Raw genomic sequence first — 288,358 nt, forward strand, 5'->3', positions numbered from 1 at the left:
ATATTATGCAATTTTGGCCCATGAACACATCAGATTCCTCCGCCTCAATTGGTTAAAACAGACACTACAGCAAATGGCCCAATCATCACATATACAGTTACGCCAAGAGAGCTGTGCAATCATAGAACGTGAAGAGGAGTACAAGAAAAAAGAGGCTACCTCAGCCAAAAAGCATACCGAATGTTCACAAATTAGTCATAATTCCAGCTTAATGGTTGTGTGTGTGTGTGCTCAGGCTTCAGTCTGCCTCTGAATCCAAATAAACCTGTGCTTTATTATGTCTTTTATTGGAATAAAGACTTTGACTTTTCACGAAGTTCGAATATTTGTTCACTTTACAGCCTTTATCAGAAATAAAGAACCTTTTAGTGTTTCTTCAAGGGTTTTTGGATAACTAATGGTGCATAAAAGGGTGCTCCTTCGATACCTTTCAGGTAGGGAAATATTTCTAAGCATTTGCTTAGAAAGAAACAACTAAAGAACACTTTATAGGTGTATATTAACTAAGGAACTTATTTGCATAAATCTAATACACTCGAAACAAAGCAGAGTTACAGTTGCCACTCCAAAGCTGTTTATTTTCAGTATGTCCTGAAGTGTATTCCTCTTATATCACAGCGATTTTCATCAGCGAGATTCATTAAAATGGTGGCAGTGGTGGCTTGGTAGTTAAGGATCTGGGTTTCTGATCGGAAGGTTGGGGGTTCAAGCCCCAGCACTGCCAAGCTGCCACTGTTGGGCCCTTGAGCAAGGCCCTTAATCCTCTCTGGTCCAGGGGTGCTGTATCATTCTTGACCATGCTGTCAGCTTCCTGACATGCTGGGGTATGCAAAGAAAAGAATTTCACTGTGCATGTATATGTGATCAATAAAGATATATATTGTTGTTGGATGTCTGCAAAAGAATAATTCTATCACAAAGTGCTAGAAAATGAAAAAAAAGTTACAAAACAGACACTAATTAATTGACACTGGAAACTCCATTAAAAATAAAATAAAAAGTTAAATAAGCAGCTCCAAGAAAGCTTCTATTAATTTACTGTATCTGCAATGATTTAGAAGCAATCTGTAATTAGAAAATGATATTATTATAGTATTATTTGCTTAGAAACAGTTAATTATCTAACTTGAAATTCAAACCCTACAGAAATTACGATGCTGGCAAATGTTTTCAAAGGCACATAAGAGGGAATAGGGGTAAACGTTTATTTCTAAATAACAGCAGAAGCTGGCGGGAGCAACCATGTCGAATTCTACATTTTCCCAGCGATCCTTCTGGACAAATGAAGCTCCTCGCTATAAATAGTCAGTCTCCCCAACTCCAAATCTCGCCGCTGCCCTTGAGGATTTGGGCAAGTAGGGCAGACTGCAGAAAAATGGGACGTGCAGCACATTTGAGGTATCAATAATAAATGCCAGCCACAGTCACAGGGTGCAACCCCAGTCTAAAAATAATTTTTCAACCACAGCACAAGACAGGGAGGAATCAAAGCAATAAATAAATAAATAAATAAATAAATAAATAAATAAATAAATCGCCCATTCCCTTGGGAAAAAAAAAAAAAAAAGATGTAGAAGGTACTTTGGCAATGCCCCAACCGCCCCAAGGCCATGGTAAATGCAGAGGATGTAGAGTATTTCCAAGAAATAGGTGACAGTTTGAAAAATTCAAAGAAGAGATTCTTGGCACACTTGCATTTGCTTTACACAGAGACAATACAGGGAGGCAAGTGCAAATATTGAGTGAAAATGGTTTGTACTGGCTGTAAAATGTGTGTTTTTTCGGGGCTAAGTCTGGAACATCTCAAGCTGAATTGAAGTCTTCTGAAGCTCTTCAGATGTAGACTAGCAGATGAGGCTCCACTCATGCTTACGTCCCAAAGCCTAAAGATCCTCAGAGTGTTTCAGGTGGCAGTAATTCATCTGCATCTTTTTCTTGGGCTGCATTTGCCCCAGGCTGACTTGGAGCAATCCAAACTACTGTTGTTTGGTTCACAAAAATCGTTAAAGCAGAAAAATGTACTCTTGCCTTTCTGTGCAGAAGTGTATGAGCTTGTATTGTATTGTACTGCTAATTAGTGCATTTGTGTTAATTAATTTGCACAGTGATCGAGAGCAGCAGCATGCGTCATATCCCTTGGGTCATTTGGGTGTTAATTGAGTGCTAGATTCTAATTGTCCATGAAAGCAGCACAATATAAAGGTGTAAAAATGGGAATCTGGGCTAACAAACTTTCTCTGACTTTCTAATTGTGGATAATAAACCAGTGCTTACACGAGGTCAAGAGAAAAGAGCAAATATTAAAACGTCTCGCCAACCATACCAATGAGAAGATCTTGGGCCATTTGGCTCTGTTTACTCTCCTTTAATCACCACCAAGATGATTAATTAATGTTTTGCTATTGAAAATCCATTCATGCAATAAGGCATACCCTGATGTGCCATGATGAAGAAATTACACCTACATTCATGCAGGTTTGGAGCTGTTGTAATTTAGATCTGCCAAGCAACAAAAAATAATAAAGGTTTTGGCAAGAACTTGAAAAGCAGAATGTCTCTCACCTAAAACAAGTTAACGGATAGGAATTCTGACATTCTGTCAGCAAGATGCATTTTGTGTGCAGGTGTACAGAGGTATTAGAACACATTCAAATGCATATGTTTTAACACACACACACACACACACACACACACACACACACACACACACACTCAGACACACACTAGAGACTTAAATATATTTAAAAAGTGTAGGGGGTAAACATGTCCTAGTAATACTAAAACCAATCTTGGTAATAACAATGTAATTAAATTCATAAATTCATAAATTAAAGAGTATCCATCCATCCATCCATCCATCCATCCATTTTCTATACCACTAATCCTAAAGGGTCGTGGGGAACCTGACAGTGTGAACTATTTGATTTTAATAATACACTGTCAGGATAAAAACAACCTAGAAATCAGAAACTGGACCATAGACAATTGTTAAAAATAATAATAATAATTGGATTATATTCACCCACCCTTAAATTTGCTCTGCATTCTGGCTCTGCTGAGGATATCAATCCACCCCCTAGGTTCTCGGAGGACAACACTCTGGCCCCAGGCTCTACCATGAAATGGTGCTCCCAATTCTGGTTCCACAAGTTGTCAATTCACTGACAGGTTCTACTGAAGTCATCGCTTCACATGCTGGCTTCTCTGAGGGCATTGCGTTGTCACCTGGCTCTGCCAAGGTCGGTACTCTGTATCCGAGCTCAGTCGAGGATTTTGCTTCACCTCCTGTCTCTGCTAATGTTGACTGTCTGCTCCCAGTCTCCACCGAGGATGTCGCTCCGTATCTTGGGTCCGCTGAAGATGTTGCTCCACATCCTGGTTCTGCTGAGGACATTGCTCCACCACATGGCTCCGCTGAGGATATTGCTTCACACCCTGTCTCCTTTAAAGTCATTCTCCACTGCCTGGTTCTGCCAAAGTCATCACTCTGCCCCCAGGCTCTGCTAAGGATGTTGCTCCACCATCTGGCTCCACCGAGGTCATTAGTCCACTCCTAGGCTCTGCTGAGGACGTTGCTCCAACATTAGGCATCGCGAAGGATGTTGCTCTGAGGATGCCACTTCAATGATGTCATGGTGTCCCTTTCTCCTGGCTTCACTGACATTGTCTTCACTCTGCCTCCTGGCTTTGTTGACATTGGTTCCTCTCTGCTTCCATGCTCCACTGAGCAACTTCTGGCCAACTTCCTGTAGTCCTTATCAAACAAGAAAACCACAAAAAAGCATTTTCTATTCATATTAATTTAGCATATACTGCATAGTGCTGATAAGTGTTGGGTATGATTTGAAAATTTTTAATACCGATCCGAATCTTGAATTCAATACTGATACAAAACGGTACTTTTTTTTTGGACACCTTTGTTCTAATTATGAAAATAAACAAAGCACACATTGTTGTAACCACTGCTGGTCATACAGATTATACTGCTGAAATATCATATACAGTGGCAAGAAAAAGTATGTGAACCTTTTGGAATTTCATGGTTTTCTGCATAAATTTGTCATAAAATGTGATCTGATCTTCATCTAAGTCAAGGGTATTGACAAATATAATGTGCCTAAAATAATAAAACAAAAAAAAATTCTGATCTTTCATGTCTTTATTGAGAACAACCAAAAAAAAAACCTCATAGTGCTTGTGGAAAAAGTATGTGAACCCTTGAGTTAATGACCTCAAAAAAGCTAATTGGAGTCAGGTTTTAGCACACCTGGAGTCTCGTTAAGAAAATGAGTTTGGAGGTGTGGACTACAGCTACTTTGACTAATAAAAACCCCCCAAACTTTTGGAGTTTGCTCTGCACAAGAAGTACACGCTTTTGTGAGCCATGCCTCGCCAAAAAGAGCTTTCAGGGGATCTACGATCAACAATTGTTGATTTACATAAAGCTGGCAAGGGTTACTAAGTGATTTCAAAGACTTTAGAAATTCACCAGTCTACAGTTAGGCAAACAATCAACAAATGGAGACACTTTGGGACTGTTGCTACTCTACCAAGAAGTGGGCGCCCAGTCAAAATTACACCAAGAGCACAACGAAGACTCATCAATGAGGTAAAGAAACAACCCCGAATGGCAGCCAAAGATTTGAAGGCATCATTGGAACTGGCTAACATCTCTGGTCATGAGTCTACAATACGTAAAACATTGCACAAGCAGGGTATCTACGGCAGGACACCACGAAGGAAGCCAGTGCTTACTAAAACGAACATTGCTGCAGACCTGAAGTTTGCAAAAGAGCACATTGACACTCCACAGCGGCATTGGCAAAATGTTTTGTGGACTGATGAAACTAAGATTGAACTATTTGGAAAAACCACACAGCACTACATCTGGCGTAGAAAGGGCATGGCATATTATCATGAAAACATCATCCCAACCGTAAAGTATGGTGGAGGAAACATCATGATTTGGACCTGCTTTGCTGCATCAGGGCCTGGCCAGCTTGCAATCATTGATGGGAAGATGAAATCCCAAGTATATCAGACAATTCTTCAGGATAATGTAATGTCTGTACATCAGCTGAAACTGTGTAGAAGTTGGGTGATGCAACAGGACAACGACCCAAAACACCGGAGCAAGTCCACAACAGGATGGCTTCAGAAAAACAAAATCCGCCTTTTGGAGTGGGCAAGTCAGAGCCCAGACCTCATCCCAATAGAGCTGCTATGGAATGACTTGAAGAAAGCCATACACATGAGACGTCCGAAGAATATGACCGAGCTAAAGCAGTTCTGCCAGGAAGAATGGGCTAAAATTCCTCCTGAACGATGTGCAGGTCTGATCCACAGCTACAGGAAGCGCCTGGTTGAGGTTATTGCTGCCAAGGGGGGGGTCAACCAATTATTAATTCTAAGGGTTCACTTACTTTTTCCACTGCCATTTTGAATGTTGAATGAGTGTGTTCAATAAAGACGTGAATATTTCACATTTTATGACAAATTTATGCAGAAAATCATGAAATTCCAAAAGGTTCACATACTTTTTCTTGCCACTGTAGGTATCCACACTGCTAGTTAGCTGAAAGTTTCAACTGTTGTAGAGGGCTGTCTGGTCATTGCACTGTAATATCCTTGCTTTTTCTGCTATGTTGAAAGGTATGGTTTCACCATGGACCACCATATTTGCTTGAGAAGAGTTAGCTCTAGCACTGTCAGAACTCCAACATGAAAACAAAATATCATAGTTAATAGGCCTTTTTATATGAAATCCACAGAGAAAAAGCATATGGTTCAATATGCTAACCAACTAGATAGCTAATAAATACTAGTTTAGCTGCTAGCTGTTGAAACTGAACATGTTTGAACACGTTTGAACATGTTGAAACTGAACATGTTTGAACACGTTTGAACACGTTGAAACTGAACATGTTTGAACACGTAATAAGTTTCATTAGGTTTGATGTATTGTCTGATTTCGCAACTAATAGGGTAAGGCTTTCATAGTGACGGTGACTGTTATTTTTATCTCTTTGTGCATACCCAGTATAAGCTGTTTAGTTGGTTGATGAGTAGCATGGATTTAGTAAGACAAACTCTTTACATAAAACAAAACTTAAGGGTAAAAAAAAAAAAACCATCAACGATGATATAACTTGGTATGATAAGCTGTCAGTGGGATTAATGAAGTTCATTATTAAGATTTATGAAGGCTGCCAAACACAATGCAGCTGATAAACAGGTTTCATTTGGTGGATGTGAGATTCGAAATGAATTAGCAGAATTATAATAAATAATGCAGTGTTGCTGCATTTGATATGAATAAAGTAATCACTCTGGAACTGTTCAAGTTTTATTATCAGGCATATTAAATGTATCATACATTTACAAGTTTTCATATGCAGAATTTACTCACTACACAACTTCTGTTCAAATACAGTATACTATATGATAGAGGAACTATAAAACATTATCTTGTTGGTACCTCATTTCTAAACTATGGAATATTAATCAGTTTGTATCTTTCTGAAGCCAGCAGCTTGGAGGAGTGTTGTGGCAGAGAAGTGAACTGAACTACCGCCATCATGCTTCTATTTGCAATCCTATCCATCAACTGCATGCATTATTCATGGATTTTTTTTATTGCATCTTGAAGAAAGATTGCTTCTGTTTCTTTTGTTTTTTTGTCTTTTGTTCCCATTTCCCTTCTCTGTTTTCCAATTAAATTAAAGGCAGTGCTGCACTAAATTTGGAGTGCTAGTGCATGTACATGACAATTAGAGCCAGCCAGGCAGGCCAACACTCAGGCGAATAGAGAACGACACCAGGGGGAATACAGAACCATTATACAACCACAAAAAACTAAAGATACGGTTGTAATTATATTCAGCAGCCTGGATGACCACAGGAACTAAATTAGGTTGGCATACAGAAAGAGAGGCTCTGATGAGTGAAAGTAATTTTGTTAGATTCCATGAAATTCAGTTATAAGAAAAGCTGATTGATCATTTATATCATTTAACACCTTTAATGTCAACTAATCAATATTCACAATTGATCCAACGATCAAAAGGTGTCAGAACACACAGTGCATCACAGCTTGTGGCGTATGGGGCTGCACAGGTGCAGACTGGTCAGAGTGCCCATGCTGACCCCTGTCCACCGCCGAAAGCACCTACAGTTGGTGTCAGAACTAGACCATGGAGCAATGGAAGAAGGTGGCCTGGTCTGATGAATCACGTTTTCTTTTACATCATGTGAACAGCTGGGTGCGTGGGCATCGCATACCTGGGGAAGAGATGCACTATGGGAAGAAGGCAAGCCGGCAGAGGTAATGTGATGCTCTGGGCAATGTTCTGCCAGGAAACCATGTACCATCTACCTAAACATTGTTTAGAGGCAGTGGCCTCTTTCAGCAGGATAATGCACCCTGCCACACAACAAAAATTGTTCAGGAATGGTTTGAAAATCATGACAAAGTGTTCAAGGTGTTGACTTGGCCTCCAAATCCTGCAGATATAAATCTGATCAAGCATCTGTGAAATGTGCTGGACAAATAAGTCCGATCCATGGAGGCCCCACCTCACAACATACAGGACTTGAAGGATCTGCTACTAACGTCTTTTTTGCCGATACCACAGCACACCTTCAGAGGTTCTTGTGGAGCCTTGACAGATCAGAACTATTTTGATGGCACAAGGGGGACCTACACAATATTAAGCAGGTGGTTTTAATGTTATATTCTATATAACATTATATATATTTAGTCATTAAGCAACCTCTCTTATCAAGTGCAACATACAAATCCTTCAAACAGTTGAACATTGTACTGAAGCAGTACAACGTACCTACCGTTGCAAAGATTGAAACATCAACATGACTCTTGTCATGTTGCCTACAGTAGGTGGTAACAATTTTTTTTCCCCCTGATATTCTCATGGTCAATTCCCATTCATCACCCATCTCTCCCCTATCACATAATAGCTACCAACCATCCTGTTCATGCAATGTTAGGGGGGCTGCGTAACACACATGGAGGAAAGCGCTATCCAACCCTCGTCTGCATGCAAGGGCTCATAGACAACCATGATTGGCTAGCATCGCTGTGATTGATAGGGGAGAGATAGTATCCCACCCTCCCTTACCTGAGAGTATGGCCAATTTTGCTCTGGCCATGGATGGCTGCAGCATCATTGGGATATAAAATTGTGATCTCCGGAAGATAGACCAAACACTTTTCTGTTGCACCACCCGGGAGCCTGGTAATTTATGGATGATTGGCATTTATTAACATATGTACATGAGTAGAAAGAACATCAACATTACTGAGGGTGATTTGGTTTCATTTTTGATAAATGTTGTAAGTTTTCAGAAAAGTTGCAGTCCCTAAACATACCTTTTCCTTAGTATTAACCATTCGCAGTGATAATGTTGAGGAAACATGGGAACAAGGAAACTGGCAACACTAGAAGCATGGCAGAGATTTGCAAGAAAAACAACCATGAATTATAAATGCATATGCAGGGATGAAATTCAAAACAAGAAACAGGCAAAACTAATGATCACAGGATGGAGGCTGGGAAGAACCAAAGAAGATATGTTCAAAACAGTGCAACCAAGGAACTTGAAGGTCTCATGAGAGTAGATAAGTAATCATGAGGTATATAGTTGTGGACGCAATAGACTACTTTATAGCATCTGTTGATTAATTCACTATGTCATATGACATGTCACTATGACATACTAATATAACAATTTATGTTTAGAAAGTTTATAACAGATTAGCATAAGCCTCATTAATGCAACACCATGGACGGTTTACAGTAAATACCAAGATACAGTGTACTGTAAAAACCATGCACAGTTTTCATAAATTATGCAAGGGGTAGGTGTGTGGGTGGAACTAGAGCAAAAGCCTTGTGATCATTCACAGCTCATGACGTTTTAGAGAATAAAATGTTCAAACTCTTATTTATTTGCATTTTCATTCCTCCCAGGGTGTCTCCCCCCCCCTAAATGTGTAATATGCTATGAATCATAATCATGAGGCAAATTTCATGCCACCAATCCACTTGTTACAAGGAGTATGAACATCTGCAGTCTCTCAGTGAATTGAACAGGACCGTTAGGGACCATGAATCCAAATGAAGAAATTTAGTAAAAGGTCAGCATGTGTATATTTTTAACATTTTAGACTTCGCATTAGAGATCCTAGCATTCAGTGCTTGGCTCTGGGAGGAAATGCAGACACACATAACAGTTAAGTCCCCAAAGTTTTAAGAAGCAGGGACATTTTTGACATTTGGAAAAGCAGGGTCATAATGAAGTGTGGCATTTTGCATTTATGTCACCTGTCATTTCAAAACCTAAGCTCTGAGATCAGGCTCTTTCTCAGTCTAAATGACAGGAGTAGCTACTAAAAGAGTCAAGTCAAGTGGTTTTTATTGCAAGATTTGCAAGTAAAAGGAAACCGAGGAAGAACATGTTGTTTCAGTGTCAGCAGAACGTATTTTCACCCTCATTTAAAAAAAAAAAATATATATATATATATATATATATATATACGGTGCCCTCCAGTAATATTGGCATCCTTGGTAAATATGAGCAAAGAAGGCTGTGAAAAATTGTATTTTTTGTTTAAACGTTTGATCTCATGGATATCAAACAACTGCAAACACAACAAAGGTTTATCAAAAAAAAAAATTATATAAAAATTATATATATATATATATATATATATATATATATATATATATATATATATATATATATAGCTTTGTTAATTATAGGTGTACACCCCTATGAATTCATATGAGGAGTATATTCCCCTTGATATTTTACATTTTTTTAGTACACCTGGGTGAATAGGAACAGGAAGTTGTTCAACCATGACTTCCTATTTCACAGGGGTATAAATATGAGGTAACAAGTAGGCCAAATTCCCTTAGTCATTCATAACAATGGGTAAGACCAAGGGATATAGCTGTGATGTGTGGCAAAAAGTTGTTGAGCTTCACAAAATGGGAAGTGGCTATAAAAAAATAGCAGAAGCATGTAAAATGCCCATTTCCACCATCAGGGGAATAATTAAGACGCTCCAGTTAATTGGAAATGATATAAATCAACCTGGAATTGGACATGTGTATTGTGAGGGATTAGCCCGGGGAAGGGCGGCGTACAGACCCACAGGAGGCAGAAGAACGTTCACAAACGGTGGTTTATTGGTGCAAGGGTGAAGTGAGTGGGTTGTGAGGGGATGAGTGCGGGGCTTGTGGAGGCGTGACTGCCGGTGTAGCCTACTCGTGGCGGAGGCGGGATTCCCGAGACGGGGGCGAGGGTTTTCCCGGGCCGGCGTCCTCCGTAGGTGGGACTCTCACCACCCGGCGATCTCGTCCGCGTTTGCACCTTTTGAGGGGAGAGAGAGAGAGAGAGAGAGAGAGATTAGCGTGGGGTGTGAGGTTACCGTCGTGCTCGGTGATTGCGAGTCGCTATGTCGCTGGAAAATACGCACGGAGTCCGTCTTGTCGCTACGGTATTCTCTTCTCCCGTACGGCCGGAAGCGCGCCCTTTTATCCTCCTCCGCCGTCGCCTGAGTGGTGGAGTTTCTCCGTTGGGTCCGCCAATCGCTGGCCGGTGTCGCGTCAGTCCCGCCCCGCCGCGGCGGTCCTTTCGGCTGGCGGAAGGTTCGGCACGAAGCTGCCCACGTCGTGCCGGTGCGGCAGTTGGAGAAGGAGCGATTTCCTTCTTGTGTGCGCCGGCTCTCTGCCCGTCGCGACAGTACCCCCCCCCCTCAGCTCCGAGCCTACTGCCGCTTGGTGGTGGGCCCAGAGGGTGTCTCGTCGTGAGAGCCCATCCGCATTACCATGCTGGGCCCCTGCCCGGTGCTTAACCTGAAAGGAGAAGTCTTGTAAGGCGAGGAACCAGCGGGTTACCCGGGCGTTGGTGTCCTTCGCCTTGGCCATCCACTGCAGGGGGGCATGGTCCGTTATGAGGACGAAGTGCCTGCCTGCCAGGTAGTATCTCAGCTCCTCGATGGCCCATTTTATCGCCAGTGCCTCCCGCTCGACCGCCGCATACTTCCTCTCGGCCAGGGACAGCTTCCGGCTGATGAAGAGGACTGGGTGTTCTTCCCCGTCGAAGGTCTGGGAGAGGACGGCGCCCAGCCCGGTCTCGGATGCATCAGTATGCACGGTGAACGGGAGGTCAAAGTCCGGGTTGCGGAGCACCGGCGCGCTGGTGAGGGCCCCTTTTAGGGCCTGGAAGGCCCTTTCTGCGTCGGCTGTCCACCTGACCTGGTCTGGCTGGCCCTTCTTTGTAAGGTCTGAGAGGGGAGAGGCTACAGCAGAAAAATTAGGCACGAACCTGCGGTAGTAGCCCGCCAATCCCAAGAAGGCACGTACCTGCTTTTTCGATGTCGGACGCGGGTAGCCCTTCACCGCCTCGATCTTCTTTAGTTGGGGCTTCCGTCAGCCCTAGATGGCACTTCTTTGGGTTGGCAGTCAGGCCGGCCCCCCGGAGTGCTTTCAGGACCTCCCTGAGGTGGAACAGGTGGTCGGCCCAGATGGAGGAGTGGATGACCACGTCGTCCAGGTAGGCCGCTGCAAACTGCCGGTGGGGCCGCAGGAGGATGTCCATTAGCCGCTGGAACGTGGCAGGCGCCCCGTGCAGCCCAAAGGGGAGAACCCGATACTGCCAGTGGCCGGTGGCCGTGCTAAAGGCCGTCTTGGGCCTTGCCTCCGGTGCGAGCGCCACTTGCCAGTAGCCTTTGGTGAGGTCCAGGGTCGATATGAATCGGGCGCTCCCCAGCCTCTCGACCAGGTCGTCCACTCTGGGGAGGGGGTAGCTGTCGAACTCTGACACCTGGTTCAGCCTCCGGAAGTCATTGCATAGCCTCATGCTCCCATCCGGCTTTGGCACGACGACGATGGGGCTGGACCAGGGGCTGCTGGACTCCTCGATGACGTGGTCCCGCAGCATGCGACTGACTTCCTCCTCGATGGCCTGGTGCCGAGCCTCGGGGACACGGTAGGGCCTTTGTCTCACCACTACACCGGGAGGAGTCTTGATTTCATGCTGGACCAGCTGGGTCATCCCCGGGGTAGCCGAAAACACATCCGCGAACTGGTCGATCAGCTCGGTAAGCTACTGTCTTTGGGCGGGGGTGAGGTCCTCCCCTAAGCCGACCAAGGTACCCTTGCCCCGGTCCAAGTCCTGAGCTGCGAACGCCGACACCACCGGGGCTGGTTCCACCCACTTTTTCAGCAGGTTTACATGGTATAGCTTCTCGTCCGCCCGCTTACCGGGCTGCTGCAGGCGGTAGTTGACCGGGCCCCGGCGCTCGAGGACGGTATATGGACCTTGCCACCGGGCGAGGAACTTGCAGGCGCTGCTGGGCACTAACAGGAGGACCCGGTCCCCCGGCTGGAATTCCCGGGGCTGTGCGGGGCGGTTGTATACCTTCTTCTGCTCCTCCTGCGCCGCGTGCATGTGCTCCCGGACGATGGGGCCCACCCTGTCAATCCTTGCTTGTATGTCCTGCACGTACTCAACGACGGAGCGGAAGGGGGATGGTTGCTCCTCCCAGGCTTCGCGAGCCACGTCCAACAATCCCCGCGGGCGCCGCCCGAACAGGAGCTCGAAGGGCGTGAAGCCCGTGGACGCCTGGGGGCACTCCCAAACGGCAAAAAGTACGTAGGGGAGGAGGAGGTCCCAGTTCCTCCCCTCCTCGTCCACCACCCGGCGCAGCATCCGCTTGAGGGTCTGATTGAACCTCTCGACCAGCCCGTCGGTTTGGGGGTGGTAGACCGACGTCCGGAGGTGCTTCACCTGCAACAGACGACACAAATCCGCCATTAGCTTCGAGACAAAAGGCGTACCTTGGTCGGTCAGAACGTCCTTGGGGATCCCCACTCGACTGAAGAGGAGTACCAGCTCCCTGGCGATGTTTTGCGAGGTGGCCTTGCGGAGCGGCACCGCCTCGGGGTACCGCGTGGCGTAGTCGACGAGGACCAGGATGTATTCATGGCCCCGGGCAGACTTGGGTAGGGGCCCCACGAGATCCATGCCCACTCGCTCAAACGGGACGCCGATAATGGGCAGGGGGATCAGGGGCGCCGGCGGGGGCCTCCGCGGGGCCGTGCACTGGCACTGCGGGCACTGTTGGCAAAAGGCCCGGACCTCCGCGTCCATCCCGGGCCACGCGAAGCGGTCCCGCAGCTTCTCCAGGGTATTTCGGGCCCCCAGGTGGCCGCCGAGTGGATGGGTGTGGGCAAGGTGTAATAAGACGGCCGTCTTGGGTCGGGGCACCACCAGTAGGTCCACCTGCTCCCCGCGGCAGCAGGCCCGTTGGTAGAGGAGCCCCCCTCAGACGAGGAAGTACGATGTGGGGAGCCTCAGGTCTGGACTCTGGTCGACCCCCTCTATCACCCACACCTGAGCCCAGCAGTGCTTCAGCCGGTCGTCCTCCTTCTGCTCCCGGCCGAACTTCCCCTCTCGGTTCACCTGGGGAAGGACAGACGACAGAGGGTTAGTAGCTTGGGGGGTCTTACCTTCTGTGGTGGCCTCTCCGTCGTCCTGGGCCAGGTAGGCCGGCCGGGCCGGGGTCCCCTTCGTACGTCGCCGCAATCTCCGGGGCTCGGCTCTCGGTACCACCAGGAATCCTGGCCAGTCTCGTCCCAGGAGGAGGGGCACGGGGAGTTCGGGGATGATTCCGACCTGGAGGGGCCAGGTGCCGGCTTCGCCCCGGATCTGGACCTCGGCTGAGGGGACTTCCCGGGTGTCCCCATGGACGCAGGTCACGGTGAACGTCCCCCTTGGGCGGCGCTCCTCAGGCAGGATGGAGGGCCGGGCGAGGGTCACCGTGCTCCCGGTGTCCAGCAGGGCGGTTACCGGTCTCCCTTCGACCCACACTGTCAAGGAGGGCGCCTCCGGCAGTTGCTGCTGATGGAGGGCGCAGCCATGGTTTTGTAAGCAGCCGGGCGGCTTCCCTCTCCAGCTCTGTAGGCATGGGCTCGTCTCAGGGGTGTTCACAAGTGGGCGCCCTCTGGGGGTTCCTCCAGGTGCGGGGCCGGGTCTGGCGGTCGGACCGGGGGCCCAGGGCACCGGGGGGCCGATCGAGGTGCTGCTGCTCCCCGGGGTCGAGCTCCAGGGTGGCCAAGGTTCGCTCCAGGACAGTTAGGAGTTCCTGGGGCGTAGTTGGGGCGTGTGCCCCCACGGCCTGTCTCTCTGCCCGGGGTAGCGCCCTCAGGAAACGGTCGACCGCCACCTTCTCCGCCACCTCCGAGGCGGTATGCCGATCCGGCCGGAGCCATCGTTTGGTGGTCCGGATGAGGGCGTTCATCTGGCAACGTGGTCGGGCCCGACTTTTATAAGGAGAAGAAGTTGTTATCTTGACAAACGGAGGTATTGTCTAAAAGAGTGCCAATAATTGTTACACAACTATATTTAACAAAGATATTTTTTATAAACCTGTGTTTTGTTTGCAATTGTTTGATATCCATGAGAGCAGTGTATTTTTGTGAATTTTTTTTTCAACAAGAGATCAAAAGCTTAAAAAAGACAATAAAGACAATTTTTCATAGCATTCTTTGCTCATATTTCCAAGGGTGCCAATATTAGTGGAGGGCACTGTATATACGTGTTTCCTGGTCACCATACAAATTCACAGATTTTCAATTGTAATTGAAAGAGTGGTGCACACAATGATTAAACAATTTTTTCAAATATTTTGTTTATCATCAAGAGCACCTTTTCCTCTTCAGATAGGCATCTGTTTGGTTTTTGCACTTGTCTGCCAGTAACTGATAGACATGACAATCCCTTACAGTCTGGGGAAGTTTTTTACCTCATGAGTTGGTGTGAGCAGGCATGGTGGATTAGTGGTAGCACATTTGACTCGCACCTCCAGGGCTGGGGGTGTGCACAGAGTTTGCATTTTCTACCCATGCTTTGGGGGTTTATTCTGGGTTCTCCGGTTTCCTCCCCAGTCGAAAGGCATGCATTGTAGGCTGATTGGCTTTTCCAAATGTGTGAATGTGTGTGTGATTGTGCCCAACAATGGGTTGGCACCCCGTCCAGGGTGTCCACCGCCTTGTTCCACAAGTTCTCTGGGATAGGCCCCAGGATCCTCTGTTACCCTGTGTAAGATAAGTGGTATGGAAAAATGGATGTCTGGATAACAGCTATTTCCTGCATAATAATGCAACATTTTCCATAAATATGACAATGTTCTTGCCTATCCAGGCACCAGACCTTGTCAGCATGAAGCGGACAAATCTGCAACAATTATGTGATGCAATCAAGTTGCATGAACCAGAATCTCAAAGGAATGTTTCCAGCATCCATGACACAAATAATTGAGACTGTTTTGAGAGGGTGGAGAGTCCTACCTATTATTAGTATGATGTTCCTATGTAAGCGGTCAGTGAGTCTATTTGAAGTCATATGAGAATACAGCAAACTCAAATTGGTGTTGTCACCTGATATCAGAAGAATATGTCCAAAAATATGTTTTTGGAAAATACATACTGTATACATGCTATGTGCGCTTAGATGGCTTGCCACAATTAAAGCTTGCTCTTAGGTTTATTGTTTTGGGTTTGTTTGTTTTTTCACCTGAGAATGCTGTCATCATCACCAACAGTAAGGGGAAATGTGCTTGCAAACTATTCCATTGCAAAACTGATGGAAGGACAGACTTCAAAACAAAACAAAACTGATCACCATATATAAACTATGGATCGATATGCAACAGGATCTTATGACACAGCTAGCATTCAAAATTACAGATAGTTATTTGAAAAAATAGTGGTCATAGCATTTCTTACGCGTTCAAAATAAAATAACATCACTTGGAGGAAATCACAGGTTTGCTTTCTGACACAGAACAATTGGATCGATTGCGCAGTTCCATATGTCACTTTTGGCCATGCAGAGCAGCACTTTTTGAATGTGTGGCATCTCATCATGCAGGAATACTACAAACCAGGTACTGTATTTATGTATATAAGAAGATTTTTAGCCATGCAGGCCAGCAGGTTCTAGAGTGCGTTTTTCATGATGCTCTTGATGCAAGCACGCACACCACATAGTTGAGCTAATTACAGTGCTCCAGTCCTATGACAGTCTGGTTCCAACTCTTTCACTGACCACTATAACCCTTTCTCTGCCATCGTGAAAATTGAAACAGGGAGACATGAAGTAACTTGACAAGTTCACCCAATCACATTACTCGGCTTACAGTGCTGCAAGCGGCTACTTTCACACCTGATGCTGACTGCACCGTGGTTCACTGGAAGCAAGCCCCAGACCACCATTATCAAGAGGACCAGTGGTCAGTTCTCAGGGCAGCTCCCTGGCTCAAAAACTGTTTTCACACTCCACCAAACGGACCAAACCCTCACGGTAAATGGCCCTAAGTCCAAAAAAACAATGCACGTCTGAAAACAAAAACCTTTTCAGAAGACATGCCGCAACAACATCACAAGCTGAGCCATGCTATAAAGGTAGCCACAGTGGAAATTAAAATGGCATCCCGGTTTTTCCTTAAATGGCTTGTCACGGTGAAAGATTGCTCTTAAGTAGAACAATTTCACACGCGTACAAAGCTTATGCATGCTAATGTGTGCTTGCGTGCACTCATGGGCCAATGGCAGTGATCTATAGTCGGGATTATCTTTCTCACTTTTTCACTTTCTCGCTCTTTCTTACCCACACACAAACACACACACACACACACACACACCTCGATCTGACCGCTGCTGTGACACACAAGGACAAATCGCTGTCTTGCTCCCCTTTATTTTTCCCTGTTTCCTGTTTCGGAGGAAGATGGATAGCTTGAGTTGTACCTGTGCAGACCTGCCGCAGTGGTGTGAACCCGCTGCTGCTTTGTCACTGTCACTCATCAACAGACATTCACACCAGGAGTTCCACCTAGGTATGTAATGGGACCTTTAAACTCATGTCAGAGCTGAATCTCCCAAATTGTAATTAATTTAACCCCTTAAACCCCTACTTTTAGTGGGATTCAGACTCCTGTAATGACATACCATACATAACCGACTAATATGATGTAACCTGAATAACTAAATAAGCAAAATAACACGTCTTATAGAGTGTAGTCTGCCAGTTGAGGCATTTTAATAGATTCATTTAGCACCTGAAATATCATTAGCACTTGATAATAGGCTTGAAATAGGTTTTTTTGGAGGTTTTTTTCTTGACATTAACATAACGCATAATTATGTCTACACGCTATAATTTTACGTTTAACTTTTATCAACGTTCATTTGGGATTATACTTGATGATTAATTATGCGTGTCAGTTATGCAAAGGTTAGATGTACTCCAAAAAGGAGATCTCTCAGAGGTCAGAAGCTCATTGAAGCATCTTTTCCTCGCTCTAATTTACATGCGACACAAGTGTTTTTGTAAATCAGCTGCAACATACTCACTAACTGTGCACGCTATTTGTAATACTTCACACACAAATTAGCAATATTAACGTCAAGGCCTGTGGCTGTCTGGTGAAATAGAGCAACAAGAAAATTCAGTACCAGAAACAAGAAAATTTCAGATTGTGATGCTGGATTAAGCCAGCATCTAGGTCAGGGACGACCGTCCAGATACGACCCACCAATTTAAGTACTTTTAAAAAAAAAAAAAAAGAAAGAAATGCTGTAGAAGAGCTGCTACATGTATTAAATAATTTAGCTGTAGTTCAGTGACTCTAGTTTTTTAAACATGAACCAGAAAACATGTAGCAGATCCTCTGTTGAGGTTTATCCATTCACATGCATTTACCATACATAGTATGTACAGTATATATTCAGCTGAAGAAAGCTTATCAGAACAGTGATCAGACCAGCTACAGGGTTAGAGACACTAGGTCAGAAATGGGAGAGGACATCCATACATCCATACATTTTCTGTACTGCTTATACTACACAGGGTCGCGGGGAGCCTGGAGCCTATCCCAGGAAACTCGGGACACAAGGAGGGGGACACCCTGGACTGGCCAACCCATTGCAGGGCACAATCATGCACACATTCACACACTACCAACAATTTGGGAATGCCAATCAGCGTACAACACACGTCTTTGGACTGGGAGAGGAGACCGGAGTACCCGAATGAAACCCCCAAAGCAAGCTCAGCATAAAGGGGGCAGAGATGTGATTCAAACCCCAAACACCGGAGGTGCGAAGCAACAGTGCTAACCACTAACCACCATGTCCCCTAATGAGTCAAAACGTTAATGGAAAGAGACACTATTTATAGCCATATCATTAATAGTCACCATTCAGCTATGTTAGTTGTTTAGCCGGACCTTTGTAAGCAAGAAATTTTTCATACCTTTAAAATGGCAGCACAGGAAACAACAGGTAGCTCCAGGGTCTTGGGTTCAATCCTGAGCTTAGGTTTAGCGTGTGATTGACTGGTGTTCCATCCGGGGTAAATTCTCTCGACTTGCACCCAGTGTTACCTAGATTGGCTCTGGATCCACCATTACCAGGATAAAGAGGTTAGTGAAGACAAGTAGTACCACATTTCCCAGTTGGTCTCCTCTTAAGGTGTAACATCTCAGGTTTTCAGGAGTAGTTGTGCAACTGGTAAAGATTATTACAAGTCCTGTACCTGCTGTTGCACAACCAGGCAAGGGACCACTGGCACTCCCTGCCAAGGACTCTCTGGACTATGGAGTCCAGAGAGTCTCTGGGTAAATATAATGAATATATGCAAGATGGTGTATGATGGTGTATCGCCAGCTGACCGGAGTGCTGTTTCCACTGGAAATTACACTGAAAGCCCAGCACTGAACACTTCTTTCACCCTCCATCTGCTTGCTCCTAAATATATCACCCTTCTGCAGGTCAACCAGCCATCTGTGTTCACACTATGGTTGGGTACAAGGTTCATACAGTATATGGGGAAAAGTATCTACAATGAGATCCATGATTCATCTGAGATTATAATTAGGTCTTCCCTGGTAGGCGGAGGACTGAATGTTGTACAAAACAATATGACCAATGAACAGATATCAATTATTTTTTAAGTCAACAACAAAGGAATTATGGTAACAAAAAAAGTGTTTTTTAAAAAAGTTTTTTTTTGATGTCAGATTCACATAACACTAGAGTCTGGATGACATAGATTATTGTTGATATAAAGTTTCTGGACTAATTTACATTAGAACATCATGACAACTGACTTCATAAATTATTCGTTATTAATAAATTATTAATAAAAACATAATTCAACTATTTAAGCTAATTCATTTAAAATCTAATAACTTAAATGTAATCAAATGTAATTGAAAACTATTTAATTTTTTTTTTTGTATTTGATGCTAGTTGGAGAGAGAGAACAAGTGCTAAGCCATGGAAGGGGGGTGGGGTGGGGTGATTACATCTAACTTTGGAACGAGAAAAATTGCTCATGATGTATTTTAATCTTAATGGGTTCAGAAAAAAATTATGAGATACTTACATTGAGAAAATAACATACTGTACAAGCCTGTAAATAACAAATGTGTACATTGAATAACTGTCTATCGATTGATGGCGGTTGCTGATTTGTGTGTGTGTGTGTGTTGGGGGGTGGGGGTCTTGGGGGTGTATGTCAAATGAGTCAACATTTCATTACAGTAATGTATTTTCTTTAAAATGATAAATAAGTATGTTTTATTTATATTACCTGTTGACATCACATGATTACATGAAATTTAAAAAAAAAAAAATGTATAGTTTGCTTTAGGGTTGTCTATAGAAGCCCTGAACAACAATACCAAAATAGGTATTGTTCCTATTCAATGTTTCTCTCTCTCTCTCTCTCTCTCTCTCTCTCTCTCTCTCTCCCTCTCTCTCTCTCTCTCGCTTGTGTAACATAATGTGTGCGTAAAAAAAAAATTCACAAATTATTTTTTTCAGTGTTCAGTGTGTTATATTTGATGACAAGCAATGTACTGCAACCTTGACCAGGATAAAGTGGTTCTTCTTCGGCATCAAGTTTTATCCTCCACCTAATACATCAGATCGAATGCCTGGCCCATTTTGTGGTGTATCAGCCCAAATGAGTTGCTGGGCTATTTCACAGTGTACTAGATTCATAAAGGAGCTGTGTTCAAGAGTGCAGGGAAATTGGGACCTGGTATAAGAGCATGCATAATGGCCGCAATGGCAGATGCGAAAACCATAGGGCTGAAATCAATGGTCTTGCTAGTGGTACAAGCAGAAGATGCATTGCAGGCAAATGTGAATATAATATATAAAACCCACAACCTGAATATAAAAGAGCTGACACACTGGTTTGCAAAGGGTTTCTGTAGCATAATGGTGCATTTGCTCTTGGCCCTCAAAGAGATAATGCCCACGATGGGGGATTTAATGGGCACAGAGATCTTACAGGCAGCACTCCAGTGGGGCTCCAAAGGGAAACCATTGCATCTGTTGATACAAATGAGAATGCAAGTTTGGCTTGCTCAAATGTCATTGTCAGAAACACTTTGTGCCACCTCTTGCTTGGGTAGGTGTTTCGGGTGCAGGTTCAGGAGGCACTGGTTGATGGTCTCTCTTTGATGGAAAAATGACCTAAGCATATAGGACAGGGGGCTACCAATGGGAGTCCTTACCCATGGTCACACTATTTCCCAAAGAAGTGAGTTTCAAAGACCACAAGGAAAGACATAAGGAGTTATGCAGGATAAACTGCTACCACAGCAGCTGACTAGAAAGCAAAGACGGGGTCAAGTCAAGACTGACCAAAGCATGATTCACCAGAAGAGCTGGAGAATCAAGAACAAGACATTTAGTATGTTGGATTTCACAGATACCCCCTTATGTCAATACCACAAAAATGGACAAATGTAAATTTTTATCTCTTCCAATTTGGTCTTGCTACTTCCTACGCACTAGATAACTCTCCCCTATCGTATGACAACTATCAACTAGGGTGGGTGGGGTGAAAATATGCTTCCTCTAAGAGCCTTTTAAAACCAACCTCACAACATTCAACGTTCCATTACATCCCAAAAGTGTTCAGTGGGGGTTGGGTCAGGGCTCTGTGCAGGCCACTCAAGTTCTTCCACATGAACCTTGGCAAACCTTGTCTTTATAAACCTCACTTTGTGCACCAGGACATTGTCATGCTGGAACAGGTTTGGGCCCCTTAGTTCCAGTGAAGGGAAATCTTCATGCTACAGCATACAAAGACATTCTGCACAATTCTGTGCATCCAACTTCATGGCAAAAGTTTCAGGAAGGCCCACATATGTGTGACCATGTGTACACATTTAACCCTATACACATATACAGTGGTGTATATGACAGAGACAATTACAAGCATCAAAAAAGCATCTAATAGGAGTCTAGTATATTGACAATATATTTCTGCAATTATAACATTACACAATGCAAATTTGGCTTAATTTTACACCCTCATTGCTCATAGCTTATAAAATAGCACTTGATCCATCATCCTTTATAAAATTGCACTGGATCCTTTCAATTCACTATTTTGTTTTTGATGAATTAATAAAACAATGCCAATGTTTTCATTCATTCTTTGCAATCGCCTGTAAAGAAAACATGATGACAGTTTGAAGGATAAGCTGACCACGCAATCACCTGGTATGCTTAGGGCTCACTTTATTTCACAATCCATCAAAATTTTGGTCCTTCAGGTCAACAGTGTCTCTGATAAAGATATTGTCTCCTATGATGTCTTCCATGGACTTTGAAAGAATGTTGTTTCATTCTGCAGTTTGGAGCACTGCATCTTTATAATTAGGTATTGTGCTCGTGAAAGTGTCCCATTATGGCGGGAAAAAGTGTTTCGATTAAAACCTAGAAAATAGCATGCCATCATAAAGGCACTGCAATCAAAATACTTACTGGACTAGTATAATATTGCAGGTTGTGTACAGGATTGTACATGATCGATGCTTAGAGCTGATCTCATCTGCCTTTATGGGTCTAAACAATCTTCTGGTGTAAGTGATATTCATAAATACGCTGCCATGTGATTCATGTAATAAGTTTGCACAGCACGCATGCTAGTAGTTAATTAAAGCAGATGCTGTAATGCCAGACGGGCTGAGGTAATGTTATGTAATATTGTGAAGACTTGCCGTAGGGTGGTGTTATATCCCTAAGGGCATAACTAAACACGATGGCAATGAAAAGCATTGAACTCGGGTTGAACCCGGGGTGAACGTTAGGTCAAAGCCAGAGCTATTTTACCCATTTACCACAGCATACACACACTCACACTCTCTCACGCACACATACACTCCATGTAGATTTAGAGTTATTGACTTGGTCGCCAAAAAGCCTGTGAATTATTTAACGCTGATAGAAAAGTAATGCAGTCTGTTGAGTAGCGCAATTTGCAGCTGATTTGTTTTTAGCGAGCCTGGTAAAATGCTAATTCTTTAGTAGGCCGAAATGAAACGCTCTATGAATTATAACTGAGTTTAACATACTCTGACATGTTTATTGCACTTGCGCACTCACACCGCTTTCTGCATACCAATGTTGACTTTGAGTGCGCTGTATCAATTATGCATTCCAAGAGTGTGATATAGCTGAAAGGTAGAACGCGCTTATGACACTTTTCAGATCTGAACATCAGGAATAAGTGCAAGGAGCACAGTCTACAAGATGTATTATTAATCTGCCCTTACTGAAATTCCAACAAAAGCGGCCTGATAGTAGATTGCGCTAACCTGTCTTTTTTTCTTCTAAACGAATAGACCCTTTGCATAAAATAGTTCAAACCTCTGTTTGACTTTCAGTTGAGGTATTTGCTCAGTTCAAATTACACATCTTCATATATTATTCACGTGCTAATAATTTCACTTTTTATTATCAATTCAACAGCGTTCGATTTTTGTGGACAAAAGCCATTGCAATGAGAGGAAGGGGGAAAGGGAGAAGGAAAGGAAAGAAAGATAAAGAAAAAAAGAAAAGAAAAAGGATATTTTCAAATAAAAAAAGGGAAAAAAAGAGAAAAATTGTTATGTACGTGTGTATGGTTATGTGCTCATCAACGCGCATAAAATGAAATAAAAAAAATGTTCTCAGCAAAGCAGCAACAAATACTTCAGAGACAAAAAAATACAAAGAAGACCAATGTTACTGTTTAAAATGTGTTAAAATATGCAATAATAATATATTTGTTCTTTTTTTGAGACACTTTCACAACGGTTGATCAAAGTATTCCTATACAACAGAATTATATATATATATATATATATATATATATATATATATATATATATATATATATATACACACACACACACACACAATTTATTTTATATTTTTTTTTACTTTTTACATAAATGAGAAGCACATATATTGCATTAATAAAATTTTTTGCTGAAAGACAAAAACTACTACAGATATTTTCTTATTTTCAGATATTTGGGTCTTAAAGCAGATATTTTCATATCTGGCTTTAAGACCCATTACCAGTATAGACATACCTCCTGAAGGCTCAGCAAAATGACTTGGCTCATGAAAAACAAGTCATTTCTAGAACATAAACATAGCACCATTAACCAGCATAACCCCAGGAAACAGTTCATCTTTATATATATATATATACACATACACACACTGTACATTGACTACTTAATAATATGTTTTAGGAAATAACCTTTCCAACAATATTTAAAATATAAATCAATATTTTTCCATGTAGCGACAGGACAACTGTGTGCAAGTTGTATTTACTAAACCAGTTTGAGAAAGTTCCAAAATGAACGCCTCATGGAAATATTAGGAAAAATGCACCGTGACCGCAACTAAACCAGAACACCCAGATGTTGGTACCAGATGTGAAGTATGCCTCAATGCCATCATGTGTATCAAATCAAAGTATTGGTCTAAGTTGGCTCTAACAGCAGAGGGTAAATGCAGGCTTTAAAACTGCTGCAGTGTGCCGCACAAGCCCAGTCCTCTGGTAGACACATTGATTGTGTACAGTTGTATGTAAACAATACAACAGAAAGTGATTTTCCAATTAAATTTCAATTTACAACGTGTTGCAAGATATCATGTTGTCTTCTTGAGCATCAGTGAATGTTTGCACCTTATGTAATAGCCATGTACAAGTCCCTCAGTTGTCCTCAGTGTGAAAAGATGGAAAGTTGGAAAGGAGTCAAAGATGCTGTAAAAGCAACGAATGTGCAGGACCTGGAAGATTTTTCTGAAGAACAGTGGGCAGTTTAACTGCTCAGGACAAACAAGGGACTCATGAACAACTATCACAAAACATAAACATAGTCATGGAACATCCAGACAACGACACACAGTATGTAGGTATGTAGGTATGTAAATTTATGAGCACAACTGTACATCCGGATATAGATTTATATTTAGATCCCTACTGAGAAAGCCAGAGGTGACAGTGGCAAAGAAAAAAACAACCCTCCCTGGCACTACGTAAGGAAGAATAGAACCAAATATCAAGTCAGTAAGATGTGGGGTGGGGTTATGCGAATTAAAAGGAGGTCAGAAAAAAGTTGAGGAAGTCAAAGATATAACGATTTATTGGATCAAATTGTACATTAGCTCAGTCAAGGTGATACTTCTGCCTAGAGTATGATCTGAAGAAAAAAAAAAGAAGATGTTTGCTGAAAACCTGTAACACTTAATTGTGTGCCAAATAAATCTAACTTGAGAATGGATATCTGATGTTCTGCTTCGAATCTGTAGCTTGGAGGACATATTGATTTAGATGTGTGTGTTCGTGTGTGTGTGTGTGTGTGTGTGTGTGTGTGTGTGTGTGTGTGTATATATATATATATATATATATATATATATATATATATATATAGCTGACGCTGTGTCAACTTTTTCAAAATTCAACTCTCTTGAATTTTATTATCTAGGGCTCTCAAAATCTCTGTAAATTCAATTGTAAGATTTTTCAAAAATTAAATTACACAAATAACCCTTGTATAATCTACATCTTAAAAACTGCCAATGTCATATGATAAAAGTTACCACAAAATGAATTATCTTCCTCTCTTACTCTTAAACTGTTACATTTCTTTCAAAATGCTGTCTTATGAGTTTGAATTGGCAAATGGGGGGAAATTGTGTACAAAAAAATGAACAAACTTTATTAACCACGGGGATCTCTCTAAGATTTATCATACCAGCATCTTCAGCCAAGACAGCGTTTTAGAGTGCAGAGGTATAAAACCAAAGCCCTAGTTAAGTTACGGGAAATAATCGTTCCCCTTTCCACATTCACAAGGCAGACGAGCCATCATACTGTAGATACGCTTCGATATTTTCCTCGAGGTATGAGAATGAGAAGCTCCATGTCAGACTATTTCATCAGTTTTTCACACACGGCGAGACCATTATGAGTCCAGGAATACTCTACTGTATACCCATCATGTGCATAGAAACGGTTGAGAAAAGGAGCCAAGGACAATACACGAGTGATTACAAACTAATGGAATTGCTCCAGCTGAGTTTTCTCAGGCTGTGATACAATTTGCTCATTCAAGACAATCAATAAGAAATGACCCACTGATTCCAATTGGAAGCTACAGTCTACATAATTATTATTATTTTATTTTTTTTAAACGCTGGCTTATTTTTACAACTCAGTTGCTGGGATGAGCTTGGCCAGTCAGGTATTTGAGTTGATGTAAGCCAAATTGGGTTGGGGATGTGGACCTGAAAGAGAACAGGCACATTGCTTTGAGATTTATTTTCTGGAATTTTCCATTTCGCTTATTGCGACCAGAAAAAGTAAAAGAAATCAGCTGCAGCTGCAAGATATTGTTCACACTGTTAATTTAGTTGACTTATGTATTTAAAAGATCTTACACTGGCAATACATTTTTCTTATGTGTAGTTTGGCTAGATAGCTGATGTAAATAAAGCTTCCTGGAATAAAAAATATATATATATATATATATTTTAAAGAAAATGTTAAAGATTAGAATAAATTCTTATAATAAATAATTATATTTACAGTTAACATTAAGTTGCCTAATTTTTACTGTTACAGTTCCTTAAAGTTTTACTTTTTGCTTGTTATTTCTACTTCTGGTTATTTCTAGCTATTTATATATTACATTCACATTTTTTCTGTAACGTAATCTCAGATTGTCAGCTAACGTTGGCGTCAAGTTAATTCATCACTCATGATTATGATTTCAAAATGTACATGGGTGTGATATTGAGTTTTCATGTTTTAGAAAGAGTAAGACTGTATTTTTTTACACTACAAGTGTTTTTTGTTTGTTTGTTTGTTTGTTTGTTTTTTGTAGAGGAAAAGCATAGCCTGAAGCTCCTTTTCATTGACTTGAAAAAGAAATCCTGCTCATTGTAAGCAACATTTTACCACAGCAAATTTTACTCAGCTCATTTCAAGTTAAAACAACCAAAAGAACATAGCATGTTGAGGCAACATCCTAATCCAACCTCAACCTTGCTAAGTTAAAATAAATAAATAAATAAATAAATAAATTATGCCAGGGTTTTGACCTAAATTACGTTTATTTTTAGAGTGTAATTAACATGAAGATGAGAAAAGACACTAAAGTATAAGTGCATTTGTTCTACTGGGCTAGTCTGGTTTTGTAGGTAAACTGTGTCATCCTGCATTTCCTAAAGGTGTAATGGCATTTTCAGGCATCTGAAATGAGCCATGCTTTTACGTGTCTTTTATTAGGACAAACTGGATTGATCAAAGAAAAAAAAAAAAAACAATCCATGCCCCAGATTTGTTCCTAAATAGCAGAAAATTGACTGTCCCTCTTTAAACCATTATAGATTTTACATGGCAAACAGGGGAAAATCAATACCAGAATCTCAGATGTAATGTATTTCTTCTCCAGCTCTGCATTTACACATTTTGCTCATCTTGTGTAGAAATAAAAATCTACTTAAGTATGGATATGGGTATTTATCATGTCAAAATCATACTTCGTTAAAAGTTAATAAAAGTGAAGTAGCTAATGAATATATATATATATATATATATATATATATATATATATATATATATATATATCCATCCATCTTCAACCGCTTACTCCTTTTCAGGGTCACAGGGAACCTGGAGCCTATCCCAGGGAGCATGGGGCACAAGGCAGGGTACACCCTGGACAGGGTGCCAGTCCATCACAGGGCAATCACACACACATCACAAGACACTTTAGATACACCAATCAGCCTACCATACATGTCTTTGGACTGGGGGAGGAAACCGGAGGAAACCCCTGCAGCACAGGGAGAACATGCAAACTCCGCACACACAGACCCGCGGGAATCGAACCCCGACCCTGGAGGTGTGAGGCGAACATGCTAACCACTAAGCCACGTATGTAAGTATGTAACTTAAACTTCTGGTGAATACAAGCCAATCTTTTTTTAATCTCAATATCACAATCTATACTATATGCTTTGAGTTTTCATCTAAAACCAGTTGTCGCTGACAGACAAAAAGGTCACCCAAAGTCTCCACCCAGAAGACAAGTTCACCACTGGGTTGTTTCCCCATTCTTTAAATATTATGCCCATGCTTTTGTAGCGTACTGGAGAAGTTGGCTTAACAACCCCTCCACAGTTCCACATACAACCTTTATGTAGCCTGCAGCCTCTTCTCAGGTACAGCACAAAAGCAAGCAGTTGAGGAAGTGTGGTCCAGAATTTCAATCGCCACTGCAGTAGATCCATTAGGATGCAGAAGGAGACTCAGCTGCCAAGCCTGGATAGGGAAGAAGGTTTTCTGCTTGGTATTCAGACACCTGATGAGCTATCAATTCAGCCCTTTCAGCAAAGACGTGTCAACTGGGGAGGATGTAGTTCTTACCTATCTGCAGTGAGGCCTCTGGTTAACGCTGCTAGAAGCATTAGCTTTAATAGATTCAGACGATAAAGGATACAGGGATGGTGCCGAATTGCTTCTTTAATGGAAATCTGGAGAGCTGGGGGTGATGGAAGAGAAGAAGATTTACCAGGCAAGAAACTCATGCGATGTGTCCTTGCCATATGTTAAAGTTGTAAATGTTGTCATGAACCATTGGAACAAAACCATGGATGTGTGACTGCAAACACAAACACTGTGTTCGAAATATTCCACTTCATTCTTCTCAGAATGTAAGATGAGATTGCAGCTGCATGAGTAAACAACATGGAGGAATGTCTAATAAGTGCTAAGCTGTGTAAACAGCGGATCGTGCACTCAACATGGAGAGGATTCCAATCTTCTGGATTGATGTTGATGGAATACTTTAAGTCCGTGAGGGCAAGCCAGCATGGTGCATTTGCAGAACACTAATAATCCTGTCTTAGCTTTTGTTCATTATCAGCTGGTTGAAGTAAACTAGTCCTGTAATATATTTCAGGCTCAACAGACATGAAATGTCTAGGGACTTGCTTAAAGCCTCCAAAAAGGTCAAATCTGTTTCAGCTATTTTTTAATTTCTTGATTAGAAACTCAGAGTGCCACAGAGCCTGCGCAAGCCAAGACAAGTGTCAGCCACAAATGCTTGCTCTGTGATTTAGAGGAAATATGCTCATACACTGGCATGCATCGCAAGCTTTTTCATCGCAATGATTGCAACAATCAAAACACATAAAACTCTGGAGACGACCGAAAGTGAGCACTTGAAATAAAACCAATTAAATTGAAACTAGAGGCCGGACAGCAGTGTATAGTTTTAGAGGCCATACATCAACCTAAACGCATTAACAGAAGCGCTTGCCCTTGTGCACTGTTTGGCCATTAGTCTTGGACACATATTACATCCCGCTCTCTGCCTGAGCGCAGCCACTCGGAGTAATGTATAGCCAAATGGAGGATGATTTAAACGTGCCTGTTGCCTTTGATGGCCCGACGGCATGCCACCAATCATCTCAGATTTCACAGGCCAGAGCTCTCCCATTGGGTATATGCCAAAGTCCTGCATCATACCCAGTTCACGTTGAGCTTTATCAACAGAGCGAATATGTCTGGCCAATTTCAAAAGGGACTGAGAGTAGAATGTAAAGCTTTTAATGGCAGAAGAGGGAACTATTTATTGGCAAAATAACATTTAAAAAATAAATAAATAACAGTCAACGCCAGTCATAAAGAGTTGTGTCCAAATTGGCCACAATTGAAATGTAAATAACCTGCAGTTATATTGTGGTCAAGGCACAGGCAAATAACATCAATCTCAGAATTAAAGGTACAAAAGCAACAAACGTTGACACAGTGGGGTGTACATAGACAAACTAACCAATGACTAACCAACACAAAACAGGTGAACACGATAGGGCAACAAAAGAAAGACACGTTTGTTTGAACAAAAACTACACTGTATAAAGAGTTGTATGTATGTATGGTACATAGACATGAATAAGTTTTCTGCTGCTAATTGATTCTACATGTAGCTGAAAGTTTAAATATTTGCTAAAACATTTCCTTCACAAAATATGCATTAAAGTTGATTCCAAAACCAAACTTTATTTTAAATCATTTTAATCAATCATGTAATCAACCATAAAATGGCTGATAGCAATATTATGACGTGACATATTGTTAACTTATTTACAATTCCCAAATGTAAAACAAACAAACAAAAAAAAAAAAACAGAGGAACATTTACATACATTATTTCTAAACCCATATGTCCTCGTTCCTTTCTCTCCTGCTATCACAGAAAAGCATTCAAGTCTCAGATGTACAGCAAGCTGACTTTGTAAGAGCTTTTAGTAATAGGCGGATTTTTTCAAAGAGGAATGACTGACACCATGAGCTCTGAAGCCTCATGCATGCCAAAAGTATTTTCTATTACGATCCAGATTTTCCCATCCATGTCAGGGTGATAGGATCTTTGCCACCCGTGCAAAATGGAGCTTATCATGGAGATCTGGATTGCACCAGCATTAGCAATACCTGCCGTTAGTCTCAGCACGCGCTCCGTATTCCACCCCTCATTGTTTATTCAATTCGCCCCTCTAAACCGAACACAGAGTAGGAACGAAAAGGTGGGAAAATATAATTGATCTCTTATGCAATGTGATAAATCTTCACTGGGTCAGTAAACTATTTATGAGTTTCACAGCTAAATTCTTTCATACTTAGCAACCGATCCTTTTTTTTTCCCTTCCGAATTTAACTCCAAAAAGTTATTAGCATTTTTTTCCCTTCTTCCCTGTTTGAGCCATGCATATTTTATGAATTGAGCAAAGTCATTTAGCAGGCCAGACTTGCTACTAGGGAAAACGAGCTTTCTAAAAATGAAGGATCGAGGCCAGGTGATTGACCAGACAAGTTAGCCACAGGTGGGAATTGTTATTTTGTTTATTCTTATTTATTTTGTCTCGATTTTTAAAGCCACCATAACACAGACAGCAGATGTCACATTCAGGAATCTGGATGAAAGTAAACATAAGCTCACAATCATCAGAACTTTTCAAATTTGGATATTTCCGTGGGAGCCAAGCTGTCTAGCATTGATTTGTTTTTGTTTTTTGGTGGGTTTTTTGGAGACTATATGTCTTACAAGAATGTCATCTCGCACTGTCTATCTAGCTCAGTTATCATTCCATTTTCCTACAGCCTTGTCAGGATAAGATAGTGCAAAGACAATATCCTTTAGAAAACTCTGATAACAGAATAAAAAGCTGAAGCGATAAGCCAAAAGACAGTGTGTCACTTCCTGGGTCGGTCATTTCGGTATGTTGTCCTCCCCTCCATCACAGATAGAGATTGCGCCCCTTTAATGATGTTTCGGTAATCAGCAGGATGAATCAGCCATCGATCACTCAATGTCATGCCAGTCAAGATGCTAAAGATGTGTCATGTTAACATCACTTCATTAGCTTTGCTAATTTACAGATGCTTGTCAACAGGGGATTACTTTTTTCCCCCTCATCTGTTTTTCTTTTTTTTTCTTTCTGTTCTATGTTAATTCTTTTAAACCATTAATTCCTTCCATGGTCCCTGTCTTTTATCCTCTGTCCTCCATCCTCAACCGCTTATCCGTTATCGGGTCACGGGGGCAGCAGCTCCAGCAGGGGACCCCAAACTTCCCTTTCCCGAGCCACATTAACCAGCTCTGACTGGGGGATCCCGAGGCGTTCCCAGGCCAGTGTGGAGATATAATCTCTCCACCTGGTCCTGTGTCTTCCCCGAGGTGCCCCTGTCTTTTATGTCAAGAGAAAAACATGACAGGGAAATAATCAACAAATGGGTGGTGTGGTGCTCGGTGTCTGGCCATTACACCCTGAAGTTTTTAATTTCCCAATAATCGCACATCCTGCAATTTTCTACCACAGAACGAATAAAAGAATGAATTAAAGAATTGAATGAATGCCTAACATTCCGTTTTGGACCTAAAGTTATGAAGCTCTCTCATGTGAGCTCCAGGAATATATGTTCTAAACTGCGTATATGGCTGGATACTTTCCTTTACCAAGCTAATGGACAATTTAATCCATTGTATCAGCATTCAATGAAGAGTCATGTCAGTAGTTAGTGCGTATTCATCCATCATTCATGCACAGATGGTCAAGGAACTGGCACATCAAAACAAATCTAATCTTACTCAAGTACTCGAGTATACATTGCCTTCCACTAATACTGGCACCCTTGGTAAATATGAGCAAAGAAGGCTGTGACTTCCTGTTACACAAGGGTACAAATATGAGGTAACACACAGGACAAATTCCCTTAGTCATTCATAACAATGGGTAAGACTGAGGAATATAGATGTGATGTGCAACAAAAGGTTGTTGAGCTTCACAAAATGGGAAGTGGCTATAAGAAAATAGCACAAGCCTTGAAAATGCCCATTTCCACCATCAGGGCAATAATGAAGAAGTTCCAGTCAACTGGAAATATTATGACTCAACCTGGAATTGGACGCATGTCTATATTGTCTCAACGCACTGTGAAGAGGGTGGTTCGAGTGGCCAAAAAATCTCCAAGGATCACAGCTGGAGAATTGCAGAAGTTAGTTGTGTCTTAGTTGTGGTCAGAAAGTCTCCAAAACTACAATCCGAAGTCACCTACATCATCACAAGTGGTTTGGAAGGGTTTCAAGAAAAAAAGCCTCTACTCTCATCCAAAAACAAACTCAAACATCTTCAGTTTGCCAGACACTACTGAATCTTCAAATGGGATCGGGTTCTATGGTCAGATAAAACCAAAATAGAGCTTTTTGGCAATAAACACCAGAGGTGGTTTTGGCGCACACAGAGAGGTAGCCATATGGAAAAGTACCTCATGCCCACGGTTAAATATGGTGCTGGCTCTTTAATGTTTTGGGGCTGTTTTTCTGCCAGAGGACTTGGACATTTTGTTAGGATACATGGCATCATGGACTGCATCAAATATCAATAGACATTAAATGAAATCCTGACTGCCTCTGCCAGAAAGCTCCGTGGTTGGATCTTCCAGCAGGACAATGACATACATCAAAATCCCAGTTCCCTGACTTGAAACCCATAGAAAATCTGTGGGATGAACTGAAGAGGAGAGGCCACCAGCATGGACCTCAAAATGTGAAGAATGTGGAGAGATTCTGTATGGAGGAATATTCTCAGATCCCTTGCCATGTATTCTCCAACCTCATCAGGCATTATAGGAGAAGACTCAGAACTGTTATCTTGGCAAAGGGAGGCAGCACAAAGTTTGATAAAAAGGGTGCCAACAATTGTTCCACACCTATATTTAACAAAGATTTTTTTTGATAAACCTGTGTTTTGTTTGCAATTGTTTGATATCCACAGTAGCAGAGTATTTTTGTGAATTTTTTAAATAAAAGATCAAACAGTTAAACAATAAAGACAATTTTCCACAGCCTTCATCCACACACACACACACACACACACACACACACACACACATATATATATATATATATATATATATATATATATATATATATATATATATATATATATATATATATATATATATATATATATATATTTCACATCATACAAAGTGTGAAATAAGGTTTGAAAGAAAGTTATCTGTTCAAGAAACTCTTACATTACTGCTATCATCCTTCTTTAACATGATTCACAATGGACAGAGTCAGAGACAGGGGACAAGAGAAAGGAAGTTGGACTTTGGGAATGTGAACCCCATCTTCTCTTGGAGAAATTCACCTGAAAAGACTTTGCACTTTTAACGGCTATATTTTCGCACCATGATTCACAATAGCCATCTAATCTCAGGACTCTATAGAACACTATAGAGACTCCGGCAAAAAATGAGATAAACCTCAAGAAAGGACACGTACTGTAAAGTAAAATAGCTACAAGATCTTCAGAGAGCTTACGTTAACCTGAACTTTCCAGAATGTTGTCAATCGGCAGCACTGAACAAATCTGTGACATAACTCAAGAATGGAAATGGTGGAAGGAAACTTGGACCAGATATATCAAACACCACTGGATAGAGTTTGGTTCGATTATTCTATACTATGTATAATATCTAGTTAAATCAAAGGATCTATCCTTACATACCATTTTTTTTTTTCAAACATTTGAAAACACTGCTTTGGAACATCCATCTACAGTCCATACAGGATTTTTTTGTGATTTTTGCTGCAGCTTTTTTCAAAATGTTTGAAGTTTTTTTTTTTTTTTAGGTTTATTTGTGGAAAACTACTTGAATTGGCAAAATCACAGTTTCCCAAATTATTTTTTGTTTTGTACGTTCTTTCACAGTGATGTTTTTTGGTAAATAGGGGGCTTTGGCTGAATGCGTGTTGTGATGATATCACATCATGCGTCTTGGCCCAAATCTGTGCAAAATCTGCTGTAATTTAGAAAAATTGAAATCTACTCCGAATATTGCAGAGTTTGCTTTATTTTGCATTTCATTTTGTGATCGCAAAATAGCAAAATCCTGAACAGACTGCATCTAGCTACCAAAAAAACTCCAGCTTGGTTAAATTCTGTGGCAGACTGTTCTCACATGTGGGTCTCCCAAAAATTCCCAGTATCAAGGGCATTAGTTAGAGAGGAAACGAAGAGGCTAAGGGTAAAACTTAACATGATGCCACCACCATCATGCTTCACAATTTAGTCCATTTTGGTTCCATGTAACACTAAAAATGTGGAAATATCTGAATGGGGTGAACACTTATGCAAGCCACTGTATTATAATAGCACAACTGTGGAGAAAAAATTAGGTGCAATAGTATGAGTATGAATTCCCACAAGTTCAAAATTTGTGAATGATTATGTTTAGGTTGGGTGCGGGGATAAGTCTTGTGAATTTTTCAAGGAATTTGCATGGGATTGGTTTGTACTGGTCACCAGACATGCTACGGGTATCAAAAAAGGAAGGAGTCTTGAAAAATGTCCAGTTATATCAATTTCCCTTTTCATGGCAGTCTGGATGGAAAATTTAATTTTTGTACCACTTAAATACAATGACTTCTCTAATTAAGAGCTCTTGTTCCGACGGTTTTTCTAAGGATGGGTGGTTCTCCAAATTGTCTCTGCTGTTACGTCGTGGCCAAATCAATGGAGGCCAAGCGTAATGTACATAGAAATAAAATCCATGCTAGAACCCCACCTGATTCATTACAAACAACCAGACATGGCCACACATCTGCAATGTTTTTAAAGAGGGCCAATAATACTGAAAAGCCAAATTAATACAAAGGCAGAGACGCAGAACACTCGATATCAGTGCAAAAATGGGCTTTCATGTTCACTGGTGTGGGTAATGAGCTTAAGGCGTAACCTTTAATTGTTTTGTTGGAGTTTGGGGTGGTGGAGGTGTGGGAGTAGGGCAGGGAATCGTGATATATTGATTCCCCGAAGCCGCTGATGCCGAAGCTCTTCTATATGCGTTGCTAGTTAATCAACTCTCGCCAGTCACATATGGTGATAAAAAGAGAAAGATGTGAAGAGAAGGAGAGGAAAGGGAGAACAGGACCTGCTCAGCAAGTAAGTGATCAAACCTGACGTTAAGCAAGGAGGCCTTGGAGCAGTACATGCCTGTATTCTGACTTACTCCTCATCCTTTGCTTCCTCTCTATTCTCTCTGGATTTGTTTGTTTGCCTCTCAGAACCAATAAATAGATGCAGCCATGTGCACTGCAGAGGTAATAAATTCTTCACCGAGCCAGTGACGCAACATGTGCCATCTTGTGGATCAATTTTTAATGAGGAGCCTTGCTCCTGCAGACAGCGCTGAAAAAAATATCTTCATATATTTCAATATTCTAATCCCTTTACCTGACTAATGCTCCTGTAATCGATGTCTGTGATCTCGCTAACTCCTAATGTCTAAACGAGTTGCCACCCTCCTCCCCTCAGCTCCATGTCCTCCAACTAAAGCTCTCACCAAAGCTTTCCAAAGACAAATGGGCACAGTATCATGATCTGAGATGTAGGTGTAGGTTTAGGCTTTTGTTTTTTTAATCATAGCTATAAGGATATAAATAGTTCAGCCAAAGGCTTCAAAATCAACTACAGCAGCTTTCCTCAAGAATCCAGGGTTCCTTGAGAGTTCTTCAGGTAGTTAGTGAATAGTAGCTTCCTACAAAGCTTCTACTTAGAAAGAAAACACTCTTTAAAAGTCAAAACATACAGCTTTTAAGGCTCCCACAGAGGGGCAAACTGAAGAACCTTTTTTTGGAGGAATATAACTGGTCTTGTTGTTCCATCAGTGAAGCTGTGACTGACCTTGTGACTGATTAAATTTCGGGAGCACTGAGGCTTAGTGGTTAGCATGTTTGCCAGGTGGTTCGATTCCTGCCTCCGCCCTGTGTGCACAGACTTTGCATGTTCTCCCCGTGCTTTGGGGGTTTTCTCCGGGTACACCGGTTTCCTCCTACAGTCCAAAGACATGCATTGTAGGCTGATTGGCATTTCCAAATTGTCTGTAGTGTGTGTGATTGTGCCATGTGATGGATTGGCACCCTGTCCAGGCTATCCCCTGCCTTGTGCCCCATGTCTCTTGGGATAGGATTCAGGCTCCCCGCAACCCTGTGTAGGATAAGCGTTACAGAAAATGGATGGATGAATGGAAGCTGAAATGTCTGTAGGACATTTTTTTAATAGGGCTGCCTGAAGTGTTCTGACTGGTTGATATTTATTTTAACGAATAATAATAATATTTTACCCTATTAATCATTTGCAGATTAATAACACATCCCATAATATATATATATATATATATATATATATATATATATATATATATATATATATATATATATATAGTCTTATTTGAAGAGTGCACAGTCATAAACTAAACTAAACTAAACTAATGGCCAAATAATAAAATATGGTCCAAAAGGTCCAAACTTCTTCAACATTCATTACTAAGGTAGGCCAAAAATTTTTATTTTTTCTTATATACAAACAGTTACTGAAGATGAATTAATGAAATGAATGAGTAAAATTGTAATCGGTGTTGGATGGAATAGAGACCAGGTAGTGGATTCCCAGCTAAGAAGTTAAAGTTAGCAGAACTTTCTTATGATTCTGAAAACTTTGAGGTCTACTGTAGTAATGGAAGGCATAGCTACAGCAGTGCGTGTTGTGTGTTTTACTTTGCTCTGTTTCTCCATTGCAACTGGGTTAGGACAGATTAATGCAAATATTCTGCGTGAATATTCTGAAAAGGGCATGAGATGACGTTTTGAGTTCGTGTTCCATTGATAGTAATAACATTTGCTGGATGATGGATAGAAATTCCCAGCACATAATGATCAGTGAACGGCCTCACCGCTTCAGGATTATGAGAAAAGATGACAGTAGTTTGTCCAATGCGGTGTACTCGATGGCTAAACATAAACATATCGAGCAAAGGCTAGGATTCGTTTTAGGATGCAGTCCAGCCGTAATCATCTGTCTTGTTAATTTATGTAAATCAATTTACTGCAGTTGAGTCTCTCAGGAAATGCTTAAGGATGCATAAAGTGTGTGTTGATACATATGCAACCAGAATAATTATCTTCGAAACACATTATGATGGCTGCTCACATAGCACTTACTATGCAGTGCCATTTGTTATTTTGCATATCATCCTCTAGCATTGAATGTATTTTGACTGAATGACTGTTTGGAGAACAAAACAGAAAAAAAAAAAAAAAAAGTCATGATGTCTCCAATCAATCCTGTTACTTTCAACCCTTTAAATTATTTGAAAAAGGAAGATAGTCATTGTAAGGATACAGAGTCAGTGGTGCCAACATTTATGGTTTGCACGATGGCATTTTACGATTTTAGACCCCTTGCTTATGTGAGGCACACAAAAACTACACTTTTCTGACCAAACACGAATATAAAATTGCCAGAAAAGTCAATTCACCGAAGGGGAAAGATGGAGAAGATGGGAGACATTTTCTTCAGGTAGAAGTTACTTTTGTTTTGCTCAGAATTAAAAAAAACAAAAAAACAAAACTGTGATAACAAGTAGGTGGGACATTGGTCTATTTGTTTGTTAATCCTTTCATTCATAATTTGGAACAAGGTTGTGGTTGTGGGTGAAGAAAAAAAAAAACACAGATTGTGATTGCCTTTTTTTTTTTTTTTTTTTTTGGCTACTTATTAAAAAATTGTCTAAGGCTGCCAAGATCTTGTTTTAAGCAAATAATCAGAATAAATCATCTAATCAATTTCAGCAAACATACAGTATGTAATAGCAAGCAAAGGGAAAGCGTAAGTGAAATTTAAAAAATGCATATTGCAGATACTGCAAATCAGAAAAGCGTGACCATGGTGAACTTGTTTTTTTTAAGCAAGGACTGAGAAAATTGATCAAAACATGTCTCTTTTTTCCAATGCACAACTGCATGGGGCTAGTTTCAGGTATTTATATGTGTTTATGTGATATTTTTGTGGTGGATATGTAGCTGAAACCTGGCAACCCTGACAGGCGCCAAACACGGCACAAACGTTGTTAGTTTTACGGATTACTCATGCCGTCTGTTTATTCTCGTGTTCATTTGCTCACCATTTTACTAGGTTTAATACCCTTTGGAAGGTGGCAAACACCAGTAATGAGATAAAGACAGGGCTGTGCAGAGAAATGCATCACTTTTTATGAATCGATTCATATTGATGCTTGATTTTCAAGCTCAATTTTATCAATAAAATTCTATTTCCAACAATGAATCATACATCCTAAAGCATTTTAGCATATTCAAGGCCATCGGTCAGAGTACTTGTATTAAACAAATTATAAGCACTTTACGAACTCAGAAACAGAGAGAACGAAGGAGCAAAAGTGATGTATCGTCCTAGACCCTTTCATATTTAGCTCAGGCAAAGCAAACAATAGGACCAAATTGATCATTTAATGGAGCGTGGCAGCAAAATCCAAAGCAACTCAAAGCAACAAAGCACTTTCGGGTATTGTTCACAGTCAAACAGATAAGTAAAATCAATATCGTGCAATTATCTCACAAGCCAAACTAATCTGTTTGCTTCTTTCTTCTTCCCTTGTGTCGCGTATTTGATCTGACGCCAGATATCTGAAAGAGAACGCCCCTTCCTTTTCTCAAGGAGAGCCGTAAAAAAGTCTTTATGCCGTATCTCCACTTAATTAAAACCGGGGCTTTTATTGATGGCACGTTCTCCGAGCTAACTGATGTCTCATTAATTCATTGCAATGGACTCTACAGGGCAAGAGTATATAGAAGAGGCATACGCAGGCACTGGGATTTCAGAACGTGCTTTTTTAAATTTATTTTGAAATGTTGCAATTACAAACAATAAATATTCCTGAATATTCCAAACAAATCTACAAGATTTGCTTGATTACCACAAACAGTAGTTTCTACCTGAGAAAAATGCAAAAAGCCCTTTTTTGGTTCTCCGAGCTAACTGATGTCTCATTAATTCATTGCAATGGACTCTACAGGGCAAGAGTATATAGAAGAGGCATACGCAGGCACTGGGATTTCAGAACGTGCTTTTTTAAATTTATTTTGAAATGTTGCAATTACAAACTTAATAAATATTCCTGAATATTCCAAACAAATCTACAAGATTTGCTTGATTACCACAAACAGTAGTTTCTACCTGAGAAAAATGCAAAAAGCCCTTTTTTGGGGTTATAACTTACTTATAAAGGAAGTCCAAAAGGCCACAGTCGAAGCAAACAATAAACATGTATGCAAAAATAAAAGAGCTATATAAAATGTTCCATGTGTACTTAATACTAAGAAGGTTACTCATTTTTAGTATTGGTATCGACTGATGAGTAAGAAAAACATGCGTATTATACTCAGCATGAAAATGAATGTAAGTGATCAAGCATTTTTAGGCAAAGTACAAAAGCAGTATGGGTACAAAGCAATCAATTAAAGAATTATTGCACGATTATAACACGAAATGACATTTGTGCTGGCTGGATTTGGGCACAATGGGTTTCGTTTACAGCTTTGAAAACACATTTCATATTGCTGGTAAATCTAATCTGCTACAACATTAGCCATGAATGGAAGATCGATCGACTTCTACTTTATATGGAAGTGTAAGGTACAGCTAAAGCACTAGGTTGTGGAAGCAAGCTAGCATTTGGTAAAACTAGCTCTATGAAAACACTAGCTAACTTATTTATGCAAGTTAGTCAACAAAGATTAAAGTTGGGGTAGGTACAGTAAGCTAGCAATGCAAGGTGAATAAGTAAATGAAAATAAATTTAAAACAAGCTTTTATCATAAAAGATTAAAAGAATTCACATAGAGGCTTGGTTATCTATAGTGGTTAGGTGACTAGCTGGACACTAGATACTGCTATAACTTACTAGCAATTGCTCAGCTCACATTACTGTATTTAGCATTTGCTCAAATTAACTTTATGAACACATTCGCTGGATTAATCAGCTAAGTTAGTTAACAGAAATGATAGCTAAGTAAATTAAACATAAACATGCTAAAAAATAACATAACAAAGCTCAGTTATCTGTAGCTATTTAGCTAGTGGGTGGATAACTAGCTAGACTTCAGCTACCGCTAATCCTATAACTTAATAGCAATAATTCCTGCTTTTCTGGTTGTAGCTAGGATTAGCTATTAATTTAAAACCCTACAGGAAAATGGCTTTGTTTACACAGCATTATGAAAAAATATGCAATAAATTTATGCTTACAAATACAGTATTCTAGCATATTCAAATAATACAAATAGTAGTATTCTAGCATATTCTTTTAAATGCAGGGTCTGTTTGCGGTGTCATTTAGCCATTGTAACTCTTTCAAAATAAAACTTTTAGCAATTTTATTGTGTAGTAACCAGTGTCAGGCAACAATATACGCTATCTGAAGGATTTGTCACTAACAATACTAAGGAATTAAGTCTGACACTTTGATTTGGCTTCCAGTTATGGATAAATGAAGCTTCAAAAGAACATTTTCCATTTTCAGGCATCTACAACTTTCCTTTTTGTCTTTAAAGCAAGTCACATGACTAGATTAATCTGTTCTAAAAAATCAGTACGAATGCTTTACTGATTGCTGTAATCAGGTAGTCAGATCCCGAGTATTCAGTCTGAAGCTTCGTGGCAATTATGGACCCACCTATGGAGGTCACCTATCGGCCATAGGTTCCTGAGGAGACTAAGGGTTGCTGACACTCTTTATGGTCTTCACCAAACCAGATCAATGGGATTTCTGTTTGCTCTACATGCAGGAGCAGGAGCATCTACAGATATGACATGCCTTGCAATTCTCCAAGTGTCAGATTCATCACGGCTTGTCAAAAGAATTACCTTCAAGCTGACAAAACGGAGAAATGAATTTAAGCGGACGTCCATTTACGCAGGCATGCAGTCATTATGCAAATCCTTTCATTTGGAAGTGAACTGCGCGTGAACCTGTTCCATGGATTTTACAGCCCAAGTTCAGAGAAGCTTATATATTAGTGATTATTCAACAGCAGTGTTCCCATTACAGCGGATGAAATATTTGCAGTGGTATGCGACCTTAAGTTCTCCTTCGCTGCTTGCACATTAAATGCCGTGGTTAATAAAAAGTACCTTCCCACCTATTGCTGTATTTTAAATTCCATGACACTTGTTTTGTTTTATATATGGAATATGATAGAATAAACGATGAAAGAATAGTTCAATTAAATTAATGCAAATATGACTAAAGCTCTCTGGTAGAATGATCAATAAGCTATACATGACCATAAGTGCATTTATTCTTGAAAAACTCTACTAGATATCAGCGAACAGTATCCTAGAGACAACAGCCATAAACCACATTTGTGCTGTAGCCTTTTTTCCCCAATAGGCTACGAAATGCAGTTGTAGTTTGACATGTTATGGATGTAGAAAGCCTTAACAAAGTGCAGCACAATGAAATTGGCCTGAATTTAACAGAAGAACTGGTGCTTCTGTTGGTTCTGTCATTTCCCACCAAGGAAAAGTTCACCTGATGCTTCTAAAGTAACAAGATGTGAGTGAAATGTTGCACACTCATCATGTACAGCAAGGGTAATATAAGTCAAGAAAGAAATACCATGTATAAAATGTCATAATCCTGGCTAATTTAGACTTTCTCATGCTACATCTCTTACCTGGACAATATCCAAAAACGTGCTCGTCCAATAACTTTAATTACTATCAGATGGGTTCGGATTTCCGAAAGACACGCTCCAGAGCCTGCGAAAAGCTTTTTCTGTTCCCCATTCGGCATGTTCACCAGCATTCCACATTTACCTATCTGACCTCTACAGCATACAATTAAAGGTAATTACTACCTTTTAAAGCTTTAGCTCGACACCTTCCATTACAGGCCAGAGAGCATGTGTAAACACAGTCTGAGTGTAGGTCCACGGCGTGGGAAGGTCAAAAGATCCAATTTGCATTGACACGAGGACATGGCAACAATAATTAGCCTCTTGGTGAATAGCAGAGGTGAGGGCAACTGGTCAGGACAGGGTGATGCTGACAGAAAACTGGGCTACACCAGCCTCAGACATTAGTGCTGGTGTTAGCACTGTCTAATTAATATGGTCATGATACTCTCAATCACTACAGTGTGCTTCTAAAGTCGTTAGCTGGCTCATTAGTTAATGGAACATCCTACATGATAGTTTATTAGCCCACAGGCATGTATAGATAATTTAAAAGTCTTTGTGCTCAGAGGTTTTCTCAGCTCGGTTAACTTAACGCAGCGCTACATCCAGAAAAACTATCCATGCGGGCTACATTGTGATCTGTGAATACTGTATGTTCGTCATCATTTTTATTTCTGATGACACATGTTGTAGGAGTGATATGTTTTAAGTCTTAACTGACATATTATCCTTAACTGTGGAGGTTTTTTTCTCTGTAATACATATCTTGCCTCTCATTCAATCTCCTGTTCATCCCTTCTTTGAGATGCCTTTGAGATCTCAGTAGCCTGAGTGTCCCCTGGTGACCAGTGGGCAGCATTACAGTACAATTTCGCTTCAAAAAAGACAACTTATGCTGCTTAATACATAATTATTCAATAGTGTTGCCTCAAAATAAACAGAAGATCATTTGATGCTTTAATATATGAGGGAGAAAACGCATACCTTAGTGTCAAAATGGCTCTTTAAATAAAAAAGAACCACCTCTAAAAATGAGAAAATGTTAATTAGGAATGAATGTTAGAGCCATGCTAATGGAAAATCTTAGTGGAGAGATGAGAGATTTGTAATCCAGAAGCTCTATCCAGTGTTGCCAAATGTTTTCAGGGGAAAGTAGCTAATGTGTGCTCAAAATGTGGCTAGAAGTCACCGGACTAATTTGCATTTACATTGAAGTGCTCTGGTCATTTGCATATGAAAATGTTTTAGATGAAGTAGGAAGATTTTCTGAAGACACTTTTAAGAGACTAGTAAATAATAGATTATATATATATATATATATATATATATATATATATATATATATATATATATATATATATATATATATAGAAAGACAACTATACCTATTTATGGATTTACAAAATTCATGTCTATCAAGAATGCAGACAAAATGAAGCAATTGTACAGTGAAAGTCAGGAAACTGACATGAAGGAAATGGTTACAGATGGAATAACTTTGCTTGTATTACTTGGAAATATTTGCGAATGGAGAGTTTAAAATAAAGAACAAAGAATTGTGCACATTATTAAAAAAAAAAACAAAAAAAAAAAACAATGGTGATCAATAATTGGTCATTGGGAATAATGGTGAGCAGTGATTAACTGTTGGGAACAATGGTGATCAATGATCAAAAATCAATGGGAAAAATAGTGATTGGCTTTTGGGAAAAATGGTGAGCAATGATTGATCATTAGACACAACGGTGATCAGTGATTAGTAGTTGGGAACAATGGTTATCAGTGATTGTTGAGAACAATGGTTATCAATGATTGATTGTTGGGAACAATGGTGATCAGTGATTGTTGGGAACAATGGTGATCAGTTATTGGTAATTGGGAACAATGGTGATCAGTTATTGGTAATTGGGAACAATGGTGATCAGTGATTGGTAGTTGGGAACAATGGTGATCAGTTATTGGTAACTGGAAACATAGTCTCATGCAAGTGTAACTCAGCCAGGTCTTACACACTCTCTACTTATATAACCCCCAGCTGTGATGTGAGTTACAGAACAATATCAAGTGCAGGACAATCACTAATGTCTGCTCAAAAAGTCACCAGATTTCTTGCTTGAATTAAAGTATCTAAAGGGGTATAAAAAGTTGCCACATCTAGTGACAAAGTTGTTCAATTGCCAACACTGTTTTTACTTCCACGCTGGCTCCTTACCCAACATCATCTTTGCAAATATTCTAATCAAGAACAAAAAGTAAATAAAACATTCCCACATCGTTTTGCTGAAATATATTTGTGCCGTTCTAAACTTGAGATGTCACACAATTGTCAAAAGCAACCTTCTGCAAATTGCAGCATAATTGGCCCGAATACCGGGACTGATGGATTGAGCAATCATGGACACATTTTTTTTTATCCACCTTACTTCACCACCAGCCAAATTATTTCAGAGCTCTCGTATGCATCCCACATTATTTGTATGGCACACAAGCGACATTAGATTTAGCAGCCTAATAGAGAATGCAATTCTATTTCTGCATTCTCCTATGCTGTTTATTTTTTTTTTCTGATATATGAGCTTGTCTTGAGCTACCCAGCAGGTTCAAAATATAATTACATGGTGTATGACCTTGCACACAATGCATAAAGCCCATATTCCTGTCTCAGCAGATTACTGCGTTAATGCAGAGGAAGAAGGAAGCAGGTTTAATACGTAAGTTTTGTGATGCAAATATTATTACACAGCTTACACTGTGTTACTCAACTTTCATTTACTACAACTGCAAATACATTCTGCAAAGATCGAAACAAGTGAGTGGATTTAAGAAGCAATAAAAGTAAGCAGTATGTCTTTACTGATATAGATTTTAACAATGTAATATCAGTCACAGTATGCTGATGCCTCGATTGATAGGTTTCCAATTTGCGTAAATCATGCTCCTAAATATGTGTCGCATTCCCCAAATGAAATCTTTTCACTGCAAACAAACCAAACCAAGTGTAACGTCTCCGAAGCGAGCCATTGATTTCCCTCTAATGAAACATACAATTAGCTTTTCTTGATCAAAATTCACCCTCATGGTTCTTGCCTGTTTCCATCATACTGCTGTGAAAGCAACATGTGGAGCTGTTTAATCGAACAAATGGTCTAATTCAGTGGCTTGATTGGTTCCCGTAATTGTTCGTTTTCATTTGCAGTCAGAAAGTGTGGCAAAAAATTTGATCAATAATCATCCATCCGGCACAGAAGCAGAGAAAAACACAATGCTAGGCCATTTAGTTTTGGGATGAAGCTCAAATCCTTATGGGGAAATCACATACATTTCACATGCGGTTGCATAAGTAATATGGGATTGTATGTGAAAAAAAATACGTGAGAGGATGCATTTCAACCCGTCATGCCCTGAAATTACCACGTGAATTCATGTGAGCATGCGACACCAGGTGAAATATGGGACCATGTGAATATACAGTAAATGAGTATAAATCACGTGAGAAAATGTCAGAAAAATTCAACCGTGTGCTCTACACGAACACAAGGAAAAGAAATGTGTAAAATGAATATAAAATCATGGGAAAAAGGAACATGAATCATATGACAAATGAACCTGTGAAAGTTGACATATGGAAATAAATTAATTGTGAAAAACGAACCTGTGAAAGTAAAGGAATCATGTGAGATGTCAACGTGAAAATAAACAAATTGTGTGAAAAATTAACAAATCATGTAAAAATCAGATGTCATATGTAAAAAAAAAAAAAACGAATCGTGAAAAAAATGAATTGTGTTACAAATTATCACATTAAAGTAAAATGAATGATGTAAAAATAAATGAAGGCACATATGAAAATAAACTAATCTTTTGTTCAAAATTCAATGGAAAATAAGTAAATGGTGAAAACAGCATAAAATTCTTAGGCTGAAAGCATGTTTTTTAAACTGGCTCCTTACCGAACATGATCTCTACAGGAAGACAGCCAAGACCAGAGTAAAAAATAATGTTAATTAAAAGTCTTCCATGACATTTTGCTGAAATACCTGTGTATTTCACTATTTCTTACAGTAGAGATGTCAGAAAAGGGCAGGGGAAAAAAAAAACAGATTGTTCATATTTTTTTGGGCGGTTTGCCAGAATTCAGCCACAGCGACACAGCGGCATGTTTTTCCTCGATTGGAGCAAAGCCAAATTTGATTATGGACTTGCTGTCAATGGGTGAAAAACACATCATTATAGTAGGAACGGTTTATAAGTACCACTGGTAGCGTTAAAAGCATTTAATACGCTTGATTATTACTAGAAATGAACGATTATAGTTTATAAAGCACCTTCGAGTCTTGCTGATTTTTCACCAGCACCTGAAGAGGACCGAGGGCTGGTGGATGAAAAAGGAGATATCATGGAAGTTGAAAGCAAGCATGCACATAAAGAAGGTTAAATTAATTTAGCGAAAAGTGGCTTCTCAGATGGGGCATTATTCAAGGTTGGGCAAATGATTCTCTTCATGTCCGACATCCTAGAGCGTGGCTAAGAAATGAGCTTTTCCACTTTGTGCATGCAGCAACACTGTGAGATAAATAAAAATACTCCCAAATCTCTCTTAAAACAGAGGACCCTTTCTCAGTTTCTGTAGTGAACTTTCTAACTGCCTGTTTTGTTTTTGTTTAATGCTTATACATTAATTGAACATGAAACCCAAAAGAAAAGTTTATGTTGTTTACTTTCAAAATCCTCTGCTGTTGTAATTGGTTATTTTCCTATAACAGGAAGTGTTTCTTTCCTCATTTAACGAATAATAAACCAATTAAACCAAAAGATACGATACATGGTGAAGGAATCGTACATTTACAGCCACTTTAATAGAAGCACCTGGATAGTTCACAAGCGGAAAAATGACCAGGGGACCTTTTTTTCCTAATTTTCAACTGTCCAGTTTTGGTGAACCTGTTGCTCGCTGTAGCTTTAGATTCCTGTTCTTGGCTGACAGAAGTGGAACCCGACGTGGTCTTTTGCTGTTTTAACACGTTTGTGCATTCTGAGATGCTTTTCTGATCACCATGGTTGTAAAGAATGCTTATTTTAGTTATCGTAGCTTTCTTGTCGACTTGAACCAGTCTGGCCATTCTGATCTGATCTATCTCAACCACAAGGTAGACCTGCCGCTCACTGGATGCTTTTATTATTATATGAGAGCAATGAACAATTTTTTCAGCAAATATATTTCCAATAAGGTTATTCACATAAAATTTTCACCAGACATCAGTATTAACTCAAGAAATCTGGAAATTCACAACATTATTCACAACATTAAAGTCCATAAATAAAGTTATGTGTAATAAAGTGGAATGACACGGGGAAAAATTATTGAATACGCTAAGAAAGAACAGTTCTCCAAGGCAAGGTAAGGCAAGGAACCAGCTGAAATCCGTAAGTATTTATACCCCCTATCTGTGCATATTAATATCAGCTGGGTTAGTAAATTGATGGTCTATAAAAAGGCTTTTCATTACCAAGGTAACACACAAGAAACATCTCATGATGGGTAAAACCAAAGAGCTCTCCCAAGACCTTGGGAACATTATTGTTGCTGACATATTGATGGAATCGGATACAGACGTATTTCAAAACTTCTGAATCTTCCAGTAAGCACCATTGGGGCCGTTATGCGCAAGTGGAAGCAACATTACTCCGTAATCAACCGGCCACGCACTGACTGTCATACTACACACCATGTTTGTAGAAGAAATGGCACTGCACATCACCTTAAAAACACTGTACCAACAGTGACGTTTGGAGGTGGAAGCATCATGGTATGGGGCTGTTTTTCATCACATGGTACTGACAGACTTCATCTAATTGAAGGAATGATGAATGGAGCCCTTTACCAGGAGATTCTTGAGAAGAATCTGCTGCCATCCACCAGAATGATGAAGATGAGACATGGGTGGACCTTCTAGCAGGACAACGATCCAAAGCACACAGCAAAGGAAACTCTCAATTGGTTTCAGAGAAATTTTTTTTTAAAAAAAGTATCTAAGATTACCAGCAAAAAATACGACATATTGTGCAGGAGCTATATATATTATATATATATATATATATATATATATATATATATATATATATATATATATATATATATATATATAATTTTATCTATTTATTTATTTATTTTACCAGGTTTTTATTTGCTTCCCCTGCCGCATCATCAAAGCTAGTGCCACATTCACTTCTGTGTCTATCTGTGATAAAAGTCATGAAATGAGACTTGTGACTTGTTTTACAAACCCTTTGTGAGCAGCATGAGGCAGTTTAATGTCCCATCACTAATGTCTATACCCAGTCACACAACAATGCCAAGTTACCACCTCAAGCCTGGCAATAGTGATGTTTGCTTTGGGCACACTGAGGGAGAGTTTTAAATTTTATGAGCATTCATGTAATTCTGGAAACAATTTTTGATACATCTCCACTCAACTGACCAAACTGCTGAGCATCTCCTCTTCCTTTTCATCATTTCTGTGATGAGGGGGAAAAAACAGCTTTTCAGTAATGAACACAAAGTATAAACCAAAAGAAAATATATTGCACAATTATGTCACAAGCACTGCTCTGCCTGGAGGAAGTGGTAACCAGGTAAAAAAATAAATTAGTCAGAGGAGCAATCAAGAGGCCATGGGTAATGCACATCACCATGGTTCACTGAGAGAATAGTGTTCTTGTGGGAGATGAGCACTGTTGGGTTTCTACCAAATGTAGTGCTTTGTGCCAATGCCGAAATGTTTAATTCTGGTCTCATCTGACCAGAGAACATTTACCCACAAATCTCCAGCAGGCCTTTTGGCAAACTCCAAATGGGATTTCATATGGTTCACCACTCTACCACAAATCTCAGCTTTGTGTATCTGGTTTATGGTTGAGTTGACCAGCTTCTCCCACCTAGATCTCTCCAGCTATGTCAGAGTTAACCTTAGTTGCTTTTCTGACTCATGTCCTCTTTACCCAGTTGCTGACTTTTGGTGAATGGCCTCCTCTATTAGTTGCAATTGTGCCATATTCTTTTTCATTTTTTAATAATGGATTTAAAGATGCACAGTGGGATGTTCAAAGGTTCTGCAATGGTTTGAATATGATCTACTCTGTGAGGCAAAAAAGTATGCAGACACCTGGCCATCACGCCCATATGTGCTTATTGAACATCCCAATCCAAACCCATGGGCATTAATATGGAGCCTCCACGCTTCTGGGAAGGATTTCCACTAGATTTTGGAGCATGGCTGTGGGGGTTTGCCAATTCAGCCACAAGATCATTAGTGAGGTCTGACACTATTGTTCGGCAAGAAGGTATTCAAAGGGCTTGAGGTCAGGGCTCTGTGCAGGCCAAGTTCTTCCACACCAATCTTGGCAAACCATGTCTTCATGGACCTCATTTTATGCACAGGGACATTGTCATGCTGGAACAGTTTTGGGTCTCTTAGTTCTACTAAAGGGAAATCTTAATGCTACATCATTCAAAGACACTCTATACAACTCTGTGGCACCTGTTTGGGGAAGAACCATATATGGGTGTGATGGTCAGCTGTCCATGTACATTTTGCCATATAGTGTATCTAACACCACTGCTTAGAGTTTGTCCATATGTATAAACCCTGTGTTTTCTCTCTGTCTTCAAGTGTCATCGTCATGTTTGTCATTTAATTCCAAGCCTTAGTTCCAAGTTTGCTATGTGCGCCCTCCCTCATCCCAGAAACGTTTTGCTGGACAACAGATTCCTCTTCTCAGATTTGACTTTGTTCACCTATTTGGCTTGTCTGTTTAAAGGATTTGACATTTACCCACAACAATGTCGTCACTTTCTCAGGTGTTTCATCTTTGAACTGGTTTTTGAGGACTTGTAGAATTGTTTGGTTTAACCTCTATAAATATGCTTCACTCTCCACCAGGAGCCATGACAGAAAGGGAAACTCCGCAGAGAGAAACGATTCTTTGAAGTGACAATCGTCTGAAAAAGCCTCCTCTACAGTCGTGCTTTCATGCTAGCTGCAGAGAAACTCTTTCATGGTCTCACCAGAAATTCCTTATAAATCTTTGAGTAAAACTGAGAGTCACTTTGCAAAAGCGTCAGAGAGCATTTTATTCAGAGGGAATTTCTTAAAATGTTCTTACAACTCAGAAATGTTAAGCAACCACCTCTTGTAAAATCCTCTCTTCACAGATGTAAAAAATCTTATTTGGATTTTTTTTTAATGAAATACATGAACCGCACATTTTAGTCTAGACTATAGACTTAATATCTCATTATTTTGACTTAATAACTCCTTATTTCATGATATTATGTTGTTATTTTAAATTATGTTTCATTATATTTGACTAATATATAATTAGTCTTACTGATCAACAATTTAAAAATTTAACAATTTAAATTGCAGTAGCAAGCCGCCCCCCCCCCCCAAAAAAAGTAATGAGTTACTAATTACAAAATAACGAGTTACTGTGTCCGAATAATGAGATCTTGAAATAAGTTATTCAGTTAGAATAACAAGATATTTAACCAAAATAATGAGATAGCATCTTGAAAAAAACAGGTTATTAAGTCAAAGTAACATGATAATAAGTCAAATGAGCAAGTTACTATGTTGAAATAATGAGATAGTATCTTGAAATGACAAGTTATTCAGTCAAAATAACAAGATAGTAAATAAAAGTAATGAGATAACATCTTGAAGTAAGTTATATGAAATAATATGGTAATTAAGTCAAAATAACAATAAAATAAGTCAAAATAATGAGATGTGTTGAAATAACAAGATATTACATTGAATAACAACATAGTATTTTGAAATAGCAAGGTATTTAATTGAAGTATTGAGTTATTAATTTGCCATACCTATTTACTAAGTCAAAAATAATAAGATAACTTGGAATAAAAAGTTGAGTCAAAATACATTAAAACAGGATATTAAGTAAAAATAATGAATTATTAAGTCAAAATAACAAGATATTAAGTCAAAACAATGAGACAATATCTTAAAATAAACAAATTAAGTCAAGATCATCCAAAACTAATCAAAATGAGGCAATATTTTTGAAATATCAAGTTATTAAGTCAAAATAGCAGGAAGCAAAGCAAAGTAATGAGATGATATTTTGAAATAAGTTATTAGGTCAAAATAATGACATATTAAATAAAAACAATGAGACAATATCTTGAAATGACAAGTTAAGTCTATATAATGAGCTAATATTTTAAGATACTAACAAGATACTATCTCAAAAAATGAGACAGTATCTTGAAATAAGTTATTAAGTTGAGATAATAATAACAACAACACCACACAGAAACATAGAAAGCGTTTCCAAATTTGAGGTTCAGGGGTTCAGTATCTTATAAGATACTTATCTTATTAAGCAGTTCAGTGAAAGTTTGCAAGTCATAAAAATCTATTTTATTCTTAAGGCAATTTTTGCTGTTTCTTTGTTTATTGGATTTTGTGAAGTGAAGCTTATTTTAAATTCTTAGGGGATTTTTTATTTTTTTTTCTCCCACCGAAAAGCTTTTAACTCTGCAAGAAAAAGGCAATTACACTTTAAAGGTCAAGCGGCCAATATGGAACTTCCTTTGCACTGACTTCCTAAATTTACCAGTTTCCATCCTGAAACTGGTTTCATGCATGACCTGTCTAATTTAATATTGGAGTGTTGGCTCTTTTATATGACACTGTTTATAATATCGCGAATGGCGTGGACTGTAGACTTCAAGCCACTAGTAGATGCAAACAATGTTTAAACTTTAAAAGGTCACCCTGCAGTTACAACATAAAAATGTTCAACAGACAAAAACAAATACAGCCTTCTAGAACCGAGGAACGTGTGGCCTCAGGGATTTGGAGGCACAGTAATGTTGCCATTGACTAAAAAAACATAAGGGTTATTGAGGAGAATTACTTTTTTAAAGGGTCAAATCTGTACTATCATTTTTACCCTTTGTACTCAAGGATACAGGCTGCATTTAGCAGTTTTGTTTCTAAATAAGTTTGTTCTTATGTACTAAGTGTTATGTGATCTGTTGAGTTTGTAATAAGTGTTTAGTTACATGAGGTCAGTGTTTATGCCAATAATATAAAGATAGGACAGCTGCAGTTATTGAGCAATGTGCACTAACTTTGTCTAAGTTGTTGTTCTTTCAGCTGCTCCCATTTGGGGTCGCCACAGCGGATCATATCAGTGGTCCGCATATTTGACTTTGCACAGGTTTTACGCCGGATGCCCTTCCTAGCGCAAACCTCCAATTTTATCTGGATTTGAATGGTACTAAGTGCAACCCCCAGTGGCTGGGGTTTTCCTGGTAAATTTATATATTCAATACTACGATAATAAATAATTCTTTTTCATGCTCATTTATTAGTACCATTACATAAGGTATTCGTGCATAAGGTATTCAAGTATTACATTTACATTTATTCACTTAGCAGACACTTTTATCCAAAGCGACTTACAAATGAGAAAGATACAAGCAAAAGTAAAAATGTAGGATTCTTGTTACAGCTGAAGATATCACCCAAAATGCAGGAAAAATCCAATTTTCTGAATATAGCCCCCATTTAATAGACTGAAATGGATAAAGCAAACAAAGAGAGGAACCGAGAGAGGCCATCAATACTAAGTAGAATCCTCAACCCGTCTGTTTCGGCTTGAGAAGCAATGATCACCACGGTACTTTACCACACAATTAGAGGTAATTAGCGGGGCATGAAAGGCCTATAGCACAATTTCAGAGCCTGGCTCGAAAGTTAATGACTCTTGGCATGGTCTGTGAGTGTGTATGCAGCATGAATCTCTATGTGGCTGGAGGTGTGCCGCTAATTTCAGGCCTTTGTGATCCTGAGTGGTGACGCCATGAGATTAGTGCCATGTTCACACAGAGGGAGGGGAAGAAAAAAAAAAGATCCGTGACTGCAGATTTGGAGCTACATAAAAAGCAGCCATTTAAAGACCTTCATGTTGGCAGATTAGTTATTCTGGAAGACTTAATTGCATTTGACTACAATATTAACATTTTACATACACACTCACACATAGAATGGCATACAGTACAACCTTTCTCTAATTGTCCTATTATGTAATACAGATTACACCGTAGTACATTATACTGGCTGATGATTGTGCCTGAAATAATGGAATAAACGTCACAGATTAATACAAATTATCTCCAAGAATATCCTCGCTGAGCTTTAATGGAAGCTGTATCAATGGGATGCCTCATTAAGACTGCGTGTGTGCATTTATCAGCACGGAACTGACTTACGGCAGTCTGAATTGGCAAAAATTAGACAAATGCATGGACTTTATGTGTGTGTGTGTGTATATGTGTGTGTGTCTGCACATAAACCCCAGTTGCTCCCGGACCACAACAACATCCAGAAACTCCTGAAAGCAGCTTGTTTAATAAACTCCAGAATGAATGTAAAACCAATAACTTCCTAATGGCCTCTGTAATTTTTTTTCTCCTCCTTTCTCTCTTCCCCCGCACACATTGAAATTGCATCTGCAGCTGCCTGTATACGCCACATTCCCAATCAGAGAATGTCTGCCAAGCTGGCTCTCTTCAATCACTTGTAGGGCACAGTGGCAGAGGAGTTGCGCTCTGATTGAAGTGCACTAGCAATCAGAACACGGCCGTTCGGGACTGCCCTGCAGAGTTAGACTCTCTCATAACTACAACACCCATACAAATATGTGAGACAGAGATGTAAATCCTGGAGAGAGTGGTATTTTAAGAGGGGTTATCACCTTTTTTTTTCTTTTTCTTTTTTTTTTGTATATCTGATATAAATGCCCCCTGGTTTAAATCTGTAATTTCATCAAACATTTACGTGGGTCCAAAAGAAACGGGCTTTTTTTTTCTGTAACTTTCCTTCACTGAAAAAGTCAACTTATATGTCAAGATTCAGCCACTTAATTCAAATTCAAGTATTTACACTGGAAAAGTTACGTGTATTCAGTGTCGGGTTATGCATCTGCTTAAATAGATTTTTGGGTGCGCCATTCAGATTACCTGTATGTAGAAGATTTTTCTTGAGCAGAACAATCCAAGACATTTATATACAAACATTTACCTCGCAGCTGTGGCTCAGGTGGTAGAGCGGGTTGTCCACTAATCGTAGGGTTGGCGCTTCGATTCCCGGCCCACATGACTCCACATGCTGAAGTGTCCTTGGGCAAGACACTGAACCCCAAGTTGATCCTGATGGCAAGTTAGCACCTTGCATGGCAGCTCTGCTACCATTGGTGTGTGTGTGTGAATGGGTGAATGAGACACAGTGTAAAGCGCTTTAGATAAAAGTGCTATATAAGTGCAGACCAACTAACCTTCACGCCAAAAAAAAAAAGACAATTTAAGAAGCCAATAAAACATAGTCATGAATGAAATTGTAAGGTATCGAAGTCTGAATGACAGTGTGCACAATTTTAGTATTAAATCACTTGATTACCTCAACTCTTAATACAGTCCAATGTGTTTTTTAATTCTTATCTAACTACATGGATTTTAGTGAACTACACATTTTAAAGCAACCAAGTTACTTATTAAAACAAGTCAAATCCACACATTAAACTGAACTGCATGAATTGTATCGAGCACAGCAGCGGACATGAGAAGGAATTATGGCCTTCATTTGAGTTCATAGTATTCGAATAAAGTCTGGGACATTTTCCATATTTTTCACTTTATGAGTATGAAGACAGGGTTCGTGATAGAAATGAATGCAGTATATTTCTGTATGCAGTGATGCTTTTGGGAAAAATCACCTCAGTTATTTGTGAAGTAAATCTGACTAATGTAACAGTGGAAGCAGAAGTATCAAGTGGATACAGACGTAAGCGTCGGTTAAACTAATCCAGTTTGTCAGAGAGATTTTTCATAAATAGGCACGGGCCAAACACACTGGCAATCAAGCTTATGCCGGACAGACAAATAAGTTAATAAACATGAAACAAAGGAAGATAATGAAAGGCAGCCAGAATACAAGGCTTGGTAATGTATTATGTTAAACAATGACAAGACTTCGAGAAGAGTCTTACTGTAATTGTTTATATTTGTTTACTCAAGCTTACCATGAATAGACATTCTTTTATGCAAAGTACACAATCTTATTCATTACGGGATAGTAAGCATACCTAACAATCTCTCCCTCTCTATACCTCCCTCTCTCCTTCTGTCGAGCCACACATGATATTATGGAGATGCCAGTGATCCTGACCCTTTCTGCTCTCCAGACCTGCCTGATCCATCCTGATGCCCTACTTCTGGATGGAGCGCTCATCAACTGGAGGCTACATTCTGCCACTGAGGACGACCCCAAGCAGTGCAGCCTGGAGAATGCTGAGGATGGTACCGCTTGAAGTACCAGGGAAATGGTTTTGGACCTCAATTCCACATGGACATTCTCACTGTGGTTGCTGGGACTACGGTTGCTACCATGACCTTAGGACTGCAATTACCACATACAATTTTGCACTCAAGTCTCCTTTAGTGAACAGTTGAATAGTTCAACAAACAGACTTCATGTTAAAACCATAATGAGCTTCCCTTTACTTTCACACTATCCATTGTTACCCAGATGAGGATGGATTCCCTTGTGAGTCTGGTTCCTCTCAAGGTTTCTTCCTCATTTCATCTTAGGGAGTTTTTCCTCACTACCGTCGCCATTGGCTTGCTCAAAATTAGGGATAAATTCACACACTTATGTTTCTGTAAAGCTGCTTTGAGCACTATACAAATAAAACTGTATTGAATTCAATTGAGCGTATGTGTTTGTGGCTTATTAAATAGTCTTCTAACAAGAATCTTCGATGAGCCAGAGCTGATTCAAATCATGGCAATTGAGAGAGAGGGAATGCCTGGATCAGCGTGGACGTCTGAACTCCGACAGGGTTTGATGAAGCGCTGGATGTGACGACTTTAAAGATTATAAACCGAATTCTCCATCCATCCATCTTCAATACCGCTTATCCTTCAGGGTCATGGGGAGCCTGGAGCCTATCCTAGGGCGCATCGGGCACAAGGTGGGGTACACACTGGCCAGGGTGCCAATCTATCGTAGGGCACAAACAGAATTCTCACTAATGTCGAATATGCTTTATTTTGCACGAGATCATTTGTTTTGATGATCAGCTTTAATCACTATTATACTTCAAACAGGTAGTTTACACATGCTCCTCTCAGTATGACCTTCGCAGTTTGTTTTTTGTTTGTTTGTTTGTTTCAGTATTTAAGCCAATTCGTCAAGCCCAGCTGAAACTCTTCATTAGTTCGTGAGGGGGAAAATTGCCAAGTTAAGCCATCTGCTTAAGAGTTCTGGAAAGAAAATGTGCGATTTTGCTCATCAGTCATTTCCCCCTACTCTGGATTTGGCAGTTAACTCTGTCTGCTTCCCTCTCTTCACAAAAACATGGGTGTAATACTGTTGAGATCTGTGAGGACTTGCCATGAGTAACTATATCCCATTCGTATTTGCAAACGTTAGCTATAATCATTAGGCTCTCTTTGTGGTTAGATTTTAGAAGCTACAAACGCTGAATGAACAAATTAAGACATAATAGCAAAAAAAAAGAACATTTTTTTAAATTACATAGTGTAAATAAATTCATTTGGCCAGTTGACTGAAAGAGAAGAGTGGAAACACACTCCGAAATCTTGATACAATCATATCCATGCCTGATGTCATACGCCGTAACAGTTGATGTCCAGTAATCCAATCTAAAATAGATTACTTTAGAACAGAAGCATGCATAGCAGGTGAATAACAATGACGAAAAGATTCAAACGCCCCAAAGTTCAAACGAGTGAGAAAATTCCAAATGTCCAGTCACTTTGACTTACTACTACTAAACATTTCACATGGTGGTTGTTTTTGCTGACACAGAACTCAGGAGTGCAGGGTTGTTGTTTTTTTTTCTCCCAAGCTCGATAATTGATGATGACTGCACAGGGACTGATGCAGAAAGCAAGAGAGAGTGCGCTGTCAAATCAGGTGCATGGATAAAAGCGAACTTCTGCTGAGGAAAGCAATAGCCCTCTCACCCTGCTCATTAGCAACAGGAACTCTCTTGAATCACAACAGTAGCGTGCTCCACACAAATCAAAGTGGCTACAAGGTGAACCAAATGACCATGGCTCACAGGGGAAATGTGCCGCGCGTGTTTAGCAACGCTCGAAGAGACATATCTATATTGTATTTTCCGTATGTCAGCAGTGAATTATTGCGGACCACAGGAACGCACAGTGGTCTATTGTTAAAGCTGAAAATATGCCGAAAGCGTATAAGTGTGTTCGGCTCAGAAGTGGACGCTAAGCGTGGATGCTAATGATGTTCTTTTTTTTGGTTTCTTTTTGGGTATTTTTTTTTGTGTCCATGTCAGGGGAATTACCTGATCGAACACGAAATGCTGTTACGGCCTCCAGATGATGAAAAATATTGTAAAGTAATGGGGAACAAAATGGGCAAGGAGAAACATTAGCAATACCAGAGTTAATGTTCTGAAAAAATGCTATTTAGTCTTCTGCAGGGTAATGGTATACAGAAATGAGAGAGCTTGTGATGTCCTTTAGCATTCTAAAGTTCAAACTGGCCACTGTAATATGAACACCTGCTCTCATTCACGCAATTATCCAATTAGACAATCATGTGTTAGCAGTGCAGCGCATACAATCTTGGAGATACAGGTCAAAAGGTTCAGTTAATGTTCAAAATTCCAAATGGGGAAAAAAAATTGTTGGTGGCATGGCTTCTGGTCTGAATAGTTGGGAAACTGCTCATCTCCTCGGATCTTCACACACAACTCTAGAGTTTACACCAAATGGTGTGAAAACCAAAAAACATCCAGTAAGTGGTGGTTCTGCAGGCCAGGAACACCTTGTTGATGAGAGAGGTTAGAGGAGAATGGCCAGACTGGTTTGAGCTGGCAGGAAGGCTACAGTAACTCAAATAACCGCTCTTCGCAACCCCGATGAGCAGAAAATCATCTCAAAACCAAAGGCCACCCCCTAGCTTTGGATCTGCTTCAAAAAACATCTACTTTAGTGGAATATTTTTTCTCCTGAAACATAGTTTCAGAAGTACTGATTTTTTCAAAAAGTCACAAAAAGAATTCACATAAGTTAAGTCATATAATAATTGTTCAAACTTTCCCAGCTTTCAAAGGCAGGATGGCGAGCTGCAATTCCATGTTGAACCAATAATTAATTCATAGAGATTTCAAATGGGTCACTTTGACCAGAACAGAACATAAGGGCTAAGCAGTCAGAGTCTACTGGAACATGCTGGGGGCGTAAGTGCTTAGTTAAAGGACAGCAGTGGCCCATTTGTTCCACCTGGTTGGGTCTCATTCTGCGGTCTCAGGGAGAAGATGGAGGATTGTGCTAGGGGCAACGTGGCACCATCATGGGCAATGATGGATGATCCTACATCTCCGACCATCACGGCAGCATATGGAGCCGTCACGCTGATGTATGTGGCGCGCCAGGCCTGGTCAAGCAGCCATTTGGCGTGCACGGCCAAGCATTTCATCAAAGCGACCCAAATGCGTTGTGATCATGCACGGCATGTTTAATCTGCTCTATCAGTAGGGGTAGGGATCGCAAATGCAGTGCACAGGTGTTAAAGGAGGGTCAAATTTAAAATGAAATCATTTGATCAATCCTAGCATTTCAGTCACACGATTCTTCCGCAAGCGAATTTTTGGTTTCGCTGCACAGCATGAACGTGACTATTGTTGAAAAATTACTAAAATTACTCACCTTACATATTTCAGATGAGAATAAATAGTAATTCGACAAAGCAAATATAATCATGAACTGACATGTTTGGCTTATTTGTTTTACTTTTATGTTCTTTCTAGTGACCACCCTGATTTTGGGATCCTACTGGATATGACCTACAGCAATTTCATAGCAAATGAATTCACAAGAGGATGCATAAGAAACAGGACTGCAGCGAAAGTGAGACGCAATTACCATACACAGTTGCTTTCTGTTTTCAGAGGCAAAATGTTTCAACATGGATTGACTCTTATGTGTGGGGTTTTTTTTTTGTCTCTGCTGGCCCTTTTGTCAGTCTCTTTCTCTGTTTGCTCGGTGAATGACCTGTCCACTGGATCCCACATTCAATCACACTAAGCCCACACAACAATAAGCGCAATATTGGATTTTTCAGAGGTATTTCCCCCAGGAGAGAAAACTCTGTTTGAGCATTGCAAAAGTCAAAAGCAGGTAGGAGGATGAGCGGAAACACGCCGGAAGAAGTTATTGACCCAAAAAGGGGACCGTACTCCAAGGTGCACTGGGATCATTGGGAAATTTATAGTATGTCCAACAGACATGAGTGGAAAGAAATAGGAGAAGGGGGTATTACCTGAGAAAGAACGGGGAATGCACCACTTTATTGGAAGTAAAAATAGAACCCTTTAAAAAAAAACAGACTTGTATGGGCAACTTGCACAAACACTTCTGCTTCCATGATAATGGCAATGGCGTTATTTTACATTCATTGTCTGCAAGAGCTCCCAAAAAAGAACGTAAAGGGTGTTGATCATATATGCAACACTTGCAAAGCTCCATTTTAGTAAGCTGGAGATGGAGAAAGGCATCAGACTATATGCTTCTTCATACTGTATGTAAACAACTATGGTAAGGTAAGAAAATACCTATTAATAGAAACAAACACCCAAGTTAATGGTAGCCCAACACTATGACTGAAAAAAGGTTGTCTAGCTATACTACCAAATGTAAACCTTGGAACCAAAGACGTGAGGAAAAATAAAAAATGGAAATATGTCACAGCCCTGAGTGCAAGTAGCCCATTGCGGACACACCACGTCATTTAAAAATAACAATAAACATATAATTGTTGACGTGCCCTGCGATCGATTGGCACCTCATCCAGGGTGTACCCGCCTTGTGCCCCATGCCCCCTGGGATAGCCTCCAGGTTCCCCGTGATCCTGAAGGATGAGCTATATAAGGTATAGAAGATGAATGGATATAATTGTTGGCATGGCAAAGCTTGGAGACATTTATTTAAGATTTATGGAAGGAGTCTCGAATGTCAGTGCTTCATAATAGAAGTAAAGCCGTTCTGTATGAAAGAGCTTTGCAGTTTCATGCTAAAAACATGCATCATTTTGTATTATTATCTTATTTAAAGAGAAAATATAATATGATAGATTGATAACAGGAACTGACTTGACCTAAGACTGCCTTTAACATACAGTGCATCCGCTTCACTTTTTCTACATTTTGTTATGTTACATCCTTATTCCAAAATGAATTAAATTCATTATTTTCCTCAAAATTCTACAAACAATACCCCATAATGACAATGTGAAAGAAGTTTGTTTGAAATCTTTGCAAATTTATTAAAAATAAAAAAACAAAAAAAGCACATGTACATAAGTATTCACCGCCTTTGCCATGACACTCAAAATTGAGCTCAGGTGCATCCTGTTTCCACTGATCATCCTTGAGATGTTTCTACAACTTGATTGGAGTCCACCTGTGGTAAATTCAGTTGATTGGACATGATTTGGAAAAGCACACACCTGTCTATATAAGGTCCCACAGTTAACAATGCATGTCAGAGCACAAACCAAGCCATGAAGTCCAAGGAATTGTCTGGAGACCTCCGAGACAGGATTGTATCGAGGCACACATCTGGGGAAGGGTACAGAAACATTTCTGCAGCATTGAAGGTCCCAATGAGCACAGTGGCCTCCATCATCCGTAAACGGAAGAAGTTTGGAACCACCAGGACTCTTCCTAGAGCTGGCCGCCTGGCCAAACTGAGCGATCATGGTAGAACGGCCTTAGTCAGGGAGGTGACCAAAAACCCGATGGTCACTCTGACAGAGCTCCAGCGTGTCTCTGTGGAGAGAGGAGAACCTTCCAGAAGAACAACCATTTCTGCAGCACTCCACCAATCAGGCCTGTATGGTAGAGTGGCCAGACGGAAGCCACTCCTCAGTAAAAGGCACATGACAGCCTGTCTGGAGTTTGCCAAAAGGCACCTGAAGGACTCTCAGACCAAGACCAAGACAAAGATTGAACTCTTTGGTCTGAATGGCAAGCATCATGTATGGAGGAAACCAGGCACCAGTCATCACCTGGCCAATACCATGCCTACAGTGAAGCATGGTGATGGCAGCATCATGCTGTGGGGATGTTTTTCAGTGGCAGGAACTGGGAGACTAGTCAGGATCGAGGGAAAGATGAATGCAGCAATGTACAGAGACATCCTTGATGAAAACCTGCTCCAGAGCGTTCTGGACCTCAGACTGGGGTGAAGGTTCATCTTCCAACAGGACAACAACCCTAAGCACACAGCCAAGATAAAGGTGTGGCTACAGTACAACTCTGTGCAAGTCCTTGAGTGGCCCAGTCAGAGCCCAGACTTGAACCCGATTGAACATCTCTGGAGAGATCTGAAAATGGCTGTGCACCGACGCTCCCCATCCAAAGCTTGAGAGGTCCTGCAAAGAAGAATGGGAGAAACTGCCCAAAAATGGGTGTGCCAAGCTTGTAGCATCATACTCAAAAAGACTTGAGGCTGTAATTGGTGCCAAAGGTGCTTCAACAAAGTATTGAGCAAAGGCTCTGAATACTTATATACATGTGCTTTTTTGTTTTTTATTTTTAATACATTTGCAAAGATTTCAAACAAACTTCTTCCACATTGTCATTATGGGGTATTGTTTGTAGAATTTTGAGGAAAATAGGCTGTAACATAACAAAATGTGGAAAAAGTAAAGCGCTGTGAATATTTTCCGGATGCACTGTAAATGATCATGATGCAAACATCTGAATTTCTTCTAAAGTTCTTCACAACTTCAAGGTATTTTTCACAGAGCATACTTCATCCATAACTACACATTATGAATCAGTCTATATGAATGAAATATTGAACAGCCTGCAAAACAAAGACAACTCGTGTGAATTTTTTTTCTTTTTCTGGAAGGACTGCAACAAAATCATCTCGACCCCCGACCCCGCACGCTCTGCTGTATGATCCAGAATAGTGTGTCTAGTGTCAGAAATAAGTTATCACTAAGCTCTGGTCTGAGATCATGCAGCACAGCTGGACTGAACCATATCTGTGGGCCTTTAAAGGTCAAAACGCCCTGCCTTTAAAGCAGCCCGTCCACCCTTACATCTGCCATCAAAGCCGAGCACACTGTGCCTTTTAAAGCACAGCATAGAGACCTAGACGATACAGAATAAAAACATTTTTTTTTTAAACAACACCAGGGACTTCACCTCATGCACACAAGTCCAAAGTGTTCTGAAACATAGACATAGGCACAGCATAAAACACGACTCGATGCTCTTCTGGCGTGTTGCCGCTCATCCTCCTACCTGCTTTTGACTTTTGCAATACTATGTAAATTCGCAACTCTGGTTGACTTTGTAAGTCTCCTTGGCTGAGGAACGGTTATCCAATCGTCTTACACGAAGCGACCCAAGTGTGTTTTAAAGAATGAGTATGGAACGCTGCCAGGGAAGAGTGGTTTAATTCAAAGTTGACCACCGCATTGGTGCACTGCACTTTCCCTGAGCATGCGGAATGATATCAGCCCTGACTCGGCTTTACTTATCATTCAGAAGATGCGTAAACCAAAAAGGAAACATTACATGCAAACACGATCAATAACGCGGGCTTTAAAGTTTTGATAGATCAATATACCAAAAGGCTATTACATTTTATATCAGAGGACAGAGGAAGGCTTTTAATATAACATACCCTGGATGTGAGGAGAATGTCAGTTCACGTGGCTAATCAAGTATCTTTCTGATGCAGAGGAGGTGTGGCGAAGGGCTGGATGTAAATGGAGTAAATAAATGGAGAATGAGCGGGTAACGAATGAGTGTCTACACCTTTTAATGGGAGCCTCTGAGGTGATATGTCTTTTTTTTTTTTAATAAGGCATGAGCACAAATTAATATATTGAAGGCACAAGTTAATATTAAAAGTATTTCTTAGCCACAAATTATTATGCTGCTGCAATCAATTGTGTAAATTCACTTAAGGTGATCCGAGCTAATGGTATTGGTATTGGTATGTTGCAACATCATTGACTCCAGTATGTATTTACGCATCATTCCAAGTAAAGTAAAATGTAGTAAAATCATGTAAAATGTAATTTTTAAAAAAAAAAAATCTCCATACTTATGTTCCTGTGGTCTCAATGGTCTAATTCATTTGATTGCTACAGAGCCACTGAGGTGACATGGTGATTATTTTTTTAATATGGTGTGGCCACGAATTAATATATTGAGGCCATAAGATAATATTTTGATGCCACAAACCAAGTTCAATCTTGGACAAAGGAGTCAGTGGCATTGCAAGATAGATATGCCATTATCCATTTCAAAGTATAGCCAAAAATGTACAAAAATGAAAGTAAAGAAGTTGCTACTTTTAAATGTATTCAAGTATTAGGGAAAATAAAAAAAGGAGGCTAAACGTTTTTAACTTATTAAATTAATTTGAAAATTTACTTACCTACTTGTTTTTTGTTCTATAGCAGCTACATCATTTTGTCTGAAAACATCATTCGATCTCTGTAACTTTGCAATATTTACCATTAACTACAACTCACATGCTGCCTAGCCAATTTATGAAAGCTTCTGGAACTGATGTTAGTCTAACCTGGCATTACCAAAGAAAACAGGTTAGTATAGGCTAAACTAGCCATTTAATGTTAGCGAATTAGCGAAACCTACTGCAACGTGCTTTTTCCAGCATATTGAAACATTTTATGCAGTAGGGCCAGGGGGACTCATCAACAAGGTTCACTTATCCATATTCAGGATATACATGGATAGCTATAGCGCTAAGTACATTGTGTAACATGAGATGGTCATCGCCGATGATAAATTGGCAAAATTCACTGATGAACTTTTTTGGTTTGGTGGCTAACCTGAAATTATTGGATGCCGAACTAACCTGAGTAACTATCAGTAATCAGTGCTGGCAATCGTAACTATGATTGGAGCCGTGACTATTGATTTATGTAAGCTGGAAACGTTAATTACCTTTTTAAGCACTTCATTTAAAATCAAAATTTTTTTAAATCTATTTCGTCTCCTGTTTCCTTACCTAAAAGGTGTGTTAGACTTTCTTAATCATGCTAATCAAGTCTGTAAAGGGTGGTGGTGAGGGAAAAGTGGTGAGCGTTGGAACAAAAACACAGGGCTTGATTTATTCCTGCTGACTGGGGAGGAGTTGCTGTCATTTAGGTAGCTTAACTTTGATCCATCTCAGCCAGTAGATGCTTTCCTTGAGGAATCTTCTCTCTGTCTTCTTTTACCCACATGAGGCCACCAATATACAGATCAATTGTTGCGTTTCTCTCTCCCACCCCCGCCCTTCAAAGTCAGAAGGACTTATTGCTAATTCAATAGTGGGAGAGACAGACAGGTTCTCACGTTCCTCTGGGGATTCTCTCTTCATCTTGCTGCATGCTGCAATCACGGCTGAGGAATAGCAATAATTACGCTGCATAGAAAACAGCCACATTTCAGAACAATGAATAACTTTTTATTTTTGCCTGTCCTAGTACACTGTAACTACACTTTACCTTAATGAATGTAATGAATCCCTTTAGCATCTCAAGGCTGAACTGATAAAATGAGCAAACTGGGAGAAAACTCAATTGAATTAAAACAAAAAAATTAAGTAAAATTAACACTAAGCATGAAATTCACACTGACAATCACGTCGTTGCCATGGGACAATGCGAGCAACAATGTCAGTTCTAGCGCATGGACCAGCCCTTAAACAAACAAACAAACAAACAAACAAACAAACAAATAAAATTTAACAAAAGTGAAAATCATTTTCTTGGAAGATGTCAATTTATAATGAAATATATACAATTCTAAAATCTAAAATGCATTATGATAAAACTTACTGGTATTTTACAATAATATTATTTATTTATTTCTGTATTTATTTATTTGATTGTTTATCTAACTAGCTATAATTTAATTTTGAGCACATTCATCCTTGATATGAAATTACCATACTGGGAGAAAATGGAGTGAAAATTGTAAATCATCAACAACAACAACAGCCTCACTTTTTCAGTGCGAGGACAGGAAAATGCGGCAGCGATATATAGGTTACGTTTTTGCTTTTTTCTTATACTCTTTCGCTTGACAAACGGAAAAAAGCGGTAAATAAACGGTGTCTTGTCTTTTGGCAGCAAAATGAAGATTATTAGTGTCTTGCTGGCGGACATTTAAGCACTCGTTAACATTTAATAGACATGGCGGTGTTGCTAACTCTTTTTGGGGGGGAAATTATCCCTGAAGCTTATGCATGCTAGAAGCTGATAGGTGACGTAATTGACTCATTTGCATATTCATGAAATCAGCAAGAAGATTTGCATATAAACCGTGTTTCATGAAAAAGGAGGGTTTTCTGAAGATAGAATAGAAATGAATAGAGTTTTATCTGAATAGACAATAATGAATTATCATTGTGGATTAGTTTCCTATAACAGCATGCCCAAAGTGTTTTGTTTGGTTTTAACACATAACATATAATAATTGTGTTCATATAGTAACTGCTGGTTCTTATGTAAACCCAGAATGCAGATGGACCCTTATATGGCAGAAGGAGCAGGAGCAGGTATATAATATAAGTAAGTACAAACATTTTTATTAGTAATTACTTAAGTTAATAATTAATTACTCTTCCTACAGTTTCCTTCAATGGAATAGACATTTTCTGGTTACAATTCTAGTAAAAAGACCTCAGCTACCCCAACTTTACTCCTCTATTTTCACAAAAAATTATTTTTAAGATGAGACGCCTGTTTAAAATGGACTCCGTGATACTTCACCACACTGTAATATCATTATAATAGGTTCTTGGCTAATATTGAGACATTAGCCATTCAGAATCTCAATTAGTTCTTGAGGAAATCAGCTGTGAATGAATCCAGTGTACTCACCAGACACATCTTCAAAAAGCTATAAAGCAACACCACAACTAATAAAATGAAACTTTTCAACTTGCTTTGCTGGGAGAAATTCATGAATCAAGCCTGTTATTACATCAGAAATCTGTACTGAAGTTTGACCAGAAGCCATTGTCCTACATGGTTCAAGTCACATGTAGTGTATAAAGAAGTATTTCAGAGCGTTTTCCTAAAGTTTATTTCCCTGTCTGGCCTCCTGGCTTATGGGAAACAAATGCCTATAATACACCTATTTGAAATGTTCCTGGTGGCTCGATCGATATTGAAGATGAAATCGTTCCCCCTTAAATCTGGCCTTGGAGATATGTACGCAATACAAATGGCCCACTGATAGCAGCTTATTACATACCAGCTGAGCACATTCTCAATATGTATTCCTCATTCTTAACATTGTTCTGACAAGCTCATTTTGAGAAGAGGGCAAGGGTTTAAAATGGGAGATTCTTCCAGCAATAATATTATGTTATTAGTTATGTAATGTTGCTTGACTGCTTTCAAAAACTTTTATCTGTAGTCAAATCATTCAGTTATGCTCAGTAATTGTTCTGTTCTTTCTGAGAAACAGGTTTATGTGGAGGAATATTAGTTATGGAATTAGTTACTGGAATAGTTCTTCCACAAACGGTTGCCCTAAAGTTGGAAGCGCACAGTTTTCTAGGATGTCTTTGTATGCTGTATGTATTATGTATGTTTGTAGTGTATGCTCCGGGGTTGGGGGTTCGAATCCTGCCACCGCCCTGCACGCACAGAACTTGCATGCGCTCCCTATGCTTCGTGGAACTCCCGTTACCTCCCTTGGTCCAAAGACATGCATTGTAGGCTGATTGACATTTTTAAAATGTCCGTAGTGTGTGAATGTGTGTATGGTGCTATGGGTTGGCCAACCTGTTCCAGCATGACAATGCCTCTGTGTACAAAGCTGGAGTGGAAGAACTCTTCCCGATATCAGTGCTTGACCTCACTAATGCTCTTGTGGCTGAATGAGCATGCTCCAAAATCTAATGGAAAGCCTTCCCAGAAGAATGGAGGCTATTATAGGTTATTATACAGCAAAACAGGGGACTAAATCTGGAATGGAATATTCTGATATGTCCACAAAGATCTCACCACATAGTATACTTCTTACCAATGAGATGAGATACATAGTGGGCCCTCATTATTGCCCTTGGCCCCTTATTAGTCAGACATGTTTTGTGGCATCCTGGGAAAACCCTTCACATGGTACAATTTTGATATGGTATATCTAAAACAGCAGGTTTTCCTGAACCAAACTACGTTTCTCTTTTGCACAAGTAAACTTAATATACAAGCAAAAGGTATGTAAGGAATAAAACACATCGGGACGTGCTGTTATAGGAAAATAATCAATGACAGGATTACCATAGATAGTTTTTAAGGTTCTGTGTTACCAAACAGAAAAGTGAATTTATGTTCTCAGAGTAAAAACACTTAAACTTTTAAATCTTCTCATCACTATGCATGGATTAATTCTTTCAGTCAATTTCAATTCAATTTTATTTGTATAAAACAACTTTAACAATAGACAAAGCAGCTTTGCAGAAATCCGAATGCAGATCTGAATCCCTAATCAGCAATCCAGAGGGAATAACCTCGAGAGGCTTATTGGACAAGCAGAAGTAATCAGGCCAGACCGTAAACCAACGATAGTCGAATAGTATTTCCCATAATGAAGTGGTGAGTTGAGTCAAAGCAACAACAACAACAACAACAAAACCCCATTAAAACATGCAGTACCAGGAATGGTCCAGAATGTTCCAGAAATGCAATCTTACATCCTGAGCTCATTCAGGCAAATCATAAATATCTAAATAAGTAGGTACAAAATAAGCAATCAATTCGATCACTGTGAGCTCCCTGTGGCGGGCACATACCGAGCAAATGACAAAAACCTTCACAAGATGTGCTCCCCATCACTTTCTGGAGCTTTCAAAAAGCTATTATAGGGAATATATAATGGACTTTGAGTAGATGAAGTGAGACGAACAGAACAAGTGTTTATGGCTGGAACTTGTAAGAAAGAGAGAGAGAGAGAGAGAGAGAGATAGAGAGAGAGAGTCTCAGTTATGCACGATTCTTATCTTGAACCTTAACACTCTTCTTGGTCACTACATAATTCCATAAGTGTACTGTAGATGTCTTCATTATTCTTCTAAAACTGTAAGAGTAAAGAAAGGCCTTCTAGCACCAGGGTTTTACTATTTCACTCATAATGTGTGTCGAAACCAACTGACCGCCTGTTTTAAAATTCCAGAAGCTATTTGGGAATTCTTTGTTTACGCCAGTCAGGTGAATTCGGCTAAACAAGCCATGGTGGAGGCATGGGGGAATTCTCAGAGCAGAAGTAAAGTATATTTGACTTGGTAAACACTCACTTGTGAGTCAGTGTTATGCATATGGTCCTGGATGGGTTGCGGATGATGAGCTGCAGTCAAAACTGGCACAGTTTGTTTGGAACCAGGTGTGGAGCGAATGCAAACAGAAGGGCGGCACTGATTAAACAGTTCTGCAGAAATTTGGATAACAGCTTGTTGAATTCCCCAGCAACCGTTGTGGGGCCTGAGGTAGATGAGGAAATCAAAAGGAGAAAATGCACTTCAAATGTAGTACTGGATGTTGCGCCATCTGACACTCGCTTTTCACACCAAAGCATGCATATGTAAGAAATAAAACCCAATGGAATGTGCTGTTGTAGGGACATATTCAATGACTGCTGAGTGCTGAGTGGTGAGCGTGTATTGTCTTGCTCTTATTCCACAGCAAATTGTCAATGATTACAATTTTTATTCATTTTTTAAAAAAAGAAAAAGCACATAAACAAGAACACATTTGCTTCTAATATTTCTTTTTAAATACTAGTAGAAAATTGAACAAAAAGTATATAAGGTTAAAATGTGCCAAAAAAAAAAAAGTACAACAGTAAAATAAAAAATGCAAAAATTATAAAACAAGAACTCCTGTCTAAACAAATAACTCGAGATCTCACCATGTCCCAAACGGCATGTACTTATTAAACATTCATTTGCGGGATTCTCACTAATGAATCCGTGTCAACAATGAATAATGGATTGTATTCTGTTTACAGAGGTCTCCCACTTTCATAATCACCAAATCGTGCCTCAAAACTAATTAAATTTCCATTGTGGCTCCGTCTGAGATATATTAGCGGGTGGTTTTTGGCTGCTGGTTTTCGAGTCTTCAGTTTGTTGGATAAATTCCAGTACTTTCGTATGCCACATATTCGAATTTGCATTTATGCAATAAAGTGTGCAACACAGCTGAAGTATGATGAACGCCCAGACCCGATTTTACCCAAATATACATATTGATTGATTGATTTAACTTTATTGTCCACCAATGTGGAAATTCTTCTTTGGCTTCTCATAAAATAAATAAATAAATAAATAAATAAATAACACAATTATACACATACACAATAAATCAATATAAAAATTATTCTCAGAAGGAGTTGCTTACCCTTCACTTAATATTCTAATTGCCACTGGTATAAAGGAATGTTTTTGCACATTTCGAATATATTTTGAGACCTTATACATTCTTCCAGATGGAAGCATTACAAATTCTGAGTAAAGTGTGTGGAGTCAAATACAACCCGTGTTGCTCTTCTGTGTATTGCCAGCAAATACAGTTTCTCAAGCCGAGTTTGCTGGCGTCCTATTATTTTTCCTGCTGTTCTCACTCTCCTCTGCAGCTTATTTTTAGTCCTCGCTTCTAAGTTACCATACCAAGCTGTAATATTAAACATTAAAATACTCTCAACATGACTTTCGTATACCATTTTTCCAAACCGGATTGACTAACATCAAAACTCTTACGTTTTATGCGTACGAAATAACCTTTGGACTTAAAATTTTGTTTACGTTCTCACAAAAACTAAACCTTGTATCCAAATAAGTTCCCAAATATTTCAAACTTTCCACAATCTCAACAACCTGAGCATTTAACTTTAGTTTCCCGAGCACACGTTGTTCGGCAGAATTAACATTGAAAATCATCTCTTGCATATTCCTTACATTTCTGTGCAAGGCACTTCAAGAACAATTACATTTTTAAGATGTGTTTGCTCACTCATTACTTGAGTTTTAGAACAAAGTTGCAACAGAACTATATCATCGGCATACTTAAACAGACCAGCTGTATTACTCTTCATTTGTAGCTCAATGGTATGGAGAATAAGCGTGGTGACAACACACAACCCTGTGGTGCCCCTGTATTTAAAACCAAATCATTTGAAAATATGCCATTCATAAAAACTCTCTGTGAGGAAATATTTGATCCGATATACCAAAGCAGAATTTATATTCACATTACACATTATACATACAATCTATGAATATAATTAATTTATTGAATATTAGCTTAGAATTCATATTCCGTATGCTGTGTTCCAGATAGTAAGACGTCGATTTAGAAGATCGTTTATTTATTTATTTTTTACTACTGCATTATTGGGTCCGTATAAAAACATTTATTTCCAAACATTGCGTTTCCAACAAAAGTTTTGCATAGTACTGTATGGTATATATGTACATCTGAAAATTGGCAATTCACTGTTTTACAGCTTAAATAGTCTGAATTGGAGTGCAAGATAGCGTGTGTTTTGAATAACATGGGGTACTTTAAGGTTAGTAGAAGTACTTCTGTGTACGTTAAATCACATTTTAATATAGCTTTTCTTTCCAGACTGATCTGTTGCCAAATTTCTCACTATATATATATATATATATATATATATATATATATATATATATATATATATATATATATATATTGTAAGCACAGTTTTACCAGGGTCATGGGCTGTCTTAATGGAGCTTAATATAGAACAAGTTGGAACATAAGGGCAATTTAAGGGTACTCATTTATTAGCCAGTTTTCTGATGAAGTGCACTTAATGAGCAATGAACAATGAGGGACTGCACGTTTCCACTAATGGCCTCAAGAATGTAATGGGCCCTCAGCCACTTTCCACACCTTCTTCATTTAAAAAGAAATAATACCATTCTGTGAAATATTTCTCGAACCATAAATTATATACCGAACGCAGCTGTGATAACATTCAGTATAATTCATAGAAGAGTATAACAATTCTGACGATATCTAAGATACTAATTATGGCAAGATTCCCAACACTGATATAGCGGCACGTCTGTGTGTTCTTCTTAATGCAGATTTCTGGTTCTTTCACTACGCTCACAATGGCAGTATTTTACAGTCAGTGTCTGCGAGAGCTCCCATGTTGGTGATGTTCATCAAATATGTAAGAATGCTTGCAAACCGTCTTCTGGCAAGCTGGAGAAAGGCTTCAAACAATATGCTTCATCAAGGTTGGGGGTTGAATAATGACTGAAATTAGAACTTTCCTAGTGCATTTTTATCAAACTTTCTATATCCACATCATTTGAACATTACAGCAACTGAGATGGATATGCCAACTGCAATATATGCTTTTATTGTAGTTGGGTGACGGAACCAAGGACGAGATGGCGCTGAAATCTATGGAGGGCTGCATGTGTTGGGGAAACAACCATATGTTCTGTGAAGATAAAACTCCTTATAGAACATAAAATATACTTGCCTAGAAATATAATTATAAATAGACTTCTCCAATGGACTGTGTCCCATCCGATGGTCTTCTTTATTCATTCATTATCCTTCCATGTTGTCTGCTAAGGTCAGCCCAGCCACAGTTTCCAGCTCCTCCTGAGGGATCCCCAGATCTTCCCAAGCCATCTGTGAGATACACTACATAGCTAAAAAGTTTGAGGACACATGACCATCACACCCCAATCTGTCCTTGAACATCCCATTCCAAAACCTCGAGCATTAATATTGCCTTTGCCCCCTCCCCTGCCCAAATACATTCTAGACAATTGTGTGTGGCAACAGTTTGGGGACGAATAACATATGGGTATGATGGTCACATACTTTTCATATAAATGGTCTGCACACATATAGCACTTTTTTAACCTTAGCGGTTCTACAAAGCGCTTTACACTGGTTCTCACACAAAAATGGTAGCAGAGCTGCCATGCAAGGCGCTAACTTGCCATCGGGAGCAACTTGGGGTTCAGTGTCTTGCCCAAGGACACTTTGGCATGTGGAGTCATCGAACTGATAAGCCTACGATTAGTGGACAACCTGCTCTACCACCTGAGCCACAGTCGCCCATATAGCATATAATCTATCAGAAGGTCCTGGGACTCCACTGGGGTCTGCGTTCAGGTAGCATGTCTGATACAGCTCTGGCCGTGAAAGGTACCAGGATCCAACCCTGGAGCCAGGCCTGGGGGTGGTGTCTGCAGGCGAGCATCTGGTGTCCAGACCACCTACTGTATACAACTAAGTCAGGGTCGGCCCAAAATGGTGCACTTGAGCCATATTTAGGATGATGGATGTCAATCAGACGTAGATTCTAACTGCAAACAATCATGCCTTTTTTTTTTTTTTTTTAAAGTTATATGAGTTGGCTTGTGCAGGTTCTAACACTTTTGCAATAACGTCCGTCTGTCTATCTATTTTACTATCTATCCAACTGACTCACTCCCAAACCAAAGCACTGATTTATAGCATATCTTCTGCCACGCTGCAGCTTTTCCCAGCAGACATCTTTTAAATCATCATAACGTCTGTCTCAGAGGAGCCAAAAAAGCAAATGTAATGTCCATTAGGGAAATCAAGAATGAAAGCATCATTAGTGAAATGTTCCTAGCCTGGTAAGAGATGTCCATGAGCGGCATCTAATCAACACCGCAACGTTCACAATGAGCATGACGTCTGAACCACACGTCGAAATATGAAGCATGGTGTGTGTGTATATATAGTGAAGTAAATGAAATCAGAAAGCATGTTCGAACATTATTCTGGTTAACTCTCTGAAGCAAGCCATAGATCTGCTAAAGACTAAGATTGATCCCCTTATCGAGTGCACTAAAACACTAAATAATTTAATCTCTGCACAAATGCCATGCAGATGCTAGAACATTTCCCATCATCCTGTTTAAAATTGTGCAGATGTTGTAATATTTCGAAAACCAAATAATACTGGGTTTTTCACACCGACCAATGAATAATAGGACATATGATTTATGTGACTTGCTTTTTTGCTTATACTTTGAATATTTTTGATTTAAAAAAATAAAAAAATAAATAATGTAAAGCATATATATATAGAGAGCATAAGCCATTCGTTTGGTATTAGAAACCATGTAATGCTGAGTTGCACCATACTCTGCTGGGGGGAAAGAAAAAAAACAAACAAAAAAAAGCCTTCTGTGCTGTAACACCATCCATTAAAACCTCATTTTGCTTGTTTTCTATCACCGTCGTTGTTCTGCCGAGTAAACTTAAACGTCAGCTACCCAGAAAATGCTACACGCCCTCACCTGGGAGCCGAGATGAGCGGCTGGAAAGAAAATCCATATTTCATTTGAGTGCCTTAAACGTTTGTGTGGCCAGCAAGCTGGGGGGAGTCATTATGCTGAACCTCTACGGAGAAAAAGATGGCAAGAATGAAGGGAAAAGGGAGCGAAAGAAGCGTGCGAACACACGCCGAGGGCCGAGTTAGGAATATCGATCCGCATTCAGGGAAGCACTGTGCTGGGAGCCAGCGTGGCAGTGATTTGTTGAGTGTGTGTATGTGTATGTGTGTGTGAGTGTGAGTGTGGGAAGGGATGGTGGTGATTTCTAATTCAGATTAAACCTCTTCAGTCATTAAACCCAAGCTGAAGGGTGACGATCACCTGCAGAGGCTGTTTACGATGTCACCTCAAGCATCCTCATTTGGTGGTAATCGATGAAGGCGGCTTTTTAGAAAAGTGTCAGTCAATGGTAATCTGATTTTTTTTTTTTTTTTTTTAGGCAGATTTGCAAAGCCGATGCATTACCGCCATGCTGTGCTGGACTGTAATTAGAAAATGACACCAAATTTGCAGAGATGCATTCAATACGGCTTTACGGTTAGCGCATTACTGTAAACACCTTAAAATCCAATAAATGATGAGTGTCCTTCAGTGCGAATGTAAAGTCACATCAAGGTGTTTGCTTTTTTTATTTTTTTTTAGAGGTATGGTTTTGTGCACTCGTTTCATGGGGTTTTATCATTTCTGGATGACTTCCCATGTTTCCTACTGTATACAGTCTTGACTTTGAGCAAAATCATGACGACTACAGCTTGATCAAAATGTGACATTCCCTGTGTGAGGAAATCACATGTAGGTCGTCGTAACATTTGCAGTCCCCCCCTCCAAGACATTGGGATATTCGAGGCCAAAGTTTGGCACGGTTGATGAAATATAAAAGCCTAGGATTCATCCATAGAACTGATCCCTGGTACTGATGGTTCACTTTAACGGAACCCACATCAGGACTGCATGCCAAGTAACGTAAATGATTGTTTCTACTTCTGTGATTCCATGCATATACGATAAGACAGATGTATTTGGATAGCAGCACTATGAAAATGCCAAACAAAACAATGCACTGGGTGTGCACTATTAAGGCATAAGCACCATCGCAAGCTTACAATTTCGCATACACTCACACTTAATACAGATTTCTGTGGTAGCCATAGGATTGGAACTCAATCTACAGATTATAGAGTGAAGAATCAGCTGTGAGCGTGGTACTTAGCCAAACTATTTACAGCATAACTAGCCATTTAATACTGTGCAAGATACAGTTACACTTGTGGTGGCTTGACGGTTAAGGCTCTGGGTTACTGATCGGAAGGTCGGGGGTTCAAGCTGCCACTGTTGGGCCCTTGAACAAGGCCTTTAACCCTTTCTGCTCCAGGGGCGCTGTATCATGGCTGACCCTGCGCTCTGACCCCAACTTCTTGACTTCCTGAAAAGACTTCCAAGTACTGTAGTGTATATGTGATTAATAAAAATTCATTATGGACAAAATTCTGTGGACACCTGACAATCGCACCCATATTGTATGTGGATCCTCCTCAAACTGTTGCCACAAAGTTGTAAGCACACAATTTTATAGAATGTTTCTGTATGCTGTAGCGTTACAATTTCACTTTCAATTTCATCACAACTCTCCTGTGCACAAAGAATGGTCCATAAAGACATGGTTTTCCAAGGCTGGAGTGGAAATATCTGAGTGGCCCCCACAGAACACCACTGGGATGATGACACGCCAGGCCTGAATGGGCAAATCACTACAGCCTCATTCCAAAATCTAGTGGAAAGCTTTCCCAGAAGAGTGGAGGCTCTTATAACAGCAAAAAGAGGACTAAATCCTCCTAAGTTAGCACCTTGCATGGCAGCTCTGCTACCATTGGTGTGTGAGTGTGAGTGTGAATGGGTGAATGAGACACAACGTAAAGTGCTATATAAGTGCGCCATTTACCATTTTAAATCCACATTAAAGGCCATATAGTGTATGATGAAATTGCACTAAAAGTTGACAAAAAGTCGCTGATTCGTGATCGCTAATGTTAGCTTGCACACTAATTCTGCTTAATTAAAAACACACATGGTGGATCCTTCTGCTGACCTGCCATGAGTTCCAAACATCTGATCCTTCCGATCCTGACTTTACCGACCTTCACTTTGTTCCAAATAACTTCTTATACACTGCAGAATCAGAAGCCCTGTGTTACTACCTGTTACTAAAGAACAGACGACTTCATGACAGAAGGAAATGATTTAATTTGCTATACAGACCGTATGAAGTCATACGTCTCATTCAGATCCTACATCATCATTTTGGCTACGGAATGTAAAAACGGATTACGTGTTCGAGAAACGACTCCAAAAACTGTGGCCTGTTATAATATGATGATCACGCAGGTATGCACAGACCTGGCTAAGTGAGCATAAATACTGATTTTTCACCGGCGACAGTTAAGCCTGGTTAATCAGCTGAAAACCAATTTATTACTCGCTAGACAGACCACTTTATTTGAGAAGCGCACACACACACCGTTTCATATATCATATGTTGGACTGGCTAATTAAGTGTGAGGGATATTTGGCTCAAAGATCTGGCGAGCCCCAGAGAGATCACGCTACACGACACTGCACAAGGCAACAGCCGGAGAGTCTGCGAAAACGCAACGAGGTGTTACGATACAGAGAGGCGGACCCTGCTACGAATACGCACGTTTACACGAATACATAAGACTCCATTATTTATAAAAAACTAACGCAACAGTCGAATGATTTAGATAATTACTCAGAAGATATGCCATTTAAAACAAAGACAAATCATCATCTAGCTATTTAACAGAAACGGAAATATCCGACGATTCCATTTCGCATTGACTATAAAGACGAATCAGCACATTTGATATTAAGGCAGAATTAATATATAAGTAATATATGTACTTTTTACATTTTTACCTTATAACGTTATAATGTCCGTGTTACAGCAATAACAAGTAAGTTCTATGTAAATCTATGTATTTCTATTTAATGACTAACATAAACCTGCCACTATTTACTTTTTGTTGAACGTACATATTTTATTTAGATCGAGATTCTGCTCTTAATTTAAATACTTTGACCCATGATGAACTATTTCAGTATTTGTATTTTGAACTGTTTATAGCTACATTTAACGTCCGCAAAATTATAACGGTCATTCGAGCGAATCGGCCTCGTTCAAACAGTGAGGTTTTCTGTGCGTTTATTAAACGTTTATGGAAGGAGTCTCCAGTGCCAGAAATAAACGTGTTTTGTTAAGTTTTCCACCTTGGGGAAGTCTTCAGGATGGCAGAACTTGATGGTTTTCAGTTTCTCTGTAACACGCCGTATTTTGTTCGAATGAAAAATGTCAAGAAAGTGAGGGGAGGACGTTTATATATGACGGCTATATTGTATATATAAACGTGAAGCATTACAAACGTATGCTGAATACTTATTATTGTCTGGAAAGCATTCAGTCAAGAAGGACAAACTTTTCTTTTTTTTTTGTAACATGCTACGTCAGACTGGTGTAGCCTTACTTATTAAGGAGAATGACTCGGGCGGTTCCGCGATTGGGGTTCCAAGATTACGGGTTCCATGGCAGGCTGCATTTCGCTGTTAAATAAGTAACAGGGTTGAGCTTCTTTTTTTTTTAGCCCAGAATTAATACTTTACAAGTTGTGGTCGAACCCTTGCTCGAGGAAGCCACCCGAAATATCACAATTAAAAAAAACAAACAAAAAAAAACATGTATAATCTAGATACGCAATGCCACCTGGTGTTTAAAAATGGTTCTCATGCTGAACATCAGAGAACATATACATAACCAAATATGCCGGTATGCACAAAATAATCAAAGATGAACTGGAAATATGAAGTACGAAAATAAGCAGAAACTCACAAATATTTAATAAAATGAAATCTGTCGAAAACTAGGACAAAATAAAGTACATTTTAAAAAGAAGCATATAAATAATAATAATGCAGAGAATTTTAAACCGATTCAATTTAAAATATATATATATATATATACACACACACACACACACACACACACAAACTGCATGAAATATATAAATAACTGTAAGAATTTTCAAACGGTTACATTAAAATAAATCGACACTAGAAGTACTTTCAGTTCAATTCCAAACGAACTGAAACGTTTCCAAGTTTGTACTACGATAACTAGTTATTAGCATTCTGCTAGCATGAAATCATCCAAACGATCATGCTAGTGAACTTCTAAATGTGTCAGCAGTTTGGCCTTTGAAATTGAGCCAGACCTCTTTTTCTTCTGGGGAATCTTTCTTGTATCTATACTTCCGTATTTTTAAGTCCGTTTGGGAATTAAGCATTTGAAGCTGTACTTCTGCTTTTACCAGAGGATTCATGTTGAAGAATTTGGGTACTTTTAGCAGCTCTGACACAGAGCTAACGATGGAAGGAAGCTGTATACAGTCTCTTACTAGAACGCTCATGTTACCGAGAAACCACGAATTCCAGAATTCTTTCCCATGTCGGAAAACGTAACGTAAGTTCATGTTACTATTAAGGTGTAGTATTAGTAAAGTTTAAACATACAAAATTTTGTAATTTATGACCTTTTTCCACCTTATCTCTGACCCTCTTTGACCTTTAGTGTATGTTTACCTTTAATGTGATGTAACCATGCACTGCTACGATTGGCTAATATCTTTGCCTATTAATTAATTCAATCAAATCAACGCCCCCTGCCATAACATGTGTGGGACTGTTTTCAGCCACTGTGTTGCTCCAGTGGGCGGGGCGAACAGTGCGGATATAAAAGTAGGTGTCGAGATCTTGCTGTAGGAGCAGTCATACACAAATACGCCCGCGTGACGTTACACAATCCTGCCACATCCGAACGAGCCATTTTTGGAGCTGGGTTAAATAAACGCTCTTTTTGTACCGAGGACGTATTAAACGATAACAACGACCTCTTGTATGTCCTCCAGTACTCCAGTATTCAAATAGTGGCAGAATTGAGAATAAATTGAGGCAGAAGATCAGATAATCAGCAGCAGTTCAGCTGGCAACTGAACAAGCCACACTCCATAGATTTCATTTGCTTGCCCTGCCCCTTTCCTTCCCACTGAGGTGCCAGGCGTTGGGCACAGGTGGCACCGGTGGCTTCTCGGTCCAGTTAGACAGATCAAAGCCACGCCAAGGCACCGAGGGAGATGGCCAGAGCGCGAGAGAGATGGCAGATGTGCCCATTGGTCATTATTATTGGTGCTCCGTTTAATCTGTCTGCGGCGTGAGCGATGGCTGACCGCTGCCATCTGGACAGAGAAAGACAGACGGCCCCACACACACACACAGCGCTGACACCCGAGAGATAGCATCTTCCCCAGCAACAAGAGGGATGCCCACTTCCTCTCCAACAAACTGCTTTGTTTTGTCTGCAGTGTACGCTTCCCTTGGGCCGACAGATCTCTTTCCAGAGTCCAAAGAAAGAAAGGCGGAGAAGTTTAAAAAAAAAAAAGAAAAAAAAAAGAAAAAAAGAGAGATTTGTAAAAACCCCGTGTCCATGAGTGTACCTTTGTGTACACATCAGTTCTTGTCAAAGGATCAACAGATTCTTACCAGATTAAATAATTCTTCATTCGTGGCAAAAGTTCGGTGGAGGAACCACATTTCAGCGTGACGGTCAACCGTCCACATATTTTCGTTTAAATTCGTCACCGTTTCTATAGTAACGACTCATTTGTAGGACTCCGTACAGTGGACGTTCCACACAAAGACGTTAAAAACAAGAACAAGAGTCTCCAGTGTCGGCACTTTGTAACAGCCAGGGTTAAAGCAGTATCGTATTCAGGACACAGGTTCTGGTGTGGTTTTTGCGGCAACATGACTAGCTTTCGATAAACAGGAATGAGGTTGTTTCACGGATGTTTCGCAACGTTAAAACGAACTATAAACAGATATGATGTTCTTTAATAACATAAAAAAATAATACAAAATTGTTAGTCTTTTTGCTGTGGTAGAAGAGGAATCAAATGCTTCGCCACATACTGCTATTGGGAAATCATCAACTTTGATACGGTAATAGTAATTCCGCTTCACCGCACCACCCTGTCATTGATTGTTTTTCTATAACAGCAACCCCTCCCCTCCCCTCAGCCTTGTATTTACAGAGCAAAACCCAAGATGCATCTCTTCAACTGCTGACCTGTGGTGTGAAAGAAAAAAAAAAAAAAAGCACTGCATAATATTCAGCCCGAGAACAGGCTGCATTCATAAACAGGAAGCCCAAAATATATGATGGTTTTCGCTCGTAAATCTAGACAGAATGTGCTACAGTGTTTTGGAGAGAAAGATTGAGAGAGAGAGAGAGTGAGTGAGAGCGAGCGAGAGAGAGAGGAAACAAAAACAAAATGGGGTGAATCGAGAGAGAGACAGGATAAAGACAGACAGGAGCAAGTCATTTACATGCAAATTCATCCAAAACATGAGGTTTTAAAAAAAAACCAAAGAAACGGCCAATAACGAGCAGGCTTGGCTGTAACCTACAGAAATAAATGGTAGGTGTGTTGTCATGGTAACTATATGTAGAGAGAGAGAGAGAGAGAGAGAGAGACAGAGAGAGACAGAGAGAGACAGGATTCAGGGTACAACTATCATCTACATGCAAATGACTGTCTTTCTGGCTTTGCAACTGATACTAAAACTTCTCACCTCCACCACTTTCTATGAGGGAAGCAAACAAACAAACAAAAAAAAATACAACACAACGTGGTTAACTTTTTTGTTAACTCCGAATCCAAGCGGAATTTCACGTGCTCGTCTGCGAGACCACGTGCCCCGAGATTTACCATGATTACTGTGAAGATTGTGCCATGATAACGGTTTGTTCTCGCAGGAGCGGGCAGCCGTGATCAGACTCAGATTGGACACTGACAGGCAGGAGAGATGTGTAACAGCAGCAAACACTCGGACCTAAAGCACAGTGAGGTGCGCAGGTATTAAAAAGTTTACATCCCCTTAGGGAAATCACAGGATTTTGTGATGATTTCGTGACCTTGTAATCAAACAAAAGAGATACTCATCAGGAAAGAAGTGAGGAAGGAAGGAAGGAATAAAAGGCTTTGGGGCGTGCTGGTATGGGAAATTTTGATCGGAGTTACTGTTACCATCTCGAAAATTTATTGTTTTGTCGCTTTTTATTGCATGTGTGAGGGACTTTGAATTGAAAATAGCCTTGGTCTGGCTAATCTAATTGTGGCTGAGCTTGTACCTTTTAAAATCACCTGAAAATGTGAGGGAAACACAACAAAAGGTACAAAATTGGACCGTGATTACAGTGTAAAGCTTGAAAGGAACACCATATGCACCGTTCCAGGTTAAAGGTGACTAGAAAAGGTTCAGTTAGTACCCTTTTTAAAACAAACAAAAACAAATAAATAAATAATTATCTGATTAGGTAGTTACATTTCTGTTTATAGATGTGTGTGGTTTTGAAAAGGAAGTCTTTCGGTAACAGTACAGAGTCGGGTTCCTTCATATAGTGTGTTACTGACAAAAAGTCAGACGTGTGAACGTTTGTTGATACATGGCGCCCCCGTGTGGCACCCACATGTCTTACAATTTGGAGGGGGAAAAAAAACCAACACGAATTTATTACATCTCTTTTATTAAAAAATAACCGATATTCCACAATTTAATCCTAAATTATCCCAACAACAAATCAAACTGAACGTCCTTTGTGTTCTCGGATTGCTTAAAAACAATACAGTAGATGCGGAGGAGGGAAAAATAAAATAAACCTCGGGTGCACGTCAGACAACGACGGCAGAGAAAAAGGAAGAGACCAAATAAAAAAGTTCTGCTCATCTTGTGGGGGAATTTCTTAAATCAAAATCAGATTTGAGACGAAACTGCTTTTCTGGTATGAACCCTTATTATTATTATTATTATACTTTAAAAGGGCTGTTTAGAGCGCACGCTCGACGTCGACCGGAGAGTATTTCTGTCAGCATGACAGTTGAATAAATTAGCGTTTCCTATTGAACGCACGTTACCGTTCTTTCACGTCAGCACATAGTTGTAAGAAAGAAAAGTGATAACGTCGTGATTTTCTCTCACACACCGGATGGACGGATGAATCACCTTTACAGCATCGACTTCGCAGGTACTGCAGTCAGAATGCACACACGCACGCACACACGCACGCACACACGCACGCACACACGCACGCACACACGCACGCACACACGCACGCACACACGCACGCACGCACACACGCACACACACACGCACACACGCACACACGCACACACACACACACGGGCAGGTTCTGGTCGGACTCACAGGAAAGGCAATGATATTTGTTATAGCACTTCTGATACAGCCATGTCTACACCTCATATACATATATATACATATATATGATTCCCCACAATTACACAGCAGACCTACGTGATTTGCCCTAAGCCTTGTTTCCTCCCAAATACTGCCGCATGCCCCACGCGTACACAAATGAGAGAGGGTTGAATCGTTTTCATTCAAGTTTTCACAGCGCCAACGTGGACCCCGCTCCAGGAGAATAGGCTTTCTTTTTTTTTGTTTAAAAGGAACATTGAGAAGAAAAAAAAAAAAGAAAAAAAAGGGAAAAAAAGACAACTCTTTAAACAGAGTCAGTCGTCCCTGTGCGGAAAGCAGTCCTTCTACAGCTCTGTATGCTTCTTTCCGTCTGAAAAAGAGAGAGAGAGAGAGAGAGAGATGAGTTGGCAGGTAAGTATTACAATGTTTAAGCCAAAGAGTCAAAGTGAGTCAGAGGGAGAGAGAGAGAGAGAGAGAGAGAGAGAGAGAAAGAGAGAGAGAAAGAGGGGCGAGTTGGCAGGTAAGCATTACAATGTTTATGCCAAAGTGTTAAAATGAGTCAGAGAGACAGAGAGAGAGAGAGAGAGAGAGAGAGAGAGAGAGAGAGAGAGAGAGAAAGAGGGGCGAGTTGGCAGGTAAGTATTACAATGTTTAAGCCAAAATGTTAAAGTGAGTCAGAGAGAGAGAGGGGGGGGGGGGATTAAGAGGCAGAGAGTGAGGGTGGAAACAGAGCAGGGGGAAACTGGAGAGCAAGAAATGGAGAAAAACACGGAGAGAAAGAGAAATTTAAATTAAAAGTAAGAGGGAGGTAGGGAGAAAAAGGGAAGATAAAGATAAGGGGAAATTTAGAGAAACGACAGAAAGAAAGTTAAATTAAGGGGGTTTGGGGGGAAGCAAAACCAAGAAAGAAAGACGTGAAATTGAAAAATTGAAAGGGGGGGGGGTCACAATTAAGAGAAAGAAAGGAAAAAGAGAGAGAGAAAAATGGAGAATGAAAGAAACAGCAAGGGAAAGAGAACTTGAGAGTCAGTGAGACGGTGAGAGTCGATGAGAAAACCAAGAGTGACGCAAACAAGTGGGGGATAGCGAGAGCTCACCTGTCTTTCCCTCAGAAAGCGTGTGCTTCTCCCCTGAGTGAGCTCCTCTCTCTCGTCCTTCTAGGAACTTGTTGTAAATCCTCTTGATCTCCTGGTCGTAATCGGTCCATTCAGCCACGATCCGGACCGCCGCCTGGAGTTTCGGCTCTTTGGTCTGTGGGTTGTTGCACTGTAACACGGACATTACCCTCATTAATATGGCACAAAAAGAGCAGTCTATACACACCCACAGATACATTTTTCAGAAAAAGAATGGTAATTGCTTTTAAAGTGCACCCATCATGCTTTTTTAAATATTACCTTTTATGTAGTGTGTTATAGAGCTGTTTGCGAATGTAAAAAGTCTGCAAACTTAAAAAAAAATAAAAATAAAAAAAAACCAGAAAGCACGACAAACGGGGTTGCTGACTCCCAAAAGAAGGAACTGATTCTGAACAGCTCGTTAATGATTCCAGAGTTTACTTCCTGTACAATATAAATTCTTAATCAGCTCGATCAAAAATCTATCTTGAATAATCTTGAGTTTTCATTGCTTGTAATAAGCATAACTCGCTTAAACTTTGCCATTTTTTGTCTAGTTTTAAGATCCAATAGCATTGTTTAGTGACTAGAGGTTTCTGCGATTTTCACGACTTCTTTACCAAGTCAGTTTTGCTAACCATTGGCTTAATTTTTTTGCTTGATTTTAGTGCACTTTAGCTAGATTTAAGTGTGTCTTGCTTGTTTCCGAAAAGGCAGTGCAGGAGGTCCGAGACACATTTTAGCAGAACACAAAAACGAAACCTCCCGAGGCATCAGAACTCGCGTTAAATTGGGGCTTTTAATGAAATTAAAATGGATTTTTGATGCAACAAGAGTCTTGTGCAAAAATAATAATAATAAATTCATTGCTAAGAAAAGTGTTCAATAAAGTATGACACTCCATGGGAAGAATGGCTAGAATTATATAACTGATAAACTGGCCAATGAGTGTGGGTACGAGGTCGTACCAAACACCTAATACACTCACCGAGCACTTGCTTAGGAACTCTGTACTAACACTGGGGCTCTCGATTCTTCGTCATGGATTCCACAAGATGTTGGAAACATAACTTTGAGATTGTGGTCCATGTTGACGTGATTGCATCATGCTGCGAATTTCCCGTTCTATAGTACCCCATCCCAGGAGGTGTTCTATTGGATTGGGATCCGGTGACTGGGAAGGCGGCGGAAGAACAGTGAACCCCTCGTCATGTTCACAAAACCAGTTTGATTTTTTGCTTTGCGACATGGTAGCCGTTGGACGATGGGTAAATTGTGGCCATGCAGGGACGCACATGATCAGAAACAATACTCAAATATTCTGAGGTGTTCAGGTGATAATTGATTGGTATTAATTGGCCCAAAGTGTGCCAAGAAAACATTCCACCAACTCCACCAGCCTGGACTGTTGACACAAGGCAGGTTGGGTTCATGGATTCATGCTGTTGGTGCCAAATTCTGACCCTACCATCTGTATGCCTCAGAAGAAATCAAGGTTGATCAGACCAGACTACATTTTTCCAGTCTTCAACTGGATGAGAGTATGGAGGTCTTAGCAAATTGGATTTGGACTTATCCTTGAGAGTAAGAGTATGGAGGTTTTGAAAAATCTGATTAAATATGTAGTCAGTACCAGGTCAATAGTCTTGGCCTTGGCTTTGGAGGCGTCGTCGCACCATGTCTCACACCACAGCCACTCCTGCGGCAGAGACTTGATGGGCACTTGATGGATCATGTTGTTCGGCAGATCCTGTGGTGGAAGAAAAAAAAAAACTCAGAAAACTTAGAGGATTAACTGATACGTGACACAACTAAATAAAGTTGTGCAAATTTCAAAGTTTACTTCAGCAAGGAAATACTTCATGCAAAATTGCCAACAAGTCTAACAATACATGATGGAGGAACGAGGAATCTTTCCCTCTAAAAAACATGTTAACATGCTGAGTGACAATTGCAAATGTTTGAATCTGTTATGCGTGACCCCATTTTAACGAAACAAACCCTGGTTAGAGATTCTGTGACAACACAATCCTGATGTGAGCTCTAACGCAAACAATGGTACTGCACTAACTAACTGGTCCAACCTGGATAAGTTTGTGAGCTAGTATAAACTGTGCTCTGGCCAATGTATGATATCCATGCCCACACACCTGATCAAGGTTGGACAGACTGTTAGGATCCTGGCTCAGTCCTTGGTACTGTCCTCGCAGTCGGTCTCCTGCAGCGATCTTCCTGAACTTCTTCAGATCCACCACGTACAGTGCACTGGAGGGAGAGATGGAGACAAGACAAGCTCATTTCCATCAATTCTGTCCAGTTCCTATCAAATATCCAATATTATTATATCATTCATTGCTGACAGAGGACCAGACCAGACCTGCAACTAACTTATAAGTGGAATAACTATTGCTATGCTATACATAATATAACACGTCTACACTGCAACATGCTACTAGATCAGCGTAGAATCATCTGTGCCTCCATGAAGCCCCGCCTTCTAACCTGATGTGGTACTTGCGGGGTCCCAGGTGGCTGGCCCAGTAGCCGGACTTCCAGAAGCGGTATCCGTCCATCTCTGTGCGGCTTTCACAGAACGGCGTGTAACCATACGGCGCCCCCTCCAGGTCCAAGTCGCGCAGCTCCTTTAGATCCGTGCGTACAATCTGCAGGTTGGGGGGAAAGAAAATACGGAGCTGAACAAGGCTCGGCGTTAACGAGACCAAAACATTCACCGAGCGTGAATGACCTGTATGGCAGACGCTACAATGACTCCACTTCATGTTGACACGTGAAAGCATGTGTTGTTGATTATTTTCCCTATATGTCAGCATGCCAAGTCATCTTTTTTTTCCTTACTTCTTATTAAAAACACCACAGCCACAGTGCTGCAATGCTTGTAGTACATCCTAAACACTACAATAGACTTTATTTAGTGTTGGATGTAGCCACAGTTTCCATCACCACATTACTGCTTATTTTCATACTAACTCAGTTGGAAAATTAAACATTTCACAATATTTAGGCAACGTGTGAACGTCTGCGAGTTCCATTTGAGGATTTCTATGCACAAGTGGGCCAAAAAAACACAACTGATTTTAGGCTAAACTAAAACAGTAGTACCTTTCAGTTCAAGTTACAGAGCTTTGCCTGAAGGGGGCAGAAGAGTCCAAGTAATGCAAGTGAACGTTTTTTTTTTCCTTTTTTCAAACAAACCTCTAAAACAGACCCGAGACATGTACAGAATGTCTACGCATACCTGCTTGTCCTGAGCATTTCTGAGCTGGATAAAAACACAAATACTTCCTGCAATCAACTGGAATCCAGATATGCTTTCTTCATCTATTATCCATCACTCGTTTTAATACTTACGGGAAAACAAGGCGGTTAATTAATGGGTACCTGGTCAGCATCGACGAAGAGGATTTTGTCCACGGCGAGCGGGAAGAGGACGTCCAGGAAGAGGATCTTGTAGCCCCAGATGATTCGCTGTTTCTCGGTTTGCTGATGGAGCCAGCGAGGCCACTTATACTGCACCAACTCATACTGAAACCCATATTCCTGCGCCATGAAGGGGATAAATTCCTGCCATGCAAAGAAAGCGAGATCGAGCGAGACGTTAAAATGGAGATTAAAATGTATTTCGAACACACAAAGTGTCCAGTGAATGTGCGAATGTGTCAGATGTATGTTATGAGTCCTGGTGCTGTGTATCTCAAGTGCATAAATAGACAGTACCCATTATTTCCACTTAAAGTGATCGTCTTTTCCCCCAGAACTAACTTTTACACAATGTGGTTTAGCATCTGGGGCTCTTCAGCATTCCTATTGGAAAATTACACCTATTAAAAGGGTTTTTACATTGTTAAATCTGTGTGTTTCCTTTGCAGGATTCAGATAATGGCCTTGAAACAGCAAGGAAACTCAAAACAGCTGAAATGTGATACACATTAGAGAGGCTATGAAGAATCTCCGTTGTCTTTTCTGAATTGCCACTCTCATATGCAGTGCCCTCTACTAATATTGGCACCCTTGGTAAATATGAGCAAAGGAGGCTGCGAAAAAGTACACCTGGGAGACTACGAACAGGAAACCGTTCAACCATGACTTCCTGTTTCACAGTGGTATAAAATATGAGTTAACACAAAGGCCAAATTCCCTTAGTCTTTCATAACAATGGGTAAGACCCATAATATAGATGTGATGTGCGCTAAAAGGATGTTGAGCTTCGCAAAATGGGAAGTGGCTATAAGAGAATAGCAAAAGCATTGAAAAATTGCCCGTTTTCACCATCAGGGCGATAATTAAGAACAAAAAGGATGTCACCTAGCTGAAAAAAGGGCTAAGACTACGCTCTGGTGCTGGTTTAGACGTTGTACTTTTCATCAAGCTGGTAGTTATAAGCTTCTCTGTTGCCATGCGCACCTTAAAGGTTGGAGACAGATAGTTCTTCAGAAACCAGAACTTCACCGGCGTCTTGGTGTGTTTCAGCACAGACATCATCATGATTCTGAAGAAGAAAAAAAAAAATCGAATAAAAGATCAATATTGTTTTAAACACTGATTCAGGGGTCCGCTCATTTCCCAGAGGCAGATCAAGCATAATATTTGAAACTGACCCTAGACCAGGACATTTATCAGGTCAGCCTGGATCATTTAGACTGAGAAAGAAATCCATGAAAATGACCTTAAAAAGTGAATTCTGCTGGAAAAAAAAAAGGAATAATGTCGGCACTAATCGGACTTGACGGGTGTAAAAGATCGCTGATGGAAAAACGGGAAGAAAAACATTTCTGTAAAAAGATGTAATACAGGCCGAAGCAAAATGTCACCCACTGACTCAATTGTCTTTTTTAATATAAAAATTCTAAGATGGTGCCATTTTCAAATATCACACAATACCATCCTCAGCATGAGCCTTTAGCTTTTTAAATGTAAAATCCATTCCAGATGGACGAGTAGTGAAAAAAAAAAATATATGTATATATATTGACGTGACGTCATTAGCTGTGATCTTTTACCTCAGGAACCTCTCGTACAAGTGTCCCGAGGCCACAGAGAAAATATTGATGACGTCGTCTTTCTCCTGCTTGGTTTCCTCCACTTTCTGGGTACCGGTGAATCCTCTGGAAGAGAGAATTTCGAAATGTGAAAAAAAAAGTATTCGAGAGCGCAGGCAATAATAATAAAAAAAAAAATAATAAAAAAAAAAAAATATGTTAAAACCAGAGCTCAGGGGAGTCTCTACCTGGTTAGGGACTGCCAGAATCCGGAGTCGTTCTCACTGCTGCCGTCGCTGAGGAGCTCCTCGTTCATCATGTCGGGCTTTTTCTGCACCTGTACCGACACGATGAGGGTTAGAAAGGAGATTTAACACACGGTACAACAGAGCGAGTCAAAAAAATCGCATTTTGGAGCAGAACTCTGGGGGGAAGGGGGGGGGGGCTTGCGGGGGACTACTGGGAAATCATTTGGGCAACTATGCAAAGCTTGAAAAGAGGCTGGAGGATGGAAAATTCTATCAGTATGTTACCGAGCCGTACCTCAGAATCAGACACCAACACCCTTCACACTCACCTTCACTTTAATGATCTTGCTCTTGAAGTTGTTCAGCACGACTATTAAATCCTCGGCGTCGGCCGGAGAGTCCGTACCGTCATGACTGTGGGAGAATGAAACGTGTGAGATTCACACACAACTATACACACACACGGTCAAAAGTTTGGAGACACTCAACTGAAATGCTTCTCAAGATCTTAAAAACCTTTTGATCTGAAGGTGTATGATTAAATGTGTGAAATCGGTGTTGTAGACAAAAATATAAATCGTGTCAACATATTCGTTTCTTTCATTAGAAAACTAACATTTTATTTACAAAAAAAATATTTCTGTAAACGGACGACTTGGAGCGAAATATTCCGAAAAGCAGCTGATTAGAGTCCAGCATAGGTGGGAACTCCTTTAATACTGTTTAAAATGCATCTCAGAGCAAATTCCTCAAGAATTCAGTTGAGAAAATGCCAAGAATACATTTCTGGAAATTCTCGGCAAAAGGGCTGCCTACTCTGAAGATACTAATATTATACTACTTTGGATTTTTTTTTTTTAAATCACAAAATAATTCCTATAGTTCCATTTGTGTTACACCAGAGTTTTGATGACTGTTATTATTCTAAAATGTGGGGGAGAAAAAAAATTAAAATAAAGAATGAATGTGTCTAAACTTCTATAGTGTTTACTTACACACACCTACACCTACCTGTAGATCTTGTAGATATCGTCTGATCTTCCTTTTCTCAGCCTCAGGATCCAGGCTCCTGGGTTGGCTTTGAGCTGGAAGTAGCCCTGAAGGAGAAATGAAGCAGTCATACTGACTGTACAGCACAACACACACACAAACACACCACAGATGAACCAAGAAGTCCCTTACCAGGTTGGCCATGACGATGGTGTCGACTATCACGGGGTCTGAAGCCGTGCCTAGGGTGAACTGCAGCCCACGAGGGGGCTGTCCAGTGCTCACGTCGAAACAGTGCCCTTCGAGCAGAAGATGCTCCAGCTCGTACTCTGCAGCTACAACGCTGTCCACCTGAAACGTGACGAGAGCGCTGAAAACGTCCACGCTCCTAGTCATGTGTCGAGAACGACAACATAACCACGATTCTATATTAAAACGCTTACTTTTGTTTACTCTACTTTCAGATTGACATACCTCCTGTAGGTAGATGTTGTCCAGGTCGTGACGTGTTCGCACAGACTCTACCATCCAGCTCTCGGGCGTGTTCAGGTTCAGAGTGAACAGTGGAGACTGGGGCATGTCCAGGAACTTAGCCATCGGGCCCAGAGCCAAGCGGTTATCGGCCATGAAGGTCACCTCGGGCTCCAACACGTATCGGTAGAAACTACAGAGCAAAAGAAAAAAAGACGTACAAGATGTATGGATGGACCAATCTAAACCCAAGCGGCATGCGAGTCATGGAACGACGGGTTGCCAGACGCTCACCTTTTAAGTGGCATGTCTGAGAGCTTGGACTGGCAGTTCATGAAGACTCGCAGGTTAACGTTGACCAGCTGTTTCAGGACCTAGAAGGAACGCGGGGAACCCAAAAGTGATGTCATAAAGGTGTAGAAGGATAACTGAAATATATATATATATTTTTTTTTAAAAAGTGATATAACGCCATGGTAAGTGCTGAGGATGTTACCAAAAGAAGAGGAGCCAGTTTCTGAGCATCCCTGGTGACGGGATCCACCACGGCCACGATGTCGAAGTACACTTCCTCCTCCTTGGGGCGGATTTTTACAGCACTGTAAAAAGCAGCAAAGAAAAGATGATATAAATATGATCTTTTTTTTTTTTTTTTTTTAATATGCCACTTTTCAGAGACGGAATTAAGTTCAAATCACTTCATAAAAGGACATCTAGTCTGATCATTAAAAAACACAAAAACAAAAGGCACATATAAAATGTATATACACAGCACAATCATTAGATTATTGCGATGAATACCATTTTCCCAAAAAATAACTAGAACCAAAACCCGAAATTGTCCCGATGAAGCACTAAAGGAGTCAGGACTCATTCACCTGTGTCTGTCGTTTGTGAAGCCGTGCTCAACCCGAGCCTCGCCTTTGGGCTGCGATGACAGCAGTGCATCCACCTTCATGACCAAATCACTCGCTCTGGACCAAAAACAAATAAATATTTTTGAAAAATATCATCATGGTGTACTCTTTTAACCATTACACCCAGGTACATGAGCTGCCGTACCGGTCTTCCTCGACGGCCATCTGCTGGATTTTGTTCTTGATTCGCTCTCCGGATGTTTTCATTATGATGCTCTCCAGAAGCAGGAAGTCGTCCTGGTTAAAGACCTCGCCCTCCTCGAGCGGCCCGATAACCTGCGAGGAAAAGTCAAAGAAATGCGAAAAGGAATTCGGAGGAGATTCCAGTCTGCGACGATCCCCTCGTTCCGGGCGGTTAAACTCACCCGTCCATTACTGATGACGGCCCTCTGGCCTTTACGCAGCTTCAGGGCATCGCGGCAGTAAGCGGCCTGGGCCAAGAGGACGTCCGCTTTAGGAGACTCATACGCCTCCTTGAAAAGAGGTATGTCCATGCCCTGGAGAAGAAAGCGATAGAGAACTGTACAGAAAAGTCGATTTTAGATTCGATTAAACCACGAGGATAGAATCTCAGAGGGGTTTAATACAGAAATATACAGGGCAGGGTTGAAAAGTCGGACTAGCCAAAACTAGCGAAAACTCCAAGTTTAATCATTTTATAAAACTCAAACCTGACTTCACCTTTTTTGGATGGGGATAATTTTAAATAATTGTCAAGTAAAACATTGTAACGATTGAATTAAAAAAAAAAACAACAACAACAAAAGAAAACAGCTCTATTAATTTACCCCGACTGCAAAGTCAGCGATGTTAGCCCCGGAATACAGTGCATCCGCCGTCTCCTCTTTGACCATTTTGGTAATGAAGTTCTTGGCGTTGTTGGCCGTTTGAGTCTGCATGGCCGCCCAGATGGCCCGGGCAATCAGCGTGGTTGCGTTCGTGGGACTGTCCGTTGGGTTATCGATCATGCCCAAGCGCACGTTATTACTGGTTTTCTGAAAAGAAGATGGCTACTTCTTAACATGTGCACAGGATACATTTGGTGATGAACTTGCAGCCCACACACTGATCCTACTGTGCACTTTAAACAGGACAGATGAATAAAGAATAAAAGCTAACTCAATCAATCAAATCAATCATCTAACTGGTCTTTTTTCACTTCGGTACAGTCTGATTTTACCGTGTGTCTGATGGCGTCGTACAGCAGCTGTCTGCCTGCCGGCTGGTCGAAATCTCCGACCACCCAAAACGTCACAGGACGGATCACGCCATCGTCTGTAAATCAGGCAATATTAGTATATATACATATATATGTGTGTAGGATTTCAGAGTCAGGATCTCATTTTAGTTGTGCTACAGTAAGCAAGTTCTGTAGCTAAAACTATGCAAGTCCCACATCATTCTGTTTTATACAACCACAACCTGACCTTATGTACAGTACAACGTTCACTCAAAGTGTAAATATGAAATCTGAAAATATAGAACTGGTGCCATTTGAACTGATTTGGTCCACCAATCAAATAAAAGGCAAATCCAAGAAGACTCCAAGTGATTTTTAAAGGTGCACTGCATATGTGAAGGCATATTACTTCTATAGACAGGCTTATTATCCAGGTCCTATCCTCTCATTTCCTTCTATACAACCGGATAAGTAGAGTATTGATCAGTGGCTTTCGACTGCTTAGTATGCAACTTCTCCCCTTGTTTTCGCTCGAACGAGAAAAGGATCATCGTGGCCTAATACTTCAACTAACACGCTTTAGGTTGGGGTTCTGCTTTAATTCGTCACCTGTCATAATCGAGGGGTTAGAAAAAAAAAGCATAAGCAAACACATGCTGTTTAATGAAAAAATTAGCGTTAAAACAAATCTCAACCCAGTCAAAACGGATGACTATGTTTAAGGAAAAGGAATTACCAGAGGTAACAGTGGACTACATTACTTTATTAAAAAAAACAAAACAAAACCCACAACATAAAAACCCACCACCATTAAGACGAAACAGAGAAACAAGATGGAAAGGGAGATATACCAACACACTCAGCGGAATGGGCTCCTTATCTTAAGCCATCGTACATAATAAATAAATAAATTTGGACTGACCTTTCTTCGTCATGTAGTTCATGCTGTTAGCCATGGCCGTGTTCTTCTCTTTCATGTCCAGGAAGAGGAATCGGGCATAATCGTCGATAAAATGGTTATCTGAAGGAGACATATCATACTTAGTAGTGAAATACGCAAACAATATGGGCTTACAGAAAGACCAAAAGATCCAGTTGTGAGTTCGAGTGGTGTTATTTTAACGAGACAGGATTAAAACTTGCATTCTCTGGGGAATTATTTCATCATTCGTATAAACAATAAACCAGAAAGCGGTTGTCAGGGAGGCAGCCTTTGGTGGCTAGAGCCTTCCTGACGAGCGAGCCGTTATGATTTTAACGTCTTGGAGTACACAAAAGGTCGATTTCCTATTCACAAATTGCATTTCATACATAAAAGTAGTAAAGTGTCGATCGTTTATTACGTGGCCGATGCTAGAAAATGACAGGGAAAGTTAGCAGTAGAGTCAAATCCTGATATAATACTCGAACCTACTGTAAAATCTAGATTATAATTTATACGGCAAACGATAACGTGAACGCGTTTTGAAGCTCGTAATAACGGTATTTAATCAATATCACTTTTTAAGCATCTCCCTACAAAGAGAGCCGTGTTTTTTTTTATTCCTGTAATTAAATACAAAAAGCTCAACTGAAGTACTCCAAGCACTGTATTGTATATTGAAGGTTTAAAGCTAAAGTTTTTATGAGATGTTGTGAGAAGTAAAAATAATTACTGTGTGTGTGTGAATTCTCTTATTTTCATATTACCCAAGTGAACAGAAACCATGTGTTTGTTTTTTTCTTGTTGTTGTTTTTTTAATCCAGCTAGCTGTTCAATTTTGTATTTAACCCTATTGCAGCCTGCAGGCGAGCGTATACGCGCTCCTCCGACTCGAGCAAACTTAATTTCCTCGAGGAATAAAGCGCTTTATGAATATCCTCACGAGCTTGCGCCTCGCGTACGTAAACAGATTTTCGAGAACAAGCCGAACGTTTAGTGACGAACTGGAAATGAGGCTGTGTTCCCTGGAGCTGCGAATCTAGATCGCAAATTAGTTTTCGGGATGCAAATGCAAGTGAACTGACTGGTGCTGGAGAGATCCAGGTAGCTCCTGGTGGTGGACAGGATGCGAGAGTTGATGCGTGGCACCACGTTCGGCTGGTTCATGATGTATTCTACTACGTCGTGGTCGCTTGAAAGCTCACCCTGAGGAAAAAAAAAAAAAACACAAAAAACAAAGAAATAGAAAATCATTGCTATATACTACAGCAATACGCAAACAATGTTGTCGAGGTAATGGTGGACAATGTCTTTCTCACCAAATAGACGGCGCGCTGGAAAAAACTGGTGGTGTCCAGGATCTTGTGCATGACGGTGGTCTCGAGCTCGTCGGGGTCGAGCTGCTCGCGCTGCAGAGGCATGCCGTTATACAGAACCACGGGTAGAGGACCCACTCCCGTCTGCTCATGATACGCCTTCCCTTCCTGCACCGACATGCGCGAGAGATCAGAGATTGATTGATGTTTAGTGTTTACACTACATTGCAAATCTGATGCAAAAATTTATATCTTCGTGCCAACCGATACACACCATTCCGCAGAGAGTGTTTTTGTACCTTGCGATTGTTATCGTAGACCGAATCTGCACCGAGAATGCTGCTTATTTCCACATAGGGATAACGTTTCTTCAGAACAGCCACCACATCCTCCACCTTCAGCTTCCCTCCACTGGGCACACGGTTCAGCATCTGATTAAAACACAAGCAAATCCAGTTCGAACCATTTACCCAATGTTAACGTCTTCATTTCTACTTGGATAAAATCACTGTAGTCGAGTTTATAAACCGCTGAATGAAATTGGTGCTGATGGACCTATTAGGACTGGGGTTGTTTGTTTGTTTTTAGCACACCTATTAATAACAATGAGCCTGATGTGCTTGAAGCATTCGACTTACTGACACGATGGCGTCAAAGGCCATCTGATTGTCCACTTCTTCTGCGACATAGTTGAAAGCTCGTAGCATTGCGACTCCGGCGTCCTGCATGCCGTCGACGTCGTCCTCAACGTTCACCACAAACACCAGTCCTATCCTGAAGAGTCCGTGCAAAAGAACAAGACAGTTCAAGAGACTGAATCTACTATCAAAAACAGTTTCATTTAAATCACAGTTGTCGCCTAGTCAAAGAGTTTGAACACTACAAATTGTACAGAAGTGCACGTTGTAACTTGAAGACAATATATATTTTTTATTTATTTTTATATTTTGGATGAACTACCTTCTGTTCACCTGAACTACATACCTGAGGGGGATGTTGTTGGCATAGAACATCTCTGCGACACTCAATAGTTCTGCTGTGCTCTCATGAGTGGGGTCCAAGATCATTACCTACAAGCAGAAATCAGAAAAGTACTCTTATTTGGGAGCCTTCAATTGGAGATACTGTACATTCTGTTAAATAGGTCAGTACACACAACTGGTGCATACTTTCAGAACCATATACTGCAAAGCACTGAACAATTTACCACTACGATTTATTTGCTCAATATTTTAAAGTACAAAAAGTGAACAGTGACGCAGACTCAAACTGGAATTAGCGGTGTTGCTCTGTTTAATGACCAATTCTTGATTAAATAAATAAATATATTATATTATATTATATTATATTATATATAATTATATAATATATATAAATATACACGCACAGACACGTATATACATCTTAATCAGGCCTGAATTATACTGTAACGTCTGACTTCTTTGATTTCCAATTGTACAATCACAAGTCTAAAGTGATATCTTGAATAAGACATCCCAATTTTTAACTGAATGAAAAGCACAAATTAAACTACTGAAACTAGACTATAGCAGGCTATAGAAATAAGATGTGGGCCTCATTTACCAAGCTGGATATGAATGAATTAACTAAGTTTGTCTTAGAACTTCTAGTTCTTTAGCTAGAATTTCTAGGTGCTAGGACTACAGTTTGAATTTTTTATTTTATAGCTAGAACACTGTACAAGAAAGAGACGCAGTGCACACCAGGTTGTGGAAATTCTTGCGAATCTGTCTGATGACTCCTGGGAAAGTGGGACGCAGAAGCTCCTGCACAGTTGAGGGCCACGAGGAGTACCTGCCATCCGTCTCCAGATTATTGATCCACTATAAAGAAAACAAACATATTGTTTACTGCTGTTAACTGCTGTGTGTAGAGAAGAATAAGACAAGAACTGTTGTTGCTAGGATGAAATGTCACGGTATAAAAGCTGTACATACACAGTACATCACGGTATGTTTGTAAGCTTACATAGACAGCAGGACTGCGGATGTCCACGGCGTAATCGGAGTCGGATGGCTGAACGTTGAGTTTGAGGATGTCGTGAATGAAGGACGAGTCGATGAGGAGGCTACGGAGGCCCTCCATGACACGAGCTTCACTCCTCAGCACATCAAACACACTGCACAGAATGATATACCATCACTTGAATGAGCTAATTTTTTCCTCTAGTTAGACTTCTCGTTATTTAGACTGAAAATTAAACATACTGTCAGTATAAACTGTTTGATTTCAACTCCGAGAATGTATCGATTTCAAATGAAATTAATTGATCACTAACCCTTTACTGAATGGTGTTGCCATATGGCAACAATTATCACCAATTTTTTTGATAGGCAATAATACAAAACTACTATTTTTCTATGTAACTGAACAAAAGAGGGCTGTAACTTTGACATAACAAAAATGATGCCGTTTGCACTTCTTTTTCTGCAATCACATGACATGGTCAAGGTCATCCTCAGAGGACTCTCGAAAAAGTTATTAATTTTTCAATATTAAGTAAAAACCTAAGGGAAAAAAATAACACTATCTGAGAAGTTGACATTTATTTTTTGTCATTTATATATATGAGTATTTTATTAAATGGTAAAATGTCATTGTTGCCATATGGCAACAACATGTGATAATGGAACAATGGTATGTGCATTCATGAATTTAAACAGGTCTACATAGTTAAAAAAACAAAAAACACTATGCGTTCTAACATTATTTTTTTATTTTTTCACATTCAAAGTAAGAAAAACCGTTGTCATTTCAGACGTTTTGCAAATGCACCTTATTTTCTAAATTTAGATTTCTTTCAAGAGACAGAGTTAAAAAGATACATGTTTGGATTACATTTCTGTATGTATTTTGAGTGAGTAAATCCAGCCAGATATTTTTACAACTGTAATTTCTTTCAAGAACTTTTACATGCTTACTAGGTGGCAAAATAATAATAATAAACACTTTTTTTTTGACTACATGATACTTTCCACAGTCACACACTGTTGCCATATGGCAACAATTTACCAACCCCCACCCCCTTTCCTAAAAAAGTGTTTGTTTTTTTTTTAACTTAGTATAAATGTATGAATTTAATAAAATTCAATAATTATATTATGAATTATAATTTAGTAAAAAACGGGTGTAGTATAGTTTCATATTACCTTTTAAGAAATGATGCATAAAATACTCGGTAGTGAACGCTCACCTGAAGATGTCCTGCACATCCAGGTCAATGTGGAGTCCGTTAATGAAGAGAGCTGAATCTCCTGGCTGCAGTCCCAATGAGCCCTTAAAGTACTACAGAGAACCACTAGGACATTAAGCATCTTTTTAAAAACTGACAGCAAAACACCACTACTGGTAGATCTGGCTACGGGGCAAGTCACAGGCATATATAACATGTTATCGTTTCTATAGTAAATGTTGATGTGATATTTCACATTTTTTTTAGATAGAAAGATACATGCACAGGAATTTGGAAAAGCTGAAAGGTGTCTCCAGTTCCAGCGGTTTGGAAAGCTGTAACTTTCAGGACAGGGTTCAGAACAGAGGGCTTTGTGGTTTCAAAGACGTTCATTAAATGTAACTAAATGAATCATAACAGTCGGCAAACGGCTGTATTATAAGAGAAATAAAAACACTTCAGGACATGCGGTTGTTTGAAAATAAGCAACCACCGGTTGATAACAGTTATTCTACTTCGTGCTGGGTAAAAATGGAAAATTAATAAACAGGAATGTGGAGCAAAATGTTACAAGAAACGACTCAATAAGACATAAGAAGTGCAACGACTGCGACCTTAAGGGTACCGTACGCAGCGTGAATATTTGGGGAAACAAAAACCCTCGGATATTTCACGTAAAAGTGCGAGCGTTTCTCGAACCGGAAGACGAGTGTCGAGCCAGAGGAAGTACCTCTTTTCACATTTTACAGGGTGAACAAGTGAATGAAAAAAAAAAAGCTACCTTCTGATTCTCTTCAATCTCCTTACGAATCGCCGAGCTTACCGCCGTTTTGGTTAAGGACCTGAGAACAAATGTGATAAAGACATGAATTTTAAAGCAAACAAAAAAAAAATATCAATCAATAAAGTCGATATGCAAATAAACTCGATATAGTACATCACGTGCGAAACAGGCTTGATTTCAACGAACCGATTCTGGCTAGCCAGTTAAAGTGTAAAGATGGAAGAAATGCTGAAAAGTTCTAATACTGAAACTTCAGAGTATTTTAGGACATTATTAATTATAATTCTTAAAGAACAGTCATCAAACCTTTTTATTTATTTTTTTATAATTGCTGACAGGTCATTTTCCTGTGTTAATTAAACCAGCTAAAAAGATCATTTTTTACAATTAGTCTTACTTTAATAACCTCTAGCCTCAGGCATGAATCAAGATTAGTTTTCTCTATGAAAAGCCGTTCGCCTTAGTGTACAGAAAAATGCAGCACATGTCCTGAATTAAAGCTGCAGCGTGAACGTTTTTTTTTTTTGTGTTTTGTTTTTTAAATACAGACATCAGCCAATTTATCCTCGTTGTGGAATCTGTATTGCTGCCCGGTCATTTCGCTGGAGAGTTCACTAGTGATCGCCGGCTAGTCTGTTTGATCAAGTATGCGCATTTTTCAGTTAAATCAGGAGACACCGGTGCTTCTGTTCGCTCTTGGTGTATGTCATTTTGACGAATCAGCGCCTATTACTCTTGCTCCGCTTTCGTTAGCCGATTACACCCGCTAACGAACGTCTGTTTAAAGGCATGCTTTTCGATAAGGGCGAGGTTCGCGTACAGTACCTCGCTTTCGTAGGAAAATTCTGGCTCAGGTCTTTCATTACATTAAGAGCATCTACAGGAGGGGCTGCCAGGATACGCGCTGCCGTCTGGAAGCTGAGATCTGCGGCGCAAGAGAGAGAAAGAGAAACAGAGAGAACATGTTAGTAAATTAAGTCTTGCGTGTAACATCTCAAAGAGAACTGAATGGGGATTCGCCGAGCATTAACATTTAAAACGCTAAGTAAATAATTAGTCAAAAAAAACAGGAATCCCATTTTCTCATTTTCAACAGATTCGGCTCAAATAGAAATACGCTCGCATGTTTCAAGGAGCACGTTTATCCCTGAAGTAATCCTTTAAAAGGGAATCCTCACTAATGGCTTAATTTCATTCATGGCAAAGCTTCATCGAGTCCTCCAGGTGTCATGGATTTAAGTGGCTGGGCTTTATCAGGGAGAGTATGTGCGTAATGGATTATTATGCCTGTGTCTTGAGCAGTCTTTTATGCGTGGGTGGCTTTAGTCTCCTGACAGTTCGTCTTAACAGAGCGCTAATGAGCTTCAGGCGCTGTGCTGTGCACGGTACGCTTCGGTGGGCCGGCAAAGTGACAAAGCCATAGCTGGTCAGGGAGTGCATGGGGGGAAAAAAAGACGTTGTTTTTGGATACGCAAATGTCGTTTTTGTTTCCATAAAAAGATTCGTAAAAACAGCTTGACGCCAAACTCCGGCTGAAATGCATCACCTTGTATGCTCAAACGTTTGATATACTCGCCTTGCATCTGCCAGACTTTGAGCGGTGCCATCTCGTTCGTACTCTCGACCAGGTGTTTACGAAGTTCCTTCAGCTGTTCCTTCAACTCTGGGTGGATTGTTCTGTATTTAAAAAAAAAACAAACAGGATGAGCTGATCTGGTTTCAGACTTCCCTCGAACCATGCTGTGAGTTTTACTGCATGGTGTCGCCGTACAGCAACGACGAATTAATCTCCAAGTTTTTGATAGGCAATAATACAAAGCTACTGCTCTTTCTATGTAACTGGACAAAAGACAGCTTTTGCTCTGACAGAACAGCCAAACGTATATAGAAAACACATCATATTTGTTAAGAAAAAATATAGCACTTGCTTGAGTTTGCCAAACAGGAAGCCCTGCACTTCGTCCACGGGGTCGTTTTGGCCGATCATTGTGGCGTTCGCATCATCACCTGTGGAATAAAACAGGAAGCGTTTTGACTTGATGCCTTGTTGGGATATTTCCACCAATCATCACACGTCTATGCTGATCTAGTATTTTCTTTCAAAAATAAATAAATAAATAAATAAAAAGAGCGAACAGTATCAAACCTTGAACTTGTGTGTCGTCTTTGGCTTTGTACTCCTGGTTTTTGATGGCCAACTCGACGCCGTATCCGGACAGGAAAACTTTATTATCGCTGGGTTTCTGCGATGCAAACAGTGCACGTTTGTTCTTAATGTCTTTGAAATCTGACTTGGTTTGGGGCAAGTGAGTGTGTGTTTAGTCTCAGCTGAATTCATTTAAATGAAATAAAAGCAAAAAGAGAACGGCATGTGCATGTGGCAGAGAGGGAGAGAGTGTGAATGGGAACAGGAGGAGGCATAGAGAACGAGAGGGTAACGTCTGAGTGTTCACACCTTTGAGTGTAGTGTAATTTAGTTTGCTAAACAACAGGCTAAAAAGTGCTCAGGTAATATATATCTATATCTCTATATATCTATCTCTCTCATATATATATATATATATATATATATATATATATATATATATATATATATATATACACACACACACACACACACACACACATGCAATGGGATATATGGGGAAAAATCAAGTATACTCACTGAGAGATAATGGCGCAGGATGTAGTTAATCAGGCCCTTGTTGGCTTTGGCCAGCATGTGCTGGTGGAACCTAGCAAACTCTTTGGTTCCCACCTCGGCATAGAGGATGACAACAGGAGCGTCCGGGTCAGCCGAGGAAAACCTGTGATCACCTTTGAACAGGAAAGGCTTTGTCCTGCAGGGAAACGTGGAAACAGAACAGGAAATGAATCGCAAGTGTGTCGTAAAGTGCTGAAACTGGAAACACCTTCCACGAATGTCAAATCTAATGTAAGATCTCCTCAGAGAAAACGTCAGTACATTAATGAATATATTGCTTTCTTTGCTAAATAGCCGCACATTTGAAATGAAATTTTTTTTTTATATAAAAATCCGTTCATTACTAGCTTTCAGTAACGTTGGAAAGCCCGTCCTGCGAACTAGTCTTCACTTCAGAATTGATAGCGTGTTCGAACGAGCGTGTTCGAATCAACTCACTTCTCCGAAGCAACGTCGATCAGGTTCTTCAGGCGGTCTAGATCGCATGATTTCTCTCCATGGACGTTGAAAAACGCCTTGCAGCCTGGTGGAGGAGGTTCGTTCGACGCTATCTGTGCAACGTTAACGGAAACACAGACGAAATATAAGCGTTTCCATCAACTGGTAGAGCAAACGACGATTTTTTATTTATTTTTTTTTATTTCTACTAACAGTATGTCTTAATTGTTCTCTGACCTGCTGGAAGGAAAAAACAGTGGACGAGTAGGAACGTAGCGAGAGCGCAAACTTCAGCAGCTTCAACTGCACTGGACTCAAGAGTTGCCCGGCTCGCTTCAAGATCAGCTCGTAATAGGACAGATCTGTGCCTGTGAAAGGAAAAACACCAAAAACACGATTGAACGAACAGGTACAGATGTTACCAGCATACGCATATGAATGGAATCAAATGCAGGGAAGTTACCGTCATGGTCATTTTCGATATCTTGGTTAGCCTCCACGAAGTCCCAGAACTTATCCTGGCTTTCCTCGGCAAGAAACTCACTGGCGATGAATAATGCATTTATCGTCAGTATTTGTTCAGCTAAAATAATCAGCATTATAGTGTCTAGATGCTAGATACACATTTCATTGTAGTCTAATTGTAACACGGCCATTAATTAGCATGTCGCTCTGAACAGACCCTACCTGGCCTCCAGGAGCAATGGTGTAGAGGACCATTTGGTGGTAAGCGTCGTGGTCACAGCCTTCGAGTCGCCGTCTACGCATGACACAAAGTGCAGAGCCACCAGAAATGGCCAAAGCATCCACATCTTATAGCCTAGAACGCAAAAAATAAAATAAGAACGCATGCATACGTGTTGAACAAACCTAATTAGCCTACCAAAAACAATTTAATACAGCATTAACACATATAAGCATAGTGTTATATATATAATTTTTATGACTAAGCAAGGACTTTACGGACTTGTTGTCCGGCACGTCCCACAGACGCTCGATCAAATTGAGATCTGGGGAATTTGAAGGCCATGTCATGTTCCTCAAACCATTCCTGAACAACTTTTCCAGTGTCTCAGAGCGCATTATCCTGGTGAAAGAGGCCACTGCTATTAGGGAATACCGTTGCCATGAAGGCATGTACTTAATCTGCAGCAGTGTTTACGTAGGGTGTACGTGTCCAAGTAACATCCACATGAATGCCAGGGCCCGAGGTTTCCCAGCAGAACATTGCCCAGAGTATCACTCTCCGCCTCCGCCGGCTCACCTTCTTCCCATAGTGCATACCGGTGTCATCTCTTCCCCAGGTAAGCGATGCACACGGACACGCACCCGGCCGTCCATATGATGTAAAAGAAAGCGCAATTCATCAGAGCAGGCCTTCTTTCATTTCAACATGGTCCAGTTCTGATGTTCACGTGCCCATTGTAGGTGGTGGTGGATCAGGGTCAGCATGTGCACTCGGACCGACCGTCCTGTGGCTACGCAGCCTCATACGGAGCAAGCTGGTATGCACGGTGCATTCTGACACGTTTCTCTCACAGCCAGCATGAACTTCTTCAGCAATTTGTGCTACAGTAGCTCTTCTGTGAGATCGGACTAGACAGGATTCGCTCCCCACGTGCATCAATGAGTCTTGGGCGCCCATGACGCGGTCGCAGGTTCACCGGTTGTCCTATTTTAGTCGACTTTTTGTATGTACTAACCACTGGGTACCAGGAACACCCTACAAGACCTGCCGTTTGGCTGACGCTCCGACCCAGTTGTCTAGCCATCACAATTTGGCCCTTGTAAAAGATCCTTATGCTTATTCTTATGCTTATGCTTATCCTTATGCTTATCCTTATGCTATGCCCTCCCTTTGACAGGTGCCATTGTAATGAGGTAATCAATGTTACTGACGTCTCGGTGGTTTTAATGTTATGGTTGAATGATGTACATGCTTGGAAAGTTCAGCCAAACAACTTCAATTTAAAACTGAACTGAGTAACGTTATATAGAAATGACGCCTAGCTGGAATTGCTTATTATAAATGGACGACACAAAACAGAAAACAAGGATTATTTCCAACTCTAGCTGTCATACATTGATATTTTCGCTTTCACGGAAGAACAGGCGTCTCGAGCTTAAGCCAATCCCGAGCCTCAGCGTGGCCGCCCTGACAGCCAATCAGCATCAAGAATTCCCACACTTCCGGGGTTTTTTTAACCAATCGCCCCGGATTCGACCAGGATGTTAGCCTAGCCGCTGCAATTCAACCGAAATCTATCAAATCACGTTGGAAGAAAATAACGACCTAATGTTGAGCAAAGCAATAAAAAAAAGCAGGAGACATGATTACTCAAGCTAACATTAATTGCGCAGAGACTGCGCTTTATTCTGTAGCTAGCTAGATACTCTTATTAGCTGGCAACGGCTAATTATTATAAATAAAAAAGGAAAGCTAGGACAAACGTAGGCATTAATTAATGTGAAGTGTAAGCATTTCGCATTTACTATATCATTTTAATAAATATTTTAAGAAAACAATCGTGTGTTTGATAACAGCAGTGCAAAATAACAACTCATACCTCCACCGGCTTCTGAACTTCCTGCTCGAGTAGCCATGGTCCAATCCCAAATGACGCCTCACTTCCTCAACGAGTCCTCTACACAGGGTGTGAAAAGGCACCTTCAACACCCTATCTAGTGCACTAGGATAGCCTTTTGGGACTCCGCCCTTGTTTGGTCGGGTCCTTCATTCACAGAGAGAGACATTTGTTTTGCCTCTTCAAAAATACAACGTTAGCTGTCAAACACGACAAATGGCTGTGATATCAAAGCTTTGTTTTGTGGAAGAAATTATTATTAAAAAAAAAAAAAATCCTTAATTTTTTTTTTTTAAAAAAAAGGTCCTGAAAAAAATTGTATTTTTTAGTATTATTACTTATTTAATTTATTTTGTGTTTTTTTGTTGTTGTTGTTGTTGGTTTTTTTCGGGGGGGGTTAGATTAAAAATGAGCATTTTAATGAGAGCATTGGGTATTGACCTTGTTTTGAAAGTTTTGCGGAAATATATATATTAAAAAAATCAGTTGATATGGTTACAAAGTGACGTATGACACAGCATTTGCTATAAATACCACCGTCATACTGTACATCAATCATTCCCTTTTTCCTTCTGCTCTGTGCTCATGAAAGTGGAATGGAGCTATCCGCTTAGCAGAACGTGTTTACATTGGTGTTTCGTCCTCCAAAGTTGGGGACAGACCACCTCCATTCTTTATACTCTCATTCATTTCTTCCTTGGAAACTGCATTATTCAAAGAATGCTACTGGCTCCATGGCCCTCTGTAGCTTCAAGCTGGTTTAGATACTTATTTGTTAGCATTCCTACTGTAGCCATGCATTTTTCTTTTTCTTTTTCTTTTTTTTTTTGTCACTCACTGCTTCCTGTACATGTTCCTGTCTACAGGCTCCAGGGAGTTGAACTTTCTTTTTTCCTCAGCAATGTTGGTGACTTTAATGTTGGCACAAAGTAAGTTTCTAGTCAGCGACATATGCCACAGTTCCGGCCTCTGAGTTTTCTTCTTTGAATATTTAACATCTATGCCAACTAGCGAATTTAGTGGCTATCGCATTGCTAGTGTCATAGAGTGATACTTGCTCGACATTCCACGCACTCTATTGCTAAACCTGCTAATTTACCTGGATTCCTGCAAAGTGGGAATATTGGGAATATGATGCATCGTGGATTAGTGGTTAGCACGTTTGCTTCACACCTCCAGGGTTGGGGGTTCAATTCCTGCCATGGCATGTTCTCCCTGTGCTGCGGGGGTTTCCTCTGGGTACTCCGGTTTCCTGCACCAGTCCAAGACATGCATGTATGAATGAGTGTGTGGGTATGTGATTGTGCCGTGTGATGGATTGGCACCCCGTCCAGGGTGTACCCCACCTTGTGCCCTGTGCTCCCTGGGATAGACTCCAGGTTCCCCACGATCTTGAAGGATAAGTGGTATAGAAAATGGATGGATGGATGATGCAGCACTCCTGAAGAAGATAGGGTTAAGGGCCTTGCTCAAAGGCCCATCAGTGGCAGCTTGGACGTTCTGGGACTTGAACCTTGGACTGACCTTCTGATCAGTAACCCAGAGCCTTAACTGTTGAGCCCCAAAGTAATTGATGAGGATGGGATTTGAACCCATGGATTAGAAGTCTATCGCTTTAACCAATCGGCCACCTCGTTTTTATACATTTGGGTTGGATTGCCAATATTATTCACATTATACCAAGTAGGTAGTCATGAATAACCAGACTATAGGACCTTGCAGTCATGCACTCAAGTGTCTGGGTCTCTTCAAAGGTGAAATTTGCTCACAGCCTTGACATTGACATTGACAATCTCAAAGTAGTCAACTGTGCAGCGATGCCAGTGGCGACATGGTACACTTGGCTGGCAGATTAAAATTTTGGCTCATGGTCGAATCTGGCCCAAGGCCCTCAGTCTAAGCAGCTTGCTGGTCATAAATGCCCAGACCTGATGATGGCCAACAAGCACAGCCAAATACCCAGAAAACAATTTGAGTCTCAAGACAAATCAATGACTTGGCAGCACACACCCTCAGAACGCTGGTAAGCATTTGAATGCCCCTCCTCTACCCCAAGGGGAGGGCCCTTAACAATGCCAAGCACCACTACAGATCTTGCAGAGAATACCTCTGAAGGACAGGGTCTGATGATTTTATCTTATCGCTTATTATCGGATGATGAGTACTTTAGATTAGTTGGCGCTGATGAGAAGGTCACTCTGTCCCAAGAATTTTCTTGATCAAAAAAAAGGACACCAATTTCCTCCCAATTTTAGATACGAGAGACTTCCTGAAGAAGCTCATTTTTTGTACACAACCGTTGTAGTCCAAGCCATGCAGCTTCAGGACTGGTTTATGTCAGTGGACTGTTGAAGCACTCGTATTCATGTTCCCATTACCTGGGAATACACATGCTTCTTAAAGGATCAGAGGTGTACCACTCCAGGAAGTACGTGCTGCTGCTGCTACCTGATCATCCCTCACAGTGGTGACAGCATGAACGTAATCTCTGAGCACCTTTCAGGGCAGTAGTCCCCAGAGGCATGAAATACAATGGTAGTTGCATATGTAACTGTGGTGTACTAAACTCAGCATACTCTAAGTGCCAGGATTCCTTGTCATTCAGAACCAGTGTTTGCTTGGCAAGAAGGTTCACGGAAATAATTTCCACAACAACTAGCCAACGCAGGAAATTGTCAGAATTCCACAAGAATGGTTCTATTTCAGAGGGGTGCAGTGCAGTTGCAATAAAGAAAGTAGCTGAGTCTGTTGATTGTACTTTATAGGTGCTGGGGCTTGCAATGTCTTATGATTTCCCAAAGGTCCTGTAATGCCATAATGCAGCTGAACTTGCAAGAAGACAGAAAGCAGCACATGCAGCCCAAACCAGACATTTTAGAATGAGTTTAAGGGTTCAACAAGTGGAAATGGAGAATATTGTTTGCTTGTTTATTTTGTTTGTCCATCTGTCTGTCAATCTATCTAATTTATAATCTGCACATCATTTATAATGATGCCCCAGTTGAGAATTAACGAGACCATGGGTCATGTGGTCCATATAAGAATCACAGTACGTTTCTTTTTCTCATTATAGTTCCGTAGGTAACAATCAGTAAACAACCTGTCATTTTTAGTACTTGGGTGTAAAACATTTGCAGTTGATTACGTTTTATAGTCATCCTTATATACCAGAGTGAGTTCAGAAGCAAAAGGGAGCAGCACATGAAGTGTGACATAAAAAGCACTTTTATGACTAGCTTCAAAATTTATTCTTTTTTTAATGGAAAGAAACAATGCATTCATGGAGGGAGATTTTAAAAAATGAGAACGTGGACAACAATGCAAGACAAGTTTTTTTTTTGTTTTGTTTCTTTTTCATATTTTGAATAGATAGATAGATAGATAGATAGATAGATAGAGATACTAGGCTGAATAAAATAAAATCTAAAATATGTTAACTTTTTTGGGGGGAAACTTCACTGTTACTGTTTCCCATTTCTTGTTGCTTTTTCTCAAAGCACAAATAAAAAAAGTATGTGCGGCTCTTTCTTTTATTCTCAAGGCTGTAAAAAATATATCATTTTTAATGTTTCATCGTTGTTTGTAATCAATGTCCATGCACCGTTGATGATATGAAGCATAACAAGGCACCAAGGTTCTATCCCGGTTCTTACGACCCCCAACTCGAACCTAAAATAGCAAGTTACATGTTTATACTTACCTGTGCAGGGCAGCTAGCATGGCTAGGACAAAATTTGTGTGCTTAAGGATTGAATTAAAATGGTATACAGTGCCTGCCACTAATATTGGCACCCTTAGTAAATATGAGCAAAGAAGGCTGTGAAAAATTGTCTTTATTGTTTAACCTTTTGATCTTTTGTTATCAAAAGATAAAATATAAATATAAAATATCTGTTGATATTTTATAGAGTCCATGATGCCATGTATCCTAAAAAATGTCCAGGTCCTCTGGCAGAAAAACAGCCCCAAAACAAAGAGCCACCACCATATTTAACTGTGGGCATGACATTAACCGTTGAGACAATATAGACATGCGTCCAATTCCAGGTTGATTCATGACATTTCCAGTTGACTGGAACTTCTTAATTATTGCCCTGATGGTGGAAATGGGCATTTTCAATGCTTAAGCTATTTTCTTATAGCCACTTCCCATTTTGTGAAGCTCAACAACCTTTTGTCACACATCACAGCTATATTCCTTGGTCTTACACACTGTTATGAATGACTACGGGAATTTGTCCTATGTTTTACCTCATATTTATACCCCTGTGCAACAGGAAGTCATTCATGGTTGAACAATTTCCTGTTCCTAGTCACCCAGGTGTACTAAAAAAATGTAAAATATCAATGGGAATATACTTCAAATCCATTTTTAGTGGTGCCAATAATTGTTGCACACCTATATTTAACAAAGTTTTTTTTATTATTATTATTTTTATAAACCTGTGTTGTGTTTGTAATTGTTTGATATCCATGAGAGCGGAGTATTTTTGTGAATTTTTTGAACAAAAGAGCAAAAAGTTAAAAAATAAAGACAATCTTCCACAGCCTTCTTTGCTCATATATAACAAGGGTGCCAATATTAGTGGAGGGCACTGTATCAAGCATGACAGCACAGTGTGTGATGCTTCATGGTGTCATGGTTCCATTTTTGTAGATATAACCTCTGGCACATGGATGATATAACCTCTGGGAGTATGGAAAGGTGAAGGCCGAGTAACTAAATAATACGGGACAGCAATGCTGGAACACTAAGCTGTCTCTGAGCAAAGTAGCTCTTTTGGATTTATCTTCTAAAAGTGACTATAGAATCCAGACATTAGACACGTCCGAGCATAAGAATCAATGTCTGTCATTAGGGGTTAATCCTGAAGCCCACGACATGGGAGAGAAAAGGATGGCGCTCACAAAGCTTAGCTTAAAATAGCTTCATTTAATCATGTTGTCTAAAACATCATCAAATATAGTTTCCGTAAGTCCATTGTGTAACTTAATACTTCAAAACGGTCTTCAGATTGATTTCGCTGTTACGGTTTATTTGGTTTTATTCAATAGCAGACAGTTCTGGGCCAATTCCGGCTCTCATCCTGTAGTCTTGGTTAATTACTGCGTGAGTTTTAAGCACACAGTCTAGAATAGGGCCAAATTCTCAGGAGTTGTTTCATGTCTATATTTGTGTGCCAATTCTCTCATAAGTGAAAATGCTTAAAGGAAGAGGGCCCAAGCACAATTAATATTGGATATCAGCGCTAGGCGTACTTTTTGGTCGATAGAATCAAAGACACACCTCACTGTATAGTGTCATTACATTCGGGTTTTCTTTGTCTTGTACGCACACACTGTAATTTCAGAATTATTAGTGCATTAATCTCAGGTATTATTTATTTACACACTTCAGGATTATAGAAAAATAATCCACTTCAAGGTGGTAACAGTAACTCTGTTACCACCCTGTCGTTGATGATTTTCCTATACCAGTACGTCCCAAGTGTTTTATTTCTAGCAATAAGCCTGCGTTATGCAAACTGATTAGGCTTGATTGTGATGAGTATTGTTTTATGTTCTGGTATGAGTAGCTTTTAATTGAAGGCAAAAAAACCCCCAATTAATTAAAAGAAATGACACTGATTAACATCCATCCTAATTACCCATCATGCATTTTATTCGACACCCATAAACGTAAATTACTTTGTGAAATAATTCCCAGTGACAGCTGTATGCATGTGATTTGCCGTGATACTGTACTGTCTAAAAAAAAAAATAGTCAGCTTCTGAAAGATACAATTTTGCAATTTCATTGTCTTGATAAGATTTTTCTTCCTTCTTCTTCTAGTTATATTGCACAGTCAGCCACGTCAGATGATAAGCTCATTGTACTGCGCCGTCTGTAGTTCAATACAACACTCGGTTGATGTATAGCGATGCTCATTCTCTCACAAGCTGCTTTATCTTCTCTGCTCTGTGGTATTTGGCATTTGGGAAATCAAATTATATCTACATGGGACAAAAGTTATAAGCCAGAGTCTGGCTTGTGGCTGTTGTCCAGGGAGAAATGAGAACGACGGCCCTCCTTCGCTTCAGACAACAACGGCTGCTGATGCTGGACTTTTCGGCCTTCCATTTCAACACGATAAAAAAAAAAGAGTAAGGATCCATTTTGTAATTACCGAGAAGAGCGCACTTGTCTGAGTCAGCCGCTTTTTGTGGCTTTGGGCTTGGTTCCAGATTCTGCTGGTAGGAGATATGTGTGTGTGTTTGCGAAGATCTCTGGTAATGTGACTGAACTGCCCCACTGCACTTCCTGGTTACTCTAAACGGGACAAATGAGCTTGCTTGTTCTGTGTAGGTGTTCCAGGAGATGGAAATCCTAATGAGTACAAATCAACATGACAGGTATGTGTGTTTGTATGAAAACTTGGAAATCTCAAATAATGGTCATATTTCACTCTAAAAAACAAAAGCACATTTTCCTGCACTCTTGTTTGAATAATTATTATTGACACAAGCGTATATATTTTCTCCGTTTGTCTTCAATTTTTGGCGTCCTAGGCTTCCAAGTGGTGCGAAAGTGGTACAACATTCTGCCATCCAGAGACCACAAGTTTGAATTCCTATGTTGCAACAGCCGTCCATGGCAGGGAGACAAAAGGGCTTTTGGCCACGTTCTTTGAGTACTAGGGATGGCATACTCTCCCTCCCCTATCAATTACATCAAGACTAACCAATCACAGGTGTCTGTGAGCTCATGTATGAGGAAGAGGGCAGATAGTGAATTCCTCTGAGAAAGCTGCCACCACCCTGTGACACTGGAGTGGCAGAATGGCATGGAAAAGATGCTGTTAAGTGGCTTTACATGTCTTGGAGATGGCCTCTGTTAGCCTTCACCCTGACTGGTTGCTAGCTCTTGTATCTTGTTAAAAAAAAAAAAAACAAGAGGAACATTCCAGAACCACAAATAGATTTTATTGCTCATTATGGAGTCCCATCTAAAGTGTATTCCCACCTTTCATCCAGAGGTCCTGGGATAGGCTCTGAATCCACCGTAACCCTGACCAGGATAAAGCGCTTACCAGTCCATTAGTATTTCGTGTTTCGAGTTTTTTTTTTAAATAATAAGTAATAAGTGGGGGTAATCAGTATAGTTGATACAAGTACAATTAAAGTGTCATGTGCTCTCAGTATAAATACACCTGTTCGCAAGAGTTATCTCCTCTTCCAAGGACCTTGACCATATGTGTGTACTGTGAATTTTGTATGATTTGTATGGTACTTTTGTAGGAAACACACAACAACCAACTAATTCATATATAAAAATGAAATTTCTTTTATTTGTGGCTTTCAGTGATACATTTGTGCAATGCTAAGAACCAAAAATTGGAGCAACTGGAATGTGATGGACAAACAAACTGGAGACGACGTTCACCGCCATCGTCGGGGGACAGTGTAGCTTTTTAAGAAGGTTTGTAATTAGTCTGCATGTTGGACATTAATATATGTTCCGTGAACACCGGATTGCCCACTATAGGTTGCCAATCAACAGAATGACTTTAGAGAAAAGGCAACCTTGAAAACACTTCACGCCAAGCTTCTTTTGTAGTATAAAGTATTTCACATTTGGTTAAATATGCATTTGCGCTCACCAAAAACAGTAGTTTCTTGCTTTTCATAGTCCGACGCAATGAACAGACATACAATTGTTTGTTCTGCTAGCTTGAAGACAGCTAGATTTCCAGTGGTGCCAACTCACATTTCCAAATGTCACCGTTTCGTTCCTCAGGCTTGGTCGGGTTTATTTGTCAAGTGCAGTTGTTGACAGTATGAGAGCAGTTAGCGGAGGCCTGTGATAACTCACTTTAGCTTCAGTCCCTGCAGACCATGGCAAGACATCATCATCATCATCATCACACACACACACACACACACACACACACAAAAGAAAATCCATGGTGTTCACATTCAGACTATATAGAATGTATAAATAATGGACACATCCATCCTCATCCATACAAAAATGGGTAGTCAAGGGGAACTGAGAGCATTGATGACATTTAAAAAGGCTGTCTGTTTTTCACTATGATCTGAAACTTTTTTGTTTCCTGACTCAGTCTGTTGACATTCTGTTCCATTTCCGTCATGACATGTAGATCCTATCACAGGTTAAAAATCAAATAAAGCATAGATTCCCTTTTAAATCAAGATGTCTTCCATGTAGGTATTAAGCCTAGGGTTAGGGTTAACCCTAACCCTAACCCTAACCCATACTAACCCTAACCCTAGGTATTAAGCAGTATGCTTTAACCCTGCGTTCACACTGCCCGTGTATGTTGGTTGCTAGTAGGCGTTCACATCCTGAGTTACTGACATTTGCTATGGTTTCCCTGCTATTTCTTGGCTAGTGTGTGCTATAACTGTACAAACTACATATGTACTGTAGCTACAGAACGTACGCAAAACCACCCGTTTAAAGACAAATCATCAAAGACTACTGCTGGAGTAGTAAAGCCTGTCCTGTGCTCATCCCAGGACTCTCAACATCCTTTTGAATCACTTTGTACCGTTTGGCTTAACTTTTCTGTACCTATACGGTGTAATCATTTACAATCACACTATTAAGTGTCACCCAGAAGAGGATGGCTTCCCTTTTAAGTTCCTCTACAAGTCTCTTACTCATGACGTCTCGGGGAGTTTTTCCTTGCCACTGCCACCTCTGGCTTGCTCTGTCTAGAGGGATCTATAGCTGCATCTGGATTTATGTAAAGCTGCTTTGTGAAAATGTCTATTGTTAAAAGCGCTATACAAATGAAACTGAATCGAAAATGATCGTGTATTAATGGCATTTGTTTTTGAACATGTCGACTAATCCCCACGAAAACATCGACAACCATTTGCAGCATGAACACTGACAGAATTCTGTTTAGACACGTCATACACTTCAAGCTTAGCAAAGTGAATGTCACTAGCTGGTTCGGGAGCTGTGACTGGGAACCAGTATCTGGAATCAAAAAAACACGGATAACTGTGGGGCAAATATACCCCAATCTCTCGCTCCCTTTGGTAGTCGCCAAATTTTTTCACTTCCTACTTGCATAACGCCACTCAAGAGTTTTGCATTGCTTGCTCTGCCCCTCCCACTCCGAATCGCAAATGGTTGCTTCGCCTCTTGCCACTCTAATTGCTATCTGTCGTTGAAAATGCATGACTTCCGGCTGCTTTGTCATGGCATGTTGTGGCCAGTGTGAACACAGAGTAACATTTGGGACTGTGCTGGTTAAATCCACTTTTTCCTGGTTGATATTAGATGATATAAGATATTTGACAACCTCGGTGTTCAGATTTAGCTCTCACCTTTAGCTAACTTAACGCCGTACAGTATGCTGTAGGTTTAAATAATGGCTATGGTCCACACATATCTGGTCATAAAAACGAACATAACAAAATATGTTATGACAAAATAAAATTAAACAATTCTTCTCAAGTTTTCTTCTTCTTCTTCTTCTTCTTCTTTAAACAATGACTAAACAAAGCTGAAAAATTGCATACAATAGACTTTAGGCAGCATAGTTGGTCTCAGTACTTTAAAAAAACCTCTTGTAGGAGGTGGGAACAAAATCATTTGAAAGAACCCTGAAAAGAAAACAAAACATCCAAACTATGATATGGAACATCATTGTTTCAAAACCATGGCTGAAATGGCAGCAGACATTTAGGCAAATAACTATACAATGTTCCCTTGATCATTCTCTTAAGGTATTCCTTGCACAGAATTCCTATAGTCTTTAGCATTTATGAGTTATTCAACCCATAGAACTCAACTCTTTTTAAGCTGAAGGCTGGGCTTAGTGCCTTGAGTCATTAAGGTCTTCAGCCTCACATCATTCTAGGCATGATCCAGGCAGAAAGAGCTCACTGGATGTCAAGATTTCCTGGTAAGGGTCAGCAGCGCACAATCTAGGGGGCTGAGAATACCGGTCACCGACACAGAGGTCGGCAGCACCTTCCTCATTTCCCCAAGCTTCCGCACCTCTTTTTCCTTCAATCCTACTACCAGCGATTAATAATATGGTTCATGTAGTCTTCTGTGGACAACCGCGAGGCTTCCGAGTCACCCACCTCATCCCGGGACATGGGAGAAACTATAGAGCCAGACGAGCGTCGAAGGTTCTTCAGCCTCTGCTCACGCCTTTCCAATTGCCTCTTATACATATAACGCTGCTGGAAAAGGTCGCGCGCATAGTCGTAGAGCTGCACGTCCAGCTCATTAAGCTCCTCTATGCGCTGGATGGTGTCGTTGTCCAGGTCAACGCCGGCTGCACGTGTGCTGTTGTATTGCACAAATGGTCGGATGAATTTGAGGTGGAAGGTGCGCTCAAATAGGTACTGTGTTTTGCGTTGAAACTCCGTCAAACCAAAGAAGGCCATGTCACGCAGGTTTTTCTTGGCTGACTCCAGCAGGATCTGAGCACGTTTCTTCTCGGGGATGAAAGACATGTTGTAGCAGCCCACTAGGCTGAGGTCGGCCAACATGCGCACTTGCCGGTTGTTGGCCAGGTTGTAGGGGCACTCCATAAACTGCTGCAAGGTACAGCCCGACCAGTCTGTGCCTTCGTAGCAGGGTGGAAGCTCTTCTGGGGTCGGTGTGCGTCCGTCACACATGTGCAGTGACGTCTTCCAGGTGGCGCCTCGCTGGACATGTCGCCATTCGCTGAGGTAGCGTGAAACCGGGTCTCTCAGTAGGGTGATGTAGTAGAACTTCCTGCAGGAGGAAAGAAAGAGCAATAGCAAAGTCATTCATTACCATACTCACAATTAAATTGATAGCTACTAGCTTCTTCTTTGTTGCTAACAACATTAGTACTTAAGTTGAAGCATTTCCTTTAAGGCTCGAGTGTTGCAGCGGTAAAGAATTTGCCTGAGTATCGTGATATAGCAAGCTCAAATCCTGACAATATCACAGCTTTCTATTGCCAGAAGTCTGAGTGAGCAGGACTCTACGTGCTCTCAGGGTGGAAGTGATCGCGCCCCTCTCTTCCCTGCCAACCACTAGCCAGTTAAGCAAATATATAACAATTTCACTACGTATATATATGCGCACATAGCTGCAACATGAGAGGCACTGTTAATAGTCATCTGCATACTTTATGTGTAATCTAGAAGATTAAAAGCTATATCCACTAGGGGGCAGGGTAGGGGCGAAACACTCGAATATCTTCCTTGACAACCTCTACCGATTTTGTATGTCAACAATGAACCTGATCACGATCCAGGAAGACTATTTTGTTGTTTATCTTGCGAAGACGGTGGACACAGTAGTAGCTGTCGTGAGTATGCTCCTCTTATTCTTCCACATTATATCAACTGATGGCAGGATTTGTTGTTTGATGACTCATTGGATTCATCCGACTCATTTCACATTTGTTTAGAGCACCCTCGCCGTTTAACCTGGTACTGCACCAGCGGATGCAACTTCTGGGTAACTGGACAATACATGCTATCATCATTTTGCGAACGTGTACGTGTATTTAAAAGCAAGTATATTCCAGACCTCAGTTAATAGTCCAATAGTCAAAGATTGGTATCTGTTGTGTAATGAGGAAGAATTTGCAACTAAATTCAGCGATAAATAGTGGGAAACCAAACCAAAGGATTCCCTGCATCCATCGCCGTTTGAATGACTACTAGCAAAAACTAAATTAGCAATTTTCGTAGTTTGTATTTCCCTTATTTTTTCCCCTCTAACAAAAGGTCAGTAGCAAACAGTATCTTACACAGCATTCTTCATCACTCACCAAAAAAACTCTGTGTGCATAAGAGCGCTAGAGAGATAAAGCCAGCGAGAAGTGAGTATAAAGTGGTTGTGATTCTAAGTTCCTTCCTCATGCCATTTTCAGTCTATTATTTACCACGAGTGAAATAAACACACTAACGAGTGCCACATGCTCTTTTGCAATCTCACATTATTAAATTAACCACAGAAACAGCTCCATCTGCCAATGTGGTGCATAAGAAAGCCAGAACAGTGCTGAAAGGATACTCTCCACTCCCCGCCCCCCACTATCCCAACCCCCCAAATTGTCTCAGACGTAATTATATCGCCGACAATGTAATGCTAGCAATGCTATACTGTTGATTCTCAAATTGAATCAAAATTGGTCAGAAGGCTCTGACAGGAGTTCGGTAGTTCATGAAGAAAGTCATCCTCTCTTGAGAAATAAGGAATCGGAAATAGCTACAGTTTGTTCCTTTCAGTTAGCGCAACATACGGCTTCCGACTCCTTTCAGAAACGGACAACAGTCTTGAGAATTGCGATTTTTCTGCTTCTCATGTCGTGAGCGATGGAATGCAACGTTGCGACGTCCCTGGCCGTGTCATCCTGCGGCAATAATCGCAATAACACAGAGCCTCGGGTGTGCTAGAGCTTTATTAGAGGTGGGCTTCAGGGCGAACGAGATGAACTGACAAACTGACATCAGCCAGCCTACCTCCAGCTCCCTGGACACAAACACACACATACACACAGGCAAACTGCAAAGATCCAAAGATAGACACACTTGTCCACAGAGGGAAATAAAGGCAACACGGACACCTTGCGCAGTAATCTCTTTCTCTGTCTTACACATGCCCTCGCTGCTCTGTTCCTCTACGTTCCCGTATTCTTGGCTTCTGGTGTGTTAATGTAATCAGAGCTGTGACAGGGGTCTGTGTACGTTGCAGTGATTTTTCATTTCGAGGCTTGCGCAAACAGATTTTGGCTTTAAAACAACAAATATTACAAAAAGTTAGCATCTCTCATTATTTCAGATTTATTTTGGGGCTACAATTCGTGAATGATCTTGAATGACCTAGTTGCAAGAAGGGTAGATGAAAGAAATTTTGGTTTAATTGTTAAGTGTTTAACATACGCTCTCTGACTCTCTCTCTCTCTCACACACACACACACACACACACACACACAATGCTGTGATCAAAGATTTGCAGAACATGATAGATGTACGCAGATAACGTGTGCTGCAGTTAATGTTCTCTGAGCCTGACCCAACGGCGACAAGGAGAGGCTGGTTAATGTCTCACACACACACACACACACACACATACACACACACACATACAGAACTTTGACTGATGACTCTTATCAAAACCCATATGATGAGAGCAGCTCTGATATACACCAGCACCCCGAGCACAGACAGCCTGCTGATCGTTAATCTGCTAATGACAGTACAGATGATTGAGGATGTTCTCTCAGTCACTACGCCCGTTCTCTCGCTCAAATTTTTTTTTTTTTTGTGGTGAATTTTCATCCCACGTTATTAGACACACGATGACATTTGACTAAACGTACTCCCTGTATTGACCACGTGGTGGCACTACATACTTACAGAATCGATATGACACGTCCCTGAGCATGCGCCTAGGCACTACAGTAACACGCTGTGACGAGAAGTACACGCGGCCTATAAAGTGTGGTTAAGTGAGGGAAGAAAGGATGGAGGTGGGAAGAAGAAATGGAGGAAGGAATGAGGTGTAAAAAATTTTGGCGCAGGCATGTCTCGTCTGTACCCCTAACCCCCCCCCCCCCAAAAAAAAAAACACACACACACACTCCTAAGCTATTTATATGAGCAAACACACTGGGTCGTGGTCATACACGCGTTCCTTTGCAACTAATAAAGCATATTTAGGTACTCAGGAATGGCTTGTTATGCATGCGTACGAGAGGATTGTTGTTAATTAAAAAATAATAATAAAAATGCGACCCAGCAGTTTTCAGCACCAGTTAAAAACTATTTGAGCTTCATATATACTTTACTAACTCCTACTGTTTGGCTCTTGGCCTAAAGATGATTCTGCAGGTCTAAACAGATGTACCATACCTTCGGAGGCTCTTATTGGGATAAACAGCCTGAGCGCACAGGAACGTCTGTAATTACATTAAGCAAGAGACAGTCTGAAGAAGTGCATGGCTTGCACTGCATTAGGAAATGGAGGGGCACATTACGTAGCATTAGCTCGGGGATGAATGCGTCCTGCTCCGGTTAATGGTCGGCGTCAGTCATACGGAAAAATCCTGCAGGGGCGAACAGGGTAGCGGTCCCCCCCCCCCTTCGCCGCTTTGGTCTGCTTTTTATTCCACTCGGACACATATAAACCTTCTCGCAGCCAGGCTAGGGGGCATCCTTCCTTAAGAGGGTTGAAACAAAAAGCAAGAAAAAGAAAGAAAGAAATAAAACCCACCTTTCCTTCAACAGGAAAACTCTCTGATTTCATTAGCTGGGAACCGATGTGTCAAAAGATGAAGAAGTATGTGAACAGAATTACAGCTTGGAATCCTCTTGCATCCAAAATATATGTATTTCCTTTCTTTGGACCTAGTAAAATTCACGTAGGAAACATCATTATGCTGGTCCCAGCCCACTAGAACTTGAACTATAACAACTAAAAAATGTTTTATTTTGAATCCGTTTAACATCTCGTGCTCGAAAAAAAAAGCACGCTAATGAAAAACGTACATTTTAGTGTCCCGCGTTATTCACTCAACCCTGTTACTTGAACACTATGAAATATTTCATGTATATTCCATAAGTCAACAAGTTCAACAAGAAGTTGCTTCATCCCAATCTCCTGAAGGTCGTGGGAAGAAGAAAAATAAGCTCTCTCATTCTTTTCGTTGCATGTTGACAGACAATGTGACTTTGACCCGAATGTTTCCCAAATTGCAGATTGAAAGTTAATTATTAACAACAACAACAAAAAAAAAGCAAATCATTAGAATGTCCTTAATGTCCTCATACCATTAGCATGAATGCTAGATAGCTACACTTTGTGTATTTGCGAATTCTTTGCTAAAACTTCAAACCTGTTTAAGAGCAAAATGCAGCCATTATCGGCAAAGAAACCTTATAATAAAATAAAAATTATATTGTATAGGTTAAAAAATTCTTTGAGTTGGTAAATGAATGTTGAGCAACAATGGCTAAGTGACACTACAATCGTGGAATATTAAAACAAAACAAAACAAAACAAAAAAAAACGAAGAAGAACAAGAAAATCAATAATACATTTTGGAAGAGATTTTCCCCTCAGAGAGAACAATAAAAAGTAAACAAATAGCATTAGCACATGTCTAGCAGAACTAGCTATGTACAATACTGCAATATACTGTACACCAGCCCATCTACTGCATGTAATCATGATTTACATAGCGAAGGTCTCCATATTTATATATGTATATATATATAAGACATTTCTGTCAGTCTTTAATGAAATTAAAACCATTCCGAGGAGCAGTTTCCATCAAATTTGGTAAAGTCATTCATTATGACGCTTCTAAAACAATACTGAGTAATTATACAGTTAAAAACAGTCTTAAAAAAATGCGAACATACTGTAACATCTCTAATAACAAGAAATGATAAACTAGTACACATGCTAATGAGGCTCCTAGCATGGATTGAGCCAAGTTAACATTTCTGAGGTGAAGTATCGAGTACTTACATTGTAACATGTAACATTTTAAACTAAAAGGAACATTCAGTACATTTACATGGACAACAATAATCCGATATTAACCCGATTAAGACGATACTCTGATTAAGAAACTAGCATGTAAACAGCAATTATTGATGACCTTAATCCGGCTAAAGTCATACTCGACGTAAGCACAAATGGAATTAAGACGTGTGGAGTAATTCCTGTTTTAGTCGCATTATTGACGTGTATTACAGACATGTACACACCATAATCACACTATTAACATCGTGTGGGAGTTTTCACTGCATTTTGTGACAGGCCACATACACACACGGTAGTGCTCAACCATTTGACCGGCAAACAAGAGAGCACGGATGCGTCCGAAACCGTGTACTTACCTACTACATTGTAGGCGAGATAAATGTATTTCAGCTACTATATACTAGGTAAGTGCATGGTTTCGGATGCAGCCCACGGCTTCAAGCAGTCATCTATTTGCACGTACAGCATGACAAATAATTAACCGCGCTTGAAGCTTTCATAAAATTTTTAATAAAAACAGCCAAAACTGTACACGGTACCATAACGAAGACAAACTCTATGTTGACACGTGAAATTCTGGAGGGAACGTCGGACGGCGTGGCGTGGGGACGTAATGACGTGTGCTGTTAATCAATCTATGTTCTATATTACGTAAAACAGGAACATGAAAATAATATTCTAAAAGCAATTCATGTAAACACCTTAATCACAATATTGTCTTATTCAGAATAAGGTCAGTAATTAGATCACTGCTGTCCATGTAAACGTCGTCATTGTTGGGTGTGTTAAAGTCTGTCCAAGCTAAGCTGAGCTGAGTCGCTTGCTAAAGAAAACTCCTGTTAGCGTTGCTGTCAGTGTCTTAAGCTAGCTCGCCATGCCGCTGTGGTTTAAATTCAGCATTTGATGAAGAACTCTGAGGTAAAGTAGGCTTTAAAACAGTGAATGAAACCTGTGGCACTCGATTTGTGAACGTTGTCTCCAGAGACGAGCGTCGGCTAATCAATTTCAGTCCGATGGGAGTTTCATCTACATAACAAAAGCTAATTACTGCAGCCTAATCAATCACCACATCCTAATTAGCTCCGGGCTCTGAGCTGCGATGGAGCGCCTGGGAGAGATGCAACGTGAACACAACCACACACACACACACTTTTACATCCAACCTACAGCATACGCCCACACACACACACACAGACACACATGCACACACACACATTCACACCTGGTATTGTTTACACATCCAAACATACAGGTTATACACAGAGAGATGTGTTCAAAATATTATTATGATTACTCGTACCCAGCACTCCTGTCAGTGCTAAGACTTCCCAGATGTAAAGTACGCTTTACCTTGAAATATAATCATTATAATACTTCAAGAATCTTACTTATTGAATCCTTTTCCATGAGCCAGCCATTATATTTATGAACAAATGAACATTTCTCTCAACAACAGGATGTTTACTCAACTGTCCTCCTGTGATTAATCGATATACAGTAACCTACTTTTCAGTGTTGTTTAGCAGCGTAATACATGACCGACTATAATCGGCAACTATTCCAACTCTTCTACAGTTACAAAATCTGTATTTGGTTGACTGACACGAATCTGCCTTGTATAGATATAGACGTCTTGTTTGCGGAGGGTAGAACTATTGATTATTTGCTCTTGCTAGTTTGCGTTCTACTTTCAAGGATATCGTTCACGTGCTCGAAGTCTGCACCGAAAATGGTTTCATTTGCTCGGACTAGAAAACTAAACACCGGCGCATCCAGAGACCCTATTAAGAACAGTGTAATAAACACAAACAGCTATTACACATATGACAACAACATCTCCAAGAAAAAGCATGTCTTTTTTTCCCCCCTCCCCATTCTTGCAGTGACACGATGTCTAACTATAGTATCATCATTACCCACGCAAATTATTGATAGCGCAATGACGGCAGCGTTTCACCAATCCTCCGTTCCAGTGCACAATAACAAGCTCCATCCAGTTCATAAATAACTTTAACGATGGAATTCGGTAAGTCGAGTTTTGACAGCTAGTGGATAAGGACTGTGGGAGGATGACGGAACCTGCAGGTCTTTTGGCCCCTCCAGCAGGTGTCTTATTAAAGCGAAAGCTGAAATGCCTGCTGCTAAGATGCCCGCTGCTGCCTCTTTAGAGTAATTGGTTGGGCCAGCACAGGGCATGCTAGCGTCTCATCGGAGCAGGTAAATATCCCGCTTCACTTTTTTCCACGCACCACACACATGCCCGCAGCCCGCCAGACGGAACTGAAGCACATAATGAGAGGAGATAATGAACCAAGGAGAAGGAACATGTTATGTAAGCGTGAAGGTACACACACACACACACACACCACATAAACACACCACATAAACACACAGATCTTGAGAGCCAAATACAGATGCAATCAAAATGATTCAATCCCCATTGCAAATCAGGTTTATTGTCAAAATGTACATTCAGCTGTTTGCAATGAACAAATCAAACAAAAGCCATTGGAAAAGTTCAACACAACAAAATTATATAAATAAGTCAGAGGTTTTGGGATTCTGTTCTGTGGAGCGATGAAATAAAACTGGAACTTTTCAGCACGACGGATCAGCGGTATGTCTGGAGAAAGAAGAATGAAGAAAGAACACTCTGTCCACAGTCAAGCATGGTGGTGGCTCGGTGATGCTCTGGGGCTGCTTTGCATCCTCTGGCACTGGAAACCTGCAGCGTGTGGAAGGCAAGATGGATTCATTGAAGTATCAGGAAATCCTAGGAGAAAACTTCATGCCGTCTGTGAGAAAGCTGAAGCTTGGGCATCATTGGACCTTCCAACAGGACAATGATCCCAAGCATACCTCAAATTCCTCCAAGACTTGGTTTCAGAAGTAGTCCTGGAAGATTCTACAGGGTCATTACAGTCACCTGACTTGAACCCCATAGGAAATCTCTGGTGGGATTTGAAGAAGGTGGTTGCAGCACGCAAACCCAAGAATACTACTGAACTGGAGGCCGTTGCTCATGAGGACTGGTCTAAGATTTCTCAGGAACGCCGCCAGAAGCTGGTGTATGGCTTTGCATCTTGTAACAGTAAAAGGGTGCTTTTACTAAGTACTAAAGATGCTTGTCATGAAGCAATTGAATAATTTTGAGACTGGAGAAGTCATTATAAGTTGCATTTTCAGTTGAATTTGGGGAAACCACTTGAAGTATTCGTTGTGTTGAACTATTTCAATTGCTTTTGTTTGATTTGTTCATTGCAAACAACTAAAATTCTGTAAATTTTGAGAATAAACCCGATTTGCAATGGGGGTTGAATATTTTTGATTGCAACTGTAAGTTCAGCAGATAGTGACCAGGCAATGCTGATCTTTCTAAGCAAAGTGAAAGGCACACACACCCACACAAACACACATTTTTCTGAGCCAAGAAGGGTCAAGTAGGTTCCGATGAACGCCTTCAGAATGGTAGTATTTTACAACAGAGATGCTTTTGTTTGAAAAGTGTGTCCCCATCTTCAATTTAAAGCCATACCCTCTGATTTGTGCACTCTCATTTTCAGCAAAATGTCATCAAGCCATTAAAGTAGTACTCCAAAAGCATCGCGACTCTATGAAGAGTCTCTCTATCAGATGACCTTGGGTGGATTTAACTCTTTCACAGCACACTGGCGTTCCATTCCACCGGCTAAATGGAAATCGACTTACAATTTCAATCAGTAAAAACAAATGCATTATTTTTTCGCCGCAAGATTAGTCCGGACACTGTTGGGTTTCTGTAGAGTATCGTGACTGTGTTAAGTTTAGGGCTGCAACCACTAATCGATAAAATCGATAACTTGTAAGTGTATTAACGTGGCTCGTCGTGTGAGATGCTGCGACAGATGCGTGTGCTGTTTAATGTGTTCCAGACATGTTTTCTTCAGCGCAGAAATGACATTTTTACATTTATATCCTTATCTGTAAATGTTAGAAATTCATGCCAGTATTTCCATTTTATATAAAGCTTCGTGCTGACAGCGAGTGAGTCTCCGTTAAACTTCACTGAATGAGCGCGAGTCCACGCATGCATGTCAAACAGCGCGCAATAGAAAGGAAGCGCAATAACTCTGACTAAAATATTCATTTTGATCAGATATGTTGTTTAATGCTATATTTAGCGATATTTATAAACAAAAGAAATTGTGTTTTTATGAGAGCAGTAACTGTAATGGGGTTATAACATGTAATTGTATATAAATGTAAGAAGTGTCATACATTTACAGAATAAAGGAACATGTTACTGTGTTCAAATGAGTGATTGTGTGTTACTGCAGAACATTCAACCTCTTACCAGTTAACACTAAGTTTGTGCTTTTGTTTTTCTTTTTTTAGTGTTTTTAATATAGTGATTTAACTTCTGCTTTAAAGCTTGTGGACAATCAGTGTTTTTTTTTTTCTTTTTTCGTTTTCTAAATATAATGATAATATTTTATTAAATCCTTTGCGTAATGTGTAGCATAGCCCACACAGATACATTTAATACCTTTTTCATAGCCTTCAATTTGCACAATGTTTGAAGGACAACGTGTGGGGCAGAATGTGAAATAACATGTTTTTTGTTTTTGTTTTTTTTTAGAAGAAATACAGAAAATAAAAATTGGCCTTTACCTCCAACTAACTGATTGATCGAAGAAATAATTGACAGATTAATCGATTATCAAAATAATCATTAGTTGTAGCCCTAGTTTAGTTGCTGGTGGTCAGGGGGATGGGAAGTGAGAGGGGTGTGAGCCCCCTACTGGTCAAACTTTTCACACCCCTCCACAATAACAGTGGTACAGAGATAAAATAGACGGCACAGCTAAAGCTTTTTTGATAGTAATACACTGTATACAACTGGCACAATGAAATGAAAACATTTATACCTAGTAGACTACTTAGGAAAAACTGCAAATTCTTAAAGCGCTGAGTGTCTACTTGACTTTATGAGCCTTTAACCACTACGGGTGGTGGACTAAAAAATGGGAAAATTTTTCCTTGGAAAAATCACATGGATCCATAAAAACGACTAAAAACGCTGTATTGTGCATGCCAGGCCAGTAGCTGGTGATGTCACTTTGTAAAGAAACACTATGTGCCTGCGCACATAAGTGTTCACGTCAACATATTGCGTCCGCCATATTGATCCGGGCAAGACCGCCCTATAAACAAATACAACTAAACGTGGGAGCTGTTGATTTTTCTGGATAAAAAGCACAATATCCTTAAATTTATCAATCAATTTCAATGGTTTCTGATCTAGGTGGAGTACTAAAAAGTTTTGTCTCCAGTTACTTAACTATCTCGATAGTTAGATAAGGAAAATTCCTCATTGTCATAAGGAACTGTGAAAACTCATGCTTGTCAAGCATAGATTCGGCTTATGCTGAGACGTCCCTAATGTAATATACTTTAATGTACATGAAATGTGTATAAAGGTTTTTTTCACTATGGAAATGTATTTTTATGTATTCAACCCCATCTTTTAGCTTTTCTTGTGCTCCAGGTCAGAATTCTGTCAACAAAGCTCGTTCATTTTTAAATACTGAAAAAAAAATCGAAAATAGTGAGACACTAACAGTCAGTCTGCTTTCTATATTTTTATTAGCAATAAAAGGATACAGATTTACTCCAAAAACAGACCATTACAAAGATAATTATAAGGTTTTCAATACCCCTCGTCAGCGTAGATGTGCGTTAATAATGTGGCGTGTGTAACAAACGAGTCTCCGCTGGTCGTTGTAGCGATGCGGTAAATCTACACTTTGCTGGAGAAGTGTCAATAAACTCAAAATTTTAGAGCAGCACAAACACAGTGCCGTAGCTTTGAACGTCGTTGTTTTCACAGATTTTTTCACTTGTTTTTGTACGTTTACACGGAGGCATCGTTTTCAAAAACTTGCACTTTGAAACCGGTTTTCAAAAGTTTGCGTTTTTCAGGCCCCAAAACCCCGTCGTCGTGTAAATGAACCGCCAAACCTCATTAAAAATTGGGGCAGCGGCTAAGACGCTGGGCTACTGGTTGTAAGGTCGTGAGCACTGCCAAGCTGCCACTGTTGGGCCCTTGAACAAGGCCCTTAACCTTCAACTGCTCAGATATATAAATGTAGTCACTCTGGATAAGGCCAAATGCTGTAAAAGTAAATGTAAAAAGCTTTCCATTTTTAGTTGAAAACGTTGTCGTGTAAATGGCCCCTACTAGCGATGTGTGACATCACAAATAAATTCAATGCTGAGCATGGGCACTCCCAAAACAGGCAGAAAGTTCTTTTTTTTGCCTCTGGTAAAAAGAGTTTTAATACCAAAATTGTGCATACTGGTATTTAGACTGTTATGAATGCTTTTTCCATTTTATCATTGATATATGATTTAAAATTTTTTTTTAAATTGTTTCTTGCTTTTATGTTACACCGTATTACATTTGACAGCAAAGGTAATACGGTAAAGGTAAAAAATTACCTTCTTTAGCCCGCAGTTTTCTACCCCTGTTTAAAGGCATGTGGTTGTGCTTAAAAGCGGTGGTCTAAGCGCTACTGACAAACGCTTCTACTAAAAAAAAAAAAAAAATTCTGCCAACCACATGCAGGTGATTTCCATACTCTGAATGGAGTGCTCAGAAATTCGACTCAAACAGGTGCGCAACCTGACTCTGCATACACACAAATTTCCCTCGAGTAAATATTGACGTAACTTATTTTGACTAGCGAAACTGTTTATTGGTTTCTGTACTCTCAAACTTTGGCAGGAAAATTTCATCATACAAAGCAAATCACACTCCTGCTCAGAGCTTTCTGCACATGCGACTCACCCTCCGCTGCTGTAGATGGTCCCGCATGAGTTTGCAGTTCCTAAAAAATAAAAAATCCAAAATCTCACCGTTCCTCTTGAGGTTCCTCCCTCATGTCATCTCAGGGAGTTTTCCTTGCCACTGTTGCCTCTGGCTTGCTCATTAGAAATCCAGGTCTACCGCTGGTTTTCTCTGAAGCTACTTTGTAACAATGTTTGTTGCTGAAAGTACTATACAAATAAATAAAACTGAAATATAGAAACAGAACGTCAAAGTTGAAAGCAAAAAATGTGGTCTTCCTCTCCTCTCTTGCAGTTCCATCTTACTTTCCACTCAGCGGATCTCCAACTTTTACCCCCAAGCTACTATTTTCTCCACGTGCCACAAGCACTTGCCGAACAGACTGAACCCCTGGCTGTGTATTAGTCACCTTTAATCGCTAACAAGGTCTCTAAAAGCCTCTTTTAGCTGCTAAAAGAGCCTAATGGCTGTCCTTTGTGGCCGCTAAAAAGAGATGGGGACCATTTGCTCAGTCTGCCTGTTTTGATGTAGAAAAGAATGCTCAAAGTGCTGCCCCAATCCAATTGGAAATGAGCCTGGAGTCAATAGCCCCTTTTCCTCTGTGGGCCAAACCTGGTGCTTGAACTCAGTTCCAGGATTGCCAGTCCCTTCAATTTGGCTTGGATAAAGGTTTGATATATTTTTTTTTTACCAGGATTGAGCCTCAAACAGAACAAGCCTTCTGCAACAGTCGAGACCAAATCTCTAATTCTTTATACTTACAGGTCATGGGATTTTAGCAGTATCTTCAACCAGACTTTGCATTTTCCTGATTTTCCTGCAGGCAAATGCAATATTTAACTAGCGAGCTGTCATCCAACAAGGTTCCCCCTAAGCTGTCATCCAACAAGGTTCCTTTGAGTTTAGTATAGTTCCACCAAACTATACTAAACTCTGAGCCTCCAGGACAGGACTGGGGGATCCTTGCATTCAACCTTTTCCCTATGTGCCATTAGAAACTGAAAGCCATGCCAAAATTGTGGAATTTGAGCATGACAGATATAAAAAAAATTTTTTGCTAGATTTATAGGCAGATCCAAGAGAAAACTTGAATGTATTTGAAAGGAAGCTTATAAAATTTTTACTAAACGACCTACAAACACAGGTAAAAGGAAGAACATGAAATAGGTTCTGAAAAACAGGCAAACCCACTATCTAGCTTTCAGAATGGACGCCAAAATGGCACATAACCTTTCTATAGCTGCATGGCATAATCAACAAGAGAAATTTTGGAACATTTTGCTTTAATTTAACACAAAAACAAATTGAGATTTCTTAAACTTAAGTGTTTAAGAAAGTTTCCAGATTTCTTAAGTGTTTGCAAGCTCACCGTCTCCATTCAGAGATTTGGAGACGTTCTGGAATATACAAATGACCTGTTTCACCTTCTTGTAAGATGATTTTCAGTCACTTCTCATGTAGCATCTGACATGTTTGTGCACGTTAGAGGTGTGCTGGGATCCTGTGGGACCCATCAAAATATTTGACAAATAGAACCAATGAGGTTTGTCAGAAACTATCGGAGGTGCAAACAATAATAACTGCAAAGAGTACACATGATTGGTTGTCATGAATATCTGCAGGAGTGTGTCAGAATTCCTGTGAGAGGGGGCGGGATTGAAATGGGATTTCTTTTTTCTTTTTTTTTAAACATACACCTCTAGTGCTAATTATTTGTCCACCCCTGTAAAAGACTACAATGTTGATTAATTCATTTGTAATTAGTACACGATTATCCATGCTGCGTGACATGAGATTTCGTCAAACGTTGTTTGGAATGGTTAATTGTTGTAGCTTTCTAAAGTGGTTCTTCTTGCATATAACTTTTAGGAATTTCCCCTGAATGTACTGGTACACTGGTACAATCCCTTATTGTCTTAGAAATTGGCATCTTTATAAGAAGAGGAATTAAGCAACGCCTTTCTGATGGCTATATAGAGAGTAGTTGCCTGCATAGAACCGGATTTATTGTTCTCTTGTATACTTTATCCATCTTATTTCCACTGTCGAAGAGAAAATTGCATCGGATTGTAAACACCTTCTAGGCGTTTGGCACTAAAGAACCAGCGCTGCGGTACTGATGTTACAAACTTCACTCGTATGTTCTCAGTAACTGCTTTATCCTGGTCAGGGTGGAATCTGGAGACTATCCTGGGAATTCTGCGCTACCGCAAATATAACTAGTGTGTTTACGTTCTTTGTGTTATACAACATAATCTACATTATTATTATAGGCTGACATTTCTTACAATTTATGGTAAGTAAATCGGACGTTGTGAATTCCTTATGATGGACTGCTCTGTTGTTCAGGCTGTCTATTGATTTTCTCCCTAATCGAATTGATCTAACGGGGTAAATATATCAGAATGTTTGCTGAAGCAATATAGTACAAGCCCATGAGAGAATGTTGAGAGGAGAGTGAGTCTGTGATTCAAACAGATGCCAGAATGGCGAGACCGGTTCAATTTCAAAATAGGACAGGGTACGGGACCTCAAACGACCAGTCTTTATAACTGTGGTGCATAGAAAAGCATCTCAGATTTCCCAACCTCCATGTTAGTTACTACTGTAGATCAGTAGGCATAATAAAAATGGCAGCTCAGAGCATATACGTGGACCGGCAGCCGGTTTCTGCTTCTGCTTGCAGTTATGAATTTGTTTTGCCTCCAAAAGGCAGCACGCTCTTTATGAAGCACTGAACCTTTCCGACATCACATCAGAGATCTGATCTATCGGTCAAAATATGTCTGCTTCCCGTCTCGCTGACAGTAGAGCAGAGCGCATCCCACAAACGCATGTGAACAAGCACAAACACACACACCGGTGTGCCAGGAAATCAATTCCAGGTGTGAAAATGCTGTATCGTCAACCTTCAACACAAGGACAGACATCTCTCTCTGTCTCACCCATGCATACACGTACGGCTGGGGTTGCACGGCTATTCTTTCTTTTCTTTCTTTCAATTTTATTTGTTTTAACAATGGACATTGTCCCATTGTCTCTTTACAGAAACATATAAACACAGGATATAGATTTTAAGTGTGTGAATTTGAGCGAGCCGGTGGCGAGGGTGGTGAGGAAAAACTCCATAAGATGATATGAGGAAGAAACCTTGGGAGGAACCAGACTCAGAAGGGAACCTGTCCTCATCTGGGTGACAACGGATAGTGTGAAAGTTTCATAAATTTTTTTACCAGTTGACCAGTAATGCAAAAAAAAAAAAAACATCTTTTCTGTCTTTTCCATAGTGATTCCATTCGACTGATTCAATAGATTTACACGACATCCATACACAGGCCTCAACCCCCCACCCCCCGTTACACTGTTAACAATGAAGATGGATAAAATAGTCCGGTAAATAGTGCGATACAATCTGCGCATCATATTGCACTATTATGGAATTGAGTCTGCGCAGCGTGGAAGCTCATGCCCATCAGCAGAGCCCTAAATATACCCCAATGACCGTCTTTCCTTGAACAGACGAGCCGATGTACAGTATACAGCAGTGTCTGGGAGGCGTTTGTGGGCTGATAATGACTTATAAGGGCTTAGGAGCATCTGAAAACAAGTGCGCCATTGACGGGCTCGAAGCTACGAGTGCTATTGTGTCGTGATGTGCAACCCCATGGCACATTCGTACGGCACCGGAAATGATTACACTTTTTTTTTTTTTTAGCTTTGAAGGACAGCAAATGAACCTCGTTACGGAAATCCAGATGTAGATTTAGAACCCTAATGAAGAAGACAGAGACAGCAGTGACACAGAACAAAAAAAACTCCCTGTGACCACATCCGGAAGAAACGCAATCAATCCTCCTTTTCAGACAAACAAAATACGTTTAGCCTGTTTTCTTTACCATCTGCCTCACCACTCTACCCTATAGTGAATGTATCCGTCCACTAGTCTGCAGTACGTAAGCCCTAATACATGGTATACATGACAGCCTAAACTACAATGATGGGATTTTGCGCAATACAAAACACTTGAGCTGGCAGACTAATAGGGACCCACTAAACCGTTCTCTTTTCCGTCTCTCTTGCGCACTCTCACATGTACAAAATGCACGAATACACGCAGGATTTCCATGGTTAGATCACTTAACTCTGAAGTGCCAGCAGGAATAGCAAACAGCGCAGCAGTAGGCAGCAAATTCATAGAGAGAGGGAATCGAGCGGGCGAGAGAAAGAGAGAGAGAATGAAAGAGAGAAAGAGATTTCAATGAGCTTTTTTTTTTTATAATAACAGAAAGGGCGGGCTGGCAGCTGGAATGATTTATCAAAAGTTATTGCTTCTCCTAATGAGAAAACATGTCACACTCCCGGCTTTATAGAAATGACAAGTAAAAACAAAACCGAGTGTGTGTAGAAAAAAAAATAGAAAATGAGCCTTTGTCTCATGGGATAAAAGAAAACAAGCTGCCGGCTGAAACTTTATTGTAATAAAATGCCTTCGAGGCAAAACTAAACATCAGCCCGGTTCACTCAATCTTCACTCGAGTACACATTTTCATAATTCACCTGACACTTCATATAGGGATATTAAAAGTACTGTAAATGTATTCAGCTCATGTTTGTATATTATTCAGCTCAAGCTGAGATGATGTCTACAACATCCCCGTGCACGAGTACTTGTCTGGAATAACTTTTTAGGAATAAAATAAATAAAATGAAAATGGCAAGGGTTTAAATCCTTCTGCATTGCACCAGGGAGGTCTTGTGATCGATCATGGAGCGGAATAAGTTCATGGCGTTATACGGCAACTTTGATATATTTGTGAGGGTATTTTTGAACAGATACGTTCATCAAGAGGTGCGAGTAGGAGTGTCGCTGCAATATCCATAATACCCCGTTCTAGCAGTGCACTGAAATCATTTTCTGATCAGTATAATCGAATGAATTATTTTATTGCCACAAGACCGTTATAAGATAGTCAGGACACTGTTGGGTTTCTGTGTGGAGAGTATCTTGACTCTGTGTTTAGCTGCTGGTGAACAGGGCAATGGGGAAGGGGAGGGGTGTGAGCCCCCTCATGGGCAAACAATGGACAGCTCTCTACAATGAGGCCCTGTTTACACTAGTGTGTTTTCGTTTTAAAACGCCGACGATCCTCGTCCACACTGGCGTTTCCGCTGTGTTTCAGAAACGATCTCCATCCACACTACACGACCGAATACGCATGTCACATGCCCATTCATGCACACTGGGTATGCACATACAAGTGTAAACAGGAAGGTGGTTGCTAGTCACTGGCAGGCACAACAAACCGGCGGTCCATGTAGGGCTTATGCCGCTTGAAATGAGATTTGTTGCTGATTGCTCTAATCAGAACTTGGCTCTTGTGCATGTAGGCAGCTGCAGTATTATAAAATGCAGAATTGAACAATGGCTGCTAACAATGGCTGCTAAAACCGACAATTCCACTCTTAAAATGATTCTACAAGTTTGACTAAGCTTAATTCGTTCTATGTGCTGTTGAATTCTCGATTACGATTGGACAGAAGGTTGACTTCTTTCCTGTACCAGCAGCTCTCCCAGTAGTTCCAGCTGTAATTCATGTAATACGCTCGTTCTAATACATTATTGTTTCTATAGTAACAGTATAATCGTTGACATGATGAAGTCGTCTCCGGTGTCAGTGCCTTGGAACAGTCAGTAAGGTTTCCACCATGGGGAAAGTCTTCAAAATAAATGAATGCATCTTTTTCTGGGAGAAAAAAAAAAAAGAAAGGCTGGTAAGGGAAAGACTGTTACTGTAGGTACGGAGTAATAAAAAGGAATGAACTCGTTTCACGGATGTTCCAGAACGATGAAGACAACTCTACATGGATAAAAAGTATGACAAGCTGTAATAAATAAAAAATTGTAAAAATCAGTAATTGTTGGAGAATTGCTGTGGATGAAGACTAATATACGAGACCGAACATACAATGCTTCCTCTTTTAGGCACACTCTTTTAGATAAATAAGAAAAGTCAGTAATCTTTTGGCTTGCTAATTGCAAACCACTTGCTCGGCATGAACAATACAATGAAGTAACAGGTGCAATTATTGCTCCTGTCAATAATTGCACTCATGAAAGGACGGACAAGCCAAAACTAATCTACCCAAACCCTGTGTGAATATGAATTAGGAAACACGTTTGCTCTCGCGAAGATGTGCACCATTCTGAAACGGTTTCATCCTACTAGTTTGTTTGCGTTGCACCTGACATTGTGAGCTTTCTCGTCCTTATGTCGTTATACGATGGGAAATTGTCACTCGGAAGTGGCATTTTTCTTCCCTTTTTATTATATTTCATGTGCATATTCACATTCATGTGCATATTCACAAACATCCTCTCTGCACCGCCAGCCGTCTGATGAGCATGCTACTGAGAGATGAAGTCTGGATGAAGCATTAAAGTGCCATGCAAAATAACATCTTTATGCTTCATCACATCACATCACATACGTACACATACTGAGAACAAAAGCTGGCAAAACACAAACCAAGTGTCTCTGCTCGTTCAATTTCTTTCCTCTTCACTCGCTTAACCTCTCGTCTTTTGTTCACGTGCGCAATACGCTAGAGCGGACAGAGGCCTTGCCTTGGCTGGGGTATTGATTTCCACACAGGCTGAGGCTTGCCTGCCCCGTTACCCTGAGGCTTTCAACATGCCTGTCTGGCCCCCCTGTTATCTGTTATCATCCTGAAGAACAATGGCGCTAACAAAATTTTTTTTTTTAATTTTTAAAGATTACTGCAGTACCTGGTATTCCTGGTCACTGTGAGGTATGACTGCGAAAAAGGCGGGGTGCTGCTGGGAAACAGAAGTTTTCTGATGGTTTTGACGTGCAACATGTCCAATTTATGTCAACTCGTGTGCTCTTGTGTCTTCACAATCTATTTTTAATACAATCTGATGCACAATGGATACATGGTGTTGAAAAAAATTGCCTTACACATGTAGTAAATAGCAATTAAAACCATTCTGAGGCAGCAAATGAAATAAAATAATAGATAGACTATAATACCAGTTTAAATTCTATTCAAATTCTATTTATTTGACTCCATATTTTACTTCTTTTACTCACCTAACAAAAGTCTGTTGTAAATGTGTGTTGTCTACACGCTAAAAAGTGACTAAATGAATGGAATTTGTGGAATTCAATCTAAAACAACAACAAATGTTCTAAATACTTTTTATTTTTCTGTGGCTGAATCTAAAATGGTGTTGTACTGAGGACATTTAGGTCAATATGTAGACTTCACCATGTAGTGAATAATATATAGTGAATAAGAAGCCATTTGAGACTTAAAAAAGTGCGTTAGAGAGGGCAATTTAAAGATTTTTAGTTTACCCTAAGAATGTAAAATCTAACTGGATACAAAACTAGCACTTTGGATAAATAAACAGAAATTAATCTGTATGAATGAATCTGAAAAAAAAAAAAGTTTATGATAAAATTATTTTCAAGAAAAAAAACCCTCTTTACTTAAGAAATGACATTTACAGTACGTCCTTCTCTATAGCACTGCTGCTGTAGAAATATAACATTACAAGGTAATTAAAACTGAATTAATGAATTCTGTTGGGTTTTTTAAGAAAACTGACAGTCCTAATTAGTACCATTGTTGCAATACACCTCATGTGATAATGGTAATGATAATGATAACGTTAAATCAACATCAATCAGGTTCTATTGAAAAATGGACAAGTATTTTACCACCAGTGAATAATGAATAAATGTGTTTACAATTTCCATGTGCTTTTACTGGATGTCTAAAACCTAAGTATCTTAAAACCACCCTGAACCTTTCATTAAGCCTACTGCCCTTCCGGTCGACCGGACGAAAATCCTCGTGTCCCTTCCTGGCCTCTGCCTCTGGGTTTATTGATGGATCTGTCAGACTCTGCTTAATCAAGCGTTGAAACGCAACAGAGCCCTGAACACAGCGTTCAACTGTGTGAAGCAGAAAGAAATATCCTGGACCACTCTGTACCAGAGTACTTTTTCTCTGGTTCTAAGATTTGCTTCACAGGCTTTTGCATCGTTCTAGAACTAGTCTGGCTTGAGCAATGCCATTCAAGCCTTTGACCTTAAAAGGTCTGTAAGCCATGGTGTCTTTACCACCAGATCTTTCACAGATGGCATTATGTAGATGCCTCAAGGCCTTGAGTCATTGCCTGAATATGATATTTTCACGCTGCATATTACACATACCTGTGAGCACCTGGCTATGGGGACAGCGGGAGGCCAGAGCAATTTTAACAGAGACCTCAATGACAGATTGTGTGTGTGTGCGCGCGCGCTTTAATAAGAAAGCAGCTTATTGCTGCATGACTCATGCTAGGCAGCATGTCCGACTGATGAAGGAACAAAATGAAAATGGCTCTGAAATCCCATTGGAGAATCATGTCATTCCTAGTCAAGTAAGTAAGTAAGTAAGTAAGTAAGTAAGTAAATAAATAAATAAATAAACATGCTGTCGTTCTTGAAATTAAATAGAAAACTTTGTATAAAGGAAGACTTGTGGGAAGGGAACAACAAGTTTGAGAGTATTCGAATGAAATCATAAGACAATACTTCGATGTGTGTGTGGTACTGGGGCAGCATGATAAGAAGCGACATTGCAGTGCAAGGAGCTGGCCGCAGCAACCCGTGGCTGGCAAAGCAATCAGAGCAAGAGCAAGAGGAACTGAGGCAAAGGAAATCTGGCTTTCAATTCTGTTTCTCTTCTCTGTCTAAATAACTCCAACACTATAGCTGCTGGATAGAAGTCATAGCAAAAAAATCCATCATGTATTTTATAGGTGAAACTTGAGTAAACAAAAGCAAGGCTGTACAAACCTTTTTAGGTCATTGCTAATAAAGCAATCTGGGGCTGGTACTCTCACAGAGTGATCACATAACCTTGAGCTAGTAAGATAATCTGACTCAGGTCAGGGTCACTCAAGAGCTCGGGACAGACTGTAATGAACACCAAATCAAATACATTAAGAGAACATGATGACGAGGAGACATGCTTAGATATAGTGTAAAAAAAATAAATAAATAAATAAAAAAAAGGAAGAACGACAAGCAGCAGACAGAACCCTCAAATGGAAAAATGCATTTCCCCATGGTAAGATAACTGATAACAAAAGGGAGCAGATCCACTGGGGTTGAACAGGGGGAGGATTTTTTGCTGCTGACAGATACATCACCTTCTGGTGCTGGAGGAGGACAGCTGTGACCTACATTCTGTGTTTAATCCTGGCAGAACAATGCAAGCCTACTTTACTAAAAGATCTCCTTTCACAATGAGAAAAGAGAAAAAGCAAAGAATGCGCCTTCTCTAGGTACACTTACCCAAGGTTAAAAGGTACTATAATTTGGCTACCTGGAGGAATGCGCCCCAAAGGTTCCACGACTTGAAAGCCTACAAGAGTCCTCAAAAACCCCACCCCAATGGCACCCTTACTCTGTGGATTGAATGACACTGCCCTTAAGGGTCCATGACTCAATGATCTGCAAGGCTCCTCCAAAAAAGCCATTCCCTAAATGGATGCATGACTTTGTGATCTGAGAGATGCTGCCCCCAAAAAAGCAAGAACTCGGAGATCTACAAAGCTCCCCTCAAAAAAAGACATGCCCCAATGGAACCATGACTTGGTAGCCTCAAAGATGAGGCCCCAAAGGGCTCACGGCTTGACAGCCTGCAAGGCTTCCCAAAAAACTATGGCCCAATGGAACCATGAGTTGATGGCCTGAAAGACAGTAACCCAAAGGGTCCAAGGCTTAACAGCCTGCATAATTTCACACACAAAAAAAAGCTTCACGCCAATGGAACCATGACTCAGTGGCCTGCAAATCCTTGCCCCAAAGAAACCATAATACGACAGGCTGTGGAACTTTTACACTAAGAGAGTTTGGTTCAATGTCCAAGGGGAGTTTGCTGTAAAGGAACCATGACTTGGCAACTTGTAGCACTGTTCTGTAAAAGAGATCAGGACTCAACAATCTCCAAAATTGTACACCATTACTCTGCAACCTGGTGAAAAATGCTTCAAAGAAACGCTATAGGATATTTCCATGACGCTACAAGGAAATAGTCAAATGGTAAGGAAAAGCTATATACACCATTTGTATAAAGTTTTGTGACCTTTTTATTTTGCAGATAAGCGTCTTCTATGACGTCCAAGATGCTAATTTTAGAAAGGGCCCTCCTAATGTCCTCTCCTACATACAAGTGAGTGAGCGAAATAGCGAGCAAGAGCAGAAAGTTTATTTTTGTGGATGGACAACTCCATCAAAAGGTCAAAGGCTCATTTTTTACCCTGTACCCTTGACTGCTGTCAGTTTCCACGCCAATAGCTGACCTCCATCCACCCCACACACATATAGAAATCCACACAACTGGGATGTTAACAGTTTGTCTGTCAAAGGATTGCCCAGACCTGTAAGATGAAAAACCCAGATCTTGAAACCTCTAGGGGCGGACTAATTTTCCAAGAGATTCACTGGGTCATTTCCCTGTCCTTCGATTTCTGTGAATCTTCTTTGTTCCTACTGCTTGCTATCAAATATAGGTTGAGGCTTTGAAGAAGAGCCTATGTCTACCTGCTCAATAAGCTGTCCTAATATACACAGTGTCAAGACACTCCAATAGTGTAGACAACCTTTTAGATTTCAACTTCACTTGACCCATTTCCTTCTCCTTGCTCTCTCTACGTAGTTTCCCCTTTCTCTCATTCTGGGTTAAAGCTGCTCTTCTCATGTACAACAGACAGTGACCCTCTTAAAGCCCACATTCCTGCAATTTTCCAACTGTAAGCGTGTTGTGGGTAGCACTTTTCTTTAATGTTTTATCACTTGCTTGTCACAAAAAATAGACACGTCTCTCTGATGGATTTTTTTATTTTTTATTTCTCCTTTACAGGATGAGAACTGCTTTTGGCTGCAAGGTCCCCATTTCCTCTTTTAATCCCTTCATTTGTCATTGGCTTATCTTTTAAACGTTTCTCAAGATACTTTCATATGGGACGGTGTGTCATGTTCACAAATTCCACAGAGAAGTATGAACACACACACACACACACACACACACACACACATACGAACATGCTGTTGAGTAAGTGATATAATTAGCAAAGGTCCCCCTGAGTGGCAGGTGGCTTGCGTTCCTCCTGCCGAGCGATTAGATAATTGGTCTCCAGAAACTCGTTACTGGAGCGTCCGGCCATAGGCTTAATAACTGAATCTCGGCTCTTTGTGCCAACATCCCCAGGCTTTAGCACTCCAAAATCAAAGAAAACAAACAAACAAACAAACAAACAAAAGGGAATCGGCTTTGGCTATGCTGGAGCAGAAATGTCATTTAAAGGCTCTGAGTATGCTAAGATTGAAAAGAGAGTAAGACGTGTGTGTGCGCATGTGCGCGTCTTCTGAACCATTTCTGGTTTGTGGATGGATTTCAGAGCTAGAGGGGTGACTGGGACAAATTTACGGTCTTTCCATGATATGTAACAAGACCACTACCAGGGGAAAGAGAGGCAAACTAAAAAAAAAAAAGCAAAAAGAAACATCCGTTTTCCACAATGTGGGGTCTGAGGATGGAGTTACTTCAAAATCTCATTGGCTAAGGGGCATTAAGGAAGAACACACACACACACACCTATAAATACAAAAGGGAATGAGTTGTATTTTCATGATGTTTTAATGTTTGTAAGTAAAATGACATCAACGGAAAAGTAGACACAGTCACATGCTGTTTTTTCAGAGACCGTCAATCTCTGTATGCAGCTCGTGTGTGACAGACCGTGAGATGATTAATCTGCTACAGACCTGTCCTGATTATGGATGTGCAAAAGCACATATTTTCAAAATCAGCTAGTCAGTGGGTTGTCCGAACGGCTACTCGACTAATCAGTCTTCACGAAGCTCTGCATCATAATGCAGAATGTATGATTAGGCTGGCAGAGACGAGGTTTTTTTCCCCCCAGAGATATGTGGACGCAGCACGTTAATACTGTGTACTGTGCTGTATTTATTGTCTCATTGTAGTCCTTGTATGTAGTCCATGCTGCTGTATTGTTTTGTGTTGCAGTATGGTCCTAGAGATACATTTTAATGGCGGTATATTCGGATTATGTAGAGTAATGGTAAATGGTAAGCACTTATATAGCGGTTCTACAAATTAACCTTAGCGGTTCTACAAAGTGCCATTCACACACACACACACTCACACACCAGTGGTAGCAGAGCTGCCATGCAAGGCGCTAGCTTGCCATTGGGAGCAACTTGGGGTTGTCGAAATGTCTTGCCCAAGGACACTTTGCCATGTGGGCCGGGAATCGACCCGCCAACCCTACAATTAGTGGACAACCTGTTCTACCACCTGAGCCTGAGCAATGATGATAAAATCCACGTGACTAGCAAACAATTTGATTCCAAGCAGCTTTACAGAACTCCGGGTGTAGATTTAGATCTGTAACGAGCACTGCAGACGTGGGGGGGGGGGGGGGGGGTGGGGGGGGTGGGGGTGGGAGGGAGGAGAGAATCGTTGAGAAGAACCAGACTCAAAAAGAAACCCATACTCTTCAGGAAAACACAGGATAGTGGACACGTAAATAAATGAATGTAACCTTTCTATTATATTTACATTATATTACATTCCTTGCATTCTGATCATAATAAAAGTGTGTCAGGGTGTCAGGTCTTCTTAAATTAGCTATTTAAACAGCAACGGGAGGCTTTAATCTTTAGTAATTGCATGTGGTATGAATTGAAAGATCCTAGAGGTGCCAACATTACTAACAGGAACCTTCTTGCAACATAGTTTAACCACGTAATGTATGTTGGCGGATGGGTGAGATGGCTATTTTTTTTTAGCTTTCCGCGTTGACGTCGTGTCGTTTGTATACGGTTGATTTGAAGTTGATTCAATTCAGTTTGCTAAACCTCAAGCTCCAGGACGTCCTCATAAATATCAGTGCTTGTCTCGGCACTGAAAAAAATTACCATTTATATTCATTATGAGAAATTATATCCGTTTCTCATAGATGAAACGAAGAAGAGAGAGAATTTTTTTTTTTTTACCCAAATATCAAAATTAAGCACCACCATTAGAGGAAACTGGAAGTAACTGAGAATGTGGCTAGAAAAACGGCAATTTCTAAGCAGAAACTTCATCAAATTCAGACACAACACAAAGTGGCACACACCGATTTATCAACAAGGGCAGAACGACTGACTATTTGTCTTCCTTAGCGTCTGTGCTCTAATATTATGTTGTCATCGTTCATACTGAAAGTCAAGCTGGGTGGTGTGAAAGTGCTAATCTGTCTTACATGAAGGAGGTGGATGGAGTGGCGCAAGGAAACAATGGGTGGAATGTGTATCAAGATGCAACTTGTATGGGATGAAGCATGACTTCCATAGGGAGATAATCAACGAGGGCATGGTGTGATGCCATTACCACTCTGAAATTGATTATTGTCCAACAACAGCACGTCCTGAAACGTTTTACTTCTTTCATAACACAGCAACAATGCCAAGATTTACATTTAAAAAAAAACTTTTTATTAATGAACGACACATTGCACTTTTTATCCATTTGCAGTTACATTCAGTGTTGTGGAACGTCCACAAAGTAAAGTAGCTTGTGTTACCTTTTACGTTATGACAGATATATACTACAATGTTTCCCCTCACTTACTCTTAACCAGTATGTTCCTTCAATTACTCTGTTCTGAAGACTTTACCATGGTGGAAAAATGCTGCCTCTGACTCACATTAGAGGCTTCTGCCAAAAATGTCAAATTAATTAACATCTCCTTAAACCGTATCAATGATTAAGTCCTCAGATGTAACATGTATGTATATATATATATATATATATATATATAAATATATATATATATATATATATATATATATATATATATATATATATATATATATATATATACATATAATGTATATAGCTGATGTTATAGAAAATTAAGCATTATTTTTACCATCCAACATCAAAATCTTCAGGGTATATATGTTCATTGACATGATGTAATATAGACTTTATATTATTGTATTTAGTTCATAAAATAGTCGCGGTTTTAACACCAATCAATGGCTCGAGTAGTTACCATAGCAAAGAAATGATTCCACCCCCAAACCTCTGACATCACCGATCCGTGTTTCTGAGTGGCGACTCTTTGTTCCAGATAGACCTTGTCTGTAGAGAAGGACGACGATGTAGTCTGAATAAAAGGCTCGATTTCTTATTTTTTATCTACTCGATACAGGACGAAAATGTCACCAATCTCTGTCTCGTTCACACTCTTAAAGCTATCTCCAGACACAGCCAGACGGAGGTACTCGCTCTGCCCACGCCCTGGTGTCAAGCGCCCTTCAGGGAACCCGTCTGGCGTCCACCAACGTGCCCGATTCAAACTAATTAATCGCAAATTATTTCCCCCTAAGACTGGTGTGCCAAAGCCGTGCCTCACTCACTCTGATGTGCGACAGCTCCGATATCAACATTTATGCAGACAGGCAACAAATGTCACCTTTGTCACCTTCCTGCACGGAGCAGCAGTAACTCTCCGCGTGTTTCTCTTTCTCTGTCACGCGCGCACACACACACACACACACACACACACACACACACACACACATACACATACACATGCTTGCATTAGTTCTGTTAAGCCGCTTATTCATTTGGCAGAAGAGATAAGCTAATCCGAAAACCATATTTGCACATGTGGGAGAGAGAAAGTAAAGTTAAACACACACACATATAGACTTCTTCTAAAAACTCTCAGAATATCGCCGATCTGCACTAGCTGTCATATTATCTTTACATCAAAAACTAAAAACTTGCCCGACTGCCAATCTTGTGAATGCCCTGAAAACCTAAATCATTTTCCATCTCTGCCTCCATGTCTCACCGACTCTGTCAGGAGGAAGGAGGATGGAGCACTCACTGATGTCAATGTACAGTGCTGACAGGATCAGAATCGCATCTCCTATTTCGGGAGGTTGTGAACAGGTGCACTGTGGGAAGGTGAGTTCATCATTCCAAGGGCAAGCATTAGGCTGCTTTCATGCTCTTTATATATATATATATATATATATATATATATATATATATAGATACAGATATATATATATATACATATATATATATATATATATATAGATAGATATATAGATATATATATAGATATATATCACACCTCCAGTAGACATTTTACATTTAATCCTTCTGGAAGCATCCATTTTTTAAAAGCGCTGCTCCTGATCTTTTTGTGGTCACAGTGGAGCTTGCAAAAGTTGAAAAAAAGTTAAACTTTTCAGAGTGCTGAATGATGAGAAGCTCGTTTTTATCATCTGACCCTTCGGGTTGCAACTTAGGGGGCTGAGCAAGAAAAAACAAACGTGCTGGTGAAAAAAATGAGCCATGTTATTGAGTGAAATTGTTCCCTCACCAGCCTCTTTTTACGCAAAAAAAACAACAATGTGCTAACACTGGAGACTCCTTCCAAAAACTTTACAAGGACCCTGTGTAAGTTATTACTACAGAAATAATAATGTATTAGAACCAGCGCATTAATATAAAACCATACAGCAATTAATCAACCAACACCTTGTGACCAATCAGATCCAAACATCTGGTATAGTACCTCCCAAATGATTAGAATAGTAGACTCCAAAGACCAAGACTTTTGGACATAGGCCTACAGTGCATCATTCTTACAAACTAAGAATATACACCACTTAGTTGTATAAACTTTACATAGTCTGTTAAATTGCCTGTAAATGGTCTTAATGTCCTACGCAAAGGAAACCAAGTGCCTTAGCAAAGGAAGTGTTCCCTCCCTCTTTCGTGCCGTATTCTCGTCCCTATATCATGTACTTATCAGTTATCCTGTTCATTGCTAACTAAAACCAAATGTTACACAAATACTGTTCCCAATGATCGTTTCACTACTGCCCCTGCTCAATGTGGTCAGCCAATGTCATCTAAAGGCTTTGAGTTAAGTCTGCATGAAACGGAGATGGGTTTGTGCCTGTGTTCCAAACCGCACTAAGAGGAGATGTTCTGCCATAAAGCAGGTCTCCATGCTCCAGTAACTCAAATATGAGAGATAAAGCACTGTGATTACTGCAGTTATCAGAACACCGATGCCTGACCACAGGATGTCAACAGGGGCCCGAGTTCCATTACCGAGAGGAGCACAAAACTGCTGAGATCAGCACTAGCTGGTGTTATTGGGAGATTGGTATGTAATCCCATGTCCTGCCTGTTTTTTTTTGTTGTTGTTTTTTGTTTTTGTATTTTAAGCATTTGACAATGATTTATTTGGATAGTCCACTTTACACCCTCTGTAAACAGAACTAACCATCTGTAGTGTGTCAACAACCTGGCAAAATCTCAACATTGTGAACATCGGACAGATTTTGATGTTTAGTAGATGATCTAGAAACAGGCCAGGGGTCAACAGTTGGTGGTCACGATGTGGATCCAGCAAAGTAAAGCGGCTCGTTGCAACCAATCGTGTGAACTTATGTAGATTAAGTCTGAAGACAGTTCATCAAGATAGGGAAGAGCCATCACAGACTTTTTCATTTCATTCACCCTCTCTGGCCTGATTAGGGAAGTAACGACACGGCTTGAAAAATCAACAGCAAAAACAGAATTTACACTATCAGCTGAATTTAGTCTGGTTTATGGTTGTTGATATTTAGTAGATAATCACTTGATAGAAAGGGCTCATGACCATCTACAGCAGTGGTCACCAACCCTGTTCCTGGAGATCTCCCTTACTGAAGACTTTAGCTACAACCTGACCATCTAATCATTGCCTTAAGAAGTTCTTGATCAACTAAAACAGGTGTGTTAGATTTTGGTTGGAGATGAAACCTGCAGGAAGGTAGATCTCAAGGATGAGGGTTGGTGACCACTGGTTTACAGTCTAGGCACTATCCAATTAAAGCATCACTAATATTTTTTATTCTATAACTGGCCAATTTTGCTCATCATTGGACTGACCAGCAATAGGTGGCGCAAAAGAGAAGGAAAAAGTTTAGGCTTGGAAATGGGAGCGGTTTAGTTGTTTGTTGAATAATTTCCTGTGGATGTAGTACTTTTACTTGTATTCTCCTTTAAGCACACTCAGACTGAGCCCACAGTTTACTGCTGATCTTGCGTCGTGTCTTCAGATACAAGCCGCAGGGAAACACCTCTACAATATACCGTACTGAAAGTCCTGAAAGTTCTCAGTGTACTGTAAACACACTTATCAAAAGAGATGTGATCAGAGAACCAAACGCATTCCACTCCCCTGATGTCGTCCTGTCTGACCTCTCTCTCATGCTCTCTTGGAGTACGGTGCACAAAGCAAAGAAAAACCCGACTCTAAGCTGTTTCACGCTGTCAGATATTTTTGAGCTCTATCGTTCAGGGAGCATCACAGACAGACTGTTTTTAGAAACTCTGGAGCATCTCCTTTTTCGCCAACTTCCTATGCCCATTAAATCAATTTGGGGAGGCCAGGCTGGAATTTCTGAAATGCTGAAGTTGGGCTAGAGTTGAATAAGGCTCAAGAAGTTCTTTCAAGTTGAAAGGTCGGAGAAGGAACAGGGACAACATTATTACTTATGGTTTCTAACCTGTGAGCCAATGGACAAGGGAAACAAAAAAAAAATTCTGTCACAAAGCAGCATTACAGAAATGCAGAAATAGATTTAGATCCCTAATGAGCCAGCCAACGGCAACAGTGGAAAGGAAAAACTCAGACAAGAAGAATAAACTGTAAAGGAACCAGACTCAAAAAGGAACTCATCCTCTTCTGAGGGACACCAGATAGTTAAATTATAAATCATTACAGTTCTACAAACAGTACCAAGTGTGATTATGGGATGTTCAGTATAAGCAAATTGTGAATGAGTCCTTGGATGAGCACAGGACAGTCTTTATGGCTCAACACTGGGAATCCCCAGGCTTCACTTCTGTTTCCTTCCTCACCACTGTGGGCCTAGGAAATCTGACACAGCAAGCTGCAGTTAACCATATCATCGCTTCCTGCCTTCTGAGAGAAACTGTGAGTAAACACTGCAGCTGATGGTCAATATACACCTGTTTATGTCTGCGTGAACATACCTAACTCTCTATACCAATATGTGGCAGTAGAGGGTATTCCTATAGTAAAACTACGAACCACAAATAAATCTTTATGTTAATAATCTTAAGCACCGTATATGTCAATCGCTTACTCTTATATTAAAGAGTTTAACAAAATAATATGGTGTACCAGTGTCAGTAAGCACCGTGGCATAATATTTTAGCAAACTATGTAGTGTAATATGTGAGTTGGGACGTAGCCCATCATTTCATGATGATGTCACTCTGGATTGATATGTTGTCCTTGTTCAACTTAGCCATTTCATTGCATAACTATATCATGTGGCAATGGAAGATGAGCAAAAGTTGATGAACGGGATATTGTATGTGTATTAGAGGCATAATGGAATGAAAACTTTTTAGGAAGCTTGCCAGAAAGTTTCACATTATATCTGGTTGAGGAGCTAGGACAGGGGTGTCCAATCTTATCCGGAAAGGGCATGCGTGCAGGATTTCATTCCAACCAGGCAGAAGCCACACCTCAGTCTACTGAAACCCAAGATCAACTGATTAAACAGGTGGAATCAGGTGTGGCTCCTGCTTGATTGGTGATATGATAACCTGCACCCACACCAGCCCTTTCCAGATTAGATTGGACACCCCTGATCTAGGATAATCTGAACAACAAAAAGCAAAAAAAAAATGTGATGACTTTTCCAGTGTTTTTAAGGGTACAGTGGTTGGTTTCGAATTTAATTCAAAACTTTCCGTTTTAGGGCACACCTACTTCAGGTTTAAATTTGAATATAGATATGACCATTTGGAGCACTGCACAGATTAGGTTCTTGAGGTTAAACAGCCAATCAGAGATCATCCAGTCATGTCAATTCAACATGACCGATTAGCACTGCAAGCACTAAAAGCAGAGACCATTGCCGATGATGGGGGACACGCTTCAAAAGCTAGAGGCACGTGATGGTTAAGGTTTGATCACCTAGATAAGTGGTACTCCTTTGTTTTCAGTTTGGTCTGGTCTCCAATTCAAACTCCCTTAAGAATGTTTCATGAGCTAGCGTATCCTTGTTTACCAGATCCAATTCAATGAGCATAATTGGGCTTCATGCACACATATCTCTTCTCCTCTCCCCTTACACCTTCTCTCCGTGACTTCTCAGCATCTAATGAGACAGACCAGAATAGCTCAGAATGGTGCATTCTCTCGAGAAAGGGAAACAGGCATGCCAGTGCCGAGGAGACAGGCCCTCTCTCGCTTACTCCTTAAGGAAGTATTGACATAGGCTCTCACCTCCTGCACCTGTTTCGCTCGACCGCCATGGAGTCTGCGATGGCAGATCGATAGCCTGCCTTCAGGTGGAGACAGGCAGGTTAACAGGCACAGCTGTACAAAGGAAAGGATGGATGAATGAGGGCAAAAAAACAAGTGGGATGTGGTATAAAAATAATGCAATGGGAAAAAAAACAGAACAGGAGGGGGAGGGGGGATGGAGAATACAGATGAGGAGAGGATCTGGAGAGAACTGTGAAAGTAAACAAAAGTTTCGAGAGAAACTGAAGGTCAAAAGAAAAGGCTGGAGGGAGAAAGAAAGTTAAGTGAAAATAATAAGTGAAATATAAGACAGAGGAGACGAGAAAGAAGGTGGCCAGGCAGAAGAGAACTAAATCAAAAAAATGAGTCCCTCAAGGGAACATGCTTGGTACATTCTGACTTTAGAACATTCAGCTGCACTAAAGAGCAGTGAAAGGAAGAGCAGGAAGACTTCTCTTCATCATACCACCTACTCAGCTGTGAGACCACCAACAAGGACCTAGTCTCTCACACCTCAATATAGCTGACCTTTAGCACTTTAGCAGTAGGTTCCAGCACAAAGCCGTATCCCTGCAGTCTCGGGGCACAGACGAGGTGTTGATGGGAAGCCGTAATTCTCCTTTAGTGGTCGAGTTAAGGAAGAGGCAGACAGGTGAGTGTGAAACCTAATCTCAGGGCCCCTCAAGGCTGAAAAGCACTGCCGGTCATTTTATTTTTGCTTCAATTGCTGTGACGGGATCAGACACTAAATATTGCCTCATCTGGTATTCAAAGTGCCCTATTAGCATCATTCAGCGAGAAGCCTGTCATGTCTAATTACGCTTGGGAATGCGAGGTCATGTTGTCTTGAGAGGCGTCTGCCATTTTGGCAGGGTTGGTTTGGTTTAGTTTAGTTCCCATTAGTTTTCATACAAACTGAGTGTCTGAGTCATTATGGTGTGAAGCTAGTGTTTGTGTTAAAGCTAGCATCTATGAGTCATGGTAAAAAGAAAAATCTATAATGGACTGTAAAAAACTAGGGAAGCAAAGTTTAAGTTTGAGGTAATGGTATTCCGTACAGTCTATCAGCATTCTCTGCTTTTCAGCAGATATCACAGGAACACCCGATTTCATGTGTGTGCTGATGATTGGTTGGGCTATATAAAATTTCCCTACCAACCAAAATGCATTTTGATGCATAGAATTTGCTTCAGTAGTTTTAAAGAAAATGGCAGGGAAGTCCCTTCTCTCACCAATATCTCATCAATGTATGCCAGTATTCTGAACAGTGAAATTATATTTGAATTTCTTTGATACCAACTATAAGAACACTGGCTGTATTCTCTATGTAATAACTAGTTCTATTTAATACCTTTCCTTAACTCGAAGTGAACTTGTGTGCTACTCTGAATGCTTAATTAGCCAAGCCAGAAAGTTTTCCCCACCGCATGGGTGGCATTAGCATCTCTAAAACTTCCCCACCTGCAATTTTCACATCATGTATGTCTTATCACTATCCACTGAGATTTTAAGGTATATTTTAAGTTTGGAAAAGCCAAACCCAGCAGACCTGAATGCTTAGACAGAATATGGTCTAAGTATATCAGTGATGTAGGGAGGTGCAAGTCCGTGAAGGGATTGCAAACAAGATCTTAAACCGTATCCTGTAATAGACAGGGAGCCAGTGTGGGAAGGTTAAAAAGGGGGGGAGTGATGTGATCCCTTTTGCTCAGCACCAGTAAATATAACTGGTTTCCAACTGTAACCATGAGGACTTAACACCTACCGTATGTATAAGGCATTACAGTAGTGATGGAGATGAGGTAAAACAAAAGCATGTGTAACTTTCTCAAGAGAGTTGACACTCGGATCAAATCTTAGATTCATCCAGCTTTTGAAAATTTCCAGACACTCACTGAGACACTTCATTGAGCAAAAACCATTAGGCTTCAAAAGGGAGATACAGCAAAGTTGGAACAGCCACTGTTGGAAACGGGTCAAATATGCAGAAGATTCTGGAAAAGCAAAGAATGTGCAGGACCTGGAGGATTTTTCTGAAGAACAGTGGGCAGTTTAACTGCTCAGGACAAACAAGAGACTCATGAACAACCATCACAAAACAGTTGTGGATCATCCACGTAGCGACACACAGTATTAAAAATCAAGGGTATGTAAACTTATGAATGGGGTAATTTTTATAAATTGAGGACTTATGTATATACTTGTGGACTATATGTAAACATCTGTTATGTATAATAGCTTATTCAGGACAGTACTAAATAAAAAAATACGTGGGATTTTTATGATCAATCTTATTTTGTTAACAGTATTAAGATTTAGCAGATTCTGCAAGGGGTCTGCAGACCTTTGGGCACAACTGTATTTCTTTGGAAAAAGCAGGAAAGTGTAGTAGTTTTCCCCATGTGGCCACTGCAAGGAGATATTAGCACTATAGAATTCTTATAGGTCCATGCCATTATTAAGAATAATTTTCATTTTAGTTGCTTAGTAGCCCTCTGGAGTTTGTTATGATACAACCCTGTCTTCTCTGAAGGGGAGCAGACCCTTGATAGGCAATCTCTAAACCCTTGTAGTATGTGCAAACATGTTTGTAGCATGCGATCAAAGAACTAGCCTGTCCAAAATGGTGGAAACCTATTCCTTTTCACCTAGAACCTCTTGCTAATTAGTCATTATTCAGGTTTTGCATCAAAAGAGAATGTAAAAACATATATTTCCCCCTGTCAGCAGCAAGTGGAAATAGTCAGACATCCAATTAAGAAACTGAATGACAGCAGCCAAGGAGGATGGAGAAGTGCTGCACCATGATGAATCCATATTCCCTAAAAGCCTCTTTCTTCGCCACACAGTGCTTGCCTTTCCTCCACAACTGCCTAGCAGCCAAAATAATGGTGATGTGTGGTCATAGTGCTTGATAATGTCAGAAATCAATACTCACCAGCATTCAAGCTGCTGGGGGAAAAAAAGAACGAGAGCTTTTCTCCTAGTTATTGACTGGAGGCGCGAGAGAAGGCAAGCGGCCTTCGTGTAAACAAATGCTTATCTTAAACCGGGGTGGTATGGCAAACTGAGCTGCCATTAAAATACTCCCGAGTTACTGCCCATAGGTCATTCAAGCAGTATACAGCGGTTAAGTGTTTAAGTGAGTCAGTAAGGAGAGTTAGAAGGAGAGAAGGACCAGGAACGATTCCACAGTTAGCTTTTACGTGCGGAGGATTTGATAAGACTAGAGGGGGGAAAAATGGGGGGGGGGGGGGTGCATTTTCTTATCATTTGTGACCATCCAATTTTGAACAAGTTTATGATCTGATTATAACACCATTTATCACCAGACATTCTCTCAAAGCTATTCCACGCTGTCAGCAACTCTGAACGCAAACCGCTGCCGAGCGTTACATTTATGTCCCTGCATTAACCTTTCATCTGGAAAAAAGTGTATGCCATTACACTGGGGGGGGGACTCCCTCCCTTTTCCACTCCCTTTTCTGATCACGCAAACACCACCACATGACAAATTGCACTAAACGTCATAACTGCTAGATGATAGACATTTGAGTTGAGGATAGACAGGACAGGACAGATTGAAAAGAAGCAGAGGAAGTCGTTAAGCTCGTCTAAGCCTTTAAATAAAGTTAGGACAGGGCTTGACTGTGTAATGCCTATTATGATCGGGTATACAGTATTCTATTTACAAGGTGCAAAGGAAGTGACAACGATAGCATTTCTTGGCCTCAATGAGAAACAATGCAAAAGGTGAAATCACTTATGTTTGGTGTGTAAGAGAGGAGTGTGGATGCAAAAGCTCTTCTCAAACTCCTATGGTGTCCATCGTGAGCACCAACTCATTTGACACCAAGTGCTTTAATTGGCTCAACATTGCTAACAAGAAACTTTACCAGTCAGAGAGAAAAACCCTGCTGTATGCTGGTTAACAAGACAGCTAATTAGGGGCCGGGCACCAATGGTGCAAGGCACCCATTGTTTTTCTACGGATTATTATTATTATTATTATTATTATTATTATTATTATTATTCTGGCTAGGGTGCCTATGGCAGCCCAGAGAACCATGTGGTAAAAACACATTCAGCTTCAGGAAACATTCAGTTACAAATATACCAAATCTGGCCCCAAACTCCCAAAGCTCTAGCGCCACCAACAGGTCAAAGTTTGGCCAAATTTCAAAGTGCGTTTATGCCCATAACTTTTGAACTGTGTGACCAAAATTTCAATGCCAGGTGTCTCTATATTCCTTTGATCATGCTGAGTTCAATGGACCATATGACGTCAATTTCCACCTACTTAGATTTCTGGCCATCTTGGATTTTATTTATTTTTTTAAACTCGTGCTATAAATTTTTGTCCATATTTCACCAAATTTGGCTCGTATGATGTTCAGACCAATCCGCACAAAAGTTATCAAATGGAATTTTGATTTTCAAAACCATTCGCTTGTAACGAGCCAACAAATCTGCAGATAAAATCGCCAATGTAAAGTGACGCTGTGTCTCATTAACGACTTTACGCATTGTCAAGAAAATTTATCTTCAGGACTATGACCTTTCATGACAGTGCCACCTAGAGGTCAAAAGTTACAATGACATGTAGAAAATGCTTGAATCTAATCAGTGTTTTCGCTACTCTTCCTACCAATTACACCCAAAAATCATCAAATTTGGATCATATCAACTTTACACCTCTCCACAACAGCTTCCAACATCCAACATCTTCCTTCAGTGAATGAGGGAAAGCAACATTTGGATGAAATTTGTTAGCAACTCTCTGTGCATGTCTGATCTAACTATATATATATATCTCGATATGGAATCTGTTTGGCTGAGATCTTTGGGCACGTTTTCTAATAACATACACTATAGCCAAAAGATTTATGGTGTATGGACACCTGACCATCACATCCGTATGTACTCCTTTCCCAAACTGCTGACATAAAGACTACAAATTGTCTTTGTATGTTGTAGCATTAAGATTTCCCTTCACTGGAACTAAGAGGCCCAAACCTGTTCCAACATAACAATGCCCCTGTGCACAAAGTGAGCACCATGAAGACATGGTTTGAAAAGGGTGGAGTGGAAGAACTCGAGTCACCTGCACACAAGTCAAGACCTCAACTACTCTGAACACTTTTGGGATGAACTGGAACTGGAGCCTCCTCGCCCAGCATCAGTGACTGACCTCACTAATGCTCTTGTGGCTGAATGAACACAAATTCCCACAGCCACACTCCAAAATCTAGTGGAAAGCCTTCCCAGAAGGGTGGAGCTTATTATAACAGCAAAGAGGGAGACTAAATCTGGCATGGGATCGAATACATTACAATGTACATAGACCGCCTTGAATTAGTATCAAGACATTTAGAATCGGTATTGTATGCTTTCAGCCTGGAGCAGGATGACATGAGCACGTTTTATTTAGTCATCAGTGATCAAAGATTTTGGTTTCCAGACTCTTACCTGGCAGAGAGCAGACGATGATGTGATGTGAGGAATGAGGTGCACAGGCAGCAACATGAAAAAGACAACAACAAAAAAAGAGAGAGACTCATTACAATCACATGGGAGTAGAACAGACCAACGCATTGTGTGATAAAAACCGATACACTTTGACAAAGCAGGGATAATATTTGCTCGTTATAAGTATTGTTGCTAAGTGCTGAAGCACAAAACAACCCAGTGCATTGAGACGTGTGCTAAATGCAGAGATCCTCACTGTCCTATTGTACATTATATAACGCAAACTGAGGTTAGGCGGCAACACCGATTTTGTCTTATTTAATGAATAAAAGGCTTCTCCAGGATAACAACCCTAAGCACAGATACAGACTATGATATATGCATTATGGGTTAAACCCTTAAGCTTCAGAACGTGAGCCCTGGCAGTCATGAATCTGTGCCAGACACTGTCCTCCCAGGAATGTACAACCTGTTGTCTCTTGCAGTGCACTCTGGCAGCAAACCAGATAACTGTCCAACGGAGGGAAAAAAGTGAAAAGAAAGCACAGTGATGGATTATGGAGTGAAGGAAGGGACGAAAGGAGAAAGGAACAATATTGCATCCTGTATTTCTGTGAACCAAAGCGTAAGCCAAATATAAATAATTCATTAGATAGACAGACAGATAAATAGACTGCAAATATACAGACAGACAGGCAGCAAAACAGATAGTTGGACAGATATATGGACGGACAGACAGACACATAGGTGGACAGACAGAAAGATACATAAACAGACAGATGGATGTATAGACGGACGTATATACGTGCAAATGGATGGACAGACAGATTGATAGACAGACGGGCAGGCAGATAGGCAGGTAGACAAACAGACAGAAAGATAGACTGACAGAAAGACAGGTAAATAGACAAATGGAAAAACAGATAGATAGATAGATAGATAGATAGATGGATGGATAAGCAGATAGACAGGCAGACAGAAATATGTCTGGTTAGACAGATGGATAAGCAGATAGACAGATGGATATTCAGACAGGTGGATGGACAGTAAGACACAGACAAATATATAGACAGATGGACAGACAGGTAAACAGACAGAAATACCCAAATAAAAAGACAGATAAACAGACAGACAGACAGATATATAGACAGGCAGGCAGAAGCATGTATGGAAGGGCAGATAGATAGACAGATGGACAGACAGATGAATGGACAGACAAACAGATAAGTAGACTGATAGACAAGCAGGCAGACAGACAGACAATCAGACAGATATAGATAGATGCAAATACAGAGGAATAAACAGACAGGCAGACAGATATTCAGCTGGACGGACAGACAGACAGATAGACACAGACCGATACAGAGACAGACAGATGGATGCATGGATGAACAGACAGAAGGATGGATAGACAGACAGAGAGAGACAGATAAACAATCAGACAAATATACGTAGACAGATTGACAGAGAGGGGGATAAACAGACAGACAGACAGATATATATATATTTGTCAGATATATATCTGACAGATATTTGTCTATCTGTCCATTCATCTGCCCATCTGTGTATATACATGGGCAGATGAATGGACAAACAGACAAATACATAGACAGACTAATGGAAAGATGGACAGATAGATACACAGACAAATGGGCAAACAGAAAGGCAGAGAGACAGACAGACACAGAGATATATGTATGGATAGACAGACAGATAAGCAGGTAGACAGTCAGACAGATGGACGGATAGCTATACAGACAGACAAATGGACAGATAAATAGACAGATAGACAGTCAGACAGCCAGACAGACTTTTTGTTGGCAAAGCAGAAGCCCAAGATTCAACACTGCTGCCATCATATGAGCTGAGCTAAATAGAGGTAGATTTCCCAAGCTGTGGTTCAGTACAGCAAAGCAGCGCTTCACAACGAAGCTTCCTCAAACCTACTAGAACAAGGCAGGACATGCCAGTGTTTTCTTTACTGATTCAGCCCCTTAAGGCTTGCTTTCTTGAAAACAGATTACACCTAGTTAATTTGCAGTGGTGAATGCCCATTTTAAGTATAATTTAACCCAATAGGCTTAATGTGAGTCTGAGACACTCTTAACAGACTTAATAGGCCCTGAATACACAATGAAAACGAGAACATGTTCTCCAGATACTTAGATGCAATTTGGTAAATAGACTCCACATCTGTTTCTGCTGGTATGTGGGCTTCGTCTGAATGCACAACCTCTGAAAGGACAATTGCGCTCTATGAATAATGGAGCTCAGTGTGCATCACGCATCCCAGTTAAATGGTCTTCACCCTCAACAAGGCGGAGGTTGAAATACGAACAAAACGTGAAGGAGACAAATGGGCGTTGGAAAAGGGATGGATGAGAAAGCGTGTGCCCAGTTATTGGTGGCCTGTGTGAGTCTTGATATTAAGAGGTGCTTAATGATGCTAATCGTGAGACAGATGGTGCTGTTTGAGAGTGGGACCAGTGCCGTGGAACCTTCTGACAAGGACCAGGCTTTAATGCCAAAAGCCAGAGGCATTTAAGATACAAATAGAAAGCTTGCACTCAACCCACCAAACACATTTTCTTATTCAATTATTTCTACCTTCTGTTCCAGCAATGTCAGTACCATCATGCCTGCACAAATTTTGTCTAGGAGCATTAGGGGGACGTTCTCAGTCTCCTTGCGCTCCGCTTCAAACATTTTTTCCCCCCAATAGGCGAGATACCGCTGCTTTTTATATTGGTTATACATGAATCAAAGCAGTAAATTGTGTAGCTTCTCTGAGTCACACTGTTGCTGTAGCTCTAGTGTCGCTCCCATCAAGAGACACGCCACCTGAAATTACCTCTTGGGCTGACTCTGAGGACTACATTTTCAACAGATCAAAAAGCACCCAGGGAAAAGAATCAATTTGCTCTGTGAAAGCCTTCTGTTAAATGGCTTGGTCTTTTAGAGTGCTGGCAAAATGGGAACTTTTTTTCTTTCTTTCTTTCTTTCTTTTTTTTTTCCCTAACTCATGTAGTCACAGAGAGACATACATCTACGAAAAAGTCTGAAACGTAGAACAGGAGAACTACAAGCAAAGCAACAGGTGAGGACTAAAACACAACCATGGGATGATGTGAACCACCCTGTAGTTGATGATTTCAATAACAGGACATCCAGAAATGTTTTATTGCTCATATACCTCAGGAATTTGGCAACACTGACAATTGTTTTATTTATTAAAGAACGGCAGGTCATACTTTTTTATCCATTTATAATTACTTTTAACGTTGTTGTGCCCTTCCATGCAGTTCAAGTCCTGTCTCCTAAAGACTCTCCCATGGCGGAAAACATACAGACTGTTACCAAGTGACGGGAAATACACTTCTCTTTACAGAAACCTTCCCCAAATTAACAACTACATATGTTTTTAATCTCTTCTGTAAAGCGTCCACCTTACAAGTCCCTGTGTAAGTTTACAACAAGAATAATGTATTACAAGCAAGTGAGTTAATATAAACCTCTGATTTGCCTAGTAGCTGGTACTCCTACAAAACCTTATGACCAATCAGAACTGAGAAATCAACAGTGCTGTGGTGTAAAAAGGTCTAGTATATAATATTATAGCCATAAAAATCACATAAACACGAAACTAGTGGATGATCTTACTTGCAGAAGCAATCTTAGTGAGTGCAGTGTACCGCAGTGGGTGAGTGCATGCCATCTGTGTTGACCAACAGATGTGGCCAAACCACACCATCTTGGTGCAGTAATTATATTCACTTTATAGGATTTGCGACAGTCCCAAGATGGCCTTCTCAGGATTTGGCCAGGAGAACAGGTTAAGGGGTCAGGTCATGGCGGTCTGTTTCTGAGCTCAATCCTCTGAGCTGTGTCTTTAAGCTTTCCAGTGTGAGCAAGTTTGCCTGTTGGGAAGGGTGGGGGTGTGGCATTTGGAGGGTTTGAGGGTGGTCAGTGGGATCAATAAGAAAGGGTAGCTATGCATTTTAGCATACAGCCCCTGGAGCACAAGAGACACCAGCACCACAGAGCTTAGGCTGTATCATCTTTAGCTGGCAATATCTGAATAGCTGCAGAACAAGCTAAATATACTAGAGCAACAGTGTGGGGGCTCACAAAAGATTCCCATAGATGTTTCTTGGTGTAATCTATAACCAAGCTGTTTCCCTTGGGGTTAGTAAAGTGGATAGAAAAGTGGGTGGGGTGTTTCCCGCTACCATCTAAAAATCTCTGCTCCATGCTCAATTAATCCTGAATTGGCAAGGAGGAGCTTCTGCCAAACATGTCTCTGTTGCACAAAAGGGGGCCTCTGGGTTAATGAAGAGGGTAAGAAGAGCTCTGGAATAGGGGAAACTGCCCCTCAATCTTTGGGAAAAACTCTCAAAGAGGGCATGTGGCGTGACCAGAGCTTGTCTGTCTTATTTCCATTTGCTGGTCTCTTATGTCCAGTCAAGTAGCATTTAGAGATTTGATTGCAGCATACGGTAGCCATGATATTAACTCAACATACTACAAACATGTTGCCAACAAGTATTAGTGTGTGTTTCAAAGTAATTAAGTCACCATTTTGGGATGCAAGATGAATAGTTGGGAATTTCCCTACAGTCCAACCAATTTGAACAATAGATACTATTCTGTGGTTTGGGGCATGGTGTTTTAGGGAAAGGCTTTGTAATTCCACACTCCCAACTCATTACATGCATGAGTGAGTTCTAGGCTGTGTGGGCTCGTTCAATCTCTCTTTATTGCAGATTTTTTTGAGGGGAGTGTTTGTGGGGTGATGGGTATCCCGCAGTGCAAATTAGCATATGTAATTTTGAGTAGTAAGGAGATCACAAACCATTGTGAGAAGACAGAGTGGAGAAAGCCACCAGAATGAAATCATGAATAGGCTGCTTTGGAATTCCCAGCACCTCGAGAGGTTGGCCAAGCTACAGTTATCATCGGTCAAACAGGCAAAGCGAATGCACATGCACACCTCCCTCTATTTGGATCCTTCCTGTCCAAGCCAACATCAGGAAATGCGAAGATACGGGCCAAATATTGTGTAACCCAGCAACAACATTGTGAAATACGCCTAACACATAGCAGACCCAAAGGGAGTGTGTGAATGTGCTCCCATAAGGCCGCGGGTGAAAAGGGCCTATTGTGATGAGTTGCAGAAACCAGAGTGCTGCTCAGCCTGAGGCTCAGAGAACGGAGTCATCCTCCAGGACCACCGCCTGGGCCCGTGACAACCCAGTTCCTCTGACCCCTCCATGGCTTCATTTGCCAGACTGCAGGAAAGCCACTAGCTGCTTTGTTCAAAGCCACTAGCCTTCTTTCATCTACAGTCTGCTTTCCCAGCTCACAAATTTACAGGAAATTGGTCTGTGGGAACATCTTCTCCATGCAGCCCATGGCGTTTTGGAACAGTCTGTCTATCGCTCATGCCATCTCTCCATTCATTTCTATAAAACTACAAAGCACGGTTTAAACTCTTCCCTTCACTCGGGACTATGGCAACTGAGAGAATAATGTGATCCTATGGGTCTAAATCCTTTAGCTTACCACAGTAACCGGATTTGAGGGCGCTTCAAGTGAAGGTTCTGACCTGCAGATTAAAGAGTCAGTCGCACGTTTTTTTCACAACCACTCAATTAAGGTATTTAAGAACGTCACAATCTGACTGAATCCTGGATTTGTATGTTTTTTTTATAAAGCTTCCACAAAGCACGGCTTATGATTTCTTGCTGTACTTGTAGTGGAAGTTGGATTTTTCTGTACTTTCAACTGACAAACACAAGTCATAAAGCTGTCTTTATCGATTCGGTTTGTCTATCCATTTCCGAGTTACGGGAAATGATAAAATGACATTTTGACAAACAAACAGTATTGGGGCAGTAGAATTGAAAAATAACAAATATGATGCTCTTTATGAAACGTCGACATCATCCAGTGTTGTAAAATTGTCAACGTTGATGCCTTCATGTGTCAGTCACTAGACAAGGTCTCCAAAGTTGGCTGTATCTACCATTGACAAAAGATTTGGAGAGAAGACACTGATCCAGATGTATGTATACCTCAAAACTCAAAATGTGCTCGCAAATGCATCTGAAAAGGTTTCATAAAGGTTTCATTTACTAAAGCCAGCTGCACATTATGATTATCTTAATTATAATTAACTTAATTGCAGATCTATAATTAGAGGATCTTCATCATATAGTCTGATCTGACATGAGCTCGCATGTTATTGTACGGTCTGTTATAGAATTTGGCCAGGGTTTGAATTGGGATAATCTCGAACATTGTGATGAGTAATAATATTAAGTATTAAAATGCAGTACATGGTTTCCTTAAATAGTTCCTTAAAAAGGTCCTAAAACGATTTCATATTATTTCACATTCTGTCTAACAGCCTATAAGCGTATCTATGAGTATTTAAAAAAAAATACACACACACACACACACACACACACACACACACACATATATATATAAATATACACACACAGTATCTCACAAAAGTGAGTACACCCCTCACATTTTTGGAAATATTTGATTATATCTTTTCATGTGACAACACTGAAGAAATTACACTTTGCTACAATGTAAATTAGTGAGTGTACAGCTTGTGTAACAGTGTAAATTTGCTGTCCCCTCAAAATAACTCAATACACAGCCATTAATGTCTAAAATGCTGGCAACAAAAGTGAGTACACCCCTAAGTGAAAACGTCCAAATTGGGCCCAATTAGCCATTTTCCCTCCCCGGTGTCATGTGACTTGTTAGTGTTACAAGGTCTTAGGCGTGAGGTGTGTTAAATTTGGTGTCATCGCTCTCACACTCCCTCAAACTGGTCACTGGAAGTTCAACATGGCACCTCATGGCAAAGAACTCTCTGAGGATCTGAAAAAACAGAATTGTTGCTCTACATAAAGATGGCCTAGGATATAAGAAGATTGCCAAGACCCTGACACTGAGCTGCAGCACGGTGGCCAAGACCATACAGCGGTTTAACAGGACAGGTTCCATTCAGAACAGGCCTCGCCATGGTCGACTAAAGAAGTTGAGTGCACGTGCTCAGCGTCACATCCAGAGGTTGTCTTTGGGAAATAGACATATGAGTGCTGCCAGCATTGCTGCAGAGGTTGAAGGGGTGGGGGGTCAGCCTGTCAGTGCTCAGACCATACGCCGCACACTGCATCAAATTGGTCTGCATGGCTGTCTTCCCAGAAGGAAACCTCTTCTAAAGATGATGCACAAGAAAGCCCGCAAACAGTTTGCTGAAGACAAGCAGACTAAGGACATGGATTACTGAAACCATGTCCTGTGGTCTGATGAGACCAAGATAAACTTATTTGGTTCAGATGGTGTCAATCGTGTGTGGCAGCAACCAGGTAAGGAGTACAAAGACTAGTGTGTCTTGCCTACAGTGAAGCATGGTGGTGGGAGTGTCATGGTCTGGGGCTGCATGAGTGCTGCCGGCACTGGGGAGCTACAGTTCATTGAGGGAACCATGAATGCCAACATGTACGGTGACATACTGAGCAGAGCATAATCCCCTCCCTGGGCTGCAGGGAAGTATTCCAGCATGATAACGACCCAAACACACCTCCAAGACGACCACTGCCTTGATAAAGAAGCTGAGTGTGAAGGTGATGGACTAAACCCTATTGAGCATCTGTGGGGCATCCTCAAACAGAAGGTGGAGGAGCACAAAGTCTCTAACATCCACCAGCTCCATGATGTCGTCATGGAGGAGTGGAAGAGGACTCCAGTGGCAACCTGTGAAGCTCTGGTGAACTCCATGCCCAAGAGGGTTAAGGCAGTGCTGGAAAATAATGGTGGCCACACAAAATATTGACACTTTGAGCCCAATTTGGACATTTTCACTTAGGGGTGTACTCACTTTTGTTGCCAGCGGTTTAGACATTAATGGCTGTGTGTTGAGTTATTTTGAGGGGACAGCAAATGTACACTGTTACACAAGCTGTACACTCACTACTTTACATTGTAGTACAGTGTCATTTCTTCAGTGTTGTCACACTACATTACACTTTGTGTGTATGTATATATATATTTTGTGTGTGTGTGTGTGTGTATGTATATATATATATATATATATATATATATATATATATATATATAATAAAAAATATAAAGCTCTGAGCAACATGCATAGTGCTAATTTACAACTAGTTTTGGGAGGTGGACAAAATCACAGGGAAAATTGGTCACCGCTAATTACCCAAAGCTTAATGTGTATTCAATCCCAAACTGAATGTCTAATTAGTTGCACTTTGTTAATGCATCCTTTTTATGCTAACTTCCCACTTTATTTTGGCTCAGTGCTTAGCTCTCTGAAGCAGTGTTTGCGTAAAGTCAAATTCCAAGATATTTGCAACATTTTTATCGTCTTAAAGAAACTAGAATTGAAGTCCGAGTTGCCGAGCAGGGACATGACATCGGATTAAATGGAAATGTGTTTCCAGAATGAGTATGGGCATGCGGACAGCGCAGTGGAATGCAGAACCGAGAAGTGGCTCTGATTAACCGAGAGATTAAGGCCAGAGCGATGAAAGGGCTGCGGTGCTGAGGGCTGCAGCGAAGACCACGGGGGAGATGTCCAGATAAGGAAGCCTTGGAATTAAGACGAAAAACCACAAGGACAAGCAGCAAGTCATCTCCAGCATAAGAGTAAAATGTTGTTCTTCGCTCACTGCATATAACAATGTTTATGCAAATGCAAATGTCATAGGAAGTATTCGAGGAGTTTGAGACACGCATACAGAATTCCCTTTTTTTAGGAATCCATTTTGAAATTAAAATGGATAAAAAAAATATTTTTCGACAAACATCAGCTCTTTCTCCCCGGTGGGAGACAGAGATGGGAGATAAAAGCGGAGAAATGCCGCCACAACTTGACATGACAATAACCATGATCTGAGGGAAAGTGACAGAAAGATTCTCTCCACTGAAACGTAAAAACAGCTTAGGGGGCCATTTTCTTTAAACCTCACAACCTCTATTCTCTACCATGACAGCAACACACACACACACACACACACACACACACACACACACACACAAGCAGACGTTTCCCCGTGGAGCCGGCCCAATCCCTGATCGGATGAGGAGGAATTCCAACAGAGAATGCAGCTGTTGAAGGTTCTTTTTCCCCACACCATTCCAGGAGCAAGTAAATAAAACCCTTAACTACTTACTAAGTTCTCGTATAGCTGACATGATGATTCTCCTTTGTTTAAGAAATAAAACACTCAGTGGTGTGCTGTTATGGGAAAATAAACAATGATAAGGTACCATGATGTAGCCTGACATGAAGTGAGTTTCCATGACCACCCTGAAGCTGATTATTTCTTTTTATTTATTAAAGAACGACATTAACATAAATGCATAAACCGTATAATGTTGTGGAATGTCTGCAAAACGAGTTATATCTTGCTTTATAGCAGCTATACGCAGGCGTTCCCTCACCTGACACTTTTATTACATCTTTCTTCAAGTTAATAAGACTAAACAAAAACACATCTAGTCGTGTTACTGAGAAACCACAGAGCTGGAACTCTTTCCTGAAGCGGAAAACTTACTGTTACAAAAACGCTGACACTGGAGACTCCTTCCACAAATGTGTGCTTTTTGTCGCTGTTTCGACGATGATAAATTTTGGGATGATTTAAATTTGTTAAAAAATATCACGTTTTTATTATGTGGCGTGTCTGCTATACAAGTCCCTGGCTAAGTTACAGACACGGTCATGAGTTTACATACGTTTTGCGGAATCTGCGAAATGTTAGTCTACAAGACGAAATAATAAGTGAATTTACACAAACAAACCAGTTCTAAAGTTTACAAAGAGTACGCTCGATTCTTAATATGGTGTGTCATTACCCGGATGATCAGCGACTGTTTTTATGTTATGGGATAGGTCTTCATGAGTCCCTGGTTTGTCGTGAGCAGTTAAACTGCCTGCTGTTCTTCAGAAAAACCCTCCAGGTCCGGCACGTTCTTTGCTTTTCCGGCATCTTCAGGGACTCGTACACAACTATTACAAAAGGTGCAGACATTGATGCTCAAGAAGGCACATTTACATTTACATTTATGGCATTTTGGCAGACGCCCTTATCCTGAGCGACTTATATTTATCTCATTTATATAACTGAACAATTGAGGGTTAAGGGCCTTGCTCAAGGGAACAACAGTGGTAGCTTGGCAGAGCTTGGGCTTGAACTCCTGACCTTCTGAACAGTAACCCAGAGCCTTTAATCACTAACACACCACTGACCACACTACATTAAGAGCCAGGCGGGTGTAAACTTTTGAACAGGATGAGTGGGGTGTAAGTTCTTTTTTTATTTTTTATTTTTTGTCATTTAGCACTGCCCTTCAGAAGCTACATAAGGCACACCTGGAACTTCGGTCTGAGTTGCTGTTATATAGAAACTTATTCAACACCTTCTGTCCAATCAGAACAGCACTGTATCGATAACGCAACTGAAGTAATCGTAATTTATAGTAGCCGTTGCTTAAAGCCTATAAGATTCTGAATGCTTTACGGTTTTATAACTTCTTATTAATTATTAAACTCAATCCCCAGGCTTTTCCTACTGACATGGCATTTACATGACCATACTTTTTAATGGAAACACAAAAACTAGCCTGCAATGACTATATATATATATATATATATATATATATATATATATATATATATATATATATATATATATATATATATATATATATATATATATATATATGGCCAGCTGTGGCTCAGGTGGTAGAGCGGGTTTGTCCACTAATCGTAGGATTGGCGGTTCGATTGCCCACATGACTCCACATGCCGAAGTGTCCTTGGGCAAGACACTGAACCCCAAGTTGCTCCCAATGGCAAGTTAGCACCTTGCATGGCAGCTCTGTTACCACTGGTGTGTGTGTGTTTGTCTGAATGGGTGAATGAGAACCAGTGTAAAGCGCTTTGGATAAAAGCGCTATATAAGTGCAGACCATTTACCATATATATATATATATATATATATATATATATATATATGTGTGTATGTGTGTATATATGTGTGTATATATATATATATATATATATATACACACACATATCTCATAAAAACTCTATGCGTTTATATTAGCGTTGTTGTTTGTGGGAACATTGAAGATATAAAGTTTAATGATTACAACATCGAGGATGTCATCGTGGCACTGAAAGCTGAGCTGCCGCTCAACCAGATACCATCAAACCTCATTTGTAAGCTGAACAAAATTAGCAAACTAAACGTGTCCGTTACAGGAGACTCCTCAGAAAGAACGTGGCCGAGCTACCTACAGTAGCATGAGCTAGCTAGTTTCTTGGTGTAGATTTCAGGTGAGATTTGTTCAGGCAAAATAAATGAGCCATGTTAGCTAATGAACAACTAAGCCTGTTAAACTGTTGGTTAGGAAGCCAACTGCACAGATATGATAGCTAGGTATACTTAGCTGAGATGAAATGGTGCTGCATAGAAAAGCCAAGTGGCATGATAGCGTGAGAACATTTTAACAAGCTAGACAACCTCTTTTGATAGGATGTGTATCTGTTCTGAGTGTGTGTGTGTGTGTGTGTGTGTGTGTGTGTGTGTGTGTGTGAGTGTTTGTGTGCACACATGATGTATTACCAGTCCCCTACAAATCTGGATAATGTAATAGCTATCTATTGATCTGCTAGAGTCAGCAGTGTGTTTGAGGAGAATTGATTTGATGGCAATACTTTGGACATTTTCTTCCAAAGGAGGTGGGCTAATTAGCACCGAGAGCAAGAGATTCAGAGAGTGTGTGTGTGTGTGTGTGTGTGTGTGTGTGTGTACTGTTTAAACGCTTCGGCAAACTCTGAAGCAGTATGGTGAGGATCTTCTGCTCACGGCTGATCATCCTCTTTCACGGGACAATATTAACATGCAAATTATTCGAAAGTGCGAAGCAGCCAAGCATGCTGTGTTCAAAATTACCCCGCATTCTCTATTTTCATGCTAAATTTGCGCCGCCGTGTGTACATCTGTTTTAGTCGTGTCTGGGGGTGGGAAGGAGGAGAGGAGACGAGCGAGAAGTCACAATATTTTGGGCTTATTTGTATTCGTGGCGAGACCACACACGGGAGAGAAATATTTGAAAAGGGGCAAATAATTAAACGAAAGCAGAGAGAGAGAGAGAGAGAGAGAAAGGGTGCTAAAAGCATCGAATGAATGCAATTTGAATGCGAAATGATCTGCCACGTACAGTACGCTTCTGGAGCACAAACCTTTCTCAAGTCGGAGATGCCGCGCCCCATATAACCGTGTCTCCCTCAAGAACGAGTCTGCTCGTTCTACAGCTACAAAGGCATTTCAGTATGACATATTTGGAACAGACGGGAAGGAACGGTGATGCGTGTAGCACTCCTATTAAAAAATAACAATACATATAAATAAATAAATAAATAGATAAATAAATAAACAGGCAGTTGGAGAATACGGCTGGATGATATGGCAGTATATCATATTATATTGATAGTATGATCAATAGTATATCATCATACTTTTTTAATAGATATTTTTATTAACTTTGTTCTGTTTTGAAGAAATTTATATATAAGAAATATATAAAGAATAGAAACTTTATTGTCAATGTACATGTACAATGAAATTGGATGCAATCAGATCAGTGCAACAATCAAATAAAGTGCAACAGGTATATACATATGTAAATATAAAACAGCTTCTAAAAGTAGCTCTAAATATATAAGTGTTTAGTGCTGCTATTGCTTTTGGATAAAAACTGCTTTTTAATCTATTTGTTCGTGTTTTCATGCTGTCCTGAAACGTCTGCCTGAGGGCAGCAGTTCAGACAGGGAGTGTCCAGAGTGGGATGGATCTTTTAGTATGTTCTGGGCATTTTTGAGGCAGCAGGAACTGTAAAGATCTTCCACGGAGGGGATAGGGCAGCCAATAATCTTATGGGCGGTGGTGACGACCTTCTGGAGTGCTTTCCTCTTTGTTTCTGTGCAGCTGGCAAACCACACACAGATACAATATGTCATTATGCTCTCTCTGGAGCAGCGGTAGAAGGACAGAATCACTTTTTGGGCGAGGTGGTTCTTCCTAAGTCTCTGCTGTGCCTTCTTTAACAGTACTGTGGTGTTAGTGCTCCAGGTTAGGTCCTCCTCTATGTGCATGCCCAGGAACCGGAAGTCCAGGATCCTCTCCATACATTCCCCGCTGATGAAAAGGGGCTGAATATTAGTCATTATTATTTTTCCTGTAGACTATTATCAGATCCTTGGTTTTGGTGGTATTGAGGACCAGGTTATTATCCGTGCTCCACACAGACAGCCGCTCCACCTCGTCCCGATAAGCAGACTCATCCCCCCTCCTGAGATGAGCCCCACTACGGTGGTGTAATCCGCGAATTTAATGATGCTGTTGCTGGAGTGGGTGGGGGTGTAGTCATCAGTGTACAAGGTGTAGAGTAGGGGGCTCAGCACACAACCCTGTGGGATAGCCAGTGCTGACACTGAGGGCTGAGGAGATGTAGGGGTCTATTCTCACCCTCTGGGAGTGATCTGACAGGAAGTCCTTAATCCAGAGGCAGATTGAGTGAGGTAGTTCCAGGTTTAACAGTTTGGTCACCAGTCTGTGAGGGAGTATGGTGATAAATGTAGAGCTGAAGTCCACAAAGAGCAGCCTAGTGTAGCTCCACCGCTGCTCTAGGTGGGTCAGGGCAGTGTGGAGAGTTGTAGCTATGCCGTCCTCCGTGGACCTGTTAGCTCTGTAAGCAAACTGGTGTGTGTCAAGCATGGGAGAGAGGTTTGAGATTATGTAAGTCCAGACCAGTTTCTCGAAGCACTTTATGATGATAGGAGTAAGTGCCAGTGGACAGTAGTCATTCAGGCTGCTGATGTTGGTCTTTATTGGCAGTGGAACTATGATAGAGGACTTCAGGCAGGGTAGGGTGGTGGACTGGGATAGGGACCGGTTGAAGATCTTGGTAAAGACCCTAGCCAACTGGACCACACAGTCCATCAGCAACCTGTCCCGAGGCGGAATCGGGTCCCGCAGCTTTCCTCGTGTTCACTGCCCTCAGTGTTCGCCTCACTTCATACTCCTCCACGGTGAGGATGTGGCTGCTGTGGACTGGTGGATGTGATGTGGTCGCCTCCGTTTGCTCCACCTCGGAGCGGGCAAACAAGTGGGTATGTGGTATATGTATATATTGTGTATATAAATGTTATATTTTTATTTTGAGTCATTATCTAGTATCTCATTGATGTGACTAAATTACTGAATAGTTGCCATACGTAATTCTTATTCATATACAAGCTTAAAAAAAAGCACAAAAACAAATAACGATATTAAGTCAAAAAGAATGACATAGCACTTCAGGGCTTCACGTATTAAATTATATTTGTAGACATTTAATAAAATGTAGAATAAAACCATAGAGACCTTTTTCTTTAAAATAAATTCATAACTACAGTATCGTGATTTACATCAGGTATCAGAGAAATGTCTTTAAGTATCATGATTATATCCTTGTCATGTCACCCAGCCCTAACAGAAAATGGACATCAGACGAGAAGAGGTTTCATTCCACAAAGCAGACCTTCGAAATACCATTGTAGCTGACTAAAAATGGATGGAGAAGTAAGAATTGTTCTTTATGGATTGGTTAATGTGAGAGAGTGAGTGAAAATACAGACCTGGTGACTGCCACGGAGATATGTGGGACGTGTCCTCAATTGTACGTTATTCACAGACGCAGATTTAGTACAAACAAAGACAGAAATAGAGAAGAAATTCATTTAAAATGCATAAAAGCCTCTCGATCTGAAAACTTTTAGATCAGTCCAGACAAGACTGGAGTAGAGATGAGAGTAGGCACCAGGGAGAGTCGTGTAAGTGAAGCTGTCGTGACAAGCAAGGTACACATCACTTCATTCCTCTTAAGAGTCTGTACTCTCTGTGTTCTCTGTCTCTGTTCCAGTCAAGTGCTCTACCTCCAAATGTCCCAAGACAAAGACTCTCTCTCAGGGCGTCGGAAGAGAATGTGAGTTTGTTGATCTCAGTTTCTTCTGTTCATAGCTTTGAAATCCAAAACGGCTTTAGGATACACTCTACGGTTAGGGCTTTGGATTACTGATCAGAAGGTTGGAGGTTCAAGCCCCAGCACTGCCAAGCTGCTACTGTTGGGCCCTTGAGCAAGGCCCTTAAACCTGTCTGCTCCAGGGGTGCTTTATAACAGCCCTGTGCTCAGCTTCCTAACAAGCTGGGATATGCGAAGAAAAGAATTTCACTGTGCCGTAATGTATATGTGACTAATAAAGACTTCTTCTTCTAAAAAAAAAACAAAAAAAACAAACAAACCTATAGAGTGATAAAATGAAAAACAGCTGCTTGAATATTGAATGCTCTATTCTGATTTGTGCGCGTGTTTACATACAGGGTTTTACGGTAACCACCTTGCGCTTGGAGGGTTACTATGTACACACCCGCTTTCTTTTCTTGGTATATACTATGACAGGTTTGATTGTGCTGTTTGAATATATCTGTGTTGGACAGCAAACCATATTTTCCACTCATATTTTCTATTAAAATTATATTTAACGTATTCGGGTTGACATTTCATTGTAGGCCTCTTTGATCTGAAGCAATTTTTGCTCTGTTCTGGTGGAAATAAATAACGAAATAAAAAAACCCGTTTTGACCAATTTTTCAGTGGCATCCCTAATAAATATAGTTAATTGATGTTAAATATATGCATGTCAAACATCCATTGTTAGATTTTATTTCACATTAATGACCTCCAAAAATTCTCTATTCGCCTTGAAAGCAAATGAAAGCTTGAGTTGAAACATTCATTACTACAGTGAGATAGCAGGACTAGCAGTGGCATATCTCAGCTTAAACTTCTTTTTTTTTTTTTCTCGTCAGGTAGTTTTCAGAACTTTTCTGCATGATTCATTCACTCACTCACTCATTTACTGTTATACCGTTATGCGTCACCAAGTAAGACTGTCACTTCAGAATGAAGCAAAACATGTCATGGATCCATGCTGTCACCTAATGTTCAATTTACTAAGCAATCAAAACTGTGGAGGTGGGTTTTTTTTCTCCCTTGGTTTCCAGGAAAGCAGCAAGAGTCAAATTGCACGATAATGAAAGCTTGCTGCTTCACCAAGACAAAAACAGCAACCGGTACTGCAGAAGATGAGGTTGTAATTTATTCATTTTCGCCCATTTTAAATGCAGGGGGGGGGACACCACTTTTCCTTTGCAATTTCGAGCGAATGATAGAAAAGGAGACGGTGGCCTATATGTGTACAGAATGAAAAAGCAGGTGTTCTTAATTCCTCGCGTGATCTCATGGCAGATGGCAAGCAAAGGCAAACTTTACCTGTATCAAACGTTAGACCGTGTACCAGCTGAGGAAATATGTTCGTAACATAAGATACAGGGATTATCTGACACTTTCAAAAGATGGGTATAACAGTTTAGCATGCCCACGTAAGTATTGAGACGCTGGATTTTTAACACTCAACAGGACTGTGTATTCGCCGCTATTCGTTTACTTCTCTCAGCAGTTTATTTATCGACAGGACGGCTGACGACGCTCAACGATCAGAACCGTCAGACACGAACCAGGGCCGAGGAAGGAGCTGTGCAAGTCCTACTCTGAGAGAATTAACCAATAAATTTAAAAAAATTTAAAAATAAGCGTGCAAGGATCTCAAGGTCTCGCTGTGGAGACTGATGGGAAATGGGGGAAATGCGGGCGATCTCTTCAGGAATGCCTGCACGTTTTAGACAAAAGCGGAGCCTATCAGAATGGACAATAGCTTGAGTGTCTGTTCACTGCATGGCGCCAGTTGATACACATAAAGCCACACACACATACAGCAAAGGCTGACCTTTCACCTCCAGTCTCTAACCAGGCGACAGTTCAGAGATCTGGTTACGCAGATCAAAGTGACAGCTTTCATGGCGGATGGACTTTAATGCACTAACAATCTATCATATCTAATAACCTTCATAACCATCCGCTCATTACGTTGCATTTAGATGATAATGCTTCTATCTAGTGGGTTCTTTTAGGCAGAACGGATGCTGTGGACCATCTTCGTAAATCCAAGCATAAGTACAAATTCTAAACAATTCTATTAACACTCCTAAATACAGGCTGGAACCAATAGGAACAAGTCAATCCGAACGTGTTACACGGAAACATGATACAACGGCTCAGAGAATGCGTAGAGTGTAAGGGTGAACACGTAGAGCATGCATTGTAAATAATAATAAATACGAAATTAAGTTTACGTAGTTTTACTCTCATCAGTTCCTGACTTTTCGGACACGCTGTAGTTGTAATAAGTTATCGTTTCTATCATAGCAACTTACAGTGGGGACTATATTGTTGATGTAGTGAAGTTTTCTATAAGGAGATGTTTATTTAAACATTTACGGAACAGTCTCTCCGGGAGTTTACGATTGCAGGAATTAAGTCAAAATCAAGGAAACACGGCGATAATCGCAGGAGCTTGCAATTTTTCAAAATGACCTCAGATTTTCTGCAGATTTGGACCGAGACGCGTGATGTGACATCATCACAATACGCATTCAGCCCAAGCCCGCTTTGATTCACGTGCGTTGAACATGAGTACAGTGAAAAGGTCTCATTTACCAACTATCATCACTGCAAAAGATTGTGCAAAACAATTCCGTGCAATTGCAAACAGTCGAGTACTTTTTTGGCAAAAAGGCACAAAAAACCTTGCCAAATCCTGTATGGACTGATGGAAGGAGTCTACAGAGTTTAACAGGAAGTGCATTTTCCACAAAGACTGAAAGAGTAGGATAGGAAACTGAGATAAAAACTGAGATAATGGGATAATGGACATAGTAAAGGGAAAGACAAGAAAGAGGTGTAAGTGATGATAGTAAAGATATGGATTCACACCACAGACGAATAAAAGCAGACTCACACAAGGTGTTTTTTCTTCTTCTTCTATAATTCAGAAAAATGTACGCCACATTTTTACTTATCTGTGTTCTGCTCTACTTTATCCATCTGTCTGGCTACAGGATGTCAACCAGGAATGGTCCCCTCACTCCCATTTGCATACCAGAGCATGAGGAGTGGTCAGGGAATCCGTTTCGCTACGGCATGCAGCTATACAAAACTGTCCATGCATCATAGTGCGACATTTGTTGTGTGAGGAAATCACATTTAGCTAGCAAGGCTATAGACCATCTTTCAACAGGCTTGTTACTCAACATCTTTGCAAGAAACTTGGGCATTATTAAAAAGTAAATAACAATATTTCCATGTCATATTTATGGTTTCTTATCGTTAAATTGAATTACATCATGATAAAAGCCTAAAACCCTGCTTTAGCTATTTTTCAAATCTAGTATAAAATTTAAGAATATCATCCATCATGCTAAACTTTTAGCTAGTTATTTTTTCAGTTTTTACAAACTGCTAAAAGTTTAAGAAAACCATAAAACCCACTTTTAGGTTGTTTGGTTTAAGAATAACATCAAGCTAAAACCGAATTTTAGCTAGCTTTTTAAAAAAAAAAAAAAAAAAAAAAAAAAAAAGCTAGTACAGGGTTTATGAGCACCACACAGTAATGCTAAACCCCCATTTTAACGTTGTTTTTTTTTTTTTTTAAAGAATACTATCAAGCTAAAACAGTTCTAGCTTCTTTTTTCCCTCTTGCTAGTAAAAGGTTTAATAATACCATCAAGCTAAAACACTGTTTTAGCTTTTCTTTATTTTTACTAGTACAAATTGCCAAAGGTTTAAGAATAACATCAAGCTAAAACCATAGTTTAGCTTTTTTTTTTTACCTAGTACAAATTGGACAGGGTTTAAGAATACCATCATGCTAAAGCCCTATTTTAGCTAGCTTTTTTTGTTGTTTTTTTTTGCTAGTGCAATGTTTAAGAACACCACAATGCTAAACCCCTGTTTGAAAATGTTTAAGAATACTATCAAGCTAAAACAGCTGTAGCTTCTTTTTTTTCTTACTAATACAAGGTTTAAAAATACCATCAAGCTAAAACACTGTTTTAACTTTTTTTTTTTTAGGTACTACAAATTGCTAAAGGTTTAAGAATGCTATCAAATTAAAAAACTTATTTTCCTCGAAGATCCTTGGCTATTCCTCTTGTAAATTTGAAGCTTCTTTTACATATATTAAATACAAATATATCCTATATACTGTACATATAGTAGTTTCACTCATATTCACAATTGAAGGAAAATAGTACTTAAAAAAAGCCAGCATGAAAGATGGGGTCATGTTTTGATGTTTATTGGTTAATATAGAAGCATATATATTCTGAGACACTAAAAACTGAGTCAAACCACTAAAGAACACTTAAGAAACTCATTTGGTATAAAATGACCTTTAGAGATAGCTACATGTCTTTGCAAATACTGCTTGCACAGCTTTGTGTGTTTTAAAAAAGCAAGCTGTCCCCAAACTATTGATGGGCAATCTCAAAACTTTTTTTTTTTTTTTTAATCTAGCTATATTACATTCATACCAGAAATAAAACGCTTTTGTTTTTCATCGAACCCTTGCTGATGACTGTTATATAACTAATGAGGGATTTTATGGATCTGTTCCAAGAGCGTTAGTGAGCAACATTCAAGAATTTCACTTCCAGTGAACTTCCTACCAATGAGAAGCTCTCTCCCTCTCTCGCTCTCCCCCCCAAGCTAAACAGCAGAAGTTTGGTCCTGCTGCGAGATGAACTGTTCAAACAGCGCAGGCAATGGAGGTCATTTAATAAAACTCCCAGTGGGCAGCCGACATCATCTCACCACCTGCACCAATCAACTGAACTCACTCAAAATGCTGCAATGGAAAAGTTTCATTTACAAACACAAAATTGATTCATAAACACAGTTGCTATAATTGTCAAAAAGTCACAAACCTATCAGAAAGCAGAACTTCCTGCTCCTTTTGAAAGGGAACTCGACATTGTGTGAGCTTCACGCTGTGGGAAGCATCCTCGCGCATGACCGGTATCAGAAGTCTGTGTAAAATTGTGTAAAAAATTATAGGCCTGCCGTGGTCAGGTGACATGGCATAACATGCATCGCGTGACTGTAAAACGGCGCCTGTAATCCACGTCCTCAGCTCTTTTGTCTTCAGGGCAGCCACATGTCAGTTGTCTGTGTGAACATGCCTAAAACTCTTCACTGCTCTCTATTTTCAAAAGAATATTATATATAAAGATGCACAATGAAGCAGCTCCACGCTCGGCTCTCTCACTTCTCAGTCGAAGGGCGATGGGCTCTATTATGGGAAGTCAACCCACCCTAGTTTGACTCCAAGGAGCCAGAGGGGACAGCCAGTGAGAAGGAGAGCACACCCTCACATCACAGAAAACTCCCCTTTTCCCCCTTAAGTGCACCATGAAGTGTCATGCTTCTTGGGAGAACTATGTTTATAACCCCGCAATGTCGGATTATTCAGCCATCGTGAGGGATGGACAGTACGGCCATATTTTTATACACCGAAGGTGGAGGAGGCACTTGTGAGCCACCTCTCTCCATCGACAGCAGCAAAAACAGGGGGCCGGCTTTGCCATCCAGGCTGTGTAAGACCACCTCAGTGTTATTTGGTGAAGCCTATCCGGCAGCGGGTCTTGCTTGCACAGACAATAGCAGTGTTGCATACCTGCTGAATTGTGAAGGAGGCACAGAAGACGAGTTTGGAGGCCGAAACGGGCCACCGCAGTCATGGCCTGCTAGTAGGCCTGATTTTAAAAACCGCTCCAGCCAGTGGCGTTGGAGCAGTTGCTGGTCTGCTTGGCAGTGACAGTAGAGGTGATGCTGCATCAAAGCAGCACGTCTCTATTTGGATAGTGGAAGCAATCTCCATTGCTTATGAGGCACGCAGCCTCACTACACCTCTGGGCATAGGGGCTCATTCCACTAGGGGGGTACCCTGACAAGATGTGTGCGCTGCGGCAGGGTGGTCTACGCCATTCGGTATTACAGTTTGGCCTTATTGGTATAACCCGTATATGGTTCTCGGAGATAATATCTCTGCTGGATGTCACTCCCTGGGAGATTCACATTCACAGGGATCTATTGTCTCAAGCCAGAGGGTTGATTTATCACCCTCGGCCAGAACTATGGAAACTGTAGGTCTGGCCCCTGAGTGGCACCAGCTCATAGATTCCGGTCCATCAACCAAGGTTGTAGAGACCATGTTTAATGCTAGGAAGGTCAGTGAGACTCATTAAACTGTGCAGTGGCTACAGTCCTGGAGTTTTTACAGGAACGTTTCTCAGCAAGGTTGGCTCCTTCTACAATTAGGGTCTATGTGGCCGAGATTTCAGCCAGCCACGTCCCTATTGATGGAGCCTCTGTGACAGGCCATACACTCAGTATGACAGAGTGGGTATACTCGTTCCCACAGCGTGAAGCTCACGCAACGTTGAGTTCCCTTTGAAACGTCTGGGTTACCCTGTTCCCTGAGAAGACCTCGTGTAGCTTTGTCATACTGGGGTATGCCTGTAAACTGCATCTGTGCTTCAGACAAAGAGAAGCTGAGGACGTGGTTTACAGGCGGCGTCTTATAGTCACACGACACGCGTTATGCCACGTTACCTAACCACGGTAGGCCTATAAATAGGCGTGATTTTACAGACTACAGATACCAGCCATGCGCGAGGGTGCTTCCCACAGCGTGAAGCTTCTCAGGGAACAGGGATACGTAATCCAGACGTTTTCACTTACAGTATATCAGCTATAAACCAATATTAACAGGAATTTCCTCATCAGGCTCTATGTTTTTTCTCTCTCTTGAAGTTAATAAGACAAAAAAAAGAGTAGCTTTTCATGTTACTGAGAAACCAGAAAGCAAAAGTCCTGAACATTTACTGCACTGACACTGGAGACTCCTTCCATAAACCTCCTTATAGAAAACTTCACCATATCAACGATATGTGATTGTTTATCTTCATTAAATAACAACATATTTTGAATCTGTTTACTATTAGTCTATTATTAGTCTTAGATTATGTGGAGCATCCACCATACATGTGCCTGTATATGTTGTTACTATAGAAACTTATGTTTATATTTTGCAATGCGCCTTGGTTTCATTCTAGTCCTGTCTCTGCTCATGTTCCGTAATTGGTTTGTTATCCAACTGTGTTCACTTGTTGCTTGTTTAGCCATTAATTAGTCTTTGTATACCATGCTGTTTCTGTGTTTTGTTACAAAGTCTTATCATGCATTACTTTCCTAAGTGTAACCTGTGATTCCCTAATGCCTTGTTTTCAAGTTCCCTGGCTTTGATCCTCACTTGTTATTCTGCCTGTGATTAAGGATTATCCAAGTTTATTGTTTAGTGTTTGTGTATTGACCCACGTTATGGACAACAATGACGTTTATTCAATTGCCCACAATAAAACATATGTTGAGCTTACGCGCTGGTGTCCAGCCTCATCAATCTGCATGGGACAGAACATGAACAATCAAATTAGAGAAGTCAACAGTGCTGTAGTATAAACAGTGTGATTAAACACACACGACATTGTTACCATGAAATATTGTCAATATAGAAGCAGTTGCCAGGAAGGTTGTATTTTTGAACACAATATGGCAATAAACGCTGATAAACCGGTTACACCTCCAGGCAATCATTTTATCAATTTTCCACCCCTACCGATGGCAATGTTTGGTTCATTCCATCAGCAGTCAGCATGCCAAGGCCTAGGTCTGACAAAGGAATTTACAAAAAAAATAATAAATGTTAAAAATTCTGCCAACCACAAAGACAGAGCAGAATTGTCTACGCCTAGTTTCACTCCCTTTTGTGTGAATCAGAGAATCTGTCCATCCCTTCAGAAAGTAGAGGACAAACACCAGAGGGAAAACAAGCCTGTCCTCGGACACATACGTATACACATACACACACACACACACACACACCTCCTTTGAGAAGGAATGGTAATTTATTACTGTCTATTCCGCAGATACACATCAGTGCAAAAAGGATTCACTGACACTTAAATGAGGGGCCTCGGGGGAAAGAGAACAAACCTGTGGCTCAATTTCAATTACTGCTCAGAGATCAGAGAAGGGTTTATGGGTATGTTTAAAAACGAGGCTAAGAGGCATCGTCGATATCTACACTGGGAGCACACACACACACACACACACACACACACACACTGCATTTTTTCCAGACATAATATAATATAAGTAAATACATTTTCCAGACAATGTTTGTCAACAAACCCAAACATGTCGCAGCTATGTAAGAGCACGACGCACCAACATTGCTAACAATACAATTCTAGCAGGCAGAAAAATCTGGATACTTATCCATACATTTAACCTAAAACATGACCACAAATGATGAATTGGAAGAAAGAAAAAAATCTTTGCCAGTGGATTGCTGATATTCTTACAAGTATTTTTTATTTTTTTTTGTAGTGGAGATTATTCAAAAATGTAGATTTATTCATGCAAAAAACTGTAGTCTGTTTATGTTGTTAGAATGAATATATTTATTTTGTGGTGAAGATGCTCTTGGGAAAGACATTTACAGAACAGTTTTGCTGAAAAACAATATCATTACTGTTAAATCAGGATCACAATCCAAATTTTAAAATATAATGCAAGTGTGAAGGAAGCCATTGAAGAAAAACAGACCTTGAACCTGTTTGGATCAATTCCAAAGTCTATTCAATTCATCTGCTGGTTACAATGATAACGCCATATAAATCCTACAAACATTCAACCTCTCGTTCTTGAGATATCATACAAAATGTAATTTTTTTTTTATTATTAAACAATGTAAGACATTTTTCAGTATAAAATCTAACATGAATCCAACAATAATCAACACTTTGTTGATTATTTCTCCTTTTAATTAAGGATAGGAATTAGAATTTCATGCATGGAGGTCATCTGGAAAGAGATTTTTGGTTGTGACTCATTAAAAAATACTGATTTTGAGTATGGCTTTAAAAATACAACGGAGCTTAAAGTGTACCCACGGGTTTATAAAGGAAATTAAAATGTATATCATAATGACACATTTATATATAAATCAGGAAACAAGCATTTCAAGGATATACAATTATATAACGTGATTGCGTCGAGTAGGCGGAGCTTACTCCAGTGAGAGATTATCCGGTGTATCAAATGGACAAAAACAGCGAAACATTTTTCTGTTCAGACTTTATCAGATATTTTATTCCAACGGTTTAAGAGAAGACTGTAACACTGTAGCGTCTGCCTGTAGTGTCTTGCCCTTAAAACTCAAAATCGCCACAGAAGCTGTAGCTAATAGTGCAAAGTTAATTATAATAATAATAAGTTAACAGGGGATTTAGGACTGAAGCATGAATGTTCAAACCCCACACACGTAGATACAATCCATGAACCGCTGTAAACAAATTATACCAAAGCAGTGCCTCTGCAACACGATGAATTAGACATTACAACAACAGCATCATCAATAAAAGAGGGCAGACGCCTAATCTGCAGCTTCTTAATTAGCAGAATTAGGTTCTATGAAATGCAATCTGCAATGGCCAATGAGTCTCGAGTCGTGATATTGTGCAATAAACTGAGTAGAGATGAGATTTACTGAAAGGGACCTGTGAGGGTTCTGTTCGCCTCAAGTCTATGGTGTGCTTGTGTACTGCGACCCACTGTAGAGCGGGTGATTTGTGAGGACTTGACAGCCACAGCCTCATTTCACGCAAAAGATCACCCAATTCCTTTTATAACTCGGGACACGTAAGCCTCCTGACATTCTGTTCATGCATTGCACACACACACACGCACACACACACACACACACACACACACACACACACGGTATACATCAAATTCCAGCTTCACACACTCTGAATATGGCACCTGGATAGCCATCGTCCCTTCATCCTTTCATCTTTTCTCATTTCCTGTGTGCCTGTAAGCTCCGGGATGGATAAGCACGTACTGAGAATATACATTATGGAATCATCATCTTGTGACTTCCTCTAGGCTACATCTGCCAGGAAGCTATTCCACGGCCCATGTGCTTATTTTAAAGCCGTAGCTTTTCTTTTCTTTTCTTTTTTTTTAAACTCGGTTGCAGGAAGAGATAAATCAAGAGAAACCTAAGAAGCTTTAACCAGGCAAAGGTGTGAATGGGGGTGGGGGGGTGGGGAATGGTAAATAGGTGGCGTTGTGCATTTTATTTACTCGTTTGATGTTTTCTTTTGTTACTTAAAAATGTCTAAGCATTAAGAAATCATGAAATCGTCCCGAATCATTTTCAGACTTTTATGGCTTAGGTGAAGTCTGACCGACGCAGTTACGGCAGACGAGACACTTCGATTCTTTCATATCTTGAGAACGCATACGTGTGTGTGTGTTAGGCAGCCGCGAGAGTCCTTCATGTGCCATTACGCCTGCCGCACCCTCGCCCTAGTAACGGCCTCATAACGTTCTGGAATAGCACTTCATATCCCCTAATATAGATTTGCTCCCAGCTTTACTGCCATCCAAAATGGCCCCTGTGCTGCAATGCACAATGAAACCTGAATAATACATGAGGCTGTAAACAAAAGGATGCAAGATTGCAAAGCCTGCTGCAATATATCCACCTACACACATGTGCAAAAGAAATTACACAAGCGCATACGCATGGTTCATATAGCAACTCAGCGTTCCATGAATACAGAGAGGCTGGGAAATGTATGAGTAGCACGCATTGCTGCATGAATACACACCGACCCACAAAAACCATACATACAAATAAACACACACACACAGCATTGTTTTATTATGCTGTGTGTGTCTATCTAGAGCTAGCAGAGTGTCCTGAAGGCTAAACCCAGTGCATATCTAGCTACTTGCAGCACTGTCTACTGGGTCCTCTCCTACGCTTTTTCTTTTTCCTTTTCTTTTTTTTCCTCCTTCTTTTAGTCTCTATTGCCTAGTGCAGAGAAATCCAATGCAACCATGATTAACCAACCATCCTACCGACTTTATCCAGAGCCTTTCCTCAGTAAATACGCAAGGGTGATAAAAGGATTGGGGTGTTATTTGTGTCCTACTGATGCCACGTTTACAAATATGTGCATAAAGTAAAGGTAAAACACATTTTAAACATTGGTTAAGTGTCCTTCCCAACAGCCTCTGTCCAAATTTCCTGAAGATCTCGAGAAGAAAAGTTCTCTTGTTCATTTTTATATATTTTTAATGACATTGAAGATAATCAACCCTGTTACACAAATTATAGACTGAAAGGAAATTATTAATTTATATCCTCATGTCATCATCATTAACCACATTTTGTAAATTCCTGTCCCTTAGAGAGTAACCCTAGGTCCACTCTCACTAATATACCATATAGATACCAATTCTTTCTCAACAACCAATCCCAATAAAACGCAAATGCACAAGTTACAGCTTTCAAAAGGTCCCAAATTTACCCAGAGGTCTTTGAGCCAAATAGAGATGTTCCTCAAGGCACTGGAAAGTTCTACCAGTTGTTTAACATGGAGAGGAAGAGGGCACTTTCAGGAAAGCTGCAGATCCCGGTGGACCTTGCTTTGAGAAACAATCTAACCTAAAGGTCACAAAGTCCAGCAAACAACAACAATGACATTTTGCATCCATTCCCCTGTGAGGAATCCTCAAGGAACCATGGAAACTAAACAGTAAGCAACTGAAAAGGTCTTTCAAAAGAAAGCTTTTCTGGAAGAAAAAAAAACAAAACAAAACAAAACAAAAAAAACAAACAAACAAAAAAAAACCTTCTGCTCCCTCAATACAGCAAAGGGCATTTGTAGGTGTTCACATCATGGCAAGTGAAGTGCATTTATTAGCTTAGCTGTCTTGAAGGCTTCCTTAGAGGATGGGCCTTGATTAAGCTTTAATGAAGGAGCTGGCACGGCTGCCAATTTAGCCACATCTCCGAGACAGAGGCCGAGGGCTCCTGGTAATTGACGTCAGGTTGAGCCTCCTCCAACTGGAAAATGTGAAACATTCACGCGTCCAGACAGGAGACTGGCGCTAATCAACTGTCCATTGTATGTCACTGAGATTTGGGTTTGAACTAGTAGCTGGGAGTGGTTTACTTGAGATTTAGATGTGATCACATCCCACTGGAGGATCATCACCTAATAGCAGTCTCTTGACCATTAAATCTATACTTGTGTTTAAAAATCCAGCTCATAATGAACAAACAATCAACAATCAACCTTTTGCCTCCAAATTCTGCTTTGATTATAACTTCCTTATTATATTGAAGCATGGTGGTGATAGCATCCTGTTGACTATTATCTGTGGTCTATTAGTTGCTTCTCTGACTAATCTCCTCTTTACCTTTTTTTGTTATGTCACTAACTTTTGGTAGAGAATTTACTCTAGGCAGACAGGCACCCTTATGTCATATTCTTTACATTTTTTTTAAATAATGGATGTAATGGAACACTGTGGGATGTTAAATGGTAGGTTGGTTTTTATAACCAAACCCTGTTTGATACATATCCAGAACTTTATCCCAGCCTTGTTTTGATAGTTTCCTGGTCTTCATGATGCTGTTTAGGTCTTCATAGGGACTTCCATGAACAGGTGTAATTACCCACAGATTCCTCTAATTAATGTTACTTCTGAGGCAACTGCTTGCACCAGAATTCATTTTTAGCTTTCCCCTCATTTCAGTATTTACAGGCTATTTTGCAGAGATTCATATATAATCCCAATTAATGCTATTTCAGTTCCAGCTTATAATACTACAAAATGTGGACAGGTTCAAAATAGGCAAAATAAAGGCAGTTATTTGCAGATGTGTTATCTATCTGAATTCATTACACAACTAAACAAAAACAAGCACAAATGTTTATTGGAAATGTGAAGTAAACAAGCAGAATCTACGATCAAAGCTAATAATTAACAGGGAGGTAATTAGCCATTCCTTGCTGCTATTCTTTTAGACGTTCATTAGGGGGTTGCGTTTAGGTAAGCAGACTCTAGACTCATTTCAGGCTTTGCTAATCTCGTTATCTGAATTGTTAATGGCACGTCAAATAAAACACTGCAGACTAAAGGAGACCGACTCCATAAAGCAAAGTGCTTGAGCACTTGTTAGCAAACAACTGGCACTGGGATTCCTGCAATGATTGGTAATGATTAACTTGGTTTAACTTTTGAAAAGGTCTCTGTGGTCATTTGGGGGTAAAGTCGTTGTGTTTGACATTCGGCAGATTGCAGTTTATAGGCAACTGCTATGTATTGTGAAGATTTAGGAATACTAGGGTCTTTAGATAAACCCAAACAAATAAGATAGCAAAATCCATCCTTGTAAGACTAGCCTAGCCTACTCCTACTAGTATTGCTAAAAAGGAAGTAGGAAGCACAAGTTGCATAATTAGTTTGTTTAACAATTGTTTCCCAAATTCAGGTGGACAAACAGTGTCTCCCTCTGTAACAATTTCTACTTCTTCCATCCTACACTCAATACAGCACACACACACACACTATATTTCAGTCCCTGCAAGTGGACGTCCCTGTCTACAAAGACAGTGGAAGGAGGCATCTGTCAAATTAGCGGGTTTCGTTCCATCAGCGTTCATCACTATTTCATATTGTGCTGAATTTTTCATGGAAGGCCCGAGGCGACTGGAGCATTAAGTATTAACGTCGCTCAGGGGGTGAGAGGCGGCTGTTATGAGGCACATTGCTCTTCAAGTGCATGACTTAGCCCCTTTCCAAGACAACTGATGCTTAACAGAGGTGGCGAGGCTAATGTGACTTATTTCACTGGAAGGTATGGATAAAAATAAATAAATAAATAAATAAATAAATAAATAAAAAATGATGGGGAAAAAATTCTTACTTGATGGTATCCAGTTCACAGGTAGTTATGATTAAACAAACAATTTTATTAAAAAATTATAATAAAAAAAATATTTCAACCAACAGTGAAGCAAAATCAAAATATTTTATGTTTTAATATTTGTTCATATTGTATTTACTTGTGATTCCAGTTGATTTCACTGGTAGGTATGATTTAAAAAAGTTTCATTAAAATTAAGTAAAATTAATTAATTAAAGAAGTACAACATTGTTTAACATAAAAGTGCAGCAATATCAAAATATGTTTATTACTTGATGTGCTTGGGCTTTTCATCTTTTTTTCTTGTAGATATGATTACAAAATAAATGACATGAACTAAAAAAATATTAATGAAACTGGGTTTCCAGTTTATTTCACTGGTAGACATGATTTTTTTTTTTTAAAGAAAATAAGTTGTTTTAGAATTCATACTTTTTCATATGACATAAAGGAGAGTTTGTTCTTTCTGAGCGCAACAAGGTGAAATAAGTGACCAAATAGGCTCGTCTTTGTGAATGTAATGCAAAAAAAAGGCGATTTATGGCCATCCTACTCACTTCATCTCTGATCCTCAAGCATGGAGAGAGTGTGTGGGTGTGTAATTCAGTAAATATTGTTTATATTAGTATGACTTGATGATAAATTTTTAAAAAAGAGATTATTATTTGCTTTTACCAGTGGAACATCTGCTGCAAAGTAGTGAACAGAACATGAAGGTTAAACACACCAACATGGGATCTGTTAACAGATGCAAAGTAGTAATGAGCTTGCCTTTTGTCTTCTTTGTTTACTTTTGTGTGTGTGTGTGGGGGGATGGGGGGTAAGTACGGCATGTCAGCGGTGTCTGTTGTCTAGTACTTAGCGGTTGCCCTTGATTGGACTTGTTCACTTTCGCCTGAGTTCGGAGGTTAAAATTGACAGTGCGCACGTGTTTGCTTGAACCTCACTCCAAACTTCATCATTCATCATTCATTGGGACCATAATCTAATCTGAACACCGTGTCGCTCTCCGTGCCCAAAACTAAACTACCATCTACTTTCTTCTCACTCGCGCTCTCGCCTACATTTACATCCCAGGCTAGAAAAAAAAGATGATTAATGGAAAAGAAAATACTTTGCTGTGATCAACTTTATATGGAAATTCACGCTTTTCGTTACTAGTCGTAGTTTTAACCTTGAAAAAAGACACAAAGTGAACATTACAAGATCTGTATACTTTGTTTATACAACAAAAAATATCCCCCCCTCTTTTTTTTTCTTTTTTCCCCTTATTGTAGTCCCATTCACATATAAAATTTAAAAATAAAAATAAAAACATGTTGCTATGATGCGGAGTTCCTGTTACCACTCCGAAGTTGATTATTTTCCTATAACAGCACGTCCTTGTTTGTTTTTATCCCTCTTATACTGTACCACAGCTAATTGCCAACAATTCCAAATTTTAACTTAACACACAAAGAATGACACACGCTTTTTTATCAATTTATAGTTGCATTTAATGTTGTGGAATGTCTGTGAAACATGTTCCTGCTATCACAGTTGTAATCAGTCATTCCCTAACCAGCCTCTCTTTTTCATGTCCTTAGACTTTCCTGTGTCTTAAAACTTCAGCTTTACAGCTTTACCTATAACTGTTACAAAGTGCCAACACTGGAGACTCCTTCTAATAAAAATTCAATAAATGTCTCCTCATAAAACGTCATCATATCCCTGTGAATGAATTGTTACTATAGAGCGAGCGCATTACTATGAACTTGTGATTTGTCCTGCTGGAACTGCTGCTGTTCTAGAAAATCAAATCAACACCTATAGACCAATCAGATTTGAGAATTCAACAGCGCTGTGGTACTGTATAACGCTGCCTAACAAACAAGAAACTCGGATATCAGTCACGATACGGTTCATGAATACAAACGCGTGCGGCTTTCGAACGAACCTCGATATAGCGTGCATCTTTTAAACAGCTGCTGATCTGCGTTCGTGAACGCTATTCCCATTCTGTGCACGCGTACACTCAAGCTAATAAAGCAATGTAACCATGCATATCAAAAGCTTAAGAGGGAACGGTCGACACCTTCAAACATGACATACACAAAAACTCTAATCCATTCCCACATTTTCATCAAAGTTGCACAACTTGCACAAATTTAGAGCATATTCCCTAATAACCCTGGTGAAGTGATCACACAAAACACGTAGACACCTGAGAAAATAAGTACGTCCCTCAGCACACAGCCTTGCAAGGTCTCTCGTAACACAGAAGGCTTAATGCAAGGTCAAAAGATCTTGCTTTCTGAATATTAAATAAAAATATTTTAGTAATATACAATCTGAAGAATAAATTCTGAGTGTAGTACCTCAAGGATTGATCAAAAATGAAAGCCTTTATTTTCATTCAAGTGACGGTGTAATTTGCTAACTTTCCACCATAAAATTTGTACAGTGCACAATTTATACAATGCACAATTCTAAGTATCCTACCATCATTTTTTTGTAAATGAAAGCCTCTATTTTTATTCACATAAAGGTGTAATTTGCTTCTATAACCAATATCAATGTACTGCTAAATTTCCACCATAAAATTTAGTGATACAATTCACAATTCTAAGTGTACTACCATTATTTTTCAAAGATAAAGGCCACAATTTTTATTAAGGTAATGGTGTAATTTGCTTCTACAACCAATAACAGTGTACTGCTACAGTTCAATCATACAATTTAGCGAAACAATTCACAATTCTAAGTGTACTACCATTATTAATTAGCTTCTACAACCAATTACAATGTACTGATAAATTTCCACCATAAATGTTAGCAAGACAGTGCAAAAGTCTGAGTGAACAACCACCATTTATCAAACATTAAAGCCTCTGTTTTAAATCAGGTGAAGGTGGAACTTGCTTCTATAACCAATATTGATGTATTGCTACAGTTCTACCATAAAAGATTTATACAAAATCTATATGTAAAATGTAATCATAAATTATTATGAAAATGTCACACTCGTGCACTGCGTGCATTCAGTTCTCAAAGACGGATGAGAAGAATGAGAAGAGCTGATCTGATTTGATATCGCAGGAGCACGAGTAACCATACCTCTTGATAATATACAATGGCACTGTGTTACAAAAATTTCCTTCTGAGACCATTCCTCACTAATTTACCATAAATAGTCAGAGGATTTCTTACTAGCTTGGGACATAAGCTATAAACACATTGTGTGTGTGTGTGTGTGTGTGTGTGTGTGTGTGTGTATATATATATATATATATATATATATATATATATATATATATATATAAACTAACTATGCCAGTTTATTATGTATAGAGCTGGATGATATGGGAAAATAAATTGCAATACCCTTGATAAATATTTTAGCAACTTTGATAATTATGTGACAATTCATTGAACAAAAATGAACTGAAACATACTTAACTGATCACAATCATTCCCACCTTTCTCTGATTGACTACATTTAAGAGCGCTAAACCTTTGCAATACACCAGCAGCGAAGCTATGAATATAGCAATTACATTGATAAATAAAATGTCGTCTCCCATATTTGGATATACCAGCTACACGATCTATTAACTACTAACTATTAAAGTAGCAAATTACTGCAAGTCTCTACATTGTGTTTAGGTATGAGGTAATTGGTGTGTGCCAGTTCCCAATCAAAGTGATATTTCAAGGTGTTGTTTATTTCAAAATGGGTCCTGGTCTGTGCGAGTGAGATAAGCGAGAGAAAGAAAAGGGGGGAAAGGGGAAGAAGGAGCAGAAAATATATGAAAAAAGGAAAAAGCATCTGAAACAGCTAGTGAGGGAACACTGATAGGCAGAAACATGGGAGGAAGAGAGATACCGGCACTATCACCAAAACACTGCAACAATGCAATGATGCAATGCAATTGTGAGGACACACACACACACAAGTAACAGCAGAAGACACAATCTCTCAGGTTTGTTTTCCCTTTCTCTCAGGCTCCTTTTCCTCTTTCCTTTTTCTCTTGTATCCTCCTTTCTTCCTCTCTTCCTTTGTATTCACATCTTCCTCTCCCACTCCTCTCCCTTTCCCGTTTTCTTCCATTTTTACCCCCCACACACACAGCGCTCACTTCAACACCAGCTCTTACACAATCACGCACAGGCCCTGGTGTTTCTTATCCAGCCGTATCAGGCAGACGGCGGAGGATGACTCACAGCCTCCGACAGATCAAAGGCGGCACTAATGAAAGCCTCTAACAGTAACAGCACACGGTAAGCTCGACAATTAAAACACACCATCAAACGGCATAAAGCCTCCAAACCTGCCGAGCTATTTGACATCCGATTTACTTATTAGCGGTGTGCGCTCGGCTTTCTTTGAAACTTGGGAATGGAAAAGGAAAACGCTGGGAGATTGACAGCAAAGGCAATGGAACTGTCCGATGTAATCATAGCTATTGCTGTTAAAAGGATGATGTTAGTCCAACTCACTATAATTAAACCAAACATTTCTTTTTCTTTTTTTTTTTGGTTTTTAGAAAACGAAAAATATTTGGTGACTGTACGACTGGGGAGCCATTTGTGTCCCACTGATATCACATTGGAATTGGAAAAGACATTTTAGAACATAAAAAAAAAGAAAGAAATTCTACAGCACTTGAAAAAACAGCAACTTTACTATGAAATATAATCATTAAGATACTAAAGCAAATCATTACTTTTGCATTAACTAACATCTCATGCTTGAAAATCCTTTTCCATGAATCACTTCATTATAAGTTAGTCTCTCAACGTTCACCGCTATGAAATATTTGGATTATTCCACAACAGAAAACTGCATCACCAAATTTCCTAAAGATCACGGGAAGAAGAGAAGTTCTTTCGTTCTTTTTTTTCTTTATTTTCAATTATATTATGATTTTTGACTGATGGGGTCACTATGAAACAGAGGCGGATATGTGTGTGTGTGTGTGTGTGTGTGTGTGTGTGTGTGTGTGTATTACATACGTAACCTGATAGAACGAACACTTGAGTATAAACCTAACACTTCATCAATCATTCTCAAGGATTTCGAATATAAGGCTAATAATAAACACATCCAATCGATTTTACCATACCAAGACAGCTCAAAGTACCTTTTTTTTTTTGTTTTGCTCCCTGACATTTTCATTTAAATCTTGAATGTTGGTCTGCCCACTTGTTTAATTTTCAGTCTCTGAAAAGACTTTTCTAAAATCAGAACATTAGCAGTGTCTGCCATTTCGTGTAGCTAACATGCTAACTGGAGAAGGAAGTGACAGCTAGCTAGACTTATAAACTTATCAGCTTCAGAAATTAATGCGAATAATCAAACAGAACTGTACAGCATATTTAGAATATTTACACATTACACCTACAGTGGATACGTTTAGGTTTGACATGTCAATCATTCATGCCATTCCCTTTGAGAGGTCTACCAATCATCATAAGGCGATGCCCAGTGTCCAGTTGGGACAAGCAAACAGCATGCTGTCCAATAAACATGGAGATGTTTGTTTCTGTGAAACACTCCATTCACTCCCAGTGAATTTGTGTGAAATTGTGTTGTCTGTGTGCCATTCTTACTGTACTACCTCTCCCAACAGACTTTTTAGACAGATCGTATTCTTAGTCCGTGGCCTAGTGAACCAGTATCAGGATGCGTTTATTGATAGAAACTTCAAAGCATTTCTGTAAGTCGCTCTGGATAAGGGTGTCCGCCAAATGCCATAAATGTAAATGGGTTGGACTCAAAAATGATGCTTTCAAAGCCTGTTGTTCAATGTTCAATAATTGCTAATATTTCGTCCTATTTGGGTCAGTGGTAGCTCTGTGGTTAAGATGTTGGGAGATCGTGAGTTCAAATCCCAGCATCACCAACCTGCCACTGCTGAGCCCTTGAGCAACGCCCTTAAACATCAAATGCTCAGTTGTATAAATGAGATCAATGTAAGTCTGCTGAGATAAATGTAAATCTGGATAAGGGTTGTATGCCAAATGTCACAAATGTAAAGCAGCGACTACACAAACACCTAACACACACTGATGCATGGGCTTCAATAACTGTCTATTAGCTCTGCATCGGGGGACTTCATAGGAGATTTTCACGCAGGCTGTGCTGTTCACCGGAAAGAGTTTGAGTTAAATGAACAAACAGCTCGATATTGCAGTGAGATATTTGATCATTTGATTCGCTAAAATATTGAATTTGACCAAGACTAATGAACAACATAAACTAAATGGCACACCAATCATGGAGTCACTCTAGTCATACCAAAATCCTAGTTCCTAGTGAGGAATATCTGGAACAGGCACAGATAAAGAACCACTATACTTGTGATGACGGAAACAGCTAAGAAACAACTATCCTTTACCTTTTCTGTCCTCATAAATCTTTTCTTTAATGACACACACACTTCCTTTTAAGGCTTAGGATGTGCAGCTCCCACCATTAACATCCTGCTGGAGCAAAACATGTCGACACACAGACGTGCACAAAAGCAACGACACTTCAAACATCTCCTGATAAAAGGGCGTAGGCAAAATGTTCATACTTCAAAGCAATCTCTTTAAGACTCCCTGCCCTTGTTCGTCAGATGGAATTTAATTTTTTTTTTTCCAAAAGAGGATGAAAAGACTAATTATACAACACAGAGTTTTGAAGTTTCAAAAATATCTATTACTATAAACTCAATTTGCTAACAGCGACCAGCTCTAGACGAATTTATTGACCAAAATATTTCGCCATTGTGAAGTGATGCATCCTCTAATGTAGTCTTACACTGGTCCATTATACTGAGCAGTCTTTAATTATTTACAAGCTTTTAGTCTCATACACCTGATCGAGTTAATCAAACTTCTAAAGCTTCACAATGTAATATCAGGACATTTTAAGAAAGAAAGAAGGAAAGAAAGGAAGGGGGAGGGAAGGCAAAAGAAAAGATGGGAGGAAGGAAGGAATGAACAGAGAGGAAAAAAAGCAGAAAGTAAGAGAGAGTGAGCGAGAGAGAGAGAGAAGATGGAAGGTAGAAAAGAAGGACGGAAGGAAAAGAGAGAGAGAGAGAAAAGATGGAAGGTTGGTAGGTAAGAAGGAAGGAAGGAAGGAGAGAAGGAAAAAAATGAGCAAGGCAGACAGATAGGAAGGAAGGTAAAATGGAAGGAACAAAGGAAGGAAAAAGAAACAAAGGAAGAAAAGTAAGAAGAGAGAGAAAAGATGGAAGGAAGGAAGGAAGGTAGACAGGAAGGAATGAAGGAAGAGAGAAAAGATTCAAGGTAGATAGGTAAGAAGGAAGGAAGCAAGAAAAGAAAGAAAGAAAGAAAGAAAGAAAGAAAGGTAAAATGGAAGGAACAATGGTCAGAAAAAAAAACGAAGGAAGGAAGAGAGAGAGAAAAGATGGAAGGAAGGAAGGAAGGAAGGAAGGAAGGTAGAAAGAAAGAAAAAGGAAGGAAGGAAAAAGTTGGAAGGCAGAAAGGAAGGAATATAAACGTATATAAACGAGTCTTACCTGTGAGCATGAACAGGAATCAGGATCATGTGATATTCAGCAGCAGATATGGAAAGAGACAGAAAGAGAGAAGAGAGAATTAGATTGAGATGTGACTGCATATTATCTACACACATCTCCATCTTTATGCAGTCGTATGTGGTTGAGATGAATGTGGATTACTTTTTTGTATCTTTCTCATTTGTAAGTCACTTTGGATAAAAGCGTCTGCTAAGTGAATAAATGTAAATGTAAATGTAAATGTGGATTAGACCCTGAAACTATGCTGCTAAGTAACTAGGCGTGTAATGCAATGACACTGTATCTGTTTCCAAATATTCGCATCTGTACCTGTCTTAATTCGGATTAAAAAGGAAAGTGGGCATGGCCTGAACCAGAAGAGGTTTTGTTGTTGATCTTTGTGTCGCTCAGTTTTCCTAATCCTTTCAGATGTCCATGTTTTCGGGTTCAAACCCACACACTATGTTGAGCTGAGCTAACTGACCACCGATATCAAATGTCAGCCCAGACACACACCCTGTAACCACCTCAAAAATACACCAACAACTGCCTCTTTCCACTCCATGGTTTCCACCACAACCTTGTCTCTTCTTTCTGTGCATCCAATCAACCATGGCGAATTAGCATTCGCCTACATCTCGGCCCAGAATTCAGACCGCACACTCGACTGCCAATAACACTGAAAGGTTTTTGTAGGAACAATCGAAACTTTGAAGATCAATTCAGCAGAGGCGGCTGTTTGCTGTCTGCTTCAAACCCTCGCAGATCAAGCGTTATCCTGCAGGCAAGTCAATATGGCACTGGCCACGTGTAATCTAGACAAGCTCAAAAAAAAATTCAAACTCAACAATTAAGTATTGTTCCTGAGTCCCATTCCAGTACCTGGGGTCAACTGGATCTACAGATGTCAGCGTAGATGACTTTTAGTGTAGGAACAGTGCCAAAAAAATGTGTAGATCGCAGTATTATGCCACCATTAATATAGAACAGAAAGGGTTTGTGATGGAAAACCCCAGGAGACAATGACTACGACAGCAATAATCTAATTGTTGACCTTATTCTGAATAAGACAATATTGTGATTAAGGTGTTTACATGAGTTGCTTTTAGAATATTCCTTTCATGTTCCCGTTTTACATGTTATAGAACAGAGATCCATTAATGGCACACGTCAGTATGCCACGCCCCGTGTCACGCCGTCCGACGTTCCCTCCAGAATTTCACGTATCGACATACAGTTGGTCTTCGTTATGGTACCGTGTACAGTTCTAGGTGTTTCATTTTTAATTTTTATGAAAGCTTCAAGTGCAGATAATTGTTTGTCATGCTGTATGTGCAAATAGACGACTGCTTGAAGCCATGGGCTGTTTCCGAAACCACGTACTTACCTAATATATAGTAGCCGAGATACATGTATTTCACTTCCTACTATATAGGAGGTAATTACGTGGTTTCGGACGCAGCCGTGCTCTCTTGTTTACCATCAAACGGTTGAGCACTGCCGTGTGTGTACGTGTCCTGTCACAAAATGCGGTGAAAACTCCCACACAACGTTAATAATGTGATTAAGGTGTGTACATGTCTGTAATGCACGTCGATAATGCGACTAAAATAGGGATACTCCACACGTCTTAATTTGCTTTGTGTTTACTACGAGTATGACTTTAGCCGGATTAAGGTCATCAATAATTGCTGTTTACATGCTAGTTTCTTAATCAGAGTATCGTTTTAATCGCGTTAATATCGGATTATTGTTGTCCGTGTAAACGTACTGAATGACTCTCTCCATCCATCTCAAGGAAATAAAGGAGCCCCATTTGGAGCACCATAGAAGACAGTTATTGGCCAAATTTTAACCCAATATTTCCATATAACCTTCTCAGTAATGTTACATCTGTATTATGTCCAACTTTTCATGGCTAAAGTTTTCTTTAACACGTTATATGGCGTTTTGCGTTCGGAGATTTCCCATACGTCGTTCCCATGGCTACCAGAACATTTTCTAACACCTTATAGCGGAACATACTTTCATTATTTCATACTCAAGTACTATTACTTCAGTATAATTTTAGGGTAGATTTACTTTAACTGAGTACTTAGTTCGAAATGAAAGCATTATCTGTTTACCACGTTGCTGCTGAATTCTCAATTTCTGATTGGTCAGAAGGTGCTGATTCATTTTCTGCTATATGTGCGTACTTTACAAGGAAGCTCATGAAATGCTCTAATTACCCTATAAATACAGAGACAGGACTGCTGGCAGCAGTGGAAGAGCTGATGACTGACGCAGAAAAGAAGACTCAAAAGACAGAGAGAGAAGGGAAAGTGACATAGATCATTTAAAGATCAACAGTGCGACAGTGGTTGAGTGGAAATCCATGACGGCACTCTAATGTATTGCATTTATAAAGTTTTCTACAACTGGAAGGTCCTGTTCTCATTTGCTTTGGGATTTCACCCTGGACAATTATTTTATGAGGAATAGTGGAGAGGTAAAAACCCTTTCATTTCAGAACAAATAAAACCCACACATTTTCAATATTAGCTACAGCCTGGCATTTATATCCAAATCCAAACATGACAAGAGGACAATTACATCATGGCAATGTGCAAATGTGCAAATGTGCAAATTTTCCAATTATGCTAATTTCCATTTATTCCATTACAAAAGCTAACGACTGCATGATCGCTTGCATAAAAATATTTTTTTTGTCCAGAATGTGCACAATGAAGCCAATTAAGGAATTATCAAATTATCATCTTCAAATGAAAAGTATATTTCAATGCAAAATGCTGCCTAAAAAAAAAAGAAAGAATGGTTTTTGTTTATGCGCAAAGTTGGATGAGTCTGCAATTTACCACACTTTTGTCACTTCACAGCGTAGCAATTTGATTTCCGGATGCTTTTTTCCCCCGCTTGTTTGCTTACAGCTGCGGAGGAAGCAGGTGGAACACGTTGAAGGGTAAACTCGACCATACTACCTACTTCTCCGTCTTTTATCTGTTCTTTGCAGCACTAAATAACCCAACAGTGCAGCCAACACATCTTGTTGCATTCCTACCTCTTTGATCAGCACTGTTTTTTATTTTGTCTCTGTTGGAAGGGTTGCCAGGCGCGTAAAAAAAAAGAGTCAAATACTAAAATCTACCATGTAAAAAAAATTTAGACTTTGAAGTGTAACTGCCTGGTAACACTGTTGCTAACATGCTTAATTTGTTACTTACTTACTTTGTTACTTACTTATGTATTTGTTACTTTGTTACTTATGTGCTTACTTTGTTACTTATTTATGTATTTACTTTGTTACTTACTTATGTACTTACTTAATTTGTTACTTACTTATGTACTTACTTAGTTACTTACGTACTTAGCTAATTATGTACTTTGTTACTTGCTTATATACTTACTTTGTTACTTACTTATGTACTTACTTTGTTAATTACTTTCATACTTTTCAGTAAGCATTTTATCCTAGTTAGGGTTATGGCAGACCCTGAGTCCATCCCATGAACAGTGTGAGGCAGGAATACATCACAGATGGGACATCAGTCCATCGCAGGGCACTATACACACATATTCACATCTTGGGAAAAATGAGCATATCCAACCCATCAAAAAGCATGCTTTTGGGAGGTGGGAAGAAACCTGAGAATCTAGAAGAAACCTACAGGGAGAACATGGGAAGCTCCACACAGACTGTAGCCCAAGCACCCAGGGACCCTGGAGCTGTGAGGCAGAAATGCTACCTACTGTGTTATACATTAATGTACAAGGGACGTGAGTATTACATACTACTAACTTGAGTGCTTGGGGGGGGCTATTAAATCCACAGTAGCAGAGGGGCAAAACCTTGGAGTTGGCAAGTTTGCGAAGTTGTGATATCAGCTTAGCACACATACCCCCTAAAACCATTCCAGGAAAGCTGTACAAGCTTTTTTGATGTACACCAGTGACTGAGTGGCAGTGGATCTTTTTTATTTAGGTTATTTGAAATAGACTGCCAGCTAAAGCTTGAGACAATGAGACCATGTATAAGTGAGTCAACGTAAGAAGAATGAGCAGGAGCCTGCCAAGGATGCCAAGGAGCAGCCAGTCAGTCAGAAACACAATCATGACCCAAGGCCAAGCGGACAGCGAAGGTTACATTGACTGAGAGACTGTGAAAAGGCCCATTACCAGCATGATAGCCTCAACGGATAGCACTCTGTCACTTCAAAGGTGGAGTGAAGAGAAACAGAAAGGATGTGGATTCTGGCTGCATCAGCCATCATTAGATTGGTCAAGTTTTAAATGAAGATAGATGCTACTCTTTTATACCAACTCTGACTGAAGAATAAAGCACAAAGTTAGTTCCTGTTTCTTCTTATCTTATAGCTATAAATCATCACACCTTTAGGTATAAATCATCATAACTTCCACCATGCAGGACCCTGTATAATTTGTTACTATGTTAACAGTAATGTATTAGATTAATAAAACCTTGTAGCCAGGACTACAGAAACTACTAAGCTGCTATTATAGAAAATTGACCACCTTCTGACCAATCAGGTTTGAGAATCATCAGTGTTGGTAAATATATTAGAAAGCACTGTGACAATAATAACCCCGGACTTACTAAAGTTGGAAAAAAGGCCTGGGGATACAAACAACACAGTGCAAGTCAAAACATGTTGTGAACTCCAAACAACACGGCAGCATGAGGTGAAAACGACCGGTGAGGCTCCCACAAGGAACACGTCTTATCATGCTTCCCTTGATGCCCTGTTTTAGAAGTAACTATGACCTGAAAAAAATCAACAGGCCTGTTTCCTTCACACAGGATATGGATTCATTCAGTGACACTGAGATTTTCTGTTGAAAAGTCTTTAGTGTGTCCTAAAAGCTGGGCCCCAGAGTGTTCCCTTGAAATGGATGAACAAACAAAGCTTGTTTTCCTGGAAAAAAAAAAAAAAAGCAAGCATATTTGTTTTGGTTTTGAGAAAAGTCTCACTGGAGTGTACATGAAATCTTTACTAACCTCTTAGTGAACTTGCATTGAAGCTAAAGCTCCTTTCTTTGATCATGCTTGTGATACAGTTCACTTCACCCATGAGTGATTATTTTCCAAGATCCAGATCATCACCCAACACTGATCTTCATCTCCATTGGAAGTGAACTCGCAGCACTGCAGCTCTTGGAGGTATTACCCAGTTCAGCTCAAAGTAGCCTCAACAAGCAACAGTGTAGCTTGAAATTGGGGTCAAATTCCTAAGGGATATATTTTTTAAAACAGAAACCTGGCTTTTCTGCTTTTGAAAAGGTCCACATGGTAGATCTCAGGAACCTGAATCTCCATCAACTCCACTCCTAAAAGCCCAAAATATATATATTTTAAATCTTTAAAGGAAGGTGATGGCATATGCACTATTAGGAAGTCACTATTCCTAATAGGGACTTTGGATGGTTAGCAGTTTGATGGTTGGCTTTCGAAAAGAGGTCTAAACCTGTTTTGACAGGGATGTCCTCTATTGTAGGGTTCTACATGGAACCAGAGGGTCAAACCAAACAACAGCAATTGGCAAAAATCAGCTGCCTGGATATCTAGAAAAAGCAGATTGTGTGTCTAGGTTATTAGCTTTTAGTCATAGTTGCCTGGCAGATTCAACAACCAGAGAAAGACCTTTACAAGAACAAAAGTTTTCACTTGATGGGGATTTTTAAACATAATGCACATCATATTGTTGTGACTAGTGCGACAAGACTCAACAACACAACATTCAACGTGACAGCACTCGGCTCAACAATACTTGACTAGACAAGACTAGTCAATATTCGATTCGACTGTGATGATCCAAATGCTGCTGAGAGGATTTGAAATAGGCTGGAGAAAGCCATTAATGTAAAGTGTAGGTGAGCAAAGGATTTGAGAATATGTAAAACACAAAAACATAGACAATATTATACTATTTTATTACTGGCAAGGCCTGTCAAAGAATACACTATTATTAATATACCGCAGTAGTGGAAAAGACTCACCATGACTCGACAAGGGCACTCGACAAGACTAAGGGTTAATTCAAGACAAGTAGACAAGACTTGACCTCATTTGAATCAAAAAGACTTGATCAGACTCAGCAAGAAAGCTCAACAAGACGCAACCAGACTTGATTCAGGATGGCTCAACTCAAATTGACTTTAGACTTGATCAGACTCAACACAAAACTAATAAAGACTCAACAATACTCAGACTTGACATGACAGCTCGACAAGCCTCAACCAGACATGACTTAAAAAGAAGAAGACTCGACCACACTCTACTCGAAATGACACAAGGCTCAATCAAACTCAACCCAAAATGACGTTATAAGACTCAGATTCGACAAGACAGTTTGATAAGACAAGACGTGACATGACAACTTGTACAAGACGACTTGAAAAGGTTCAACCAGGCTCGAGTACACTCAATTAGACTCAAGACGACAACCTGACAAGACTCAATCAGACTCAACTCAAGACAAATCGACAAAGCTCAACTAGACTCGACTCAAGATACAACCTCAGCAAGACAACAATGACAGGACACTCAGTAAGATAAGACAAGACTCAACTGTGAATATGCAAATGCTGATGAGAGGACATTGTGTCTAAAATTTTGTACTCAACTGTATAATTATTTATTTATTTATTTACATTAGAAAGAAAGGGGTTTGATACCTTTTGAACCTCAAGTCATATTGCTGCAAGTAAGTTTCTTGGGGATAAAACCCCCCACATTTATTAATATATTAATATATTTGAGAGCTTTTATAGTACACGCATACAGTATCCCTTGTATAAAATGGTAGGTTTGTCTGTCTCCATGCAAATAAGTAGAGGCCTCATTAAAATGTGGAACAGACCAGAGCTTATTTTTAAATCCTTTTGTTGCTTTCCAGAAAGCATTTCCCGACCCCAGCAGATACCGCTTTTGTGAAGACTTGCCAGCTCTCAGATGGCCAGCTAAGATGGCAGATGGAGAAGAAAAAATAGAAAGCAAGAGGGAGCAATAAAAGACAGGCCCGGAAAATATATGATGGAGAAACAGCGCAAAAGAGAAAGACTAGGAGTGTCAGAGAAATACATGGAGAGAAACATGGGAGAGAAACGCAAACGTTGATTATCTTCCAACAACAGTAAGTCCAGAAGTGTATTCCACTTATACCGTCAAAATTTTCCAAAGCTATCAATTTTGTATTTATTAATGAATGGCAGCATATTTTTTATATTGTGAAACAACCAGAAGACAAGTTAGTTCCTGTTATCACTTACGTTATAGCAGCTATAAACAATCTTCCCTCAGCAGTCTCTCTTTATCTGTCTTTTTCAGGAGCACAAAATCCTCTATCCTGAAAACATCCTGAAGTTCTGACACTGGAAACTCCTTCCATAAATGTGTCATCATATGAATGATTATACATTTATTTTTGTGAAACAAGTTATTTGGGGTTTTTTTTTATTATTCAGAATTGAATTCAACAGCACTGTGGTACAAGACAGCTTATCATACACTCAATTCAAAAGTTGAGCAAGATATTAGACAATTATCTGGTGTCTGATCCTATTAATACTGATGAAAAACTCAAATGTCCTTTATTTGTAGGATTCTGAGTTCTGTATTTATTATCTACAGTGTTGTTGTTGTTGTTGTTGGCTATAATATTAATGCTCCCTGATGCTTCCATATCTTCAAAATAACCAGTTTGCTACTATAATTAGTTCAAGTAATTAATTCACACCTTCAAGTGCAAAAAATAACAATAGACAAGGACAGTATGTAGATTAAAAAAAAGAAGAAAAAAAAAGTCACTCAGTAGGTAACAATTTTGTTTATTAAAGCTTACGTTTTTGTGTAATAGTTCAAAATTCCTCAAAAGAACTAATCTTTTTGCAAAGCACTTTAAAAGATGTTTAAAGGGTGTCTCTGTACATACAGTATAATCACTGTTTGTATTGTCTTGAAAAGCTTTCCATTAGTATGTTTAAACTGTCTGTTTGGTTACGTCCATGACTGCTTGCTTATGTATTAAATAATTAACTGATTGAATTGTTGATACATAATTCGCTTTATAGTTAGCATTTAAAGTCCGCGTGAAGTGCCTTGAAACGTGCAGCGTTATTCAATGTGTTGACGAAATTTCCACTGAAACAGGAAGTCAGGGTGGGACATATCGAGTGGCTCCTCACCCCTTGTTTTAAACAGCCAATAACTTTTAGGCGAGCTGATTTTTATAATGTTGGGGCAGGACACAACATTCAAGATTCTGGAGAGCATTTGATTGGACAGAAAATCTGTAAGAATGGTTTAAGAAAATGCAGAATGATGTCATTAAATTTTGTTCTTAAATCTTTGAAATTTGACTTTTAAAGTCAGGGGGATTTTAAAAGCACGATCGCTCCATTAACATGCCAAATGTGTAGTCTTATTGTGTCTTAAATGTTAATATTTTTGCAATTAAGTAAGGAAAATTTTGCTTTGGTTGATTGGAACAAACTACTTGCATTGCAAATTTGGACAAATGAGTAGCCTGGACTCCTTGGACAAGCAGATTTTGTGTCTGGGGTATTCGTTTTTTGTTTTTTTTTATATTCATAGTTGCCTGGTGGTTGGCACAAGTGTGTTTAATAACCATAAAAAGAAAACAAGTATTTTTATTTGGTGTGTAAATTTAAACGTAATGCACTTAACTAGCAGGCTATATGTTATTAATATTACTTTTCCAGGTTAGCAAAACATGGGACTGGGTAGCACACTGGAGTTTCCACTTGCCTGGTGGGCTAACTAATATATATATATATATATATATATATATATATATATATATATATATATATATATATATATATATATATATATATATATGATTTGTCCTCCCATGCTAAATAATTGCAATTTTGATACTGAGCAGAATGATCTGGAATATCATTTTGGCTGTTATCGTGCATCTCTGATACATGATTGAGGTCAAAACTAAAGGCAACTGAAATGATTCAGACACAGCTTAAGAGCAGAGGAAGCCTCAGCTCTAAAAGGATGAGAGACACCACATTCTCATGGGGCACGCGCTGGACAGGAAAAGAGCAAAAGAGCGAGAAGAGATCATAATTACAATCTTGGCCTTACGCATCAGCAGGGAAACAGGCGAGGAGTGAGTGCAGATCTGTTTTCCCTTAGATAGCTTTTGCGTGCAAGTGTGTGTGTGTGTGTGTGTGTGTGTGTGTGTGTGTGTGTGTAAAATAATAGATCTGTTAGCATTCTGTGTCGAAATCAGTCTGTACACTGCCGCGGTGCAAACACCGATTTTCCAAGAACATTCATGTACATCAATAAAAGAGCGAAATGGAAAAATTGTTAGTGCAAGTGTAACAGCTTCGCAAACATCTAATTTCCAGCTAAATTAGGCCACGCGCTATCATACACGCCGTTCCTCAGTGATGTCTCCGTTAAGAGTGGGTACAGTTGCATAATTTACACTTTCAGTCCAAAGGGAGTCAGTATGTGATTCATATGAATTAAACAGCAATTAATTGGAAACAGTAAAGGAGCAGCCAGAGGCAAACGCAAAGGCATTTAGCCTGGTGAAGAAGAAAAAAAAAACATGACCACGTGCTTCACTTCATTCTGCAAGTTGATGATGCTTTCCTAAAACGACTTGTCCCCAAATGTTTTATTCCTCTTATACTGCAGCAATTTGCCAACAATTACCAAGTTTAATTAAAGCTACAAGCAGCATTTTCGGAGGCCAAGCACCCAGACTCTGTGATATGCACATTCATAGACGGGCTACAATTGTTGCATAAGCAATCACAGGAAAGATGAGCCATCATTGCAGGCAAAGGAATTCAAGAATGATTTGTAGTTTCACACATTTGCCAGTCCATTAAGGGAGAATGATTTTGAATATCAATATTCCTTTGAATTTTGGTGAAGATTGGACAAAATGTAAGCATTTTTGAAGATGTTATTGTTACTATAGACCAGTACGTGACACTGGCACGAAATTTGTTGCAAAGCCTCAGGTCATGGTCCTGAAGCTGCCTGAATTCATTGGCCCATAACAAACAAACCGTTTGGAATCTTCAAATTCTTTCAATAAATTTTTTGAGGCTTACTCTGTAGATGACATCTGCCAAATGTGGTGATGACTGGACAAATTTTGTAGGACGAGTAGCAAAAAAAAAACCAAAACAGCTTTTAACATAGTCCAAGATGGCAGAAAATCTAATTAGGTGGAAACTGGGTGCCTTGATCATAGGGTGCCATGAACTCGTGCCAGACGTTTAAATTTTGGACACACGGTTCAAAGGTTATGACCATAAACATACTTCCAAATTAGACCCAAATTTGATCCAATGCTGGAGCTAGAGCGTTCGCAGCACTTGGCCCAAATTTGGTCAGAATGTTCCTTAGACTCTCCCCAATCAGTGTGCCAAATTTCACAACTTTTTACCAGACGGTTATATGGGTAGCCATGGACAACCTAACCAAAACAAGAAGCAGAAGAATTATAATAAGAAATGTAGAATAACAATAGGGTGCCTACGCACCTTTTGTTCTTGGCCCCACTCCAATGTGTTGTATTTCTTTACTGTTTCATTTTAGCAACGTTTAACGTTGTCACTTACATTATAGCAGCTATTCCATCACATCAGACAAAAAAAAAAAAACATGCAAAAAAGAACAATGTCCTCAGTCCTAAAGATTCTGCCGTAGTGGAAAACTTACTGACTCCTTCCATAAACGTTATATTTCTCCTCATGGAAAACTCCACCATATCAAGTCCCTGCGAACGAGTTATTACCATAGAAATGATAACATATTAGAATGCGAGTGTTAATATAAATCTGAGAGATTCTGTTTTGACCAATCAGAATCAAGAATTCCCGAGCGCTTTGGTGTAACTCGTGATAACATTTTGGAGCTTTGGTTTCTAGGCAACACATTATATGTGAATGATCCTAAATTAATTAATTTTTTTTTAAAAAAGTCCTACTATCCCCCTTGCAATTCCTTGACTATAACAAGTACCACAAACCACAATACTTCATGGACTTCTATTTTATTTCTGAGGAATCCTTCAAAAATTCAAGGCATGTTACACAGAAATGAAGCTGTATTATTATTCAACACATCTAATTATATCTATTTCACAGACTCTATCTGAAGAGCTTAGTACTATAGGAACAGATGCAGAGGTGATAACACCGCTAACAGGAAACTCCTAGCAGGCAGAGAGAGAGAGAGAGAGAAAAAAAACCCCCACACAAAACAAGAAGCCTAGCGCACGTCTGTGGAATAAATTTATTATTCATTTTTTTTAGATGTAAGGAAAGAGTGAGCCAAAGGCTTGGTGTGAATGCTATTTAATAATAAGCAGCTCCTCCATTTTGTTAAGGACCAACAGCTTCACAGTCCCACCCACATCTTTTCCCATTGGTTCACATCTCACACCCTTTCCCTTTCAGTGAATAGCCTTTTCCACACAGGGAATTTTATTCGTGTTTGGTCTGACTGCTGCTTTAGATTTAAAAAAAAAAGCACAAATCCTTAATTGCTATGGGTAAATCATAGATATCGGGACCTCTGCGGATGCATTAGAAAAGAAAGGACTGGAAAATCCAGCAACCTATAATACCGATCTTCAAACATCTCTAATTCTTAAATCTACCTTCAAACTGGACAGCATTCGCTTCGAGGGGTGCCAGAGCACCCAAGAATAAATAATCACACTTCCGTCCAAGGACATAACAGAGACGGTTTCCATTCATTTTTAAAGATACCCTGCAGCTCTGTACCTCAGACCTTCAAACACTCAAACTGATGTGCTTTTAGGCGAGGAGGATGGATCTTCGCCTGAAGCGAGTTGCCAGGAAGGCCTCAGGCTTCTGTTTTTTCCTGCAAGCGCAGTTATAGGAATCTCTTTGATGAAGCTTTAAAGAGTAAAATGGCTAGGTGTGTAAGAATGTTGGTCCTTACGGTTGCAATGTGAACAGGCGTTCCACACCTTCTCTTTATTAAAGCCTACTGTCTCTTTCGTGAACCTGCCATTAAACATTTTTCTTAAGCATTAAACCTGCTGCATATTTCTCGGGTATGCGTTAAACTGCATTTGAGACATTGCCTGTCGTGAAAACTGATGGAAACAATTAATGAATTAACTTTAAGGGTACTAAGTATAGCAAATTAGTGCTTGGTCAGCTTATCCTTTAAACGGACAACGTGTTTTCTTTACAACTGAGCACCTCAAATGAACAAAAACCTAAGCATTATTTGTATTTATTTCACCGACTGTCGTTAGATTAAACCAAATTTGCAGTGATGAATGTCATAATTATAACTAGGACTGTTCAAGCAGCAATATATAAGGAATATACTCTTCGTATTCATCATAAGTAACATCATGTTACTCATTTTTATTATTATTTTTATTTCTAAATTGTCTCTTGCTCGGAGACATGAACCACACACATATAGTTCACATAGTCTGAATGGTGAAGCCCAGAAAATCAACTTAAGCAGACGTGTAACCCGACTCTCAATACACACAACTTTCCCAGCATAAATACTGGCAAATTTTTGGACTTCAACCCTGAATACAGCCCACAAAGGAAATACAATTATAAACTCGGGGGAAAAGTTTCCTCGCTCAAAACTTATTCTATAACCGCTACTCCATTTTGCTTGGTTTTATTTATTTTTTTTTAAAATCTTTCAAACCACCTCCTGAAAAGCCTTCCTTATCACCGCTCCGAACACTTTGAGTTCCGTTTTGGGAAAGCATAAGTGACCGAGTGCCCTTTTCTTCATAACTGCGGATGGAAAAAAGATTGCGATGCATCTAGAGTAATGCATTGTTATTAAATTTTCCATTTTGCAAATGACTGCGTCAAAGCTGTCAGAAACCACAGTATCGGCTCTGTAGAAAAAAACTAAACAATTTCAAGATAAGAAGAGGAGGGCAAGAACTTCTGGAGCATCTGGGATAAAGAAATATATATATATATATATGAGCAAATGTAGAGAAAGCTGTTACTTCTGGGTAATTTGTGTGTGTGTGTGTGTGTGTGTGTGTGTGTGTCTTTCACAAAGACAGATGGTGCACAATCCTTGTTAAACTGTTCTTGTGGAAGCCTGGGCAACCCTTAGCACAGTCAAAGTTTGACATTTTCTCCTATACATAGTTCTGAAAATGACCTGTAAAATGTTTCTCTTTTACTAAAAGTAAAGTTTTTAAAGTTACTTAAAGGACAAAACTGCATTTAAAGATTTCGTTCGGATTCCACTGAAAAACGTTCCAGCTTCGTCTACATTTACAACCCAACATACTTATGGAAAAACAACATTGCTGACAATTTGTAAAGAATGATAAGATTACGATATTATGGCTGTGGTTCAGGTGGTAGAGCGGGCTGTCCACTAATCGTAGGGTTGGCGGTTCGATTCCTGACCCACATGACTCCACATACCGATGTGGCCTTGGGCAAGACACTGAACCCCAAGTTGCTCCCGATGGCAAGTTAGCACCTTGCATGGCAACTCTGCTACCATTGGTGTGTGAGTGTGTGTGAATGGGTGAATGAGAACAAGTTTGGAACTGCTAAAGTTAAAAAAAAAAAAAGCGCTATATAAGTGCAGACCAGACCATTTACGATGAGAAATTATTTCTCTCCTTGATTATCAGCATCCCCTGCCTGAGGTAAGTCACTTTGCTGCATTTAGACACAATCCTCCTCGTCATCTCTTCACTCAAATGAATTCTGTTCATCAGTGAGGAAATAATCTCTTTTTATTAATCTTCCTCCACGGTCATCTGTGAATGTGTAAGCACTCTTCTCTGTTCTGATGATGTAATGATGCGGGGGTATCATATACCAGGTAACAACCTGGCTCCTAAACAAGCATGATCTCTGCAAGCAGATGAACAGGTAAGGACAGAAAGTAGACTAAATAAAAAACATTTCCATGTCATTTTGGTTAAAAATAGGTTTGTGTTTTCTTACATTTGAGATTTCAACGTATATTACTGGCAGGAAAAAAATTAACGTAAACGTAAAATATGTCTGTTCAGCCATAACGACATGTGACAGGTTTTCCCACACCACCTCACATACTATACACTCACATATGACAATGTAGAGGATGGACATATACTTTTTTTTTTTTTAAATCGATCACATTCTGCTGCTGCAGACAAAAATCACCTATCGTAAAAGTATTCTTTGGTCATACATTGAGGAAGTGGCAGTGGAGAAACGTAAACAAAACATTATGGACGGAAAAATTATCCTTATTACCTCAAGCTCACTTTTTCTGTTTATGCAACCCTGTTTTCTACACAAGCCTGGATCACACTGATTGATTGACAACCTAAGCAGAACTAAGTATTTTTCTTTAAACACACATCTATACTTAGAGGATCGTCATCGTGCAGTCTGTTAAGAAATTCATTCAAGATTTTATAGGGCTCGTCTTGTACAGTGTGACAAGTAAATAACCTTAAATAACAACAGAAATCACATACTGTAAAACCGGTTTTAAAGATCAAAAGGACAGGTGCGCGCTTGTGTGTGTGTGTGTGTGTGTGTGTGTTATTTGAGAAAGTGACAAACTCATAACCGATGCAATGCAGCCAAGCCCTCAAAACACAGCAATCTTTCTCTTCCCCTTCACACACACACTTAAACAGACAAAATTAACACACCATTTCATTCCATCCGTCCATCACGTCCTTGACATGTGCACGGGTGGTGTACGGGTGAGCAGTGTGACACTGCTTTTGAAAGATGCAACGTGTGTGTGCGGGTGCATGCCCACTTGTCACTCCCATCCATCATCTTACAAGGCTCTCATTATAAGAGGAAGATGAAGACAAAAAGATGGAAAAGGCAACGAATGATGACTGCAAAGCTTTAAATGACCTTGACCATGACCCTAAGACCTCTCCCACACACACACACCTCTCAAATTAGCACAGTGTGACTGCTCTCTAATCAGTCATTTGTGTTACATTCATTTTAACACATGTTTCTCCATGAAAAACTGCAATTGATTTTACTCAATTATATTCTGGTTATTTTACACAAAGCAGATTTATACTGTGCTTACTTCATTTGGATAAACGAATGAAATGTACAGATTTTATTTCACTTCAGTGCAGTATGTGTCACTTAAAAAGGTTTCCACTGCACTAACAAGGCACAATAATAGATTTTTTTTTTCCTAAGCCAATTAAATTTCCATTCTTCAGGAGCTCTGTGGGGATGACTAAAAGAGATAAGGACACTTTCCCTGGAGTATAACGACATCTGCATTATATTAGCCTTTACACATTCCTAACAATGTTAGTCTTTTTAGAAATACTAAAAATATCTCTGGATCTTGCCTGAAAAGAATTCAATAAAATAAAAAATAAAAAATACACAGATTTCAATATAAATGCACCTGTTCCTTGAAGGAGCCAGAGTTGGTCAGGGTATCGTTCAGCATGATGCTACCACCCCCATGCTTCACTGTGGGGATGGGCTTCGTAGCAGTATTGACAGGTATTCAGCCAAGCACAATTTTGGTCTTATCAGAAAAGAAAAACCTTTTCCAAAAGTCAGTTCCAGGTTGTATCACTACAAAATGTAGGAAGGTTTGAGGGAATAAATATTTATGCAAGGCACGGTACTTAGTTTTAGTCATTTGGTTATTGGTGTAATTAATTTATAGCAATTTCAATCAATAACAAAAAATGCTCCAGTCTTTTTTTTTTCACCTTCAAATTGCCCTTTTCGGCATTTTCAACTTGTTTTAGTATGTTGCAAAAAATGCAAGTAATAATAATAATAATAATAATAATAATAATAATAAAGTGTCTTTCTAACACTCAAGGTTTCTGTAAAAAAATATTAGGAAAAATACTACTATGAAGAAGAAAGGGAAAAGTTGAAGGGTGAATTTTTATTTTTGTCATGGGAAAAAAAATTGTCTTGGTTTTCATCAGCAAAATTAACACTGTGTAAGAAATATATGAAATTGCCATGGGAGGCTGGTATAATTAGGCTTTTAAAGTTGTTGTTGTTTTGGGATTTTTTTTTTGTTTTCCCAAAAGTTCTTTCTTTTTTTGTTGTTTGAACCAAAAAAAATTAACTTTAGACAATTATAGAAACAACATCACCACAAGTGGTCATAAGAAAAATACACAGAATATGGTATGGTACGGTATGAAGAAGCGAGGCTACAGCTGATTTCTTCCTCATTCAGACTGCAGATTCATGCAGCCAATCAGGGACAATTCTCCAATTTTCTCTAAAATGCCTTTGGAGGAGGAACTAAAAATAGACTAAGCATATTTTATCCAATCACAGTATAAATTCCACCAAATTACAGATGATAGAACCACAAGTTTAAGTATTTGGAGGAAACAGGACATGAACCCAGTAGACAATTACGCACTTGAAACTTTTTACAGTTTGCCTAACATCATTGTTATTATACCATCAGTGACACTTGTGATATAAAGCATTGGTTAACATTCTTAGTGTCATTGCTGAGCGATTGACAGCATAATAATCAGACCAGCCGTCCTATTAACTTAATAAATAAGCTCATATTGTCTGTGGATGATTTGGACCTGATCGCAAAACAGAGTTGTTCATTGACCAGATTTGTCAGCATAAGCACTCCAAAGACTTTGGTGCTATTTTCAAAGACCAGGACCAAGTTGTGCTCAGCAGAACCAAGATAAAGCTTGAAGCACATATCGATTTAGCCACGCTTCATCTCCCGGGATATGAAGTGCTGAGTGGCACTTTTTAGCTTGTGAACTGCTTCAGGCAAAGACCATCTCTCTCTCTCTCTCTCTCTCTCTCTCTCTCTCTCTCTCACACACACACACACACACACACACACACACACACACACACGTGGTGCTCAGCTCCACCGAAGCATAATCCTTTCTGACATTGCCAAGACCCAACACTCAACTCACTGTCAGTCCCTGTCACCTGCTGGCATTACAATATGCCCTCTCCTCGCCCACCCCAACACACACACACACACACACACACACACACACACACACACACTCTCTGTCTCTCATCTGAGAAATTCAAATCATATATGATTTATATAACTTTTTTCAAACAGCTTCATTTTTAACACAAAGTAATACCAGTTTTATTCTCGTCAGAGAATTCAGTAACAAGAGATATGCAGCACTATAAGACTATAAGTAAGGAATAAAATACTTCAGCTTGTGCTGTTGTAGAAAGATAAATCAATGACAGGATGGTGTGATGTGGAGTTACTATTCCTCTTATTCCACAGCAATAAATTAAAATTTTTTATTTAAAAAATAAAATAAAAATCACCCCTGAGTTTATCACATTACTGAGAAGTCCTGAAGACTTTCCCATGGTGCAAAAAACTTGTTGTTTACAAAGCACTGACACCCTGGACTCACTCCATAAATGTTAAATACTGAAAGCTCCTTACAGAAAGCTTCACCATACCGACAAGTATGCATTTTATTTCTTACATAAGTTTGTAATTAGTTTATTATTAGACTTCGATTATGTGAATTAGCTGTCAATAGAAGCGGTAATGCACTGTATTAGAACGAGCTCATTAATATAATTTAACTCTTGCAATCGTAGTGGTACAGTCAGAGCTGCTGTCCTAGATAATGAATCGACAACTTCTGACCAATCAGAATTAAGAATTCTACAGCGCTGTGGTAGAACTGCTCACTAAAATGAGTCCAGACAACAGTACAACCGCTTAACCTTGGATCCCTGCAAAAACGCCACCAAATCGTTCACAGTGACAATGTGAATGAATTAACATGCAGTCCTGTCACGTGAAAAAGTAAATAAAAGATCCAAAATGCTTCGATATAGCTCGGTTTCTCATTAAAACCCCTATCTACAAGTAACAAAATGATCTTTAATTAGAACAACCACCTATTTTCCATTTATTTGTAAAAAAAAATAAGTTTCCCATTCTCTTAGTCTGAAAGGGTCATCGGTGCAACATAATGGCTCGCCGCGTAAGGTTAATGAGGCTACTGCCAGGCCGAAATGGCTACCGCAGGGCCTTAATGAAGGTCTTGCTCCAAGCTATCTCCTTTTGGTGAGTGCTTGTCGACTAATGAATGCCAAAGTAGGAAGAAATCATAAATCACTTAATGTGGCATCATCGTGTGTACAGCTCAGTTAGTCAGTTCAATTAGTCGAATGGTTTTAGTTTCGATACTTACACTAATAGTCTGTTAGGGTGCAATCAAGCTAGATTAGCTTTCTATCAAGAATAGATTTATTATGATCAGTAGATTGGCGATCATTTGCTTTCGCTGTAGCTTTGGAGACAGAAAAATCAAGAGAATTCGTGTTGCCTGTGTGAAGTGGGACGCCACGTTGCGTAGCGGGGTGTGTCCCAAAAAAGCAGACACGTTGTTTGTTTTCCTTGCTTGCAATTAGAGACACACCAATGTATCGGCCAATAATCGGCATCGGCCGATAGTTTAAAAACATCCGATGATCTGGTGCGATTATATCCTGTCAATCAAAATAGGGCGGGAAAACACATGGATTTCGTGCTGTGTGTAAAGAAGATGTCTCTTGGGTGGAACGACGACAAAGCTGCAGTTTTAAACTCTGTAATCTCTGCACCGCTAAAAATTTTACACCAGACGCTGCATCAGTGAATTGGGAGTTTCGGTGTCGAGTCTAAGCTGAGCAGTCTCGAGCTGAATTAAAGCGCCAGTGCACTGATGAAAGACTGACATGAAGATGAGTTGACAAAAAAGTATATATTGCACAGAAAAATATATTTGTAGAGTAGTATATTTCATATTTTATATTACCAGTTTGATGTTTAATGATGAAGTAGAAATGCTTTTCTTTGTGGTGAGTGAATGTGAATCCTATCAGGAGGTTTTTTTTTAGAATTCAGTCAATTAATTCTGTTAATATGAATTAATAACGTTCAATAAGTTAAGAAATCTTACTTTAATCTTCAGAGTTTAGTTCATGTGTTAATGTTAATTTGAGTAATGTGATTTCTGTTTATGAGACCAGTTACTGTCAAACAACTTGTTGAAATGGAGAGAATAAAGTTTTTATCTGCATTTCTTTCAGAATTGTGGAATTAATTATTATTGATTTAAAAGAAGGCATAAAAGGCAGAACTATCGGCATCGGTTATCGGTATATCGGTATATATCACTCTGAATAATCGTTTATCGATATCGGCTGAGAAAGTTACTATCGGTGCATCTTTAATTGCAACCTGCTTGGTTGGGAGATTGGTAACCAATCAGGATTGAAGATTTTTAAAGTGGAAGTGGATGCGTTCCAATAGGAGTACAATGTAAAGTGTGCTCTTGTGGTTGAAGGAAAAAACAAAACATAACAAACAAACAAACAAACAAAAAAAAACCCAAACACTCAGTTTTGTTTTGGTCATGTTTTAGATAAAAGGTACCTCCTGACATTTGCACTTGGCTGCATGGTCTACAACAGTAGCTTATATTTTTATACATTTGAAAATAGAGACTAAATAAACGCAGGTGGCCTTGCAGGTGCTTGAACCTAATCAAAACATGTCCAGACGTTTACGATAGTAATTCAGTTGACAGGTCCATATTTTATATTAACACCAAGTGTTTTATTCCCTGCATATTTATTACATGTCAGATGTGTTCCATCATGAACTAAGCACTGTCCCTTATATTTGTTTTGGCAATTCCTTAAAGAAAAGCAGCCTCAGTACAGCGTACTTCAAACTAAACCGAACTGAATTGAAGCCTTTATCTCATGGATGATTAACAGCCAGCATTGACACAAGTCCTTCATAAAAAGAGACCCACATGTACACCGGGAGATACAATAGAGGAATAAAGCACAAGGGGAGGAGACGGAGCCTGGATGAGGGTGGATTGATGGTGGTGTTGATAATGTTGGTGGGAAACACACACATACATGTACACACACACAAAAGGGTTTTGTTCATCAACCTGACAGCAAAGCTTTTGTTCGAAGAGGAATGAAACAGCAAACACCTGGTTGGATATTGGTAAAGAAATAAATGATAAAAACAACGACTACAGCTACAGTTCACTGGGGGTTAGGCCCCTGGAGAATGTGGGAACCTTTGTGAAGGAATCTTTGTAAAGGACATGAAAACATGGTGCTTGTGTGTTGGCGATGAGCTGAAAGCTGATTTTCTTCAATTTAAGAGAAAATATTTAATACAGAATAAGCACAGAGTTATATACAGTACACTGTGTCTCTCTTGGTATTTCTTTCCCCTAGTCCCCCCCCCCCCTCTCTCTCTCTCTCTCTGGTTCTCTCTATTCATGTGTGTCTCTTTCTATCCTCCTGTGTGTCTCTTTCCGTCTCTTTGTCCTCCCATTTCTCTCTGTATCTGTCTTTTAGTCTCTCCCTCTCTCATGTCGCTCCCTCCAAATGTCTCTGTCTCTCCCCACTTTCCATGTCTCCATCTCTGTCTGTCTCCTTGTGTATGTGTCTCTCTCTTTCTGCTAAAGTCTCTCTTTCCATCTTTCTCTGTCTGTCTGTCTCCCACATCTCTCTCTCTGTGTCCATCCTTCTCTTTGAATCTCTGACCATCTCAGTCTCCATTGTCTGTCTCCTTTTCTTCTCTCTCTTTCCCCCCCTCTTTTCTGTCTCTAGCTATGTCTTCCCCACCCCGCACCCCATCTCTCAGTGTCCGTCTGTCTCTCTACCACTAAGTCTGTCTAACTTGTCTGTCTGTCTGTCTGTCCCTAAACCACCATCCCCACCAGTCTCCCCCTCTATCTGTCTCTCTCTCCCTCTACCTGTCTATCTGTCTCCCCATCTCTCTCTGTGCCCATCTGTCTCTCTCTGTCACTCAGTCCTTCTTTCTCTCTCCCCATCTCTCTGTCTCTCTCTATTTGTCTTCCCCACCCCTCACCCCATCTCTTTCTGTCTGTCTTGTCTGTCTGTCCCTAAGCTTCCCACCCCCACCCATCTCCCCCTCTATGTGTCTCTCTCTCTCCCTCTCTCAGTGTATATGTGTCTCTCTCGCTCTCTCGCTCTTTGAGTAAGGACCTTTAATCGAAACCAAAGGCATGTGACAACAGCCTGGCTCTAGCACAAAAGAAATCGCATCACAGATGGCAGCTCGATGCGATAAAGGAAGAACACTTTTATTAATATTTCAAACAGGGGCATGTACCCGTCACAAGATTCAAACACACACACACACACACACACACACACACAGAGTTAGATCCACCAAAGAACTGTGCAACCATTTGAAGATTGAGGCAGGTACTTTGAATCCCTCAAATGGCAAAGCATCTGTTGGCTTTTCATACTTTTTTTTTATTATTATTATTTCAAGTCCAACTGGTTTGAATACAAGACCAGTGATGTGTTCTATAGCCAATGAGTTTTTACCCAGACCCAAATTGGGTGGAGCTTCCAACAGAACCCTTGGTTCTGATTGGACGTCATTCAAGATCCTTCAAGTTACTTCTAAAAGCAAAGGAGAACAAGAAACGGAAATCTTACAAAAGAGTAGCTCATTCTCCATCTGTCTGACTAAAGGTGAACCAGCACAAGGCGTGAATTTAATGTGCTTGAAAATAGACCGGATTGGTAAAAATGTAGACCCAATTACAGAACAGCCAACATTTTGTCTCTGCCTAAATGAAATAACATAGCATGAGGTAGAATGTTTATCAAATCACCATTTAAACAAAAAAGAAATATATAAGAAAAAAAGGAACATGGTATACAGTAGGGGTAGTACCAAGAATTTAACTCTATATTGTTATAACGTTATCTAAATAAATGTAAATTTACTTCAAGTAATAGAGATGATAAGAACACAGGACAGGACAAATGTGTGGTGCAAGTTATCAAGATCAACAGAAATATATCACTAGACATGAATCTGGAGACAGTACTCCAATGACATGCATATTTTTTCTAAAGATTTCAAACCTTATTTGGATTTCTTATGAGGAAGAATAATAGGGAATGTCATATAGGGATGTGTCTGAAGATGAATCTGCTGTTCGTAAATCAAACTTTCGTAAATCATGTGTTCTAAACCGATACAAATGCAGATACCCACCAGTGCCCACTGTACTCCCAGATTTCTGCTCTTTTCTGACAGAAGTCAAACACGATGTGGTTTTCTACTGTTGAGGCCCGTTGCCTCAAGATTCAGCCCACCATGGTTGTAAAGAGTGTTTAGTTAGCTTCCCGTAGCCTTCCTGTCACCTAACCAGCTTCCAGTCTGGTTTTTCCCCTCTAACCGCTCTCATCAACAAGGCATTTCTGCCCAGAGAATTGCCAATCCCTGGATGCTTTTGCACCATTCTATGTAAGCTCTACAGATGTGCATGAACATCCCAGGAGATCAGCATTTCCTGAAACACTCGAACGTGTCCACCTGCTACCAACAACCATGTGATCTCAAGCTATTGAGGACCCCCCACCCCCAAACCTCACCCCCATTCTAAAGTTTTATATAAACATCACCTGAAGCTTATGACATATTGTGCATTGTGCTGTTGTCACATGAGTTGGCCCTGCCACTTCTGGCTTAAATCCAAACACAGATAAAGATATAGATATTTGGAACACTCGACAGACACAGACAGTGGCATTATCTTACACCCCTAATCTCTTAGTTTTAATTTTGACTAATAATTAACAGAGCTCAGTTTACTGGAAACATTTCTTGGAAGTGAACTGAAGAAGTGTGTACTCTACAGTATATTCCAGTTAGAAGGCGAAGCAAAACACTAAAAGTGTACCCTACGGCCATTGAAATATGCAAGGAGGTCAAGTGCTAGTATTTGCTAGTCAGTTAATGTGTAGAGGGCTTGGGCAAGTGAGAGAGGGGGCGAGTGGATTCGGAGAATGGCTCCGGGGTCAGAGCGAATGCATTACAGCACTGCTTACGGCCCAGAGGATTAACACACCCACCCACTCACACACAGACACATATACATACACACACACTTACACAGGAGACAAGAATGGGTACTTACACTCCGACAGGGCAGCTCTTAGACACATTATGGTAATGGTTTAGGGACAGGAAAGGGGGTGTTCGTTAATGTATATTAAAGATGTGTGTGTATAGAGGAGTAAAGACAGCTGAGGACACACCGGGGACAAGGGAACGGGAATAGATGAACCAACACAGCCCTAATTACCCCTTGTGGGTAGGAGAAAAAAGGACAAAATGTAGAAAAAAAAGTGGAAAAGGCCCTGCTCTACCAAGGTACTACTTTGTATCTACCTTCATTACTAAGACAATTGCGCTTTACTTTGGTGTTTATTTTATTAATTTGTAACCATTGCAGTTTGCAGAACCTAACTCAACCGAGAGGATCAACAATACCGAATTGAAGTGCATGCATCAGTGAGCATCAATAAGCAGGAATCAATCGCATACCAGATCTCCATCCAGGCATCGGTTCAGACAAGTCTGAATGAAGGACAAAGGAAACGGGACAAAAGCCTGTAAAGTGCTGACTTGCTCGGGCAATGTGGGTGCACTTTGGGCTGTGTTAATGCAGAGATCGTTTCCTGAGAGGAGCTGCATCAATCAGCCAGCCATGGTCATAGCACGAATGGCGATGCCATATGGAGCTATCTGCTCGAGTTATGTTACACAATCTGCTGTGGATGTGCCAGACAAATTCTAGCCTTTTCACACAACAGCATGGGTGATGGAGGAGAGAACGTGTTAGAGAGAGGTGGGAGGAAAAGAGACGAGAGAGAGAGAGAGAGAGCTAGAGATAAAGTTGTGAGTACATACACCAATAATCGACTATGTAGTATTCCTTAATATTCAGCATGCATTATTTACATGGGAATTTCAAAATAACTTCACTCCCCTTTTTGTAGTGCTGAAATGGCATGGACTTAATTGGGATTTTTACCCATTTGAAGACATTTCTTGGTCACATTCACACACCCGGGTCAATACTAAGCAGAACCACTTTTCCTTCCTATTACAGCTGCGAGTTTTCTGGTACATCTCTACCAGCATTGCACATCGGAATACTGATATTTTTGTCTATTCTTCTTGGCAAAATTGCTCAAGCTCTGTCAGGTTGCATGGATGCCATTGGTGAACAGTAATTATCAAGTCATGCTGCAGATTTCCAATTGGATTGGGCTTTGTTTAGGCCATTCTAAGGATTTCAGGTTCTTGATTTTGTACCACTCCAGTGCAGTTTTGGTGGTATGCTTAAAGTTGTTGACCTGTTGGAAGATGAACCTCCGCCCTAATCTGACCCTTGGATATCTCCAGCTCATTCAGAGTTACGCTTGGCCTCCTGGTTGCTTCTATGACTAATCCACTCTTTACCCGGTCAATGACATTTGGTGGACAGCCTCCTTTAGGCCGAGCTGTTGATGTGCCGTATGATTTGGGATAGGCTCCAGGTTCCCCCGTGACCCTGAAGAGTATAAGCGGTATAGTAGGTAGATGGATGGAAGTAATAGATTCAATGCTGCTCCAAAGTTTGAGATATTTTTAATAACTAAATCCTGATATTGGATTTTGAAACTCAGTACAGTTCAGTACCCGATTTATCAGCATTCCTTTGTAAAGGTCTGTGAGGTCAGATTTTATTTTTGATTTTTAGAACAATGCTAAAAGGTTTTCATTTAGTAAATTAAATGCTGGCCAATTTTGCTCCTGTTCTTATATTAGGTCAGTGACAGTTCATGTCCTTTAAGGAAATGAGGGGGGAGGGGGGGCTGACAGGTGTTTAACACTCCTTCACACATGCCATTCTCGCAAAATGAATGCAAAACAAGAAAATTCCCATTCTGTAAAAAGCAAGGGGAGGAGGAAGACCAAAATCCTTCTAGTCAGAGCAAGTGAAAAAGAGAGAGAGAACAAAAGGAAGAAATGAGGGTCCTTAAATCATACGAACTCTCTTCCTTTCATTTGGTTATTTTAGGTACACCTTTCTCGTTAAAGCCTAGCAACAAAAATTCAAAAAGAGAAAAAGAGACTGAAAAGGGAGGAGGAGGAGGAGGAGGAGGAAAAAAAACAACAACGATTCAGCTCTGCATGAATGAACAGTCAGGATGTATATTTGCATTTGCGCTCCATCCCTCAAGCTGAGCTACTTTGCACGAGGAAAAAACAGAGACATGGAAACAGAAGAAAAAACCTCCTTTAAACACTCTCACTCATAATTACGTCCGGACGACCTCGAGAGAAGGTCGCCAGACAGATTTTTGGAGCGCAGATCTCGGAGAAGGGAGCTAATTAAGCGTGATCACATGACACAATTTGAGCCTTGTATCACAGAGAGAGATCTGATCCATTTCTGATAGCCGTTGCACTACTTCCTAGTGGTTCTTATCCCTCCCCCCACAGCCTCAGGAAGCATGAAGACTTAGACACAGCTGAGAAGGGAGAAGGACAGACAAATGAGGAGGAAAAAATGTCTGTGGCCTTCCCAGCATGAAAAAGATAGCACGCACACACACACAGCAAACTGACTGCTTAGGGCAGCTGAAGGACTGTAGCAATTATCAACTTGCTTGTTTTGCACATCAGTTTTTAAAGATATTGAAAAGATGGCACAGAAAACCCATTAAGGTTCATTTAGTATTCATATGATCCAAAAGACTCTTGTAATGTGACTAATTGTACCTTTAGTAACAAAAATGCCTTGGGTGGTACCAAGCCCCTGAGACTGAGCGGTTACTATAGAAACGATAGCTGGCACTACTAGCAGCTGTTACAGAAAATGAATCAACACCCTACATGACAACATAAGTCTTCTACATGAAGTTTTAGCAATAAAGGCTTCACTAAATGCAAATTGTCTGTGCCATGAATGTGCGCTGTCATTTACGGCTTATTGGCATTTATTGGCAACCTGTGTATGCAATGTTGACAAAAATCAGTTCAGTGATTAAGATGTTGGACTGCTGATGGGAAGGTTGTAAGTTCGTATCCCAGCATTGCTAAGCAGCCACTGCTTGGCCCTTGAGCAAAGCCCTTAACACTCAACTGCTCAGTTACATACAGCTCTGTAAAGTTGCTCTGGATAAGGGCATCTGCCAAATGGCATAAATTTGTCTTGCTTCAGAAAGTCAAATAAAAACTAGAGCTTCTTCATCTTTTAAGCTGAATAATGACATCATGTTGAAGATACATTTACAGGCCTTTGCAGTGCTTTATGCCTTATTGAAAATACAGAGAATGTGTCCATGGATGGTGGGTCCATATAGGTTAGCAAAGTCCTGTGCCAACGTCTCATACGATCTCCAGCCACTTGTCCGATTGATAAACATTTCTCGACAATTCGATTAGCTTGCTTGTCGAGTCCAGGAATGCGTTTGCAGCTCAGATTTATGAAGGCATGTCTCATTACAAGACTCGCAAAACACACTTAACGGAGGTCAACCTCTATATGAGCTACATCCAGAAGCCGAGACAAGTCCGGAAGATGAAGAAATGTATGTGTATGTATGAGATGAGCGGATTGCAGAGTGATACAGACAGGGGTGAACCACAGGGGTCAGTCTTGCGATGTGAACTGACAAGTCTGTTCGATATTATATCTTGCAAACAACGAGGAAAAAAATGATGTCTGCTTCTTAGCCAAGAAGGGAAGAGCTCGAGTTCTATTGCTCATTCACTTTTCATCACTCTCATATACTTCCCATTTTTCACAGTCAGTAGTATTTCACTCACAAAATCCCTCACCTCTTCATTCTTCTTTCCACCATCCAGCATCTTTACATCTTTCTCTCATGGCAGGAGATCATATTCAGTAATGAGGGCTCTACATGCTGACAGCCATAACTCTACCAGTCCCTTCTGGTGGGTCATCCTTGAATCTTGCTGAGCTTTGCTGATGGATTATTTACCACCGGCCTGCAAGTAAATGCTCTCTTTATTCCTCCCTCCATTATTTTTCCACCAGAAGAGGCATGGAGGTGATTGAACAGGCACTTTTCTCTTGCAATTATGCACACTTGAGAGTCAATTTGTTTCCTTCGCAGCCAGGAAGTATCCTAGAAGTTAAACAAGAGGCATTGCAATGAAGAAAGGTGAATTCTTCAGCATAAAGCAGCGTCCATTGGGGAACAAGGAGTTTACTTAATTGATCAAACAACTACCGATGCTTTTACGGTATCACTAATAGTCAAGGCTGTATTGTAAAATGGTTTTGTGGACAAGGCTGCATCCTTAAACCAATTACTCTAATCACATTTGTCACATTCTAGTCAATATTAAAGCTCGCCTTACGGAAGCATCTTTCCATTGAGTTATGGATAGAGTGCTGAAAGAGCAATCCAGCCTGTCTAGAAGGTCTTGCTGAAATTCAGGCCAGGTGGCTGCATGAAAGAGTGTCAGCAAGACTGGGTTTTGAATGTCTTCTCTGGGGACGATCAGAGGCTCCGCACTGCAGAGATTAATCTAGCTTAACATGACTGAGGGAGTCCTAAAGGCTGGAAATCCTCAGTACTAGAGGAATTGGAATTTGTATCTTTATTCGGTCATACAAAAATGAATGAAAGGCAAGAGGTGTCATGAAAGAGCCTTTTTGCTCACTCACCATTTTCACATTTGTCATCTATGAGATGACAAGCGTGATGGCAACGATGGTGGTATTAGTAAAAGTTGAATATTTGGAAGAATGGAACAATCTTGCAAAAGACCTGATATTTCTGACTAATAATTTGGGCATTCTTTGAAAACTGGCCAATTAACATGACAGTTAACCTTCCTTTGTTCTTGGCTGAGATTATTCAAGTGTGAGCAGTGGCACCCCATTTGGTGGTCCCAATGTTAGGTACCATGTTCAAGACACAGTGGTCTCAAGAAGACCCACAATTGTTGGGATGTCTTTGTACATTAGGGCTGCAACTAAAGATTATTTTTAATAATCGATTAATCTGTCGAATATTTCTTGAATTAATTGGATTAAAAGGCCAATTTTTATTTCCAGTATTTGTTCGAAAAAACATGTTATTTCACATTCTGCCCCACACATGTTGTCCTTCGAACATTGTGCTAATTGAAGGCTATGAAAAAGGCATTAAATGTATCTATGTGGGCTATGCTATACACTGTGCAAAGGATTTTTTTAAATATTAACATTATATTTAGAAAAAAAACAAAAAAAACTGATTGTCTACAAGCTTTAAAGCAGAAGTTAAATCCCTATATTAAAAACGCTAAAAAAGAAAAAAAAAAAAAAAAGCACACACTTAGTGTTAACTGGTAAGAGGTTGAATGTTCTGCAGTAACACACATTCACTCATTTGAACACAGTAACATGTTCCTTTATTCTGTAAATGTATGACACTTCTTACATTTATATACAATTACATGTTATAACCCCATTACAGTTACTGCTCTCATAAAAACACAATTTCTTTTGTTTATAAATATCGCTAAATATAGCATCAAACAATATATTAGATCAAAATTAATATTTTAGTCAGAGTTATTGCGCTTACTTTCTATTGTGCGCTGTTTGATTGACACGCATGCGTGGATTCGCGCTCATTCAGTGAAGTTTAATGGAGACTCACTCGCTGTCAGGACAAACCTTTATGTAAAACGGAAATACTGGCGTGAATTTTGAACATTTATAGATAAGGATATAAATGTAAAAATGTCATTTCTGCGCTGAAGAAAACATGTCTGGAACACAATAAAGAGCACACGCATCTGTCACAGCATCTGAAATGACGAGCCACGTTAATACACTTACAAGTTTGCTTGAAGCGCTTAATATAAAACTTTCTGATGTTTTGGACACCCTGGATCGTGCACTCTGTGACCTCTGCTGTCCAGTTGTGTTTTATTCATATAAATGCGTTTTTCACCATTGTGAAGTGATGGGGGTGATCCAGACCCGGCTAACCCATAATGAGATTCGTTGTCAATTATTTTAACGATCGCTTATTATCGATTTTATCGATATGTTGTTGCAGCCCTACCGTACATGTATACTCAATGTATGAATAAACGTGTTTTAAACAGATACACATACAGATACGGCAATGTCCTCTTTGATTTTAAATCCAAATACAGATATGAATATTTGGAGCCCTAAACATATACATATAGTGACATTACATTGCACCCCCACACCATGAAAAGCGGCTAAAGATAGAACATGGCTTTTTATGCCTGTGGGTATCACAATGCATCTGCACACCAATGAAGTAGAACAACTGACAAGTGTAGAGAGGAATGCAGCCATCCACCACTGAACCAGAAGTAAAGATTCTCAAGGGCTTGCTTAAACAATCTCCTTAGGAACCAGCTTCTTCAGACATCACACGTGACAGCATGCCGCTTGGAAGTGCCATCTGAACTGACGAACATCTGAATCCATAAGCAAGTTTTCTTTCTGGGTCACGCTCCGATTTTGCAAAAGCAGAGATTCCGCAAAAGTTTTCCACGGCCGACTGTGGCCTCTTGCAAGAATAGCTCAGTGGGGGCTCTAGCGATGAGCGACAGTTGTGTGCCTGACTACTGCTCACTCATTGCTTTTTCCCTATATCTTTGCCTTTCTCTTGCTCTCCGAGGTGCACCATCAGTACAGCCTCATGGGGAGAAGAGCTGACAGACTGAGTAGCATTCTAGGTAATTCCCAGGGGCCTCTTGCAGGCGATGAAGAAAAAAAGTGGACACAAAGAGAAGGAAAGGCAGGGTAAACTGAACAAGCATGCGGAGAACGATATAGAGGGAGAAGAAAAACAGGGATGGAAGAAAGCAATGAAAAATCCTCCTAGAGGCATATAAATGTCAGTCCCCTTATTTCATTCTGACCCTCAAAAACTCTTGCTTTCGAATAGCTTTAGTCCTGTTCTCCGCTCCGGAAAGCTTCCCTTTCTCTTTTCTCGCTCCCCTCCCCTCGTCTTTGCTCTGCAGAGGCAATAAATCAAGGACTGGTGCTTTCTCCTCCCTCCCTTCGACCCTCCTTTCAGGAGATAATACGGCAAAGAGCTGCCGAGGACAGCTTGACTGCATCAACAGGAAAAACACAGACAATGGTAGAAGACATAACATGGTTGATTCTTTATGTCAGCATCACCTTAAGTGAGGGTTAGAGGAGTCGGAATTGTGAAAAAGTTGGGAAAATCTCTCTATCGTTCTGAACTGCTGCACCTGTATTACACTTCTCTTTATATAATATAAAAAAGACGGACTATTGGACATCTTTCTCATCTCAACAGAGTATAAAGCTAATCTGAAATAACCATTTAGACTTGCCGTAGATTTGAATAGATTGAAAATATAATTATTACACCACAGCCGTTGTTGAATCCTCGAGCCTGGTTGGTCAGACAGTGGTGCTGGCAGTAGTAGTTCTCGTTCCAATACATTGTTGATTTCTTTGGCAAACAACAAACATGTAGGGAAGGAGTCTCCAATGTCAGCAAGTTTTCCACCATGCAAACGTCAGGATGGATTACTTTGTGCTTTTTGGTTTCTCTGTAACATGGCAAAGCCAGCGAGGGAACGGCAGTTTATTGCTGCTATAACACAAGTGATAACAGGAACTAAATGCCTTGCGGACTTTCTACAACATTAAATGCAACGGTACACAGATAAAAACGTATGATATGCTGCTCATTAATAATTGGGCTTATTGCTGTGGTATAAGAGGACACTTCCGGATGTGCTTCGACTCTGTCATTGATTTGTATCTGATCCCAAAATTAGTAGAACGAGTCAAGAGCATTCTCAGTGGCTTTTGGCTGGATAAGGAATAACCTCATGAAAGCCATTTGGAGAAATGGCTCATTGCCCTTTCATACATTCTATACCATCGCTTGTAAAGCTGCCAATAATTCTTTACCAAATTATATAATGGACCAGTGAGAGGCACTAAAACTGAGAGCATTCTCAAGTCAGGACTTGCCCTTTGTGTCCAAATTTCCTCAGTGTGAAGTGGGCCTCTTAGGCTGTTATTAGCTTCGCCACTGGAATTGTTGGCAAGTCACCCAACAAACACTGAAATTCAACCAACAGATGGTGGCTGGCATTCAAAATATGTGAAACATTGCATTTTTTGCAACCTTAGATGTAAAGTAATTATGCCGTTCCCTCAAGCCTCACCTATTTCTGGTTTTGAAGGTCACACAATACAAACAAGTGACTTCCACAATAAGGCTTAATTTTTCTTCATTAAAAAAAAAAGAGAAGTTCGGCTTAGTTTCCCGTATTACGGCGGCACCTGTTTAGCTACGAGAGGAGAGGAGGCTCGGAACTTTTCCTAATTAAAGCTCGGCTAAGATCCAACTCCCATAGAGAGCATGGAGGCCCTAATTATGAATAATAAATATGTTTGTTAAATCAGTCAATGCATGGCAATTTGTTCTCGGCACAGGAAATCAATCTGAAGCAATCGTCAAGGGGCTTTTACCTGGCACACGGTTGCCTGAAAGGACCTTTTAGTAAAATCTCTGCTTAAGCAAAGTCAATGAATCACTTGCAATGAAGAGTCAGTGTAAAGAAAATTAAATAGACAATGCTGTTGCGCTAGGATTACTAATACTTGAAATACTAGGACAACGAGGACTGCAAGGTGAGGTCAGTGCAACATAAATAATCAAGCAAATAATGGGCTTTTAACAAACTTTTTAAAAACTGATAAAAGGGTTGAGGTTACTTTAGGTTAGACGCAGACTGGAATTAAAATAGCACTACTTTCATTTCCGTGTCTGGATAAATGCATTGGCTGGATAAATGGAAAAATTGGAAGTGCTTGATATTTTTGATGTTCTGACAAATTGGAGCTGAAAGGCGTTCTAATATCATAAGAACAGATCCAAGTACAAGCCAACAGTCAGAATACTCAATCAGCTTTTAGTGATGCCAGGGATTGCTGCGGTGGGTTAACAGTGGCACAGTGATCCAGAAACACACATGCGGCCTGACATGGCTGCCATCTGACCTGATGATCTCTCGTAGCTAAATCCAGCTATTGTGCCAGCGATGGAATGGGAATGATGGCAGTGCATTGTGGAGGTGTTTCTTACAAGATCTATTTAACCCAAACCCATAAATATGAGTGTCACGCCACGGCCAGCAGAGGGCACTGGCTCGGCTCCTGACGAGTCACGTGACATTGTTTTTGTTCGCTTGCTTCCGGATTGAGCATTTTGTATTAAGTGACTTTAATTTGCCCCAGGTGTCCATGCCCTGAGTTAATCATGTTCTTTATTTAAATGCCTGGGTGACTGAGCACTTCGCTCAGTATTATATCATGTCTTTAGTGGATCGTGGTTAGTATCGTTTGTTTTCCATGCCGCGAATGTTCTCATTTCCCGCTGAAGACCGCGTTTACTTTAATCATCGAGTTTTGTGTCTAATAAAGACGGTGACCTGCACCTGCATCCGCCTCCAGTCTACGTTTCGTAATAGAATACTGAGCCCAAAATGCGGAAGCAGCAGGTACCCATGAGCGCCGCCGAAGAGGCCAGGATTTGGGCGCTTTACCGTTCGTCCCTGGAGATGAGCAAACAGCTCGCAAAGGAAATTGCTCAGTGCAGAGCCGAGCTGCGTGCCGCGTCGTCCCTCGCGCCATTTAACCCGTCCCCGCCGCCGAAGAGCGACGCCGTGCAACGCAGCCTGCAAAGTGACCTGAGCATCTAGGGCTTCCCACGGCAGGGGAATTGTACAGCGCCACGCAGCCAGCAAAGTGCCCTGAGCACCTGGGGCTTCCCACTGCTGGGGAATTGCACCACGCTGCACAGTCCAGAGGTGAAGGCTGGCCCAGAAATTTTTTTGGGGGGGCAACGAGGACAGCAGAGCTCCAGCCTGAGGCCTACGGGGAGGTCTCATCTGTGGAGCTCCCACCTGAGGTCAACATGGCGACCTCAGAGCGACAGCTTGAGGCGGCTGAGGAGGCCGTCCCGCTGCCCTGCCCGGCCGAGGAGGCTGTCCTGCTGTCCAGCCCAGCCGAGGAGGCCGTCCCGCTGCCCTGCACAGCCGAGGAAGCTGTCCTGCTGTCCAGCCCACCCGAGGAGGTCGTCATGCTGCCCTGCACAGCCGAGGAAGCTGTCCTGCTGTCCAGCCCAGCCAAGGAGGCCGTCATGCTGCCCTGCACAGCCGAGGAAGCTGTCCTGCTGTCCAGCCCAACAGAGGAGGCCGTCCCGCTGCCCTGCACGGCCAAGGAAGCTGTCCTGCTGCCCTCCAGTCCCGCTGGGGACGCCGCCCAGCCCTCCAGTCCTGCTGGGGACACCGCCCAGCCCTCCAGTCCCGCTGGGGACGCCGCCCAGCCCACCAGTCCCGGCACCCTGCTTCCAGAGCCGCCGGGGGCGGCGCCCTGTGTTCCACTTCCAGTGCCGCCGGGGGCGGTGCTCCGACTTTCAACCCCGGTGGGGGTGTTGCTCCGCCCCTCTGCTGCCCGACGGAGGCTGCCTCGCTTTCCGTGGCAGCGAGAGACAGCTCGCACAGGGGCCCGGGACCCCCGTTGGAGGGGGGTTCTGTTACACCACGGCCAGCAGAGGGCACTGGCTCGGCTCCTGACGAGTCACGTGACATTGTTTTTGTTCGCTTGCTTCCGGATTGAGCATTTTGTCTTAAGTGACTTTAATTTGCCCCAGGTGTCCATGCCCTGAGTTAATCATGTTCTTTATTTAAATGCCTGGGTGACTGAGCACTTCGCTCAGCATTATATCATGTCTTTAGTGGATCGTGGTTAGTATCGTTTGTTTTCCATGCTGCGAATGTTCTCGTTTCCCGGTGAAGACCGCGTTTACTTTAATCATTGAGTTTTGTATCTAATAAAGACGGTGACCTGCACCTGCATCCGCCTCCAGTCTAGCGTTTCGTAACAATGAGCTGTGTACCGCTAGATGTCTCCAACCAATACTACAAACCCAATTCCGAAAAAAGTTGGGACAGTATGGAAAATGCTAATAAAAACAAAGAGGAGTGATTTGTAAATGTACTTTGACTTGTATTTAAACAAGAAACATATGCAGACAAGGTATTTGATGTTTTACCTAATCAACTGCATAGTTTTTTTTAAATAAATGTTTATTTTGAAAGTGATGCATACAACACGTTCCAAAAAAGTTGGGACAGGGCAATTTAGGACTAATAGCGATGTGACAAGTTGAAATAAGAAGGTGATGTGAAACAGGTGAGGCAATCGTCTAATCATAGTATAAAAGGAGCCTCCAAAAAAAGCCTAGTACTTCAGGAGCAAGGATGGGTCAAGGCTCACCAATCTGCCAACAGATGTGTCAGCGAATAATCCAACACTTTGAGAATAACATTCACCAAAGATAAATCAGTAGAATTTTGTGCATTTCACCTTCTACAGTCACAATATAATTAAAAGATTCAAGGAATCCGGTCAAATCTCGGTGCGTAAAGGGCAAGGCCAAAAACCACTTCTGAATGTGTGTGATCTCTGATCCCTCATATGTCATATGTCTGTCTTAAAAACCGTCAGGAGTCTGTAATGGATATCCTGACATGGGCTCAGGAATACTTTGGTAAGCCTTTGTTAGTCGACACCATTCGCCGCTGCATCCACAGATGCAAGTTAAGGCTTTACTATGCAAAGCAGAAGCCAAATATCAACACTGTCTTGAAGCGCCGCCAACTTCTCTGAGCTTGGTCTCATCTGAGATGGACAGTAGCACAGCGGAATCGTGTTTTTTGGTCTGATGAGTCAACAGTGCAAATAGTTTTTGGACAAAACCACCGTCCTGTTCTCTGGCCAAAGAGGAAAAGGACCATCCAAGCTGTTATCAGCGTCAGGTCCAAAAGCCAGCATCTATCATGGTATGAAGGTGTATCAGTACCCATGGCATGGGTAACTTACACATCTGTGAGGGCATCATTAATGCAGAAAGATATGTACACATTTTGGAGCAACATATGCTGCCATCCAGAGCAGGACAATGACAAACCACATTTTGCCCGGATTACAAGCGCATGATTGCGTAAATAGAGAGTGCGGGTGCTAGCATGGCCTGCCTGCAGTCCTGACCTGTCTCTGTTTAAGAATGTGTTGCGCATTGTGAAGCACAAAATAAGGCAACAAAGTCCCTGTAGAGTTGCACAGCTGAAGAAATGCATAACGGGTGAATGGAGGAAAATTCCGCTTGCTAAACTTAACCAACTGGTGTCTTCAACGCCCAAACCCTTAATAAGTGTTATTAAAAGAAAAGGTGGAAGCCATGTTGTTCAATTAAACCAAACATGCAGCAAAATATCATCGATATACTAGACTCCTATTACAAGTTTATTTTCAGTGCTTGCCATCTCATTTACAAATCATCGTATTAACTTTGTATATGAGCAAACTTCCGCATGTAAATACTGAAGAAACTTTGGACTTAAGTCGCCAAGGCTGAACACCACAGTCCGCAAAGCCAGAAAAAAATAAAATAAATAACACCTTTCTTGTATAAAGTAAAGATGTTCACAATGTTTGCACTGTTACTACTCCCATCAGTTGGCCATTTGCCAATTTGGCTCTCATCAACCAGACACATGATTCCTTTGGTTCCCAGTGTAGCAGGATTTCAATGGATACATGCAGCAAACACAAAATGATAAAGAAAGTTGGAGAAAGATGCTCTAGAATGGTGATTTCTCCACTGCAGCAGATGGGCATGGGATCTGAATTTGGGGCGTAACAGGTTCTGGATGGGGCTGTGCATAATCCATGTTGATCTGATGGGATTAACACGCGAGTGCCAGGCTACGTCTCCAGAGCCCAAGCTTCGAATTCAAAGTCACTATGTCATAAAAGCCTGGCCAAGGGAGACTGGATCAGCCGGAGGTACGGCAGCGGGAAACTGGCAGAGAGAGCCTGGCCATCTGGTGCACTCTTGAACCCAGAGAACAAAGCAACACTTTTACAGGGGCTTGGTAATGCTGGACACTTGTTACACTAGAGAAATATTTCATACAAAACTGCTAGAGGCAATACTGCTTAAAAACCACTGTTGCATGATCAAAAGTCCTACCTGGGAGACAAATGCAGCATCTAAACTTTATTAAATATGACTGAACCTACAACTGGACACATAACAGATGAGGCCCAACCTTTGCCATGCACACCGTTGGTATGTTCTGGCAAAAAAAAACAACAAAAAAAAAAAAAACGGAGAAAACCTATCAAATCCAATGTAAAATAATGCTTTGGGGTTGTTTTGAGGCTGGGGGTCCACAAACTCTTAAGCATTATACTTTAGCCTAAAACCTGGTTGCCTCTGACAGGGGGTTATGACATGGCCATATACGAAGTCTACTTTTTCACCAGAAACATTTGTCCAAATCAACAGAAACAGCTGTAGGACAACATAAATGGTTTATAGCAACCACCCCGATCTCTGAATATAAACTCTATTAAGAGGGCACTCCACACACAAAAACCTACAAATATAAAGATCATAAATGCTGTACTAGATAGAGTATAGAGTATACTGTGTCTACAACATTGATAGACTTGACAGTAATAGACTTGGATATTCTCTCCAGTGGGGGCTTAATCAAATATTAATTGTTGGGGTGGTGATAGTTTTGAAAGCAGTATTTACCCATAGTGTACGGGTATATATATAATACATATATATGTATACACGGGTGTACCGTGCTCATTTAGTCATACCTGAACTTGTAAAAATGTTCGAATACCAACATCCAATACCACAAAATACTATGGGATTTAAGTTATAGTGTATGTTGATGACGGTAAAATGACAGTGATCTAGCAAACAAAGGAAAGCAGACTGCAAACTGTGCTCTGTGAAAACATCCAGGGGAAGAACTACAGTATCTTCCTACAATACAAGAAACCTGATTTAAAAAAAAAAAAAAACTTCAGTGGTCACCGACCGCCTTCCTTAAGCTCTACCTTCCTACAGGTTTCATCTCCAACCAAAATCTAAAACACCTGTTTTGATTGATCAAGAACTTCTAAAGGCAATGATTAGATGGTCAGGTGGGCACGATTACTGTTGGAGCTAAAGTCTTCAGGAAAGTAGATCTCCAGGAACAGGGTTGGTGACCACTGATCTACACTTTTTGCAATTAACGGCAATTTTTAATGATCACACTCACTGATTATTGTTCTGTGCACTCTGCTTACATGCACTATAAATCTCCAAGATACTGTTTAAATGCCACAAACTAAGCAACCAACATAAACCCCCTGATTGTTTAATACGACGTATCAGTATTAACGAGCACCAAAAATCATACTAATGGGAAAAAACGGAATTGATGCATCCCTAGTTACTATGAATAACTGCTAATATCTCCTGACTGTAGCGTCATTGAGCAGCCACTGTAGAGTGATTTCCCGTAATTCCTCCTCAACGGAGCCCATCTCTCCTTTCTGCTGTAACAAGCACTTTTGAAGAGCTCTTGAACAATATAAGTCGGCAACCCTGGTGCCTTGTAAATCACCCATTCTCCTCAATGTATCATCTACTGCCCTCATTTTAACCACCAATCATTTCATCCCTGCCTGCCAGTCCTGGAGTCATACATGTATTCGTATACACAATTTGCCATAATTACTGCCTACAGAACTGCAGTTTTGTCATACTACCTAGACCTCTAGCAGAAACTATACAATGAGCGTTCTAATAATATGCAGCGTATATTATTGCAGTAAATCTTCCATGAAAATATATTCAAGTGGAACGTCGGATCTGCCGCACAGCCCATCCCCCCGAAGCTATAATGCATGTGGAAAATTACCTAGACCATTTGATTAGAAAATGACACCTGAGAGAGAGAGAGAGAGAGCAAGAGAGAGAGAGAGAGAGAGAGAGAGAGAGAGAGAGAGACTCTTAAAATGAAAACGAATGACAGCAGTGTTGCGGCAGTTTTCTCCACCAGTTTATTGGCCTGGGAGTCGAAGTATGCTGCAATATCTTTAAATAGGCAAGATGAGACAAGCGTGACGGGATCAGAAATAAACTGCTAACACCACTTTCAGATGTAACCGTGCATTAATTAGACCACGTCACAGAAGTGCAGAGTGTGTTTTTCCCACCTAGCACTGCTACTGTATCTTCCATATTGATGCTTTAACACTATAAAAATCAATATCATATCATTAGTGTAAGTAGATAGATCGGACAGATCTCATGCACAGATCTCGTCAGGGTTAAATCACATGTCACGCTTCTGAGACCTATAATCTTCCCTGCATAAATATATCATTCATGCAAGTGGTAGTGGTAGCGCCACAATTGGGGTGCCATTTGTGATATTACAAACATAAAATATGGTTGTAAAGTAAACATAAAAGACATTTCATGTTTACCCAGATAAAGTCATAAATATTTTAAAAACATTAATAAAACTTCAAAAATCATGGTGTTCTTGCATTCAAATTGGAATCTCAGACTTGAACTATTATACGACATAAAAGATGTCCGTTTAAATGTCCGAGTCATCCCTGTTACTTGAACACATCCACCCTATGAAATATTCAGAACATTCCACGTCACATGCTGAACAGGAAGTCGCATCATCTAGTCAGACATTCATGTTTTTAGGAACTTAAAACTGTCAAATAAAAAGAGTGAAAGATTCTTAGATTCAATGGACGAAAAATGATGACCAGAAGGTCGTGAGTTTAAATCCTCAAAGTGGCAGAAATTCACGGCAGTGCCCTCCGTATTCGGCCTCGCTGCTACGACATGCTACCTGAAAGCGTTCTCCAATCAAATAAAAGCATCAGCATCACAGAAACGAATTCCTACCTGACCACCAGCTACACAATTTAGCGCTTTGCTTTCTAAATGCCTCGTGCTGCTCTTTTAAGGTGTCTTTCCCTGATCATGTGAAAAACATCAAAATAAATACGACGTGACAGCAAAAAGATATGTCGCAGCCATGACCTTCAACTCCTCACAGAACACCAAAGCATGTCTTTGAGCATTCGAGCACGTGTTCGAGCTCAGCTTTAGAGCAACACTAACTAGACATTCACTTCACAGCACTGAAAAAAGACCAAATCGTATCGTCTATATATTATATATTCAATTTAACTACACGTATATTGTATGCAGGGCACACGGTGGCTTAGTGGTTAGCACGTTCGCCTCACACCTCCAGGGTCCGGGGTTCGATTCCTGCCGGGGCCGTGTGTGTGGAGTTTGCATGTTCTCCCTGTGCTGCGGGGGGGTTTCCTCCGGGTACTCTGGTTTCCTCCCCCAGTCCAAAGACATGCATGGTAGGCTGATTGGTGTGGCTAAAGTGTCCGTAGTGTATGAATGGGTGTGTGACTGTGTATGTGATTGTGCCTGTGATTGTGCCCTGCGATGGATTGGCACCCTGTCCAGGGAGTACCCTGCCTTGTGCCTGATGCTCCCTGGGATAGGCTCCAGGTTCCCCGCGACCATGAAGAAGGAGTAAGTGGTAGAAGATGGATGGATGGATGGATATTGTATGCTTTCGTTGCTAGCAAGAAATGCTTAGCATGCGGAGAATAAAAACAGAATTGTAACACACAATTCATTTACATTTTACACAGCGTCCCAACTTTTTTTTTTTTTGGAACTGGGGTTGTACTTGAAATATGCAAATGCACATCGTTACATCGAGTGTCCATCTTTCCCTTTCGGCAAACAGCCTTTTCGGCTGGGTGGATTTTATTCCTGTTTAGCCTGTGCGCTAATCGAGCCGAGAGAAAGCGGAAAAGCATTTTCAGCTAAAAAAAAAAAAAAAACGCTTCGGCTACACCGTAACCGTTTGCACGTGAAGCGCCGAAACGCAACCTGTGTCTTTAACCTAAAAGCGAAATTACAAACTACTTTTTAAATGTTCGAAAATTCGTCAACTAGAGGAATTGGTCAAAAAAAAATTTGTTTAATATAGTTAAATTTATCCAAAATTCCTCATTATGATAAAGCAAATATAAGCTTGTAGTGCATGTTTCTAGCAATACTTGCTCATTAAACATTTTAAATATTCTTTTCTTTGCAATAAAATCAGATCATTTTGACTGTTTCAAGCATTTACTTCAAAAAATGAAGTCACATTGTCTACTTTTCACATGCTAATAATGAGCAAAAGCCTTATATTTGCTTTATCGTAATCTCTTTATGAGAAATTTTAGATAGATTATAATATATATTTACGATTTCATCTTACAGTGTTTAATCTTGTAATCTCTATGAGAAATATTCAATCAATTTGCCTTGATTAAAGATATTATCATCATGAGGTCTTTTTTTTTTTTGCAGTGTCAATTTGGGCCGGTGTTTTGGTCCTAATCCTTGATTTAAAAATTGACTGTGTGTGTGTGTGTGTGTATATATATATTTATATATATACATTAAATGTCATGAAATCCAGCTGTTACTGTAGTTATCCAAACACTGGATATAAGCGTAATGATAGTTCCGCATTTTTCTGGGAAACCACCTGGAGCACAAAGATGATGGACGGGAATATTAAACGGATTCACGCGTCCGCTTGACTCGAGGCCTGTTTTGAAACCCCCGTCCACGCTGCTGCTGGAATGTCTCCTGTGTTTACAAGAGGGCCGTTTTACTACACAGTAATTTTCCACTCTTGCTGCACATCGGCGATGTTCCTGCATCAAACTGATCCTGCACACACACACACACGCGCGCGTGCGCGCACGCACACACAGAGCTTAAGGGAACTTAAGGAAGCTTCTACAGGAGTTAATGTAATATTGGTGAGACTTACAACCTGCCTGTACTTACACAGTGTGTGTCCAGCTGGACAGATATGAAATACAGGATGCACCGATTCATTTTTGAAGCTCATCCAAAACAAATAAATAAACAGCAAATGTTTTTTTTAAAAAACGAGCACTCCAGGGAAAACTGAATTATCGAATAGATATTTTAGGACGGTGGTGCAAAAAAACAGAAGCAAATATGTAAGAGGTATCCACACACATACATATACAGTATATATCTATGCATATAGTATATACATGTATACACACACACACACACTATATATATATATATATATATATATATATATATATATATATATATATATATGTATCACATATTGTATTAAAGGTTTTACTTAAGGTTTTACACATTTCCAGGTGAGACTTGCATATTAAAAGTACTACAAGTTTGGGCCTTGGGCAAACTTTGCCATGCAGTCCCTCATCCAGTCCTTCTTCCCTTCCCTTTTCTTTTTTGTGCACCTGACAACCTCAAACCATCCTAGAAAACTCGCATGAATGAAAGTGACTAATAGTCAGAGACCCCTTCTACGGTACATATGAGAAAATCCATGAGAGAATATTTGACCATGAAACCATGTCAGTGGGTCTGGAGCAGAAGACCAAATAATAATAATAATAATAATAATAATAATAATAATAATAATAATAGGTCTACATTTTTGACCATCACATCCTTTCTCAGGTTTTATTCTGCATGTCAGTGGATTACTAAACCCTCCTGGGCTTCTCAGCCTGCCTGGGCTCGGGACAGCTTCCCTTATTGCAAGGAAAGATGCAACTTAGTATTGTTTTACTGCGAAAATGTCCAGATTTCAACCATTCAAGCACTTTGTTTACATTTACATAGCTGATCCAAAACATATCTATTAATATAAGAATATGCATGGTGATTAAATTGCGCATGGGAATGATCCACATGATCCGTGCAGATGCTGGAGGAGACAGGTCACAGTGTTTTGAAGCATGGAGAGAGAGAGAGAGAGAGAGAGAGAGAGAGAGAGAGAGAGTCACCTTTGGCTTTTCAGTTTGCTCTCCTTCTTATTGATAACCCCGGGCACACAGTTGGTGAGCTCGGTCCAGTCGGCGTGCAGTCCGCAGCTCCAGCCCGTGGAGAAGCGCGAGAACAGCCAGGTCTCCTTGCGGTTGGGCCGGTAGCACGTGCACTTCTTCTGACCGGGTCGGCAGTCGCAGGGCAGCTCGAGACGCACGTTCTGCACGAGGTGACGGCCGAACGTGGTGCCGCCGGTCTTCTGGATGTGCAGGAACACTAGCACGTCATCGCCCTTGATCTGGAAGTCGACAGCGCGCTCGAGGTCGCGTGCGGGGAAGTAGTACTTCTTGACGTAGTGCGGGTCGGGAGTGGGGAACGCGTCGGCGTCGTCGTCCTCGGGCGCATAGGCGCGCGGCAAGCCGAAGTTGGACGTCACGCCGCCGGGCGCCGCGTACTGATAGAGGATGAGCATGAAGAGCGCCGAGCCGACGACGGCGAACAGGAACTTGCCGCTCCTTTCGACCATGGTCCCGTGCGGCGCGAGTCGCGCGCTACCGTCGGCCCGCTTGGCGGAGCGGAGCGCGGCGGCGCGCGGGCCCCATCCACGGAGCACGCGGCGCACACCAACTCAGTTCAAAACAAAACTAAACAAAACCCCGCACAATAACAATAACAACAACAACAACAACAGGCGAGACACGAGCGTTCAAAATCCGACCGCGTGTGTACGGTCTCCCGCCTCCTCTTATACGCGCCACCGGAAAGCAGCGCGGCGCGTGTGATCGCCGGGATTTAAAGTCCTCTCTCTTATCGACTCGGAGCTCCTCGCGCCAGCTGCGTGAACCACGGCCGCGCGCACCACCTCACCACCCAACCCCCCCCCCCCCCTCACCCCCCACCCCCAGCAAATGCGCGCTCCCAATTACACGCGAAAAGAGAGAAATAGACTATTTAAAATATATTTTTTTCCCAGTGCAAGTTAAAGGAGAAAAAAAAAATTATTATGATGATTATTATTATTAATAATAATAATAATAATAATAATAATAATAATAATTGAGAATAGACTATGGAATAACAAATCACACAACCAAAGATTATTATTATTTTTATTAATACTGCTAATATTACTACTACTACTACTATTACTACTGCTACTACTACTAATAGTAATAATAATAATAATAATTGTTAGGCATAATAATATTATGTATTTGTAACAATATGATAATTATATGTTAATCATGTTATAGCAAACAGCTAATTACATGATTAATAATAGCTCATATTTTTAACATTTATGTCAACTATTCAAAAGGAATGATCTGTAAATTGTTGGGGTTTTAAAAAATAATAATAATTATATACCGGGCAAGTTGAAAGGAATTGGAAATAATTGGCAATTCAATGAAACAAGTTTATTTTATATATAGGCCTGTTATATTGTGTATTATAATATTACAATCAAGTGTGCCTGTGCACTACACAGTTGTGGTGTATATTTCAGTGTGGGTTTTTTTTTTTTTTGCCCCACTGGCACAGCCATTTATATGAATTGTATGCTAATGAGGTGATGAGTCAGGAGTTTTATGGCAAGAAAACACTCAAATGTGCAGGGACTGAAGGAGAAGAGGGTGGGAAACACTGACTCAGCTCATGAAGGACCTGATGATTTGCTGATGAGCTGAACCGAGGAGAAAAACACACATGGAGGGGATGAGTGTGTGAGAGAGTGAGAGAGGCTAATATGTAGCTTGGTTCTGTTCTTATGTCGATATGGTATTTTATTTTTATTTTGCATTATGTGAAATGATGTCCATACTTTTTTAATCATAATGATGTAAAACAATAGAATCAGTCTTCCTTAGCCTTGTTTTTTGAGCTGAATGGGACTCCACAGCTAGTGGGCAGTGTTCAGAGCACATGTCAGTGGTGAAATGCATGCCTGTTCTGCTAAAGTTCACTCAAAGAGCAAACGAAAATACAGGATATCCTTTAAACTGGGTGACGATGTTGAATTAGCGTGAAAATTGAAGACGATGAAAGATGTGACTATTTCTAAACCCAAATCCCATGCTAGTTATAAACTTATAAGCTTTTGGTCTTATGGTTATTGTTATGACTGTTGGAATCTGCACAGCTCTTTATCTCTTCCTGCCTCCTTCCTCTCTCTCTTTAACACACACATACTCATGTACAGTGAGAACCAGATGGACTAGATAGTCATGTTTCATTTTTTCTTCAGACTCATGTATGTATGTTGATGAAGGACGATCGGCCACAAAATGCAAAGCAGGTTTGCATGTAGCGACACCCACAAACATCCATAAAAGGTAACGCTGACCGTGAGCTGTAAGCGCAAATGGAGAATTAAACGGCAAAAGAAAAGGAATTTCTCAGAGGCAGAAGTGGGAGTTATTTTGAGAAAGAAGTGTCAAACAAAATGGTTTGACAAAAGGTATCTCTTCCCTCTTCATGGCCCTTCCCAGATGCCATGCTGGAAAAACAGGACGGTGTGTCTCATAAGGAAACCTGATGTATTCATCAAAAAGCCGGTGATGGCACGCAGCACAACAGGAAGCATACAGCACAATCCAGATCAAGACATACCAGATCGTTCACTTACCGGCCACTTAGTCCTGGCTCTCAAGTGTTGCTCAGTACTAAAAGACTAACTTGTACACCAGCTTAGCCATTGCAGTGCATCCTTCATTTACACCATAGAATTAGTTTTTCTTTATTAAATGACTAGTCTTATTTACTTGTCTTAATTTATTGATTTGTGTTGGCTTGGTTTCTTTAATTATTCATATTTTTCCATATTTCATGTTTCTTTAATTAAATCCGTTCCTATTAAATGACTGGATTTCATCATTAAACTTGTGCGTATAATTGAAATAAACAAGATATTTAAAACTTGACAGCATATTCCATATATAAAATCACAGAAACTCATCACTGTTTTATACAACGTAAAAGTCTCTCGGTCAAGGTTTATAATAGTGAGACGGATGAGAACGTTTCTTCTGTAAATTCCCCTTACGAATGATTCGCATGCGAATTAGTTTCATATAATATCCAGCTTAATAAATGAGGCCCAATAGAAAATTGGGAATTCAAGTAGCAGGAGAAGGAGAAGAAGTCAGTGGATTTATTGTTGGGGGGGGGGGGTGTATTATTTACATGGATACAATGCCCCCTAGCCTGAAAACTATTACCCCGGATGAGTTGTTTGGCCAAGTATTAATTGCTTAAGAACTTAATCAAGCTTCTGAAGCATTAACTCGACTTGAAACAGAAGTTTTTCTTCCCATGCTGTTGGTTTGCTGCTGGTTTCTCATTCAGCCTCAGTCATTACCAAGCTCATTAAACTGTATCAATTATTCATGTACTCCATCTGCAACAAGCAAGATATAGAGAGAGAGAGAGAGAGAGAGAGAGAGAGAGAACCAAGGAACTGATACATTGGATGGAAAACTGGAAAACACCACTGATAAGCCAGTCAAGCATGCTTGCTGGGTCATATTTATTCAGTCATTATATAAAAAAGTGTCACATTATGAGCTTCACATTGGGTTTTATTACTAGGTAGTGAGAGCGCCAAGGTTGGTTGCTTCTGACAGCCGAGTGACTCACGACTCAACTGTCCAATTTATATAAGGACACTTTTCTGTCTGGCTGACTCAGTGTTCAGAAAGTCTATATAATAAAAATAAAACGATCCAAGTTATTAATAGCCCCGTTTCATAAAAGCTAAGATCTTACTAAGATGCTCACTCAACCATTTAGCAGTGATAAGTTATGAAACGTAACAATGTGCACTTCTGTCTCAGTCATTTCTAATTTTCCCATTTTCACTCTGCAGGACAAAATATATGTAACATACAAAAATACGAATCATAAACCAAATTAATAATTAAAAAAAAAATAGCTGGGGTTCTGTGGTTTCCAAAAAGGGGCGCTAATGAATAGGGCTGTTGCCAAGACAGTCACCATCAAGTCCAAGACCAGGACTAACCGAGATTAGGTCACGACCGAGTCTTAAGAGGGGGAAAAGGCCAAGTCGAGATCAAGTACCATTGAAAGTGAGACCATGTCAAGATTGAGACCAACAACCATTGAAAATTCTATTCTATCTCTGCTTAGTCGGAATGAAAACCTGCACCCACACCGGCCCTTTCCGGAGAAGATTGAACACCCCTGCTCTACAGGCAACATATCCAATTATCCGAAAAATGATTGACCAAAATTGCTGTCTGTACCTGTAGTCGTTCTATGTATAAACCTACAGATGAGGATTTCCATTTCAGAGAGGCTTTCAAGTCGTAGCTAAAAACTTTATAACTGTTCAAGAAGGCCTTGACAAACCTTTATCTACTAATTTAATTTTGCACTAATTACTGCTTAATCCTGGGTTAGATAATGTTTGAACCAGTGCAGTGTCATGGAGGATGTCATTGTCAATGGCCTGGAGCACAGAAAGGTAAATAGTTTGACCATAAGGTATGAAACAGTACTCATAATCTTGTCTCCTTGTGTATCAGAGTGTACTTGACTCTTAAATCGAATGAAGTGTGTGTGTCTGTCTGTGCTACACAGTTGGTCCAGGTAAGATTGATCAAATCTTCACAGTAAGAATATAGTTTAAGGCAACACGGTTTAGGGTATTTCAGTGGATCGGACCAAGCACTCAAAAAATATTGTAGCAGAACCAATCAATATGTGAAACAAATGGCCATGGTTTAGTGATTCCAGATTTCTCTCCCTGAACCATTGCAAGTTCTGTAGCAAATCTTCTCCTGCACTTTCATTCATTCCTCTTCAGGAACTGTTTTTTTCTTGGTCCAGGTCATAGATCCAAAGCTTATCCCGGAAACCCTGGGTGCAAGCAGGAATAAACTTTGGATTGGATGGCAGACCAAAATGACCATCTTATTTATAGCCATGAACAAATTAATCATTAATGGTTAAACATTAAAAGGTAACAATTGTCAGCATTCAGTTAGGTACTTATCCGGTCCTTAGTTGCTTTTTTTTAGCTGGACCTTTCGTCCAGCAAGTAGCCCTTACTGCAAAACAAAAAGTCCATGGGATAGAGTTGGACCTGATCCACATCCTCCTACCTGGTTGAATTGAGACAAATTTCCAAGGGATTGGGACAGCTTGGTGCATTTCAGGCTGGATGTGTGTGTTAAAAATGATGTTTTGTGTTCTACAATGTTGTGTGGGCTAGGGTTAGGAGTCAGAGATAGGCTTATAGGAGAAGTTCAGTTTCTACATTAGAGATGACGAAAATTGTCCTGAAATTCTGTGGATCAGCCAGTTATTATATCCTTGCAAATCCAGGAAATCTGTGGGTTTGTGTCCTCATATTCATTGCAGTCCACGAATGATAAGGTGGTAAGGTTATGAATCTGGGGTAGTTTATTTGCACTTGTATTAGGTAGGTTCTTTCCTGAATCCTCTCTAAGCCAAGAGATCTGGCTGGTGGGTTCCCTCTGGGACATAACAAGTGTAGATCTCTCAAGCTCACCGCTAGCAGTGTATGATCATCATTCTACTGGAATTGCACAAATCACTGTATTATTCAAAACATTATTTTCTGGTATTGGGAAACTCAAATGTCTGCATTCATATGGCCAAATCCACTACAGTGCTGACAGAGATGAATCATCTAAAGCTGTTTAGCGCCTCGTTTTTGATAACATGATATACATTAGAGGTTATCGTTGAGACTAATGAAACAAAGTTAATGATGGGCATAGAGAAGGGGTCTCTGGTTGCCTGTGATTTCACCAGACTACCATGACCTGCACAGCCATCCCAGTTAACCAGGTAGTGGAGCTGACCATTCATGAAGAAGAGCTATAAATGAGAAAGCTGGAAAATTCAACCAGTTTCAAGGTTAATTATTATTTAACATGTTGCTGGGAGAGAAGAGAACTTGGTAGATGATTTAGGACAAATGCACAGAATCTAAATCATCTGGAAATATCATCTGGGTTGATCTTGACTGATATATGGAAATGAGATCCCAATAGGTAAACCAGTAAAAATCTGACAGTAGGGGTAGTGAAATACAGAGCAAGAGACAATCTGTTTGTGTGCTCAAAAATGCATTTCTGTCTGTGTTCGGTGCAGGCAGAAACACCATCACCAGTTCTTTTATTAATCTTTTTCCAAACTGTCCAGTGTTGGTGAGCCTGTAGCCTCAGACTCCTGTTTTTGGCTGACAGGAGTGAAACCCGATGTGGTCTTCTACTGTCGTCAAGGTTCAGTGTTTTGTGTGTTCTGAGATGCTTTTCTGCTCACCACTGTTGTACAGAGTAGTTATTTGAGTTACCATAGGTTATACTCTGTAGACCAGTGGTCACCAACTCTCTTCCTTGAGATCTGCCTTCCTACAGGTTTTATCTCCAACCAAAATATAACAGACCTGTTTTAGTTGATCAAGAACTTCTTAAGGCGATTCTTAGATGGTCAAGTGGACATGCTTATAGTTGGAGATAAAGTCTTCAGGAAGGGAGATCTCCAGGAACAGGTTTGGTGACTGTTGCACGTCAAATTCCCAGGAGCCCAGCAGTTTCTGAAATACTCAAAGCAGCCCATCTGGAACCAACAACCATGCCACTGTAAAAGTCCATGAGATCACTGAGATTTTTCGCCCCCTTATTGATGACTGATGTGTGTGTATATTTATTTAGGCAGCTGTGGTGTTCAGGTTGTGTTAGATAATCACGTACTCAGGATTCATAGATTATGGCTGACCTTTTTTAATACATATGATATTTCATCACTAGGTGATTACAGGACTAGTTCAATGGCACACATAAAAGTTTAATGGTAGCCAATTAAATGTTTAGCAACGTAATAGGGAATGAGACTGCCCTGTAAGGGAAAAAAAAAGCACAATTACCATTTAATCATAAGCTCAATGTGCAGTATAGAGACAAATCTGAAAAGCAACACCAGGGCCCACCTAGACAGTTCACAGTTTTTGCATTTTCCCCCATTCAATTCAAAGCCATAAAGTCACACTATCCCACAAAAAAAACCCCACAGCTTTTCTTGACCACTGAGGTGTGAGATTCAATAATCAACCCTATTTAGCTAACACTTTCCAGTAGTTCAACAGTTGCACTTTATTTAATACTTTACTTAATACTAGGTTGCTTAAAGCACTAATTGAGGGTTTCACCTTCTGAAAAGGAAACAAGCAAATAAGTAGCACTTAGCCCCCAGTGAAATAGGTGCACATGGCAGAGGTAAGGCTGCAATTACCAACAGTGCAACATATCAGAACATTGCTTCTCACATAAAAACAGTGTTTGTAGTGATGTTACATATTTTCCAGCTAACCAAATTAGCAGCTAAGTAGGATTTCTGCAGGTAGAAAACTGCTAACAACAAAAAGGTTTTATAGGGACCTTCATTTCTTTTGATATTTTATCGAATATAATATCATATGATGTTGAATGCTCGATTCTGATTGGTCAGAATATGATAATTAACTGTTCTACAACAGCAGCTTTGACAGTAGTTCTGACTGCAAGGTGTATGTTAAATGTGCTTGTTATAATATATTAACATTTCTATAGGGACTTGTACGGTGGACAATGTGCACAATTGATAAAAAAATACATTCATTTATTCATCTTTACGGCATTTGGCAAATGCCTTATCAAGAGCAACTTATGTTTATCTCATTTATACAACTGAGCAGTTGAGGGTTAAGGTCCTTGCTCAAAGGCCTAGTATTGGAAGCTTGGCAGTGCTGCGATTTGAACTTATGACCTTCTGATCAATAGGCCAACAGTTGAACCACTGAGCTACCACCTGCCCCTTTATTTGGGTCTTGGTCTCCGTGAATCTGGAGCAAATTCTAGGAACTACAGGAAAGGCAGGAATACACCCTGGATCGGATGTCAGTAAATTGTCAGGCACACCCATACACACACCTTGGGGCAATGTACAGTAGAGCAGCTAGCCAGTACACCTACCTGCAGGAAACCAGAGAACCCAGAGGAAACCCACACAGACATGGAGAGAACATTGGAATCTCCATGCAGACAGTAATTCGAGCTCAGTATCGAACACCGAACCCAGGAGTTGTGACGTACGACCAGCTATATCACTATGTATTTTCAGCGTTTTTCAGTTCTACTCTGTTACGCAGTCAATAAAACTGTTTGACTAATTATGTAATACCATGATACCTTTTTCACTTCTAACTGGTTTGTCCATTTATAACTTGGATTTAGTTTACACTCCTTTGACTGAGAAACTAATTAAACTGAATAAATATTGAACTAAGATGCAGAAGTAATTAGAATCAAAATGGCTTGATGTTTGTTAAGCAAATGAATGAAACATGAGGTGCCTTTGACAATCTGTTGTTTCACAAGACATTGATTAAGAGGTTAAAGGTGTAATAACAGGGACTTCACGGAGGCTCACCTCGTCATCGTCCCTCTCGTTCAGGGCAGTCAAGATCTGCCCTCTTTTAATCAACACGTGATGACCGAGGCTGTCTCAGCTTGACCTTCTCACCGTCGGATCAAAGATATGGAGAATACGCCTCAAGGATGTGAGCATTTTTTTTCCCTCCTGAACCAAAGCATTGTGGACAGGGAGAAAGTTAGAATCTTATATTTCAAAGCTTGACGGCTTTATCGTGAAAAGACAGCTACTCATGACATACAGCGCAATTAGCATTCTTGCACTGGCAAAATATATCGCTGCTTCTGCTTACAGATGCGCCTTTGCTTGATGTTCACTAAATTAAATTCGGCTCAGTAGGAAAACATGGAAGGTTCTTTCATTTTAGTAGGAAACATCAAGTATTCTTTGTAGCTGAAAAAGTTCTAAAGTAAACATGCCCTGTTGTGAGGGATAAAACTCTCCGTGTTCTGCTGTTCTAGGAAAACCATCAATGATGGAGTTGTAAAGTGGAGCTACTGTTAGGATGGCAAAGTTCATCATCTTCCATTATTTTACAGCACAAAATGAAGTGTTTTACAGTATTCCTCTTATACAATGGCATTGATGAATTCTCATTTCTGATTGGTCAGAATCTCATTCTGGTATGTTCTGTACACTGGGGCTTGCATGGTGGACTCACAGCAATTTACCAATGCATAATTAAAGTAAATTATTAATTAAAGAATGAAACTTTTTATGCGTGTATAGTTACGTATCTTGTTGTGGAATTGTTTGTTCACTGGCCTCTTTTTTCTCTCCCATGAATTGTAGTAAAACTTAAACTTACAGTGTTAAATCTCACTGTTACAAAGCACTGACACTGGAGACTCCTTCCATTAGTGCTACATAAACAATTACACTTTTTTTTTAAAAACATCCTAGTATGCAGAGAGTCCATACAAGCCCCAGTGTCTGTTGTTACTATAGAAACAATAATATTTTTCTATGAGAATGAGATTCTGACCAATCAGAATCAAAAATTGGTCAACGCCATTGTATAATAGGCTGTAAGTGTATTTTCAGTCACTTATCATCCAGTCTGATTTTCATTCTGACACAGTGCTTAGTATCCATAGTTATCAGCTGATCTGATAAAACATCAAACCTTTCTCTTTCTTCTGAGATAACATAACAGGTTGAGGAGGGGAAAAAAACTCACTATGAGGTATGTCAAAGATCTCCTGCGATCTGTAAAACATAGATGTCATGTTTGTGGCTCTTCAAAAAGACCTTTGGTTTCTGAAAGAGTCCCGGTTGCTTGAAGTCTCTGTGGAAAGAAGCAAAAGGAAAGCTTGTATCACTGAGAATGAGATTACTTGAGCAGTTATTTGATTTTGCTGCAGAGTTTTTTGTGGGACAATATTGTGTCAAGATCCAAACTCTAAAGAGAACCTTGAAGCTCCTAGACGTCAATCAGTAAGGTTCTGAGTTTAAGTGTACACTATGGATATTTCCATACATTTCATTATTGTTAAAGGTCTTTACAACTTAGCAATTTATTACGAAAACAACACTATCATTGGAGAGTTTATTGGCATTCTCCTGCAGTCTAAAATTACAGTGGATTAGCAGGTATTGTAAAGACTCCCTTTTCTTAGCAGCTTTACATATAAGAAGGCTGTAACACAGGTTAAAAAAAAAAAAAGCACAATATCCAATATCCAAATTAGTCTATAGAGACATCTTAACCTTTTATAAGCTCATGTTCAACTCAGGGAAATGCTTTTTGGGCTGTGTTCAGAATTTGTCCAAATGTTTTTTTAATATTTACATAGGGAAAGTTATGTGTATTCAGAGTGGGGTTATGCAGCTATTTAAGCTGATTGACTGCATGTGCCATTCAACATATACAAATTACCTGCGTGTAGCTCAGACCTCCGTGGTCTGCAGATTTTTCGTGAGTACGTACTACCAAGTCAAGGTTTTCAACAGCGTCTAGACCACTGCCATTAAACACAAGCCTGTAAACCTTTGAAAATATAACGGATGGAAAATGCAGACTGAAGAAGGAAATTGTGTTTGTTTGTTTTTTCCTTTGTTGTCGAATGTGATGTAACAAAAAAAACAGTGGATAATTTAAAAATGAATATGATGATTATATGAATTAGAAGATATCAAGCATTTAAATAAATCCAATACTGTAAGTGTCACAGTTTGGAGACGGATGCAAGTGCAGATAAAGTGTTTAATAACAATGAAAACAAAATGAAACAAAGACCATGAGCCCTACGACAGAAACGATGGCAGAGAAAGACAAACGCAAGACAACCAGCATCGTGCAAACTGTGGCTATAAATATCCGTAAGTGCTCATTAACAAGAATGAAGTTCAAGTGTAGGTGGTCATGTGACATGATGGTGTGGTGCAGTGGCTGCTGGGAACTGTAGTCCAGATTTCCCTCCGGGATATCCATGCCAGTAGGAGTCTAGTGTAATGCCAATATATTACTGCCTGAATAGCCCTAATTATAACATCAGATCATCACTGCAGAATTTGGTTTAATTGAACAAAATGGCTTCCACCATCATTATTCTGAATCTTATAAAATAGCACTCAATCCAGCACATTCTGTAATCTATAGTATTTCACGTTTTTAAAAATATCTAATATGTAAAATGTTTAATTGTGCACACACTACTACAGTATATAAATTACAACATACCATCGTCCTGTTATAGAAATATACTGTTAGCTTTAGTCCTAAGATAGTCCTATGAGACAAAAATGCACATATGTCTGTGTAAGCATTACAGAGCCGTGTGCTTGACAAGAATCACTGAGAAGGCAGTACTACAATTGTACTGTATGTTTGGAGAGTCTAGGGACAGTTAACAGACAATTGTCTGTTAACTGTGTATTGACTATTGTCTGTACTATTGAATAGTGGCTAGTGAATAGCATCTGAGATCAGCTATAACTATTAGTCTGCTGCAATAGACACAATGATGTACCAGCATAAATAACAGCAGTTTTCCTTTTTCTTCCGGGAGTATGTGAGTTCGGCAAATCCATAATAAGAGCAAGCCTTGGGAGCAAGGGTGATTCTACAGTTTACCCCTTTGAGTTACCAATGTATGATGTGCAAACAATGATGAAATAGGAATACCTCTGAATGCAAAAGGGCAATGAAACATTTGTGTCCACATTTGTGTATCTCACAAATGTAACGTTAGCTGGTATGGTAACAACTAATCAGAATCGAGCACTCTGCAGTGCTGTCGTATAAAGCGTTTTTATGTTTCCTTTCACTTTTAAGTTAGAAGGAGATCCTGAGTTCTTGTCTATAATCATCTAAATACACAGTCTTCAACTTGTGAAATGTGAGCAAACACCTCAGGATAAGGGAAAAGTGTTTTCATATCTCTAGGGTGGCTTCTTTTACATCACACTGCCACTGCTGCAAATTAATTACAAATTCTGACATGTGCACAAATGCACGTTCATCATATGTTGATTACTGGTTCATCTGCGAGTAATATTCTTGTTCATAATTCAAAACTTTTTTAATATCTCCGTAACACACCAGGCAGTGAATGTCTCTATAGGCATACAGTAGATATTTCTCAAGGCAGCGTTTTTCTTCCCACTTTTTTTCCCCTCCACTAACACAGCAGGTGACCTTATGATTGTACATTATACAACTGGGGCCTGATTTTAACACGCCTCAAGTAAGTACCTTGGCTGCGGTATAATAACACGTCAAAGTTCCACATGAAATGTGTTCTATTCCACATTAGGGTTGTAATGCTACCGCAAGACTGTTTAGGCATGCGTACCATAGCTGAGGTGAGCGAATACACAGCAAAAATGAAACAAGAGGAAAAAACATTTACATCATACCTATAAAAACCAGCCTGTTGGCATATTAGTGCTGCGGAAATCAGCCGTCTGGGTGGCTGTGTTTCAGCCAATCTCATTATGCCCTTGACAGCAGCATAGTTACACTACAACAGCTGCACAAGTCAACATTAATGAGATTTTATGAGATTTTTTTTATGAGCTCAGGACAAAAACAAAATTAGAAGGTAAGCGATAGGAAGGGGAAGTAATAAATAAATAAATAAATAATATAATATAATTTTAATACGTTATCATTTCTATAGTAACAGGAACCTGTACTGCGGATGTGCCATATAAACAGATTTTTAAAAAGCATGTCATTGTTAATATGGTTTAAGTGTTCTGTGAGGAGCTTTTCAGCATTTATGTAAGGAGTCTCCAGTGTCGGAGCTTTCTATCAGCCATGGGTAAAGCTGTACCTTTAAGTTCCATCACCCACCAGTCTCTATTGAAGTTAATAAGGGGTCATTTCTGCAGAACCAGCCCGAACTGTTGACACAAGGCAGGTTGAGTCCCTGAAATTTATGCTGTCGGCACCAAATTCTGACCATACCAAACTGATCAGGTCGATGCTCTGGGCAATGTTCTGTTGTGAAACTTTGGGTCCTGGCATTCATGTGGATGTTACTTTGACACATACCACCTACTAAACATTGTTGCAGACCAAGTACACCCCTTCATGGCAATGGTATTCCATTTCAGCAGGATAATGCTCCCTGCCACACTGTTAAATTGTTCAGGAATAGTTTGAGGAACATGACGGAGAGTTCAAGTTGTTAACTTGGCCTCCAAATCCCCCAGATTTCAATCTATTCTAGCATCTGTGGGATGGGCTGGACAAACATGTCTGATCCATGGAGGCCCCACCTCACAACTCACAGAACTTAAATGATCTTCTGCTAATGTCTTGGTGCCAGATACCACAGCACACCTTCAGAGGTCTTGTGGAGTCGTGTGGAATAAATATTACACAGGTGGTTTTAATGATGTGGCTGATGTACGTATATATGTCCGAAATCCATGTTGTTTTTATGAACAAGATTCTCAAGTCTTGTATCTTCCCCCAGATCTCTGGACCAACACGTGTCACCTTGTAATTACTTCATTCCTTAAACAAGTGAAAAGAAACATTTCCCCTCTGACTCTTCGTCCTGTTCAACAAGCCTGTTCTGGCACTTCCTGACCCACTTTCCTCCCACTGATGCATGCAGTATCTATCCTTATCTCCAAATCGAATCTCTCCACATGGTAGCTTAACCATTTCCAAACCTTCCTTCTTTATATTTGTTCTGTGATTAACTCACATCTCATCTCCCAGCTAAACTTGTCCCTTAGGCCTGTTTGCATTCTTTGGTCCCTGTGTCAAAATCTTCCACTATAATGCAGATGACATGCAGATTATACCAGTACTGTCATAGGTTAGTCACAATTCTCGCATTACTAGCAGAAAATAAATACTAACATTTCCGTCTGTTCATTTTCAAACATCTTGTTTTCATTTATCAGTTTAGATATAAAATAAATGAGTGAAAACTCTTTCTTTTCTAAATATATAACCTGCACGTGATTAGTTGTGCAAGCATCCACTTGAGAAGCCACAATGGTTCATTATTGAAAATTTAGACTCCCTAGAATCAGTCCACCAGTTGACGCACCCTGAACTCTAAAGTTTCTTTTGCGCTTCATTAAGAAGATTCATTTCCATTTATCCTGATTACTCATCGCCTCCCCAATACGCTGATAACATCTGCACGTGATTAGTTGTGCAAGCATCCACTTGAGAAGCCACAATGGTTCATTATTGAAAATTTAGACTCCCTAGAATCAGTCCACCAGTTGACGCACCCTGAACTCTAAAGTTTCTTTTGCGCTTCATTAAGAAGATTCATTTCCATTTATCCTGATTACTCATCGCCTCCCCAATACGCTGATAACATCTTCAACAAGTAGCAGAGCAGTCGAATCCTCCCTGCCATGCTGCTTCACACTTACAGCTGAGTCAAACACACCTCACTATTCACACTAACAAACAGCCCAGATGTTGAAAAGAGGTTTCCATGGAAGCATTTCTGATACTACAAGAGTCATAGCACTGGATGAAAGTCCTTAGACACTCAAAGTCATACACACCAGCTTCTTGGCACCAGTTTCTTGATCCCTAATGTGTATGAAATGACTATCTTGGAGGAACTCATTCTGATATTTAGTATAATTTCCACTGCCAATACAAAAAAAACCCAACAAAACATGAATCTATTTTTAATGGATGTGTCAAATTAGCAGGACGACAGATATTGGAATGCTGATTGTAATTTAGGGATATTGATTCATTTAATCCCGATGGAGCTGTGAGATTGGATGCAGATCAATATTAATTTAAAACCCAGGAACAACACAAACAAGTAAATAAGATAGACATGGAAGGGAGGGTATGTGTCTTTGGTTAGAGCTTACTGAAAAATAAGACCAGAAAGTAAACATCATGAATATGAATATGATTGTATGATATACAAGAAAAATCTAAAGTAACCTGTTGATGAAAAATAAGTGCTAACGAGCAAAATGGCAAAGAAAACTCTTCCATGAGTATTGTATTGGCTGAAGTTAAAGTATGGTGGTCGTAGCATCATGTTGTGGGGAGGCTTGGTTCTAACAAGTATTGAGACTTTTTAACAATTATACAGGTGCATCTAAAAAAAAGTGGATTATTGTGGAATAGTTGATTTTTTCCGTAATTTAATTAAAAATGTGGAATTCTCATATAGTATAGATTCATTACACATAAAGTGAAATGTTTCAAGTCTTTTTTGTTTTAATCTTGATGATTACAGCTTACAGCTCACGGAAATCAAAATTCCAGTATCTCAAAATATTCGAATAAAGAATTTATAATACAGAAATGTCGACCTTCTGAAAAGTATGTTAATTTATGCACTCGATACTCTGTCTGGGCTTTAATCCTTTTGCATGAATTACTGCATCAGTGCATCAAATCATGACATCAAATATTTCACTTTATGTGTAATGAATCTAGAATATATGAACGGTCCACTTTTTGAATTAAATTATGGAAAAAAAAGTACTTTTCCACGATATTCAAATTTTTTTGATCTAGAATATATGAACGGTCCACTTTTTGAATTAAATTATGGAAAAAAAAGTACTTTTCCACGATATTCAAATTTTTTTGATCTAGAATATATGAACGGTCCACTTTTTGAATTAAATTATGGAAAAAAAAAGTACTTTTCCACGATATTCAAATTTTTTTGAGATACACCTGTACAGCCAAGAAATGTCTGAGGTTTATTTTTTGTTGTTGTGTTTTGCTGGGATTTGGCAAGATTTCACAATGGTGTATTCCAATGACTATACCTTCTAGAGTTTTAGACGCTCTAAAAATATGAAGCTGGTAAACTAGAACTCAGGGGAGGGAGACCTCTACTGGCAGGGAGGTGTAATGTCCCCAGGCTGGGGTGACCTGCATCTACTGCCCCTGGTCTGACACAATACTCAAAAATGGGTCTGATGAAGAGATTCATCAACCTGAACTTATGATTACTAAGGACTTTTATATGAAATGTTTTGTAAATGTTAAATATTAACATTTTTCACACAATTCAGACTAGGTTCCTGTACCACCAGCATGCCATTATCACTGTTGTCTTGTCTATTGGAAGAAGAAACATCGTTGCCCCTGTGAAGACAGCAGGAATGCGTCTCGCTGAGCACTTCTGTCACTCCACTGAAATGCCCTTGTCACCCAACCATGCACTCTCTCCCTCATCCCTCCAGACTCCAGTGCTTATTAGCCATCTGGTATCAGAGTAAAGCGAGTCCCTCAGGCAGGAGACACTTCAAAACAAACTAGTTTCTCCCCTGTCACTACATGAAATCTCTTTTTTTCTCTCATTTTTGCCTCAGGAAAATAAGGATCTTGTGGAATATTACAATTTCCACATGAAATGTGCGCGTGATCCATCCACAAACAGGGATTCCTCTTCTGAGAATACACCAAACAATGATGGAGTTTCATAGCAATGGGGATGAATACTGGGGATGAAATCACAGCTATTGTGTTTTATCTGTATATCAATTTTTTAAAACTGTATTGAATTTTTTTGCCACATTTGAATATTGTTTCGCTTCATGACATAAAATATTGAAGTCCATTTCAGTTCCAGGTTTGTTGTTGTTACATTTTCTGATTTGCTCTGATGATCTGATTTGATTTTGCTATTGTGTTTTTTTGTTGTTGTTGTTTTGCTGTTGGTTTTGTGGTTTTGGTGCATTTTTTTCTGATTTGCTGTTGTATTTTTAGTTTTGCTTTTGGTATTGTTGTTTGTGTGTGTGTGTGTGTGTGTGTGTGTGTGTGTGTGTGTGTGTTTTCTGATTTGCTGTTTAGTTTTTGGTTTGTTATTATGTCTATGGTTTAGTTGTGTTTTCTGGATTTGTGTTTTTGGTTCACCCGGTCCAGGGTGTACCCCGCCTTGTGCCCCATGTTCCTGGGGATATAGGATAGGATAGGATAAATGGTATAGAAAATGGATGGATGGATGTTGTGTTTTTAGTTTTGCTATTGTCTTTTCTGATTTGCTGTTGTGTGTTTGGTTTTGCTGTTGTATTTTTGGTTTTGCTGTTGTGTGTTTGGTTTTGCTGTTGTGTGTTTGGTTTTGTTTGTGTTTGGTTTTGTTGTTTGTGTTTTTTGGTTTTGCTGTTGTGTGTTTGGTTTTGTTTGTGTGTTTGGTTTTGTTGTTTGTGTTTTTTGGTTTTGTATGTGTTTTTTGGTTTTGCTGTTGTTGTTTGGTCTTGCTGTTGTGTGTTTGGTTTTGTTGTTATTTGTTTAGTTTTGTTGTTTGTGTTTTTTGGTTTTGCTGTTGTGTGTTTGGTTTTGCTGTTATTTGTTTGGTTTTGCTGTTGTGTGTTTGGTTTTGTTGTTATTTGTGTAGTTTTGCTGTTGTGTGTTTGGTTTTGCTGTTATTTGTTTAGTTTTGCTGTTATTTGTTTAGTTTTGCTGTTATTTGTTTGGTTTTGCTGTTATTTGTTTAGTTTTGCTGTTGTGTGTTTGGTTTTGTTGTTATTTGTTTGGTTTTGCTGTTGTATGTTTGGTTTTGTTGTTATTTGTTTGTGTGTTTGGTTTTGCTGTTTGTTTGGTTTTGCTGTTTGTTTAGTTTTGCTGTTGTGTGTTTGGTTTTGCTGTTGTGTGTTTGGTTTTGTTGTTATTTGTTTGGTTTTGCTGTTGTGTGTTTGGTTTTGCAGTTGTGTGTTTGGTTTTGCTGTTTGTTTAGTTTTGCTGTTGTGTGTTTAGTTTTGCTGTTGTGTGTTTGGTTTTGCTGTTGTGTGTTTGGTTTTGCAGTTGTGTGTTTGGTTTTGCTGTTGTCTGTTTGGTTTTGCTGTTGTTTGGTTTTGCAGTTGTGTGTTTGGTTTTGCTGTTGTGTGTTTGGTTTTGCTGTTGTGTGTTTGGTTTTGCTGTTATTTGTTTAGTTTTGCTGTTATTTGTTTGGTTTTGCTGTTATTTGTTTAGTTTTGCTGTTGTGTGTTTGGTTTTGTTGTTATTTGTTTGGTTTTGCTGTTGTGTGTTTGGTTTTGCTGTTGTGTGTTTGGTTTTGCTGTTGTGTGTTTGGTTTTGTTGTTATTTGTTTGGTTTTGTTTGTGTGTTTGGTTTTGCTGTTTGTTTAGTTTTGCTGTTGTGTGTTTGGTTTTGTTATTTGTTTGGTTTTGCTGTTGTGTGTTTGGTTTTGCAGTTGTGTGTTTGGTTTTGCTGTTTGTTTAGTTTTGCTGTTGTGTGTTTGGTTTTGCTGTTGTTTAGTTTTGCTGTTGTGTGTTTGATTTTGCTGTTGTGTGTTTGGTTTTGCTGTTGTGTATTAGGTTTTTCTATTGTCTTTTCTGATTTGCTGTTGTGTTTTTTTTGTTTTGTTGTTATGTTTTCTGAATAGCTGTTGTGCTTCTGAATTTGCTATTGCATTTTTGGTTCATTAATGTGTTTTGCGCTTATGGGCCAAAGAATACTTAAGCACGGCACTGTAACGAATGAGATTTATGCAGCATCTAGAATACAGATACACACATTTGCTCGCGCCAATAAAGTAAGGGACGCTTCTTCTCCAGGTGTCTAATGTGTCTTGCTCATGATGAAATATGGCTTTTGCCAGAGATGGAAAGCGTGAGAGAGAGAGTGAGCCAGGACGGCTAATATCACTGAGCTTGCTACTAAAATATTGGCAACCAGGTGACCTGAATTGCCAGGTCACTAATCCTCTGCTTCAAAAAGTAGAGAGAGGAGAGTGAGAGAGAAAGGGCATAATTCATTTTATTGAGCTTTCTCCTAAAATACTGTTGAGAGGCAGAAGACGAAACTCTTTCCTTCCAAAGCACAGAGAGAGAGAGAGAGAGAGAGAGAGAGAGAGAGAGAGAGAGTGAAAGAGAGAGAAAGAGAGCATGAGCTAGAGGAGATTTATTTTTTCCTCTCTTTCTTCTTCCCTTCCCCTTCCACAGAGCACAACTTCCTTCAAACCCACCTTCACTCTAAGTAATAGCGAGTGGCTTTTATTTATGTTTCAATTGCGGATCAGAAGATTTCTGCAGGACGCGGAGCCATGGCCACGGCTCTGTGCCAGACACAAATATATATCACTCCAACCCACTGTAGGACATAATCTCCAGTCTTTTTAAGTCCCCCAACAACACCCCCCCCCCCATTTACAGCTACGCACTCACATATATACAAGGACAAGATGTGTGTATTCAAAATGTGAAGAATTATGTGTGTGAAAAAAGAAAACTCAGCGTACCACTGATCGATTATACATGAGGCGGCCTGGGAAATCCCATCAGATGCTGCTGTGGCTGAATTCTGGAAAAACAGCCATTTTTGCTAATAACAAATGCTAACCTCTATAGCAACAGATTTAACCAAACATGTTTTCATGGAGTCTATTTTCTAAACTTGCCTTGTTTGGTTCAACAAATGTGGTGGTACAAAAATAAGTCTGCATAAAGGTGTCTAAAATCTTGCTAGCTAGGTGTGATTACTGGCGGTCAAAATGTCCGCACTGTCACGTCATCAAAACATAGACGAGCGTTTACACATGTTCGTTTTTTAGTAGAACTAGAATGAAATCGGTTCACTTTTGGAACTTCAAAATGCTAGAACTTAGAATATATATATATATATATATATGTATATATATATATATATATATATATATATATATGGTCCCCATGCTGTGGGGGTTTCCTCTGGGTACTCCAGTTTCCTCCCCCAGTCCAAAGACATGCATGGTAGGCTGATCGGCATGTCTAAAGTGTCCGTAGTGTATGAATGGGTGTGTGAGTGTGTATGTTAGTGTGCCCTGAGATGGATTGGCACCCTGTCCAGGGTGTACCCCGCCTTGTGCCCGATGTTCCCTGGGATAGGCTCCAGGTTCACCGTGACCCTGAAAAAGGATAAGCGGTATAGAGGATGGATGGATGGATGGATGGATATAAATGGTAGAAAACGTCCATATTTGGCACAAATATACATTTTATTTTTGCTTCAGTGATTGGTAAGAATATGAATGTCTAGTTATTTGTACAGCCTCCCTAAAAAACGATCACTTGATTGCTGCAGTGCGTTTAAAACATCTGTCTCATTTCTACGAAAATCACAGTTTGGTTTTACTGCACACGACATGCTTCAGTTGGAACACATCATATAAATGCCACATGCGCAGAATGATTGATGTAGTGCAGCAAGGGTGATTTAATTACAGGGGCCTTAACATTCTCTAACTTTCTCGAAAAATAGCCGTCTGTCAGCTGCATCCTCGAGCATTTATCCACACTGGACATCCAAGGATTATATTAGCTGCATTGAAGCACCAAGACTGTGTAAAGTTGTGTTCTCCATGGATATTATACAACAACGCTGTGGTGCCATTTAGCTCTTATAACTATTGTTTCTTTCTTTCTTCTTTTTTCAACATTGAAGTCTAAGAAAACATGTATTTAACCACTCCAAAAAGGTGGCAACCCATCTCCGACAACAATATTTCATTTTGTACAAGGTTTCTTTACTGACAATAGCTGTTGTTTGGTTTTTTTACTTTTTATTTTGTGTATCAGGGTTGTACTTTCATTAGACAATATCGCAATATCATTGAAAATGAATGAGAGTAACGATGCAACTTCCTGTTGTGGAATATTCCAAATGTTTTACATTAGGTTGTTGGGAAGGACACCTATGCCTGTTTTTAAAATGTCTTTTAACTTTACTCTACATACATACAGCAGTGCACTACAATTAAAATGGCACCCAACCATTGAATCAGCCAGCTAATAGATAATAACGTAGATAACAGGCATCTGGTTTGTTGTCATGCCATTTACATAAAAAATGTGTTATTACCCCCCACTCATTGTCAGAAATGACTAACTCATACGCTTCAATGAGCTAGCAGGCGGCGTACTGGCCACATGCAGACTTTCTCAATCTGCCTGACATATGATACTGTACTTGTGGCATGGGAGGTGTTATTTTATAATACAAGCATGCTAATTTGGTGCCTTGCCAGATGCCTTTGTCTCTTGTGCTGAAAAACAAGTGGGGAAAAAACATGGCAAGAAACAAGCGAGTAGCAATGGCTTGTCTAAGCTCTTAGACTGGAATAGTTATCATTTCTTCCTAAATTGTACAACTAAGTCGATGCTAGTTCCTAAGCATTGTTAACCTTTCATTAAAAGCTAATTATTGCTCGCAAGAACTGGTGGTAATGAGATGATGCTAAATAGTCACCAAAACGTTCCTACGAAATGTTAACGTAGCTAAAAACAAATCATAGCTGGGAAGGACTGATGCAGTAATCGGCACCAAGACTTTCCTAGGAAATATTATCATAGCTAAAATCAAATTTTAGCTAGAAAGGACTGGCGCGACTGAGGTGATAGTAACCCGTTACTAAAATGTTCCTGAAGAATGTTAACATAGCTAAAAACAAATCATAGCTAGGAGGGACTGACGCAACTGAGGTGATGCTAACTTGTCCCAAAACATTCCCAACATATATTAACATAGGTAATTATAGCTAGCAAGCACTACACCAACTGAAGTAATAGCTGCCAAAGCTTTTTTAAGAAATGGTAACATAGCTAAAAAAAAATAAATAAATAAAAATAAAATTGAGCTAGCAAGGACTGGTGTAACTGAGGTGGTACTAACTGGTCACCAAAACACTCTCCTGAAATCTTAACATAGCTAAGAATAATTCTAGTTAGCAAGGACCAGTGCAATTGAGGTGCGATAACACACCACTACCTCAATTTAATTATTTTTTATCATCAACTCCTGCATAACCCTTTAAAGCATTGCCGTTGTAAGGGTTTTTGCCAGTGATTGATGTAAGTCAGCTCTTTTTTTCTCATGGAGAGATGCAGGGAGAGTGATTTTTTTGTGTGTGTGAATCAGGACCATCTGGCATTTTAGCGTTACATTTACAGAGCTTAGAAAATGCTTTGGCTAAGGTCTTATTACATCTGTATTTCTAGGGGAAATATTTTAGTTAGCAGAATATGAATAGGGAAAAAACATGCATTGTTCACACTGTAGGGAAATGAGAACGCCTTGACTTTTAATCCTTTTACAAGCATGTCATAACTATTATTTGTATTAGCTAAAGCTTGAATAGAAACCAGACTATTTATATCTTTTAAAAAAAAACCTGTAACTACCATGATAATAATAATAATTATAATAATAATGTATGACAAGCTAGTCAACAAGTAGTTGGCCAATGTCTGGCAAGTGCCAGTGGTTTCTCAACTCCACCTTGATGAGACCATATCTGAGGCTTACAGTCAGCCCACCTTTTATTATGGTGCATTCAAGTCCTCCTGGGAAGCTCATATTTATGAGCTTGTATTTTTCCTCATTTGTAAGTCGCTTTGGATAAAAGCGTCTGCTAAGTGAATAAATGTAAATGTAAATGTAAAGTCATAATTACAACGTCAGGTGCATTCAGGTCACTTTGGTTGGTGCAAGATGGCGGTGTACCTTCTCTTAATTAACTACAAAATAATACAGCAGCTTTTTTTAACTCTACTTCTAGAAAATGAAGAACAAAGAATGTGCGCCAGGTGTGTTTTGCGCTTTTTTAAAAATGTTTTTAGTCAATTTATGAAGCCACTGTAAACGTTATTGTTCATATTATATCATAATTGTTCAACACTATCCTACGTTGTGCAGGCAATTAGCTCATGTTATTGTAAATAAAAAAGCCTGACAAAGCACCGTCAACTACAGACGATGCATCCCGTAGATTCTGCCATGTTTTCTTACTGACATGCCCCCAATTCAGAAACTCAGTGCTCAAAGAAAATCCTGAGTTCCCACTCGTAAATACGACTTTGTGGTGGCATTCATATGCATTCAACTCGTAAACACGGTCTTCCAGACATTACTTGAATGCACCATTAAACTTGTCTGTACACAGGGCAGTTAGATTTGAACCAGTTTTGGCTCTGATTCCAAAATGTGGTCTAAACCTAACATCTAAATTTTCATCATATAAAAATTTAGGCAGCAATAAATATACAGAATATAGACTCACTGACCACTTTAGTAGGAAGCCCAGAGTGGTTCCTGCTGAAAGAGCGTCTACGGAAACTCAAATAAGCACTCTTTACAGCTGTGCTGAGCAGAAAAGCATGTCGCAACACCAAACCTTGAGGCAGATGAGCTACAATAGCAGAAAACTATATTGGGTTGGACTTTTGTCAGCCAAGAACAGGAATCTGAGGCCAGAATGGGAACCAAAATTTGACAGGTGAAGACTGGAAAAAGCCCAGGTGATGTTCGCTAATGAGAAAATGGAAAGTCTACGAAGTTTTGTAAAAACTTTTGCTTTTCTGAGCTAATGTCTCTAGCCATAAGGTCACTGGTCTGATTTGCTGATGGAAAATTACTTGAAATTTCCCCCTAGAATCCAGAGGAAACCCAAATGGACGCTAGGAGAACATGCCCAAAAACCCAACACAGAATGGAACCCGAGCCCAGGACTGAACCAGGGACTTTGGAGCTGTGAGCTGTGGAAAATGAATGACTAAATTACACTACAAATGTAAGCCATTTAATATTTTGCTTAGAACCACCAGACTAAACCTTCCTTTGTTTCACTATGGAAGAACGGTGACATTTTCACTTTTATTTCTAACACTGGATGGTGTACAGTTTCAATTTCAGTTAAATGTCATTAATCAACTAAGCAGTAAATGTCACGGGTGTCTCCAGGAACTTAATGTACATTTTCGTTTAACAATCCTCTTCTTTCTTCCCAGCCCTTACCTAATTAGCATGGCCCTGAGATTATTCATTTCCATAGCTGTCCATGTCTTTTGTGCTTTAAAAAAAAAAAAAAGAAGAAGAAGAAGCAATAAAATAAAAAAATAAAAAAACAATGGCTCATTCCCTGAAGCATGAAATTGAATTATTTGAACAATGCTCATCTGAGTTCATAAAAATCAATTCCACTATGCCTGCTTGTCCTTTCTGGAGAAAAAAAAGGGCTAGGTTTTGATATGATATGACAAAGACTGTCTTCTGTCTCCATTGGGACAAATTAAACATTGTCTTTCCTTCCTTTTAATATTACAATATGCAAATAAGTATTAAAACAATTTAGGGTAGGTTGTTATGGGAAAATAATCAACAACGGGGAGCTGTGAAGTTGGTTATTTTCCAGTAATAGCATGTCTCCACATGTTTTATCTGACATATATGACAGTAATTTGCCAAAGATTACAATTCTTGATTTAGTAAAGACAGACTTGGCATATTTTTATCCATTCATTGTTGTGGAACATTATCACTTACACTAAAGCAGCTATAAACAGTTATTCCCTCACCAGTCTTTAATTTTTCTCTCTATTTAAGTTTTTTTTTAAAAGTATACTTGTCATATTAGCTTGTCATGTGTCATATATCAAGGAAACGCTGGACTTCAGTTCCCATCAGCCACTGCACTGCACTACATGTCACATGACCACCTGCACCTGATTCACATTTGTTAATGAGCACACTTGTGTATATATAGCCATTGTCTGCACTGCTTCTCTGTCTTTTGTTTGTCCTAGACGTCTGTGTTCCATGTGACCATGTTTCTTGAGCTGGTTAGTTTATGTTTAGTTTTGCCACAGTATTATGCCAAGTTGTCTTAGTTTTGTTGTTTGTTTGTTCAATAAATGTTATATATCTGCGATTGCTTCCGAACCCATCCTTGAAACATGACAGAATGAAAGACCTTCAATTGGAAGCAGCAGATCGCCAAGATGGAGAACTGGGGCGTCAGGATGCCACCGATGTTAGTGGAGTACTTTGCTACGTTACGCCAACAGTCGGAGGATTACCAAGCTGCACTACGAAAGCAGCAGGTTGCCAGGAATTACCTGGGCTTTAACTTACTGCCTATGTTCACGAAGGGCCACGCCACGCCAACAGGAGGGGGAGTCTGTGGTCGGGGCTAATACCATCTCCCACCCTCACTCCCCTATTATGGATCTAGTTCAGCAAACGGAGTCAGCAGAAAACAAAAGTTAGCCTCTGTCTGCTCGTCTGAGAGCGCCGCTCAGCTTTTTGGTTCAGCTGAGGACGCCGCTCAGTCACCCGGGTTGGCTGAAGATGTTGCTCCGTGTCCTGACGTACCCAAGTACTCCCCTCTGTTCAACAATCCCGCACTCAACGCCGCTGTGCCTTCATGTTCAGCTGGGGACGTCGCTCTGCCTTCATGTTCAGCTGGTGACGTCGCTCCACCTTCCTGCTTGGCTGAGGAGGTCGCTTTGCCTACCTGCTTGGCTGAGGAGGTCGCTCTGCCTACCTGCTCGGCTAAGGACCTCGCACCACTTTCCTGCTCGGCTGTGGACGTCGTTCTGCCTTCCTGCTTGGTTGAGGTCGTCTCGCTGCCATCCTGCTTTTTTGAGGACATCGCTCTGCCTCCATGTTCCGCTGAAGACGTCGTTCCTCTTCTTGGCTGCGCACCGTATTTCGCTCTCCCTTCCTGCTCCACGGAGGACCTTGTTCCCCCCTCATACTCCGCAGAGAGCATCGTTCCTCCCTTTGGCCTCACGGAAATCTTTGAGCTTCCCTTGGGCCTCGCGGAGAACATTGCTCCCCTCTCCTGTCCCGCCGAGGAAGCTGTCCTGCTGCCCTGTCCCGCCGAGGAAGCTGTCCTGCTGCCCTGTCCCGCCGAGGAAGCTGTCCTGCTTTCCTGCACCGCCGAGGACGTCGCTCTGCTTTCCTGCACTGCTGAGTATGTTCCTCTGCCTCCCTGCTCCGCTGTGGATGCCGCTCAGTCTCCTAGTTTTGCTAGGGACATTTTGCCCAGAGGGCCAGGACCACCAGATGAAGGGCATGTATTTTTGGGCGCTCCAGGAGCAGCGCCCTCGGGGGGGGGGTTCTGTCATATATCAAGAAACGCTGGACTTCAGTTCCCATCAGCCACTGCACTACATGTCACATGACCACCTGCACCTGATTCACGTGTGTGTATAGCCATTGTCTGCACTGTTTCTGTCTTTCGTTTGTCCTAGAGTTCTGTGTTCCATGCTACCATGTTTCTTGATCTGGTTAGTTTGTTTAGTTTTGCCACAGTATTATGCCAAGTTGTCTTAGTGTCTTTGTTTTGTTGTTAATTTGTTCAATAAACGTTATATCTGCGATTGCTTCCGAACCCATCCTTGAAACGTGACATCATGTTAGCAAGAACACCCGAAAGTACTGAAGACTTTCCCATGGTGGAAAATGTGTGCTGACATTGGAGACTCCTTCCATAAATGTTGAATAAACATCTTCTCTTTATACATGCTAGTCTTGTTTTCGTCCAAATTCCACTTAATTGTTCGAGTACTGGTTCGGATTTTCAGAGTTATGTCCACTTTGATCAAATATATTGATGTCCTTGAGAGAAATGCTGATTATTATTATAATAATTTTCTGAGCTTAATTGTTTCACTTGACTGGGTTATAGTATAAGCTAGACATGTTTGTCAATGATTGTCCATTTTGTTTCAAACAAAAAATTACAATGCATGGCAGCTAGCTCGCTAAGTTTAGGGTATTCCGTTCTTTACTTAGCTAAATTTAGTTAGCTAAATGAAATATAGTTTATGATTTGGTCTAGGAAGAAAATTGGAACCTACTACGTCAGCGTCAAGGACAGAAGCTTGTTTTTTATATATTTATATATATATATATATATATATATATATATATATATATATATATATATATATATATCTCATGCTGTATATTTTAACTGAAGACCAAAGTGCCTATTTTGACATCCAAAGACATCCTCTTAAATAAATGTAAACACTGTGATTGACATTTCCTTCCGCTGTATTACCGGTTTCCTGTACTAAATGGTATGACAGAATAATACATGACCCATCATCCTACAGAAAGCAACCTGTTATTATAGGCAATTCATGCACAACATATTACAATTTGCAAAAAGCCAAGTACCGTGCATGAGCAAAGGTTTAAATTATCATGTGTAGACACCCATGTCTTTAAGACATCTTTAGCAAAAGTCTCGTTTTCTCATTTTGCCAGAGTAGATTGTCATTTGGATTCTTCGCACTCCTGGGAAATTAAGACAAGGGAGAGGGGGAGAGAGAGAGAGAGAGTCCCAGAGAACAAATTTGCTATTTGTGATATAGAAAACCAACATCAACGTATTCATTTGCTCAAAATCAGAGCTGAATGAGTTCACTTCAAAGTGGACAAATGGGAAAATTACGTGCGTATATGTGTTGAGTGATGGAAACGAAAAGCTATTACAGATATCTCATTGAATGTTATTGCATCTATAAGCTAGGAATAATGTTTTGTTTTTGTTTTTTTAATTCGCGTACACATGTTTTAGAATGCACTTGTTTAATGATTCTTGTGGCTGCCAAAGTGAACACACATTTGTTGGCTGAGTTCCTTTGTGTTCGACATGTTGACCTTTAGTTTAAGGTAACATTGGCTAAAACATTGATTTATACACCCTTCTATTTTTCTTCAGGCTAGCATGTACTTGGAATATACAAACATCACTGACTCACCTTTCAATCCATTGTAATTTCTTTTACTCTCGGGATTTTACCATAACAGTCCTACAGTTGTATATAAGGGCAGAATTCGCATCTTCCTCAGCACGGGTTGGATTTGTAGCTGACGACATTTATTTTCTTTATTTGTTTATAGATTTTGAAGATACCATATCAACCCAATATAATATACCACATCAACCCACTTCAGAATTCACTACAGACTCAAGTGCTACTCAGATCTTTGCGTGGGAATTGCTCATATGGAACTGCTGAAAATGGAAGCGTGTCTCAGTTACATGAGAATTCCATCCATCCATCCATCCATCCATCCATCCAATTTTTCTGTACCGCTTATCCTTCACAGGGGAGCCTGGAGCCAATCCCAGGGAACTCAGGGCACAAAGACACCCTGGACGTGGTTCCAAGCCATCGCAGGGTACAATCACACATCCATTCACATAATACGGACAATTTGGAAATGCCAATCAACCTACAACGCGTGTCATTGGACTGGAGGAGGAAACCAGAGTACCTGGAGAAAACCCCACGAAGCGTGGGATGAACATCCAGACTCCGACCACGCGGGGTCTTCAATTAGATGTTTATTTATTGCTTTAGATTTGCATCTTCAATCCATATTTCCTATCCCAAGCCCAACAATACGTTTTTTGGGCTTTTTTTTTTTAAGGTGTTTATTTTTAAAGGTGATGGTCTAGACGGTATTGAAAAACCCTTCTACTCAAGAAAGATCTGGCAACCTCAGAGACGTGAGCTACATGTGAATGATTCTAAAAATACGATTGTCACCAAACCAACTTAAGCAGCTCCGTAACCCGATTCTGAATACAAGAAACTTATCCTGCATAAATTTTGCTCCTTTGAATGAACATGTAGAAATGGCTTTGGTCTTAAGTTATTCCAAATTGCAATTTTTCCCTGTACACTTAACTGTTAACTATGAAAAAAAGAGAAAAAAAATTGCTTCCCATGTGCGGCATACACGCACGTACTGCATGCTAATAAATCATGTGAATGTACAGGGAGCAATTCCAGATATTAACGACGGAACTGTGCTGAGCCGGCTGTCTTCTCACAGGCGTAAAAAGCTTTATGACAAATACAAGCATTCCATCGGTGATCATCGTGAATTCGTTTTTTGAAACCCACAAACTCTTGACATACATCACACTCAGCGACTGTAATCACAATATCGTTCAAAATCATCATGTTTATTTTGCTGCTAATTATGCAACCCGACGAAGACGCTTTAGCATTAGTCATACTAGACGCTTGAAAGTAACGGCAAAATCAGAGGCAATGAAAAATGACCCCGACATGTTATGAACGAGCCGGGAATTTGGCGCGTAAATCATAGGCGGTGTCAGGACGCACTTCTGTGGGTTCCTCGCCTCAAGTCTGTGTGCAGAAAAGCCATTTCCCTCTTAGCAGATTAATTGATGCTGCGATGACATGCGTCATTAGTCTGATGCAGATAGCAGATCAGACAAAACTCCAGCGGCCAAGGAGAGACGACGACACTTTCCCTGCGTGAGTTTAATGCAGATTTTTTTTTGTTCGTTTTGTTCCAAGACATGCTCGGGTTGAAAATCTTATCAAAGTAAAAATTTACACCTGGGCAGCTTCAATGTACAACTCCACTCCACACCACCAGAGGTCCCTGTCACCATGATTTCCCTGAGTCTTTTTATTTTGTGGTTGGATTTGCTGTTGTTTTTTTTATCCTAAACCTCTCATATGACTGAACTCTTCCTCGCTGGATTTCTAATTGTGTCTTGCATTTGTTTAATATACAGTTACCTCACACCTGCTGTGACAATTTAATGCCCAAAACAGTCTGCTGTTATCTGTATTTTTTATGTATTTTGGCTTTATGCATCCCCCCTTCTCTCATTTGAAGTAAATAAATGGCAGGTTGCTGTCACACATTTGTCCCCATTATATCACTCCTAGTTAACAGCCTATCCCCCATTGTATATTCCAGCTTTAAGCCAGTTTTGTTGATTCTTAGCTCTATGCTAGCCTTTGGAATTTATATAACATAGAGCATTATGCTAGCTTTTTTTTTCTTTTTTTTACTTAGTTGATTGTTAGCTCTGTGCTAACTTTTAAACTGTGTATAATACTGAGTTAAGCTAGCTCTTTTACTCAGCTGATTCTAGCGCTGTGCTAGCTTGAGTTATGCTAGTTCTTTTACTTTGCTGATTCTTAGCTCTGTGCAAGCTTTTAGACTTTGTATAATACAGCGTTATCCAAGCTTTGTAAATCGTGTATATAAGTGACCTGCTTGTCTCGGCTTGACATATGTTAACATACCTTTTACATTTACCTTTAGATATCAGAGATCAGTAATTGTGCCCTTTTTAGCAGTCTGGAAACTGTAGGGGTGCCTGTTCTTGTTACAGCACACCTATTTTTCCTGTTTTTAGTTTGTGAGAAAACAAAGACAAACATATATTCATTAAAATGGTGAAGTTTATTTTTATGGAAGGAGTCAGCACTTTGTAACAGTCAGAACGTTTTCCACCAAGGGAACTTTTACAACAGTAACTCTGCTTCTCATTCTGTTGATTATTTTCCTGCAACAGTGTTTTCTTCCTTACATATTTTTGAATAAGAAGCTGAACACTTGAAGAGATAGAACAGTGCTCCACACATCTATACAAAACATCAGAGATGATAACATTGTTTACGAGTCATCCTCGATAGCTTCAGAATTTATTACGGCCGTTTTAATCTCTTGACTCTTTTTCCCTCCTTTATGCCCATGCAATTCCTCGCCGTCTCATTTTCCTTGATGAAGAGAGAAAGGCAGAGAGAGACTTGGCCCATCATGCCCTCGAGAGGTAAAATGGAGTCATCCTTCAATCTGAAAAGGTCATTGGCACAGTGCTTTCCTGGATAATCCATTAATCTCCAAATTCAGATTGTCAGTCTTCATCCTTATTACAGCCAGCCGAGGTCTCCTGTTCCCGACCTCCCTCATTTTCATAACTATGGGCTCACAAGTGGGAGAGCAAGAGATGATAAAGAATAGAAAATTGCAGACTGTGTATAATTAGCCATGGACAGGGACTTATGGAGATTTCATGTGGTGATGGAATTTGTTAGAGGGATGACGACCCCAAAAAAGCACAGGATCACCTGAGTGGAAAAGACCTCATAGGGTTTAATGTGAGTTGGGTATATGCTAGGTAAATAGACAGACTGGTTTGAGCTGACATGGTAACTCACTATTTACAACCATGGTGAGCAGAAAAGCATCTCACAACACACAATATGTCTGCGTTAAAGTGGTCGAGGAGTGTATGTACATAAATGATTGTCTCCTAAAGGTCTAAGAAGCCAACTGGTAAAAGGAGAGGTACAAAAGGTTATTGCAAGTGGTGGGATAAGTAGTAGTAGTAGTTGGTTTGGTTTTAAATGTCCAAGGAAATGAAGATCCAGTATTTAGACAACAATTAATATTTAATGAGCATTCTATCAACACAGGGATCTTTAAAACACATTTTGGTCCAAATAACGTGAATGCGCTCCCCTTAAAACCCCTCTTAGCACAGACACAGGAATGCGACACTGTTTTCCTGACTTTAAGCTCAGCTTTATGCAGCTTTTCCCATTTCGTACAACCTGCCTTGATGGATGTTCCTCTCTTTTTTTCCCTTTTTTTTTACTGCGATATAAATAATAAACCAAATACAACAAACAAATAACAAACAACTCAATTGTAGCTACAATGACACTAGCTGTAATTGTGTCTGTATCTGTATTCGTACTTAATCCGAAAGTGTGGGTTTTTTTTGTTTTGTTAGTGTTTTCTTTTGCCAGCACTGTCAGCATGGTGTATGAATTTAATATCCTACATTAAATTATATCTATATATATATAAACCCAGAAGAAATTGGATTGCAAGAGCAACCTTCTCGAGAAATTTCTTTTAAAAACATATTCTACTATTTTGCTTATTCATTTTCACTGCCCCTGAATATGCTGCTGCAGGACTGTGTTGTTTAAGGGTCCTGCTCCATTCTGTAAAGTAACAGCTGGTGGTGCAATATTGTTCCATACTATTTAGCAGACTAGCATGCTATTTGGTGTGAGTACAGCTCTCCAGTGGGCTTAAGCAATAAGGGGAACTGGAAACGGCGAGTGAAAATGTTGGATAAATGAGTCATTCGTGCAAAGAGGAGAAAAAAGATCCTTTAAATACAAAAAAACGATTGTGATTTCTGCTATGACGTACAGTAGGACTTTTTGGCTGACAGGAGTGGAACTTGATGTGGTCTCTTGGTGTTCATCCGCCTCAAAGTTTGATGTGTCGTGTGTTCTGAGATGATTTTCTGCTCGCCACAGTTGTAAAGAGTGGTTATGTGTTTAAAAATATACTCTGATGCAAATGTTGTGCATGCAGTATTTACCGATGGGTTTGTCTTGGCTTTAAATGAAACATTCTGGGTAAAAATACTGATGTTTTACTTTTAGATAAATGATAAATGCAATTTACAAAAAAAGTCCTTAGACTTTTGTAAAACATTATATCAAGATCCCATTCAGACTTTGTGTTAACTTCCGTCTAGGTGATCTGATTATAAAATAATTTCTAATATGAATGTTAATACCTCCCAATGCATCACTGATAAAGTTCAAAAACAATAACAGCACAGCAGTGTTTGGGTGAAAATCTAAATCGATTCGTAAATCGATAATGCATCTTCCAAATGCCCAGAACTCGCTCTACAAATCTTCCTGTCCTCCAGTGCGTTCAGTTTGGGGATTCAACTCTGACGTTAGCAACCTAACACACATCAGAGTTGGTCCCAATGCAGGAGTTGTGTGTGCTCCCAAGCTATTGGCCATAATGTCCTAAACGATTCCTTGGTGGTTGCATATGACTTGCGAGATTTCCTGTCTATGCTAAACAGAAAAGTTGTACTTGCCTTTAGCCAGCTATTTCATTCAAACCACACAAAAGCAAAGATTCGTCACACAAGAAACAGCTTTAGCCTGCGAGTAAGGAAAGCTAAAAAAAAATTTTAAGTGAAAAAAAAAGAAAGAAAGCCACTATTATTAGCACAAAAGCTTGTTTATCATACTGTGGTAGGAGGTATTAATAGTACATCCTGTACTCTTCTGATTTTGTATTCCATCAGCGAATTTTAAAGTCAAATTTATGGAAGATCAATTGTGTTTACACTGTACAATAGCAGACGCTTTTTAATTATAATATCCGTACATTATTAATGATAGCATCAAGATCTGTAATTGGAAAGCGGAAAAGGGCGGCACGCGATTAAAAACATCACTCAGCAAGACGGCATGCGAAAGACAGAGAGAGAGCGAGGGGCGCAAAAAGAGAGAGAGGGGGAGGATTAAACGAAACGGACAGTCTTAAACAAAATCAAACAGAATTCACATTTTCTAATTACTATAAATTGATTCATCTCACCCACCGAGGGATGTTTAATTGTGAGAGATGGAGATTAAAAGGAGTTTTTAATGACTGTGACTCAGCGTCTGCGCCTCTCAATTGAAGTAAAGCCTGTTCTGCAGTGTTTTAATTATAAGGGTTGACAAGTTGGTCATCATAGCTATTTCAAAGCATATTATTTGTGCAGTCTTTGTGGAAATCCTGTGACTCTCGACTGAGTCAGTAGTTGTTAAACACATAGGGTAATTGTAGTGCAAAGAAAGAACATACATAGTAGGTTAAAGTATGGAATGTATCCCTGATTTGTTTCAATGTCCGTGACTATTATGTGTATATATGTGAAATAGCTATACTGTAGTTGCTGGGGGAATAAGCAGGCTCAGTAGGCTAGCAGTCATTAGTACTTTTTCTTCTTTCAATCAACAACCAGAGGAAGAAAAACACCTACTTGCTACTGATATTTTATTGTACATAGCTTTTTTCCTATTCCTGTCTCCTTCCTTGTCCTGTCGTTGTTTTGCTACCTGATTGTGTTCACCTGTTTTATGTTACTTCTTCATTAGTTTGTCTCTATATACCCTGCTGTTTCTTTGTTTTGTTGCAAAGTCTTATCATGTGTAGTTTTGTAGCATTACCGTAAGCCCGGGCCTTGTTTTCTGAATTCTGCGTATCTTTGTACTTCTATGTTTTGAGGCAGATTGATTATTACTAAGTCGTTAGTAATGTTTTGATCTACAGTGACTTTACATCCAATCATGTTGACTCAAAATCAACAACTCTGATCTTTCAGTACAGAAACACAGATCAGACTGTTGAGTACTCAATTGGTCAGAATGAACAGGCCTTGACGAGTTTTCTACAACAGCAAACCTGACAGTAGTTCCAGCACTTGTTCTAACTAAGTTAACGTTTCTATAGTAACAAATTTACGCAGGGAGTTTTATTGTGTATGTTCCACATAAATGGATTTTAACATCGTGGGTAACTGTTGATATGGTGAAGTTTAGTGTGTGGAGGTGTTTATTTAACATCTTTGGAAGGAGTCTCCAGTGTTAGCACAGTGATAGGCTGGTAAGGGAATGGCAGCAGTTATACCGTGACAGTAATCAATGTAATAATTTGCAAATTGCTGTGGTATAAGAGGAATAAAACACTTTTGCTGTTGTTGGAAAACAAACTTGAGGTGGTAACAGTAAATTCACTTCACACAACATCATCATTCATTATTTTCCTGTAACAGCACACCCCCAAGTGTATTAGTCCTAAATTTCCCAAATGCCTACACTCTACTGCTGAACATGCAGTTCAAGAGAAAGACAAAAAGAAGAACTGGTTGTCAAGGGGAACCTCTCTCAATCAATGGTCAGTCAATGCCTTCAGTCTTCAGTGTGAATCTCAGAACATTGTAGATCTCGCTATACATGCTTAATTGGTTCCCTCAGCAAATGATCTCCCACAAGAGCTTAGTTTATTACTTTATCAACTCATATAACACGGATAGATGCATCATTAGTGATACCACAGTATAACGCAGGATCAGACGGCTTGACTGCTCCTTTTACCAGGAAAATTGTTCCACAGAACATTTTTGACAGAATTTTCATGTCAAAAGAATTTTAGTTTTGGAAGATAAAAATTAAATTTTACTCAACTTTATACTTTCACAGTCAGCAAAGATAGTGGAATGTGTTTACGTCATGTCTTATTCATTTGAACCCAGAACCTTTTTTTCAATTATGCTGATATTTTTCCAGCGTCCCATGCCTCCGTTAAGGAAAATGCCAAAAATAAATAAATAAGAGTTTTATTGTGATTGTTGTGGCCAGAAATGCTTAATTTTGCTGCAAATTGTTTCTAAATTTGCGATGCAACTTTAGCAGAGATTTTGTGCTTTTTTTATGGAAAACTACTTGAATTGGGGAAATTGCAGTTGTACACAATTGTTTTGCACGGTCTTTCGCAGTGATGTTTGATGGTAAATGAGACCTTTTAGCTATACTCATGTTCAACGAAGAGGGCTTTGACTGAATGCGCATTGTGATGATGTCACATGACGTGTCTTGGCCCAAATCTGCAGAAAATCTGAGGTAATTTTGAAGAATTGTAAGCTCCTCCACCTTCTGCCATCGCAACATCGAGAATTCTTGTAGGTACTGTTTTTTAATTTATTAGTAAATGACACTATCCACTGTAGTTACAGTGGTGCTTGAAAGTTTGTGAACCCTTTAGAATTTTCTGTATTTCTGCAAAAATATGACCTGAAACATCAGATTTTCAAAGTAGATCCAGAGAACCCTATTAAATGGCCAAGTCAAAGCCCTGTCCTTAATCCAATAGAAATGCTGTGGAAGGACCTGAAGCAAGCAGTTCATGTGAGGAAACCCACCAACATCCCAGATTTGAAGCTGTTCTGTACTGAGGAATGGTGAGCACACCATGCTGTCTTTGATTATTTTCCATTATCAGTATGCCAGGCAAAGTTTTATCAAATGGTTCTCCAGACTGATGAATAGAATGTATTATGGCAACTAGTGCTTCTCAAACAGAGCTAAACAAAAACCGAGCCTTGTCGATGGCCTTGTGTAATATGATTTTTTTTCCCCCCAAATGCAATTTGGCAGGCGTTATGATTTTTTTTGCCAGGGCTTTTAGACATGAAACTCAATCCAGATATTGTTTCTGGGATTATCCAGTAATTAACCTCCATCTCACCACCAGCACCATTGATTCCCAGGGCTTTCCAGCTGTAACTCAACTCAGCGAGTGGTGTTCTTAATGGTTGTGATAAGGTTTCCTCTCTGGGTTTTATCATAGCCAGGCCATTTCTGGATCAATCTGGATGCTACCTCTGAAGTTGTCTAAGCACTGGCAATTTTTATTAAATTTTTTTCTCAAAGGGGAAAAAAAAATTGCTGACGAGCGTCATGTTACAGTGACTGAGAGGAAGGAAATGAGAGAGATAGAGAGTCAGACATCCTTTTCACCCACGCTGGCTCCAGGTTTCCTATGTTTATAAGGACCAATTGGAGATAAAGCAGAGCAGGCTAATGATATTGGAAGCATATAACACAAATAAATTTGATATACACTGGTATTAGGTTTTGTAAATGTCTTGTGAAATAAATACGCTTGTAAGACCGCAGGTAGCTGTGATATGGTCAGTGTCAAGGGAATACCCGCAACATTTCTGCAACTCGTATAATGATTCATTATACAGAACTTATACTGGTCACAAACCACAGACATAATAAAGATGTTTATTTCCCAAGTTTAGTACTGTACAGTTAACACAGCTTTCAAACTCTCATTAAGCACTTAAACACACAAGTATGCATTAGATGTCATTGCCCAGAGCTAATCAGGTTAGAAAACTGATGAGCCATAAATGTGAAAGTGGTTAAAACAGAAATAGAAACCACCAACAGATTCACTCCCTCAGCACAACTTTCATTATTTTTCCATCTCACCAACACGGTGCGGAATAAAACGCTCTAAGACATACTGCTCTAGGAAAATAATTCACGAATATATACATATATATATATATATATATATATATATATATATATATATAAAATGATATAACTGATTTAGATTCTTTTACTATAACAGCACATCATGAAGTGTATGAGTTACATGCTGTACTTTTTTTTATCCATTTAGGCTTACATGTAATGTTGTGTATCATCCACAAAACAAGTTCGTTCCTGAGTTTACTTATGTTACAACAGATATAAACAGTCATTTCCTCACCAGCTTTTCTTTTTCTCTATCTCTTGAAGTTACTATGCGAAAAAACCAAAATAATGCACCAACGTCCTTGCAACTTTCACTGTCACAAAACTTAAACCTCTGACACGGGAGACTCCTTCTAAAAATGTTCAATAAACATGTACTTACAGAAAATATCGCTGTATCAACAATTAAAAGCATTTTAAAAATTTATTTTCAATTCATTTATGTAGAGTGTCTACCATACAGTCCCTGGGTAAGTTGCTGCTATACTGTATAAACAAGGTAAACCCTGCAGCAAGAACTATAGCCAGGTGAGTCAGTAACTGAGTAAATGGTTTCTTAATTAGCCTGAAATATAACACATAAATGCAAAAAATAAAGGCAAGTAAAATGAATTACGACAAAAATTCTGTTGAAATTTTTCCTATTTTTAACTTCTTGTGCTAGCTGAGAACTGGATACACTCTCAGCCATGTCTCTCCATCACCTTCTCCTGGGTGTTGAGATTGACTTCAAGGACTGAGCCAGACTTCCTGATTGAGTCTGGTTGTGTCCTTTGTGTGTCCCAGCACACAAAAGCAGAAATGACACTTGCCACCACTGACCCATAAAAAGTACCTAGCAGTGTTCCAGGTACTCAGAAAATAAAGATGACTCTGTCCCTTGCTCTGGTAACCTTGGTCATGGCATTGTTCCTGATTATGTATCGTCATGCTCACCTTAATCTTGAATTTAAATGCAGAGTAATGCGGAGCCAAAACAAATCATTTGGTCAGTGGTTAATTATGTCTGTCCTGCACTTTATCTGTAAATGAATTAACATGTATTAAAGCAGACTTACTATAAACACCTTACTATAAGGTCCACAAATAAGGATATTGTATATTAATGCTTAACTGATGCATTTTTAATGATGAATTAATGCATGCACTAATCCTTAGCACTTCAGGAAATAATGAAGCGTACACATTAACATGAATATCTTTAATAATAGTTATAGTCATCATGACTTGCAGTATTGATAAAGACCGATAAAGATCAACTCCATAGCTCTGTTTATGACACTGTTCATTTGTAAAACACCCAACTGAACACTGTAATTCAGTATTTGGATTAACTGTACATCTGTACCAACATGCTAGCTCAAGCTGGTTCTTCAAATCTGGCCCTCGAGGTCTACTGTCCTGCAAAGCTTACCTCTAACCTCAAACTAACATTTTTTACAGCAGAATGCTACTATCGAGGACTTATTTCTGGGAAAATTTCCGGTACATGTCTGGTCCCCCACCAGAGATATTCAACCCAAAAGGAAGGGGGATTTTTAAAAAATTGCACTTCCTCGCCCCATAAAAAAAAGAGAAGTCTCAAACCTGAAATTTTCTGCATGCACACTATACTTACCTAGGTACCCCCTCAAAAAATTCAAGACTGAGACTCAAACCCTTCCCATTATAAATTTACCCTAAAAGTGGAACTGTGACCAACCTTGAGCATTACATTTGGACTTAAATTCTAAGTCTGAGGAACACAAATGTGCAAAATGTTTATATATGTATATGTACCTAATAATATCCTCAGTTTTTGTTCCAAGAAGCTACACCCATCCTGAGCTGTTTCAATAAACAGCTGTATAAACAAAATTTCTTGTGTAACATGACATAAAAATGGCCGTCGTAATTAAACCAAGTAAAAAAAAAATTACTGGTGGTTTTGCAATACCAATACAACTTTGCAATTATTGGACCACTTGAGATGGAATGACCCGTTAATGATTTAACTAACTAATTAGAATTTTAATATTTAACTATTATCATTAGTAATGGCTATTTATATATGTCCAGTGTATACACTGTTTGATTACCATATGTTTTACGGATTACTGTATGTTTTAATTTATCGTTATGAAAGCAATCGTTAAGTATTAATATATGTTTATTTGTAAACCTTTACCTAAAAAATTAGGACACATAGTATCCTAATGCATAGATAATTGTATTGATGGAGCAGGGTTATGTTGTTTTATAGCCATGCTGAAGAATGTCCAGTCAGTTCATCAAATCTTTTCCATTCTGATTGTTGTCCTGTTGGTTCAGGTGGATCCATATAACAATTCATTGTAATTGGCTTTCCAGGTAAAATGTTTGGAAATTAGGTGCTTGAGCTTTGCTTTGCTTTTCTGTAGAGTAATCTAATCTAACTCTTGGCTTCTTGTTATCTCCAGTAAAATCAACTTATAATTGAATTTAGTGAATTAAACCAGGTAATTTTAGTTGTGAGGAGATAATTAACTTTTAGAAATACTGATTTTTATTTATTTATTTATTTATTTATTTATTTTACTGTTGCTGAGTTCATCCGGTGCTGCAAGTTATTTTAAATTGTTTTAAAGTTGCGGTGTGAATTAAGTTTGATAGCTTTGGAGAAATGTTAACGCAAGGGTAGTTATATAATATTGGCAGTGGAAATAGGGATAGTCGATCACTGGGTTGAATGTTTCCAATGATTTCCTTTAAGTGTAATATTCTTGACCATTTTGACTATAATTTGTTAAATCAGAAAAAGTTATTTATAAGCCTAATGGCTTACTAAAGTGATTCTGATAGCTCTTTTAATTAGAGCAGTACATTGTCTGCATCCTCATTGCCGTAATATTGTGGTTTTGTTCTATCACTGCAGCAAGATGGCGAACAAGGATAGTTGGAGTGGACAACCCTGTCTGGTCCTGTATAGTGTAAAAAAATTTGATCTTATTGGTAGTACCAGGGATTTCTGCTTAGGGATTTCCCAGCATTGTTTTTCCATATTTCCTTTTACTGCTAAGCTCCTTTATTTTGAAGGTATTTACAACTTACCAGAAGAATTACGACACAAAACGCAGCTATAGCAGGCAGTGGAGTTTGGTGTAGTCACTCTTCTATATTCAGACCAAGAAGTGCGTCGTGACGAATATACAGAAAGCGTTTACCCACTAAGAGTGAACAGATGAGTGTTTCAAGGTCATTAAAAGCCATGGGGGAAAAGCATGGTCTGATTAGAGCTATTAAATTGCACTCAAGGGAACATTACAAGACTTTAGTGTCCTCTGCAATGTTAACAAGACAAAGTATCATTACAATGCAGCTACACAGTGTACATAAATACACTATCAGGCTGCCCTTGAAGAACATCAGTGTTTTGTTGATCTTGTTATTATGTTTATGTGGGATGATAAGCTGCTTTGGAGAAGGGTATGTAAAGCATATCGCTTGATGTGGAATCTTGGATGATGGTTTATGGCCAGGGTGTAGGCTCACACTGTGTTTTCCAGTAGCATGCTTCGTTTATTTAACTGTAGATATTTTTATCAAATACTATGTATATATAAAGCTCAAGATCTCAAGATCACTGTACAACAGTATACTGTTTATGCTTACAGTAATGAAACATGAGTGAGAATCAATAATAAATTGTCCTGAGACATCAAAAAGAAACCTTTTAAGAATAGACATTTACCTCTGGGACCTGCCACCCATTGAAAATGAAAGGAATCAAATTGTTAAATCAGATCATCATGATGGAAAAACAAGAAATTGATGCAAACGATGGTTTGGTTTGTTCATCATTTTAAAATCATTCTAATGCAAAATCCTGGAAATCATGCTTCTTTACAAACTACCCATACACTATTGGTCAAGACTAAAAGGAATCCAGAGATCAAATACAAATACAGCCTTGGTTTTTCCCCCCCTGATTCTATCAGGATCATCTGCAATCCAAAGCCCCCCACCCCCACCCTACCACCAAAAACCTCAAAACTTCTTAATTGAATTTGTCTCCAGCTGAGCCACTAAACAGTGACATACAATCCTCCCATGTGTCCTACCCACCACAATAAACTGAGAGTTCTGGCTAGGAACTGGTTTAAACGGAGCATTTGTGATCATGTTACTTTGTCACGTTAGTTTTTGCTTTGTCTTCTTTTGTTTTGTTTGTATCTGTATGTGTATGCAGTTACATTGAGGATTTCTCTTGTTCAAAAAATGAGAGAACATCATCTAGACATTGGGAAAAATGCAAAAGTAGGATGACTGCATGTATGTTTAGATAAGTTGGCACAAAACTATGTGGTAAAAGATGGTATGTGTAACAGGGATATTGAACTGCTGTGTTTGTCACTAAGGCCTACCTATCATTTAAGAGACTTTGTGAACATTGCGATTTGTGCCGCATATGCTCCTCCTCAGGGGAATGTGACAAAAGCAGCTGCGTGAATTGCACACCTGTGACTCCTGTAGTTATTCTTGGAGACAGTTAACCTTTGCAAATTGAAAATGTCCCTCTCTGGCTTTGAACAATACCATAAATGAAATACACTTGATAACGTCCTTGATAAATGTTTCTGGAAACCGTATTAATGCTTATATAGCCATACCTAAACTTCTCCGGTTGAATACAAACCATTTAATTTCACATCTTCAGAGAAAATTCAAGGATGTTTCCCAGACCATAAAATGTGCACAAGTGGTATGCCCATATATGTAGTAATGGCCTGCTGGTTTACCCCCACCTTATCTCTGCCTAGAGAGCGAAGGAGCAATGCAGCGGCACTTTAGTCCTTTAGATCCATCTGGATCTCTCACCTCCTCATCTGTACACTCTGCTCAACCAGCTCAGCTTCCAAAGTTTCAAATTTCATGCTAATACCACCATCAATGCCACTGCACTCGTCATCTCATAATCGATACCTAGATGAGCCAAATCTCTACCGTAACATAGCACAACTACGCTGTCCAAAGTTTGGTATCTTTGTTACTTCTATGTTAAATTGAATGTCACTGGAAACTGGTGAGTGAGAAAAAAAATATTAGTACTTGGAAGGTTAGCACCCCGTCCAGGGTGTGCCCTGCCTTGTGCTCCGAGTCCCTTGGGATAGCCACCAGGCTCCCCGCAACCCGGTATGGCTGGATGGATGGATAGTACTTGGAAGTGAGCTTTAAGAACCTTGTGGAAGGAATAGAATAGACTTTCCTCATATGCTAGTATTTGGCCACAAGTGTGTGGACACCTGACCGTCACACCCATATGTGGCTCTTCCCCAAACTGTTGCCACAAAGTTGGAAGCAACCACTTTTTCTTCTTAACCATTGTGATTTTTACAAATTATGCCTCTCAATGTCTTTCATATAACCTGACATTTACTTTTGGCATGAATACTAGTCTATTATTATCCAAAGTGTTGCACTTTAAGCGATCATCCTCTGGGAGTTTAATGTCAAACTATGCCATAGTACTGAATATGAGGATTGGGCTGGCACTGTGAGTGGCTTATGCATGTTTTATAGCAGGTTGAGTATTGATCTCTTCAAAACAACATATGGACTATACAAGCCTTGAAGGAAATGGTTTGTTTATTGGGGGTTCAATGGGTGCATTTGTACCCTCTGTTGTTGGGCCAACATCCTTTTGCATTACATTGTATGCAATATTTAGATATTTAGTGTCACGATTGGGAAGTTGAGACGGCTGCAGGTGCAGAATTTTAAACGTTTTAATGAATAAACCAGTAAAACACAAAAGACACTATGACTAAGGCAAAACACTGTGGCAAAGACTAAACATAAACTACAGAAACATGGACAAAGGTAAGGTAAGACAAACGTGAGACAAACAGTGCAGTGCAACCTGTGGCTATATACAAGAGTGCTCGTTAACAGAAACGTGAATCAGGTGCAGGTGGCCGTGTGACTATGGTGCCGTGGCTGCTGGGAACTGTAGTTCCGAGTTCCCTCTCCGATTTCATGACAATTTAGAATATGTATGTGTGTGTATATATATATATATATATATATATATATATATATATATATATATATATATATATATATATATGCATATATATATACTCTATAATCTATATATTATGGACATGTTCGTTTTCATTCAGGACCACTTGAGAGAGGCAGGGCCACAGTAGCTTGACCAATCCTGCTGTGAATCTGAGCTGTCGATGCCACCTTCTTCGTTTTCTCCAGTTCCACTCCCTTCACCAACTTTAGCAGGCTTATGAAAACAAAATACCAAAAACAATCTCCAAAGTATAGGTTATCAAAGCGTGATCATCTGATTCTTTGAAATGCTTTCATCTGTAGAACAAAGATGTTACTGCCATATATCATCAAATCAAACCGCCACATGCTAAAACTGCATCTGGTTGCAATCAAGCCAAATGTAATACTGAGCTGTGCCATCCATTATTCATTATGTCATTAACGGCCCAGGCAACTGTGCCGCGGAGCAGCATATCAATGAATCACACGGGAACGGAAGAAGACATATTAATTCTTGACTCTTGACTGCCGCAAAAGGGTGACTTAATCTCATTAGACCCAAGGGCTGATTAGCAAAGGCAAACTTTGCTCCATGATTTGAAAGCCTAAGGAAATGACAGAAAGAGGCTAAAGAGCGTTTCCTCTGCTGCAGTATTTTCTAATGCCCTGCCCTCAACCTGGCCTCATGCCAAATCTATAGGAATCCTGACAGAGTTGAGAAGCTATAGTACAACTCTAACCCTAACCATAACCATTTGTACCTTTTGATAGAAAATGGCTTTTGCTAATTCTTACAAATATATCATGGGGCCATTTGCTACAAACGACAAATCATGCTTTTTATCCATTTATAGTTACATTTAATGTTGTCGAGTATCCACAAAACAAGTTATAGCAGCTATAATGATCATTCCCTAACCAGCCTCTCTTTTTTCTCTCTCTCTCTTAAAGTGAATAAGACAAAATTATTTATAACTTACTGAGAAACACCTCTGACCTGCTGACTTTCACTTAACTTGCTAAAGACACCAGGTTTGATCGTTTCCTCCTTTTCACAGCAGCTTAAACAGTCTGCCTCAAACATATTGCAATACATAGGTGACCCCATGCACAGTTTAAATAATTATCTACAGCACTGGAAAATCAATTTCAGAACTTCAGACATATTGCGAGAGCATATTGGAGCCACATCAAGCCACATTTTGAGCTGCGACCCTGGAACAACCCTAGTCAAAAAACTGAGGCTAGTAATTACTATAACACAGGCCTCCCAGTCCCACAAGTATATAAACCAGCTCACGTTTATCATTAACCTCAATCAATGTCTCACTCAGTGTAAACGTCCTCTGTGTCATTCCATATAACCTCCATGCAACCTCCATGGAAAGGCATGAACAGGATTGATAGCAAATGCTTTCTAGTGTCTTTCTTTCCTGGGTGAATCAATCAGAACACTGTCACCAGAAGGTTGAGCGTTTAATGTGGCAGGATGTAAACAGAGGCTTGGCTTTCCATTACTTGAATCCAGGTAAATATAGACTTGTGAGTATTGACTGAGTCTCGATAGAAAGCAATAATGGACTGGTGTAGTTAAAGAACTTTAGTTGTCACTGAACAATAAAGGTCACAACAGTTCTATCAAAGACAATTTACTGCATTAAAGGGCAAATGACAGATGGAGGTGAAGAGTCCATTTTTCCAAAAGATATTCCCTCAGTTGGTGTTTTGATGATGGTGGTGGAGAGCATTAACATCACTAAAAATCTTCCAGAGGTGTTCAGTTAGGATGAGATCTGGTGCATACTGTATTTCTTTAAAATATGCAAGTTTAAAAGGCTGCATGTGTCCTTAAGACAGCAAAAATGTAAACACCAGATTTTAAATCTGGAGTTTGAGTGTCTGTTTTTGGCTGTATTGCTGGATTGGACTGTTTCCAAGAAGCTACAGAATGCAGAGTTTCTTATTTCAGGAACAGCTACCATTACATGGCTCGTCCATAGGGGCAGATGGGGCAGACCCCACCATATACTGTATACTGTAAGTCCTCAATTACAAATTCATGTAATTCCATTTCAAAAACTAATTAGTAATTGAATGTTCCACTGATTTGTTAAAAATGTGAGAATTGCAGCAAGTTGCAGTTGAGGCTCATTGGGACAATAATTCAACAACAACAACAGAAACACAACAGGGTTGCCAAATTGGGTTATTTTAGAAACACTCTGCAGCCATAAAGAGCTTGTTTTATAGCAAATAATCAGAATTAAATCTAATAAATTTCCACAAACAAAGGCAATGTAAATGTGCATACAGTGTGTGTATGATGTACAGAACCATTTCTATTGTAAGATACTGTATATTGCAAAGATTGGGAGAGGTGAGGGTGATTATGGAGTATATACAGTGTATATGGAGTATACATCAAAATGTATGTGCGATGTATGTGTACTACAGTGACCTTGATGCTTTTGGGCTAGTTTCAGATCTTCTGTGTGGTTTTTTTAAGATGTCGTTAGCCTGGAAACTTTGCTGAGACCTGGCAAATACACCTGCTGTTCTGAATGCAGTTGAACAAAGGCAGCTAGACAGTATGCTGATTGACTGTATGTTGTCAGGTCTCAATGTTCTATTATGCGCTACTCTAAAAATTCACTACATATTAGCATATAGCATAAGTCAAGTGTAATTATTATTTTTTTTTAATTCCGTTATTAATGTCTTGCCCCACCAAACTCTATGGTCACGAGCTGCTTCTGTTCTGTTCTGAGAGCATGTACACATTAGCTCATTCATTAGCCATTTTGGATTGTATTTCCATCTTAGAAAGAATAAAGCGGAAACAAAATGACATTTGGTGTATCATTCTTTAGGCCATATCTTTAGGCTCCAAACTTCCGCCATCCTGCAGTGCTCCTAATGAGCTCTCCTTCTTTGTTATGCCCCATTTTGACATTAATTGCACAAAAGCGCAAAGTCCACTCAGGTCACAAAGCAACTTTCTTTTCATTAACAACACTCACTATCAGTATTATTCAAAAATTGTGCCACTAATGAAATGGTTGACATTTAGTAATAGCAGGTAGTGACATTCCCATGCCATGTTTGCGTTCTTATTTGTTTATATAGTTATATTTGGAGGCCTATGAAAAGTCATTATGGGTTTTTAATCATTTTCCAGGCCTGTCTGTTTGGACGGCAGGTTCATACATCTTCTGCGTATTTTTCTTGACTAGCATTTGTGACCTTTTTTGTTTAATGGCGGGAGGGAGGGTGGAAAGGAAGGGTGGAGACCAAAAAGCTCTATTAGAACTACAATACAAGATGAGAAAGTAAGGAACTGAGGTTGATGAACTTGGTTTGTAACAGTTCAGTTCAGTTGGGACCTTGAACGAGGGGTCATGGACCAGAAATGAAGATAAATACAGTAGTTTCTTGGTTCAAAGGAAACTCAAGTCAAAAGAAGCAGATTCTTTTATTTTCCAAAATGTTATATATATATATATATATATATATATATATATATATATATATATATATATATATATGTGTGTGTGTGTGTGTGTGTGTGTGTGTGTGTATATATATATATAATTACCTATGAATACATTTATAAGGTGTTAAATTACACTTTCAAAGGCACTACATAATCTCTTACATTCAGTATATCCTTCAATAACCTTCATGAGAGATATACACTGATCAAAACAGCCGCCAAAACAGCTATGACCCGTCGAGGCATGGACTCCACAAGACCTCTGACGCTGTGCTGTGGTTTCTGGCTCCAAGATGTTAGCAGCAGATCCTTGAAGTACTGTAAGTTGTGAGGTGGGGCCTCCATGGATCGGACTTGTTTGTCCGGCATGTCCGACAGATACTCGATCAGATTGGGATCTGGGGAATTTGGAGGCTGAGTCAACACCGTGAACTCTCTGTCATGTTCCTCAAACCATTCCTGAACAATTTTTGCAGTGTGTCAGGGCACATTATCCTAAATGGGGCCACTGCCATTAGGGAATACCGTTGCCATGAAGGAGTGTACTTGATCTGAAACAATGTTTAGGTAGATAGTACGTGTCAAAGTAACATCCACATGAATACCAGGACCCAAGATTTCCCAGCAGAACATTGCCCAGAGCATCACACTGCCAGCTTGCCTTCTTCCTATAGTGCATACTGGTGCCATCTCTTCACCAGGTAAGCTTTGTTGGTGGACAGGGGTCAGCATGGGCATTTTTACTGGTCTGTGTTCTGAAACCTTTTTATCATAGCCAGCATTAACTTTTAAATTAACAGTAGCTCTTCTGTGGGATCGGACCAGACGGGCTAGCCTTCTCTCACCACCCGCATCAATGATCCTTGAGCACCCATGACCCTGTCACAGGTTCACTGTTTGCTCTTCCTTGGACCACTTTTTGTATCCACTGCATACCGGGAACACCCTACAAGACCTGCCGTTTTGGAGATGCTCTGACCCGGTCATCTAGCCATCACAATTTAGCCCTTGTCAATCTAATCACTTAGATTCCTACGCTTGCTCGTTTTCCCTGCTTCCAACACATTAACTTTGAGAACTGTTCTCTTGCTGCCTAATATATCCCACCCCTTGACAAGTGCCATTATAATGAGATAATCAATGTTATTCATGTCACCTGTCACTGGTTTTAATGTTATGGCTGATCTGTGTACCTCAGTTCATGTCTCATTATGATATACGTATAAATTTTTCATTATTTTCTGAACCCATTTCCTTTACCTTCTAAACCCACATGGTATTATTAAACCCATTGTTCCCCCTCAACATCCAAAATCTATATTTCTACATAAATTTAACACGTTTCAAACATCGATGCGTGGATGAATATTGTTAACGTAAAAAAAACATGATTTTAAAAGAAAAAAAGAAAACGATTGATTGATTTTATAACATTGCATGATATTTTCTTCATAAAACAATAAAAAGCATATTTTCCCAAACAGTTCTGTAAGCCTTTCTCTATAGAGTATCTTCACAGTGAAATACAATTTTAATTCCAACATCATCCAAAAAAATAGTTATATAATAATAATAATAATAATAATAATAATAATAATAATAATAATAATAGCAATCAACTCACCATTGTTTTTCTTAAATAAATTGCCTAATTGCCCTTTAATGAAAGAGCTGCAATAGAGCAGATAAAAGCCTTTTAGAGACCTGATGGTGAAGGGTTTTTTTCCTCTATTCACTGGCCAGATTTCTATTAATGACCTTATTATGGAACAGACAAGAACTGTGTACCCACACTTCTGCTAGAACTGATTGTCCACATTCATCAGTATAAATCAGCATCCAATAATCCGATAGCACCCGTGTACTGCTGACTGCTCAGTCTCTTCTCTAGTGAGTTTATGAGGATAAATACGCCACACTTAATCCAGAGCAGACAGCCAGATCACTTAATGATGAGAGAGCGGGGGAGAGAGCAGTGGCAAGTGTTATTTGTACCATAGTCCTTTTCATGCTGGGTTTTTGTTCACAAGACCTTACAGTGCATACTACCTTAATGAGTGCAGTGATGGAAGTCAGACCCTGTCATTTTTATTCAAAGTAAAGGTTCGATCTAACATTTAAAAAAGATCTGAGGGTCAAAATCCACATTTCAAGCTAGATTGAAATTCTCCTGCAGCATGTGTCAAGATAAATCCCAGTAGGATAAAGGGCTGTCTGAAGTGTTGAAGGACAGGCACTATACACAGACACAAATTCAAACCTTAAAAAAAGAAAACCAAACTATTTCTAACACTGATTATACAACTTAACAAATTTGTCAGATATTATATTTGAAACAACTTATGCATGTTGTACAGAAGTTCCTCATCCACCTGTGCACTTATGGAACAGCTTTGGGAGTGTTAGCAATTGATGTGTCAACATTTCATGCATATTTCAATAGAGATTTGTATAACTTGTATAACTAGCCAAAGGATATTGTTAAAGAAATTGCCTTAGGTTTGAGTTGGATGGATGTGGAATGTTTTCTTGTTCAGTTTAATACATGTCTTGGGGATTTTTATTTCAGGAAACCACGCAACAATACAGATTTTGCCTTTAAGAATGCACGTTGTTTCACGCGGTATCATGCAATTCGTCACGTGTGATCACGTGGTATACTGCAGGCATGGTACTAAGAATTTAAATTCATTTTTTGTGCTTCACACAATAACCACCAGGTGGCACATGGAGTAACATACTGTAGCTGAACACAGTACAAATAAATGGCATGTGTGGTCGAATGGTTCACATAAAAATATTACGTTTCTCATCAATACTTATGTTAAACTAATTTAAACTAGTTTCTAATTACAAGATTATGTAAAATATAAAGGGAGCTCACTCTTGTAATTAGAAACTTTTTTTAAATTAGGTTTATCGTACGTGTTGATGAGAAACGTAATATTTTATGTAAACCATACGTAACCGACCACACATTCCATTGTTTTCAGGCTCGACGTTTAACGTGGTCTGCTGTTTGTTGCAAAACGGTTCTGAGAGAGGTTCACAGATCCGAGGGCCAAGCACAAGCAGATCATGGGCTTCAGTACAAGAAACAGCACCGTTTGGTTGGTAAAAGAATGTATGTGTGTACAGTCTATGTCTAGGCAGAACTATTGTATCTACTTGCAAGCCGTGTTTATTCAATTGAAACATGACTTACAAATTAGCACTGGAAAAATTGATACACCAGGGTATACACAGGCAAATTTGTCAAGAACTAACACAGAACAGGTGAAGATGATCAGGTAACAAACCAACAGGATAGAGTTGGAGAGAGGACTACAACAGAAACTGAAACTTCAGCACATGGTGTTTGTTGCCATGGTAACGGTGATGCAAAGGGAAAAACTGTGACCTGCCTCTGCCCCATCCTCAACCACTAGCATGTTTTCATACAAGCTGACTCACTCCAGTCCAATTTAATCCAAGTTTGCAATCATGACTCCATTATGCATGTTTGTACTTCAGTGATTACGTTTCCCTAAAAAAAAAAAGGCAACACAGATCATTTTACCTTTAAAGAGAACCTTGATTATTAATTGCAGCCTTCCATTTCTCTTCCCACAAAATTCACCACCCACTGAGATTACTTGTAAATCAATATTGGCCCATTCAACCTGATATTGTTCATTTCCTGACCTGCAGCATGCATCATATTCAATTTCATATTCGTAGGCTTCATGCTGCCTCATGAAAATCCTTCTTTATATTGCAGTGTGTCAGCATCATTTATATTATTAGGCATGTGTTACAGAAGTTTCCACAGAAGACTTCGCCTTCACACCTTCGACACCAGGAATGGAGTGGAGTTACAGCTTTGGAGATGTGTTGTCACTGCCCAAGATGCTCTGTTTGCTGCCCATGTACAACAACTCCAATAGATCTGCTCATTCATTGAGGGATTGATCCTGGTTTGCTGAGGTACCTTCACAGACCACTGCTACTCCACACTCCACTGTAGGCAATACTGCACCTAAGACTAACCCAGATAACTGGCTTCAAACCCAGAGTTGCATTTCCTGATAAGTATGTCGGATCAATACAAGATTTTTTTTTAAATTCAGTATGACATATTATTCACTATCTCACCATTTTTGTACATCCAGGATATTGGCAAACATTCATTGGTTCTCTCCCTGTTAACTAGAAGGGTATTGCTGGTTATCAAAGACAAACTTTCCTCTAGGTCGCTTACTAATAATCTGTCCACTCAGCTTTAGGAAAGGAGTCAGGAGAACAGCTGTTGAATCTTAGCCAAAAAACTAAATCTGTGGCTGAATATGCTTACACTTTCTGCAGCTGAAAGCAGGTGAACCAGCTTTGAAAACCATCTTTAGGCATGGTGTCGGTGTTTCTTTCCAGTCTGAACTTGCTTGCAGGGATAATGGTCGCTCTCTCAATCAGTTCATTCAACTCTACATCAAAACTGACAACTTGCTCCACACCAGATTTCTGCAAACATCCAAGCTTTACAGGGACAAAGTGGCTGAAATTCAGAGCTGAATGCCCATCATGTTTGCACACTCACAGGTGAGTCAGAGATATCGATACATCAAGCTCTGGTCAAGCACTTCGACTGGGAGATCAGCAGGTTTCTCAGAATCAACTGCAGCAGCAATTAGAGAGAGTGTTGCCATTTCCTGCACCTGGGCCAAAACTCCCTTATTCTTCCAGAAAGCTTACGTCCTTCCAGTGCATCTTAGGGAATCAGTTGCCCCATTCATGTTGGCAGAAGATCCATTTTTGCAGACCTCACCACCATCTATGACCAGACCAGTTGGTCAGACTGTCCACTCAAAACCTCAACTGAGAGTGGAGATAGTGTCAATGGTGTTAAAATTCCCTGTACATAAATATTTCTAGTATATATATATGGTCTAGATTTAGGGAGGAAAAAACAAAAATAGTCTATTTTTACCTGAACAGAAGATTATGGTTAGTGATTGTAGGTGTGGTTTTGACTGGGACTAGTCATTTAAAAGGGCCATTCAAGCATGGGAGTCATTTTACACTGATGACTTGTCTTACTTTCTATAACTCATGTGATATTTGTTTAAGACCACAAAGACATTGGAGTACCCATTAATTCAAAATTTCATTTCGTCTTAGATGGCTCAGGGGCATTATGTTGACACCCAACCATTCCATAAAAGCTGTCCAAGGACCTATGGTTCCAGAGCTGTAGATGTAGATCACTAATGAACAAGCCAGAGGTAACAGTGGCAATGAAAGCTCCCTGAGAAGATATAAGGAAGAAACCCTGAGAGAAACCATACTCAAAAGGGAGCCCATCCTTTTTGTGTGGCATCAGATAGTGGGATTATACACCATTACAGTATAGAGGTGTAAAAGAGTAAAGACAAACAGTAGTAAGTGTGTTGAAAGGATGTTTCTGGTGATTCAGGTGACATTATCCACTTAAACAAGGGTGAGACTTGGTCATAAACCATTTTTGGGAAGTGCAGCTCTTTAGGGTATCTGTATGGGACCATCCATAACAGCTGAAAGTGAGTCATAAGTGCGCAGACAGCTCTAAGCAAAAGTAAGTGACTCAGGTGGATGCGCAGGGTGAGAAGAGACACAGCGGTAGAAGTGAGTCAAGATCTGGCACTGGCATCACAGGCAGAAGGAATACACATGCAGCTTTACAGTGAGAGAGAAAATAGATTATTTCTGAGCCACTTCACTCAAGCCATTCATGCAAGGCTGAGGGGACATATACATATCCTCAGTGGGCTTCTCAAACAATCCAGGATTACAAAACTACTTCCTCTTGGATTCTTCTATCTATTTATCTATCTATCTATCATGTAATATAAGATAAATTAAAACATTGCTGTTATTGAAAAGTAATCATCTTTGGGGTGATAATGGCCCTCTGCTTTGCACCACACCACCCTGCTGTTGATTATTTCCCTATAACAGTATGCCTCATCATGTTTTATTCCTTACTTAATGTCTATCTACTGTTTTAAAATAATTAATATGATAACAGAATCTACATGTCTGTTATGTTTAATTATAGCCCAGGTGACACCATAACCCACACCATCTCTATTCTGTTTTTGTTAAACACACACGGTGATGATGATCAAGAGGACTTTGATTAGGATGCTTTCATGCTTCACACATGACTGTGTGTTTCTTTCGTATTTTTGTCAACGGGTTGAAACAGGGCAGCAAAGCACCATGACACCACGGCAAAAGTTGGTGTGGAAATCACAGTTCCCACTTTCATCTACGAATGCTCCGGGCGAGTTAATTTTGTCATCTCTCAGCACCACCAGAAAGCTGTCAATTAGGAAGGCAATTTAACATTCTGGTGCTGCCTTCTGTAGCTCATTCTGCTCGTGTGGCATGTTCTTCTCCACCAACTGTTCACAGCCTCAAGCTCACAAGCTTCCTTAGAGTCTCGATGACAAGCAGATGCTTCTTGATTTTAATTTATGATGGTGATGACTGTCCAACCCTCTTTTGACTGGGGGGGGGTCAAGAATTATCAGCAATGAATGAAGTGGCACAATTTTTATTAAACAGAATACGTAGGTGGTGGTGGTTACACAAAATGTTATATTTGGCATGAACTCTATATTCAACCATAAAGTAAATATATATGTGATGAAATACCTGCCTGGTAAATCCCAAGGTTTGGGACAAAACCTAGGATTTTGGCCAACATACTGTAAGTCAGCTTTACACCGTATGCCAAAATTTTGCTGTCCCAAACAAAAAAATCATACATGGTAAAAGAATTATTTGGTCTAGAATGTATAATGTGACTTGCTCGGTGGCTGATTTAGTGTCACTGCTACCACTGCTGACAGTTTTGGCAGTGTCAGATTTTAATTTAATTTAAATCTCAGAGTGTGACTGCTTCTACAACACGTACAGTGCATCCGGAAAGTATTCACAGCGCTTCACTTTTCCCACATTTTGTTATGTTACAGCCTTATTCCAAAATCAATTAAATTCATTATTTTCCTCAAAATTCTACAAACAATACCCCATAATGACAATGTGAAAGAAGTTTGTTTGAAATATTTGCAAATTTATTAAAAATAAAAAACAAAAAAAAGCACATGTACATAAGTATTCACAGCCTTTGCTCAATACTTTGTTGAAGCACCTTTGGCACCAATTACAGCCTAAAGTCTTTTTGAGTATGAGGCTAAAAGCTTGGCACACCTATTTTTGGGCAGTTTCTCCCATTCTTCTTTGCAGGACCTCTCAAGCTCCATCAGGTTGGATGGGAAGCATCAGCCATTTCCAGATCTCTCCAGAGATGTTTAATCGGGTTCAAGTCTGGGCTCTGGCTGGGCCACTCAAGGGCATTCACAGAGTTGTCCTGTAGCCACTCCTTTGTTATCTTGGCTGTGTCCTTAGGGTCATCGTCCTGTTGGAAGATGAACCTTCGCCCCACTCTGAGGTCCAGAGCACTCTGGAACAGGTTTTCATCAAGGATGTCTCTGTACATTACTGCATTCATCTTTTCCTCGATCCTGACTAGTCTCCCAGTTCCTGCCGCTGAAAAACATCCCCACAGCATGATGCTGCCACCACCATGCTTCACTGTAGGGATGGTATTGGCCAGGTGATGAGTGGTGCCTGGTTTCCTCCAGACATGACACTTGCCATTCAGGCCAACGAGTTCAATCTTTGTTCAATCTTTGGTCTGAGAGTCCTTCAGGTGCCTTTTGGCAAACTCCAGGCGGGCTGTCATGTGCCTTTTACTGAGGAGTGGCTTCCATCTGGCCACTCTAACATTCAGGCCTGATTGATGGAGTTCTGCAGAGATGGTTGTTCTTCTGGAAGGTTCTCCTCTCTCCACAGAGACACGCTGGAGCTCTGTCAGAGTGACCATTGGGTTTTTGGTCACCTAGCTGACTAAGGCCCTTCTCCCCGATCACTCTGTTTGCCCAGGTGGCCAGCTCTAGGAAGAGTCCTGCTGGTTCCAGACTTCTTCCATTTACAGATGATGGAGGCCACTGTGCTCATTGGGACCTTCAATGCTGCAGAAATGTTTCTGTACCCTTCCCCAGATCTGTGCCTCGATACAATCCTGTCTTGGAGGTCTCCAGACAATTCCTTGGACTTCATGGCTTGGTTTGTGCTCTGACATGCAATGTTAACTGTGGGACCTTATATAGACAGGTGTGTGCCTTTCCAAATCATGTCCAATCAACTGAATTTACCACAGGTGGACTCCAATCAAGTTGTAGAAACATCTCAAGGATGATCAGTGGAAACAGGATGCACCTGAGCTCAATTTTGAGTGTCATGGCAAAGGCTGTGAATACTTATGTACATGTGCTTTTTTTGTTTTTTATTTTTAATAAATTTGCAAAGATTTCAAACAAACTTCTTTCATATTGTCATTATGGGGTATTGTTTGTAGAATTTTGAGGAAAATAATTAATTTAATCCATTTTGGAATAAGGCTGTAACATAACAAAATGTGGGAAAAGTGAAGCACTGTGAATACTTTCCGGATGCACTGTATCTAAAAGCCAACAATAGGAAGATGGCATAGGATGATTTGGAACTCATGGGACAGCTGCAGTATAAATATGTTAGTGGCAATGGCGAAACTTAAACGAAACGTTTTTTTTTTAACATTATTACTTCAAACTCACTTTAAAGAATGATTCCGTTTAATAGCGTGTGTTGTCTGGATTGGATCATTCCCCCCACACAGGAAAGAAAACCCACAAGGCTGTATCTTTGGTCAGATCTGAAGAATTGTGTGATGTCGCACAGCAATGAGCCACTCTTAAACTGTTGCATGTGTCTGAAAGCCTTTAAACACAAGTAGCACAAGTCCCTGAGGTGAAAAGCCCTTCAGGTTTAATAACTGCGCCTCAAATTTGAAGAGACATTAGAACAGCATGGACAGTGAGTGGATGCAGCTGGCTGCCAACAGCTTAGAGAGCGAGACTAAGCAGCTGCAAGTAGTCGCTATAGTAGCAGAGGCTGAGCAACAACTGTGATGGAGTGGTGCTGCATCCAGTATGAATTTTTCCACCTTGCACTCTTGCTTGTTACCAGAATTGGCTTCGGATCCATTGTGATCCATTGTGACCCTGACAAAGCGGTTACTGACAATGCTACTCAAAAGTTTTTGAGCAGCCTATATTTTAGCATTTCTGTTTGCTTAATTGGAACAATCCAAAGAGAAAAAGCCAAAATCGTTAACACTCTGAATATTTAATTTGATAGTAGCACTCGCTACCATTAGTCCCATTATTATCTGAAAGTGACCTCAAGTTCCGCAAAGATTGAGACTTCCTTATTTAATTCTTATTCTGTATAATTTTGTTTAGTTTTTGGTAATAATACTGATTCAACTGCAATAAAACCTACAGTATTCAGTAAAATCAGACATTCAAAAACTTTTGTCCATTGAAAAAGTCGTCCAGAAAAAGTAAGCTGAAAAACCTCTAGAAGCAATCAGCCATGCCGACTGGACTACAGTGAAATATCTTCCCGATTATGCAATAAATCTAGTCATAGTGACTTTTACTACTAGACAAACTGACGCGTAGTTCTGATTTGTAGAACATTGTGAGGCATTAATATTAAAGCCATGTAATGCATATGAATGTGCACCTACAGCCAAAGCCATTTTGCTGCTGCATGTGCCATCCATTTCAGCACGCATTCTCACTGCCTTCCGCAAAAGAGATATCACATTGCTTATGGTTTATGTAGCTGTTTACAAAAACCATGGAAAATTTATGGCATGGACATCCTATCAGATAAAAATCAAAACAAAACAAAAACAAAAAAAAGTCAAGACTTCATGTAAAACAAAAATCATGGAGCTAGCAAGGGCACTTTCTCAAAGTACTCTACTGTTTTATCATTTACTTTAATAATTGAATCAGTAATGTTTCAGTAAGTCATTTCCAGGGAGACACATTTGATGTGGCTTTATATCAACTACAGGAGCTCTGTGACACTGATTAGACCCATGCAAAAATTGCATGTGTATTATTAAAAAAAATACCATATACATACATTTTTAAACATTCCCGACTGGGTCATTGCCAATCCCCACCCATTAGTTAGGTCTCCCCTATTGCATAACAATGGACTTGGAGGAAATTACTGATTGCCCTCTTCCATATACACTACATAATCTCACAGATGATTGGATAGTGTCGCCCTAATTGGCAGGAGAGTGTAATGCCATGGCACTTTGTTTGGAGGAAACCCAACCCAGCTCAACGCCCTGAGAACAGCATGCCCACAGTGAAGCATGGTGGTGGTAGCATCATGTTCTTGGGATGTTTTTCAGCAGCAGCAGCTGGGCTGAGCGCAAGATGGTTGGATCAAATAATCCTAGAAGAAATCATATTCCAGTCTTGAGTGGTTCAAAACCAAGAACCCAAATGTGCTAGGATGTTTATGTGTATGTATATGTTAATGTGCGAATGTATATCTGTGATACATGTGAAAAGCCTAAATCTAGTTGTCATACCAGCTGCCTGCAACACCCCATCTGTTCAATAGAGACACAAACATTTTGTATGTTTATATTACATTTAATGTAATGACGCAACCCACGAAACAAGTTACCGTACTCACATACATTATGAAAGCTATAAACGGGTGTTCATTAAAGCATTTGCTTTAATCTGTGTGAAAGTATACGTTTGAGATTGGAAGTAACCAAGAAAAGAGAGTGGGAATTTCATTGACTCCTGTCTTTGTAGTCTGGAAGAGAAATAATGATAATGAGTCTTTATTGATCATTACAGCACAGTGAAATTCTTTACTTTGCATACCCCAGCATATCAGGAAGCTGGGGTCAGAGCGCAGGGTACAGTGCCCCTGGAGCAGAGAGGGTTAAGGACCTTGATCAAGGGCCCAATAGTGGCAGCTTGGTAGTGCTGGGGCTTGAACCCCCAACCTTCCGATCAGTAACCCAGAGCTTGGCAGTGCTGGGGCTTGAAACCCTGACCTTCCAATCAGTAACCCAGAGCCTTAACCACCAAGCCACCACTGCCCCAAATATGTGTTTGCCTGGTCTATATGCAAGTATTACACAAAAGGTCTATAATAATATTTACATGCAACTCAATTCAGTATACTCTAATCAATGACATGGAAGAAATTTGCACGGATCAAATCAATTATTCCTTGTCGACTTGTTTGTGCTACCATCATTAGACATATTAATGTTACAATAATTGTTTTTAAATATCGTGCTCAAATTATTTCATTACCTACTAATTAACACACTCTCCTCACTTTCAGTGTGATACAGTGACTAAATGCTGAGTTGCTTTAGGAGATGCTCTGTTCTAAAGTTGCTACGCTTTTCTTAGTTTGCCGATCTCATGCAAAATTCCAGTGAGGTTAAAGGTACAATAGTAAATTTGTTATTTCTTACTTCAACAAAGAATCTGGAAAATATGTAGATCATGATTTATTTCTTTTTTTTTTAAATGGTTTAAGCAATGTCTTCAACGCAAGTGTATTAAGTGCCACAGAAAACTGTATTATGGTCCAGAGCACTTGTTTGTATTTACATGGACCTCCTGTCACTTCCCAGTGCCCCTTCATTCTGTTTTAATCTCTGTTAAGAGAATCTGTTAAGAAATAAAGTATGACTGAATTCGACTTAAAAAAAAAACAACAACAAGAAGTTAACAACAAGTAAAGCCAGAGTAAACATTGGCATAGTGTGTCCATGATGGAGTCATTTTTATGGGCACAAAATTAGCAATGTTGCTCCTGGACAGCTATAACGCTTTGAATCGTTTGAATTGCCTGCTTTACATCGTGAATCAAGTAGATACATCTTTTGAATGGTTCATCATTTAGCTAACAATGCTAATACCTAATTACAAAGTAAAGCAGGACTCTCTTGACCATTCTCGTAAATCAGTATAAGCTAAATTTCTATGCGTTTTTAGTGTCGTACCTTGTCTTTTGAGCAGCTGAATGGCCTATAGTTTAGCTAATGATGCTAACAATTCTAATACGGGAGATTAAAGCTCATAAGACAGCAGCATTTAAGCCACAAACTTCTGAAAACTGGCAGTCCTGGGTATCCTGATAAGCTACAGGTGTAGTATTTTGAATGTTTCACAACAAACTGCAGTTCACAGCATTTTGATGCCATTTTGCAGCTTCTGACATCGTTCATCTGGTAAGGATCTCTTTTAGGGGGGGGGGGGGGGAAACATGGACTTTCTCACAAAGTAAGGGAAGGGCAGTTTTGAATTTTGTGATTTTATTTTCCTCCCATTCAGTCAAGTGGGCTTAATAGCAAAAATAGCTTGCAAGGAAATATTGATTCCCTAGTCATAATGACTCCTCAGAGAGACATTGCTGGTGGCCAGGAGAACAAAAGCAGACACTTATTGGGCAATTACACATCACTTAATAAAGTTCAAGTGAGGTCTGGTGATCTTCAACTGAATCATATAAATCCAAGAGAAGAAATCCAGACTTTCTGATGTAACCCTTTCCAGTGAAACAGCATCACAGTTTTTAATACTGATTTTCAGACTTCCAGCTTTAATGGGTAACAGCTTAACATTACTAATATTTGGCCAAATATCAGAGTTAAGTCTGAAGGTTACGGCGATATTTAATTGGGGGAAGTTACTTATGTCCAGAGTCGGATTACACAGGTAGTTAAGTAGATTTTCTAAGCTCCCCAATCAGATTATGCAAATGACCTGCATCCAGTTAACATCTCCAGGGTTGTCAGATCTTTCTTGAGTAGATGCAATCAAGACCCGGCTTTTCATTAGCATCTAGACCACCAACTTTAAACAGAAGCACAGTTTAAAGGCACTTGCCTTTATACCCTCCAACAAATCAGGGATTGAAAATGTGGACTGAAGACAGAAATAGGATCGCAATACTATGTAAAGTAAAAGACAATTTGATAAGATGGAGAAGATGGCAAGCATTCAAATAAATCTAACAGGAGTCTAGTGTATTACCAATATACTGCTTCATTAATAGACATAGATGTCATTTTCACGTTACAAATGTGATACAAATGTGCAAATTTCATGTATAAAATAGCACTTGATCCAGCACATCCTATTCTGTTGCATACAGCGACAGTTAATTGTGCCCATAACTTAACCCATTTAATCCCACATTTTTCCCAGACATGAAAATATCCAAATGATGTGTCATTAGTAACCCCTTGAAATAATAATAATTTAAAAAAAAAACAAATTATTTTATGGAAAAGTGGGTAGAAAAGGGTCGGTCGGTTTTATGGTCGGTCACAATTGTGATCAGTGGGATAATGTGTATACGGAACAGATTTCTGCAGTCATCAAAATTCTTATATATATCAGCCCAGTTATTAACACATTTTAAACTCTGTTTCATCACATTCTAGGATTACTATTATACATAAAACCATTATACACCATTGATAGGATTACTAAGGCACGTCACTGTTTGTTCCACCTCTTGACCCAGATCTTACAGTCTTCTCCATATTTGTTGCCATTGTGACAATGTTATTGTCTTTGAAATGAACTAGCAACTTTTCTCCTTGGGTCAGAACCTCAGAGGCTCCCCTGGGTAACTTCATGAAGTCCTTCTGTGGCTTGAATGGGACATCAAACAGATGATTTTGCCTAAATGTTCCACAACTTCCATATCCTCTTTTTGTCATTCATCAAGAAGTGAAAGCAAAGTAAAGCGGTTGTCATGAAAGAACTTTGAGGCATCTGAGCTTGCTCTGCAAGACCAAGAACAACACTGGGTGCCTGTCCCAACCCAGTCTCGGAGAGGAAAGTGTGGGATCCACCATGTGGCTCCATGTG

General features: G+C 39.9%; 2 protein-coding genes across 4 annotated transcripts; both read right to left on the bottom strand.

Moving 5' to 3' along the window:
• Window positions 1-80,247: 80,247 nt before the first annotated feature.
• On the bottom strand, window positions 80,248-103,269 carry uggt1 (UDP-glucose glycoprotein glucosyltransferase 1). Of its 3 annotated transcripts, none has more exons than XM_053628311.1 (40): window positions 103,205-103,269; window positions 101,325-101,457; window positions 101,101-101,180; window positions 100,875-101,005; window positions 100,638-100,750; window positions 100,161-100,335; window positions 99,642-99,738; window positions 99,424-99,502; window positions 99,072-99,172; window positions 98,321-98,420; window positions 97,493-97,553; window positions 96,733-96,824; window positions 95,508-95,658; window positions 95,243-95,362; window positions 94,503-94,588; window positions 94,157-94,292; window positions 93,818-93,949; window positions 93,522-93,686; window positions 93,288-93,408; window positions 92,203-92,301; window positions 91,281-91,375; window positions 90,889-91,095; window positions 90,466-90,597; window positions 90,246-90,376; window positions 90,062-90,157; window positions 89,680-89,782; window positions 89,478-89,557; window positions 89,187-89,376; window positions 88,905-89,063; window positions 88,734-88,819; window positions 88,052-88,136; window positions 87,723-87,811; window positions 87,496-87,600; window positions 86,900-86,984; window positions 85,877-86,059; window positions 84,980-85,140; window positions 84,628-84,742; window positions 84,111-84,227; window positions 82,457-82,625; window positions 80,248-81,729 (listed from the first exon to the last, which is right to left on the bottom strand). In XM_053628311.1, exons 1-40 carry the CDS (start codon window positions 103,239-103,241, stop codon window positions 81,704-81,706), a joined length of 4,623 nt encoding a protein of 1,540 aa, XP_053484286.1. In that variant the 5' UTR covers window positions 103,242-103,269; the 3' UTR covers window positions 80,248-81,703. The 3 variants fall into 3 exon arrangements, with proteins under 3 accessions (XP_053484286.1, XP_053484288.1, XP_053484289.1); XM_053628313.1 differs by lacking the exon at window positions 103,205-103,269 and adding an exon at window positions 102,720-103,190 and having other exon boundaries at window positions 80,249-81,729; XM_053628314.1 differs by lacking the exon at window positions 103,205-103,269 and adding an exon at window positions 101,605-101,624 and having other exon boundaries at window positions 80,249-81,729.
• A 7,253-nt stretch (window positions 103,270-110,522) lies between these two features.
• Window positions 110,523-229,445, bottom strand: hs6st1a (heparan sulfate 6-O-sulfotransferase 1a). The gene is made up of 2 exons (XM_053628315.1): window positions 228,655-229,445; window positions 110,523-113,975 (listed from the first exon to the last, which is right to left on the bottom strand). The coding sequence occupies exons 1-2, from the start codon at window positions 229,158-229,160 to the stop codon at window positions 113,264-113,266; spliced, it is 1,218 nt and encodes a 405-aa protein (XP_053484290.1). The 5' UTR covers window positions 229,161-229,445; the 3' UTR covers window positions 110,523-113,263.
• Between the last annotated feature and the right edge of the window lie 58,913 nt (window positions 229,446-288,358).

The sequence above is a fragment of the Ictalurus furcatus genome, chromosome 7, assembly GCF_023375685.1.
Source record: "Ictalurus furcatus strain D&B chromosome 7, Billie_1.0, whole genome shotgun sequence".
Taxonomy (NCBI): domain Eukaryota; kingdom Metazoa; phylum Chordata; class Actinopteri; order Siluriformes; family Ictaluridae; genus Ictalurus; species Ictalurus furcatus.

Bases quoted from the DNA above. Each gene is read 5' to 3' on its own strand.
- uggt1 (XM_053628311.1), bottom strand. From the start codon at position 103,241: ATGGCTACTCGAGCAGGAAGTTCAGAAGCCGGTGGAG. The intron at 85,141-85,876 runs GTACCCATTAAT...CCCAACCTGCAG, and splicing joins TCTTCGTCGATGCTGACCAG to ATTGTACGCACGGATCTAAA. The intron at 81,730-82,456 runs GTGAGCTCTCGC...TCTCTTTTTCAG, and splicing joins GCTTTCTGAGGGAAAGACAG to ACGGAAAGAAGCATACAGAG.
- hs6st1a (XM_053628315.1), bottom strand. From the start codon at position 229,160: ATGGTCGAAAGGAGCGGCAAGTTCCTGTTCGCCGTCGTCGGCTCGGCG. The intron at 113,976-228,654 runs GTGACTCTCTCT...TTCCTCCTGCAG, and splicing joins AGCAAACTGAAAAGCCAAAG to GAAGTTCTACTACATCACCC.